The 251,855-nt window shown below is 38.5% G+C and overlaps 3 protein-coding genes and 1 long non-coding RNA gene across 4 annotated transcripts; 2 read left to right on the top strand and 2 right to left on the bottom strand.

The window, feature by feature from the left end:
* Positions 1-8,080: 8,080 nt before the first annotated feature.
* LOC139721998 (uncharacterized) lies at positions 8,081-11,729 on the top strand. Its single transcript, XM_071633324.1, has 4 exons — positions 8,081-8,215; positions 8,964-9,151; positions 10,593-10,643; positions 11,287-11,729. Exons 2-4 carry the CDS (start codon positions 8,999-9,001, stop codon positions 11,551-11,553), a joined length of 471 nt encoding a protein of 156 aa, XP_071489425.1. The 5' UTR covers positions 8,081-8,215; positions 8,964-8,998; the 3' UTR covers positions 11,554-11,729.
* A 23,221-nt stretch (positions 11,730-34,950) lies between these two features.
* LOC139721987 (uncharacterized) lies at positions 34,951-57,356 on the bottom strand. Its single transcript, XM_071633314.1, has 11 exons — positions 57,170-57,356; positions 52,492-52,641; positions 50,936-51,153; positions 49,117-49,221; positions 48,007-48,201; positions 47,248-47,367; positions 43,897-44,022; positions 42,562-42,678; positions 39,703-40,196; positions 38,981-39,024; positions 34,951-35,570 (listed from the first exon to the last, which is right to left on the bottom strand). The coding sequence occupies exons 1-11, from the start codon at positions 57,354-57,356 to the stop codon at positions 34,951-34,953; spliced, it is 2,376 nt and encodes a 791-aa protein (XP_071489415.1).
* A 6-nt stretch (positions 57,357-57,362) lies between these two features.
* On the bottom strand, positions 57,363-132,370 carry LOC139721997 (uncharacterized). Its single transcript, XR_011710256.1, has 3 exons — positions 131,925-132,370; positions 86,017-86,072; positions 57,363-57,445 (listed from the first exon to the last, which is right to left on the bottom strand). It is a non-coding gene; the product is annotated as an uncharacterized lncRNA (long non-coding RNA).
* A 23,494-nt stretch (positions 132,371-155,864) lies between these two features.
* Positions 155,865-222,790, top strand: LOC139722008 (heparan sulfate glucosamine 3-O-sulfotransferase 6-like). Its single transcript, XM_071633336.1, has 4 exons — positions 155,865-156,420; positions 159,456-159,847; positions 164,448-164,614; positions 221,377-222,790. The coding sequence occupies exons 2-4, from the start codon at positions 159,494-159,496 to the stop codon at positions 222,035-222,037; spliced, it is 1,182 nt and encodes a 393-aa protein (XP_071489437.1). The 5' UTR covers positions 155,865-156,420; positions 159,456-159,493; the 3' UTR covers positions 222,038-222,790.
* The last annotated feature ends 29,065 nt before the right edge of the window (positions 222,791-251,855 follow it).

The raw sequence follows: 251,855 nt of genomic DNA, 5'->3' as shown, positions 1-251,855 counted from the left end.
TTTTTTTCATGATTGCACTTAAAAGATTTTACTCTTTCTTTTCAATCTAATTTTTAATTGGTCTTGAATTCCCCCTTGTCAAGATATTCTGAGAATATGCAATGATTCAGAACTGACTTGTTGAAAGTTCTGTTTCACTTAAACACTTGGATCAGATCAAGATTGTGTATTTTTTTAATGTTACCTGTTTTCGTTTTCATGGAAAGACCCATGTGTTCCTTGTAGAAATATTTATGAACATGTGATTTCAGAGTAATTATCTGTAATTAAGGCTGAAAATAGATTTTTAAAATCACAGATATCTGTCGTGGACTACAGCTTGCGGTTAGATTGGGGATTTTTCTCTTTGTTTATTTGTCCTGTGTTATGTTCGCTGATGCACACACAGCTTTGAGACGGCAGAATAAGACATAAATGTGGACCAACTTGTGATGGTGCTTAATGGAATTTGAGTCATTCTTCACCTCAGTTTAGACTGCTTTGCAAAGGAAATAAACCAAAGATGTTGTGATGTCTTATTATTTGACATTTATCGCATCATAACTGTAAAGAGTTACATGTGACTTTAATACTTGCATATTGTCAAACTGGAGCATATGAAAGCCTTTTATTTTTATAAGTGTTTACTCACTGGTTGGTGCATGTGTGAGAAAAGTTATCTTTGCTTGCAATGATTTTTGCTGTGTATGGGACATGTTAGCCCCTTCAGTAATTTCACCCCAGATCGCTGTAGACATGAGGTATTCATCTATTTGCGAAAATTTTCACAAAGTTTGCACTCTCCTGCATTTTAATGTATTTCTTTATAGACTGTGTCAGTATCACAGAGTCCTCGTGGAACCAAAGCAACAACCAAATTCCAAAGTGGCCTAAATTCTTATGATGAGATCTTTTATTTTGTTTTTATTCTTGTAGTGTGCATAATTACAGTATTCAACTAGTCTTTCACAATAGTCCTCAGTTTCCATACCTTAGTTTTTACTCTGCTGAGACAGATGTCTCGTCTGAAAGATTTGGATAGGTATGACTCATTTTGATCGATAACATGGACTTAATTCAAACTACGCAATACCAGCTTACAATGTATTCTATTAAAATGGATATATATGAACACATGGAACAATGTTATATATGTTTAGATTCTATTTTTGTCTACAGAGAAAAAAAGAACAATTATATTTATGCAATCTCCTTAAAATGAGAGGTGTCCTTAACTTTATACCACAGGCTGCATACAAAACTGATGTTAATCTGATGACATGTCATGAGTAGTGTTCTTTGGAGTATTATCTGATGGATGACTGGTGTGGTTTCAAAGGAGTATGGCTCTCCGAAGAATTTAATGAAGATCAGTCGTGGAATAGTAATGATTTATCTTCAAGTTGTTTTTTCCTCAATACATAACAGTGCAATTCAACAAAAGTATCACACTAATAGACCAAAGATGGCCAAAGTCTTCCATTACATGTTAAAATGTCTGGAAACAGCCAGTTTTAGAAATCATTAAGTGTAGATAGAATAAACAACATTATTTATTTATTACTATTATTACTATTTTTTTTTTGGTGATCCCTCTGTGTATGTTCTCGTCCTTTGAAGGACACTCTTTCTGTGCGAGTATCAATGTAGGTCTATGCAACATTTACTACAGTGATTTCCTCTGGCAAAAATCGGTTACGTAATAAATGCAGTTCTAGCAAAAAAGTGTCGTGAAGTGTTTCATAGACATTTGTTTGATTTGGGCTTGCAATGGAAAGATCACCTTCTTCATGATCTTCACGATTGCACAAGTCAAGTGGTAGAGAAATGTGAAAAGTGGAGAGAATATATTCACACAGAAGAGGACGAGATAACGCAAAAATGAGTGTAAGAAAACAAAGCAGCATGAAACAAAGTGAGACATTGGCAAAATAAATGCATTAAAGTGCATTGCAATAATGTTATCACGGAGAAAGGCGATGTGTTATTGTGGAGACGATGACAATGCTCAACGAGGGTGGCCTACCATATTTTTTTTTCCTTCATGAATATGGTGATACTTTTATCAGTAACATAATATTCTAAGCTCTGATTCTTTCACATCATAGTGCCTTAATGAAGTGAACCTCTAAATCCATGTGTTGTTGAGTGTATTTTGTTGCTTCATTATGAAGAATTTGTTTTTAAATTTCCCACAATGAGGCGTACATGTGTTAATGAAGTATTTAAGATCTGATCAAGTAGTTTATGCTAATGTGTATATATTGGATCTGCCGATTGCAAAGTGCAGTCAAGAATCTATTGTAAATATTGTGATGAACAGAGCTTCGATGAAAATGAAGAAACAAGATAAATTGTATACATGTATAAAGTGGATTTTTGCCTTACAACTCCATGATATGAAGTTCTGAAATCTGCCAATGAAAAATCTATCTCACAGTTGATTTAGAAATGTTCGATTAATATAGCAACAGATGAGTTATCGTCTTGACATGTTTTAATGAGGATTCGGTGTAGACCATAATTTTAAAATGAAGCAGTTTCACTCCAGAAATTCATGGGGTCTTTTTTCTGTTCTCATTGTCAATGACAGAGTGAACTCATCCTTCTGTTGCTGTTGAGAGTCTCCCAAGAGAATAGTCGCAGGCTGTGTTTTTTTTCTGTTACAGTATATGATAGACTATGCAATTTCAGAATGTAAAATATTATGCCTGTATGTTTTGATACCAAAGTAACTGTCACAGCAGGTAACATTTACCCATTCTCTGCACCCAAAACATTTAAACCAAGAATATAGAGAGAGGCTTCGAAAAATCTGCTGTAACCAGTGATGCCGTCAGTGCACGGCCCCATGTATCAGAATCAAAGACACGTTCATCTCGAGGTCAGAATGGTCATTCAAACTTTCCAACAGCAGAAATAGTCAAATTGTATCCATGGTGTATATCATAGGCAGTATCATTGTGGGTTTTTTTTTTTTTTTTTTGGTTAGATTCCATGCATCTTATTTTGTTTTTCTGGACTCAATGTTAGGATAATTTTTAAAGTCAAATAGTTGTTTATTAGATAGGCAGGCTTTTGAAACAGTAGGCTCCTTCACCAGTGCCTTGTATTCTTGTATTGGTGAGGCAATGTAACCATATGACTTATTCCCTGGGATCTCGTCTAGGATCTCGTCTGGGATCTCGTCTGGGGTCTCGTCTGGTGAGATAGGGGACAGTATGTCGTGTGTCTGGCCCTGGCATGGTAACAATAACCTTATGCTAAGGTCCTTCTGCCGGGCACACAATGAGTGTATCTGTGTAACATAGTGATTGCAGCATTTCGCTGATTTCTGTTTTCTGTATTACTCGCACTTCCAGGACTTACAAAAGTAAGTACTGGTTCATAACATTTGGCCGTGTTTTATGATTGTTTTTCTCTTTTAGAAGGTGAAAGAAGTGAATAGTACATCTGCTTCGTGTAGATATCACACATTATCTAGTATTGATCACAAGTATTACTAGTTACAGCCATGCTTGAATAGTTTCAAGCCAGCAATAGAGAGTCTATTATATTGAAACTATACATGAACTTGAGGACTTGTATTCTTTGTTTTTTCTTTTATTTGGGGGGGGGGGGGGGGGGGTTGCTTCATCAATTTTCATGATTGTGTATATTTGGCCATGAAAGTTTACTGAAGCTTGTTTTATTTTTCCTTTGCCTGTTGCAACTCAGGAGACTTTGCAATAATGGGTATTTTTGTAGAGATTTATTATGTGTTTAGTTGTTCGTCTCTTCTTGAGCATTGTATTTTCATTTACTCTCTCTCTCTCTCTTACTTTCAATTACCATCATAAAATTCAATATGAATATGAGGTGTTCGTAATGCACATATTTAATTAGCAAAATATCTTATTTATTCTGTAGAGTTTCCCCTCCTCTTATAGGATATCTTCCTTTTTTCTCTTTATATTTTTTGTTTCATTTTTGTTGTTTTTTGCTTTTTTCTTTTTTTTTAAACATGTTGCAGGAAGATATGAGAAAGATGGTAATCATTACTGTAACCCATATGTCCACTAGAGTGGTTTGGGGCTGGACTCGAAAAATTGCCTTATATGCAGATTTGTGATGACTTATGTTTCATAATCTGGTGACCTAGCATTTTTTCTGTGTGTTACCGGTGGGGCAGGTGAAATCATTGTTTTGCAATCTGACAGAAAACCAGTTAATGTAGGATTTAAACAAATATGTATATATATATATATATATATATATATATATATATATATATATATATATATATATGTATATATGATTTTTTTTTTTTTTTTTTTTTTGGGGGGGGGGGGTGATAATGTTTGAAAGGGTGTACAATGTATTAGGTGAAAGTGGATGCTTCTTTAGTGGAAAGAAGCCAGAGAATTTTGCCTTGTCAAGAAACTGATCTGCTTCTTCTGCAGGAAAATTTGCTGCTGTAGTTTGTCTTCCATTTGTGTCTGTGTGTCTATCCATTGGGACCAGAGCAGCTTTCATAGCAGTAGCAACTTGATCTCTGATCCTTTTCTTTCTGCTGCCAAACTTTGGCACCATGTGTGGGTTGATAAACGTGCGAAGTGGGTTACATGTTTATACCGTATGTCCCCCCCCCCCCCAAAAAAAAAAAAAAAAAAAAAAAATTACAACGGGACGCTCCGCAATGATAACTTTATAAAAATAGTGAATCAATCCCAATACAATTTCAATGTATGAAACTATAACTTATTACCCATGTCTTGCAGAAAACCCCATCCAATTTGCTTCAGTGGTCAAAGAAAAATGATGATTTTTGTAGAGCATGTCAGGAATCCCTTCCCTCCAAGTTCTGTCCATTGTGTTCACACATTAACATGCAGTTCCAAAAGCATCAGAGTGCTAATCTTGGAAGAATCACATCCCCGACATGCTTCACAACGATTCACATTTCTCTGAATGGGGTTTTCTGCAAAATATAGGTAAGATGTTATATTTTTAGACCCTGAAATAGCATTCAGACAGTTTGATAATATTGGTAGTTATCGATGCAAAAATCCAGTTGTAATTTTTTTGGGGACATACTGTATGTGATCTGGGTGACTGTTTTCAACTTTCGTTAATGCTCACATTCATCTTGAATTGCAATGATATCACAGTCCTCAAAATCTCAAGTTGTTGCTTCTGATTTCTCAAAGGTTTATGTCTTTCATCTATAAAATCCTTTATTTAATCATCTCATCTGGTTGTAATGTACATGTATAATGCAGTGTACCAGGTATGATGCCTCTGTTGCACTAGGTAAGGTGTATTTCACAGATTGCTTTCTCGTCTATATGAAGTCTGTACTTGGATATTACTTCTGAATATTTCTGTATGTTTGTGAATCTTTCATTGCCTCTGCAAGAAATTTTAATGGTGACGTCTACAAAGATTTGAGGAATTGTAGAATATTACGGTATGTATATTTATATCATAGGATTATATCTAATGCGATTTGCTTGTGAAATAAAATCTTGTTTCACTAAATGGTGTGTTTCTGTGTATAAAATATCTGTCTTTGAAGGACAGATAATATATTTTTGTTTTGGTTGCGCTTATGTGTGGATTGTATGTTGGCACGTTTATCGTCAATATGACTGAAATTTTATCATTACATAACCGTGGTATGCAAAAGAAACTGGATATTTGCTGTGTGGAATCTCTTGATACAGACCAATTGATACAATTACTCAAATGATACAAAACATGATTATGGCCATGTATAGATACATTTATAATACAAACACTGACCATGCAGAAGCAAGAATTGATTTTGATAGAAATTGGTTGAAGGGGCTCTCGTTGTAAGGGTTTGACCCCTCCCCTCAAGCTCCCCTCCCCCTTCCCTCAGTAACACTTCAGAATGAGAAAACGAGATAGCGGACACGCAAGACCTTGAAATGATTACATATATTCATAAACTATACTAAGCTATACTCTATGGCTAAAGATTGAGAAAGTGTAAAGAAGTTAAGGAATGAGGCAGGTGATTTTCACAGTGACTTACAAGCTAAGGGTGGTATTCTGAAATCCTTCCTAGGAAGAAATTTCTTCCTAAGTCAGGATTTTTTCCTAAGTGGTATTCTGAAAATCTTCCTAAGTTTCTTCCTAAGTTGACTTCGGAAGAAACTTAGGAAGGGGGCGGGAATATGCAAATTTCTGACTTAGGAAGAAGTTGGTATTCTAGAATGCACTTAGGAACGAATTTTAGGAAAATATCTAGGAAAGCTCCACCCCTGTCCTAAGTACGTTGTTAAGAATAGCAAACTGCAAGCATCGTGATAGGCGCGCTTGTCAGTCATTGCGCGCACATGTACTTTGATGCGCGAAATGAGCGTGAGAAAGGGGACATGCCGCGCACTCGTGTATTTGACCCTACGTCACAGTAATATGCGATTGTCATTGGCAGACATTGGTTAGTTCCTTATGATACGGCATTTCGTATTGGCTTAGGAAAGGACGTGGGTTGGGATAAGGATGGCTTAATTTGCATTAAGAAGTGCCTAGGAAGACATTTCAGAATACCAATTTTGTCTTTCCTAGGCACTTCCTAAGTTTCTGACTTAGGAAGAAACTTAGGAAGAAACTTAGGAAGATTTTCAGAATACCGTCCTAAGTCTTTTCAAAACTTAAAGGACAAGTTCACCTTCATAGACATGTGGGTTGAGTGAATGCAGCAATGTTAGTACAACACATCATTGAGAGTTTCAGGGAAATTGGACAATCCGTTCAAAAGTTATGATTTTTTGAAGTTTCTGCTCAGTCACGGCTGGATGAGAAGACTACTATAGCTTGTGATGTCATATGAGTACAACTATATAAAGAAAGTATAAGGAAAATTTAAGATATTCTCACTTTTCTCACATAATAAAAGAACACTCAACTTCTTTCTTTCAATAGTCAGGGGGGATTAATATTACCCCTTACATAAGTCAGTAACAAGTGGAAGAAATGTGCACTTTATCAGAGACTCCAACTCTCCCGTTTTCGACGGGAGATCTCCCGCCGAAAACCCATTTTTGCAAAATCTCCCGTTCTCCCGCTTATGATTTAATTTCTCCCGCCCTGGCTCTGTGTGTCCTGTTGGAAACGATTTCTTACTTATTGCTATCGTATGTTGAAAAAATAAGCCTTAGATAGCACCAGAGAGCATCTAGAACCCTGGGAATTTCGCGCTTCGCACACATCAACTGGGAATCTCCCGTTTGCTAGGGGTTTCAGGCGGGAGAATCTCCAGATCAGAAGGTGCTTTGGGTTGGAGTCTCTGCTTTATTCAAAAAGTAAAGTTTTGTGAAATTCTCTTTTTATTTTCCTTATACAGTTGTACGCATGTGACATCATTCATTATAGTAGTCTTCTCCTCCAGCAGTGATTGCACAGATATTCTAAAAATTCATAACTTTTGAACGGATTGCCAGATTTTCCTCAAACTTTCACTGATGTGTTCTACTAATATTGTTGCCTTCACTCAATCCACATGTATATGAAGGTGAACTTGTCCTTTAATGCACATATTATACAAATCATATGAATATGGAAATGACTGAATGAGTGAATAAAAACTTGTGATTGGATGAACTCATTGTACACAGTTATCATATTGCTAAAACCAGGAACGATTCTCCTAAAACTTCACTGAGGTATCGTGTGTGAGTTAGAATACAATAGAGGAGTAGAAGTAAAGCTATTAAAAAAAGATGCAAAGTATATGCACGATTCCAGAAAATGTCTGTAATCCTATCACACTTTGACAAAAATAGAAAATGTATGTTTTCAAAATTTAACATCATGAAAGGGTTAACCAATACAAATGATATCTATTTTTTGCAAAGAACCACTGCCCAAGTTACCCGACGCAATTTAGTTTCAGTTTCATTGACGAAACTCCCGTCGAAACTAGCTCGACGAAAGTCTCGTCGGTTGCCGATCGGTTGTCTTCAGATGGTCAACTGGGGGCGTCGTCCTTAGCGATCGTACCTTGGGATTATTGTTTATAGAGACGCCGTTACTTCCGTGTTTACAAAAGCGATCAAACACATGTTCGGCACGGGAACTGTCGTGCTACGCTAACCGCACAGTTGGCGTTGTCTGCGAGATCGAGCAGCTGGCTGTACAGGTGGTCTGTGTGGTCAGTTCACAATTTATTGTGCACGCTGCATCGCACGTATTCAAAATTTAGGCAAATCATTCTGTCACTCTTTCGGTAAGTACTGTCTGCAGATCTTCATAGATTGAGGACCAAATAAGTCCACACGGTTATGAAATGTAGGGACCATTCATGAGCAAAACCGATGGGAGATAATTTGGGCTAGTCTCCTCATTAGTTTACACAGACAGGGAGGAGACGTCCCGTAGCCGTAGCGTAGGCGTAGCTGTGAACTGCCGACGGTTTAACGTTAGAAGTCTACTCGGTGGATTCTTATCACAGAAAGTTAGCATTTATCACTAGATAATGAATAACAGTCATGTCTGTGTTTGATGATGTGGATATGTTTGCAAAGGCTCTGCTCTGACTAATCCGCACAGAAAGTTTTACAGTCTTTAAACTAGGTGGTAATGGTGGTACCGCGACAAAAAGCAAACAAACGAATCGTTGGTAGGTAGACAAAAAAACTGTGTATCTTAAAGGTTAAAACGGTTCACCAAAATTATGCTCACTGTTCTAACCTCAAACAGAGTAGCGGTACTTCATATTAAATAAATTTATTAATCCATACATGTATGATGTTCCGAAGTATTGAAATGGATTATTAATGCTCTCTTTTTTTTAATCTTTTTTTTTTTTTGGCTTGTAAATCGTTTTGATTCACTAGCATTGGAACTATGAGGCTAACAACAGATTATATCAATCAAATATATTGATTATGCATTCATATATCAAGCAAGCTTTGTCATTCAAGAAAACTTTTGTATTTTGTCCGTTTTCATCGTTGACCGTCCACTCCTGACAGGCCACATTAGTCGGCACCAACATCCGGGAGACAAGATGGCAAGGTCGGGGGAGGAGTCCTGCTCTTCCAGCTCAATTGGACTGGAGTCTGTTTCCTACAGCCAATGCATACCGCATCCCCAGTCATGGACAGAAGTGCCCGAGTACAACATGTCACTGCGACAACAGAACACCCATGATCCCTTCGGGGTAAGATACAGTAGGGTTGGTCCTACTACTCATCGACTGCCTAATTTGTATTTGCCTGATAAGAATATCTAAATTCACGTAAAAACTTGACCTACGTGATTTAGAAAATCCAGCACTATCAAATACTGTTGTTCCGGCCTTTTCAATTTGAAGTTTCATTGCAAAAATATCGCCGTCGAACTTGAGTGCCCTTTTTTCAGCTCCCCGCGGTGCCGCTCCTTTTTTAGATCGACTGCTATTTTTGTATTGACAATGCACACAAACCGAGTTGTATTGAACACCGTGTTGTACGAAGCTTTTTAGAAAATGTATTGACATTACATTACGATTCGGTTAAAACATTCATTCGAAATTTTGTCCTTGATTTAAACCATTAATGAACAGCAAGTTTTCGTTTTCCCCACACATCCTCATCAACAGTCAAAGCCAATGCATTTTTATGTGCTCTAGCTGCGCGCGCGTGCAGTGCGTACTAAGCGTTCTGATCTGTGCACCAAAAACTAGGTGGCCGGTTTCAAAAAGGGTGGTCAATGAGTAGTAGAGTTACCATATATGTACAGTACATGGAAGTACAATCCTATAGTCCCTTGTTTGTTTGTTTTTTCAGGATAATTGACCATCGCATTCAGCATGGATTTTTATAGAAATGAAAGGAAATTGATTTTATAATTATTATGATTGAATTTGTTTTTATGCAGTCCTGGGGCCCGTTGCATAAAAGTTACAACTATGGTAACTTTGCCATATGGTAACTTCCATGGAATTCTTGATTTTGTTGATTTGTTGATTCTGTTGAGTATTGTTGCCATGGTAGTTACCATTGGATGGCAAAGTTACCATAATTGTAACTTTTATGCAACGGGCCCCTGGTAACATAAAAGATCCGAGGCATAATGGGACAACATTGGGCTCCATGGGAAGGCTCAATATCCCATTGATTGAGTAAAGACAGGATGGGGGAAGGGGAGATATATAGGAACATGAAGTACAATATAAGATTTATTCTGGTGTTTGCATGAGAAATTACCAAATTGATTTCAACTTCTTCTCCTATTAAGTGCAGCTTCATGCCTGAAGGTTACGCACTATGATAGAACTTAAAGATTATGCATTTAATCAATAGGCCCCCAATTACAAATGTAGCCCTTGCTATAAAAACATCATTTTAAGAAACTTTCATCACAACAGAGTCATTCTTCTATATACAGGGTTGTAGGTCAATTAAAACAAAAATCATATTGTTTTCATGCCCTGATTTAACAACATATTTATGCAACAAACCAATTTTGTGCACATGTGTGTGTGTCCCAGGGATTTTGTTACAACATATGAGTCCTTTGTATTATTCTTGAATGATTAACATGTGGTATGTTTGTGGCGCATATCCTGTACCCCTGTAATTTTTTATAATTTCTCCCTCTTTTCCTATCATCTCATTCAGAATTGGAAATACGACGTAAAGTGCCAGATTGCTCACATAGCTGAAAAGCTTGTAAGTGTCACTCATTGCGGCTTTGCACTTTATCTTATTGAACACCTTGCCATGATATCCAATTGTATTTGATTGAAATGAACATTATTCAAGAGCTCTGCCTCCGCAAGAAATTACAGAAGTTGTCACAGGCACTCTTCTAGCGTTTGACTCTTATACTCATTAATGTTGATTTAGCTGTCGATCACACAGCCCTTGCCAATGACTTTGATGATATTGACAATAATAATGATTATATTAATCATATAATAATGATCCGTGGTACAAATGTAGCATCGTTATGTGATCATGTGTGTAAAAGTTTTCATTCTGTGATACATGCCTTTATATTCAAAACATTTTTTTAGAATACCAAATCAAAATAAATGAAATTTTACGAATAAACTTTGACCTCTGTAAAGTAGATTTGATGTGCAGTACAACCAAAACACAAGAATGGATGAATAAGTGTGATGATTTTCGTGATTATATTTCATGCTTTATGTGGGAATTAGTGACATATTTTGTTAATGTCCATACGTGACTACGAACTGCATGTGAGATTGGATGTAGATTGGGTCATACTGTAACAATGTGTTGATGAGTGGTGATGTCTCAAATTTCACAGAAATTATTGAGTTGGAAACCATTTCTCGCCTCACAGAAACAATCCTTAGGTGATCATCCTGACACGCGAGTGCGTGGCTATGACATGGCCTGGCGGCCAACTCTGGACGAGTCGCGACTCAAGCAGAGCCGACGAGGGGACACAGCCCTGCCTCTCTGCCCGGAGCACAAACAACCCCTGTCGGCCGACGAAGCTCCGCCCCCATCCAAGGAAGAGACGGAGGGCTTTTATCACGCCAACAGCACAGCCGATCCATCGTACGCCCTGTCGTTTGGACTTGGGAGCAGAAACATCTCGCGCTGAGGTACATCAGCAATCCCTCCCAAGTGCCTGCTGTTGGCTTAAAGGATAGTTTTCTAACCAGCCTTAGTGCAAAATACAAAGTGAACTTTTGAGTGACGTGACATGCAGTGTAGTTACAAAATATGCGCAGCTTAGTTGTCATCGAGCATACATGTCATCAACTGCTGAAGAAGTAAAGAGGATGCGGATTTGGTTGCCACTGCTGTAGCATATGGCAAATGTAGAATGGCTAAGGTAGCATGGATTAAGTTGCATTTTTTTTTTGTGTGTGCATCAAACCAGTGCAACATGGCTTAAGTCCATGCATAGTGACATGTAGGCATGTTTGTGTTGCAACATCTCGATGTAGTTGCTTCATTTTTGTCTGGTAGTGGGTACTTTTCTCTTCTAACGGTAATGGGAAATCTTTGCACAAAGTGTGTCACTGTTTACTCCCATCGTTGATATAATCGCAAAGAGAATTCTAGCAGGTGTTGCTTCACTTCTGAAAGCAAGAAACACTGTGAAACATCTTGGCAACCTTTCGCTCAGTATGAACTTTCCAGTATCAACATTGTAGATGCAAACGAAAATCAATGTGATGAATTTACGACTACAAAATTACTTCTTTTCTTTCTTTTTGTAGAGAAAATAATTCTCAAGGCCCAAAAGCTTTTATAATCATGAGGCCTTGATGATTCTCCTGAATTATCAACTTATTTTGTTACCTCTGCCAAGGGAGGAGGTTATGTTTCCATTACCGTTGGTTTATTTGTCCGTGTGCAAAATAACTCAACAAGTTGTGAACAGATTTGAATGAAACTTATAGAAAAGGTTCAGATTGATCAAGACAAGTAACAGATGATTAAATTTTGGTAGTGATCCAGGAATTCTTATGGATTTTATGAAGGATTTTCAATATTTTGGCCCGTTTGGTCAATGAACTTGGGAGTTCAAGCTGCTTATTTTTGAGGTTTTCATAAGCGCACTAAAGTGCATGCTCTAGTTTCTGCGCTAGGGCGAGGCATGCTGCACAGCTGAAAGTTGATGATGTAACAAAAGGCTTCTATATTGGGAGAGTGGGCTATTTTCAGCATGCATGTATGAGTGGAAATCATTGATCTCTATGGAAGAACAGGATTAGTGGTGGAAAAACCTGCTCAGCTGAGGTCTGCACTCTCAGAGTTTTTTTCTAGTTTTGTAAAATTTATTTATTCATTTATTTTATGGGTGGTGTGGGGAAAGGAGAGGAAAGGTCAGTCTATAATTATTATTCCTCAATATTATTACTCATCAAAATGGAATAGGGTATTGTTGATTATTGCCACAATACCAGAACATAAACAAACAAAAACTTACAGGATAGAGCCTTCTCTTTGATTGCTCCATGTCTTTGGAACTCTTTGCCAATCCAACCTCGGAATTACAACAAGTAATACTGTCAAATCTGAACTAAAGACCTATTTTTCCCAACAACTTTGTGAGTAATATGTGATATATTGTTGGAGACGGGTGACTTTGAATTTTTTTTTTTCACAGTTAAATGATGCTATATTAATGCTGTTCCCCATCATCTTCATAATCATTCATACAGACCCATAATCGTGATGGGAGAAAATAGATGACTGCCAATTGACCTGTTTTCATTACTATTTTCTTCACACCCAAGTGAAATGGAGAAAAGAAGTGGATACTGCATTGAAACTACAGACCTTCATTGGCTGACCCATACCTATTGATAGATCTATATCTATCTTATCTATCTTTCAATCTATCTATCTATCTATCTATCTATCTATCTATCTATCTATCTATCTATCTATATCTATTTATCTATCTGTGAATATCCGTCTGTCAATCTATATCTCCATTCTTATAGGTCTAAAATCACCTAGTAGTATCTGTCTTTATCACCATCTTTCTTTGTTTCTTCCTTCTTTATTTATTTTTTTTCTCTCCTAGGGTATCAATTAAGGGCTAGTCTGTTTGGCTAAAGAGTCTAACTATATATGTGGTATTAGGTATGAAATCTAAGTGCTAGCCTCTTCTGAAAGAGGGAAATAAAAAGCAACTCATGAAAATTACATTAGAATATATAGCTCTCTGTTTAAGCAACCTGCAGGGAATAACAGTTTTTATGTGCAGCAGGTTTGCTGTGATATCTCTCTTCTGTTTAATAGCATTGATGTGTTTCTGCATCTAAAAAAAAAACCAAACAAAACAGAGAAAATGAATTGAGATTGAAGTTAGACAGGTGCATATGAAAGTGATTAGATATCATGTAAGCAAAAGAAATGATCCAAAATCAAGTGACCAACAACATTTTTCCCCTCTCTCCCTTGTTTCTTAGTTCAAGAACTTATCAAAATTAATTCTTTTGACACTATTAGATGCCCTTGAAATCTTTTAGATGAAAAGTTACAACTTCCTGTGGAATTAGCTGAAATTAAGAAATCATGTGCTAAGTTTCAGAAAGTGTTTTTTTTTTTTTTTTTGTACAGTGCACTCCCATTATAACGAACACAGTTATAACTAAATTCCGGTTACAACGAAGTAAAATTCAGACCGCAAAATTATCCGCTTTGTTCTTTATTGTTTATTTGTTCGGTTATTACGAAATTTCGATATTATGAAAGAAAATTGCTGGTCCCGAGGCTTTCTTTATAATGGGAGTCCACTGTATAAGATTGTTAGATACTGATGGCTTGGACTGTTGTCTAACAGGCTATGTATAGGGATGTATTACTGTACTGTATTATCCTAATGACCTTTCTCTCAAACTTTTGAAGAAGAAGAAGAAGAAGAAGAAGAAAAAAAAAAATGAAAGAAACAACTGTTGGGACCCTTTTTAATAATCATTCCTAGGTCAATTCATGTACATGTACCCGATAAATGATTTATTTTGAATCATGATTTTATCAACTACATGCGTAATTCTACTCGTTGATTTGAATGAAAAAAGCTGTTGTGCTGTCTTGTGACCAATTACCAAATGCTGAAGTATATACAAAAAAGAAATACTGCTCTCTTTTTCGCTTAGCAGTACAACCATCTGTTTTATTCATCAATGAATTGAAAGATTTGCTTTACATAAGCTCTTTTACTGTCTATGAATTAAACCAGAGTTTGACTTTCCTAGTGCCTTCACAAAGATATGGACATATGGAATCCTAAGTAAGAGAAACTAATTACTTATGAATCTTTAGCATTACCTTCAGGTTTTTAGGATATGTTTGGTTCCAGCAAATTTGATTATAATATACTGTTTCTTGCCAAAATCAAGTCACAATTCGGTGTGTATGGCGACACATATTATTCAGAAATCAGTTGCTCTTTATAAACACATCCCATTTGAATTGTAATCTCTTTGCATGCATGTGTATGGTTTCACAAAGAGTAGCATAATTATATCTCTTAGAATTTTCATGTGCCTATACTATGGACCAACAAGCAATGCTGCACACATATTCATCACAAGAGCAAAGTTGTCATATTCAGAATGTGTGTATTCATGATTGGACAAACTATTTGTATGAAATAGTTTTTATGCACTTGTCTGTTGTGTATATGTACCAGATTCAAGATGAGTGAATATATCTATGCAATAAATATATTTGAAAATTCAAAACTACAGTGGTTCTGATATTATTTGTCATTCTCATTGCACTTTAATTGAATTTGATGTGTACTACAACGTAGCTTTTAAAGTGTATGAACATTTGTGCAATCTTATACACTTGAACCCAACAAAATACAACTTAAAACAGACAAAAACAACAAAAACAGGCCATGACCAATGACCAGCTTTGCTGGCTATGAGTTGTGACCAATGACCAGCTTTGCCCACTTGCAGAGCTGATGTGACCAGTAACAAACTTTGTCGACTATAGCCAGACTATGACTAAAGTGACAAACTCAGCCACCTCTGCAGAGCGATGACCAATCACAACCTTTGCTGACTCTGCAGAACTTTGACCAATGAACTGCATCGACCGTGCAAAGTTGTGACTAACAACCTCTGATTAGGCACAGGTGTGACCAATGCCTACCTTTGCAGACTGTGGAGAGCTGTGACTAATTTTGGCAGAGACACCATAAGCAGTGATTATTTGGAGGAGAAACACACACATTCCATGGTTTTACTTTTAAGGGACAACTGACAATATACGAAAATGATATGAAATATGACACAATTTTATTGACCGAGAGTAGCAGTCCTCAAAATCATAAATTTTTTCTGTTCTCAATCACAGCATTGTACAAACTTACATCCACACACACAAACACACACACGCACGCACACACACACACACACTCACACATGGCCACACAGACTCATACACACTGAAATGTACATCACTTTATGGCATGAGCAGAGAGAGTTACCAGTCAGACATATACAACAGATTATGTACTTCACAGTCTTTCCCTTGAGATTTGATTTCTTTAATGATGCAAACTGGGAGAGAGCTCCACGAGAAATGCTGAATTTATATCATACATTGTACTTCTCATACAGCCAGTTATCATTTTGTCTTTCTCTGTGCAATGAACACGGTCATTAGAAGTATAAGCCCACCAGTGGCCCTTAAATTGGTTGTACTATTTGTTTGTTTGTTTCTAGACAAAGACAGGTGATAGACAGTGAAGTTGCATCTTGACCCATCATCAAATGCCAAGCTCAAACAAAACAATATTTCCCAAATGCTTCAAATTTCACACGTGAAATTGCATATGAAAAAAAAAGGCCCTAAACCATTACAAGAACTAGAAATGTCGCTATGGCGACTAGTATGCCTCCGCCATAATGCATGATTCTCCCAATAGGTGTATAGTACAATGTCTTCACAATGTGTGATGACAGTTTCACATAACTGGCAAAATATTGAAATGACAGGTTTGTCTGAAATGTCTTGAATGTTCACCCTCCTTGAACTAGGTTTGCTTTAATTGTCTAAGAGTGCAGGTAGGCCTACATGTATTTGGGGAATTGAGGATTATTACTTGACTTTTGACCGACCCTTTATAAGTTTATGCAGTGAGTAATTTTCAAGGTATGAAGAAAAAGTGTAATTACAGTATAAAATATATATATATATATATATTTTTTGCATTTTAGCCTGTCCTTTTACCCTTAACCTTTGACCTTTGACCTTCTGGCAGGAAATTTCCCAGAGAATCTCCATTAGGTAATACATGTAAATATTAAGTTTTAAAAATAATCCTGCAAGCATTGCAAATAGTATATGAGGGAAACAGTGAAATTTTGAGGAGTTGACCTTGACCCCTGACTATTGACCCATGACCCCTAAATTCCCTAGATAATCCCTGCCAGTCAGTACATGCGTATGTACCAAGTTCCATGAAGATGCATTGAACCATCTGCGAGAAAAGTGAAATTGTAACATTTTCACCTGACCTTTGACCTTTTGACGTTTGACCTTATGATATGAAATTCTCTCTGGAGAATCTTTACGCAGTAGTACATGTCTACACTAAGTTTCAAGGAAATACCTTCCGGCATAGCATAGATATGGGGGAAATAGCAACATTTTACGCATTTGACCTTGACCTTTGACCTTTTGCCAATTTCACTAACAAACTTCTCAACTAACTGCCCCATCATACGTCATCCTTGGACCAAGTTTGGTGAAAGTTGCTTCATCCAGTTTTGAGTTATCATATCAACAGATAAATTTTAGGATTTGACCTTGATCTTTGACCTTTGACCTCTGTCTGATTTCACTCAAAAACTAATCAAGTAATTGTCCCATCATACATCATCCTCGGACAAAGTTTGGTGAAATTGGCTTGATTCAGTCTTGAGTTATCGCGTAAACGGATACAATTTCATGATTTGACCTTGACCTTGACCTCTGACCTTTAGCCGATGTCACCCAAAATCTGTTCAAGTAATTGCCCCATCATACTTTATACTTGGACCAAATTTGGTAAAATTCCAGTCGATATTACTAAAAAAAAAAACGTAAACGAATGCAGACGGACGTACAGACGTACGGACAACCCGAAAACATAATGCCTCCGGCACCACTTCATGGCGGAGGCATAAAAAGAAACAACACAAACAAATTTAGCTTTGGCAGAACACCAAATATGCTATATATATGCACTTGCACCAGAACAGTGATACATGTATTTCATTTGTATTTGTCATGATGTGCAGATGACTGGAATCAGTTTCAGTGTTTTTTTTATAGTGTCAAGAGAACAATATAAAAGCATAACAAACTCTTGTAAAGATGAAAGACATGTATTGAAGGACCCAATAGGTTTTCCACAATAAAAGAGACGCTTGTGTTCGTATGCTATCATATGCCAGCATATAAATACATATATAATATGTATAGATATATTCATAGTGAATGTAAAGAGAGCAAGAGATAGTGTTATAAAAATATACTGTTTATAATGGTCTGTACAAGGAAACACTCATTATATTCAAGGACACTTGCAAAATGTAATTTGAGTACCAAAAAACGGAAGATCGTCAAACACCATATGAAAGCACAGAATGATTACATGAAAGAACGCTGATTAATTTCTTAATGATAGAATGCATTGCCTGCATTATTAATAATATGCTTGGTGGGGATAAGAAAACAAAATAATGTGCAATCATCAGACATACTGACAGCTTTTAAATGACGAATACAATACATACTGCCACATCTGTCAACAAAATTGTGGTCAAAATTGTGGTATGACTTTTGCAGACACAATGATGACAGAAAATTAAAATCTTCTCAAAAAATCCCTTTGGAACACCACTATTCAATCACCAGGCAATGTGTGAGGAAAGGAATCGTGAGTGAAGCTTTCATTGTACCATGGTACTTTAGCATTCGCTGATTTATCAATCAGTTTGGGTGGGTTTGTGTGTTTGGGCAAAGTTAGAACTTGGCACCCCATCCACTGAGTCAGGCATGCAAACATGGCACATAAATAGTTAAAGATGTTCCCACTGTGACACTGGTCTAAAATGTGCAAATTTGCACCCATAAAGGTGCTCCCACTCTGACACTCAATGTCTGGTTTAAAAGGTGCAAAGTTGCACCCATAAAGGTGCGCCTAATGTGACACTAGTAAAGGTGCAAACTTGAACCTACTTTTCTCTGAGTGTATGATTGTAAATGCAAGATGACTATCACTTCTGTCAATCATTTAGCAGGTAAAATCCCCCCTTTTTAAAGGCCATTACTGTTAACATAATCAGATTTGGTTCACAGGATGAAAATAGTTCAGTTCACACGCAGTTGCCAAACTTGAAGTTTAGGTCGAAAACTTAACTGACGATGATTAGCTCCACTCGTGAATTCATGATGCAGGTTCACACGCGCACCTAGAGCGAATCCCACTCGATGATTACACCGGAAGTGCAGAGTCTTTGCTAGATGACCTTATGCCCATACAAAATAGCGCAGCTGGAGGTTGACCCGGATGCGAATGAGAAGCGAGGTTCACGCTAACTCACAAGCTCATTGATTATTGTGTCCACACGGAGCAAAACTACGAGTAGGGACCCCCCCTCCCGTGGCTCATGGAGAGAGTGTAAACCCTAAGATGTCTTGTGGTTCTAATCATTGACTTAACTTTAAGATTGCTAACTTTCAAGTGTGTCCACACGGTGCTATACTGCAAGTCAATCATCAAGAATTAAGTTTTTGACCTAAACTTATAGTTTAGGAAAAGCGTGTGAACCTATAAATAACTAATTTCTTCCTTCTTTAATTCATTCAGACTAATTGGCCAAGAGCTATTAAAAGTACATTAAAATACCAAGACTTTTTTCTGCCTTTTCCCCTTATTTCAACAAGATGTCTGTTTCATTTGATCTTGCTATACTATTTATGACAGTCACCTTATTGTTACTCACATGTAGAAGAAAATAAAATTAAAATAAAATATTTAGCATCAGAAGTAGCAAATGTTACCAACCACAGGGCATTATAATGAAATATCAACACACGTACACACACACACACAAAATATAAATACAATAGAGTTTTTTTTTTTGGACAAAAATGCTAGAAATACCTTCTGGAGTTCCCACCTATTCCTTTTGATAAATTTCAGTGCAATCTGTAGAAAGAGAGCTATGTGTTTACATATCATACAGAGAGACATATATCCATAAAATAATCTCTTTTTTTTTGACCACTTGGATGAAGGTGGACTCTTCAGTATGAAAGTTTCTAAAACTCAGTTTATCTGTTCCCTCTCCTGTTAGCTGTATTGTAGGTATACAAATAATACACATGTGAGAATGCGTTAGTAAAGATGCAGCACACTCGAGGGTACTTACAATAGTGAAACATACATGAGGCGCAGCCAAGTACTGTATACGCTGAATATTTCGTGAGGTTTTTATTTTCACGGATTTCGCGAATCAGGTGCTATTCGATAAATTAAAGACACGCAAAAATATTGACTCTGATCCCGATGTGAATGTGACGTACGCGTGTACACTTTTCTGTTCAGTACAGGACTCCGTGATCGCGAATTTAACCACTCGCGAAATTGTCGGGAATTCCCGATTCACGAAAATTTAGACTCGCAAAATATATGGCGTATACAGTACATGTCTCTTGACATTGTGAATACCTGAGACTGAGCTGCATCTCCACTAACATTACAAAATTAAAACCTGTGCATTATTTGTTTTATAGAATGGGTTGAAAATCAATGGCATTTTTCATGTACCTTTATGGGTGAATACCACTAGAACCTGGTTCTACCTGTAGAACTTGCTCAAAAGCCAAGATGTCTGAAGATGTTCGTTCCAAACACTTGGCCGGTAAACACCTACACATTCACAAGGCACGAACTAGAAATTACCTACGGAAATCAGTGATTGAGAGTGTGCGATATGCTTGTGACAACTGAGTGAGTGCACATTGCTATTAAAAGTGTGCATTAATTAATTGTGACATCAGTGAGTGTGCAGTCACGCTTATCTTGGAAATGTCCCATAGGATAACACGCCGTGTGGTTATACTTTTTCGTTGCACACTTTTTGCATGGCTGTGCATGTTAGTAAAAAAGAGAATGCATATGTGACTTATTTCAGCACTGCTGATTAGCAACATTCTTGAATTTGGATAACCCATTTTATAATATATCATAATTCATAAACATGTATTTATCACCAAAATCAAGTTGAACTCCTAGATACAAAATAATGCTAACATCAGTGTATGAGCAAAAGATACAGGTTCATCAAATCATGCCAAGAAAATATCTTCCATCTCACCAAAGATATACACACTTTGTATATGTACAGATATATCTATTGTAATAATTCTAATTCATATGACTACACAACAATACTGAATTCTATGTATTTTTAGTGACGTAAATGTATACTTAAAGGATATCTGTAACCTTATAATATATAGATACATAATATCTACAACTTGTATAACATTTGTTTTAAATTGTCCTTGATAAAATTATGACTACTCATTCCTATAGCTGAAGCAAATACATGTAGCTGTCCAGTAATTCCCACCCTGTCCACCAGACTTCAATACAACTGGGCTTTCCCAGCTGATGTATTATATGGCAGGATATGACATTTTGTGGCAAAAGTATATTTCATTGACCTGGATTTGACCCTTCACCACTATCAGTGTGACTGGTGAATGGTTGTAAATTAATTTTTACACATCCATCAAAAAATTATATAATGAATGAACATTCCTAGCTGAAGTTACAGCAGAAAGATATGCTATATGTTATTTGCCAGAGTTCTCCTGCAACCTTTGACCTCTGACCTTGAGAACAATTTTGTTTTGACCAAAATCTAATCAATGCATTTACAACTCACATGACATAGATCTGACCAGGTAGCAAGATAATCCAGTGAATGTGTTTCCTTAAATTTTAATAATACCGAACGGATGGACGAACAGAGAAATGGACAACTAGCACTACGAATACAATGCCTTCAGCTTATTGCTGGGTAGATCACAGGCATAATGAAGAACAAAATTCTTCTTTCTAGTCCTGAGAGAAATTAGAACTGCAGAGTTTAAAGTAGGTACATGTTGCCTGATATGAGGTATAAGGGTACGCTGGTAAAAACAACTGGTTAACATCATAAAACATGTGCAAGGGTGCCAAACTTTGGCCCTACTTGGGAACACTTGACCTAATGTGAAGTAATGGTACTTAAGAGTCTGTCAGCTTTGAATATTAGTACAGTAGTCAAACATAAGAACTAAACAGGTGGATTTGGACATTCTGAAGGGTTTAATAGGTTGCCAAAGGAAGTCAGCAACTAGTACTTTTTTAATTTGAATATGCATATAAAGACATCTCATGCTTGCCCTCATTCTGTATATCATATTGGCATGAAGTACAATCTTGTACATTTAAGTCTACCATACAACTAACTTTGTTTTACATTCATGTAAAAAAATACAATCAAATTGAAAAGGAAAAATCATACCCTGAAAAACAGCTGTAAAATGAATACCACTCCAATGACGACATAAACAAAACAAACAATAAACCCATAGCATAAAAAGAGTCTCAATACCTCAAAATACACAGTGGGAATACAAGAATTCCTGCAATAAACCCCAGAGGAACTAAAGACATCCGCTAATGCCTTATTTAGTGGAAGACTCAAAAAGAATAATTAAAAAGTTCAGGGAAATAATTGATATCTATCCCTGCAGCTAGATACACAGTCCCAAGTAACACAGAATGCTGGAATTGAATGGATTCACACCATAAAGAGACTTGCCTCACACCCTGACTCTAAAATGTCTACAAAAATTGTACTGTCACTATTCGTACATTCAAAATGTTCAAATTTCCTGGTTTTATTCCAATTCACATGCAAATGAGGTAACACTTCTACTTGTACAGTCACATAATAAAGTGCCTTCCTATGCCTGTTGAATGACAGGTTTCCAAGGGCTCTGAATTTGAAGAGAATCTTTGAGTCCTGGGGTGCACATGATTTGACCTCCTCTTGCAACACTACCACCATCAATACCATCGATCATTATCATCATCACAATACTAATCCTTATCATCATCATCATCATCATCCTCACAATAATCACGTGCACTAGCAACAACCCATGTTGCCACACTCTATGCAATCATCACTATCACATTTGCAAGTTTCAAATGCTGTAAATATTTGTGAGGGATGATTTTTATGGAGTGTATCACGCAAAATGAATGTAATATATCATATCATATATTATAATCTCGTGGACTGTCAAACAGTCTGAGAATATAGATTTACGTGGACCACAATAAATTTCAAAAACTATTTGAATGTTGTGGTTGTTGTTTTTTTTGTGTGCTGGTATCACGTAATTGCACAAATTGTATGCAGACTATCACACAGTGAAGCAGTCCATACACATTATGGTAGCTGATGTATATTGAGGATTCCGTTCATACAAATACTCTTGACTGAAGAGGGTCACTCAACTGAAATTTTCATACAAACACACACTGGAGCTTCAATCCCCGTCAAGTCAACAGACTCACTGGTATAAAATTGTTCCATCCTATTTTCTCTCTTCACAGTTGAATGTAACCACCGTCATGGTGCTTCACTTCAACCAAACATTAATACATGTACTTTTTGTTGAAGTTATTGGACAAGCCTCCGTGCCAGCTACCAGATTGTAGATACTGTAAGTCATCCTCTGAAAGTATCTCCACCACTGCCGTTGCCATGGTTTCACTTCTGTTTCAGCATCCACCGCATGGGAGACCGTTGGAGCACTCTCCTCATTGAGTCAAAGTGCTTGAAACCACTAGAAAGAAAAAGAGAGAAAGAGAAATGCAAGGAAGTGTGAAGATCTAAACAAAATACTGACAATCAACAGCTGTCTACTGAGTCTATATATCTTCCTAAAGAGTCAGTGTAATTAATCTTGTTCAGGTAGTCCTCCCCCCCCCCTTTTTTTTTTTGGGGGGGGGGGGGCAAATTTCATGAGAAGGCTGTCAAATTCAAGCTCACAGCAACATCCGGGCGATAATGAGAAATGTATGAAAAGTCAACACTCTTTTTCATTTCTGTGTATAAAGTAAAGTGCCTTGAACTGGCATTCTGAAGTCTGTATGATTATTTTTTTGATTCCTCACATCAATTAATGTGTTACCACAAAGATGTTTCAATGAACGCTAACTGAATACAATAACAGAGACTCCGACCCCAAGCACATTCTGATCGGGAGATTCTCCCGCCCGAGACCCCTAGCAAATAGGAGACTCCAATTTGATGTGCGCGAAGCGCGAAGTTCTTTGTGGCGGCTGGGGTCCAACTCTAGGGTTCTAGATGCTCTCTCGTGTTATCTAAGGCTTATTTTTCAACATACAATAATATTAAGTAAGAAATCATTTCAAGCGGGAGACACAGAGCCAGGGCGGGAGAAATTAAATCTCAAGCTGGAGAATGGGAGATTTTGCAAAAACGGGCTTTCGGCGGGAGATCTCCTGTCGAAAACGGGAGAGTTGGAGTCTCTGCAATAACTGAGAATTCGACGTGGTGCCCATGATCTGTCTCTGCTAGAAAATCCTTTGTGTTTTTAAAAATAAGGGATAATTATACCTTTAATAATGATCAAGTACTGCCTGATAGTTGCATTCAAATTAGGTGGACTAAGAAACATGTTGTGATCCATTCGAGGAGTGAATATACAACAGCCAAATATACATAAAATATATAACATTAACATAAATGAAAATGCGTCAATCTGTAAACATGCATCATGATTTTGTATCTCATTCAAACCATAGCTGTGCAACAATAAGCATGCATTTACAGGAAATAATCACCAAGATATGTACAGGCTGTATTTAACATAAAGGAAATTGAGGAGTAGAGGATAAATTGTGATAACATATGACTTGCAAAGCAAGAAGTGAAAGAAAGATAGAAGGAGAGACATCATACATTCATGTCATCATCTCTCATCTCCTGCAATCACTTGTCAAATACGGAAATAAACTCAATAAAAGTGGGAGAAAGAAGGCAGAATAAAATCATAGAAAAAGTCTTTCCCACATTTACTTATACAACTTTGTACCTGTATAATAAACCAGTAACATAATGAGAATTAGCCATAGACATCATATCTGCTAGGAGTGTAAGTAACTGAAGACTTTGTGAATATGTGGGCTTGCAATAGGTGCATTATGGGTGTATTCATCTTATGTTTCCTTTGATTTAGTCAGCACTGTTGGGGTAAAATACGACATTGTGGGAGTACCGGTACCCATCTATGGGAGGAAACAACGGGGTAGGCCCACAAAGTACCTATTGTGAGTTTGTATGTGTGTGTTTGCATTGAATGTTGTTGTTGGTACTTTTGAAGCAGAAAATAAAAAAAAGGACTTTCTTTTTATCCTTTAAAGTTGTCTCATGATTTTATGTGCTTAAATGTTTTTGCCTTTGTATGAGATCACAAATTTGAATTAATTATGATTAAACTTTATGTTGCAGCTTTGTATAATGGTATATCAAAACACATAAACAAGCGGAGGATATTTTATAGTTTGAATGAAATTAATTATAACAAGGAGAGAACATGCATGTATGTGTGAGCATATGAGTGTGCACATATTCATGCCAAGCAATCATATGTTCTTAATAATAATCATCATGAAAAGCACAAGTGAGAGTCCATGCAACCACCAGTAAACATTAAAAACATATTGTTCCAGACTAATCAAAATGAATGAATGGAAATGCAGAAAGGGTGCTTACATCTGAGGATAGGTGGATAAGAAAAACAGGGACAGTGGAGGATGTAATGGATGGCATTATCACCATGCTAATCAACTTAATATTCCCTACTTAACTCATTTCATTCTGAATTTTTGAAATCCCCGTAGATTTAATACACAGGCCACCAGGTTCCCACACGAAACAGGTTAATAGATAGATCCTCAAGGCCTGAATCACTCTTATTGGACGATAAAGTTAACTCGTTCCAGACTGAATTATTCTGAAATCCACGTAGACTTAATACACAGGCTACCAGGTTCCCGTAGGAAATGGGTTAACAGACAAAGTAGCAGACAGGGAATTTCTAATGAATATATACATATAATATTTATGTATTATAAGATTATTTGTTGATAAAATTCAGTACCGAGTACCTGAACTGATTAAAACTGGAAGTGTCACAAGAGAGATCGAATTGGCTGCCTCCACTGCCATTCACGCTTTGGTGAATAATATATTCACAATACGAAAATACAAAAACAGGGGAAAAGTATATAACATTAACAAGAATCAAATTTAGAATGACAGTGATCATGCATCATACTTAAAGTAAAGTAAAGTTAGGTAGATATGAATGTTTTGCCAGCAAACATTTCATGGAGGAGTAAGCTTTACTTTCTAATAAGAATTGTTGAACCTACTGGTAGAAGTAAAGCATTAACAAGCAGATAGAGGCACACATATACTTTATATGTAACCCTGCACAACAAAACAAACAAAAAGTCGCCAGACATGAATTTTTAGTTAAGATCATATTCTGAAAGAACAGACTTTAAGCTTTAAAATGATGTATAACTCAAATCAAATGGACTCTCCTAACCCATTTAAATATTGGAAAGAAAGCACAAACTCAGGAAAAGTGTGAACTGAGAAAAGAGGCTCTGAAGTACAGTTTCTATTCAAGCGCTTAATCTTTACCAAACCGTGCTGGCTGTGTGATGAATGGGACAAAAACAGGAAGTAAACCACGGGAGTAACAACAATGAAGGGATTATCAGATTAAACTGAAATTGAGCACGCCTCATTAACACATTCTGTCAATAATCAATGGCAACTTTCAAAGCAGTAGCATTATCCTTTCAAAAGTTATTAGAGTTGAAAGTGAAGAGTGTGTACAAGGTTTTTCAATAATGAAAAGGGGACTCTAAAGACACAACTAATCACACCATTTTACCAAAAATGTTCAAGATAAACTGCTAAAAAAACACACTTTCCTGCCCGTTTCATGATCCCCAAATTTTAGTGTAATGTAAAAGAAGACTTGCTCTTTCCGAAAATATGAAAAAGTCAAGATTGGCTAGGTTGACCCATTTCACCTATTTTCAGTCCTCATGCAAAATCAGTGTGTGCGACTTTTTGTTCGTTTTGTGATGCACGGTCACATATATTAACGCCCCCCCCCCCCCCAATTTGGCACAGCCTCATTTTTTTCCATAGTCCATCTGAAGAGGGTAATCTTATTTCCCCTCCTACAGCAAAGTGATCCACAAAGATGTGAATACCTCACATGCTAAATATTTCACGATGGTGCTTTTTTTATTTTTTACTGATTACAAATTCAACCCTCAGAAATATTCAGGTCCATGAAGCATCATGATGGCAAAATATATGCCATCAATGATACATGTACACAACATTCGGATTTTATCATCACTCTTGACTAATTTTTTTGTACCATTATAATAGTTTACTGGAAAAAAAATCAATCAAAGCATGATATCAAGAAGCAAAAAGCTGTGGACTGAGCAAGCAATACAGTGAATGTCTACAGCATGATACATAATGTTATATATATGTGCGTGTGCATGGGTGCAAAAAGGCGGGTAATGAGCAGCTTATCGTAACAACATAAAAAATGCAATCTTTCACATCATCATGGTCTTCTTTATAATTCACCTTCCACTTCTACACAGTACCATCTCAATCAATGTAATCATTATCACTCTCAATCATTAGATTCACTCCATTACCATCATCAATGTTTTGTATCATATCATCATTATATTGAAACAATCTTTAACAATCTTCAATTTCAAGTTATCTCATCGTTGTTATTTCTTTATGATTAGGCCCCTACATTTTCATGAGTAACCTAACTGATCATTGCATAATGACAAAACATTTTGTCGGAAAATGTAGTCTAGATATAGCCTGGATTGCTATACAGTATACAAATGATGCATATTACAAAGTGCTTTAGTAAGAATTATTCACCTGATAGTAATTTCTGAACATTCAGAAACTAGAAATGTTGCTACGGCAACTGGTATGCCTCTGCCATATGCATGATTCTCTTAATGGGTCTATTGTTCAATGTCTTGACAATGTGTGATGACAGTTTCACATAACTGGCAAAATATTAAAATGACAGGTTTGTCACAAATGTGTTGAATGTTCACTTTACTTGAACTAGGTTTAATTGGATGAATGGCTATATTGTCTAAGAGTGAAGGTATTTGGAAATTCGAGGGCTTACTTAATTGACTTTGATCCTTTTATAAGTTTATGCAAAGAGTAATTTTCAAGGTATGGAGAAAAAATATAATTTCAGTATCAAATAATAAAATTCTAGTATTCTAACCTGGACTCCGACCCTTGACCTTTGACCCTAAAATATGTACTAAGTTTCATGATGATATCTCGAGTTACTTTCGAGATATGAAGAAGTGAAATTTAGCACTTTCACTTGACCTTTGGGCAAGAAACTTCCATGAGAATCTCTATTGGGTAATACATGTATATAGTAAGTTTCAAGAAAAAATCCGCATTGCATAAATATGAGGGAAATAGTGAAATTTTGAGTTGACCTTGACCTTTGACCCACAACCCCAAAATTCCCTAGATAATAACTGCAATTAAGTACACGCATATGTAATAATTTCCATGAAGATGCCTTGAATCATTTGCGAGATATGGAAAAAAAGGGAAATTTTAACATTTTCACTTGACATTTGACCTTTGAACTCATGACCCGAAACTCTCTCTGAGAATTTTTATTTGGTAGCTGTATACACTAAGTTTCAAGAAATTCCTTCAGCATTGCATAATGGGAAAGATAGTGAAATTTGATCATTTGATCTTGATCTTTTGACCTTTGACCTTAAGTAAGTGCACCCACAAGTTGATGAGCACAACTTCGCTCACTCACACATATACATGCCAAGTTTCATTCGATACCTCAAACGTTTTTTCGTACGCTGTCCACAAACTTGATTACAGACGGAAGGACGGACAGACGGACAACCTGAAAACATGATGCCTCTGGCGACACTTTGTGGTGGAGGCATAAAAATATGAGCAAAGCTGATTGTGTTTTGGACTGTTCAAAAGTTACAGCACATGAATAATTTTACTAATGGCCAACTGAGTAATTTGCATTATTTGTTTTATAAAATGGTGACATGATTTGAATTCCGCAACAAACATTGTTGTTAAATCCCAGGCCAGCATCAGCTCTGAGCTAACTAAACTGCATACACAAACACACACAAACAATTACATGCATTACAACGCATTCATAACACACAGTCAATGCAGCTGAGCGCAGACAAGCATTTGTTAGTACCAGTCATCGGTATACTAACGCCTTCTGACATGGAAGCTTGAGCCTTTAGGCAAAACAATAGAGCAAGGGGCCATGTAGCTCTCAGCCAATTATTTGATGAGGATCAATATCACCATTTGTTAATCATTATTGTCATCATCATTATCATCACCACCCGAGTAGTATAATTATGCTCTCACAGTCTGTAATGCACAGCATGTATGTTGTTGCTTTGTAGTTTTTGAAGCTGGGGAGTCACAAAAAAGGAGAACCTAAAGATGGAAGGATGAATGAATAGGTGGATGGATAGATGAATGGATGGATGGATGGATAGATGGATGGATGGATAGATTGAAGAATGGATAAATGGAATGTTGAATGGATGGATAAATCAATGAAAGGATGGCAGGAAGGATCAATAGGTGAATGGATAAATGGATGAATGGAGGGATGGATGAATGAAAGGATGGATGAAGGATGAAGGATGGAAGGATGAACAGGTGGAATGATGAATAGACAGATGGAAGGATAAATTAATGGATTGATAAATAGATGATTAGATGGAAGGACATATGGATAAAAGGATGGGTGAATGGATGATTGTAAGGATGGCTGGCTAGATGGCTTGATGAATGCAAGAAATTTACTTCCTGGTTAACGGGTGGAACTAATAATCAGCCAATAAATGCTTCCCATTTTATAAAAATCTGGGTGGGGCTGGGATCAGTTGGAAGCATGTGACTCTCAAGCCCGTTTTAGCAGAGCCTTGTTACCATGGCACCTCTTGGTAGCATCCAGTAACTTTTTATTTTACCCTGCCTGTTAAAACCGTCCCTGCAAAATGACGCCTGGACTTTGTCACGGTAACTCTTGCTAAATTCTAATTACTGCTACGTTACTTTGACATTACCCGGGTAAACCTTTTGTTAGAATGCAACTGTGGTAACATCGTTAGATATACTCAACATGCATGTGCAACATTGCAGACAGAGAATGATTGACATGTCATGTGCCGATCACATGCATGGATTGTAACCACTAATATCTATATAGCTGAGATCAGTGATTGTAACCACTAATATCTATATAGCTGAGATCAGTGATTGTAACCACGTCTTGTTTACAGACATGCTGCCCCTAGCTTATGAGCGGGGTAGTTGCATCAGTGGACACACCCATTCATAGAAATCTATAAGGACAAGGTTTTTGGTGTGTGTCTGTTAAAATGGTACCCCTCGCTCTCTCCTGCAGTTTTAGTGCTTGAGGCGAGGAATTTTGTTCTAACAGTTGCGGTTAGGTCTGTTAAAACGGGGCTTTAAAAATATAGAAGTATATATGCGACTGGAGAGTCTCTTGAGCAGAGCTGCCATCTCCTGTAGATCAAAGAGCACTTTGATGCACGTACAGCAAAAAGTCAAACATGTTTTGAAGGCAAAAGGCATATTTACGTGTAAAACCATAAAATGGCACACACAAATCACGATAAACTTTAAAAAGAGATATAGCTTTATAGATCCTGCCACAATTCAAAACACATACTGATTATCAGTATCATCACACCAGTTGGTAGCTCTGCTTAAGGTGTAAATATGCAATACCCAGTGACACAATGAACATGACACAGAGGACAGAGTATTTGTGAAAATAAGTGAGAAAGTGACTTGTTTGTTATTCTTCCAGTTTTTTCTTCATCATTTTCCTTCTCTTGGTACAGTATCTACTGACATGTCTAAGAATGACTCCAATGCATGAAGATCCAGGAAAACTATGCACTATTACATGAGTGGACCCTACAATGATTACGGTAAGGGATATTCTTCTGAAGTCATTGAAACACTAGTCTTCCCATTAGTGTAAAATAAACACTACCCCCTTTGCAATACTGTGCAAGGAAATGCATTGACATTGCAAGTATGCAAATGGAATAACTTTCCATTAATTGAACATCAAACTTGTCTGTAAAAGTGAAAGCAGTGAATTAGTATCGGGTGACATACAATATCATTTTCGCGGTGAACGCACACACTCATTTAGCAATAGACTCAACTTGATCGAGGTATCGTCACCATCAGATTAACCTTGTGGTCATTCATATGGCTACTGTTTGTTACTGTCTCAGAAAAATATGTCAACTATGCATCTTTCAAGCTTTTGAAAATTATGACAAAACTTGATAATGTCAACCACAATCTACACCCCTAAAATGTCAAGGACTTCAAAATAAGGTTTCTAGGGATAAACTAAAAACAAAACAAAAACTGGATGTACACTTGAAGTGATCATAAGAAAATACATGATCACTTCCAAAGTATAATAGGAAAAATAGATACACACATATGATATTTCACAAGCCACAAGGTGTAATGCACAATGACCTGAGAGAAGGAAGAAAAATGGAAAACTTGCAAGAAGGCAACATGTCCCATAGTTGACAAAAGTACCATGATTTGTTACATGCACAGATCCGAGATGAGAACAGCCAAAAAATATATTTTTTTTGGGGGGGTCATTTTTGCACGAGGGTTATTCCATACTCCTCCCCACTGTTTAGATTCCCATCTCTAACATATGCTGAAAGGCCACATATAAATCCAATCAAAAGCATCTCATCAATCACTTGATGGTTGCCAAAGAAATGCAAGTTATCTCTCCTGTCAATAAGAAATGTAACCATGGCAACTTGAATGCCTTCAGGTGCAGCATGAAATACCATGAAGAGCAAGCATGACACTGAAAGGAGAATGAAACCCAAACATACATGTGGATTGAGAGAATGCAGCAATATTAATTGAACATATCAGCAAAGTTTGAGGGTAATCAGACAATCGTTTGCAAAGTTATGAAGATTTAATGACGTTTTGATGTCAACATCGTCCACAATATTTTCAACATCATGATGCATATATGACATATGGAAAATGTAAAGGAAATTCAACAATCAACATGTATTTTCCATTTTTAAGCATAATGAAAGAGCACTTGACTTACCTCTTTCAAAAAGCAGAGGAATAATATCATCCCAAACATGTGTCATTTACAAGTCAAGGGAATTTGTACTTTTCAAGAAAATTAGATTTTGTGGAACTTTATTTACATTCTCGCATATTGTTGTGCATGCGTGACATCATGAACAGTAGTAATCTGTTCATCCAGTGATGGTGGTACCAAAACTTTAAAAATTCATAACTTTTCAACAGATTTTTTGATTTCCATCATACTTTTTTTGATGTATTCTCCTAATATCACTGCATTCATTCAACCCACAAGTCATGTATGTTTGAGTTTCATTCCAATTTGATGTTAGTGATAAGAAACTTCTAGTAGCATTTGCATGACAGCAATTTTCTCTGCCCAGCTAGGTTTAAGTGTGACACATCTGAAAGGCAGAAGGATTTTATGTTCAACTGGATATCTTGCAATTTGTTAGCAGTCAAATGTAATATTGCTTTATATAAGGCACCACTTTTTCTCTTTTTAATGTTCATAAGCAAGTTAACATCCATAGTTTTGTCAATACATATATCGATGTCAACAATTTACAGTGCAACAACTTCAGACACTTGAAAAAAAACACACACTGAAATCTGCATAACTCTGGTGTGCCACAGTGTGAATCTCCTGTGTGCCACATTATTTTGAGACCACAATGCTTGAATGCTTAAATTGAAACCTTTGTTTTTCAGAGCTATGTTAAGTTTTATAGAAGCATTTATGCTACGAACCTACTACGGCAAAGTAGTAGAAAATATTGCAATTGCTTTGCTGTGATTTTAATTTACGGCAAAGCCATAATGGCTATTATGTTTTCAATGTACTGTGGCATGCTGCGATTTATTGATGGGTTTGCGAGTGGGTATGCAATTAAGCAAAATATGCAAATTTGGCGAGCCATTGGATGAGTTAGGCCTAATAATGTGGCACACAAAGAGTTATATAAAACACAGAAAGAAAGAAAGAAAAAACAACAACAACCAAGTACTGTATACACCATACATTTAGCGAGTCTAAATTTGAGCAAATCGGGACTTACCGACGATTTCGCGTGTAGTTTAAATTCATGACTGAGGAGTACAGTATTGAACGGAGAAATGTATATGTGCACTTCACATACACATCGGAATCAGAGTAAATATTTTCATGTGTCTCTAAATTCACGAATAGCACCCGAATCGCGAAATTCACGAAAATAAAAACCTCGCGAAATATTCGGTGTATACAGTATTCCATTAAAGATAGAGACAGTTCATGTCAGTACATGTTATGTGAATGGCTGCACATGCATGATTAAAATGGATGATGATACCCCTCCACCTGAACATAGAAGTTTTAACATAAGAACGGGCATTCAAATCCAGCAAAAATATGGGATGTTCTCAAATATTAGGCATTAAATCATTACACACATACAATGACAAGTTCCCACATAATGACAGTCAAACCATGTAAACCAACAAAATCTTAAGGCTCTATCACAGAAACAATGATTATTAATGTAAAGAACAAAGAGGCATCACAAGAAAGAAAAAGAAAAAAAGAAACATATTAGCAGCCTCTAGAATGCAAACAAATGCAGACAGTCATCCTGATTGTTGAAGACATGATGCTGGATAGTTTCTACCAAGAAAGCATTAATTGTGTTTGAAGAGCTGCATACAAGCTGGACTTTGAAGAGCACCCTCTATGGGATGTACACTCCCATACAATGCAACCAAGTCTTATTTGATATCACATCATTTAACCCATCAAGCCTAGAAACCAAAACCACTTTCCTGTGGTTTGGTGCTGCATCTGTTTATGATCATTTCTTCTTTTTTTTAAAACCATACATCACGGGTGCTTCATAAGGTAGTGTAATGATTTGCTTTCATTAGCCCGTTGAAGACGAGTCCCGAGTATAGTCGGGCAGGTGTCTATGGGAAATGCGTGTTGTAGCAAAATCATCCTCAACGGGTTAAAGCCTTTCTTGCTCGTATACATTGTAGGCGCCATAATTATTTGTTTTTGTTTGTAGCATTTTCACAAGCATCTTATAACAGTACCTAAATTTATGCATAATCACATGATTCTCAAAACATCTTACAGAATTAAAAGAAATCATTTCTCTATCCCTCTCTCAAATTAGTAAATTCTGATAAGATATCTTTCTGATTCAGTAGGGATTTGACTATAAAATGAACCAGTTTCATCCAATCTTTTTTCCGAATGTTGACTAGTTTGCAGAGGTGCTGCAAAATTTCGCCAGAACTTGTTGGGTTATTGATAAGAGGTGAAAGCCAGTCCAGGCTGTACTAGCTCTGCTAAAGAATCCCATTTGCAGTAGCATACTGTTCTCTCTATTATGAAAGAAAGAACAAGAGATAGAAAAATAGAACCAACTATACAGACGGGCACCAGGAAGCTATTCAATGCTATGAGAACAACTTGACTTTACTGTGTTTCTGGTCAAGGTGCCATGTGGGTCTACAAGATATAAATGAAAAAAAAGAAGAAGAATAAATCTAAGCTATATTGATGTTGTGTTGAAGTCAGTCAGCATAGGCATCTATCGAAACCCTAAATGCAAATAAAACAAAAAATTTAAACTTTAATGTTTTAAAACATGAAATATAACTCTCAACAGCATTCTTTTTTTTGTCAGTCAACATATTTTACTTCATTCAAATAAATTGTTTTTTTGGGGGGTTTTTTGGTGAAAGATTACTGTAAGACCAGAAATATTCACGGCATGAAATTTTTACAAATTAGAGCTGAAGAACTTTTTTTTGCTGTATGAAACTTTTGCAAATTGCAACTGGCATTGAATACATAATAGTGTAGCCAGGAACTCTTTCATGCATTTTAATTTTATGAATCTTGGCTCCTCGCAAAATTGACACACACAAAAAATTCATGCCCATGAAAATTTCTGGTTTTACAGCACACACATTTGACACATACACCACAATTTATTTTCTTCCTTTTCAGCAGCTGATTTTTTTTTTTTTCATATTATGCCAGACTGGTTAGATTCTCCCAAGCCGTTTTAAAAGTGTGTTTGGTTAGAAGTTGAGGCTCTCTCAGATGTTAATGCATGGGTCTAATCTGGTACCACTCATATTTCTCCTTTCCTTTTGCCTTTCCGGTGTACACCCATTCTGTAGTAGGATCCCCGGTTAAGGGCATTGTGCTTTGACCTGTTCCGTCCATGTTTGTCACCTGGGGGATTGCCTGCACAGTTCAGTTGGTGGCTGGCACCACCTGTCAGGGCAGGGGTGCTTGGGCACACCCACCCATGCACTTTAAAACAGCCCTTGGCCCTGAGGGGGCTAATATCGCCATTGCCACCACTACCACCACCTGCATTGTGGTGCTGGGTGCCTTCTTTGCACTCCTTGGGGATCGACACCTGTGGTGGGATGCAGCCGCCACTGGCATCGCGGTTGTGCACCATCAGCCACGACTCTACCAGGTTCCGGCCCATGAAGGCCTTGAAGTTGGCCCTGCGACATGGGACGGGGTCAACGCCAGGAGCGGCTGGGACCCTGTGGGGCTTCCTCACCCTGCAAGGGGGGTGGTGCTGGGGGGGACGGTGTTGAGGAGGGGGGCATGCGTACCTCATGCAGGAAATGGGCATGGCATCAAAAGCTTCATACTCTTCCAGTCGGCTGAGGGACCGAGACCGCCGCCGGGTGCCAAAGCTGTCCCCTCTTCTGTGATTGGGTCGCCCTCTTACTGTGTATTTTTAGACAGAGAAAGCAACAAGAAACTATCAGAATTTGGCCAACGACTTATTTAGCAGATAGGCATGTATAATTACGATAGATATTAAAAGATAAGGTAGAATATGCCACAATCAAGGAGATACATTAAAAAAAAACCAAGCAATTGTGTTTCAAGTCATTCGAGGAAAAAAAACACCCACTGAACAATTGAACAGCATAAAAATCTTCAACTCCAATAATGATTGCTAGCTACATTGTACAAACAAGGCAATCGCCAAATTGTGTCTCGCCCATTCGCGTACAAGGAATTAATATTTTTTATAACTCCCAAAAGTTAATTGACCTGCTTATGACCTTTGACCTTGTAATGACCTTCAACACCCTAAGGGACATTTAACATCCAAGTTTGGTCACAAACAGACAAAGGGATCAGAAGTAATGAGCCATAATCGAAACGCGCCATAAAAACTTAACATTGGGCCCTACAAATTTGTTGACCCCTTTCTGTGACCTTTGACCTTGTGATGACCTTTAACTCCCCAAGGGACATCTACCGTCCAAGTTTGGTCACAAACGGACATAGGGATCAAAAGTTATGAGCCACAATCAAAACGCGCCCTAAAAACATAACATTGGGCCCTAAAAGTTTGTTGACCCCTGTCTGTGACCTTTGACCTTGTGACGACCTTCACCTCCCCAAGGGACATCTTCCATCCAAGTTTGGTCACAAACGGACAAAGGGATCAAAAGTTATGAGCCATAAACGAAATGCGCCCTAAAAACTTAACATTGGGCCCTAAAAGTTCATTGACCCCTGTCTGTAACCTTTGACCTTGTGGTTACCTTCAACTTCCCAAGAGACATCTACCATCACCGAAGTTTGATTGCCATTGTAGCAACATGTGCTGAGTTACGTGTGATAAGAGAGTCTTGCAAGTAAACTTTAACGTATGACCTCAAATGACCTTTGACCTTATCATGTGACCTCTTACGGCACTATAACATGAAGGTACCCCCAGTGCATCCATCAACCAAGTTTCATTGCCATTGTAGCAACATGTGTCAAGTTACATGTGATAAGAGAGTCTTGCAAGTAAACTTTAACGTATGACCTCAAATGACCTTTGACCTTATCCTGTGACCTCCAACGGCACCATAACATGAAGGTACCCCCAGTGCATCCATGACCCAAATTAGGTTGTAATCCAAGCAACTTATGTGAAGTTATTTGTCAAAAGAGAGTCTTGCAGGTAAACTTTAACATAGAAAAGAGAGTCTTGCACATACTCTTTAATATATGACCTCAAATGACCTTTGACATCATCACATGACCTCTGACAACACCATAACATGAAGATACCCCTAGTGCTTCTATCACCCAAGTGTGGCTGCCATTGCTGTAACAGTTGCCAAGTTATGCATCATAAGAGAGTCTTGCAGGTAAACTTTAACATTTGTGACGGACGACGGACGACGGACGGACGACGGACGGACGCCATTTGGATCCCTTAGTCTCGCCTTCACCTCCGGTGGGCGAGACAAAAAAGTGTAAACAAAAAGGCATATTTGCACTTTTATTATAAATAAGATATTTCTATTCCTCAGTTTACTATCCCCTTTCACTTAAATAGCAATGCGTTTACTCATTTGAGTCTTATAAGTTTACTAAATCCCTGTGCCTTTTGATAGTAATAGCATATTGTAAGTGACACTATTGCTCAATTGCAAAAAGCCGCATGAAAAACAACAGGTGTTGGTGGATTTCATCTGTCACATACATACTAAAGGGGCACCTCATATGCAATTCACTTATGAAGGTGTATAGTGATAGTGATAGTGATAGTGATTAACTTTTTAATAGTCTGCCAGAAACCCTTGGGTTACCTTTTTTTAAACAGTTGTTTACAATGTACATAACATTTACACCACACACACACACACACACACGCACACACACACACTCACACACACACACACTAAAAAAGGATATTATATGTGACCCTGCACCATAAAACAAACAAAAAGTCGCCAGACATGAATTTTTAGTTCAGACTATATTCTGAAAGAGCAGACTTTAAGCTTTAAAATGATGTATAACTCAAATCAAATGGACTCTCCTAACCTATCTAAATATTGGAAACAAAGCACAAACTCAGGAAAAGTGTGAACGGAGAAAAGAGGCTCTGAAGTACAGTGTCTATTCATGCTCTTAATCTTTACCAAACCGTGCTGGCTGTGCAATGAATGGGACGAAAAACAGGAAGTAAGCCACAGGAGTAACAACAATGAAGGGATTATCAGATTAAATTGAATTAAGCATGCCTCATTAACACATTCTGTCCATAATCAATGCCAACTTTCAAAGCAGTAGCACTATCTTTTCAAAAGTTATTAGAGTTGAAAGTGAAGAGTGCATACAAGGTTTTTCAGAAATGAAAAAGGGACTCTAAAGACACACCTAATCACACTATTCTACCAAAAATGTTCGAGATAAACTGCTACAAAACACACTTTCCCGCCCATTTTATGACCCCAAATTTTAGCATAATGTAAAAGAAGACTTGTTCTTTCAGGAAATATGAAAAAGTCAAGATCGGCTAGGTTGACCCATTTCACTTATTTTCAGTCCTCACGCAAAATCAGTGTGTGCGACTTTTTGTTCGTTTTGTGATGCACGGTCACATATGCTGTTATGCTATAAATGTCTACAGCATCCATAGTATTTCTACAGCATCCATAGTATTTCATGATTTTTACGTACATTTCATGACTGGATAGACTGGTGAACAAGATTCACCGCAAAAGAGCAAGAAGTACAGTATGTTCTTATTACCCCTTTGCAAGACGCAAAGGTTGTGATTTTCAACACTGGGGATAATGTGCACTGCATTAATATCATACAAAATGAATATTCATTTGGCATGTTGTAAGTTTTGTGAACAAATTCCAATATTGAACAAATTCCCATTTTGCAAAAAAATTGCAAAAATAGAACTAATACAAAATATACGGCATAAACAGAATTTGCTCAGAGTTCACCATTACACTCTGGCCCTCTTCTACACACAACTGGAAGAGGGTCGTGATGTGAGAAAAGAGCCCTTAGCGCTGTCGTGCGCAAACGCCATAAAACGGCTCGAAGTTTGACAAACCAGTATGCGCAAGAGAAGATTCACTAACTGGCTGTGCACACATGCATACAACTGTAGTTGCATTAAAAAGTGGCAGGATTTAGATACGTCTTTTTAAATTTCATAATTGGAGCACTTGAGAGTGGAATTTCAGAAAACCATTTGCAAATCTTAACACATCCAAATTCATTCTACAAAGTGGTGAAAACTCAATTTTGGTATTTTATGCCCTAGGGGCCCTTTTCTTGTGACACGGCCCACATGCATAATTCATAACTTCGGAACTTACACATCACCGATGGATCCTCGTAGAATTCAAAATCATGCTCCAGTCTATAACAAAAGAAGGAAAAACAATTGCATGGAACAATAGCATGGACCAATATCATGGGGCCATCGCATACACGAGTGAAAAGTGGTCTATAGTGATACAGTTCATGGTTGTTTCTGGTACACACTGAATACTGCTTTTTAAGTGCATTTTTCTCCTGAAAATTGAATTTGAAAACCGTGACGAATTGCAAAAGGTGAAAATCCTTGAACAGAATCCCTGACTCATTGCAACAGTTTTTGTGATTTCATCTTTTTCGTACTTGATGATCTGATACACTCATATTTTGTCTGTATGAACTTTCGTTTCTCACGTTCATGCTATATGTGTGTGTTCTCAAGAATTTGATAAAAATCTACAATATTAATCAATCACAAGCATATAATGATTTATATAATTTTCATACATGTATAAATCATGCATTATGCATTCTTACATCAAAATAGTCAAAGTGTGAATTGTCATAATATCGAGTACAAAACAACAGTTTGCAAATGCTCCAAAATGTTTATAGACAGGTTAATGGGCAAGCATATTATCAGTGTTCTGTGACAAAGAAAGTGTGATCATTTCAAATTAAACGGTACTGGCATGATAAAAAATGACAGTGTATGATTGCCAATTTAGCTCAATGATGACAGCATGAATTATTACAGTAAATTTGAGAGGACGGAACTCACTGTGATAGCCTAATCGCCATACTCTCTCGATTCAAGTCAAGATCTCTGACCACGCCTTCGTAGCCAGCAAGGTTGTCTGTGGAGGCACTGAAGATTTGGCCAAAGCTGTCCTCCTCGTCACCGGTCGTGGTGCTGCTCGACGGGTACTTCAGCGAGCCGTTATCACCACCCACTGCTCCACCAGCCTCTGGCTCCTCAAAGCTGTCCTCCCGGCTCTTCTTGCGCTCCATCATGGACATCTTGCTCTGCGAGTCGAGCCGTCTGGCCCGGCGCCTCGGCATTGGCAATACGGCATCCTCCCCTTCGCATGATGGGGCCGCTGGCTGTGATGATGAGGATGTCGCAGCAAAGTCACTCGCTTTGTCCAAGCTGCCATCTGATGTGTTCAGGTGATCACTGTCAATGGCCCTGATTGCATCATCATCGCCGCCAGGGATGTCATCATCGTCATCATCGTTGTCACCATCATCATCAGCGTCATCCCCCTCATCGGACTAGAATGATATTTGTTACTCTGTTAGAAACTGATCTCCTCTCATTTAGTGAGTTTTCTGAGACATGTACATTGCCATTTTCCTCCCGTACATTTACTTTATTCTTTATGATATTAAGACAAAACCAAAAATTTTTGTGTAGCACAAAACTCGCCGCAGAGGAAGTCTTGGAAAAATATAGATGTAAACGGGTTAAGACATTTAAGTACCAATAAAATTCCACAATGTCTACTTAAAGCTAAAACACGGTTCTCAGAATAGTTCCAAAATTCATTTTCCACCATTTGGAATTTGCCTGTAATATATCGAAAGGCTCTACAAAAAAAAAAAAATTGTCTGGCTGATGCAATTTGATATGATAATGAGTTGCTTTGGAGTATTTTGAGATCAAAAGTGTGAAATAGTAAAAATCGGTGTACCTGATTTTTATTCCTGACGTGCCCTCCCCGTACAGTAGTGGGTAGATGGAAAATGCTATGGAGAGTGCTACTCATACATGATGATCAAAATGTGCCCTAGGTGTAATATTGAATCGCATGCAGGTAACAAGCTGTGAACGCGGTTCCCTCTTGCACATTGGATACTTTAATGGCCCGATCATATTGTAATCATTGTTTTGATTACAAAACATCACATACATGTATGTACATGTATATACGATGTAGCAACAATGATGTGGGTTTTTTTTCATCCATTGCTTGTACTCCGTGATCACAGATTTTAACCACAGAAGTTCCGATTCACAAAAAAAAAGAAGAGAAAAGAATATATGACATATGTACCGTAGCTTTGCAACTAGAACAGGGAACCACCACAGTGAAAATTAATAACCAGGGCACACAATCTGTTTTTGAGATGAACTTGGTAATGTATTACACACAAAAATAAAAAAGAAAATCAACTGATCAGTCATGTTCTTCTTTGTTTTGAAGCAGAACAAATACAGCCAGCACATGTATGAGAGAAAGGAAAAACAATGCCATCAATTTTACACATGTATGTATCAGATAGAGACCCATCTTTAGAAACTCTGAATTTTTCAAAATTAAGCTTTTCCCCCAGTAAATGCATCAGCATTCTTTGTACAGGACACCTCAAGTCTAACTTGCAATATTTCTGAATTTTGCTTATCTCCAAAGCTCCATTCTCGCCACCTGTTACGTCTTCACACTTTATATCTAGGTGCTTCCTCAGAACATAATGCTTCAAAACCAAAATCAGGTAAATTTAAAGACATCAAAAAATACAAAAAGAAACAAAAATTGAAGAGAAAGAGAGAAATCCTTCGAAACTCACGTAAACTCCTGTTGTGGTCAAGGAATCTGAGTCATTCTGAAAATGCTGCTGGAAGAAAATAGAATGGCATGGAATGGGAAAGAATTCAGGAGAATATAAAATTTGACAGTTGTCTAACTATACTTATAGTCACCTAGATATGTAGGCCTACTCAAATGTAGTGTATCATATTCATGTCTATCTGGATTTTTGATTTTTAATTTTTCTATTTGACATCTTTTAATATCTATTCATGTAACACATACAAATTAATCTTTTTGTTTAAATTATATATATATATATATATATATATATATATATATATATACAGGTATCTATAAATCTTTTTATCTACAGCAGTTGCAAAACTGAGAAACAATTAACCGTTGCATGTACAAATCATACATTCCTTTCAAACATACTCTGCATTGATATATGTTGTTTGACATATAGTCTATGCACAACACACCTTTAATGTTATGAGCTTCTAAGACATATTTTAATCATTTATTACTGATAATACTGCATCTCACTAAGCCATGCTAAATAAATTTTCTTTCCTAAACTAACATCATCAATCCCCAATCCTTTGAAATACAACAATTCAATTAAAATAATGTAAACATTCATGAGGTGCATTTAAGAAGACTGAATGTCAATACATATCATTAGCGCTAACGAGGACCTTGACTGGTTGAGTAACCTTTGACTTCCATTCACCACAGTCACGACCGAGACATTTCAAATATATGTTTGTCAGTTCAAATTGGTAACAGTTTTGACTGTAAGGTCAGTAGGTCTATACGCAAGGGGTTCAGTAAAAGTAAGAACAAAGTTGAGAGAACAGTGGCGGATCCAGGGAGGACCGAGCACGCCCCCCTTTATTTTTTGTTGAAACAAAAGAAATAAAAAGGAAAAAATGAGGGGAGGGGTGCTTGTGCCCCCCCCCCCCCCATTAATTTTGTAAACGCGCCCCCTCTTTACGGAATTCCTGGATCCGCCCCTGAAGAATGTCATCAAAGATAATGATCATGTGTGCTCAAGGGATTGCAGAGGTGGTTTGGGTCGTTTGGGTTCACTCGACACGTACTGCCAAAGATGAGTCGGCGCACTGGATGCGCAGCTGATTCAACTTCTGCTGTAGGTCATTGCGCTCAATAACAGCCTGCGCCATCTTCTCATACAGCTGTATGAAATTGTGATTGACCTGCAAATGGGATCATTGGACACGTTATTATAGTGACAAAATCTTCATTTCTGCTACAACAATAACATCATCAACCACAAGAACAACTACTACTACTACTACTACTACTACTACTACTACTACTACTACTACTACTACTACTACTACTACTACTACTACTACTACTACTGCTTACTACTATTTTTACTGCAGTAAGTACCGGTACTAATATTACTACTGCTACTACTACAACTACTACTAATACTGCTGCTGTTGCTACTACTACAACTACTACTACTACTGAGTAGGCCTACTACTTCTCCTCCTCCTCCTCCTACTCTACTACTACTACTGCTGCTGCTGCTACTATTACTACTACTACTGCTACAGTAACTGCTGCTGCTACTACTATTACTGCTACTACTACTACTACTACTACTACTACCACTACTACTACGGTGCTTCTCCTATACATTAACTCCTGCTGCTACTGCTAAGACTACTACTACTATTGCTGCCACTATTAAATAAGAATGATCTTGCCTTAATACTTCCAGAAATTGTGACACCATTATCATGTTGACAAGGTTTTCCATCACTGGAAGTTAATCTCTGAGCCATAGCAGACACCATTTTAGGGAGTGATGGTAGCCCCATTTTTTTGCACCACCTAATATGTTAGTTTCATCCCCTCCTCCTCCTCCCCCCTTCCCCCCTTCCTGGGGTAGAGCCTACAATCCCTTTTCAGTGTATGGATGAAAAGTGGGGATTGCCATCACAACATTTTTCAAAGTGAAGTGAAGGGATGTGAAGTAGAGCGGGCCTCATATTTCACCGTTTTCAGAGTAAGGCCAACTATAGACATTAAGAAGCATTTCCTTCATAAGAGCACTGTGGCTAAAAACATAACACAAATAGCACAGCAAAGACCATTATCAGTTGAGTGTAATGTTGTCAGTCTTGTGCAAAAATTGGATAGCAGAACAGCCACAAAAATAAATATTAAATGTTGGCTTTTACGCTTTCACATTTCTTTCCTTTACCTAGTTTCTCAATATCGCTCACTGCATACCAGCAAATATTTTTTCTTTGTCTATTAATCTATCTAGCCGTATTTCTATCTGTCTATCTAGCCATCTGGTTATTCATTCATCTATTTCTTCAACATTCATCATTCATCCAAAGCTTATTTCCTTACTTACAGAATAGATGAAATCCTTGGCGTGTTTGCAATTTTACCTGAGCCTGATCATGGCTAACAATTTCTAATTCGCGCTGGGCCATTTCAAGGTGCTTCCTGTTCATCTGCATGGTGTCTTTCATCATTTTCTGTCGGTTCTTGATCTGCACAAGCTCGTTCTTTTGCTGCAGGATAGCAAATCCATCAAGAAAACAATAAGAAAGCAAACAAACAAACAAACTATTCTCAAAGTGTCATCACTAATTCAACTAGAAATGTCGCTACAGCGACTGGTTATACCCCCGCCAAACAACATTTCATAAGCTTTGGTCAAAACAACATTTCATAAGCTTTGGTCAAAAAACTGAGGAAGTAGTTAAATCCGCAAGAGCTTTCCTTGATCTTCTGCCATTAATATGCCGTTACCATGGCAACGTACTTTCGGGTACTATCGAAAAATGCGTCTTGCACATCTACAACCAAAGGCACACATCTGTACCAAGTTTCATGGAAATTGGGCAAAAACTGAGGAAGTAGCTTGCAACACAAAATTTTCCATCATTTTGGCTCATAATATGTGAGCTGTTACCATGGCAACATACTTTTTGTCACTGTCAAGAAATGTGTCATGCTGACCTATATCCTAAGACAAACATTCAATATGAATTCCATGAGAATTGGAAGAACACTGATGAAGCAGTTTTGCCATGAAGCATTTTGCCCTATATTTTACCAATAACATGCCGTTACCATGGCAACGCACTTTTTGCCACTGCGGCAATATGTGTCTTGCACATTAACATATTCAGATGAACATCTGTACCTACTTTCATAAAAATTGATCAAAAACTGTGGGAGGAGTTCGCGACGCAAGATTTGTACCCATTTTTGCCCATAATATGCCGTTACCATGGCAACATACTTTTGGGTACTGTCAAAAAATACGTCTTGCACATCTACAACCCAAGGCACACATCTGTGCCAAGTTTTATGGGAATCGGTTGAAAACTGAGGAAGTAGTTCGCGACGCAAGATTTGCAACGGACCGACCGCCCGACCGCCCGACCGCCCGACCGCCCGACCGTCCGCTGATTCCTATATACCCCCTTCAAACCTCGTTTGGCGGGGGTATAATTATACCCCCTTCAAACTTCGTTTGGCGGGGGTATAATTATACTCTTCAAATTGGCAATGTCACTACCACCTGCTACGAGTCCATTTGTGATCACATAAACACCTGTATCGCATGATTAGACCTTTTTTTAACAGTAAACGTTCCTTTTACAAGATAGCACAGGGCAATAAGTCATCACAAATTGTAGACTTAATCTATGCTGGGCTCAACATACATAAATAGAAGTATTTTTAGACAAAGTGAAAGAAATGACAGAAAAATAAATAGAGAAATCACCTCAATGTTATTAAGAGTTTAGTCACACACATAATAAGGTACAATATTTACAAATCTCATAAGCACGTAGAGATTACGAAAATGTCAACTACCTCCCTGCAGGAAGCAGTGTGTTTCACATTTCTTTGCATCGGCTTGCACAAATTGGCACATCAATTTTTCTCGATGGATATTTGTCAAATACAAATTATATTTATTTTGGAGATAAGAAGAAATGGCTGATAACATGGTTATACAAAATGTTTTCAGAAACATACAGACAGTGATCTTTGAACTGTGAGGTAGATGATGCATAAAAAGCAAATGTGCTAACAGCTGTTATGATACAGTGATTTTCCATAAACACAAGGAATGGTTGTTGACTATTTGGGTCCTGATTGATTCAACGTGTTAGATTGTCCAACTTTGACTGTTTGACTTTGATAAAAAAGAAATAAGGTAAAGAAATGGCAGTCCCAAGCATCACTTCGATCACATAAAAATGAAGAAAGGTGGATAACATCTCTGTTTTGAATGTTTCACACACACACACACACACACAAAAAAAAAACCCACAACAGAATGTTACTAGCAAGCATTATGCAAATGAGAAGAGGTGATGATGTCATGGATGCACTAGTCTCTCAGTGACTTAATACTAATTTTCACAATATTTTGTTCTTTGTTTGACATGAATAGAGAACACAAACCTGTATCCTTTACATCAGATGTTTTTGTTGTGTTGCAACAGCCTAACATATGCTGATCTTTACTGGGAAAGGGTTGTAGTGGACGAATTACTGATGACATAAAAATTGTAAGTAGATGACATAAAGCTAGTAGGTATGTGTGTGGTTGCAGCGAATGCAGCTGATAAGTAAATCACAGCCTGATCACTATTCAGTGTAGATATGTGAAATCTAAAAAGTTTACAGTTATTTCAATTCAAGTTTGATTCCAATGAGATGCTCTACCATTTTGTTTGTCTGTCGACTTCATTTCTTATATCAATGTCAACTGGAACACAATATCAAATGCACTTGCATCTTATATCTCTGAAACTCCAGTGCCACACACAGATGGAACTGAAATGGAGCCAGTCAGAGAGAAAAACTATTCCGAGGCAGACAGAGAGATGGGGCGCAGGAGGAGAGGGGTGGGGGCACAGGAGGAGAGGGGTGGGACACAGGAGGAGAGGGGTGGGGCACAGGAGAAGAGGGATGGGGCACAGGAGGAGAGGGGTGGGGGCACAGGAGGAGAGGGGTGGGGGCACACGAGAAGAGGGGTGGGGGCACAGGAGGAGAGGGTTGGGGGCACAGGAGGAGAGGGGTGGGGCACAGGAGGAGAGGGGTGGGGCACAGGAGGAGAGGGGTGGGGGCACAGGAGGAGAGGGGTGGGGCACACGAGAAGAGGGGTGGGGGCACAGGAGGAGAGGGTTGGGGGCACAGGAGGAGAGGGGTGGGGCACAGGAGGAGAGGAGTGGCACACAGGAGGAGAGGGGTGGGGCACATGAGGAGAGGGTGGGGCACAGAAGGAGAGGGGTGGGGCACAGAAGGAGAGGGGTGGGGCACAGAAGGAGAGGGGTGGGGCACAGGAGAGGGGTGGGGGCACGCGAGAAGAGGGGTGGGGGCACAGGAAGAGAGGGTTGGGGGCACAAGAGGAGAGGGTGGGGGCACAGGAGGAGAGGGGTGGGGCACAGGAAGAGAGGGGTGGGGCACAGGAGAGGGGTGGGGCACAGGAGGAGAGGGGTGGGGCACAGGAGGAAAAGGGTGGGGCACAGAAGGAGAGGGGTGGGGCACAGGAGGAGAGGGGTGGGGCACAGGAGGAGAGGGGTGGGGCACAGGAGGAGAGGGGTGGGGCACAGGAGGAGAGGGGTAGGGGCACAGGATGAGAGGGGTGGGGCACAGGAGGAGAGGGGTGGGGTACAGGAGAGGGGTGGGTGCACGGGAGGAGAGGGGTGGGGGCACAGGAGGAGAGGGGTGGGAGCACAGGAGGAAAGGGTTATATAGGAGTAACTAACCTGTTCAACTTTCTCCTGAGAACTGTGGAGCCTCATGCTCAAGCTCTCATTCATGAGGTGTGCCTCGTTGAGCTGGTTCTTGATCCTGTCAGAAAGACCCGACCCCGAGTCGCGGATGTTCTGTTGGGGGAAAAAACAACACACAAACAACTGTTTGCATGCCTAAACAATGCCTGGGGCATGACTTCGGGCACCTGAGTGTGCAGACCTAGTGTGGCAAGTTGCATTATGGGTTTATATATAATTAAACAAAAAATAAAAATCACAGGTTCTGGGGTTCAAGAAGAATCAAATTTTGCCAAAAAGGTAAGCTGATAGTACTGCAATCTGAGGACATATCTGATTGTGATTGCTATGTAACGTTTTATAATCACTTACATTATGAACCACAAGTTGGGCCACTGCAGATATCCACTGATCTTCTAGGCAAGAACAAATTATTTGCAGATTGCAGATTCTTTTACTGATGTTTACTAATATTGCGCTGCATATACTCATTCAACACATATATTTGGATGCATATTAGGAAAATAACCCCCAAGGGCAATTACCCCTGCTAAATACCAGTTGGTAAAAGGGTTAGAATAAAGATTAGGGCTAGGGTTAGGTGGGTTTCGGGTAAGTATTTTGGTTAGTGTTAGGATTAGGTTCTGGATTAGGATTAGGATTAGGGTTAGGGTCAGGGGAAGGGGCTAGGGTAATTGTCAAGGGGGTTATTGTCCTGGAACCATTTGGATGAATTTGTCCTTTAAAACTTACATCGATTTTCTCTAGCTCCGTCTGGAGCTCCTCCACCTTCTGCCGGTCCGAGAAGAAGGTGGCCTTGTGCTCCTTCATCCAAACCTCCCTCTTCTTTACCGACTGCTGAAGGTGTTTGGTCTGCCGCCGCTCCTGGGCAAACTTGCTCTGAGACTCCTTGAGCTGGCACTCCAAGTGAAAGTTCTTGAAGGTGGCCTGATGGAGGATGAGGATGAGGTTAGTTGGAAGAAGATGAGGGAAGATGAAGAAGGTGGGTGAAGATGGAAGATAAACAGAAGGAAGGAGGAAGGAGGAGCAGAAGAAGGTAGAGATGAATGATAAGAGAAAGGAGGAAGTGAATACAGATTAAGGAGAAAATCGAGAAACAAGGAGAAGGAGGAGGAGGAGGAGGAGGAGGAGGAGGAGGAGGAGGAGGAGGTATTAAGAAAGACCAGGTGGGGATGAAACAAGAACAGGAAGAATGAGGAGGAAGAAGACAGAGGTGGAGGACGAGAGAGGCAAGGAGTGAGATGATGGAGATGGAAGGATGGATGAATAGAATAAGACCAAAGAGGGGAAGAAGGAAGGAGAAGACATGGGAAATAAGACAGAAAAAAAAGGAAATATGAGTAAGTGATCTCTTATAGTTGTGCTTATATGGTTTTGGTCTGCATCTAATTCATAAAGTTTTACCCACAAGGGAAAAAAATCTGTGGAAGAGATAATACAAAGTGCTGAAGACTATATCTGATTTATCCAGCTGCAGTTGAAATGTGTTCTCTTGCATTTTAACAAATATCTCACAGGTTGGCACAACTCCTTAAAATCATTTTCTAACAACCCTAGCTCTGCTCTTTCTTCTCTCTTTTCAATTCTTCTTTTTCTTCAAGTTGAAAATTCTTGCTCCTCTCCTTTCTCCATCGATCTCATCCTCTTCCTGCTACTTCTTCTCCTTATCCATTCCCTCCCCTCCCCTTCCCCTCCCCCTCCGACTCCACCCCTCCCCATCTTCCTCATTCTTCATACACCTCCACAAACACACTGTGTCAGTGCAGGGAGTGCGTGTGTGTGTGTGTGTGTGTTGTGTGTGTGTGTGTGTGTGTGTGTGAAGATGGACAATTTGTCACTCACCAGTCTGGCGTGATGCTTGGCCACCTCCGCCTCCTTTTGATACCGAATCACCCGGTCCTGAGAATCCTGCAGCATCAATCGCAGCCGCTCCATATCGCCCTTCAGCTGTTCAAAGAAACCAACAGAGGTTTGACTTCAACACAGCAAGTGATATATTCTCAATGGACATAAGTACTCTCTTTATGTGTATATACATAATGCACTTATAAATACATATTCATGCATGTGATCGTTGTCTTATCCTATGCTTTGAAAACAGCAGCTGTTGTATCAAAACCATAACATATGTTTAGATCCTGTTTTGATTCTCGATCACTCAACACTCTAGTTTAACATCTACAAAACTTACTTAAATATAATGAACTTGTAATACACTGTACCATAAATACAACTGTACCATAAATCCTTCATATGTGACCAGCTGCAACAAAAGGATCCAAAAGTCAGGGGAGGACAATTTTCTGAAAATGACATGACATTATTCCCTTACTCTTCCCCTTTAATGTCATATAACATGACTCATAAAAGTACTCGGTTGCGGAGATATGGATGATTTTATTAGCACATTTCAAGTGGTTTAGGAAATCAGTGTTTTGAGAAAACCGCCTTCAAAGTTTTCCTTCCAACACTATCATGATCAAGGGGAAGCAAGACAGTTTTCACAGTTTGACTAAAGAAGGTACACTCCTAGCGACCTCCCCCATGCTCATTCAAGCTTAGCGCCAGCGATCTACGCACGACCAATCAGTAACCAGGATGCCACGCACTGACCAATGAGATCACTCCCTCGCTGCTAGAGGCAGAGTCTAGCTGCGCCGCTAAATCCAAATGTTCGGACAGGTTTCTGTTCCGTTGAAAGTCAGAAAATCATGGCCCAGAAAAAAGTTTTTTTTTCTTTTTTCTTGCCTTTGCGTTGATTATTTAGCTTCAAAATTTCGGCAGATGATAGAAGATACATTAGACTATACAAATTTATGTCAAAAACAGAAATGCAAACATTTTGACGGATTTTGATTATCTGACTTCAATCTCGATTTTCTCGGCTCGACTGTCAGCGACTTTAGGATACTTTTGTTGTAGCAGGTCACATATGTCCTCTGTTACTATGCTAATAGTGATTCTGCTGCATTCATCAGAATATAAACAATAAAAAGAATAGAACATACCAAAGGTGGAGTGTTTCTTGACAAAGTAAAGAATTACTGGCATCAATGCTAGTTACTCCTATTCCACCTTAGAAGCCCTCATATTGATGCCCCTTTCACACTAGTCACTTGGGTGATCACCTGTGAGATTTAATGGTGACTCAAACATGAACAAACAAGAAAAACTTAATTCCATACCAGCTAATGAGCTCCCGCTTCAATTTCTGGTGCCCCACTCTTCTGGGGTGCAAGCACACGTTACGGTGTATATTTGTGAAAACAGCCTGCAAGATGCTGCTTGTATGCGGACCTTCGCTTCTCCCCCGAGAGTTTACCCCAGATGCTTTTCATGCTACAGCGTCATCCAGGAATTCACGGGGACACCCCAAAAGTTTACCAGGGATGGTTTAAAGGTGGGATTTCTGAAAAGTCACCTGGTAATTTACCCAGGAGTTTACTTGCCGATGCCATTCTTGCTTACAAGGCTACCTGGGAACTTGTGGCACAGGGATATCTGTGAGTTCACCAGGGACAGTTTGAAGGCAAGATTTCTGAAAAGTCAAGTAACAGTTTGCTCGAGAGATAACTCATGGTGCCTTGCAGGATGAAATTTGCCAGGTAAAGCGTGAAAAAGGTATCAGAAACTCACAATCATATACGACCCTATTTCTCACCTTGTCCCGCTCCTTCCTGTCCTTGATAAGGTCCTTCTTGTCCCTTTTGAGCTGCCTCAGCTGTGATAACAGATTCCTCATGTCATGATCCTGCTTTACCAAGTACTCGTTCTTCTTCTTCAGTTCCTCCTCCAGGTCAGTGCCCCTCTGGATGGTCTCCGTCATGTAATTGAGAAGGTTGGCCGCCAGCGGGCCGGGGAGCTGGCTGGTTTTCGAGCCTGTGTGACAATACACATGATTGTCAATTTTTACCGCACAATGCATGACCAAAACGAGAAGTCACGAATTAAAAAACCCTCAAACCCTCGGTAGATCTCATAACATTTTTACGCCATGTTCAAGTTGATTCAAATATTCTACAAAGAAAATGGTGGAAGTTTCTTTTCATTTGGATTTGAAATATGAAAAGCTGAAGTATTTCAAAGTTTTACATATTTTCAGCAGAGAGTGACATCAGTCAAAACATCATGCAAAGATCATCTGAACTGATTATACTAGATCTTCAACTCACCATTCTCCTCTTGGTATTTGCACACATAAAGTACATCAGAATGTTGCCTATGTATGATGATTTAACCCTTTTCCTCTAGAAGTCTGCATTGCTACATGTGCAGGTCTCTGTTATTGCACAAACAATACTTGACGGAGAGAATAAAAGTTTTTCTTGCAGCACATCTTGTAAGGGAGATGGTATCTCACGTAACAAGTTAGAAAGCACCTCTTTGCTACATAATAATTTTGCTTTCTCTTGAAAACAAACCTTGAAACAAGACAATACTTTGAACATTGGTTTGGGAGGTAAAACTCTTTAAAGGAGATTGCGATCCATATAATATACATGTGTATATGTGGATTGCATGAATGCATAATACTGCAGAACACATCAGTGAAGTTGAAGAAGAATGAACAATCCATTCAGAAGTTATGAATTTCGAAAGTTATGGTACATCAGCCTTCACTGGATAAGAAGACTACAACAAATCGTGATGTCATACATGGACAATGATGTAAAGAATGTACATATTAAAGAATACTCAACACATTCTCACTTTTCTGGCAAAATGAATGACCACTTGGCTTTACCTCTATCAGAAGGTACGGGGAATAATATTACCATCAACATATGCTACTAACAAGTGACAGGGATGTATAAAACATAAAATTTTGAGGAATTTTCTACATATTTTCTTTACGTAGTTGTCCTGCCATGACATATAATGAAGTGTTGTAGTCTTTTTATCCAGCGACAGCAGCACAAAAAGTTTAAAATTCATAACTTTTCAAAGGTCTGTCTGATTTCCCACAAACTTCACTAGTGTGTTCTTCCAAAATTGCTGCATTCACTCAATCCACATACATCTACAAGGTATTTGGGTTTCACTTCCCTTTAACTAGCCTATGAACATGCATCCAGTTTGGATCGGATCCTTTCTCTTCTGTAAGTAACTTAAAAATGATAACTCTGTGCTGTATTCCGCCCCATGTTGACAACATTCCTTTACACTTTCTTGATAAATATGGATCAGTGATGCTCTGCACTTGCTAGGTGGACCTACGGTCAATAATGGTCTTTGCCCGCTTGATGGACATCTTAGCCTCTTGACCGGTCACCTCCTTGTACAGGTCCGGGTGCTCAGCCTCCAGGTGGTCAATCAAGAACGTCATGCCCTGGGGGTTTCCCCGGAGGACCTTGTCCAGAAAACATCCTTAAAGGGATGGTATAGTATCGGTTGAGGTAAGAATTCAGCTTTTAACATCTTCTGAGGCATTTAGAAACCACTCTATGAAATGTCAAAGAGCATACAATTCTAGGGGAGTTTAAAGTTTATTTGATGAAAATTGGTTTTGAAATGACCGAGATATCCAAAAACATGGTAAAATAAAGAGATCCCAATGATAGTTGTGGCCTGTCGCATCTTATTCACATCACTTTTTTGGATATCTTAGCCATTTCAAGACTAATTTTCATCAAATAAACTGTGAATTCCTCTAAGAATGACATGTTCTTTCATATTTCAAAAGAAGTTCCTCATTATCCCCCCCACACACACACACAAGTAGTTGGAAACCTACAGCCCCATTTAAACCCAAACTTATCATCCCTTTAAGGTAGAGATGCATAAAAATAAAAAGGGATTAGAAAGAGGAAAGAATATGGGAATTGTGTTCACACCTCTGAGGATGCAGAAGAGTAACTGTGCATGCTATATATATTCACAGTTATTTTTTTTTCTTCATTTTCATGAATTTTGCTAGTCCAGTAGAATCAGCAAATTTTTAAACACGCAAAATTTCAACTCTGATCCCGATATGAATGCAACATGCATACATACATGAATCCATCCACTGCTGTACTCATGCAATGATGGCAGATTCAACCACTTGCGAAATTGTCAGAAAGACCTGATTCAGGAAACAAATTAGACTCGCTATAATGGCACATACAGCAATCTAATTTACTGTGTTCTTGAAAGAGGGCAAACTCTAAGAACTGTGTTTACACTTTGAGGATAATATTATACAAACAGTCAAATTACTGAGTGTGGCATCTTTAGTGTATATATACAAAGAAACCTCTTTTTATGCATAGAACTTCCTGACAAAATAAAATAGACTGTGCTACCATGTAACCAAAGATAAAAAAATTGCTATATCCTGGAAACAAAAAGAAAGAAAACATGGTGGACTAGTATGGTGAAGCACAGTTGAATTCGTTTATCAGCTTTATGTCAGAAATCTAGAGACAAGAAGAGACCAAAACCTGTTGATTAAAAGATAAGTGAAAACAATTTGGCATTGGATGATATGAATATATAGGGTGCCTACTATTTGAAAATTCTAAACTTTACAGTTAATAATGTACAGTTAATAAGGACGTTGCTACTGGCCAGAACACAGCAAGGCAGTTCAATTCTGATCTATGAATTACACAAATTTCTATTGTGTAAATGAGTGTGACACGTGACGTTATGTATGCCGGCGACAGATGTACTACAATGCATGCATACTGGCGTATGTGTGTGTGTTATACCCCCATTCTCTCATTGGTCACTCATTGGAGGCAAATTAGTTTATCTCTTCCGGCCACCCACCGAAGTGTATCAGATCGCAGTCCAATGAATCCGACATGTGTTGGTCGACTATCAGGTCAGTGTCACACATGTCAGGCGGTGATCCGATAAGGCAAGATCGTCCGATGAGGATCACGCGCGACATGTCTGAAAATGACCTGATAGTCGACCAACACAAGTCGGATTCATCAGACTGCGATCCAATACGCTTTGGTGGGTGGCTAGAAGCAACAAACTTTGCTTCCGCTGAGTGACCGATGAAAAATATTCTCTGTGGAATAGGGGTATATTAAAGATAAACCCATTTTGCATTTGGTTTACATTTAGTCCATAAACTTGATTTAAACTGCGGATTTGAGTTCAATACCCTTGTGAACTCGGGCCATTGTGCCTATGAGCTTTATCTCCTGTATGGTTGGCTGCATGAAAACTTCAGACCAATTTTCTCAAAACTGTGTTTATCATGAGATTACATTTCTTCCTTTTTGGTGGAGGGTTTTGGGATATGAAGTGCAGAGAGCTATAGATGTATCATCAGAAAGCTTGCTGGCCATCTGGAGAATTTAAAAATAACCACAATGAAAAAAAAAAATTATATAACCACCTACAAGAGGAAGAAGGTGTGGTATGAAGAAGAAACTTCCTGCAATATAAGTTCTGTATTAACAGTTTCAAATAAATTTGGGTAGCTTAATTGCTATTTGGGTTGGACTTGATATGAACTGAATTTATATCCACACTGTATTCACAAAAACACAAAAACAAGCATAAATGAGATACAATGATTATCAATATGCAATAGCATTTTGTCTTTTTTTTTTTGACATACAAAAGTAATTGAAATGTATACTCTAATTATACACTTTTGCAACAATCAGCCATAGGAACCAAAGTGGGGGAGCATTATTCAAAAGCATAGCTTGTATTACTTTGCCCCCCCCCAAAAAAAAAAAAAAAAAAAAATTAATCACACCATAGTATGACATAACTGAGTACCCCAATGGCTTAATAAAAAGAAAATTGTGCAATTGGCCATGACAGTAATAAATATATATATTCATATATTACTGCCATGGCTAATTGCACCAGTTATATTATAACTTTCATGCCATCAGAGGAAAAGAAACATGGCAATGCCAATATCTCATTTCAAAGAGCAATCTTTCTGCATTTAATACTGCCAATCCTGTTTTCATAAGAAATGCAGCAATTTCGACAATCTGCATGCAGCACTTCCCCTTTCACAATGCACAATATATTGCAGGTTATACCATAAATGAAACACGTGCAGGCACTGTCGAACCAAGCGTTAGAATGTGTAGTAGAAAAAAGATCAGTATTGACACTGCATGAAGGGGTGGGTGCTTAGGGGTTTTCCCTACTCTTTGTCTCTCTCTCTCTCTCTCTCTCTTCCTTTCTTTCTCTTTCTCTCTCTCTCTACAAATGTACATGGATTTTTTTTTCTCTTTTTCTATATAATTTGTCCTCCTGCCAATAGTCCTACTCTGCGGAGTACACTCTGTATTCATTTGTCAATTAAAGCTCACCCACTCGGAAAGGGCTTGGAGTCAATATTGATCCTGTCGAGTTACCTTTTTATCTCTGTGTAGTCATGTTCACATTTGTGCTCTTTGTTTACTGCAGACTTTGACTGGTATAAGTAAGTGTGTGTGTGTGTGTGTGTGTGTGTGTGTGTGTGTGTGTGTGTACACTACTTTTTCTCTTGTGCTAATTCCTTTTTTTATTACTTCCCCTATTATATATGTTTCCTGTAAATTTCCACTATAGTCACACACCTTTCCCCTACTGTAGCCTGTTCAGTGTTGACGGAGTCACCAACTCGATCACTGTTTGCACAGCACTTGATTTTGCTCTAATTGTCTTCATAATCATCATCATCATCATCATCATCACAATCAAATTTCTCTCTCTTTGCTTTAGATTTTTTTCCCCCTGTGGCTTGTTTCGAGTTTGAATCTGGATTTACAAACCTGCAATGTATAATGATGATATCAAAACACAAATCTGAAACCTGACCATGAAGTGCCATTTGCATTCTGTTAATAGATTTAGTAGCTAAGGAAAGCTACAAGATACAACTGGAAAATGACAGTTTTGCTAATGTTTAGTCATCCTTACTTTTATCCCATTGTTATCATCATGTCAACTAACAAAGTTTTTTTTTTTTTTTTTTTTTTTTTTTTAAAATCAATTTCTACTCTTACATCGGACTACATTATCCTATTATATCCCATAGGGAGTCCTATCTCAAGTTACAGCGGGAAAGTGACAGGTTCACCAGAGTCTCATGACATTTGACCTTTGATCTTGAGGGTTTTTCCTCAACAGGTAACAAGCACATTTACATCTACAAAGCATGAATCTGAATTCACTGAAGGGTTTTCTCAAAACCTGGGACAGAGGGACAAATGGACAATCCCCACTTCATACTGTCTGTAATAATCGTCATGAAGGACAGATCTAGAAACCGTCAAAAGTTTGTTCTGCTTCCCATACAGCTTGAGCAAAGGTAGCCTGACAAATATACAAACTATATTGAATGGTACCATTCTCGGAATAGGTACATTAAACAGCTTATTGCTACGTCTTCAGAGGAAAAATATCTGTCATTCTGCACTCATCAATGAAATGGCCTGTATTACACATTGTCAAAACAGAGTCTTGTCAGCCACAAAATCAAAAAACAAGAAAAATACTTGGAGAGTTCCACCCACTATATATTGTCAGACTAAAAATGCCCAATTTTTCAGTGATTAAGAATCCTTTCTAGTGTCTCTACCATTAAAGCTTCCTGCTAAGCCTTGAGTGTGTGCTCAGTCCACCTCAAATATGTGCAGCTTGAATTCTTTTGTTTATTAGCCCTATTGGCTATCTGAGATAAAGAATCCTTCAAAAATTCATAAAAATTCCTGGATCCATACAGTGATGCAGATCACTACCAAAATGTAAGGACATCATTTGTACCTTGTGTCATTATCAACTGTTTTCTTGTAAATTTCATCAAAATCTATTCATACCTTTCGAGCTATTTTCCAAACTGACAAACAAATACTTACAAACTAATGCAGGCAAACAACATAACCTTCTTGGTGGATGTAAACAGAACAGTGAACTGCAGGGGCAGGAATTGGGAGCTTTGTACCTGCTTTCTCTGAGCTGGTGGGGTGGCGGTATTCATTCCGTATCAGTTCCTCATCCTCGTGGTTCATGAAGCGCTCCTGGCGGAATTTGGGCAGGAGCTCGACGACGTTGAGCCGCTGCACCAGGATATGGCGGCTGTCCTCCAGCAGGTCCCGCTCATCCCTGGAGTCCCGCCTGGCCCCAGTCATGTTGGACTCTTCACTGTGCATGCTCTGGGGGCTACTAACGAGGCCTGCCTGGGCCTGTGCCTGGGCCTGAGGAGGTCTCACTCGAGTGCCTGCACGAGAGAAAGAAAGAAAGGGTGGGGCACAGATGGGTTAATGGCTGGCTGGCTGGCTGCCAATGTTCAGGTAATGTGACAGCTTAGGGATTGTACCTTAGATCATTGCTAGAAGTTGCACAAAAGGGATTAACCCAACATGACTGTGCTACACTCAAACAACACTGAATTTTTATGCCCATGGCACTTTCTCTGGTGAGAATGCTCTCAATCAACAATATATTTTCTTCTGTATGTAGATGACAATATTTTCATAAAAATTGCCAACTACAGTACGCAACAAGCTGGTCTGGTTTAAAAAGTATCGGCGTAACAATTTAAGTAATTATCATGATTAATATACTATAAGCATAACATAAGCCTATACATATCGAACGAAGGAATTGGACCATATGAATAGTGTAACACATTATGTTTTGCAGTTCTATTATGATAATGATGACATCAGTGGCAATTACTTGTATACGTATGCATATGTAAATCTATGTACAACTATACACACATTGTATGAAAGTTTGTATAAATGTATTTTGTATACCATATTTTCATTGTGTATCAGTAAAAAACAAATTTTTGTTTTCACGATTGAACAGAAAAAAAATACCTACCTCATATCATATACCAAGGTATCATATTATCATACCATATAATAAATCATATCATTATCACGTCATGTCACGTCACGTCGCGTCGCGTCGCGTCGCGTCGCGTCACGTCACGTCACCTCACCTCACGTCACCTCACGTCACGTCACGTCACGTCACGTCACATCATCATAATTGTATTGAGTGTGATCAAATTCCTGTTTTGAAGCCTAGTAAGACCAGCACAGCAATGCTGTCCCCTCTAAAAAAAAAAAAAAAAAACCAAACCCCTCCCCAAAACCCCCCAAAAAAACACACAAAAAAAAAACATTCAGTCCCTCTGATACGACATGAATGGCAGATGCCTCCAAAGGGAACAATGACACATTCTTGCAAAGAGCAAAACCGAAGTATAAAGTAAAGAAAGATCTGCATACGTGCGGTGCGGCATGCATGCAGTCAGCATACTTACTTATTGTGTGCAACTGGAGTACGTTTTGGGTGAAAATTATTTTCACAATTCAAATACATTTTTGCTCCCAATGTCAGGGTGTACCTTACACACAAGTGTACCACATACACAAAGCTTTAGATAATAATAAAATATCAGGTAGTTCTTTGTTTTCACATCTTTCCTAGTGGACGGAATCAAGTGAACAAAAAACCGACCTGCAGTTCACACTCGGGCGACTGCAGAGAAGTCAGCTAACTGTACTACTGAGGCACACCTTGCTTTACATGGATGGAGACTGCAAGTCAGATGCCGTATTCATGGAAAGCTAATCCCAAATAAATTATGGAAATCTTGCCAGAGTGCTGGATACTGTGCCATGTTATGCAGTGGACTGATTCAGGGAGTGTCTATTATCAGTCTCCTCTTCTACAGCGGTTACAGTTCGTTATTCAGAAGCTTTGTAAGTCTGAAGGTTTGCTATTCCAAAGATTCGTTAATATGAAAATGAAATGAGGCTCATTATTCTGAAGGTTCGTTGATAAGAAAATGAAATAAAGTTTGCTATTCCGAAAGTTTGTTAATCCAAAATGGAAAGAGTTCGGTTATTCTGAAGGTTCATTATTTCGAAAATGAAATAAGGTTCATGATTCCAAAGCTTCATTATTACCTCCGCCAAGGGAGGAGGTTATGTTTTCGTTACCGTTGGTTTGTTCGTTCGTTCGTTCGTTTGTTCGTTTGTTTGTTCGTTTGTTTGTCTGTGCGCAAAATAACTCAAAAAGTAGACAACGGATTGGGATGAGACTTGCAGGGAAGGTTGAGAATGACACGAGTAAAACAAACAATTAACTTTTGGTAGTGATCCGAGAATTTTGGGGGAATTGAAGGATTTTTGATATTTTGGCAGGGAGGGTCAGTGAACTTGGGAGTTCAGGCTGTGCGTATTTGAGGTTTGCATGCGCGCACTAAAGTGCGTGCTCTAGTTTCTGCTGGGGTGAGGCGCGCTGTGCAGCTGAGGGTTTATGACATAACAAAGGCTTCTATATTGGGAAATCAGGAGACTTTCAGCACACTACTAGTATTATAAACACTTTCAGCATGCTATAGTATGTATGGGTGGAAATCACTGATATATATATGGAAGAACAAGATCAGTGACGGAAATGAGCTGCATGCTTGGCGGAGGGCCGCACTCTCAGAGTGCTTCTCTAGTTTCACACTGTCTTTACATTCTTTACAAATGTACGAATATACAGAATGGGACTGCAGTACATAGGTATCCACTTCATCAGTGCTTTAGAAGCTTTAACTGAGAAGTTTGAACAATCAGAGGCTCCTGAATCAGGAGTGTTCAAGTCTTGATATTTCGATCCGCAGCATCACAAAAAGAAACAAACGATGAGCACACCATGACAAAAACACATGTAAAATGTGACTGTTTTGGATAAAAATAAAGTGAAACAAACTTGCTAACTAAACGTGCATACGAATAACCAGTTAGTCCGAGTTTGGTATACCTGCCTTTTGAAACAAGTCGACTGGAAAGTCTTCCGAGGCGACTTCCGACCTTCAAACTCCAAGGGTCGTGTAAGAAATCACACTGTGAATGCATGACTGATGACCTGAACATAACAAATATCACTCACAACAACTGTTTCCCCTCTTTGTTAGTCCTTTTAAAGTTTAGAAAGCCACTTTGACTGTTTCAGGTTTGAATCTAATGCATTTGATGATGATCCATTTGTAAGATGACACCATTCTGACATGATCCATCAAAATCAGTGATGTCAGCACAAACTTCTCTCTCTCTCTGAGACCGAATATACTGTTGGACGTTGTCTAGTCCTCTTGTCAATCCGTTTTCTTTTCCTGGACAATTGTGGTATAAGTGAGGTATAGTCCTTTAAACCTCCGTAATCATAATTTCAAAAGGCCATTGAAAACGGGTACAAACAGGTTGGTAACGGTGATGACAGAGCTAAAAGCGAACACGATGATTTGTTTTCAGACTCTTCCACATTATCCATTGGCCTAGAGACAAAGCGTATGAAGAAAACACCTCCTTGCTAACAACATCACACAGAGAATTAATCCCAACCAGATGTGATTTCCTTGACCTATCCAAGAGTGAATGAGCTAACGAGGTATATATGTCCAGATATTCAGCCTTGTAATTAGAAAGGTAAAATGGCAAAGAGTCCACGACAGGTATTGAAAACAAGTGAACATGACATGTTTGTCGTTGATGACTAGCAGGTCGTAACAATGCAGGCATTCATCGCTGAGCTTGATTGGGCAACGCTTAATTCAAGCCTTCCTCGGCTGGTCGTCGGCACGGAAGGTCTCCGGCAGTGATCAAGTTAACAAGGAAAGGAAGTGGGACCAATACTTCTGCCCCTTCAGTTTGTGGAGCCCGCCTTTCCTGGATTACGGAGTACTTCCGGGGATAGCGTCAACACTTTCAGGTGGCGTCTGGTCTGCGGGAGTCTCAGAGGTCTGACACAGTTCTGTTTTTCTTGTTTTGTTTTGTTTTGTTTTGTGTTTCTTTTTTTTTTTGGGGGGGGGGTATTGTCATCATCAATAAGGGGTAAGGAAAGGAATTACTCTATGAATGTCTTTTGTTAAGATTAGATGCTAAGTACATCCTCTGATATCCTAGAAGCCTTGTAGAATGAGCTTGGATGCACACTGAATCATCCAGATCATAAATCACAAATTATGAAATATAACACATTTCTAAACATATATATGTGTACATGTGTGGTGTGTGTAAGATATATACAGGGCTCAATGCTAACTGTTTTCTTTGGTGGTCCATTTGGGCTGCTAGAAGATTTGAAGCTGAAATTCTGGTGGCCTGAAAAAGAAATAAAGTGGTCCCAAATTACAAGGACATGCACAATTTCATTTTGAATTTTAGCTGCTTGATCAGTCCATCAAAAAGAAGTTTTGGTGGCTTGGCATTATTTTTCAGTGGCCCCAGGCCACCAGTAATGTCAAGCTCTGATGTATAGTACCTACATGTATACAGATGTATACAATATCTGCAAAAACACACAAACACACACACACACATATACACCATTCAAAATATGGAAACACTAAAAATTGCAAAGAGTTATAAAATGATGAAAAAGGGTGCCTTATTACAGCTCATGTGGGATTGGTTATTTACGATATGTGCACAATATTATTACTAGTCGCTGTGAGCATTTTTGTGTTCCAAAACCATTAAGACGTTTCTGACTGCCCATCTCAAAAACCCACAAAAAGTCACAGATTAAGATTCTCCCTGATGGATCAAAATATGTTATTTTAGTTCACCAACTCAAATCTTTAAACAAGAGACCCGCGGGTCTAGCGCTCACCTGAGTATCGCAAGTTCACCTTTCACGCAGTCACTAATCTAAATTATTCACAGCTCTACCAAAATTTGACCAGGCATTCTCAAGTAGAAGATGAAAATGTACAATCAGGGCCCAAGTTTTTTAAGATTCCTTAATTTGGGGGGATTGGGGCCCCTGGGGCCCTCTGGGTGGGGCATGGTGCCCATTTTGATAAATTGAGATCCTGACCCCCTAGGGATGCTACCTGCCAAGTTTGATGAAAATCCATCATGAGGTTTTCAGGAAGAAGATAAAAATGTACAATTCAGGCCCCCATTTGGACCTTCCCAACCAACCCCCCCCCCCCCCCCCCCAGTTTGCAGGCACAAACCCTTGTTGGTCGAAAAGGAGTCTGCGCCAAGACTACTACATGCACCACTTTGGCACTGTGCCATAGGCCCTGTGTTGAAGCTTCTCCCAAGAGGGGCTGCAGTGTAGTGGTGCGTGTATTAGTCTTGGCGCATGCAGACTCCTATACGACCAACAAGGGTTTGTGCCTGCAAACTACCCCCCCCCCCCCCCCCACCCCAAGAGGGGCACCCCTGGATATGCTATGAACAAACTTGAAACCACAGTCATTAATGTACTCACTCATATTATTATCTTAGCTCTATAACTTCTGATTCTAGAGAAGATTTTTAAGGATTCCTTCATTTTGGGGGGTTTGGGCCCCCCTGGAGGCCCCCTGGGTGGGGTATGGTGCCCATTTTAACAGATTGAGATCCTAACCCCCTAGGGATGCTACCTGCCAAGTTTGGTAAAAATGGGTCAGGGGGTTCTCAAGAAGAAGATGAAAATGTACAATTTAAGCCCCATTAGAACCCCTCCCCACCCCCCTCCCCTGGGTCCCAAGGGGGGCACCCCTGATTGTGCCATGAACAAACTTGAAACTACAGTCATCAATGTATTAACTCATAGTATTAATTTAGCTCTATCACTTCTGGTTCTAGAGAAGAAGATTTTTACAGATTCCTTAATTTTGGGGGGTTTGGGCCCCCCTGGGGGCCCCCTGGGTGGGGCATAGTGCCCATTTCAACAAATTGAGTTCCTCACCCCCTAGGGATGCTACCTGCCAAGTTTGATGAAAATCGGTATTGGGGTTTTTAAGAAGAAGATGAAAATGTAAAAAGTTTACGCACGCCGGACGCCGGACGACGCACGCCGGACGACGCAGGACGGACGCCAGACGCCGGACGAAGGGCGATCGCAATAGCTCACTTGAGCCTTTGGTTCAGGTGAGCTAAAAAGCTCATCTTCCTGGGAAACTAATCCATTTACTACTCACTATGAAGATTTGACGGCTCAAAAACAAAACAAAACAAAAACCCCCAAACCGAACTGAAGATATTAGCAGTGTTTCCGGATGACATTTTTTTTTTTTCTGACAGGTGCTGCTTTCACTGGAAAGCAGAACATGTCTTCATTAATGCTATCTTTAGCAAAGCAAGCCAGAATGACCCAAATCTCTGAATCCTCTTTTCTCCCTTTTCTATGAAACTGCATTTCCTAATTCTCTCTAATTTCATTTCAATCACTTTTTGAAAGGCTACAGATGGTTCACTTTTTGAAAGGTATGCGTCATTATAAAGCTCAGAGCTTCCTCTTTTTAAACTATGCAGAGAGGCAGAAATTCATTTTGGCCTTCTTTTGTGAGTTTTGAGCTAAGTGGTCACATTTGTAAATAGTAGTACTGTTTGTTTGTTGTTGTTTTTTTGTACCTGTACCCTGATGACACAACATTAATCATATTGGATGTAGAGAATATCAACTAAATATAAAATGAACTATTGACTATGTAATTGTCTTTTGATGAATAAAATGGTTTAAGACATCTGTTCAACTCTGTTCAATTCATTTCAAAATATTTTATGCAAAGAATGTACTCAAATGGTCATGAGAGATAACCTGTTAATACAAGAAATACACGAATATATAACAGACTACAAGTACACTGTAAACAACTATTGTTCAATGAAACAATACTGCATAATGAAGTAATGTTTACAAGGATTAAAACAGTGTAAGTAGGAATGAGCCTGTCTCTGGAAGCAGCTCTCAAAGTTAAAAGAAAAGGAGGAAATGAAAATATTAGATGAAAATAGACTTATTACAAATGGAAAATTGACAAGTAAAATTCCTCACAAAGGACAACATGCACATATCAAACTATGTCACCTGTAATGACATTGAATCTTTTACTGCCAAGTGGGCAAACAAATCAGCTGATATTTAAAAGTAGTCCTGACTTTAAAAATTCTAATGTTTACTCTGCAGTCAGTGAATTTGTGTTTGAATAGTGTGTAGCTAGAGCATGACTGGTATTCTCCAGCAGGAATCCTCTTTTGCTACCATCTTTAGTGCAGAATGTAAAAATATCTCTGTTTCAAGAACATTTTAATGCTTGGATTACAAAATAAAAATGTACTTATTGACTTATTGCATGCTTCTGTTTGAAAGCAAAAAGAATGTGAAAAATAGTAAGCATAGACTGTGATCTTTCTATTTAAAGAGAAAAAGACAAATGTTTAGTGGATGTTCACTTTTCATGGTGGAATCCTTCATGTGGAAATGATCTAATATTGTATGCCTGCTCTCCTTGTGGAATTTTCCATGATGAATACTGGGTTAATATGTGCATGGATGTACACATTACAGTCATATCAATTATCAGTCACCAAAGAATTGAGATATGGGCATAGTTGCTGAACATTATCAGTCACCAAAGAATTGAGATATTATATGGGCATAGTTGCTGAACACCCCACCAGCCGACAGCAACCTGAAAGTGACCTTTGTACAGTTTTTTTTAATTCATTTTTTTTGGGGGGGGGGGGGGGTAGAGGAAGAAGCTATTTACTTTTTATGACAGGGCTTCAAATGATCGATACTTTGCAAGCTCTGAGTTTTTGTAGTAATTGAGACATAGAGTGTAAGCAAACAAACCACAACAAGGCATTGACCATCTACTGAAATGACACAGCATTTTGTGCTGTAATTAAATTTCAGATCTGAAAAAAAAAAAATCATGCATGTTGACTTTCCATCTGTATTGCATTAAAAAAAGACTCATATACCTGGTATGCTCCCAATTAGTGTCTTTGGTTTGTAAATATTAAAATGAGCAGAAATAGTTTGTATTATTAAAGACAGAAGTCATCACTTGCAAGGTAAGTGTGCAGAGACTTCCCTGACAGAATCAACCAAACAACAGCTTTGAGAAGTCCAATGTAACAGTTTCTTGATGAAGTTTTTGTTTTTCCTTTGAAACTTTTTATTGACGAAATAATTGGCATGTCCATCAAGACAACAGTAATCATGTCTATGAATCTATACAGTAGGATAAAAATGCAAGAATTAAAAAAACAAACAAACAAGCAAAAACAACACAAATGAAAAGAATTACATCAAACTGCATAAGACACACATACTTATGGGTAATGGTATTTGATTGAGGAGAAGGATAAAAATAAATTTTCTACTAGGAACCATTTATTCTAATGAATGTCTTCAGTTTTCTTTTGTTTGGCAAAAAGTAAGTTTTATGTATTTTGTGTTCTGAATAAAAGATATCAATCCAGATAAACATGATGTTGTGTTTTTGCACTTGCTAATATAGATGTACCTTTCAGACATTGATATCAAATGATTTAACAACAATTTGTTGGGTCCTTTCCAATCTTTGATGAAGCCAAACATCAGTCTTTTCCTCATTAAATCTTCTAACTTAATATTAGAATTTTCACCAATCTTGTGTGCAAATTCCTGACTGAGCTTACAAACAGCTTCAAAGTCATAAATTATTTGAATAAAGTTCTTCAAAAATAAACACACACACACACAAAAACTGCTGCAGACCATGAATATGAAAAAAAAATGTATATATAGTTTTGGTTCTTGCACAAGGTCAGCACTTGTTTTTCTGAATGTATGAATATCTTTCCAAAAATAAGTTTCTAAATTACAATCTAAACCATTTTTTAATGGGGCTTTGAGTCACCTGAATACATATCTAATTGAATTCTATTTATGTTTTTTTCTGACAAACAAACAAAAATATGGGAGAAGATGCTACATTTGTGGTAATGTCTGAACCATTACTGAAGCTTTAAGGCAAGCTGAAGCCCCTCTGTAAGTAATCATTATTAACTTTGCCCTGTACTTCAGATTTAAAGAGTGCTTCTTCTAACACATTTGGTAGTGAATGTCTGAATGCTTGTTATTTAGATGAAAATTTGATGTGAATGTATGTTTATTAAATTGGAAATAATATGTGATTCATGCGAGTTTGTGCAAGAATTTTATCTGCGTTTAGAATCCCCCTTTTCTCTGTAATAATTAGATTGAGGAAAAAAATCATGGTGAGTTCGCGGCCAGACAATACAGAGATCCAGATAAAGGGAGGCCAGATAGGAGAGGTTGGACTGTACATGATAATATGCAGATACACTTCAGGTATTGGCATCACCATTGGTTTGGTGATGCTCCCATGTTCATGTTTATTAAAACAGCTTAGGGCTGCATCATCTCTTAATCCTGTAGTTTTCAACACGCTTGGTTTATCAGCAATTACAAATGACAGAACTTGTTGGTAAAAAATGGTTAATTTGCAATGACCACACAGCATGCATCCCTTGTAATATGACCAAATGACAAGATACTTCCACTTATATTGCACCATTATCATGTTGCAATGGTGAAATATATATATATATATATATATATATATATATATATATATATATATATATATATATAATCATATATCATGTTTTAATCACATGCAAGGTCCAGTCTCACTGACCCCCTACCACTGACTATTGAAACTATGAAATCAGAGGAATATCACAACATTTCTGAAAATGTAAAGATTCTTTTTTTTTATATAATACACTGTATATGGTGAATATTCAATTCTGGGATGGCAGCTACAATCGTTCAAAAATTGTCCTATACTGTAAAAGTTCTCTCTGATCACTTGCTTTTGTTGCTACGAATTGAAAGAACAGTCTTTGCCTGGGAGGTAACTCTTTGGTTTCACTTCTGTGCAGTACGGTGGGAGGTTTGGCTGGTGCAAACCAACACGAAAAATGTGCACAAAATCTGACATGTACACAAATAGACATACACACACATATATACACACCAAAAAGAAACTCATTTTACAATACAATATCAACGTGTATAAACATGTTGTAACTTCACATTATGTTATCGCTCCACCGCTATCACGAAACTAGTGCGTGAATTGTTTATAATTTGTTTTTTATACCACTTTCTCTCATAGACACACTACAGATATATGTTATGGCCTCTTGCCAAAACCAACTTCTCATTGTTTGGAGTTGAATCTTCTACGGAAAGCAATTGTATGCTTAGCCCATAAAGTGTTTATTCAAAGTATTCATTTTTCACATCGAATTGAGATTTAATGAACCAGTACAGCATCAAAAACGAAAGTAGGACTAATTATCAAAAGAAACTGTACACAAATTGTCCTAAATGGCTGATTATACAGAAAATTATAACTTCTTCCGTGAGAGATTTTGGCATTACAAGGCCAATGATCACTTGCCCCCTCAAATTTTGAGTTATTGTCATGTTTTGAGAGTATATGATTATCTCAGCTATTGTTTGACATTAAAATTGGATGTACCTAACCAACAAATATAAGTGGTTACTAAATCAAGCCAGCAGGGACATGCAAAGTTACATGTTTATACATGTATCATTGACATTCCAATGTGAAATGAGTTTCTTTTTGGTGGTGTGTATGTGTATGTGTATGCATGTGTGTGTGTGTGTGTGTGTGTGTGTGTGTGTGTGCTTGTCTGTATGTCTAATTTTGTGCATATTATTTGTATTTTCTTTTTTTTTTTTAATAAAAGGGTATCAAAGTTGAGATTTGCGCCACACACAAAAATAATTTTAAGAACTCCATTATTGGGTTTACCAGATTAAAACCGAAATTTGGTTTATTTCAAATGCTTTGCATTCATGAATTTTTTTTCACAGAATCTGTGCTACTGCTGGCTGTTTCTAAAAGTTTTGCAGTATTTTCAAGTAGGCCTACCATCCCAACTGCCCCATTTTGTGGCAAAATGGAGAAAGCCAACTTTACATGCAAACAAAATTGGTTTACAAGATGTTAGAACCACAACATGTACCGTACTCAAGTAATGATTTCAAATGACATATATTGAAAATGAAGATGGGAAACTCTTCAAAAAGAGAGATACATGCAAAACTCAGTAGGAGCTTTGTTGACATATTCAAAGGCCTACCTGAAAGGAGAAGAAGAAAAAGAAAACAATTCACAGGCTTTGTAATACACCATCAAATACACTATACTGTTTTTATGTCTCATCACCTTTACCCAAAGTTTCCTTAAAAATGTTCACATGAAAATGTGCATGGGCTACCTATTAGACATAATATATTTGCATGAATATTGATTTAATTCACCTGTTTGCTAAAATCCTGTCCAAAAGTATTTTTTCTCAATTTCTTGCCCAATGTTTCATGTCTGTGATGGCTTACAGAGATTAAAGGTACTGTTTACCATATGGAGCAGTGATTTAAAAATGTTAGAGATATCACATTTGATGCATATGTGTAGGTCAGTTGTATTACAAAACATCGTACCATATCAAAATTTTGCAATAAAGCCTAAACTATAAGGAGATATCACTATTTTATGCAATAAACCATAAATGTAGACAGTTTAGTCCAGAGACATTTTTTATCATAACTATTGTTCACATTTTGTGTGTATTCAACAGTACTTAACATTGATTATACTGATTCAAATTTTTACATTGGTTGTTTCTATCCCTAACTCACAGTTTAGAAGTATTTTGAAGCACTAAAGCTGGGTTTTTGTTTCATCTGCAAATGGTGAACAATACCTTTAAAGTGACATAAGTCGGAATTAAAAAAAATGTTAAAGATTTGCCTTCTCCTCAAAGTGCTTGGATTGGCACGCCATAAAAAAAACAGGGAGGGCATGGATGTAAAGAAATGAAATTAACATAATTATCAAACATATTTCATATGAAAGGACACTCAACTTCTTTGTGATAAAAAATTGCAAACTCCATTTTGAGATGTATTAATTATGATATGTGCATATATTTTCTTCTGGAATGGTGCCCTCAAATGGAAAATGTGATCAATACAAGGTAACAGACATTGGGCAAGAAGATGCAGGTCAATAAGGTGACAATATTATTGTCATGCAATTACATGCTGTCATGCAAGTATGAAAAGAATGCAAGCACTTCATTTTTGTTTTCAAAAAGCTTGCGAAGAAATACTGTATACGCCGAATATTTCGTGAGGTTCTTATTTTCGCGAATTTCGCGGGTCAGGTGCTATTCGCGAAACTAAAGACATGTGAAAATAATGACTCTGATCCCCGATATGAATGTGACGCACGTGTGTACATTTCTCTGTTCAATACTGCACTCCACGATCGCGAATTTAACCACTTGCGAAATTGTCAGGTAGTCCCGATTCGCAAAAAATTAGACTCACTACAAATATGGTGTATACAGTATGTATTTCTGCTTAACACGAGACTGATCAATCAATGTCAAGAGAAAGAATTTCCTATCTCAATTTCAATTCATCCCCCCCCCCCCTGAACACTTAAGTAAAAATGTAAATGTTCAGGTTGACTCTATTACATACAATACAAGGAAAAGTAGAAATTACGCGGTGCGTAACATATGTCCCCGCCGGAAGTAGCATTTTGTAACAAAATGTGCAATATAGGTAAAAAATCAAGGTCAAAGGTCAAAGAAGTCAAAGGTCAAAATTCTGTGTAGAAGTTTTGAAGCCCTCACCTAGTGCCATCACATAAAGCAAATGGAATCGAAATTGGGTTAGAAATGGCGAAGGAGTAGCATTTTGTAGCCAATGTACAATATAGGTCAAAAATCAAGGTCAAAGGTCAAAGAAGACAAAGGTCAAAATTCTGTGTTGAAGTTTTGAAGCCCTCACCTAGTGCTATCACATAAAGCAAACGGAATCGAAATCAGGTTAGAAATGGCGAAGGAGTAGCATTCTGTAGCAAAATGCACAATATAGGTCAAAAATCAAGGTCAAAGGTCAAAGAAGTCAAAGGTCAAAATTCTGTGTAGAAGTTTTGAAGCCCTCACCTAGTGCCATCACATAAAGCAAACGGAATCGAAATCGGGTTAGAAATGGCGAAGGAGTAGCATTTTGTAGCAAAATGTACAATACAGGTCAAAAATCAAGGTCAAAGGTCAAAGAAGTCAAAGGTCAAAATTCTGTGTAGAAGTTTTGAAGCCCTCACCTAGTGCCATCACATAAAGCAAACGGAATCGAAATCGGGTTAGAAATGGCGAAGGAGTAGCATTTTGTAGCAAAATGTACAATATAGGTCAAAGGTCAAGGTCAAAGGTCACGACTGAAATTCTGTGTAGAAGTTTCAAAGCTCCCATGTAGTGCTATCATATAAAGCAAACAGAATCAAAATTGGCTCATAAATGACAGAGAAGTAGCAAATTGAAGATTTTGATCACACACGGACGCACACACGGACACACGGACGGACGGACGGACGGACGGACGGACACACGGACGGACACACGGTCACACACACGTACGGAGCCCGTTTCATAGTCCCCTGCTCGAACTCGTTCGGCGGGGACAAAAATCAAGGAGAAAGACAGTAAACATAACCTTAATTGAAATTGGTTGAGAAATAACATCATTAAAAGTTTCACGTATTCATCAAATACATGCAAATTGGAAGACATCATTATTTCATCACCCAACAGCAATTCCACTTGTTCTATCTCTCATCTTCCACAACGTTTGTTTGTAGGTCTATAATTCTCATGAAACAAGTGCATTGCTCTACATATGATTTTATTCTTTTAATTTTAGCCAACTTCAACATGGAGTGAAACTGCACTTACAGAGAAGTAATCAAATTCCTGCAAAGAATTGTGCAGTGAATAAGATGTGTATAGGAGACTGCTTCGTCAAGATTATGTAGAAACTGTGATAGACAATCTGTTGTAGGTAGTGCAAATGGCACAGATTTAGGGGGTTTAATTTTTCCCGAATCAAGACTCCACAAGAACTTTGCGAGTGGTTAAATTTGCAATCGTGGAGTACAACAATGGACTGAGAAATGCACACATGCACATCGCACTCATTTCAAGATCAGAGTTAACATTTTTCGTGAGATTGTTATAGATTCATGAATAGCACCAAACTCATGCAACCCTGTGATATATGGCATATACAGTGCACTGAATGCTTCTATTCTTCTGATCTCATTGTATGTTCTGCAATGTATTCTTCTACGGGCACAGAGCACGGTGCTCTTTCACACAGAAGAAACATACGAGATGGCTGGGCTGATGCGAATCGACTGACGGCTGCACAACAGGGGGATGGTCAAATAGCACATAAATGTGCAAACAAAGTGGAAGGTTTGTGATAAAATGCACATCTTGTTATCTTCAAAAACTTGCAGAGATGGTTCAATGTTGTCACTGGAATGACTCATCCTCTCTGTCACAATCTTTATCAATCATCTACAAGAAGTCTGCTGATTACAATGGTCATTATTTGACACCTTGTCCAAATATTCTACACTTAGTTGCAACACATAATACCATTATAATAAAAAAACACGGAAAAGAACCTCCCAAACCCAAACTTCTACTTTACAATTGTTTAGAGAGAATATACACCTACTACCTTAATGATTCTGCTAAAGATCGAATATCAAGTTTGCAGATGTTGTCTAGCAGGGACGGATCCAGGGAGGACCGCAACCGGCGCACGCCCCCCCCCCCCTTTATTTTTATTTTTTTGCTGAAACAAAAGAAATAAAAAGAAAAAAATGGGGGAGTTGTGCGTGCGCCTCCCCTTTAATTTTGTAATCGCGCCCCCTCTTTATGGAATTCCTGGATCCGCCCCTGTCTAGGACAAGGAGAGTCAAAAACCCTTGGATAAAATTCAAGAAATGTCTCATGTCTCTAATAGTAGCATGTAGAACTGAAGAGCCATGATGGAACAGTGCTGCCCTGTCTTGGAAAATGATCTATTGCTGGAATTCAAGGTAATTCTTGGATATCTAAAGGATCTGCTGAGGTGCAACACCAGCTTTGACGAGCAACCATAATCAATGCATGACAGACAAACATCAGCATTTGCCTATAAGTTGATTGTTACAATGTATGATCTCTCTGTCCATGTGATATACAACATGAAAAAGATGGAAAATAAATGCTTTACAAACTTGAACTTGAACTTGAACTCTGTCCTTGTTGCAAAGTGGTATGTTTTTTCAGCCTGCCTTCCATAGCCCATTCATACTCCTCAAAACCAAAACACAAACACAAGAGAACCTCCTTATAATAGAGGATACATTGCTTCTACCGTCCTCTTTTGCAATTATGAGGAACAGGAAGACAAATCACAAAATTCAAACAAAGTTAATAAACACTGGATGGATATCATGGTAGAATGCCTAGAATTAACACAGGAGAACCTACACACACAGGTTGGGCCTCGTCGATGTACACCAAGTTGATATACTTTTTCTGAATTAAGTAAAGGGTTTAGTAGGTTTTGAATCACACCACCACTAGATGTGCAGGTGTGTATTATATCTGATACCAACCACCTTACCCTGTGTTTCCATGAAGATTTATCATCTAGTGTTAGTGTTAGATGACTGTTCGGAAGGAACAGGTGAATAAAAATGGAATGAATCCATAAAAACAGGGTTTTAGGAATCTCGACTAAAGCTTCTAGCACCACACGTACAAAGTGCCTAGTGAGTCCTCCTTTAGATGAGGGGAAGACTATTGATGGTGGACAGTAGATATGACCCGTGGAGACAGTGACAACCCCCACTCCCAGTCATAGGCAACTTAATGGCATACCAGCTAATCAAAATCGTTATGAACTTTAAACAACACGGATAATTTTCCTGAAGAGAAACTGGGGATGCAAGAAGTAAATGTAAACCATACAGCTTGGGTATGACTTGAAGGAAAGATGTGATTGAGCAAAGAAAAAGTTCAAGAGGAAGAAGGAAGATAACAAAGCAGGGGGTAATGGGAAGAACAATATCCACGGAGATAGAATTGAAAAGAAGATTAAAAGAATGGTAAAAGTAGAGACAAGTACGTAGCCTTACCATCTGTGTCATCAACTTCAAGCAGCTCCAGCATATTGATGTTATATACTGATGATGTTGGCTCCAGACACAGAGATTCTTTAATACAAAGTTCAGTTTAATCTACCTCAAAAGGTCAAACACTCAAATGCAGGTATATAACTTCATCTAAGGACCTAATTCCCGTTTCTCTGCAGTTGTAGCCATGTTTATTCGTGGTTCTTCATTAATAATCCACAATGAAACTATGTAAATGACTCGCTCGTTGTGATGGTGCTCCAGAGTGCGTGGTCTCCACATCAGCTACCGAGCGGATAATGGCATCGTAGTGAATACATGTCTTCTCCAGGGAGCAAAAGTCAACTTCCAGAACAAAGGCAGCAAACTCTTTAAAGTTATCCTCTTGGATTGTTCCTCCTAAGAAATGATCTTGAGCTTATGGATGAACTGCGAGCATCCGCTGCAGTGCACGCAATCTCCCCCCATGCCAACGAGCAAGTGGATACAACGTACCAGGGAGGTGAGAATGTACTTGCCCCACAAACTGCTCCCATATATCTTGTCCGTAATTGTTGTGAGAGCACAAAACACTGTATGTCAGTACCCACATCAGTGCTGAAATATATAAATGGTTCATGGTTTGGATTTGGATGGGTGGTTATCAAATCTCTTGCGAGGCAGTGAAGCATTGTCCATGATGTGTACGAGCGCATTGTAACATGAGCAGGGACAATTGACATGGCTTGCACCAGAGTAGTCTAGCCTTCTGACTCTATCAATGCGGCTTTTCTCCCCTGGGATATAAGTCAGCACATCCACACCTAAGTCTGGGACAGAGACTATCTGGACAAAACCACTACTAGTATTTACTTGCATGCCTGATGCAATGAAGGATTTTAGACCTATTCATAGAGCTTTTGTATATATCAAGGATACCAAAATAGAGTGGAATCTTTAACACATACACACACATCCATACACACAAGAATGCCAGATGGACAAAAACTAGTCAGTTAATGATGACACACTAATGAGACTGAATTCTTCTAGCTCTTCTAACATAGCCAATTTCAATTGGGAACATGAGGTGCCTTCTTTCCAATCCATGTAAAGGTCCATAACTTATCAAATTCCATATATGTTTGCAACTTGCAGCTTTTGAGTAGAAACCCTCATATTTGGCTCTGTAGAGGCAAGACCATATGTCAGAATGTGGGGGATATCCCTCTGTGATACTGAAAACATACAAATTTTGTAATCCACTCAATGGATACATCTGCCACAGATCCACTAAAAGGGAAAATGACATTGCTGGCTAATGTATGATAAAGGGAAAATACTGCACTTGTTCTGTACTATTGACCGATTCTGTGACGCGCTAGGTGTATTTTTGGCATGAGCAGCGCCATTGCTGCGGTGTCTCAGCCGACCCCCCTCCCACTTCCCCACCCCTCTCCCTACATTAGCACGCGCACGGAATGAAAAACTGATACATGGTTGCTTTAGCCAATGGGCATCTCGTACTGAGTGCGTGAACCTTTGTTACAAGTGCGCGATAAACATGTTGCCCGTGGGGTGGGGAGAGAAGTGGGGGGGGGGGGATCGGCTGGGACACCGCAAAATGAGCTAATGGCTGCGCCCAGTGCCACAAATTGTCTGCTGCCCTCAACAAACCCGAATCGGTCTATAAGTGCAGATGTTTTCAGCTCTTCTGATTTAAAAAAGACCCCAAAAACAAAACAAAAACAAAAACAAAATCAAAAACAAAAACAGGGTAATGAAGTATTGGTATGAGACCAACATCCATCCCATGATAATACATTCTGTAAGTGGGTAGTAGGTCTTTGCTTAAGACTTTAAAGTATGGACATTAAATTTGATACAATAATTTATGCAAATTTGTGAGTCATCCTCGCTTTTCATGTCACATTTGAAATAAATCATTAACAAACCAAATTGTCAAGGAACATTCCTTCAGCTTGGAAGTTCTGTTTGTGTGAGTGTGTGTGTTTGAGCATCTGTCCACAAAACTCCTTCTCTGCACCTATTACCCTCGCCACTCTTCCCTTCCCCACCCTAACATACAAGGACTTGAATTCAGGTAATGACTTAATAATCATGTATGCACTAGTTGTCAATGTCAATATTGAATCACTAAATTTTAACAGTTCTCCGAAGGGCAAAAAATTCATCTTTCCCCATTTGAAATCTGCTTGCAGTGTATCCAAAGGGTCTACAAAGAAACTTGTCTGGCTGACACAGTCTACCAGGATGATGAGTTGTTTTGAAGTATTTTGACATCAAAAGTGTAAAATAATTTTGAATGCTGTACAAGACATTCATTACTAAAGCACCTTTTCCTATTAAGTAGTGGGTAGATACAGCATTACATGTTGATCGGCTGTACCTTGCAGTAATATTTCCCAACAAGCTGCCTCCAATTTACTCTTGTGCAGAAGATCAGTGGATACTAAATATGGACTGATTTGTAATGAATTATACAATATTACACAGCAACCATGATCAGATATGCTCTGAGAATGCAATATTGTCTGCATATCAGCATGGCTAATATTTCACATTGTTGTCCTTACCGACCTGAAATTATGTTATCACAGCATTAATTCACCCATTTCTTATTCGCATGTGTCAACTGTAGAGCAAAATCAACAGTTTGTGCAGGTGAATTAGAACTGTATTCTACCTTTAACAAATAGAAGCACTGACAAACAAAAATTTTTGTACGGATAATTTACATCAACAATAGACATATTCACAAACTCTGAGTACTGTATCCATGCATTAAGTTGTGAATTTCGTTTTTGTATATATTTGAAACTTTGCAAGTATCTGATCCAAGTGATTTAGGTTGAGAAGGGTGAACTTTCAAACTAAAATATCTGAGCACTCGCAAGTGAGGGAAGGTGGCATTGGGATTTAAGTTCTTTCTAAAAGGCGAACAAAACTCAAATATATGTGTGAATTGAGGAAATGCAGCAATATAAGTAGAACACATCAGTGAAGACCGAGGAATATCTGGCAATATATTCAAAAGTTATGAATTTTCAAAACTTTGGTACAGCCACTGTTAGATGAGAAGAGCACAATACTGTGCACCATCAGTATACAGAAAATATAAAGAAAAATCAATGTATTCTCACTTTTCTAGCACATCAAAAAAGAGCACTGGCCTTTAACTCATTCAGTAGGCAGGGGGAATAATATAACCCCTAACACATGTCAGCAACAAGTGGAAGAAATGAGCATAAGAATAAAATTGTGTGAAATTCTCTTTATATCTTCTTTATATTGCTGTGTACATGACATCACAAACTGTAGTAGTCTTCTCACACATCAATGGTGGAACCGAAATTTGAAAATTCATAATCTTTAAACAGATTGTCTGATTTTCCTCAAATTTCATTGATATATTCTACTAATATTGCCGCATTCACTCAATCCAAATCTATGTATGCTTAGGTTTTCCTTTGAGCTGGACATAAACTTTTACAAAGCCCTGTACAGCATGTAAAGTATTCTGGCTTGAACCAAATTCAAACTAGCAAATAGTATGTGTAGAAATTGCTTTCAGCAAGCAGTTCTGACTAAAAGCAATAAGTTTCAAAATAGTTTTGCAAGTGCTAGGAAGAATTGACAATTGATAAAAGATTGTGTACACTGGTAGAGGTTTTGATGATCAAGTTTTAGAATGGCAATTGCAGTGCTTACAGAGTTGTGCCTTCTGTTTAATGGCTACAAATAAAATAGTTGAAACCTTTTACTTGAGTAATGTGTATTGGGTTCTTTGATTGATCATACTGATACAATACATTTCCATCATGTGCTGCACTTGAAAAGGTACTTGGAAGAGTTAACTTGAAAGAAATAAAGAAGAAAATGAAACTAGATTTTCCATATGGAACATCTTAAAAATTACTTACTTGTAGAAGCGTGGGAGAGTGCTTTTCAATGTCCTAATGCAAGGTGAGGCAAATAACACTTACACTGAAACATTCTCTTAAACACTTGTACCTTAAAGGGATGGCATAGTTTTGGTTGAGATGGGGATTCAGATTTTAACTTTTTGCAAGATACAAACAATTCTAAGAGGTATTCAAAGTTTATTGGATGAAAATAAGTTTTGAAATGGTTTAAATATCCAAAAACAAAGTAAAAACAAAGTGGTCCTAATAAAAGGCGAGGCCCAACTTTTATTAGGACCACTTTGTTTTTACTTTGTTTTTGGATATCTCCAATTTTCACCAAATAAATTTAGAATTCCTCTAAGAATTGTATGCTCTTTCATATTCATTCTAAGAGGTTTGTTAGTATCTTGCAAAAAAAAAAAATAATAATGAGAACATGCAGCCCTATCTAAACCAAAACTATACCACCCTTTTAAGGGCATTATTTACCAGTGGGAGCAGTGATTTAAGAAATGTTCGAGTTACCACATTTTATACATATGTATAGGTCAGTTGTATCACAAAACATACCACATAAAAATTTTGCAATAAAGCCTAAGATATATAGAGATATCACTATTTTTCTCAATAAACTATAACTGTAGATGGATTATTCTAAAAACAATTTTGATATAACTAATGTTTGTCTTTATTAGATATAGCAATACTTAAAAATTGATTATGTACTGATCAACATTTTAACATTACTTGTTTTTATCCCTAACTCACATTCTAGAACTATTTTCAAGCACTAAAGCTAGGTTTTTGCTTCATCTGCAACTGGTAAATAATGCCTTTAACATGCCACAATTACACACACTTTGAAGTAGGAAGTAAACACAACCTGGAGTGCCTTGGCATAGGCAAAGTCTCTTTTTTAGCCCAGGATGACTCATTTTTTCCAGTATATTGATACTGTCTGATATATTGCTGCAGCAGCAGTGGATGTGCGCATCATTGAAGTTGTGATTTGGGGCGATGCAATTTATGAATTGACAATCAATTTGCTGAAAATGAATTCTATAAATGGTGGCAGGAGCAATGCAATCATCAAAATAGGAGTTTTATTGCAAAATGAGCTAAGTGCCATTTCTAAACATTTCAAAGTAAGTCCATCATCAGATAGAGCAAAATTAAACCTTTCCAGTAATACCTCACTTGTGACATAACACGGAATATTCTAGAAATTATGATGGAAAATATCCTGTATTTTCTTATTATTTTCGTTGTCTTTTAGCAGCCTTAATCACAAATATCTCAACTTGATAAGAATGGAGTTAGCTCTTCAAATATTCAATAGGATGTGACAATCACTCCTTATATGATCAAAGGTCCAGATTACCTTTGGGAGCAGTGATTTAAAAAAAAATTAAAGATATCACATTTGATGCTTACTCTCTAAAAAAAATCGAGTGAAAATATTCACTCTTAAAAGAGTGAATACAAAAAAGAGTGATTTTAGAGTGAAAATGGAGTGAATTTTGAGTGAAAATGTTCTTTTTCACTCGTTTTGGAGTGACCTCAGGAGTCACCCCAAAATCTTCGAGTGATCCTTGAGGTCACTCCAAAATGAGTGAAAATGAACATTTTCACTCATAATTCACTCCAATTTCACTCTAAATTCACTCTTTTTTGTATTCACTCTTTTAAGAGTGAATATTTTCACTCAATTTTTTTTTAGAGAGTATGTGTAGGTCTGCTGTATCACAAAACATCCTACCATTTAAAATTTTAGCAATAAAGCCTACAATATAAGGAGATATCAGTATTTTGCTTAATAAACCATAACTGTAGACGGTTTTGTCTGGAAACATATTTTATTATAACTATTGTTTACATTTTGTGTACTTAACAATACTTCATCGTTAATAAGGATTCAAATTTTTACAGTAGTTGTTTCTATCCCTAGCTCACATTTTAGAACTATTTAAAAGCATTTAAATGTTGGGTTTTTGTTTCATCTGCAAATAGTAAATTATGCCTTTAACAAAGTTGATACTGTCTCTTTTGTTGATGCAGACACAGGTCAGGTGGTAATATCATATTGACTATAGGTGAACAATGTGGTCTCAAACTGGTTGGCATATTGTATTATAGATTATGGCATTCTTTGCCAAGAAATACCTTTTTAATCGTACTTTGAAAACATATATTGTGCATGGAATTGCAGTAAGGAAGAACACTTACTGTGATGAAATGTTTGCTATTATAAGTGTGCTTTCACATTATCTTCTCTATTGACAGTTTCTAAGGTTCATTATAAAGCAGTGGTATATTACTTGATGTGTATCAATTACAGGGGCTTTGACTATTAAGCACTTTAAAATGTTATGGGTGGATCAATGAAAGCTAGAGTATCTCATACCATCATACTTCTATCATGTCTATAGCCAAAGGATGAAGATTTAATGTGCAAAAGAGAGCACCTTAAAGGGGATTTTCCTGTTGCATAATACATTAGGTATAATCTATTGGAACAAACTTCTGATCATAACAATGCAACTCAAAAATTCACAGACTGTCAGCGTCACTCTCTATAAATTGTATGTAAGAGAAAATATTTTTAATAAATGAAGAGCGTATCAGCATTTAGGTATCTACTTTATTTCATATCATTTGTACAGTCCTTTTGTTCATTATGCAAAGTAATAACAGTTATGTCACTATAATTATTCATTTCATTTAGTTTGCTCATGTGAAATGTCATAACTAGAGCCGATACATCAAAGATATATAAAATATTTATTCACCAATAAAGTATTAATTTGATAGAGTATTGTTCACTGTTGTGTTCAGGAGTGGAATGTTTATGTGACCAGGGGTCAATTCACAGGGTTATATATTCATATAAATCATAACTCTGGTGAGTGAATCAATTTTTTACAGTGGTCAAATGTGGCACTCATTTATTCACTCATTCCTGCCATAGTTATGACAATAAACAGCACTTTGTAAAAAGCTCATTTTGCTATTCTCTTGACTTCTGTACATACATGTTTTCATTTAAGTAATGCCCTTTACACAGGAAAGGGTGCCGCTGAGTTTTATCATAACTAATTTGAATATAATGATAACTAGTAGCACCCGTGGAAATCCACGGGTCTGAGGGGTTTTATTTTTTTTTCTCATAATACGATTTTGCACATTTTTATTGAAGAAATAAAAAGAAAGTCTTCTCATTCTTTTGTTAATTGTGCTGTCTTCTAAATGACCACCCTTCCCAGAAATTTTATAATACATTTTTGTAGTATATGCCAGGCGATCCGGTCCATTGGTAGGGATCATTCCCGCCACTACTTGCTTTTATTATAGAACTTGAGTTTCGAGGGGTTATTTGCACCCGTTGAAGTCCAACAGTTGTCTTGTTGCCCCTCATCCCTCCCCCCCCCCCCCTCACGCACACACACATTTCCACCTCCGCAGGGCAAAAAACAAAAACATTCAGGGAAAAATTACCAAAAACGCAAATGAGATTCCCCGAAAGTTCTGCCCACAGGTTGTTCCCGTCGAAACGGGAAGATATTAACACTATGACTTTGATTACCCCCTGCTCTTGCATCCACGCGGGCACCCGCGGGAATCCACGGCTGGTCTCAAGGCCTCGGTTTGTTTTGTGTGTTTTTTTTTTTCATGTTTCTTTTCCCCACGTTATGAGAGAAAAATAAGATATTTTCGTCTTCATAATTTTGCTCCCTCCTTTTTGTTTTTAATCACCAAAACTTGGCTTGATATATCATATCAATATAGAACTACATCTGCTTCAGATTGTACATTATCATAATTAATATTAGGCCTACAATTATTGCTCCTATTATTGTTATTATTATATCATTATTATCATTATCCTTATCATTATTATTATTATTATTATCATCATGGTTATTATTTGGGGAGGGGGAGATCATAGTCATCAGGTTTAATAGGCACCTGTGGGAGTAGGTTCTCACGACCTCGTATTTTTTTTTCTTTAATATTTTTCCCATGTTATGGAAGAAAGAAGAATATATACATCACTGCATTCGTCGTCATTTGCTCCCTCTTTTTTTTGTCACCAAAACTTGGTTTGATAGACCATAGAACCACACATTCTATTTCCACTTGCAATTTTAAAAATAGGCGGTCGGCAAAGCGAGGTTTTCCTCTACGTCCGCTCATCTTATGAATATGTATGATTACAGCAGCTCTGCAGTAAACGAATGGACACAGCTGCGCGTGTAATCTGATATGAAAGGGTAAGATCGGCAAATATATTTAGCCGCGTCCTAAACAGTCTGCGTACAATGACACCGGACTTGAGAGCAAACGGCGAGCAAACTAAATGACGTACCTGAGCTGCATATAGTATTCTGCAGTTGTGCAAAATACAATTACATAACCAACGTTCGCTGTTTTCATTTGGGGACGCCAATAATGGCGAACTGTTCGTAAATGCCCTTGTAGTCCATATCACGCACACACAGATTCGTGTAACCATCGTCAATACATTCAGTACACGTAACAGGCGGAGGCAAAGGTACATCACAGAACTATATACACACAGAGTAGAGTGTGTATAGAGTTCTGCGAGGTACATTGTGTGTGTGCGTGCGCGTCCGCCGGAAGATGTTAGAGATTTCGCTGCACCATCATCTTTAGTATCCCCCAGTGTCTCTGCACGCTAAAAGATGGAAGATCGAGAAAGCAGGAGGCCAGCGCAGGTTCCGTGAATATTGAAACGCTCGGCTCTTTCGTCACGCACAAAAATGCATTATGCATGTAGCTAATTAATTTTTCTTTTTCGTCCTCGACGTCGACACGGAGGCGGAGAGGGGACGAAACCCGCGCCATTCGATGTAGGATACTCTCCTGCGGCCGACGGCACCGGTCGCAACTGCCCGGAGCCGACGGCTCGGGAGGAGATAGAGAAACCAGCAACGCCGAAATAAAACAGGAAATACTTAAAGGTAGGGAATCCCATTTGCACGCCTTAAATGAAGAGTTGTATAAATACAGTGGTATGTTGAAGAGAATATCATTTTAGAAACTCCCACAAAGTATTGAAAGTGGAAGGTAACATTTAGTACAGTTTTTTGACGGTTAGATTTTGAATTGAATTGTTTTCGGGGCTCACCGTAAATTCCAGTACATTACTAGGCTACCTTTGCAGACCCATGTACTGCATATGTGTCCATCATGTATATTTTGTGAAGAAAGTTCATCAACACTTACAAACATTTCTATATACATTCTTACCACACACTCTATATGTTATTACATCAGCTCTTGTACTTTTAGATTTGTGTTTATAGATCACAAATACAGAAGAATGCAACAAAAAGGCTTAAGTGTGGCTGACACACAGAACTACTGAGTAGTTGAGTTTTGTGCATTATTCAAATTTTAGATAACTGTTGACTTCCAAATTTCTAAGCAGTGGCCTAAGCAAGTCCCCTGAGGTTCATATTTAATGTTTTGCTGCATTTTGGGAGGTCTGTAAAAGGTATCCCCTACCTTTAAGGCCGCGACAACAACAACAACTTCGAGTATTATAGTATAGGATAATGATAATAACTATAACAGTGATAATCAAATCTCTTTTAAGTTAATCTCTCAAAACATTTCATGTAGACATTTATGATTCATCACACTCAAACAAAGATTATCCTGTGAAATTACAATCAGATTGCTTGGGTTGTGACTTTCAACTTCGAGGGCTGAATATAGAAATTCAGAAGTAATCAGCCAAGAAGTTTAAGTCTCATCTCCTGTGCTCTATCTTCTCCATTGTTCATGATTGCTACAATCATCATGTCAAGTTGAATACATCCAAAAGAAAAAGCTTTAAGCTGTATATAAATGTCATGCAAACAGCTACCAATCAGTAAAAATTTGAGAGATACTAAGATACGGACAATCAAGTCTATCCATTTATAGATCTCCTATTAATTTGGTAATATAAGAAATCTTGGACTTTAATCTCCAATTTTCACCAAATAAATTTAGAATTCCTCTAAGAATTGTATGCTCTTTCATATTCATTCTAAGAGGTTTGTTAGTATCTTGCAAAAAAAAAATAATAATGAGAACATGCAGCCCTATCTAAACCAAAACTATACCACCCTTTTAAGGGCATTATTTACCAGTGGGAGCAGTGATTTAAGAAATGTTCGAGTTACCACATTTTATACATATGTATAGGTCAGTTGTATCACAAAACATACCACATAAAAATTTTGCAATAAAGCCTAAGATATATAGAGATATCACTATTTTTCTCAATAAACTATAACTGTAGATGGATTATTCTAAAAACAATTTTGATATAACTAATGTTTGTCTTTATTTAGATCTAGCAATACTTAAAATTGATTATGTACTGATCAACATTTTAACATTACTTGTTTTTATCCCTAACTCACATTCTAGAACTATTTTCAAGCACTAAAGCTAGGTTTTTGCTTCATCCGCAACTGGTAAATAATGCCTTTAACATGCCACAATTATACACACTTTGAAGTAGGAAGTAAACACAACCTGGAGTGCCTTGGCATAGGCAAAGTCTCTTTTTTAGCCCAGGATGACTCATTTTTTCCAGTATATTGATACTGTCTGATATATTGCTGCAGCAGCAGTGGATGTGCGCATCATTGAAGTTGTGATTTGGGGCGATGCAATTTATGAATTGACAATCAATTTGCTGAAAATGAATTCTATAAATGGTGGCAGGAGCAATGCAATCATCAAAATAGGAGCTTTATTGCAAAATGAGCTAAGTGCCATTTCTAAACATTTCAAAGTAAGTCCATCATCAGATAGAGCAAAATTAAACCTTTCTAGTATTACCTCACTTGTGACATAACACATAATATTCTAGAAGTTATGATTAAAAATATTCTGTATTTTCTTATTATTTTCATTGTCTTTTAGCAGCCTTAATCACAAATATCTCAACTTAACAAGAATGGAGTTAGCTCTTCATATATTCAATAGGATATGGCAATTACTCCTTATATGATTAAAGGTCCAGTTTATCTTTGGGGTCAGTGATTTAAAAAAAATTCAAGATATCACATTTGATGCTTATGTGTAGGCCTGTTGTATCACAAAACATCCTACCATTTACAATTTTAGCAATAAAGCCCAAAATATAAGGAGATATCAGCATTTTTCTTAATATACCATAAATGTAGACGGTTTTGTCTGGAAACATATTTTATTATAACTATTGTTTACATTTTGTGTACTTAACAATACTTAACATCGTTAATAAGGATTCAAATTTTTACAGTAGTCGTTTCTATCCCTAGCTCACATTTTAGAACTATTTTAAAGCACTTATGTTGGGTTTTTGTTTCATCTGCAAATGGTAAATTATGCCTTTAATAAAGTTGATACTGTCTCTTTTGCTGAAGCAGACACAGGGCAGGTGGCAATATCATATTGACTATAGGTGAACAATGTGGTCTCAAACTGGTTTGCACATTGTATTATAGATTATGGCATTTTTACCAAGAAATACCTTTTTAATCATACTTTGAAAACACATACTGCGCATGGAATGGCAGTAAGGAAGAACACTTAGTGTGATGAAATGTTTGCTATTATAAGTGTGCTTTCACATTATCTTCTCTATTGACAGTTTCTAAGGTTCATTATAAAGCAGTGGTATATTACTTGATGTGTATCAATTACAGGGGCTTTGACTATTAAGTACTTTAAAATGTTATGGGTGGATCGATGAAAGCTAGAGTATCTCATACCATCATACTTCTATCATGTCTATAGCCAAAGGATGAAGATTTAATGTGCAAAAGAGAGCACCTTAAAGGAGATTTTCCTGTTGCATAATATATTAGGTATAATCTATTGGAACAAACTTCTGATCATAACAATGCAACACAAAAATTCACTGACTGTAAGCATCACTTTCTATAAATTGTATGTAAGAGAAAATATTCTAAAAAATAAATGAAGAGCGTGTTAGCATTTAGATAACTACTTTATTTCATTTTATTTGTATAGTCCTTTCGTTCATTATGCAAAGTAATAACAGTTATGTCGCTATAATCATTAATTTCATTTATGCTCATGAGAAATGTCATAACTAGAACCGATTTATCAAAGATATATCAAATATTCATTCACCAATAAAGTATTAATTTGAAAAAGTATTGTTTACTTTTGTGTTCAGGAGTGGAATGTTTATGTGACCAGGGGTCAATTTACAGGGTTATATATTCATATAAATCATAACTCTCGTGAGTGAATATATCAATGTTTTTACAGTGGTCAAATGTTGCACTCATTTATTCACTCATTCCTGCCATAGTTATGACAATAAACAGCACTTAGTAAAAAGCTCATTTTGCTATTCTCTTGACCTCTGTACATACATGTTTTCATTTAAGTAATGCTCTTTACACAGGAAAGGGTGCCGCTGAGTTTTATCATAACTAATTTGAATATAATGATAATAATGATAATAACTATAACAGTGATAATCAAATCTCTTTTAAGTTAATCTCTCAAAACATTTCATGTAGACATTTATGATTCATCACACTCAAACAAAGATTATCCTGTGAAATTACAATCAGATTGCTTGGGTTGTGACTTTCAACTTCGAGGGCTGAATATAGAAATTCAGAAGAAATCAGCCAAGAAGTGTAAGTCTCATCTCTTGTGCTCTATCTTCTCCATTGTTCATGATTCCCACAATCATCATGTCAAGTTGAATACATCCAAAAGAAAAAGCTCCTGTATATAAACGTCGTGCAAACAGCTACCAATCAGTAAAAATTTGAGAGAAACTAAGATACGGACAATCAAGTCTATCCATTTATAGATCTCCTATTAATTTGGTAATATAAGAAATCTTGGACTTTAGTAAAAAAAAAAAAGAGCAGAAGAAAATCCTCAGCACATTTCTCAGCACATGCCAATAACTGAATGCTTTTAAACCATCTACAGCCAGTGGATATCACATTGTCTGAAATCGACAAGAAAGCAATCTACAACAACGTAAAATAGCCTTACCTTTAAAGGGACTCTTTCCTTTCATAATCCTTAGCATCAATGTACTTGAGTGTCCACTGTAAAAATCAACAAGAAATATGAGATGATAAGTTTAATTAGGAAATGGCAACAATTTGGTAGATGCCAAAAAAAGAATCAGGGGGGTGTTTCACAAACGTTTGTCAGCGCTGACAACAACTGTCAACGCTGTCAATTTCAGCAAAATCCTTGGCTTTGATTGGCTGAGATGCTTTGGTCACTGACTGTTACTATGGTGATTCAAGTTGTCAGCGCTGACAAACGTTGATGAAACACCCCCCCACCCCCCGATTTATACACACTGAACCATATCTAATGAAATCTAGGTGAAAGTATTTTTCTTCTAAATTACATATTTTGTGACAACAGCTAGTGTCAAAATGTTCTATTTTTGTAAAGGAAATGTCACTTCTACAGTATTTTAAAGAAGAAATTCACTCCAAAATCTTATCAATTTCATCAAAAAAGAGAGAAAAAAATCCCAGCAGAAGAGTGCAAAAATGATCAAAATTGGATAGGAAATAAGAAGTTATGACATTTTTAACTTCATAATTTTTCGGTTAACACTCCTTCACCAGTTGTTGTGCATATATATTCAAATCACCAAGTCGATGTCATGCTTTCACAATTTCTTATTTCATTTACAGAAATGACAAAAATCTATTTCAGCTGTTTAAACATAAAATTTGCCTTAAAATCACTTAAAATAAAGCATGTTTTAACTTCAAAGTAAATAAAAAAGAAATAGTATAAAAGTTAAAGCAAATGTTTACACTTAAATATTTTAGTATGGGAATATTTCATTCATTTCATTTCATTAATTTCAGTCTTTATTGTCCATATCATGGATATTTGTTTTGTTCACATGCATTTTACAAAAAAAAATATACAATACACAATTACATGAACAACATTCAAATGACATATAAAACATAAGAGAGGCACCTTTTTGCCGACATTCTAAAACAGAAAAAAATCATATATAACATTATATCAACATCAATTTTCAAATATTCAACCTATTAATATATCTTTATCTTTAACTGTGAATACAACATAAACTAATATGGGTGATTTATTACCGTATCTTTGGGGCGCAATATACAACTGCCAATTATTCATCTGTAATCACCGGATGAAATAAGATACACAAACAAATATCCTCTCCCTTCTCAACATATTACATTAATCATAAAATAAATAAGCATCATCAGCTGCACTAATCCAGAGCCTTCCGTACCTCCAGCTCAATCTATACATCCCTCAAAACTTTCCTAAACCATACAACATTATCAATCAATATGCTCTTACCTGTACCAGTACCTAAAAGCAACAAATTTTCTGAATTTCATATTATAACATCTGCAAACAATTGTGAAGGCATTTCATCACCAACTTGCTCATTTGAATATTCAAGGACTGGTCAAGAAATGTTTTCTGAAGAAATGTGAAATTTCAAAATGTCCTATCTTCCTTATTTCTTATCAGACTTTTGTCATATTTTGAACATTCTGTTTCACTCTTTTGTTGGATGGAAATGAATGATAACTGAACTGAAAAAAGAATGAGTGTTTTGTCTCACAATCCTGCCACTGACCCTGCACAGAAATCTTTACAATATGCCCATCTGAAATGAAACTACAGTACAAGGAAGAAATCATATCCTCTGTACGAAATTGCTCTCAAGTTATCTTATTTAAGCAATTTGGGGAGAAGTTCTAGTGGAAGAAAGTTTAGTTGAATTTCTGACTTAAAATGGGTTTTATGATACTTTCTTACAATTATACAAACCACTGACAAAGATCTGGGCCCCATTTCATAAAAGATGTTAGGATAGCAACTCTTGCTGGAGTGGCAACTTCCCATAGCAACAGCCAATCAGGAAGCTGGATTGTTATCGTTACCATGACAATTGCCATTTCAGCAAGAGTTGCTATCATACCAACTTTTTATGAAATGGGGCCCAGAAGTAATGACTTCATCTAATTTGCATTTGTGCTTGTGACCAATATTTCTGTTTGGGTGTGGACCCATAAAATTCCCACCACTATCTGCAAGGACACCTTCAAAGGAATCTTGAATCCATGCAAGCAATCTTTACACATGTCTGATTTTCAAAGGAATTTTGGTACATCACATCCTCACATTTTTTTTTTTATTGAAGTCTTTTTCATGATCGAAATGACTTGCATGCAAAGGTGATTAAGGTCCAAAAGAGTTCCGCATTTAAAATTTTGGTTGTGTAACAGGACATTTCGGACCCCCCCCCCCCCCCCCCCCCGTACAAAAACAACAACAAAAAACATACTAACACAAAAACCCCTTTTCGACAGCCAACACACAAAAAGAAATGTCCTTCAAGTTGTCAATTATGCACAGGGCAGACATAGATAGTACATTCATGATGCTACATAGTGTAGTCTAGATTCCAAACTCTTTTTCTATTCCAATGAAGTGGGCAAATATCCTCTATATTGGAGGCATCCCCTTTCCATAAATAAATAAATAAATAAATATATAAATATATATATATATATATATATATATATATATATATATATATATACACTTGGTGATTCTATCCTTCTATGAAGAGTGCTCGATATCCTCAAAGGAAGAGCTTTAGACAGAAGTATTGCAACAAGTTCACTCGGTTGACATCAGGTACATCCATATTTTATTGCTACTCGGAGTTTCATGCCACCTTCATTTAGGGGCAATCATCAGGCAATCTATGTACCTGATGTCAACCGAGTGAACTTGTTGCAATACTTCTGGGCAAGTCCAAGATAAGGTCCCCTCAGAAGTCAAAATTTCATCTTTGCTCAATATTGACATGTTTGGTATCATTTTGAAGCTTATGAGTTGAAGTTTTGATTTCCGTGCAGGAAAAAATGATATTATGTAAATTTATGCAAATTTCAAGGGTTTCATTTGCATAAATGTGAAACACAGCGTTACGTATGGGACATTTATAAAAATTCATATTAATTCAAAGGAAAGCAAATGATATTTGATTAATATGTGGACATAAGAAGTTCATCACATTGTTGAACTTGGTATGAAAATTTAGGGATTATGCAAATGATTATGCAAATTAGCTCGTGTCCTTTCATGAGATGTCCCATACGTAACAAAATGAGGTCATTTTTTTTAGGTTTTTTCTGAAATTGCTAAAGTTATCTTAATGCCCTTTTGGAAAGTTCTAATTTATTGTTTAGAGAAATTAAATACCAGAGAAAAAAGAAAAAAAAGTAACAGAAATATCTCTTATCAGGCATTGAAATAATGTTACGTATGGGACAAATGCGTTACGTATGGGACATCCTCATACATATTGCATGTGAATGCATGTAGCTAGCTGGGAAGGTCTCTCAGTACATAAATGGTCAATCATCCTGAAGAAAGCATCCCAACATTGTAGCCAATTTTTGAGTTATAGATACTTGAAACAATACATGAACTTGACTGAACAATTTTCAGAAAGGGGGAGGGGAAAATGGCAAAATACACAATGAAATATCAACATTAAAGGGATAGTATAGTTTTTTGTAGAAATGGGGATTCAGTTTTCAACATTTACAGAGATGAAAGGAAACCAATTATATGAATTACTTACAATGTAAGAGCATAAAATCCTAAGACTAGAGGAATTCAAAGTTTATGTGATGGAGTTCCAATTTGAAATGGTTGTGAATAAATCTGAATCTGAATCTGAATCTGAATATATGTATATAGAAAAAAAAAGTAAAATGATTTTTTTTTTATTGCAAGTGATACACAAATTGTCCTTATTCAGTTTTCAGTAGTAGCTACAACAAAATTCATGGGTATACATACTGAGGTGTGACTCGAATCAATGACCTGACTGCAAGACAGACATCATCTACTCGATCACTGGGGTTCCATGCAACAGGTATTGCTTATTTATTAAACTTAATATTTCTTGTGTCAAGTTGTTTTTTATTGAAACTGAATGGCAAACTGCCCTTCATCAATGGAAGTAAGCACTTTAAACTATTCTATTTTTCAGTAGTAACTATCCTGATAAAAATAGGGCATACATACTCAGGTTGGTCATAAAAAATATAGAATATGATTGAATGGGATTATGATGGTAAATATCTGGGAAATATTGTTCCCTTGTCAATCTGGATCAGTATTTGAGTAATTTCAACTGATTCCACCTCAATAATTATGCAAAAATTTGTTTATGGGTATTTTGCAAAATTATTTTGCAAAATACCCATAAACATGGTTTTCCACACACTAAACGAATGGGGGACAAAGGGCATGCATACCCAGGTTGGTCATAAAAATATAGAAATATGATTGAATATGATTATGATGGTGAATATTTGGGGAATATTGTTTCCTTGACAATCTGGATAAGTATTTGAGTAGTTTCAACTGATTTTACTTCAATAATTATGCAAAATACCCATAAACATGGTTCTTCACACACTAAATGAATGGGGGACAAACTGTCCCATACGTAACTGTCCCATACGTAACACGTCATGTCTGTCTTTAATAAGACCCTGTAATTAGAGCTTTTTGCCTAATGACATGAAACTTACCTGTGATAATCTTGAGTGTTGTGACTTTCATCACAGTGAGTTACAAGTTGTAGAATGATATACTTTCAGAGAGTTTTGAGGTTGAAAAAAATGTTCAAAAAAACAAAATTTTTCTGGTCCCATACGTAACGGCACATATTTTCTCTTCTAGAATATAATTGTCATGGTCATTTTTCTCAATTTTTTACATGATTATACTTCTTCTAGATATCAATCACCATGATGAAGTTCAATATGATCAAAGGCCATTAACACTATTTTTCAGGTCATAAAAGTCTCTGAATGTCCCATACGTAACGTGCGTGTTATCTTGGACTTGCCCTTCTATATATATATATATATATATATATATTCTATTATATGTAAATATTATAACATAATACACATTATGAATATATATATGAAGAGTTTGATCACAAAACCAATTAATTCCATCCTTGTTCGTGAGACATTTGCAATCAAACTGTTAGAGTCACTAAAAATAATAAAAAAATAAGGAATATTCTTAATCATTAAGAACTTAAAAAATACTCCTTATTAGTTAAATGTATGTATTATTGAAAAGGTTCTATTTTGCTATATCTGGTGATGGACTTACTTTAAAATGTTTAAAAATGGTACTTAACTCATTTTGTTATCAAACTCTTCATATTTATATTACATGTTTAACCCATCAAGTCCAAGGACTCACATTTCTATGATATGATAGTTAGTATACTATGACTAGGAGTTTCCATTAATTGTTAATAGTTCATATTTAGGGTAATGCATTAAATCTTTTTAATTTCAGCCCTTTGTTGATCATATTCTGTTGATCACTTTGTTTGAAGAGTTGTACAAAATCTCTACATCACTAAACCTATAACTATTCCATGACATGACAACACATTTTACAAGATAAACTGTAATGTGTCTGTCTCAATTTAGCAAAGTTTTCTTTTTCTGATTTTCCACAGTCTGATGACTTTTGAACTTCCATAGAATGCTTCTCCAGTGGCACGAATGGAATCATATCGAGAGGTGCCAATTTAGGGATAGCATAATGATTCCTACAGCAAAATTCCACAAGATCTTAATTGTTTACAACACCCTTACTTTTTCTTTCAGTGCTCCAGCCACAATTAAAAGTCAAGCTCAGGTTATGATGATGTTTCCAGAATTTCTCCCACGAACATAGTTTGACATCACACACACTATGTTTCCTTGCAAGACATGACTATCTATGTGAGCACTATAAAGCACAATGCTATAAAACTTGATCTTTTCCTTTGTGGACGGCACACTTTGTCATGTTTATTGGAAGCAAAATGGAAAAATGAAATGAACTGAAACAAAAACAAATGATGTCAGAGCTCCTATCAAATTGCAGTGGTATATACCATAAGGTCACTGCTCTGGGGCACGTGTGACTGATGTGCTCTTAGCCATCAAAAAAGACATTTACAGTGGAAACACTAAAAGAGTCGTAACTTTTAATGTGCACTTTGCAATCATTGATGTGACTGGTGACTGCCTTCTGGTTCTTTCCCCTGCCATCATTAATCAATGATAAAAATAAATGGGGCAAAATACTCTAGCTGCCCTTCCTCTTTGATCGACAATTGGACGCTGATAACATATTGTTACAGAACCCTGCCGACCTGTCAGATACGTTATTGATTCCATTATGGAATTCACGTGAATTCTGCTAATATCATGACCAAACCATTTGTGTGTGTGTGTGTGTGTGTGTGTGTGTGTTTTGGCAATGTGCGTTTTGTGTCGACAAACATATTAGCTATTTCATATAAAGACAAGGACACAATTAAAGGGCATTCCCATCCCCAGATTATGCTGCTCTGAGTGAAAACAGATAATTCACTGTAAATCAGGAAATATTTGAAGGGAAAAATAGAATATGTACAAAAAATATGAATTGCAAAAGTTTAGTGAATAAGACAAATTGGCAACTCTGTGTGATCTAGTTGTTTTAAAATCAATTTCTAACCATTTCCATTTGGCTTGCACACAAAAAATTACCAATTTTCATTTTCTTCCTGATAAAGATTTTCTTCACACTTGTTCTTTGCATGTAATTAGAATATCGTTTTTGCATGTCTCCTTCAGAAGGGTTAGTTCTGTCTGGGCCACAGTATAAGCTAGTTCGGAGTTAGCTCATGGGCGCATTGGTACGAATGACCTTTATCTTTTCTCAGTCGGTTAGGGGCACTTAACTCTTTTTAGAGCGACATAATGCATAAGCTTTACATAACAATTTATGGGATTCACAATCCTGTTCAAACAAAGAATAGAGTTGCGTAGACCAGATGACCAGAATAATCCGCAGTTAACACTTGGAAAAGCATCCATTTCATTATCTTGCATTGAATGTATTGACAATCTCTTTCTATTGATATTGCCAAATACCACTTTTGCTGTCAGGTGGATGTGCTGGCAAGCAGCATTTATAAGTATCTCATGAATAATCATTACATTACAGATGCTTATCCCAGTGAATTTAAAGGCCGTGTCACACCAGCCTTGCGTGCGATTTGCAAAGAACAATTTTGACTACCCGGAGGTCCCCATAGATATCCGCACATGACAGTACCTAGCATGTACTTGTATCTCAAAAGTAGTCACCCGGAGGTGCGCACGCATATTTTTTTACGCGCAACCGTGTTTAGACCCTGTCACACCTTTCAGGGCAAGCTACTTAAAATTGGGCTTGTTACCTGTAGGGATTTGTGCGAGTCAGCGCATGTGTCTTATTTGCTGGATGCGTTATACTTGCGAGTATACTGTGTGACCTTTGTACCAGTCGCGTGGGGGCTGACAACTTAGTGAAGGAATTCCTCTAATGGAATGGCTGAAATCTCACAGAATTTCATTATCTTGGCTGCATATGGGACTGCGAAGTACCTGCGTGGGAATTGCCTGGGAAGTACTGCCGCTAAGGGTCTCCTACTGGCGTTCTGCGTGGACCTCCACGGGCATTCCCGCGACTCACCCGGAAAAAGTTTTGGTCATGCTCAAAACTTGGCTGCGGTTAAATCCGACTTGCGTGAGCACCTCCGGGCAACTACGCGCTAGATACTGTCAGGTGCGGACCAACTGCGGAGAGCTACTTGGAGTAAATTTGTTTCCCTGCAAGTCAAGCCGCAGAAGTTCCCCCGTACGGTATGACAAGGCATGAATGAAAATTGCAAACATTCTTGTTCGCCCGCTGAAAATCTTCTACGTGCTGGAAACTACCTCCTCGCCACAAGCCTGCATTATGGTGTGACACGGCCTTTAAAACCATTATGCCTGTTGCTCCAAATGACCATGTTTCTGCTCATGCGCAAAGTGGAACTACGAACTGGCTTATTGAGAAAAATCAAAATTGGTCAAAGTTTATGAAGAAAACAAATATAGAGCTGCTTAACATCTAGATCAAACAGAGTTGCCAATTTATCTTACTCTCTAAACATTGACAAGTCAGAATTTTTTTTATGTGTCCAATATTTTTTTTTCCACAAATTTCACCTGATCTTCTTTGATGTTTGTTTTCATACAATGCAATGTAACATCACTTCAGGGTGAAACTTCCCTTTAGAGAAAAATGTTGACACTGTGCAAGCTGCAAGTAATTTTCCACTGAGCAATGCCAAAATAGTCATGCATTTGTGTTATCAATCTGTAAATGGTGTTCTAACACAAGTTACAATATAAAGATTATATTGATTTTTTGGCATAAGACTCATTATACTTCAATAGACTTCTTGTTTCTTTTCTTTATCAGATAACCTTAAAAAAAAACCCCACAGTAATAACAATTTACACTGCTTCAAACCTCTGCTGCCCAATTCACAACACGTTGAGGGAAATCTAAGTGTGACACCAGTTCACTAAAGTCTCTTTATTGCTTCCCGTATAAGCACAAATCACCTTCAGCATTTGTCATATTGTCCTCAAAATCACACAAAGCCTTGCACCATCGGATCTTCGAAATCCTGTTTCTGTCTGTTCTACATCCAGGACGAGAAACCTACAAATACACCGACAAGACTTCCTCCTGGACCCTCTATGAAGATCTGGGGACCGTTTCATGAAACTTTTTGTCAGTGATTTACACTGACAACTGTTAAAAGCTACTGAAATCCTTGCGTCTGATTGGCTGATAGAAAATTTGTCGGTGAAAACCTTCGATGAACTCGTTGATGAAATGCCCCCCAGATAATGTGGAAGCCATGTCTCTTCCGTCATTTTCAATTCCTGCCCAGGTATCGTTCATTTCCCAGCAGATGTTTCTCATATAGAAAACCTTCTAATTTCCATTGAATTGGGAATATTCTCCTCAGCGCATCATGATAATTAATCTGGCAAACTTAGCACAGCATGCTCCCCGCACTTGCTGTGATGATTATGCAACAGACAAAACCACCTACTACTGTTTGTACCTGGGAGCTAAGTAACTATATACACATCCCAGTCGGTGTATGAATAGCGACAGGGCTGTACCGGCATGACCCACAACACAAAGAGAGCTCAGCGATCGCTTTACTATCGCTTTGAGTTTTGATACTTGACATCATTTTTTTGTCACCTCAAACTCATTAAATGTAATCTTCATTAATGACACTACATAGCTATGTCATCGATATTGACATACACATTTCACAACTTACCGAAAATGAAGATTATATGCAGAATGAGTGAACGTTACATCTGATAATCGGGAGTTCACGCGATCGGACCGTGCGTGCTGCTACCAAAGAGCGCACGCACGCAGTAGATATAGATCGCTGCACTTCCAGCCAGTGCCGTATACTAAGTACACGGCACTGCTTCCAGCCACGCACACACACGCATAATTTGCATTTGCTGAATGGTCAGCGTGCCATTTTGAATTCTGCAACGATGATCCCCGACGGTCTGGGATTGCGCTAGAAAGTGCCATTTTTTTGTTCAATGGACTTATCGTGAGGGCTCTCTATGGACTTATGTAACTTCTGTAATATAAGCATGCACTTTACGTGAGTAACATACAAATGTCTATAAGTAATGTATAAATTGTTATAAGTTTTATAGTTGTGTTGTGGTTCCCCACTTTGATGGCGAGGCTCGGTCTGTCTGACGTTGTGCTTTGCACAGCGTCTGGTCAGGCTAGGAGCTAAGCAAACTTGCTGATAGTGATAAGCTTGGAGGTTATTTACTGTACACACAGGACAAAGAGAAGATTTGCAGTGATGTCATGGGAGCTGAAGGGACATCCCCAGAATGCTAGTCTCCTCTTCCAAACCCCTATATGGCACATTCCCACCCCCCAAAAAAAACCCAAACAAATAAATCAACTGCATACCAATGCACCAGTATGAACTGCTGTCCTCTGTCTACCTGTGTCTCTCATTCTTTCTACTTTTTCTCTGTATATTTCTTTCTCTTGCTGTCCAATTATAAGATGGAAGAAAATATTAGAAATAAAATACCGAAATTCTGAAATGCATGCAAGTTGCCCAGTGCACGGTCCTCTGGCTCTAGGTTTGCTTGTATATGTCTGTCTGCGTCTTTCTTTCTTTCTGTCTCTATCTATCTATCTGTCTATCTATCTATCTATCTATCTATCTATCTATCTATCTATCTATATATCTTTCTATCTACCTAATTAGGGAAGGGTGAAGAAATTCATACTCAAAGAGCATTTATGATCCTGCATTATCATACAATCTCAAAACAAGAAAGAAAGAAAGAAAGTAGCTCGTCCGAATATTTGGAGAGAGGTGATGCGGGGGTCCTTGCTATTTTATAGCTTATTGTTCTGTTTTATCTGAAGCCACTGCAAAGCGCAAGGTGCTAGCACAGTTTTGCACTGCCTCGTAAATGATTTTTAAACATTCACAACTACTACTTGCATAGAGCTTGAAAGTTAGGTACTAGTAAAAGTTTGATATCTACCATTAGTTTTGATGCTTTCTATAAATTTCTAAATGATTTTAGAATGTAGCCCTCAGTGATTTGATAATTTGTAAGAGAAGACAGATGTAAACAAGACTACATGTAGTGTCAACAGATTACTGTTCTCTCCTTCTTCATTGTCTGCCATATTGACTTACCTCATTGGTTCCTACTTGGAATGAGAGCATATGTTTGACAGGTGTACATGCATGTGTTTGTCACAGATGGCCATTTATACAAATTAGACAAAAAAAAAACAAACCCTGAGGCAATCAGTAACTTAATGACAGTCACAAAGTCTAAATAGAACTCTCTTTTAAATACTATTCCCCCCCCCCCCCATGTCTTTACAGGATATAAAGATTTGGAATGAAAAAAAGATTCTGCTCTTGGATTATTTTCTAGAAGAAATGAAGTAGAGTGACTTACTGGTAATAACCTTCTGTTTGACAGGAAATTTAATCTGTTCATGTAGAGCTGGACTTCAGAATGGAATATTTTCACATACATTTCTCATCAAATTATCCCCACAATTTGAAATAAGCATTGAACAGGCCCATTGAGCTTCACTCCAGTGCACACCTGCTAACATCTGGAAAAGTAATGGACAAAAATTAATAAAGGGATAGATACATACGGTGAAAAAGAAAAAAACTGGGCAGATAGAAGGGGAGACACAGATAAAGAGAAATAATGGAGAGAGAGAGAGATGAGAAGGAATTTAAAGAGAGATGAATAAAAGAAAATGAGAGAAAACGTTTCTCAGAGGGACAGCATTAATGACTGTTCTCAACTTGAGCACTTGGGAGCAAGAATAAGTGATGGTCAAGGGCAGAGTGGAACTTTTGCAAGAAATTTTTCCTATAAATAAGAGAAAAGTGCTTCAGAACAGGAAGTTGTCAAAAAATTTCCTTCCAAATCATCTCAACATTTTGCAGTGAAAATTTGACATCATGGTGGAATTTTCTTCTCTTCTGCTCCAGAGTATATCTGTGATTAAATCTTATGAGATGAATAGAGGGACAGAAAGCTTGAGATAGACAGGGTGTTCAGATGCAAAAAAAACAAAACCATCAATATTATACTAGAATTTATACTAGATGAATTTATACATCTGAACGCTGACTAACGAAACAATGTATAGCGAAACGACAGTCAGAGCATCGTTTCTAACTAGAACTCGAAAACAAATCAGCATTCCATCATGTCCATTATGCATCTGAACGTATGGCAACCATAGAACGGTATAACTAGGCGGGGCTTAATGGGAGCGTGCACGAAAGGTGACCCCACAGCTGTCACTCATGACCGTAACAGCATGCACAGTGGGAAACTACATACGTTTTTCCAGAATGGTTGAGATTAGCATCTGAATGGTCTGTCTGCTATACAATGATTCTTTATCCCTTGTTTCTTTATCGAGTTTTGGTAAACTGGCTTGTGTCTGAACAGGGGGTATGACACAGAACTGGACTAAAAGAGACAGACAGACAGACAGAAATGAGACGAAACACAAAAAAGTTGTGTCCTAATGGAGGGATCCGCTTGCTTTACAAGGAATGAGAACAGCATTGAGTAATCATGTGAAGGTAAATAGCAACAATTGCACAACACACTTCAGTGCCTTTTAAGGATCTATTCACATTAATTGCTCAGTCTCACAAAGGAGGCTTGTGTGATGAGGTAAAAATGATCAGAAAGAGTATAATATTCTTTACTGTACTAAGTTCTTCTGGGGAAATATTCACTTTCTCTATGAGTTAAGCAGACAAATATTGTAAACCACAACCTTCCCCATGAAGAGAATGAGCAATATTGAATAAAATTTCATTTTTATTGCGTATTAATCTTCTATCTCACTTTATGTTACACTAGTGCAAAGCTATAGTTTGCAAAAAAAAAAAGAAGAAAAAACAAACAAACTATTAATTAATGAATAACACACTTTAGCAAGAGACAGGATTCTAGTGAGGGAGTATAAACAGGAGATATCAATGTTTGAGAAAATCTGTCAAAAATGATTAATTACAGTTCTTTTTTTCTTAAATTTGATCTAGATAAATATCAAATGCTGCGTTTCTTTTAAGTTTTTCTATTTTAAAGCAGTCAACTAACAAAATGACAGGATTTTCATGTTCTCCCTTTTAGATCTTGAGTTGAACAGAAAAAAAAAATTATGTCAGTAATTTCGTTATGGTGAGGTATCCAATGATTGTTATACTTTTGTCTTTTAATCAGACAAAAATGGAAATTCTTGCCAACTGCAGCCAGTAGCAGAAAAAAAAAGGAAATTATCAAATTGCAATGGCATGGTACCATGTAAAAATACCATAATAGGTTACTGATGCATTTAAATTGCCAGGATTCCTTCACTTTGTCATAAAATTCCTTTTTAGTGGTATTAAGTGCACAATCCTTCAGTTATGTTTTGATGAATTTTGTTGCTCTTGACTACGGACCAAAGGTTGATCTTCGCACACCGGAAATACTCCACTATCCATTTATATCAGTTGCATCAAATGAAATTAACACTGAACATATGGTTTTGGCCAGAGAACAACATTTAAGCTTCCTTTTGTTGACTTTTGACCAACTACCCAACGCAGGCAATATACGGTTTCCACATTGCTATTCTTCTTACCCAATGACACTACCAATGGTTATTTCTGGCTGTAGTTATGATTAGAAAGTGATATTTAAACAAACATTTGGTGACCTTTGACTCATCACCACTATCATGTCTGCACAGAGAACTTGCAAGTTATTTCTGCCCTGTTCACCAACTTACATCACTATTTCCAAACTGAAATAACTGTAGAGAATTCTATTTTAAATCAAAACATAATCATCGTGTAGAATGACCATCATACTTTCACTGCTGTCACTTCATGATATATATTGAATTATATGTAATTGTCTACTTACTTTCATTCATCCTACCAAATGGACGTTTGTAGATGAACATACCACAGAATAGATATCTTTAGCTGAAGCATAGTGCCCTTCGACATTTTACCTCAAGGGATTTTGGCCAAAAACACAAGGCATCAATCTCATGTATGTTATACAGAATGTTTTCTTAGAAACTCACTATAGTGAGATCTGAAACAGATGGCTGAATAACCCTGAAACTTTATGCCTCCTGCATCTTGTACAGGACGGACACTAAAATGCCAGAACTAAGCACGTCAGATCTAGGTCAAAATGACAGAGGTCAAAGGCCAAGTTTGCATTTAACAAATAAATGATAGTGTTTTTAAACTGGCAATATCTATATACTACACTTATAAAAATGGTGCCACAAGGAAGCACACACCCAGTTTAACTGTTTAGATAGTTAACGAGTAATATCATGACAGAGCAATCCTCCCAGACATACATGTATTATATACCATTTTCATTTTATCCCATCAACAGGGCAAAAACTAAAGAAAAAAAAACCCACCATAAACAAAAATCCTCCCATTAAGTCAGTCACCTGATACTTCCTTTGTATGGCGGAAACATAAGTTTACGTCCTCCTGCAGGCTCATATTAAAAAGTAGACACCAGTGTTTTCATAACATTTCCTCATGTTACAATCATAGCAGTCGGTGATCATCACCATACATGTACATTTTGCTAATTTTCTTTTCCTTTTTTATCCTATTCCATATAAGCCCTTTTTACACTTGTGTTTCTTAACCCCGTACTTTCTCTGACCCAGGACTATCGTTAGTCCCGTACCAATTTTTTCAGCTTTTTACACTCGCCAATAAATCCCGTACTAAGCTCTTGTCCTGGACTAAGGAGAAAAGTGACCTTTTTACACTTGTATTTCTTAGCCCCATACTTTCCAAACCACATGAATATTCATGATTACGCTATGCACTGTACAAGTGCACGCACGCACCGGCAGCACTTGATTACCTCGTTTCTGATTGGTCAGTGGGGGGTCGGACTTTGTCTCCGTCGCTTAGCCCCGGATTATTTTTTCGTTCTGTTTACACTCGCTTGCTTGGCACCGCAACTGCGGGGTTAGCACCGCAATTGCGGTGCTAACCCAGGCCCTGCTATTTTGCAGGGCCAGATAGTACGGGATTATCGGTGGGGCTAGCCCACTTTCGCAAAAACAAGTGTAAACAGGAAAGTCCGGTACCAACGGTGGGGCTAAGGCCCCCCCCCTCCCCCCCCCCCCCCCCCCCCCCCTAGGCCCACCGTTGGTACGGGACTAAGCAAAAATTTGCGAGTGTAAAAAGCCCTTCAGATACTGGTCAAAAGACAGGCTGAGCTGGCTGCAAAATGCAGTTGAATGTTGTGTGTAGATACAAAGAAATCATTGCAATTTCTCTTTTTCAAATTCCTGGAAACAGGAATGAGATGTTTCATCGATTTCCTAAAGATAGCAGCTGTAGCGTGCCCTGATATAACCATGATGTCTGGTATTTGAGTAGGTTGACTTGTTTTATGCTATTTCCGTGTAAATTTTGTTTTGCTGTTCATTACATTTCTCTCTCTGCATAATGTGAGCAGGGTTCCTGGTAGATCAGTTAGCAAACTGGAACAGCTACCCTGCTAAAAGAAAATTGAAATAAATAATTAAGTAAATGAATGAATAGATAGATAAATAAATAAATAAAAGAATGAATGAATGATGAATGAAGGAATAATAAATACATACATAAACTCTCAGAAGTCATGTGTGTATGTGTGGGTTGGTGCTGTATCTTTTGATAATTTTTTTCACTCCACTTGTATTTATTGTTTTTTGTTTGACAAGGTAGAGTACAGATTCTCTGTTGAGTCCCTCTATCGTCAGTACAGTTCTTCCCTTTTTTCATTTCACCGGGTCATAGAAATTTCAAAGGACTCTTATTTGCTGAATTTATAAAATCACTAAAATCATTCTCAAAGTGGCGACACATTTTTGTTTCCTTCCCATATTGGCAAAGCAGTGTAATTTCTCAATTCTGATTTTTCTGCACGTATAACAAATTCAAATAGTTCTACACCACATTTCTCAAATGTAATGATACTGTAAAACCAGAAATGTCTGCGTGCATTTTGATTTCATGAATTTCGCGAGAGCCAAGATTCGTGAAATTAAAATGCAGGTGAAAGTTCTTTTCTATACTACTGCATTCAATGCCAGTGGCAATTCGTGAAGATTTAATGCCGTGAAAATATCTTGCTTTACAGCATGCATGCAGTGAAATTAAGGTGCCAATTTAGTGATGATAGCTAGGGTGATAATATCTATGGCAAAATTCTCCCAGAACCAGATGGGTTAAAGGAAAGATCCCCATTATGTATTGAAGTTGACTTCAGTCTGGAGAGCAAAATAAAAACAAACAGAGCAGTCATATTTGCATTAAAATTGGGTATGAGATAAGAAAGTTTTGGAATTTTAGAGCTTTGTATTTTCATATTCTTACAAAAGAGTGATATTGGTCGCAACCATATTTAACCAGATAAGATGATGCAATGACCACACAGGGCATTGCCATTCTCCAGTGGATTAGTTTCACTAGGAATCACTATTCCTCATATGTTTTATTCTTACTGTCACACTCTCAAAAAAGACATTGACAAATCACCAGGTTCGTGAACTTGTTGAACACTTCTGTTTACAGTTGATGGCAATTAATCTACAGGTTCAAAACCACTAAATATGTACAATTTAGTGAAATACTTGTCGCAATAGTTTTACCAAAGAAAAAATAAAGCAACGACCGATTGTCATAAGTTTCGGGTAATAGTTACCGTTAGTACATTGTTAACTAGAACTGCCGAGAATTTGAACATCCAGTTATGATTCTTTTGGAAGTTATGCATTCATAAAGATGGCAAACCCGCCAAAAACAGCATGTCGCAAATTAATAATTTTGCCGATATGTTACTATTATGCAAATGAAAGCATGATCTTTTTTCATTAAAACTTGTTCTAAGGCAAATTAAACCATTTGCCTACACGTTAGAATAAAAAGAAATATTATGGAAAACTATTCAGTTTAATTATTTTACAAGTCAAATTTGTCGCAAAGGTCTGTGAAACATACGTTACCATGATTTCAAGTTTTCCTTTAAAACATTCCCTGGGGTTGAAATTGTGAATTATCCGTCCTAAAAACCTAGAAAATGTCTCGTCCAATGCTGTAAACAATAGTTGTGCCACCTGGTTATCTGCTGCAGAGAAAAAGCTTCAAGCACTAACGTATTTCAGACCTTATGGTTAAGAAATGAAACATACGTTACCACCGCTATGGAAAATTAAAAATGAAAATGTTACAAGGAAGATACCAAACATAGGCATACGGTACCCCAATCTCTCCACTGAGTTTTCAATTATGAGCCATTACTACTCGCTTGAAAAAGTCACATCGAAGGTCAGATGTAACTTACGTTACCGAAACATACGTTACCCCCGAAAAAATAATCTTAATTAGATTCACTAACATTGCAACCATTCATCGATAAAAAGTGGTATCTAGAGCCATCTTACTCCATAGTTGCTTAGAAACAGTCCTTGCGACAAAATGGCGCATCACGTTGACAACTCACATGGAATGGACTGCACGAGATCTTTCTCAGTATATGAGCGAACGGCATATATATTTTCAAAGTCATGTTTAGCGTAATTACATTCAAATATTGGTACTTTTTTTACTATAAGCAAGTACTTTGGTGTTTGTTTTGTCGAGGAGAATAACAAGTTTACATCTCACTCAGATATTTATACAACATTAAGGAACCTAAACATAGGGTCGATATTGTAACGTAGGTTTCACTTAAAGTAACGTAGGTTTCAATTTTACATCTGCATGTACACTGTCGTACTTTTCACCAAAGCTTTATCCTAAAAGAGACTAATATCCATAAATAAACAGATGAAAAACATATTTCAATTTTAGGCTTGCACTAACCATTCTTTTTGGCGATAATCATTGTCAATGAGGCCCTGAATACCTTGGTAACGTAGGTTTCAATGACTCTAAATCAATCCAATATGTACGTTAATGATATATATGAATGATGAAAATAATGGTTTTCATTTTAATTATCATATCATTTACTTCAAAGTTATAGTGATTGTAGCCTACCAAATTCATTATGTGACACTTCATTCCTTGTAATTAGAGGTAACGTAGGTTACGTAATTATGTAAGAATATCTTATTACTGATTTGCAGTATGGATTTTCTTATTTCTCTGTTAAGGGAATCTTATCATTACTCCTTGGGACCCAAGAGGTCAAAATGGGAAAATCAAGAGCCAAGATTCAGGCTGATTACTGAAGAAGGAAAAAGGAAAAGATTGGAGAAGAAGCCTTCCTTACTCTCTTAAAAAAAAATGAGTGAAAATATTCACTCTTCATGGAGTGAATACGAAAAAGAGTAAATTTAGAGTAAAATTGGAATGAATTTTGAGTGAAAAAAATTCATTTCATTCATTTTTGGGTGAGCTCAGGGATCACTCGAAGATTTAGGAGAGGTCCCTGAGGTCACTCTAAAGTGTGAAAATAAACATTTTCACTCTAGATTCACTCTTTTTTTTAATTCACCCCATTAAGAGTAAATACTTTCACTCGATTCTTTTAGAGAGTAAATCCGAGAAACAACGTGTAAAAAAGTATTATGTTCCTGTAGAAAATCTTAAAAGTTGGGAAAAACAAGAGCGCAGAAAAAAAATGTAAGAGTTAAAAAACACTGAGCCTTCGGCAAGAAAATAAAAGAAGACTTAAACCGATCTCAGCAAAGGGTGAATGAAGGTGATAATGTCGACTTGATTGACAAAGATTGACAAGGAAATTGATTCACAAATTAAAAAATTTGCTAATGATGTATACTTATGTATGCTTTACAATGAAAGGTACTGGATAAAAGTGTTGGCTTGTAGATATCAAATTGAAAGGATGAAATGTATGTAAGTTTTCTTGTTTATGCACCGAAAATCATTCATAAAAAATTCTACCCAATCTAACTCTTCCGAGATATTAATGAAAATATGAAGTTTAACAAATGAAATAGAAGAAAGCGTCATACTAACGCTCTTATACCAACTTTTATATCATTTCACTATAAGACAACTCGCCACTTTTGCATTATTCTCTCCTACACTGGCTCTTACCCAGAATACCTTTTATTGAAAGTTGCCTTTTGCAGAAAAAGACCAGATTGTGAGTTTACAGTTGTCTCTTACAATGATGTAATATACATTGAAGACATCTTATATGTCACTGAACTTTTATTCTATGTAATGGAAATAGAAGAATTGCAATTTGTTCTTCTGAAATTTCTATGCCTTTTCCATTGCCTCTCCCCCCCCCCCTCCCGAAAAAAAAGGGGGGGGGGGGTATCCAAATTATGAAAGGTGCGCCTTTTTGTGTTTATCATTTTTGTCTTTATAGACTACTAGTAGGGCATACTAAATGTCAGTTATACTCTCAATCTAAAACCGTGAGAAAGCTGTCTATTTACGTGACCACTCTTAAATTGTTTATAATTCTGTATTTTTGTGACTATTACCCAATCTAGCATTATTGTTTCTTAAAACTTACAGATTTCTTGGCACATTATTGAATAATGTGCCAAGAAATCTGTACGTTTTAAGCAACAATAATGCATGGTTTGTTCATTAATGAAACTCGTGATAATCATGCACTATTAATCATAAAGCAGTGCTGGTGTTTGCATTTTAAACTTCATAGGCTCGCTGTGATTTATTTCACATTTTTCACTCTTATGCCTGATATACCTTATTGATGTAAACATTAATATGCTAAACAGTTAAGTACTGACCAGCTTGTGCACTCACACTGTGCAATGTTGTTTAGCGATGTATAGTTCCTTTTTAATTCACTTTCCAATGCATCTCCACTTTCGAGTGATTTATATTTCAATCTGGAAACATTTGAAACATACGTTACAATTGTTTATAGTACACACTGATACATTTTAGGGGTTCTTGACAATGTCTTTTGTGACTCTTATATAAATGCATTCCTTTGGTTTTAAACAGGGCACTTCAACAGGTAATTTTGCAGTGAAACTCATAATATTTAGACAAAATAAACTCTTGAAATTTAAATATTTTATTCCCATTTTTCATTTTAGGCCAAATGTATATACTATAAGGACGATAATATTAGACGACAATTAAATAAATCTGCTTCCAGAAGTACTGAAGGTTTTGCAACGCTGGTACTCTTGATATTTATTAGAACTCTTAAAATTTATCTTCTTTTTTAGTGTTTGATATATTTATGTAACATACGTGACTCATATGCGTAACAAACGTTACCAAGGTTTAAACAGTCACATTTTCATTTGTCATATGGTGACTGGGATTGTTTGAAAATATGTGTAGGACAAATCCATCTAAAATCATTTGGCAGTTTTCTACAAGTTCTATTTGTACGAATAAAAAAATATAGGAAACAATATAACTTTACATAGTTAACAACCTCCATCATATCTATCAATATCTTAATTCACGGTTACAGTAACTCATCAAATGGATGAAAAATATCGCAGGCACATTGAAATAAGAATGGTCATATCTTCGAAACTATCCACCAATAGAAGGATAGTTGCATTGTCCATCCCTAAACAGAATGAATATGGTCAAAGAATAATAAGCGCAGTAACGTAAGTTACAGTGGTGAAATTTTCATGTTCAGCTTCAAATTTCAGAACATAAAAAGTTTGCAATATTTGTTGCTCATTTTTGTTTAAGTTGAAATTCAGTGTATCCTCTAGCAATTTTTCGTTGTCGGAATGTTTTTGAGAAAACTTTATTTTTTCAAAATTTCAAAACCTGAATTGTACATTTTTAATGGTTTTGGGCCTACACAGCTGTGGTCTCATAGTGCATGTTGGTACAGATATTTGCATGCATCATTGCCCAAATTAGACTAGAGTGCATGGCAGCAAAGTCAGTGTCTAAAAAAATGCCAACAGTAAAATTCTCTTTCATGTCAAGTTCATTATTATTATTTATTATCACTATCTTTAATTGATATCATTGTTGTCGTTACTGTAAAACATGATATATTCGCGGCATGAAATTTTCGCGAATTGTAGCCGACAGCCTTTTTCGTGGCATGAAATTTTCGCGAATTGCCACTGGCGTTCAATGCATGTAGTGTAGACAAAAACTTTCGCGTGCATTTTAATTTCGCGAATATTTGCACTCGCGAAATTCGCGAAATTAAAATGCACGCGAAAATTCCTCATTTTACAGTATATATATGCTCATGTCTAGCTCACGTACAATCTAATAATGTGATCTCTTGTCTCTCTAATCCCACCTGAGACAAATTACTATCTTAAAGGAAACCAAAACCCAAAGAGAAATGTGGATTGAGTGAGAGCAGCAATATTAGTATAACACATCAGTGAAAGTTAGAGGAAAATTGGACAATCGATGCAAAAGTGAAGAATTTTTAAAGGTTTGGTGTTGAAACTGCTGGATGAGGAGACTACTAGAGTTCATGACGTCATGTATGAACAACAATATAAAGAAAATATAAAGGGAATTCCACAAAAATGTTTCATGAATATTACACGTTCCATCAACTTGATAATTATTTCCCCTGCTTTCTCAAAGCAGTTAGGCACGTGCTCTTTCATTTTGCTAGAAAAGTGAAATCATGTTTAATTTTCTTTATATTTTCTTTATAACTGTTGTCCATACATGATGTCATAAACAACTGGGCAAACCCTGCTACAGTGAGGAATGGTTGTTATTACTATGTGCCTAGGCCTTGGATTGGCATGGTGCCTCCTAATGGCCTAAGTGTTTAAATGAAACAAACAGTGAACGATCGTGCTGGGAAGCAAGATGTCATATTCTTGGAAAGATGAGAATTTGAATATATGCTATCTCTTCTTCCATCTGCATGGAATCTTGTACAATTGCACAAAGTTTGGTACACTAGGTGAAGTACCAGTCTATACAGAAACCTTGCAAACTACATGTAATTTCTGGTCACACTATGTTGCAAAGCAGATTGGCCATTTTGAACAGGTTAAATGGTCAAACTGCTTTGCAACATAGCGTGACCAGAAATTACAGTGAGGATGAGTCTGGCGTATACTAGGGTAAGCATCTATGGAAAATGCGTGTTGTAGCACACACAAAAAAACAAACAACTGTCCTCAATGGGTTAAAGAAGCAGTAGATATGCACAAATCAGGCTATCATGTTTTTGCAAGGATCTCATGTGCTCGGTGGCAGGGCTCAGCTTACTATTGGTAATCTGTTAATGTATGCAAGCATCTGCATGCAACTCCTTCTTTCCGAAGAAAATAAAGAGGAACATTAGCCCAAATACTTAACCCCCCCCCCCCACTTTTTTTTTGCACTATACACAGGAACACATATAGGGTGTCACCACTTTTTTTGTAGCCCCCCTCCCCCCTCCCCCTCCCCCCCCCCCCACCAGAAGTGGCGATAGGGAATAAAAAAATGAAACTTTGAAGAAGCGTGAGTACGCAGTAAGGCCTTTGTTTTTGTGCTGAAGACCTTTTTTTTTTTTTTTTGCTTGTTAGCTGAAGAAACCGGGAAGTAGTACCAGAAGTTGTGCTAAAGGCCTTTTTTCTTTGCTTGTCAGCTGAAGAAACCCAGAAGTGGCAGCAGAAGTTGCGGTGAAGGCCTTTTTTTTTTCGCTTGTTAGCTGATGAAACCCCGGAAGTGCCCCCCCCCCCTACTTCTACTTTTTATTTTGCCAATGAGAATGGTGAAATCAAATGAGAATGGTATTTAATGACCACAGTAATTCCAATGTGAATACACATAATCAAAATATAAGGACAATCATGAAAATGAACACCCCTTCTATACCCCTATACTTGATACTCAAACTGATATTTTAGTGTAATGCAAAAGCCATATCCTTCAGTCATATGACGACCCCCCAAAATACTAGATTGAAATTTATGATACCTTGTCGGATTACAAATAACACAGGGTTATATTACCAAGATATATGATTGTTTATATTCTCGATCTGGTTGTGCCTCAGTTGTATATGTTATCATTCAAACAAACCAGCTAACTCTGATCAAATTCTAATGACTCAATATCTATTTTCAGACACCTTGAAATTTCACTGGTAATCAGGTTTAGGAGACACAATTATTCTTGTTATCATGCACAGAGTCACAGACAGTTCACACAGTGCAATGAGTCTCAACATTGACTAAGACTAACATTGACTTTTGTACTGTAATTGTGATGGAGTCAATGGTCTGTCTTTCTCATGACAAGAAGCACTCATTTGCACTTCAAAAGTGTGCAAGAGTGCATACATTCATATGTACACCATACTTGACTTAACATTGCACATAATTTGTTGGTGGATGTGATTGCAAGATCAAGCCAAATTTTGCAGCCTCAAGCATTCCTCGTCTGTTTGTTTGTTTGTTTGTTTTTGGTCAAACTGTTCAGAGGTGACTACTCATAATGGATCAAACTTACATCAGATTTAACTACAGGATTACAAGTTATTAAACAAAGAATTAGAAAATGATTTAATAGAGAAACATAATTCCATGTGTTTGCTTTCAGTTGTACGCAAATACATTGATTGGCATCATAAATATGTCTCTATATAATTTACCTAACACCTGCATATAACGAGGTCATTTTTGTTGCTTGTACTAGTTTTTTTTTCTTTTTTTCTGCTGCGGGATCAAAGGTTTATATGCCTGACGTGATACCACTCACAGATTATAAAAATGATAATGTGTTTTGACGTAGGACCTCAGTTATCAGGCCATCGATTATCCAGATTCTCTGTTATCCGGACGTCCACTGGCTGACATTTTTTAAAATCTTTTCATATATTTTTCCATGCCAAATCTCACTCAAATCAGCACATTCCACAATCATCGTGTAAATACACAACGGGACATATTCCAATCACCACAGTGGACTATAACTTTCAAGTCAGTTCGTGAGACGATATGTCAATGACTGGTGCTGGGCTTGTCACTGGCACTGAGTGCACAGCAGTGATTACAGTACAATGCAGCAGCAGTATTCGACGAGTTGTAATATCGATCTCATTGTCGGTCAACGTCAATCACACAAACATGAAGGGACATGAAGGGATATTTTACATATATTTAATTTTCATTTTTGTATCATATGACAGGGCTCAACTCTAACTTTTTTGTTTGGTGGCCCGATGGGGCCACCAAAATCCTCAATTTCAAATTTTTGGTGGCCCGAGAGAAAAATTTGGTGGCCCCGAAAAAAACAACAATAAAAAACATTAAAAGTTTTATCCAGTCATAATAAGAATTGGAAGTTGGACATACATCTACTCATGAATAAACCTCAACAAACTCGCAACACTCACTCTCAGGCACTCATTCAATCCTTTTCATCCATCCTTTTAAACAAATATAACTGCTAATTTCCGGCGCAAAAAGTTACGAATTAATTGACGTACTTTTCAAAAAATTTTGGTGGCCCGAGGCGGGCCACCAAATTTGCCCTTTTTTGAAATTTGGTGGCCCGACTTTCAATTTTGGTGGCCCCGGGCCACCGGGCCACCGGGCCACCGTTGAAACATGACAATCCCATACAGATAATAATAATGGGAAAATAGTAAATTGGTAACATGTATACTCCTGGCATGATATGCTACAAAGTGCTGTGTTTGAGCATATCTCTCTTTAATATCCAGCCAAATCAATTTTCCAGAGGCCGCTGGTCCCGACGTGGCCAGATAATCGAGGTGCTATTGTATTTTGTAATGAAAACAGTAACACAATGCTTAGACATAAATCCATTTCAATGACTGAGCAAGCCCAAGAACAGGCTAGTGCAGTTTACATCAACAACACGTGCACTCATTATCATTGCATCCACTTTAAAAAACTACTGGTTTCATTACTCTGAGCGAGAAACAAACAAATCCATGCATATCATATGGGCATTCATTTAGAATGATCACAAGAAGCAGACAACATTATCCCAAATCTGTTATGTGACCCTGCACCACAAAACCAACAAAAAGTCACCAGACATGGATTTTTAGTGAAGGGCAGATTATGAAAGAACAGACTCTAAGCTTCAAAATGATGCATAACTTGATACAAACGGGCCTTTCTAATCTATCTAAATGACAGAGAGAATTCTGTACAAACTCTGGAAAAGTATTTACTGAGTAAAGATGCTTTGAAGTTTAGGTTCTATTGAAGACCTTAAGACTATTCCCACCCCTCCCCCCCCCCCCCCCGACACTCAGGCAGCTGTCGATGGAAAGTGCATATTGTAGCAAAATCAGCCCACCCTCAATGGGTTAATCGCCCAAGCTGTGTCCTATGTATGTGTAATGAATGGGACAAAAATCAGGATGTACAAGTTCAGAGCAACCACAATGAAGGGATTATCAGATTAAGCTGAAATTCACCACACTTTATCAGCACATTCTATTCACGACTACTTTTACATTTCAGAGTGGTGGCACCATCCTCTCAAAGGTTATTTGAGCTGAAATTGAAGAGTACCGTAAAGTTCCGTGTATAAGACGCACTATTTTTTCGTCGGAAAACGTTGAAAATCGGGGGTGCGTCGTATACACGGGTACAGTCGAATCACGAAAAAAAATCCGTCATGTACACCCAATTTTATAAGGCCAACTTGGGGCCATGTATGCCCATCGACGTTTGGAAGGTAAGCAATCACTAAAACTTACGGATAAATTAGCGATCTTTCAATCTGGACACACACAAAAGCTGCAAGTACGAGATAAACTTACATCGGCCTTGTGCAGTAACGATGTATCAATCTGGCCATAGACAACAGCTGTAACAGCACTGCTGTATGCTACCGATGTCAGTCTACCAAGCTACCAACAGCCAACCTAGTAGCTGGAATACGCGATGTACAGGTATCATTACTAAATTACCGATACCGTAAAACTTATCAATGTACTAGTATCAATATGGCCATAGGATCGACACTATGTCACCGCAAATATGAACGATGTGTGAAGCATGTATGCATATCCATGTCGTTCGTTTGCTCTTCATTTCACGAGGCCAGCTAGGATAGCATAGCTGCACTGTAGCTAGCTAGCAAGCCTTTGGCAAAGGCAGCAGCTGCAGAGAGGCTTTTGCAATGGACTCGCGTGCACACAGCGATCGGATCGAAGCGCGCTTGCCCGTTGCGCGCTGTGTGTGCAAGTCCATTGCTCTCTGTGTGCGTGTGCTGAAATTATAGCGAGCTGCCTTTTGCAAAAGGCTAGCACTGTGCATACAAGCATGGTACAAGAGACACACCTTACTGGTAGTGCATGAGTGTACTACCGTACGCACCGTATGTCTTGCCGTATGATCCCTCTGCTACACTTGTTGATGTTTTTCTTATTTTCCGTAATGAACCTTCCAGTCTGACATGCGTCAATATGCGAGACCCTCTGCTATCATGACAGCAAAGATCGTACTGTACACTCATGAGTACGATATGCATGACACATGTACCACGATTGAAAGGCAAAACAATAGCAAGTGAGTACCGAGACAAGTCTCGCATTTTGCGACTTCCATATTTTGCCGATGTCCGATGAATACCGTTAAAAGAAAATATAAAAGGAAACGAAAAATAGAGCAAATACATGCTGCATTCTAGGGAAATTTTGAGCTGAAATAATATGTATGACACACGCAATATTTGCGTGGAAATTTTCGTGGTTTTTTTTTTTTAAATTTTAGGTCCGAAAGTAGGGGTGCGTCTTATACACGGGTGCGTCTTATACACGGAACTTTACGGTATGTAAAAAGTTTTTAGGAAATGTACAAGGGCCTCTAAGACATGCGTCATCACATTATTCTACAAAAAAAAAGTGTTCTAGAAAAGCTATAAAAAATGCAAATTTCCCATTTGTTTTACGATTTCAAAATTCAGAATTACATAGTTCATAGAAGAATTGCTCTATCACAAAATATAAAAAACTCAAGATTGACTAGTTTGACCCATTTCACCTATTTTGAGTTGATCCTCACATGATATCGGGCTGTTTTACTTTTTGTTGGTTTTGTGATGCACGGTCACATACATATCTGACTCAAACTATCAGGAGACATAAAGCCATCATCTGCAATGAGAAGCCCATAATGAGAATCAAATGAAACACATTATTACTGTTATCAGTGGATATATTACAGAAAGAGGTCACACATTCTAAAACCATGCCTCATTATTTCACATGATCTGTTTTTAGCCTTGATTTCTATTTTACACAGTGGTTCAACTGCCTGGAATTTTGAGCAGAAACATGGGTGATCTTGCTTTAATATACAAATCTTTTATCCCCTAGGGTTGAACAAGCAAATTTTCAAAGGTGGTGGAAGTCACTACACTTAAGAGAGGGTGGGGGAAATATACATTCCTACATATTAAGCCTTAGAATCACATTCATACATTTTCCCACAGGTGTCAATCCTCCTTCAATATAATCAAAGAAAAACAAGTGAATATTTGATCATCACTGTTAATGCGCAATAGAAAGAGCTAGTGAAAATGTCTTGGCAGAACAACATTGTCATAACCCTAATTAGTGCACCATGAAGCACTCAAAGGCTGTAGGAAAAACTGTCATAATTCAAGCTTTAAAAAAAAAAACTTCTGTAAAACTACATTCAGAGCAAAATTCTCACTTGCTTTGATAGCCAATGATATCTTTGTTGAAATGTTGTTTCTCTTCAAGATGAAAAGCAGTAACACATTTTTGGAAATGTATGCAAGAGATTTCCTTGCGGAAATTGTTCAAGTCTGTGTAGTACCGACATGCTGCTTTGGTCTACCGAAACTGCAAGTAAATCACTCCACTAGTTTTGACCACTTGTGTTAAGAGTTTAGCTTGGGTAATGTAATATGCAATCTCACACACTTGTTAATAGCTCTATATGTGGGAAGACTATGGCAAGTATCTCCATCACCACCTCAAATTACTTGTACTACTGCTACTACAAAAATTACATCAATGACAACAATCCTATTTTGATAACTAGTGATAATTTAGTAAAAGAATAATAAGAGTCAAGAATCTTAATGACATATTGGCTAAGTTGTATTCCTTGCATCCTCAATACCACAGGCAATTTCTCAATAACCACGGAATACACACTTGTATGAAAGATTATTTGCCTTTTTGATTACTGGTCCCTTGACTGCGTCATGGTTGCATTGATGGTTGAATTGTAAGTCTTTACACTAGTGCTTGAAATTAACATGCAACACCTACTGTTATCATTATGTGTATGTGTGATATATACTGTTTATTTGTGCTGTGTTGTTTTGCATTTGTCTAGTGTACTGCAAAAGCAAATAAAACTAGAAATGTCGCTACGGCGACTGGTATGCCTCCGCCATAATGCATGGTTCTCCTAATAGGTCTACAGTACAATGTCTTGACAATGTGTGATGACAGTTTCACACAATTGGCAAAATATTAAAATGACAGGTTTGCCACAAATGTGCTGAATGTTTACTTTCCTAGAACTAGGTTCAATTGGATAAATGATCAAAACGTCAGAGTGCAGGTATTTGGGGAACTGATGATTTTTACTTGACTTTTGACCCTTTTATAAGTTTATGCATTGAGTAATTTTCAAGGTATTGAGAAAAGGTATAATTTCACTATCAAATGGTAAAATAGTATTATCTAAACCTGGCCTTTGACCTTTGACCTCACAGTTCCAAAGAGAATCACTGTTAGGTAGAACATGCATAAATATGTAAGTTTCATGATGATACCTTGAGTTACTTTCGAGATATGGAGGAAAAAGTGCAATTTAGCCTTTTCACTTGACCTTTGACCTTTTGGCAAGAAACTTCCCACACAATATATATTGGGTAATACATGCATACATCAAGTAAAAAAAAAAAATCCTTCAGGCATTGCATAAATATAAGGAAAATAGTAATATTTTGATTAGTTGACCTTGACCTTTGACCCCTGACCTTTGACCCATGACCCCCAACTTCCCTAGATAATCACTGCCCATCGGTACATGCATATACTAAGTTCCATGAAGATACCTTGAACCATTTGCGAGATATGGAGAAAAACATGAAATGTCAATTTTTTTTTCCACAAAATCACCTGTGACCTTTGACCTTTGACCCTGTGACCCTAAAATCCAAACAAAGTATTATCCCCCCCCCCCAGGATATACCCTCATACCAAGTTTGATGTAAAACCACCACAAGGTTCTTGAGATATCGACAAAAACAAAATGGGATGGACGGACGGACGGACGGACGGACGGACGGACGACGGACGGACGGACGGACGACCCGAAAACATAATGCCTCCGGCCACTTCGATGGCGGAGGCATTAAAAAAACACTAAGATCAATGAAATAATCATTTTTAGAGATTTTCCTCCTCCTCCCATCTGCCCTGTTGTAGGCTGGTCAGCCACCCCCTCCCTCCATCTGAAAATGTTCCAGTGGGCTCCGTTTTATCAAAAGATAAAATCGATTTTAAATTTCCTTACCACACAGGCAGCCACAGACTTACAGTTGAAATCAACTGTATAATCAATTTTAACTCTTCATAAAACAGGGCCGTGTGTTACCCTCAGCCCTGATACTGACTCTAATACACACTACATTAACCGTGGCACTGTGACCACTACATACCGTAAGTACATGATAAGCTAGTTGGTGCATGTTCACTATTAATAGTTGTGGAAGGCATGGAACTTGTACATTTATAATGTCTGTAGTTTTGTGACGTCATCATCTCTGCAGTTTCGTTAGTTAATTTTCACTTGGTTTGACAAACCATCAGGGAAATACACCTTCAATTCAAATAGATTCTTCTTTTTTTATTCTTTTTGTTTGTGTGTGTGTGTGTGGGGGGGGGGGGGATTACGTATGCTGATATTGGCCCCCAACTGGGTTTGCTATATTTGATCAAACAAACTTTTTTATGCCAAGTAGGCTACACCTCTTTAAAGAATCTATGTAAAAAACACATCCTGAAATCTTTCATATCCTTTAAAAAAGTCAAGCAATTCTTCCTGAATCTGCTCCATTTTTTTTTCACTGAACTTGTGAAATCTTGTGGGCTGCAAATCACATGATTTTGCAGTTTAAGCATGAATGTTGGAGACCTAGGATCAGACATTAATAAGAAAAGTTTGATGATAGGGCATCCATATATTAGGAGCATGGACAGAGACTTGTCATTATAGGCAGGTAATTATTTACATGTGATTCTGGTAAATGAAATATATACTATGGGTATTTTTACGATACTGGAGATATTTCTCCATGAATATTTCAGATTCAATAGAAATAAGTGAGCATACTGTAGTATTAATTTTATCATGTCATACCAAGCTGCAAATATGTAGTCAAGATAAATTTGTGTTTCAAATCCAGCAGTTTCCAATCAAATGTTCAGTATAAACCCATTGTTTTGCCCTTAAGGGGACTTGACATGGAAAAAAAGACCCTAAAATTTTGAGATTAGGTATTCTACAAATTTGCAAGACTATGCAACGTGCAAATATTGTGTGATGGCAAGTGCAGATCTATCCGAAACATGCCAATTGGATAAAGTTGAAAGTCTTGGGATGTGGGTTATTTTTTCTTTTAAATCATAAATCACAATATTTCATATCATGCAATATTCATGATCCATGGTGTCCACCTCAAACTTCTACATGACACATGTACAGTAACTTATATATACAAATGACTTTTTGGGGGTTTGTTTTAAATTCTAATTCTTGAAAGGACTCCATGGAACAAATCAAATTCAAGAAGAAGACGGTTGAAAAGTAATGATTAGAAGTACAGGGCAAATCTGAAATTTAAAAATTTCTTTTGGTATCCATCCATAATGAATATTACATAGCAACTTGAAAGATCTTTATGTTAGGAAAACATAACTTGAAATTTTATAATTTTTCACTAGAGGAGCTTTCCACGATGTGTATCAAAGATTCATGGAAAAATTCAAACATTATTTCACTAGATAATATACACAATTTAAGAATCTTTGGCCAGTGCATCCGGCTACAAAAAAAGAGTGATCCATGTTTACATATGACCTCATGAATTCTCATAAAAATCACAAAATGTGAAAGTTTGTTCTTAAAGTTGTTGTCTTCTTCAAAAATAATATGCAGTATTAATCAAGTGCTATATAAAAGTAATCATATAAAAATGTTAATTTACTTGAAAGATCATATAACATTCATATGGTGGGCACTAAGCATTTTGAGCTAAAAGGTCCATAAAAGTGCATGAGTCTTTCATATCTATATTACAGAATTATTACAAAATTAGCATTTAGGTAAACTCAAATTTGAAATTTGTTCTCCCTTCACAGCAGATATGCATTTTATGACAATTCAGAAGAACAAGCCAAGTTTTACATTATTCAAAAGGTGTTGTTGTTGTTGTTGTTGTTGTTGTATTTTTGTTTAAATCATTTTACAGTGAGTTTGGAAAAAATTGTGATTATTCACACAATCCATATGAATACATGTATATGTTTTATTTTGTTCTTAAGGGAACTACAAACGAAAATAGGGGATGCAGTTCCCGCATCTTTCAGTGTGTGTGTGGGGAGTCTCCAGCAGGGGGGTGGGGAGATACATGCAGTACCAGTCAGACCGCAGCACCTGAAAAATTCGCTCGTATTTATTCAACTACTGCTTAGTAGTATGCAAGCCCGCTCTAGGCTTGCATACGTAATGAGCTGTGGAAGGGGATTTTGTCCTTTGGCTTTCGGCAACAAAAATACACCTTATATTCACAAATTTGGTAGCAAATTCAAGGAAAATATGTAAACTATCGTCGCATGTTACTCAAATTATTGTAAATGAAAAGTACCATAGTGTAATTTGAGCTTGAAAAGTGACAAAAAAAGTAATTCATGCAGTACACGTTCAAGATGTCAAAAGAATACCGAATTCACTTTGCATCTCAATGAAAATGCATTATTTGGTAGTTTATCTCTTTTCTTTCTATACATGTAAATATCTTAACAATTTGTTGCTTAAACCGGTCAGGAACCAGTAAAATATCCATCCATGTCAGTGCTGATCAGCTTGAAACCTTGCAATCTCAAGAGTAAGCTCTCTCATTGGACAGCGCTTGCATTCAGCGCTTGCATTATGTCATTACGCTGCTACATAACGGTTTGATGCCACTTGCGGTTTCTTGGCACGCGTGTAGTTCAAGCCAAGTTCAAGTGCTGAATGCAAGCACTGTCCGATGAGAGAGCTCTTTCGCGCCACTGTACACTTTGTGTGGAGCATACTTCCGGCTTAGGAGTGAATTTTACAGACATTTCAAAACAGAAAAACTAGTATAAATCATGCTTGCATCTCCTTGACTCCAATATATGATGAGTATCTAAGTTTCCTCTCTACGAAAAAGCCAAAATCAGAAACAACAGTTTCTTAAACCGGTCAGGAACCAAAAACGAATTTTAGACGGCAAAATCTTCCGTGAAAAGCAGGCAAAATTTACGCAAATTCAATTGACTATATCGCCATGATAAGATCCAATGTTATACGCAAATTTAGTATCAAAATAAAGATCAGAGTCTGCAGAACAATTTACCATGACTTGTAGCCATGATGAATGTATGTTAAAGTCACTACACTGTGAAAACCATAGCTCTGTCAAACTCTCGCAAAATCTCGCACGACAAGACACCTTTCGAACGTAAAGATCGTCAATGAGAGTGCTGAATAAATCTTGCTGGATCGGCTCATTAGCATACGTGCTGCGGTCTGACTGGTACCTGTGGAATGGTTGGGGTAAAGGTTCCCTCCCTCAGCCTCCCCCTTTGCCTTTGCTTTCATGTGGGCCTTTCTTTTCCAATGACACAAGGATTTTGGAAAAGTAGTTTGATAGTTTCTGTTTTCAAATGTACATGTACATTATATTTTGTATTATATGATTTGTTGTCATTGCTGTAATCTAAAGAATTTGGGATACTGGAATTAACATTTGATTTGAAAATGAAACAAAACATTTCATAGAGAGGTAGGATGTTTTTCTGAAACATGAATGTGACTATATTATAGTGAAGAGAAGATTAAATTCAAACCTTACTGACATTGGTGCAATTTTGCCTTTGCTCATGTATGTTCATAAGCATACATCAGTGTCTTGATTTACTAGTATATAATACAAGAATGCTTTTGGTCCTATGGGAGTAAAAGCTTCTTTTTTTATCACTACAATATATGTGCAACCCCCACACCCCTTTAACTGTCTCAGGGGCTGACCAATGTTGTACAGAGGCGGATAAATTTTGGTCTGGTCTGTTAGCTTCTCTCTGTACTGGTCGGGGGTTAGCTAATCACATAGACACCAATCATCAACAAATTATCAAAAGTTAGAGATTAATATTGCTTCACAACAACAGTGAGTATAAAATGCGGGAGAAGGATAGAATTTACAGGGATAATGTCAATGCTGCTAACAGCATATTTATTCACCGACCTGCCTTCTCGTAGGTCTGAAATATAGATACTGATTACAAACAAATTCCTTTTCTTATTACACAATTGAACACATCACATCGCTTAACTCTTCTACACCTGTCCTGTGGAGACCTTTACTTCTTTAACACTTCTTAAGGGAAGGAAGGGGAGGGGTTTTGTTAGTAGGGATATAATGAGGTTAATGGGTGTGGCCACTTATCTCGACGTCGGCATGGTCGCGGGGTGAGGTTCTCGCCTGCATGTCGATCGAGCTCGTCCAAGGGCTGGGGCGTCTGTTAACCGGTCTGCTTTCACTGCTTCCTTAAACAGTTCGTCACCATTGCCGTCCACGTTAAGGCAACCTGACAGGACGCTTCAACATCTCTGATGACACGTACCAGTCGACTATTTGGAGTTCATTACACCCCACATTGGTGTAAACCAAAGTTCTGTTTTGTCGTGGTGTACAGTTTCTCAACTTGTCGTTGTCCACCGGTTGACTCATTGACTCTTGGGCAGTCTAACCGAGATCCTCGTCACATTCACAGCGTCGAAAGACTTTAGTTAATTAATATGGAGGGGAGCATGATGTACAAGGAAAGGGGATCTCCTGACTCTATCTCAGAAGTGGTCTCCAACTATTCAAAGTTCCTCAAACTTCCAAAGTATTCTGCAGCCTTTGCTTCACTATAGTGTGAAGCCGCTCCCATGATGCTCTCCATGCTTCCTCTCCTCACTCCTCCTACTTGCTCAAACTTGGTCTTTTATAACAATTTACTAGTAGTATCCGTCCCCTAAAAGTATTTCATTGGCTAAATCTTATTTTGGGGTGTGATCTTCACTGGAAATTAATTTCTTATTGGTCAGATCTCACATTAGCTCATCCCATTCGTTTCTGTGGAACTCCGTTTTCTTGGATTCATCTCAATTTCTGATTAACTCGCCCACTGTCTTTTTATTTCTTTATTTCTTTCTTCTCTGTAACTACTGGTCAAGACTTTATTGTTTCTTGGATAATAGAATCATAAAACAAATGAATGTTAGTGTCCTTATGACGTCCAATGTGATCGTCATCATTTTTCTGGGTTGTTGTCCCTGAATTTGTCTTTGGAATTCCTGTCTGACCTACTCCACTAAAGTACATCAAAATAAAGGAGAAGTTCTGGCTGGAGAACGACCTTCCAGCTCAGAGGGTCATTCATGTTTAGGGATCAGAGGGCAAAAAAAAACACGTCATTCCCATAATTTGGATTGGGGCTTTGGGGATGGAGAGTGCGGGGGAACTGACCACTAGCTGGAGAAAGTATAGCCAATGCCAAACTCATAAATTCCTAGGACCAAATACTTTTCTTGGGAGAGGAGAATTGACAAAACAAAAAAGGAAGTCTAGCTGGAAGCAAAATAAAGAGTTTCAAAAACTCCAAGAATGGGAAAAGACTGATTCATATTGACGTCACAGGTGACTTGGAAAACAATTGTCATGCTTCTGTTTTCTTTAACTTTCTATCTTCTTCTATTCTTTTCTTTATTATATGTGCTAGTAGCCATATGGGCTACATCTACCCCACCTCCGAAAAATTTCGTCCTCGAAATTGGGTAGAACGTGTATCATTATTTACAAACTATTTACAAGCAAGCATATCAAATCACTTTGTCAACCTGGCTTTGACCGATCTTAATACTAACTGGTTTTCATACTCATCAAAGTACGGATACAATCCTCCCATTGGTAAATATCAAGATATACGTGTCACTTCCATAGTTAGACATGAATAACATAATCACAATCATAACAAAGTATCTAGCTTCCAACAAATTAATGATAAGTGTGCACCTCTCAAACCTGAGACTTCGTAAACTTCGAGAACTGATGATAAACACGTAAAACATCAACGCAGATTTAAATGCAGGGCTTGCTTAATCTGCACTCCCGACATCAGGATAATCGTCCTCAACAAAATCAAAATGTAATAGTAACTCTTTCGCAAATTCTTAAACTTAATGTAATGCCATTAGCATCACACTAAACAATTCAAACATAATTATATCACAATACTCGTCCTTGGGTATAGCTCTTCCCCATAACAGAAACACATCATATACGAATTAATGATAACATCAGAGTGTCCATCATTACATGACACTACTCAAGAAATACGCAAGATGGGTGGTTATTCCTCATCTGTAAAGTATACGGCAGATTCGGAGAGACTAACAATCTCCTAAACTCTATAATCCTTATTCCTCTCATAAGCCTATATGCTGCTTTTTCTTTGGCAATAGCTCTTCACCATGGCCTTGCTGCCATGAAACATACAACACAAAATAATCAGACTGTTGAATACATCCTATCCAGACTATTCGACTCTAGTAAATCAAGCACATACACAACAATTCAAATCGAGATGGTCATGGTTAGATGACGCAAAACTGATAAAGTAACAATAACAAAATTCAACAAGTTATGGACACTCTCTTTCTAATGCCCTAATTCACAGATCGTTTGATCCGCATTCATGTACGTCAACTGTATATAGACATCTCATCAAATTTTGAGATGCGCATTTAAAAATCCTGACCTTCCTTTGTCAGTCATACACAAATCGCTATGTGACACATACTACACAACTTAGAATATAATTTTATCTAGCATACGTTCCTCAGCTAGAATTGCATAACAATACAGTTTCACAACGATACTTTATATACAAGCGTAAGTAACAAACAATATGGCAAATTCAATGGCGACTGCCTACACTATAAGAAAAAGATAGCAAGGGAGCAAATTGAAAACAACGCGCTGACCAAGTAAGTTCATGCAAAAAAAAAAAAGACATCTTCCTTAATTTGGAAGGGAGGTACAATGTCAAGTGCCTGCCTGAATTGGACCATAATTCAAACAGAAAATAATCTTCAAAATGAACAAGCGCGTTTCAATATTTAACGCAACACAATATTATACTACCATCACTTCTGGGGTTTGTAGGGTATTTCTCCCTGCAAATGCATTCCAAAGAAAGCTTCCAATTTCAAACAATGAATTGTTACACGTTGAATCAGCAGGCAAATCATTCTCCACGTTAGGGTAATTAGCACTCAGTGAATGAGAATATCCCAGCCTGTCTGGGGGCTTAGAGGTTCTACGAGATCGTCGAACTTGACTATCCTCTTCAGAAACTTCTTGGGGAGCTGGAATAGGGTCCTGAACCTCAAGTTCAACATTAACTTCTTCAGCCTCAATATTTACCTCTACATCATCCCTCTCCTGAACATTGTTTGCTTCATTTTCGGGGATGACAGGTTCATTATCCTCAACATTTCTAGTCACATCATTTTCATTGTCTTCGCGATCTACCACAACATCATTGTTCCCTAGGGGCGTGGCCTCACCTACTGCGATAGGGCGTGGCATCTCCCACAGAGATACTCCTCCATTATCGCTAACGTCTTCGTCATTAATTTCTTCTACTTCTACCTGAGGCACCTGTCTTTGGGGACGTTCAGGTTGCTGCTTGGCTTTCGGCACACTGGGGGCGGGGTCCTCAACTTTGGGGAGGAAATTACAGGGAAGGAGAAGGTTGCGATGGAGTGTTCTGACTCTCCCTACTCCATTTTCAGGGCGGACTCTGTACACGGGGATCTCGGGGTTCGGTTGTGAGACTACTACATAGGGGTATTTTCCCCACTTGTCTCCAAGTTTATGTTTCCCAATGATACCCACGTTTCTTACCAAAACTCTGTCACCTGGCTCGACTGTGTTCTCACGTAGTCTAGTGTCATACTTCGCTTTGTTCCTAGCGCCTAGCTTACTAGTCCTCTCAGATACTAGCTTGTACGCATAATCCATGCGTTTCCTTAGGTCCTCTACATATTTGCCAGCATCAGTTCTCCCTTCATCTCTGGGATCCAGCCCTAGGTAAACATCCACGGGTAAGCGGGGGTGGCGTCCGTACATGAGGTAGTACGGTGAATACCCCGTAGCATCATTCCGGGTACAGTTATACGCATGGACAAGAGGGGCTAGGTGCGACTTCCAGTCGGCTTTGTGATCATCTCCTAAGGTGCCTAGCATACCGAGAATGGTTCGATTCATACGCTCACACATGCCATTCCCTTGGGGGTGGTATGGGGTAGTGCGGGACTTCTCTATGCCTGCCAGCCTACACAAATGTCTGATCACTTCCGATTCAAAGTTTCTGCCCTGATCGGAGTGAAGGCGGGAGGGGAAACCGTAGTGCACGAGAAAATGGTCAAACAGCACCTTGGCAGTAGTGTGTGCGGTTTGATTTCGGGTCGGGACAGCTACTGTGTAGTGTGTGAAATGGTCAGTTATCACCAAAATATTGGAGTACCCTCCTTTGGATTCTTCCAAAGTGAGATAATCCATACACACTAGTTCTAGGGGCCGGGTAGTCCTAATGTTTACTAGTGGGGCAGTCACGTGGGACTCGGGGACTCCTTTTCTTCTCACACATCTCCCACACGTCTTCACATACTGAGTGACGTCATTGGCCATGTGGGGCCAATAAAACCGCTCTCTCACCAAATCAATGGTACGCTCTATCCCTAGGTGCCCTGTGTCGTCATGGAGACTCTTGAGCACTTCTCTCTTGTACTTTTCAGGGAGGACTAGTTGCCTTGTCTTCCCTCCTTCCATACACTCTTTCACTCTGTATAACACACCATCATGTATCACTAACTTCTTCCACTCTCGCAAGAGCACTCTCACTCTCTCACTCTCCGCATTTCGCTGGTCAGCAGACGGGGAAAGTCCCTTTTCTACGTAGTGGAGCACACGTTTGATTACATCATCATCCCGCTGCTCCTTTGCCCAGTCAGGGGGGTTCACCTGGGAGTTAGGATTCGGGAAGGGTGGGGACTGGAGTTCGGGGGGCACTACATTACCTGCATGAGCTACTACCTCAGCATACGGGTCCTCGTCAACATTAACATGTATGGCATAACTACAAATAGCCTCAAATGAATCAGACTGAATGTGGCCACACTCGTTCACATCATCCTCACTTTCACCATTTCGTCCATCATGCAAACGGGAGAGTAGGTCAGCATCTGTGTTGGACTTTCCTGATCGATATTTAATGGAGATGTCATAATTCGCCAGCGCAGCTAACCACCTGTGTTGGGTTGCGTCTAGCTTTGCTGTCGAATTCACGTAGGTCAGAGGGTTGTTGTCGGTCAGTACTTGTACTTTGTTGCCGTACAAGTAGTCATGAAATTTGTCAGTCACGGCCCACTTCAGCGCTAGAAATTCGAGCTTATGCGCGGGGGCATGGCTCTCACTCTTGCTGAGGGACCTACTTGCATACGCTATGACTCTTTCTTTTCCGAAGTCATCTAGTTGGTACAGTGCCGCGCCAAGGCCTGAAGTGCTGGCATCTGTGTGGAGGATGAATGGTTTCTCAAAATCGGCATAGGCCAGAACAGGGGGACTCATCAACTTTTCTTTGATTGTTTGAAATGCCGATTCACATTCGGAGTTCCATTTGAAGGGAGGGGGCTTGTGTTGGGGGGTCTTACCTTTTCTCTTACGGGGGCCACCGAGAAGGTCATTTAGGGGCTTCGAAATTTGTGAGAAATTACGGATGAACTTCCGGTAATAACTCGCAAATCCGAGGAACGATCGCACATCGCGCGTGCGCGCTGGTCTGGGCCACGTCCTGACAGTTTCGATCTTGTCTGGGTCAGTCTCGATACCGTCTTCCGATACCACATGTCCTAGGTACTTAATTCTACTCTGGAGGAGTTTACACTTGCTGGGTTTAAGTTTGAATCCATGCATGGTCAGTCGGTCAAGTACTTGTCGTAGTCTGTCCTTGTGTTCTTCAATTGTCTTGGAAAAGATAATTATGTCATCTAAGTAAACGACACATATCTTGTGATTCAGGTCGCCAAGGCAACGCTCCATCGCTCGTTGGAACGTACCGGGGGCATTGCACAATCCAAAGGGGAGACGGTTGCACTCCCATAGTCCTAGGGGAGGGGGCAAGACGAAGGCGGTTTTATGCTTGTCTTTCTCTGCGACTCCTATTTGCCAGTAGCCAGAGCGCAGATCCAGGGAGCTAAACCACTTCGCACCATTGAGAGCCTGTAAAGTCTCGTCAATGCGGGGGAGGGCATAGGAGTCACGAATTGTCTTTGAATTAAGCTTACGAAAATCTACACAAAATCTTAGAGAACCATCTTTCTTTCGCACTAAGACTATGGGGCTGGCATATGGGGAAAAGGATTCTCTGATCACTCCTGAATGCTTCATCGTGTCTAAATGGGCCCTAACTTCGTCATACAGGGAAGGTGGTATCGGGCGGTATCGTTCACGGAAGGGTCGGTCGTCAGTCAGTTCAATGTTATGTTCGACTATGGTACTATGTCCTAGGTCAAACTCATCCGTACTGAATGCAGAGGGGTATTCTCTCAAAACATGTCTCACAGCATCAATCTCATCACTTGAGGCTGGGGACTGGGAAAAATCTAGGGAACCTAACACTTCATCCGCACTGGGAGGGGATTTCCCGTTCCCATGGTTACTACCACTGGAAGTCTGGCTATTGCACATTACGGGACCTTGGACGGAGCACAAATATGCATCCCCCACAGCTGTCTTCCTAGGGATCCAAACTGGGTATGGGGCATGATTCTTCAGGGCTATTGCTACATTACGTCCCTCTCTCTTACCTACTGTCACCACGGCAGACTCGACTAGTATCTCCCTAGCAAGTTGTCGCTTAGATGTAGTTTCTACAAGCACATTGCACTCAAAATGAATGGAGGCAGACACCAATTCACACTGTACAACAATCATCTCATTTGCAGGCACACACACAGCTTTGCCACTACACAGTCTTAACGTGCCTACTTTCCCACTCCGGTCAGGCGTGACATGTACGCTATGTGATAGACTACGATATGCAGCCTGCCAGGTTGGGTTGACACTGCCACTGTTTACGCTCCTACCTCGAGTTGCTCTACCTTCTTCCATACAAACTAGGATTACATTAGTGCCAACGGTTAGGGGTACGCGTTTGTTGTAAGGAGTATCTCTTACAATCAAAATAGGGGCAGTCATTCTAGCATCACCAGGTAGAGAGCCGGGGAGTTCAATGTCAGCTTCAATGTATCCTGCGTAAGGGACTGGCTGACCATTTGCAGCCTCAATTCTCAAGTTCTCATCCAAATCCTGTAACTTGATATGTCGAAGGCGTGATCTATAGTACGACAAGGGGAGGGTGGTCACCTGGGAGCCGGTATCAATCAAACATCTACATGGTCTACCGTTTACAACTGCATTAGTCTCCATTGGATTTCCGACAAGCTTAGGCATTTTATGGGCATTTGTTCTGGGCCCTTTCGGCTTGTGACCCTGACTTTGACCTACTGTCCGCCCCGCGACAGAGGTCCTATTCCGTTTAAATACGGATCTACTGGCTGGGACATGAGTGGGGAAATGTATTGGGACTGAGACGAGGGAAAGGGAGCCGGGGCATTGACTGGGCCATGGGGGTACCTGGGGAAGGAATGGGCATGTGACTGCACGGGATTGATAGGGGGACGAGTGGGGCAATTTCGTTTATAATGTCCTACATTTCCACAACTATAGCACCTATTCTGCCAGGAAATTTGAGGGGGACTTGTGGGGACATGGGTAGGGCAGGTACGTTTCAAGTGCCCTGCTTTGCCGCATGTGTGGCACCTATTGTGCCACGGGGTTTGTGGGGGCGCTTGGGGGTTACCTGTGTTAATTGGAGTTTGGGGCGTGAACTGGGCCTGTGGTTGGGGTATCTTCTGAGCTCCCTTTTCCAAACTGGCTACCTTTTCAGTCAGCTCCCCAATTTTCGTTAACAGTTCAGACTCTTTGCTGGACACATTTGTGGCAGAGAATGAGCTAGCTACCCGGGTGTTCTGAGTGGGGCGGGATTTTGTTACAGGACTCGGGGCTGTGGCATGAAAACTAGCAAAATCTATGGCCTCTTGTTCAGCCGCACGCGCCGCTCTAATCAACTCATCGAATGCATTCACGACTTCGAATTTGTGCTGGATTGCCTGTTTCACCTTTTGGTTCGACAGTCCCCTCCAGAACACAACTTTCAGGGTTTGATCTCGTGCCTGCGCGGGAATTCCCCCTCTCTTTTCTGCCTTATCAAATGAGAGTTGCAAGCGGGCACAAAAGCTTGCAATGCTCTCATCTTCCCTTTGTTTCGAATCATACAACTTCTGCAAGAGGACCGCACCGGACTCGACTGTCCCGTAGAGCCCCTCTAGTTTTGCTATGATTTCATCCACTGAGGCATCCGGCCCCATGTGGAGGACGATCTGGCCTGCTTCCCCACGCAGTGACTTTCTAACAATCAACCCTAGGGACATATTATCATGGTCTTTCTGGAGGCACTCAACCTCATACCTCCACATCTCAAATGTGACGTCAGATCCTCCCTGTTTTGTATCTCCCGAAAAATTTGGTAGCCGTGCACTGTTTTGGAGAATTACGGGGGCAGTGCTAGGACTAGGGGACGGGGCATTTTGGGGGGTTGGTGGGGATGTTGCTCTTAAGAAAAGAGCGGAACGGGGTATCTCACATACTTCTATTTTTCTTCCTTTGAATTCTTTGCCGTTTTGGGCGAGTGCCTGGGTTGCATCCTGTGCAGTTTTAAAGCTGCAGTATGCAGACCCAGTCATCTCACCCGTCAACGAATCTTTCCCAAAGGAAATCTCAACTACGTCCATTTTAAAGAAATCATTCAGATCTTTGTCACATTTCTCTGGGAGATTTTTAACGTACACAGTACAGTCACCCTTCATGTTTGCCATATTGCCACAATGAATAACAACTAAATCAAAATATCTGGATAAAACAACAATGATTTAAGAACTTAACATACACTGTACCAATTCAGAGGTGCACTCTACGTATATTTGTTACACTTAAAACAAAGTACTAAAGAGCATCGTGCTGATAAACGGGAAAGAAGGTCGGTGAGTTCCGTGCAACCCCCACACCCCTTTAACTGTCTCAGGGGCTGACCAATGTTGTACAGAGGCGGATAAATTTTGGTCTGGTCTGTTAGCTTCTCTCTGTACTGGTCGGGGGTTAGCTAATCACATAGACACCAATCATCAACAAATTATCAAAAGTTAGAGATTAATATTGCTTCACAACAACAGTGAGTATAAAATGCGGGAGAAGGATAGAATTTACAGGGATAATGTCAATGCTGCTAACAGCATATTTATTCACCGACCTGCCTTCTCGTAGGTCTGAAATATAGATACTGATTACAAACAAATTCCTTTTCTTATTACACAATTGAACACATCACATCGCTTAACTCTTCTACACCTGTCCTGTGGAGACCTTTACTTCTTTAACACTTCTTAAGGGAAGGAAGGGGAGGGGTTTTGTTAGTAGGGATATAATGAGGTTAATGGGTGTGGCCACTTATCTCGACGTCGGCATGGTCGCGGGGTGAGGTTCTCGCCTGCATGTCGATCGAGCTCGTCCAAGGGCTGGGGCGTCTGTTAACCGGTCTGCTTTCACTGCTTCCTTAAACAGTTCGTCACCATTGCCGTCCACGTTAAGGCAACCTGACAGGACGCTTCAACATCTCTGATGACACGTACCAGTCGACTATTTGGAGTTCATTACACCCCACATTGGTGTAAACCAAAGTTCTGTTTTGTCGTGGTGTACAGTTTCTCAACTTGTCGTTGTCCACCGGTTGACTCATTGACTCTTGGGCAGTCTAACCGAGATCCTCGTCACATTCACAGCGTCGAAAGACTTTAGTTAATTAATATGGAGGGGAGCATGATGTACAAGGAAAGGGGATCTCCTGACTCTATCTCAGAAGTGGTCTCCAACTATTCAAAGTTCCTCAAACTTCCAAAGTATTCTGCAGCCTTTGCTTCACTATAGTGTGAAGCCACTCCCATGATGCTCTCCATGCTTCCTCTCCTCACTCCTCCTACTTGCTCAAACTTGGTCTTTTATAACAATTTACTAGTAGTATCCGTCCCCTAAAAGTATTTCATTGGCTAAATCTTATTTTGGGGTGTGATCTTCACTGGAAATTAATTTCTTATTGGTCAGATCTCACATTAGCTCATCCCATTCGTTTCTGTGGAACTCCGTTTTCTTGGATTCATCTCAATTTCTGATTAACTCGCCCACTGTCTTTTTATTTCTTTATTTCTTTCTTCTCTGTAACTACTGGTCAAGACTTTATTGTTTCTTGGATAATAGAATCATAAAACAAATGAATGTTAGTGTCCTTATGACGTCCAACGTGATCGTCATCATTTTTCTGGGTTGTTGTCCCTGAATTTGTCTTTGGAATTCCTGTCTGACCTACTCCACTAAAGTACATCAAAATAAAGGAGAAGTTCTGGCTGGAGAACGACCTTCCAGCTCAGAGGGTCATTCATGTTTAGGGATCAGAGGGCAAAAAAAAACATGTCATTCCCATAATTTGGATTGGGGCTTTGGGGATGGAGAGTGCGGGGGAACTGACCACTAGCTGGAGAAAGTATAGCCAATGCCAAACTCATAAATTCCTAGGACCAAATACTTTTCTTGGGAGAGGAGAATTGACAAAACAAAAAAGGAAGTCTAGCTGGAAGCAAAATAAAGAGTTTCAAAAACTCCAAGAATGGGAAAAGACTGATTCATATTGACGTCACAGGTGACTTGGAAAACAATTGTCATGCTTCTGTTTTCTTTAACTTTCTATCTTCTTCTATTCTTTTCTTTATTATATGTGCTAGTAGCCATATGGGCTACATATGTGACCGTGCATCACAAAACAAACAGAAAGTCGCACACACTGATTTTGTGTCAGGACTCAAAATATGTGAGCTGAGTCAACCTAGCCAATCTTGAGGGGTTTTTCTTATATTTTCTGACAGAACAAGACTTTGTCTACATTATGGTAAGATTTGGGATCATAAAACAAATAGGAAATTGTGTTTTTAGCCATTTTTATTTCTAGACCACTTTTATTTTTTTTTGAGAAGAGTGTGATTAGGTGTGTCATAGAGTCCCCTTTTCATTTGTTAAAGACCCTTTCCACACACTTCACTTTCACATATAATTTTTGAGAAGATGATGCTACTACTTTGAACATTGGTATTAGTCATGGGTAGAAATGTGTTAATAGAGCATGATTAATTTCAGCTTAATTTGATAATCCCTTTATTGTTTATGCTGCAGAGTTTCACATCCTGCTTTTTGTCCCATTCATTGTCCAGCTAGCATGGCTTGTTAAGATTAAGTGCTTGAATAGACTCAATACTTTTGAGCCTCTTTTCTCAGTAAATATTTTTCCAGAGTATGTGTTTTATTTTCAAGATCAAGATAGGACAGGAGAGTCAATTTGAATTGAGTTACACATCATTTTAAAGCTTAAAGTCTGCTCTTTCAGAATGTGTCTTTCACTAAAAATCCTTGCCTGGTGACTTTTTGTTGGTTTTGTGGTATATATGTCAAACAGCTGGAATGCTAATGTCAATGATGATAATTACTGTTGATCAATATAGCATTACCTTTTGATTCTCATCTTCACTGTAATGCAAGAGATAATGTTTTAACTACACTTAATGTAAACTGCCACACTGTGTTAATATAATCTTAATTGGACAATCAAAAAAAAAAATCACACACAGACCAGAATGAAATAATTTTCATAAAACCAGGGGCAAAGACCGAAAAGGTTACTAGATTTCATAGCTTTCTAATTTTACATCTGATTTCATTAACTTTCTACCAATGTTGTATTTACATACATAGGCCTATCTTCTCTATGTTAAAGTACAGTCACCTTAAACATTGAGTAGTGTTTCTATTATATCAAATATTGCAATACACACTATTTCTACAACATGATTTCTGAGTAATAGAAATGCTTAAATCTGAGAGTTCGCACTAACAACCCCTAGAATGTATTACAATAGACATAGACTGACAGTGCACGCATTTCCGCTTGTCAGCTGTATTTTTGTGGGAAAATATTTGCTGTTATGACCTCATATTATTTCTGCTCAAGTAACATCATTAATGAATTACATCATTCGTTTCATGCTGTTACAGTTATTGATTCTATTACCAACATGGATAGTCGTTATATTCCTCAGCTGTGAATGTGATCACATGACAAAACTATAAAAAAATGCAGTACCACTAGCTGCAGTTATTTTCCTGTTATCAATTTGATGTTTCCTTCTTTTATTCTCTCCTTCCTTCCCCCTCTCCCCCCCTCTCTCTCTCTTTCTCTTATTGATAAAGAAAAAATTTGCACTTTTGATCCAAGTTGAAATGAATTAATAATATATGATATGTGCATATATAAATATCACAAAAGTAAATCATTTATATCTTTGCTGGAATGGCACACAAGTTTTTAATTGTTGACTTGACATCTTTAGGTGTGACATTGTACTTCATAACAATACATTCAGTATCATGTGACACAATATTTTTGTAAAGCATGTCAGCTCAACCAACATAACCTGTTGTAAAGAAAGTGGTGGACATGCATAGTAGGCCTAGAAAAGCTTACATCTGAGACCTACCTTAAATTATTTGCTAACACAAACTAGTTAGAGAAAATGTATTCCAGCATTTCATTGTAATAAAATCACTGAGCTGGTGGTTTTTATTTCAGACAGAAGAACATTTCACCAGAGATTTTGTTCAAATGCCCTAGTGCAGTTATTATTAATACATTATTTTATAGCACTTTTTTTATTGTGATGAAGCCTTGATTGCCTTGCATCCTATAACCAAGCTTGACATTAGGTTAGCATTTAGTAAGTGGAGTAAAAGGCGAGCAGCCTCAGGCCATACAATGAGGAAGGGAGCTAGAACATTGAAACTTGACAGGGAATCTTGTACTGTGTACTGTACGTAAGAGAGAGAACGACAGGCCTACCTCAGCTCAGCTCACGATGTGCTGAAAGTACGTAGACACTGCACCGTACAGAGAGCACACGGGGGAACGGAACGGCCGCTTGGACCTTGCGGTTGCTCGCCAGCCGACGGTATGTCCTCCAAACTCCACCCAGCTCCAGTCTTGTGGCGTTGTCTGTGTTCCAGTTCAATGATGATCGTCACAATCTATGCGCATTTCAACGATATCTACTTCATACTAGTATACGATGTTATGAGAAACACCTTGTGAGTTATCAAGTTGTACATTCTTTACCTCGTCACTTGCACTTCGATGGCTTATAACATTGAAACCATGCAACGAGATGAGACGCCGATCTTTGTACCGTTCCGTTTTTTAAACGGAGACGATTATACCCGGATCAATCTCAGCAAAGCGGAGCCGCCGGTGCACTCTTGCTCGCATGTTCTGGGTCTCATTTCATAGAAAAGCAGTTTGATAGCCAGTTCTGTTAGATATCTACTTCTCGTAGCAACAACCAATCAGGAATAACCGGAGGGCCAAACCCCAAAAAGTCGCTTACTTAACGAGTGAGTTGCACTCTCTCTACAAACTAAGTAGACCATGCTTATTTTCAAGTTTTTATTGTAACAAACAGCATTCCACTGGTCTACCTCAAAAAAATTGTTGCGAAAGCCTCCAAATCCAAGATGGCGTCCAAGATGGCCGCCATATTTACTGAATTTGTTATTTGCAAGATAGAATTTGATTGAAACATCAGACTTCAACAAATTTGATGTCATATGAAAGAGAATAAAATTGCTTACAAGTTGATACCATTTTTGTGGGTTATTGTGATAACTGGATTGAGATTTTAAGGAAAAAACACTCATTTTTTGATATTTTTCTAAAAAAAGGAAAATCATGAAAATGCTTGATTCAGCATAAATCAAAGAAAGACTGAAGGATTATCTTGAAACGTTTCAAAAATTTTGCTTGACATATAATTAATATTTGGAGAAAATTAGGGGTCAGTACCATCTTTGATTTAGGAGTAATAATGTCTCAAACTTGAAAATTCACTATGTAAAAATGGCCACTTTAGTTGTGACAAGACCTTGTTGGTCGTGAAAAAAGTCTGCGCGCGCCAAGACTACTACACGCACCACTGGCACTGGCGCTTGTAGCAGTGCCAGTGGTGCGTGTAGTAGTCTTGGCAAATGCAGACTTTTTCTTTGACAAACAAGGGTTTGTGCCTGCAAACTAACTTTTCATACCAAGTGGTAGCTCAGGTGACGCTGATTGCTATTATTTCAAAGTAGATTGTTCTGAAGCAGATGAGATGAAGCAAAAAATATCTTTCAAATAGAGGTAGAATCTTGAAACACTAACCTTGCTATAGAAAGTTTAACACAAAATTTGGATCAATCACTCAAAAAATTCAAGATTGGAGTCCATCAGAGCTGACATAGTGTATTGCGCCAAAGTAAATGTATCATTTTGATTTTGATACAATTTTGTCTGTTTTGCTGTCTATTTATATGGTTTTTATATATTCTGAACATTTTAATGGTATTTCAAACCATCTTAGGTTTTTATGGAGACATTTTTCAGAATGCACCATGAATATTTCTCTAAAAAGTAAAAAAAATAAATAAAAATGTTTATGAAAAAGTGCCATGCAGAAATTAACACCTTTCCCATAATATAATCAATATTTGGAGAAAATTAGGGGTCAGTATTGTATTTGGTTCAGGAGTTATAATGTCTCAAACTTGAAATCCAATTTTACATAATATATATTTGCACGCATCTGTTCCCACAGACGTCACGGAGGGTCAAATCCAAGATCGTGCTTACTTTTCGAGTTCCACTCTCTCTACGTATAAACAAAACCATACATAATATTAAGTATATACTAAGCAATGTTATTTCTCCAATGGCAAACAATACCTTTAGTGTGTTGCGTGAAAGTTAAATCTCAACTTATACACTGTAACTTATAATTTGATATATTTTTTTAATCTTCTTATATTGCTGTCTATTACATGTTTCTATACATCCGAGCGATATTGTACTAGTGTAAACCATATTGAGGGTCTTTTTTTTTGGGGGGGGGGGGTGGAGCTCATTCCAGTGTTTGGGTAAGGCCCAATCTTTGATAAAAAAGAAATGCTTCTGTATCAAAGATATGCTTTTGTACTTGTATGTTACTCTGCTGTTGTAGAAACGTGAATGATGATGGTATAATAATATGATAATGTCTGATCCGCAGATGTCCTTGAAAGCCCTTCTGATCCGAACCCCCCCCCCCCTAAAAAAAAAATAAAAAAAAAAAATCCTACATGGCGGCAATTTCTCAACTTTGCTCTTAAATGTGTTGTGCGAAATTACTTTTCAGTATATAGTTCGAATAAAATTGTCCAAATTTATTATTCGTGCTGTATATTCACATTTACAAATAAGCATGCTGAAACTGTATTTACTGTTATCAGATTTTCTTACATTGTTTTTAGGCTGATTTCATGTGGGTTATAGTGTAACGATTGATCTGAACTAATGCCATTGGTAGATGCTTTCCCATATTAGATATAAGGATCTCTCGAGAGTGAAAATGTTCATTTTCATTCATTTTAGAGTGACCTCGGGGATCACTCGAAGAGTGACGAGTGATCCCTAAGGCAGGGCTCGACACTAACGGTGGTCCGGTGGCCCAGGGCCACCAAAAACGCACGTCGGGCCACCAAAATGTCAGAAATGAAGAATTTGGTGGCCTGATCGGGCCACCGAAAAAGGTCGGATATTTGCCTTTGGGCCACCAAAAATAAAAGTTAGTGTGGGGCCCTGCCTAAGGTCACTCTAAAATGAGTGAAAATGAACATTTTCACTCAAAAGTCACTCCAATTTCACTCTAAATTCACCGTTTTCTGTTAGTCACTCCTCACATCAAAAGTAAAAACTTCTACTCGATTTTTTTTTCTTTTTCGGAGAGTAGAATATCACTGGTTTTAAAAAACATGTCCATAAAAACCTAAGACGGTTTAAGATAGCGCAACATACAAAATTGTATCAAAATCGAAATACATGTAATACATTTGATTTGGCGCAATACACTATGTCAACTTTGATGGCTATCATCTTGATTTTTTTTTGAGCGGTTGTTCTAAATTCTGTCTTAAACTATCTACAACAAGATTGGTGCCAAGTTTCAAGCTACTACCTCTATTTGATTTTTTTTTTTTTGCTTCATCTCATCTGCTTCAGAACAATCTACTTTGAAATAATAGCGATCAGTATCACCTGAGCTACCACTTGGTATGAAAAGTTAGTTTGCAGGCACAAACCCTTGTTTGTCAAAGAAAAAGTCTGCATTTGCCAAGACTACTACACGCGTCACTGGCGCTGCTACAAGCGCCAGTGCCAGTGGTGCGTGTAGTAGTCTTGGCGCGCGCAGACTTTTTTATGACCAACAAGGTCTTGGTCACAACTAAAGTGGCCATTTTTACGTAGTGAGTTTTCAAGTTTGAGACATTATAACTCCTGAACCAAAAATGGTACTGACCCCTAATTTTCTCCAAATATTAGTTATATGTCAAGCAAAATTTTTGAAACGTTTCAAGATAATCCTTCAGTCTTTCTTTGATTTATGCTGAATCAAGCATTTTCATGATTTTCCTTTTTTCAGAAAAATATCAAAAAATGAGTGTTTTTTCCTTAAAATATCAATCCAGTTATCACAATAACCCATAAAAATGGTATCAACTTGTAGAAAATTTTATTCTCTTTCATATGACAACACATTTGTTGAAATCTAATGTTTCTATCGAATTCTATCATTTAAATAACAAAGTCAGCAAATATGGCGGCCATCTTGGACGCCATCTTGGATTTGGAGGCTTTCGCAACAAATTTTTTGAGGTAGACCAGTGGAATGTTGTTTGTTACAATAAAAACTTGAAAATAAGCATGGTCTACTTAGTTTGTAGAGAGAGTGCAACTCGACCTCTGTTTTTAGCTTTTGGCCCCCCGGTTAGGAAGGGATTCTTGTCATTGCCAAGACACTTGAGCAGCAAGAGTTGCCGTCGTAGTAACTTTTTATGAAATTGAATCCTTCTGATACCCAGATGGCAGCAAACATTTCCTGGTGCTGATACCATGTACATGTAATACAATGTAGCGCAGCTTGGACACAAAATCCGCAACCGCACGGACGTCTGTTAAGGTCTTAAAGTGTAACCCGGTCTTAAAGTGTAACTCGGTGCCTAGGCTTCTGAAAATGTGTCTCGCATATAGAGCGCCACCTGTGGTTTTGGATAAGTTTATAGGCCAGTTCTTTCTGTCGTCTGCTCACATACCATCCATGGTTTTGAGTACGTTATCAGCCAGTTCTTTCCGTCTTCCGCTCGCTTGCTATAATAATTGCACTTTGAAAGTTTTGAAAATGAATTGCAGAGTATTGTTATTGTGGTGTTTGTTCCTGTTTACATCGCTATTTGAGTGTCAGTGTCAACCACGTCCAGGCAGAAAATCATATGATGATGGCGAAGAAAGGTTCGGCGAATGGCAAGAAGATGGACAGTCATTTGCGTGTCGAGGCAGTGGTGATGCTGGCATTCCAGCTGCAGTATTTCAAATCCAACCTACTCGGCGTTAGCATTCCAGACTCATTTTTTGTACTTGCTGTAGTAGTGTGTGATGATATAAAAAGCAATGGATTGTACTTAGGACTATAATCATATCGATGATTGTTCAACTTGAGTTGTTTTCAGTTGCCAAATAACCTCTGTGACTTGGAAGTCATTCTGACTGGGACTGTAACAAGTCTCCCAATCTTGCCATTTCTGATGTATACATGCATGTATATGTTAATTACATTCCAGCTATTCCACTTCCAGTTGACCTATTCAGCATTCTGGTATTCCACGCTGTAGTATTGTATTTGTTGTAGTGTGTGACGGTATCTAAATAAACTAATAATCTGTACATATTCTACGATCGTCAAAATTTACAATGTAAGTTGCATTCAGTTGCCAAAGTATCCTCCATGAAAAGTTTTCTATTTAAACATTTGTTAAATATCTACTTTGGAGAGTCATTGTACCTGGGAGTGTAACAAGGTGTCAATCTTGCCATTTCTATAGTCATTTATTTCACGATTTCACGGGTATTTCAGCTTTTTATCAGCACGTATTTGTTTATTCATATAATTCCTTTTTTTATTTGATGCATTAGTGTGCAAAAATATTGTATGTAAATGTTCACTGTTACCATTAGACACAAGCAAATTCGGAATTTGTAATAGGCTGGGTTTTTGCTCTTTTTGTTCTCAGTGTCTTAATAAATATTCGCTAAAGATATTTTCTCAGCTTTTGAGTAATCATAATGGAATCTTACACATTAGAGCCTTTGAGGGTAGATTTAGAAACATATAATATGCATTGCATTGTCGAAAAGGGCATTATCAGTGATGGCATATGACGCAATACAGTCGATGTGTAATTCAAAAGAATAGTGTGGTAATCCTCCCCTCCCAAACAATGGCGGAAATTTTCAATGACCTTTTTCTCTTCAATTGGAAAAAATCTTTCTCAAAATATTCCTCTTTCTAGTAAATCTTTTAATAATTTTTTGGATACACCTAACTCCCAAACTATATTTTTTGACCCAACATATAAAGAAGAAATAATTAAGATTGTTGCTAATTTGAAAGAAGGAAAAAGTCCTGGCCATGACGGAATTGACAACTATTTGATAAAAAACATAATTCCTCAAATAGTGGATCCCTTAGTACAACTCATCGCTTACAAGTGGCCATGTGCCAAATAGCATGAAAATTGCGAAAGTAATTCCTATTTACAAGAAAGGGGAGAAGGATGATGTCAATAACTGTAGACCCATATCTTTATTATCTTCTATTTCTAAGATTTTTGAAAGAATAGTTTATATCAGGACAGTACGTTTTCTTAAAACCTGCGACATATTCTTAAACTTTCAATTTGGATTCAGGGAAAATCACAGCACAACACACGCACTACTTGCCCTCATCGACAAAGTCACACACGCACTCGACACGCTTTCACACACAATAGGTATCTTCTTGGACTTCTCCAAGGCTTTTGACACGATTAACCACGGAATACTTCTTGCCAAACTGTCTCATTATGGAATACGTGGAAAGGCCTTGGAGTGGTTCACGAGTTACCAATCAGAAAGATCCCAATTTGTACATGTCAACGGCTTTGACTCTCAAAGTAAAACAATTGCATGTGGTGTTCCACAAGGGAGTTTATTAGGCCCATTGTTATTCATTATTTATATTAATGGTTTTCATAGATCCTCGGAGAAACTACATTTTGTATCATTCGTATTATTCGCGGATGACTCTAACCTTTTTTTCTCACTCTGACCCAAACATGTTAATAAGAACAGTCAATGAAGAACTGAAAAAGGTTATACAATGGATATACGCAAATGATTTGTCATTAAATATTCAAAAAACAAAAGTTATGCTTTTTAGTAATTCTTTAGATAGCCTCCCAGGCAAAATAACATTTGATACTTCTCCTTTAGAAGAAGTTTCTTCTTTTAAATTGCTTGGTGTTTGCGTCGATAACAAGCTTTCATGGAGGAATCATATTGATAACATATGTAAAATTATATCACGTAACATTGGCGTAATGAATAGATTAAAATATTATCTTCCTTCATCCGCATTATTAACTCTTTATTCTAGTTTGATACTACCTTATTTAAACTTCTGGATTCTTGCTTGGGGTAATGCATATCAGATGTTACTTGATAAACTTCTTTTATTGCAAAAGAAAGCGCTAAGAATTGTTTTTAATTTACATACCCGAGAACATACAGATGCTTTGTTTTCTGACCATAAAATATTAAAAGTAAATGATTTGTATGTGTTTCAACTTGGCCAGTTCATGTTTAATTACAACAGTAACTCTTTACCTAAAATATTCCACGATTAATTTCATCGAAACAGTCATGTTCATAACTATCCCACGCGACGATCCGACGAATTTCATCTTCCATTAATGAGAACCGCACATGCCCAAAATACATTTCTTTATACCGGACCCAGACTTTGGAATAATTTAGATAATAGTTTAAAAGATTCCCCCAAATTTGTTACATTTAAATACAAACTCAGAAAACATTTACTTTCTATTTATTATCTTAGATAATTTAAATTGTTTAAATTCATGCTTGAGCTTTCACCTGTCCTGATGTCGCAGCACTTGGCGTGTTCTGTTTGCAGACTTATCTTCTTTCTTCTCTCCTCTTCCTTTCCTGTCTTTTGATCTTCGTAGACTTGTATTGTTACCGTCTTTTGTTCTTCGTAGACTTGTATTGTTAACGTCTTCTCTCCTCTCGGTACTGTCTCGCGTCTTACAGTGTATACGTGTGGGTAATCGAATGTGTGTACGAACGTGTTGTCTTTGTTATATTTTCCCGGTACACGTGGTTCAGTGAGCAGTGTCCGGGCACTAGCATTGGTATTCTATATATTTTTTCCCAACCGGTGTATCTCAAAATAATTACATGTTGTTATATAATAGTATATCAGTTACTCATTATTTGTCTAGCGATCCACGTCCGACAAGCTTTGCTTTTTAGTGGATCACTATTTTCCATAATCGAATTTATTTTCCGCTCGCCCACGAAGTATTTATACAGTGTTTTTCCTATATATTTTACATGTTATATGTTGTTCTATAATTTGTCTCGTATATACATGTATATTACATGAACCTTTTGCAAACGTTTGAATAATATTATTTCATCACATGTATACTTTGTACTAAGTTTTTTTGATTTTCGATGATTGGAAATAAACTATGATTGACTCCGTGATTGAATGCTCAGGAGGGGACTGAAATGGGCTCCATAACATACGTGTGTGCAATGTTTCCCTTGAACTATCAAAGTAGATTATTGCACACTGTAAAACGTACATACACATGTATTGTCACTCTGAGGTGACCAACCTTATTTATGTATGATGCACGTCATGTCAAGATACATTTTAATATTGTATTGCTCGGAAAGGATTTGGTATACTGTGCAGTGTGTATAAGCGACTGTCAGCAGAATCACGTTATATTTTCAAAGCTTACCAACTCATTTATATCAGAGCTTTTATATTTGCTATGGTTTTAGAATAGAAAAGTACATTTATTTTGCATGCCTATATTTCAACATGTCATAAATAAAGAAATATTATAATTTTCTTCCCTACTTACAAGATTCCATCATTATAATACAGTATGAAGTGCGCTTATTTCTTAAGAGGCGTTATAGATGAAGAGGTGGATGACAGATGAGGAGATGACGGATTAAATAGCACTGAAAGGGGGGGGGGGGTGGAATGACAGGTATGTGTGCAAACCATCATACTGGCAACCTAAATTTAAGAAGTGAAAATTGCCATCTTTTCACAATTTGGTTTGGCAGCTAATCTATGTATAACTTCATATATGTGAGTGTCTCGTGTCAGTGTGTTGTTAACGCGTGATGTGCATGCTGCGAGTGTCTTGTATGACTTTAAGCAGCAATATGATACTTGTAGATGTTAAAACCTCTACAATAGTATTTGATATACCAAGCAACTTTTCCTTATCATAATGACTTGTAAAATGTTTGTACACTTAATAATCACAATAGGGATGATCATTTCTGTATGCAGGATATTTTGTGGGGTGTTTTAGAGAACAATCATGTGCAATAAACCGCACATTACTTGGAGCAGATACCAATATGTAGGTCTACACGTCAGGTCCTATGTGAGCAGTTCTTTTCTATTATTTATTATTGTTTCTGTTTGGTATAATGTATCAACAAACACCTTCGAAAACATACTTATTTGTTCACCATTAATCGTGGCTGATTTTGCAAATGTGAAATAAGGAAATCATCAAGAAAGAAAGCAGAGATAAAATAAAAAGAAAAGTGAAAGCATGGGGAATGAAGTTTGCAGTTCCAGATATAATTGTGGATTTTACCATACAAGGATGCAGTATAGATACATCACCGATCAGCAAAAAAAGAAAGACAATAAAAATGATGAAATCACTTTCCTTCGCTGCATCAGTGGCCACCATCTGGGGTTTTAAAGTGAAAAACCACGGAGGACCTTCCTCATCTTGGGATGTAAAACAGTCAGGAATGTGCTATAGGCAAAAATTGAGCAAATAAAAGTCCACAAAGAAAGAGTTACAAGCCAGCAAAACCGTTACATTGTTTATGTAACAATACAGTGTTAGGTGTTGAATTACTCTGGGGTTGCTACCTGCCATGTAAAGTAAAAATCTTTTCAAGAAGATGTCAAGAATATGAACATTACCCTCCTCCTCCCCCCCCCCCCCATCCGACATAGCAAATAAAAATTGTATTTGTATCACGTTGGAATTTTTATGTATAAGTTGAGCATTGGCGATCTTCCTAGTTTATTTTCCTTAATGTTTGTTAAAAAGAGTGAAATTCATAGTTACCCTACAAGACAAAGTGGATCATATCACTTTTCCCCCGTTCGTACCGTCTTAGCCCTTAAGACAATTACTTCTACCGGTCCTTCTTTCTGGAATGAGTTAGATTCTGTTCGGCTGCAATCAAGTTCTCTAAGTTCCTTTAAGCAAAATCTAAAAGCCAATTTTTTAAATTCTTATGTATAGTTACTTGCTGTGACCATTTTGATGTATCTGTTCTTATTTGCAATGATGCCTCGCTCGAGTGACATCATTTTGACCACATATCTTTGACCAACGGAGCAATTAGTAGCATTGAATCCCTGAGTTTTACCTTGAACATCATAAACTATTTTGTACATTCCGTAGAATTTATTATAATCTCGACATACCGATTTTCGCTTGTGTTTCGTCATCTTTCGTAATTAGCATGTAGTACTAAACGCTTATATTATTTCTTTGGAACCTACATCACAAGCATTGCTTTTTAGTTGGTTCCTCATATTTACACATAATTTTATTACATGTCCTTATACATTTGTGAAATTATGTCTAAAATTGAATGTTGTGTTATACATATTTTACTCCGAAATCAAATGGAATATGAAACCTGAATATGGAATGTGGAATATGGAACTTGAATTAAAAAAAAAGAAAAAAGAAAAAAAAATATCATTCATACATTCACCTTCTAATATAGCATTGCATCAACTCTGTTACTTTTGGTTCTGGAGAAGATTTGGGTGTATTTTGTTCAAACAGTCTCGTATGTTGAGGTCTTTGGATTTGGTGCCCCATCAAACAAAGTGAGATTCCTTTACCCAGGGATGCTATCTCCCAAATTTAAGTTTACTTGAGATGTGTATGTCATAATTATATTTTTCAAGAAGATGCTGGAAATGTGAAAATTCTACCTCCCCCTACCATGGACACGCCTGGATACCGCCATCATCTAACATGAAGCTTCTAACTTAACTATATATTAATTTTGCCTAACTCTATCATTTGGTTCTTATTATTGAAGAAGGTATACCAAAAAAATCCATAATTTCTTATGTAATTATTTGCACATTAATTTTGGTAATGCAATACATTTTGATAATAGAATTATTGTGCACATTCATTTTTTTTCCTTTAAAAATCATGTACATAGTAATCTGATATTTTCTGAGATTTCGCTGAACGCTGAAAATGATTTTGATTCATAATTTATAGCAAAATATGTCGAAGAAAAATTAATAAATCATACAAACAAAATGAGAACTACATTATGAAAAAAAATCGTAATTGTTCTATTTATCGTTGATTTTGTTCTTTTTTCTTCATTTTGCTCTTTTTCTTTTAATGTATCAAACCTATAGTTCATGTCTGCATCCCCCTTCCTATTATATTCTGAAGTACAGGCATCTTGTCCTCATATTGTCCGTGCTCGTATGTCTCGAGATGTGGTGTGCTGCGTTGTATAGTAACTATTTTCATTCCTTAGTTCTTTGTGCAAAAAAAAAAAGGAAGAAGTTTGTTTCCTTTCTTTTCCTCTCTCCAGTTTTCGTCTAATCTATTTCTTTAGAAAGGTTATACTCTGAGGAGTACATGTCAAGCTATTGCTTTCTAGTGAACTCCTACGTTCTTCAGTACGTGTTATTAATCTGTAATACTATAGTTCTTGACATGAATTTTGTTATTTCGTTGGTGACAAGGTAAGGTCCTTTGCCTTTAAGTAGTTTGTATTCTTTAAAGATTTCATTTATATCATATTGAAGAACTAGTGAATTCAATTGAATTGAATTGAAATGAACGTGCTTGATGATGACAAATGTATTATTTATCATGATATACCGCTAGTTTGCAGGCACACACCCTTGTAGGTCGTAAATGAGTCTGCACCACAGGACCACTGGCACTGAGCCTCTCTCCCATGGGAGATTGGCACAACGAAATGTGTGCTCGACCGCTGCATACGCATCGCTCTGACACATTTTCAGAAGCCTAGGCATCGAGTTACACTTTAAGACCGGGTTACACTTTAAGACCTTAACAGACGTCGGCTAAGATACGGCGTCAGTGCGTGGGATCCCGGGATCCACCGATCGTAAATGAGTTACTGCAGTACATGCTAGGACTGCTAGTACGTGTACCACGAGATCGTACGCTGGGTATTTCCCCTGATAACGGCAGGTGGAACGTCGGTGGCGCTCGTCCAAAAATGCATATATGAGGCACGGGGCGTGATGCACCACCATGGATGGAGCTGTGGTGAGGAGAAAATTTAATCTCTTTACACCGCTCATATAGTCCAGTCAAAATATGAAATGACCCACAACTAATTGCAACAGAAACGATTCCACTTGCATTTGACCCGGAAGAGCTATCAAAATAACATATTAAAAGTTCCCTAAAATTCGAGTGGTGGATCAGTGTCTAATTTGCATAAATTCAAAATGGCCGCCATACAACATATTTATGCCTATATCTGGGGATATGTAACCCACAGAAAGTAAATTCCGGTGTCTAATCCTATGTTTTTTAGGTCAAGGAATACAATTATGTTATGTATAGCAACTTTCAAACATCCTTTTATATAGTTTTTGCATATATTTGCATATAATTACATGCAAAATGGCCGCCATATTGCCTGCGCAAGCCCGTATCTTCGTATATCATTAATGTAGTACACTCAGGAATAAGTCGCTATATATCTGGACATAAAACCGCAGAAAATAGATTCTGGTGTCTAAACCTATAGATGTTTTTTAGGTCAGGGAATACAATTATGATATAAGCAGTAACTTTCAAACTTCCCTTTATACATTTTTTTGCATATACATGTATTTGCATTCAATTAAATGCAAAATGACCGCCGTAGTGCCACTACAGGCTTATATTTCTATCTGTAAAAGGTACCTAGTGATGGTGTCTGTGGTCTTAATTTTACTACTGAGAATCACTGATGTAGAATACGTTCCACTCAGCAATAGTTACCTATATTTCACTAAAAATTTGCATATATTTATACATAAATCTATTCAAATTACTACCGTGAATATGATTTCAGATATACGAATACAAGCTGCAGAACGTTAATTGTACTGTAATGTCTCATCCAAGATATCAGGGGGAAATTGTTATAATACCATTTAAAACATTGATGATTATCCTACACCTAGTGTGTATATTCTTGCATTTATTAAAAGTATTGTATTACATTGTACTCACATTTTCTTGAGATACAGCCTCAAAACAGAAAACAACTGTAAGTAGCATCGAATAGAACATATCTTTATTAACTATAAATTCAACTTATCTTCCAAAGTGTGCTCAATAGGTACACAAATATTAAAGTCTAAAATTAGGTAGTAGGAATCGTTAAAATATTTAATGATTGCATGATATCTAATGTATTATGTTTTGTAATTTGCCCTCATGTTTACTGCTTATTACTTGTGTCTATGTTGCAATTCTTTATTTCTTCTCTCTTTTTTTGCTAAAGGGGGGGGGCATGTGATCAAGTTCATGATTATCCATAAGCTACTCTACAAAAGTTTAATGAGTTTGGACATATCTCATATAGCTTTCAAAGTGTGCTTACGGTACACAAAAATTGGTCTTAAATCATTCAGCAGGTTTTTTTTTTCAAACATCTTTTTTCTTACCTGCGATGATTTACATCCATGTTTAGTTGATACTTGTGTCCTTTGTTGCAAAACTTTTGGTAAAGGCATGTTTATCAATGAGCAACATATGACCGTGATGATTTGTATGGAAGTGGATTTTGTCATATTTTTGCACGGTTTCACCCAGTGACTCACTGAAAATGTAAAACATTGTGATTTACAGCCAGATACAAAGAAAAAAAAGGAAATGCTTTAACATTTCTATTACTAGTACTCTGGATTCATCAGTCGATCAATACAAACAGCATCCTTCTCATTGGCTTCAAGCTCATACAACACATATAAATTCTTATAAGTCTTACTTTCACCATTTTTCGTATTGTATCTGCAGCTTTATTAAAAGAAATGTTTCCTATTGCATTGAGGCTTCGCACTAATAACATTTTCACCAACACACAGTTGTTGTTTTTTAGAAATGTGAGCAGCATGAAGGCTGAATTCAATTTTGCTAGCGAAAAAGCAGTCTTAAGTCAGATAAAAAACAAAATACATAACATCATTTTCTGTTCCTAACCCTTCCAAAAGGTCCCTTCCCTCCAGCTTTTCTTCAAGTTAAACAGTGGAAGGGAAATGACATACAATCATTGGAATTGGGACGATTTGAGGAAGATGTTTAATCAAAAATATGTTCTGATCACTACAGACAAAGTGCAGCTATTAAGAACTCCTGAAGAAAGTCTGATGCAACTGCAAGACAGGACGTTAGCAACTGGCAGTGTATAGTTGCAGGGCAAGCAGATTTGACTGCACACAACCCATACCAGTGTCAGATGCGGGCCATTATATATCAGACACTTGTAATGTTGTATTTCTAAAATATGTGAGGAGTGAGATTATGCTGTTCTAATTGGTGACTAGGAATAAGAAGCATTCTCGAAAGACATTGACACAGTTTACAACAAACGTGAGACTTACCACGCTTCAGTATGAAATGGAGCCGAGATCCTGTTTGCTTTAAATTAATCAACTGCAATTTCACACCATCCTAGTCCAGAATTTGTGGTAAACACATAAAACACTGTGAGTGTAAGCTATAGTTTTGTATACTCGTGTTTCACTTTTATCATTGATCTCTATTTTGAGAGATCACATTACATACCTTAGTATCTGTATTATCACAAGCTAGAAAATGAAAATGATGTACAGGAAACGAAAGTTTTCTTGAAATCAAGTGACTTTGATCCATTAGATTTTAAACTCATCTTAGCCAAAGGTTCAAGACAGCAAAAAAGATTCAAGCTAATATTGCAAATAGCCATCATTTATATTCTACTTTCCGGTCGTCGGTCATGCATACATTTTCAAAAACCATTTCCAGGTTCTCTTTAAAAAAACCCATGTACTGACAGATTTTCAACAAACTAGGCAAATGCCATTCCAAGGATGATAGACTTTCAAGGTGTTCAAATAGACACCATATTCCGAAAGGTCCCAGAACCCCGAAATTATGGAATCTATTATAAAAAAAAAAACTCCCGTCACACACACACACCCTCACACACACACACACACACACACACACACACACACACAAGTAGAACCAAGTGTAACAGATCTAGGGATAATGTACAAAGTTGAATATCTTGGAGATTGCATATAGATTTAAGTTTACTTTCACAATTTAACTTGTTTTCGAAATATTACACATTATATATATATATATATATATATATATATATATATATATTGACAGCAAATCTTGCACATATAGACGTGGCTGGTGTTGGGCAGCACCCCTTTGATCATCGAGCTTTCGGGCGAAAAGCCTTTTTCAGGATTGTGTTGGTGCTGAGTGTGGTCTTCTAAGTGTTGTCTGTACACAGACAACACTACAAGACCACACTCAGCACCAACACTACTTCCAGATAGAGATATAAGCCTGTAGAGGAATTATGGCGGCCATTTTGCATTTATTGAATGCAAATATATGCAAAAAAAAATGTATAAAGGGAAGCTTGAAAGTTACTGCTAATATCATAATTGTATTCCCTGACCTAAAAAAACATAGGTTTAGACACCAGAATATATTTTTTGTGGTTTTATGTCCAGATATATAGCGACTTATTCCTGAGTGTACTACATTAATGGTATGAAGATACGGGCTTGCACAGGCAATATGGCGGCCATTTTGCATGTAATTATATGCAAATATATGCAAAAACTATATAAAGAGATGCTTGAAAGTTGCTACAGATAACATAATTGTATTCCTTGACCTAAAAAACATAGGTTTAGACACCGGCATTTACTTTCTATTGGTTACGTATCCCGAGATATAGGCATAAACAGGTTGTATGGCGGCCATTTTGAATTTATGCAAATTAGACACTGATCCACCACTCGAATTTTAGGGAACTTTTAATATGTTATTTTGATAGCTCTTCCGGGTCAAATGCAAGTGGAATCGTTTCTGTTGCAATTAGTTGTGGGTTAACCCACTTTTTGTCGTATTTTGACTGGACTAATATGGAAGTCGAGCTACATGAGAAGGCAACTCACTGACTTCTCCTCCTCCTGCCACCCACATTTAGAAAGCGCACGCTGTGATAGGTCTAAAGTTTGCGGAGGAGCGTACCAGAATGCAACGCGGCCATTACGTGCCTCCGTTATTGAGGTAGAGGTGACGTACTAGTAAACTCGATCGAGGGCAGTAGCAGCTGATGCTGAACTGAATTTATCAGCTCTTACTGGCTATAAAGGTCACAAAGAGTTGTAGGGCAACTTCCATCCTAAAATTATGTTATATGTTATTTGAAAGTTTGCATGCGGTGATGTAAATGAGGAAGAGTTGTTTATGGTAACATCATGTGTAGGCCTATGTAGGATTGCAACGTGTGCATTGTTTTCCCGATATTATGATTATCTGTATAAAAATTATATATTTTGTATTATGTTTCACAATCTGTACTTTTTTTTAATTGTTAGATAGCATGAATGGCAAATGCATACTTTGTATTATGTATTACTTGTTGATGGAAATAAAAGTTGAATTGAATGGAAAAATAAAGATTAATGTTTGAACATCCAGATTTTTTTCCTTTTGCTCAACATTTCATGTAAACTTCAATATAAATCCTTCTTTCCATCATGATCACCACATTTCTATACGGTCTATCTTTAATTCACATCTTTGTTATGATTACTATACTGTTTTTGAGATGATAATTTTACACACTCAGTTTTATCACTATGTGTTATCCACATATAGATGTTTTAAACATTAAATTCAAAATAAGTAAAAGTAATGTACTTTCTAATGAACTTCGGACAAGTTTAATTTAACTGTTTTATGGAAATAAATGGACTATTAAATTGAAAAAAAAGAAGAAATGTTCCTTTTATGAACTTGTTTGCCCATCATGCAGATTTGAATATTCGGGATAAGCTGACGACAGGTTGAGATGAAGTTGAATAACCATTGCCGAAATATTTATGCACATTCAGTGAATTAGAATGCGCAAATGCAAATTTGGTTTCCACATTAGGTAATTTGAACATTTAAAAAAAAATGATTTTGAGCAATGATATTTTGATGCCTAAACGTTTTTTTTTTTTGGTTTGTTTTTTACGAAAATGAATGCTTCTAATATTATGAGGAAACTGAATAACAATGAAATTGTTGGCAAGGAAAATCTATGGTAATAATAGGAATGTCTGACATAAAAACTGAACATTTTTTTAACTACTCATCTGTAAAGAAATGATAACATACTAGTAGTACAATGTATCATAATTATGTATGTGTTATGTATGTGCATGCATGTATGTATATTTTTGTTTGTTTTTTACGAAAATGAATGCTTCTAATATGAGGAAACTGAATAACAATGAAATTGTTGGCAAGGAAAATCTATAATAATAGAAATGTCTGACATCAAAACTGAACATTTTTTAAATACTCATCTGTATAGAAATGGGAGAAAATAAACGGAAAGATGTTAACTCCGCAAATGCCATGGGTCGTCAGCAGCACACCAGGGATCACCAGTGTTTCGGCCATTTAAGTGCTGTACACCTCCCCCTGGCTGGCCGGTGCTGCGTTGGGATCCCCTTGACAGCACCCCCATGGCATTTCAAAGAGAAAAACAAAAAACAAAACAAAACAAAACAAAACATCACAAAACAAGACAGAAAAGAAAAAGCTTGGCATCAATCACCTCTCCTCACTACCGAAACACTCTCTCTACACCCCCCTATTCCCACCACCCCCCCCCAAGCCTTCCCTACTATCCGTGCAGATCCTGTCTCCGCTGCCCCACAAATTCTCCTGATCCACCTTTCCCCGTCCCTACCACCTATTCCCATCCCTCTGACCCACCTCCTTACCGATCGACCAGCATATCCCCTGCACCCCACCTCCACAGTATGCACCTCCGCTCTCCACCCCCTTTTCTCACACTCCTCCCTCAACTCAGCATACCTATCCAGCTTCCTTTCCCTTGCCTCATCCATCCTTGTCTCCCATGGCACAGTCAGCTCCACCATTGTGCACAGACCTAGCCACCAGCACCATGTCCGGCCGAAGGGCAGTTACTACCACCTCCTCTGGCACTGTACGGTTTCCCTCATCCACCCGCACCTCCCAATCATCCCCCGCTGCTAAGATTCCCCCACCATCATCCCTCTGACCCTTCCTTCTCACACTGCATCTCACACCCTCCTTCACAAACCGGATTCCCCTCACCCTAGGAGGCCCATTCTTCTTCCTTGCCTCCACTGCCACCCTCGCCACCTCCGCCATCTCCTTCAACACCTGGTTATGCCTCCATGTATAGGCCTGTAATAGACCTCTACATGCTGACAGAGTGTGCTCTAGTGAGCCCTTCGCCTTGTTGCAGACCCTGCATCCACCATCCTCCACAATGCCCCATCTCTGGAGATTTACTGGAGACGGCAAAACATCAAAGGTGGAACTGATCATGAAGCGCACAGCTCCAGAGGACATTGACCAAAGGTCATTCCATGACACCTTCCTCTGCTCCACCCCTTCCCATCGGGTCCATGCTCCCTGCACTCCCTGCTGTACAGCCTTGGCAAAGCGGTACTCCTCCTCCTTCTCCTTAACCGCCTCCACCACCAACTCCCTCCTACCCTTCCTGCCTTGCTTGCTGTACCATCTGACACCCTGATGAAACCCGACCCCTTTCCGACCCACCTGAACCGCACCCTGCATCTCCTTCCACTTTGCCATTGCCACTGCCTCGTCCGCAGCCTCCTCCGCCCTCCACTTCCTCCCTGTGCGGATCGGTGGCCTAACTCCTGCTATTACCTGGTCCTTTGACTCCCTCATCATCATCACTAGCCTAACCTTGCCAGCTTTGAACTCCTCCACCACTGACGTCATAGGCAATTGCAACCTGCCTGATCTGCAAAAGAATGCCAGATCTGTAAGCATTCTTGGAACGCCTAACCACTTCCGGTAGTATGAGTTCATCTTCTGCTGCATCCTCTCAACCCTGGACACTGCCACCTCGTACACCTGCAGTTGCCACATGATCCGTGGTAGCAAGCCAAACCAAAATGACACATTAATAAAGCCAAACTGGCAGCACCACATAGTACAATGTATCATAATTATGTGCAAGTGCATGTATGTATGTATTTGTGTATGTAGTACTTACATGTTAGCATTTTACTATCCATCTCTATGAAAACGATGCCCAGATGTGAGAGGAAAGTGTTCATAAAATTTATTTGGCTATGTTTAAAATGGCAACCTGCATGGTATTCTCCTATAATTGTGGCGTATCTTCTTCTCTCAGTATCTATATATACTGATAAGAATGACAATAAATAACACATTAATAAATCAAAGATGCTGGTAAAAATTGCATCACTGTAACATACCTTCCTGTGTGTATGTTTTATCTTGCCCAAATTCAATCAATGCTCGATCGTCAGAGATTAAAGCCACCAAGGTTGGAAAAAGAATAGAAGGAGAAGGAATGAAAAAGAGCTGAAGGAAGAGAATATTCCCAACTCAAATTCAAACTATATCTTAAGGACAATGAAAACCTTATCTTTGCATGATTATTATGATGTTCTCTTATCGAGGCATAACCCAAGTGAAAAAAAGAAAACTTTGCGGATATTCAAATGTTCATCTTTAACTTTAACAATTTTGCTTACATTTTGGCTACGTTTTTCTTTTCATTGGCATTGTCTGCCCTTGTATGAAGAAATCCACATGTAATAAATGAAAAACAATGAACACTCAACACAAACTTTTGCTAAAAGTCTTACTGATGGTGGCAATTGAATGTCATTTGTTCTCATACCAAATGATAATAGTACAGTCTACTATGTCGAAATATTGGGTCCCGTGAGATTTTCGTGCCAAAATTGATTTTTTTAGCTAACTTGGTCAATTTGGGGGTGCTGAATCCAAAAAACTTTGGTTCCATTTTTTCCGACCACGTCTTCAGTCGCCATTTTGAATTTCAAAATGGCCGCCATAGCAAACTGTATTTTGACCCAATTTGCATAATGTGAGCATCATAGAAGGTTCAGATTTGATGCAAAAAGCATGTTTGTGATGTCAGACATTCTGATACACCATTTTCTAATATTGTAGATAGCTTTGATACATTTTTTAGGCAGCCATCTTGAAATTCAAAATGGCCGCCATAGCTAAACATATTTTTACCCATATCTCAGGTTGTAAGCACTATGTAGAGTATAAATTTGGGGCAAAAAGCATGCTTATGATGTCAGTCATGCTAATATGTACATTTATTTATTTAATGATGGATCATTTTCCTTAGCGGCCATCTTGAAATTCAAAATGGCTACCGTAACAAATGTAATTGGACCGGTATCTCATATCGTATGCATTGTGTAAGGTTCTAATTTGTTGCAGAGAGCATGCGTATGTTGTCAGACATTCTGAAACATCTTTTTCTGATTGAACGATGGCTCATTTTGATATTAAAGGTGGCCATCTTGAAATTCAAAATGGCCGCCATACCAGAATGTATATTTTGACCCATATCTCATGTTGTACGCAATACAGACAGTTCACATTTCGAGCATAAACCGGGCTTCATTCAGATGCACTTTTCCCCTCCCTAAAATTGCAGATAGGCCTAACTTTCAAGGCTGCCTTCTTAGAATTCAAATTGGCTGCTTTTCAGCTAATATCTCTGGTTACAAGCAACTTTTAGACATATCAATGTTTATAGTGGCTTACAGTGTACATTCTTTAAACACACACACACATAGGGCCTATACATTCTGTAACAATGGATTATTTGTATTGGTCGCCACTCTTGAAATTCAAGATGTATTTCGACCATATTTGGTGCTGTAAGATCGTTAAACTGCAAACCCAAGCATGGTGAAACATTCATGTATAAGTCAATCACTTCAAGTGTTTCCTGTCCTGTAGGTATACTGTTGTGTTGAAATGCAAAAATGCTGCCATGTGAAACATTCCTTTAAAAGCATAGCATTTGGGTAAAATTTGTGAATGGGAAATCATGTGATTTTGATATTAAAAACAAATGACTTTCAAAAAAAAAACTCTCTATAACTGTGTCTGACTGACTAAATAATGCCCCATTTAGACGATTTGGTTGTAAGAACTTACAATATTAGCCCTATATACTCTAACAATTCATGGGATAGTCACTTAGATAATTAAATGTTTTCTAGGCTCATTCCCTGCACATATGTTTAAAAACAGCACTCTAAAGCTGTACACAGGGGAGAATTAGTTCTAAATTCTTCCAGAAATAATGACTTTTGCATTTCTTGCTTTTGAGCATGATAATGAATTCTGTGGCTACCGTTGATGCAGGAAGTTCGAAGCATTTTATAATAATTGAACAGTTTATGCATACCCTTTCGAAATATCTACAATCTAATATATCATATTCATATGTATTAGAGGCACAAATTAGGTTGTGAGAGTTTACGAGGTTCGTTCTCTGGTTATATCGTCAAGTCTCTATAGAGGGTAAAGCCGGAAATTGTCCTGGTTGAAGTCATCCACGCCAAACTTCTGGAAGGCACGGACTATGTCATAGCACATTCTGCATGATTCAAGGTTTAGATACTTCTTGGTCCATCTGCTCTTGGAGACATCCTCAAATTTTCAACTTCAACCAGCACCATGAAAGGCATTAAAATGCAGACCTTTACCTGTTCCTGTTTTTTCGCAACAAACTGCAGAGCATAATCTCTCAAAATTGTCAATTGTACCTTTATCATTTCCTTTTCCAGTGATGGAGCAGACAACATGCAATGCAGTAAGTGAAGCAAACCTACAAGATCCATCAGGATAATTGAAATGTTAGAGTCTACGTAATAATCATCAATATCTCTGATTTTCTCGTTGCTCTAATACATACAATGGAATGAGGCTATCTCTTGTGAGTGACGGGTGACAGTAACTCCCATGGCATCTTTGATGAACTCTTTTTTTTTTCTTTCCATGGTCTCTGTGTCAGTATTTCAACTTTCAGGCTTATTATTCGGCTCAGTTTTGTGAGTTTCTAAGGCATTCATGGGTAGGAAAAATGAACCTTTAATAGGGAGAATGAGGAGAAGGCCATAAAACAATGAGATGAAGAGTGATTGTGGAATTGCTTAGAACTTATACCTTTCAATAATTGTATCGTTCAGCAATGACCGAATAATGACAGGTCTACATGTATCAGGCTGTAGAACCAGTAGAAATGTTATGAAGAATTTGCGATTCCTTAAGCTTAATGACTTTGGATCCAGTCTTACGTGGTGTTTTTTTTTTTTCGCACGAGTTCAATGTCTGGCCTTTCTCACAATATTCCAGAGATTAATATATTCTAATTCTCGCAGATACAAATTCTTAGTACAAAACATTAAAACTGCCCTTTTCATCTCTTTCTAGAGTATCTCCCTTGAATGTTTCTGATACCTGACTGCCAAACACCACATTTATCAGCTTCAAGGCAGTGTCAATTTCTTACATTACCCTCGTGTGATGATCTTCTAAGTTGTGGAGAAATTCTGATAGATGCAAGCGCCACAGAACTGAGCTATCATTACTCCTTTGTAGTTTTAGAATAATTGGCTGTACAGCAATAAGCATCTTGGAAGTCTTGATAATTGAAGATGACCCACTCAAGGGCAATCAGAAAAAGCCTACTTATTCCTTCTTCATTCTGTGTTATTCCAGAAATAATTATATCTATCAAACCTTAAGTGTTTCAGTTTATGGCCAACAAACAAGCTTGTAAATGGGATGCCTGGTAGGGTGACCATAGCATTTCTTGCCGTTGCGAGACTTTTCCTCGTTTGTCTTCATTCTCTTGAGGCAGCATCAAGTTTTTTAAGATCACCTTCAATTGCATCAATGCTTGCTTTTATACAAATATTCATTGATTGGGATTAAATATAATCATTAACGAGGTTCCACAACGCAAAATAACGTGTTGCCTGAGAGGCAAAAACGAACCGTTTTAGCGCGCAGTTTGCAAACCGCATACCCGCCTGGCTTTATGGGATGTAACGCTTACACGCTTGCCCACACTATCGGACAGTGGTATGCCCCCTCCCCCCTTACGCAGTTCTTGCCCCTCAGCATCTCTTGATGACGTAATTAGAACCTCATCCTTACATTTTGAATTTATGGCGGCCATTTTAAATAGAGAGATGGCTGTCATTCTGCGTGAACTTGAAATAAATTCAGTCTAACTAGGACAATTTTGGCACATTCATCTAAGGCGCTTACCACAGTATTATAATTATGTTTTCTATGGCGGCCATTTTGAATTTCAACATGGTGGTCTATCTAATGATCCACAATTAGGAAACAGCTGTGCTGGACCATTGAACACCACAAGCATGTGCATTCTTAAAAATTTGATGCTTCTACAATAATTGCAAACAGATATGGGTAAAAACGCTATGGCGGCCATTTTGAATTTCAAGATGGCGGCTTACAAACTCTACAAAGCAATCCACAATATCAGAAAATGATATATCAGAGTGCTTGACATTATAACGATGCATTTTGCACCAAGTTTGAGGTTTCTACAATGCTCACTTTATGAGATATGGGTAAAAATACAGCTTGCTATGGCAGCCATTTTGAAATTCAAAATGGCAGCCTACAAATTGTATCAAAACAATCCACAATATCAGACAGAGATTTATCAGAGTGTCTGACATCACACCCATGCATTTTGCACCAAATTTTAAGCTTCTACTATGCTCACTCTATGAAATATGAGTCAAAATACAGTCTGCAAGGGCGGCCATTTTGAAATTCAAAATGGCGGCTGAAGACGTGGTCAGAAAAAATGGAACCAAAGTTTTTTGGATTCAGCACCCCCAAATTGACAAAGTTAGCGAAAAAAATCAATTTTGGCACGAAAATCTCACGGGATTACATAGTAGCCTCTACTATAATGGCTACTGAAAAAAATTGACCCGAGGAATAGATTAAAAAACAAAAACTCGCCTACAATAATTGTGTTATTTCATCTACGAGGAAGAATTCTTTTTCCTTTCTTTTTTCTTTTAATTCACAGAGTCCTGCATATGGAAATAAAAAGTTGCCATCTGGAAGTCGGTATCATGTGCATACCTTAGGATTGAATTGAATTATGAATGGACCTTTTTGTCTTCATGACTAACACACGTGCGTCTTCTCGGGTGCGGACAAAGTTGAGTCCGAGTTAAAGAGACCGGACTTTCGATGCTCTGTAGCGCCATCATGCATCCAGGTCAGCCGTTTTTCGCTCTTCACCATTCAATTCTACACCGCACTTCCATAGCTTGTCACAGCAGGTACAACAGTACATGTACGTTCTCAAACGAAGGGCATTGAGCAGGGACCGACCCTGTGTTTGAGCTGTGTGTACGTCCCTTGCCTTGCTTGCAAGATGTACATGGTACATGTATTGTGTGTGTAATCGACGATCGCGAGTAAACAAGCGAGGCTTGGCTGCAACGTCAATATACCGGAAAATCATCTGGAAAGTACCGTTGTGGAGAGGATTAAAATACAGATAAATTGTGCATTGGATGTGGGCATATACTGGTCAATGTCATCACCCTGTCGTCGCGTGTAAAATTTAGCAGGCAATGCTAAAGGAGACTGTCATGCTCACCTAGCTGAGCTCCTACCACCGAACGGTTCAGAGGTGGTTGATCGGGCCCGTTTCGGATTCCCCCCCGGACCCGTCGGCACCCGCAGCCAGCCGGGCGATTGGAATTACAGATGCGGACCCTTCCGTATGTCAGCCATAGCCAGACGACAGCCGCAGGCCGCATACACCTCGGAATGTTGCAAGCAGGGACAGTGCATTGGGCAGTGCAGTGCTAGATAACATCAAGTGAATGATCAGGGGTCACCTTCTCATATTTTGGTGGTGTAATTTATGAAGTGGGCATGTAAGTACTGTAAGTGTCCGTAAATTATATAGAACCCTGTGGAATTTTGTCATGATGCCAAGAAGAGGGGAACGGCCTAGGCTAAGCTTAGTAATGCAAAGCCAATGGGCAGGTGATGGGGGGGGGGGGGGGGGGTACCAGTAAATTAGGGTTTGGTTTTTTCCTCTTAAAAAACAAAAATAAACAACTAAAACAATAACAACAAACAAACAGAAACCACACACCACTAAATAGAACAGTGATAAATAGAAACAAAAAGGTACTCTGCTCTGTGGATTGGTCTACCACTGACACTGTCACTGATCCAAATTGCACGCTGGCAAGTTTACAGTTTGTTTATCACAATTTTATTGGGTCCCTCTCATTTTTCATGTTCTGAGCAAGGTCTGACATGTTTTTCACATTCTGTCAAGGCTTCCTACAGCTTAACCCCGTCGCGGGGCGCTGTAACACAGTAACGCTTTACGGTACGTATTTGTCCGTATGGGGTCGCTGCTGCAGTTACCTACAGATAAACCATCAACACAGGGTAGCGTAGGAGTGTGTTTGTGTACACAATATAAAAAGAAGGCCTCCCAAGCAATTAACAATAAACAACAACAGGCAGTCAATTGTAATCAGTGTATCCTCAGACCTCTTTGAGGCAAAGAACATTTGAATGCCCAAGATGAATAAGATTTTGTGTTTGCCTGTTTGCTGGCAAGTGTAAATGCCAGATCCAACTCCAGACCAATAAATCTGCTTCTCATTCGGTAGGTCGGCCCCTCATAGCATACAGATATCTTCCATTCAACTAACTCTGCTGTGCACACAATTACTTGCCACACGACAGCAAGTTGGAAACACTAGAATTTCCCTTTTTCCGGTATAGTCATAAGCGATCACAAAAATTGGTATACATGCATAAGCTCACCAATGTTGTGTTCTTTGTATACCATTTTGCATGCTTTATCTGGTATTACGGCCTTCAAACTCTGCTTGCTGTACACAATGTACAAGTAGCCCTGTTCAAACCGCTGAACTCGCTTGTGCTCAAATAGATCATACAGTCTGCACAGCAGAGTGAAGGAAAGATGATATCTGTCTGTAGACATGTAGTGGGGGGCCAGCCATATTTATAGTACTGACCGTACAGTTAACAATAGGCCATCGAACAACAAGGAGATTTATCGGTCTACAGTTGTTTAACATGTATGTATGCATTTTTTACAAGGGAGCCTTCTTTATGTCTTGGTTTCTATGGAGGCATGCATACATCTAGTTTGGTCTCCTTTCTTCACAGTTTGATCTTCTCTCTTTGTATTGTAAATGCAGTAGTGTATTGTCTAGTGTTGAGACTTGCATGAAGTTTCCCTGCCCAGCTCGGCTTTTATATCCCTCCCCGATGGTACCGTACATACAGTGTCAGACTGTAGTAGAAATGCGATGTGCTGTAGTGTGCCAGGCCTGAAACTGTCACATACCAGGATGGTATTGTGATTGAATGTGACAAAATGGCTACCATACATCCTGGCTTGCTGCATTTACCATTATACCCCCATTCCACAGATATTTTTTCTCATCGGTCACTCATCGAAAGCAAAGATTGTTGCTTCCAGCCACCCACCGAAGTGTATTGGATCGCAGTCTGTTGAATCTGACTTGGTTGGTCGAGTATCGGGTGAGTGTCAGTCTGTCGGACATGTTGCGTGTGATCCTCATTGGACGATCTTGCCTCATTAGATCACCACCCGACATGTTTGTCACTGACCTGATAGTCGCCTATGCACACAAGTTGGATTTATCGGACTGCGGTCTGATACACTTCGATGGGTGGCCAGAAGCGCTAAACTTAGCTTCTGATGAGTGACCGATGAGAGAAAATCTCTGTGAAATGGGGGTATAACAAAATGTGGCAGAATACATGAAAATTTGAAAGGACTGTAAGATCCTTGGTAATACGTATGTGCTTCCAGCCTCACTACGGCCTGTCTCCACCTTCGGCCCCATTTGAGCACTCAAAAGTGAACCAAAGCAAACTGTATCGTACTGTGCCAGATTTGGAGCATTCGAGCGCTTTGGGGAGAATGTGTACCTCATGAGTTATTTTTAGAGATGGTCACACATTTTGTAGCAACAGGGTCATTCACCTGGGGCGCTGAAGCTACTTACAAGTTATATTATGTCTCAAACAAAGAAGAACTCTTTGCATTGTGATGTACACCTGTGCATGTTACACACTTCTTCTCATGCCAATTTTTAGTACCGTTAGGCTGCGTTCACTTAGAAGTATACTATTCGGGTATTCGGGCTCGTTTTTCGAGGGCAGGCGAATAGCTTGAATCGACGATAGGATTTCCTCACACCGTTTCACATAGGAGGGCACTATTTGAAAGTACGAATAGCTGCGAAAAGTATAGCAAAGTGGGAATTGAGCTTGTTCGATTTTCTTGCAGCGTATACCGTCTCTCGTTTATTGAATAATGACAATTTTGGTCTGGATTTGCCCTTTAGCAAAAATAAGCATGTAGACTGACATTTTGATGCAGTTTAGAAACTGTTAATAAGATTTGCTGGGATGTAGGAGGAAGAAATCCTCACTGCATGGGATGGTGAGTTTACGGTGCGGGTGATGGTGTATTCGGTGCCCGAATAGCGAATACCGAATACCGAATACCGAATACCGAATACTTCTATGTGAATGCAGCCTTATGATACACTTCTGGAGCACATCAGGAAGTGGCCCACTTTTGCCTCATCGTATTACAATGTACAGTATGGTACACTTTAGGAGCATTGATTACCCCCAGCCTTACCTGGTTCAATTGCTCAAGTCAGAGGATTGCAAAGTTATTTTGAATTGCATGGTATACAGAGCCTGTAAATTTAGCTGTTTTTTGGTGGTATCACATCCATAATTGCCATACTTCCTCATATTTTCATGAACTATGACCTGACTCTGCTGCATTTGTCATGTTAGTTTTGATGCACCTGTTTCAAATTTAAATCTGAACTGATTATCACACTGTCATATATTTTACATGATCTCATCTTCTTCCCCACAGCTGGTTCCTGTGAATGAGGTGTCTCCACAAATAAAACGATGAGGGAGGTTCGGACATTTTGCTGGCGGTTCCGTCGCCGGATCCTGGCTGCCGTTGCAATCTGCTCCATTGCATACTTTGCCATATCAGTTAATATGACCAAGCACTCGCCAGCCGACTCTGACGTTCAGGGCCTGAATGTGGACTCGTTCCCGAGAGGAGGAGGTGCCGGGGACGAAGCAGGGGCCGGTGGGATGGATGGTGAGGCGGGAGACCAGCGCAAAGATTCCTCCAGGAAGATCCACCGCATCCCCCTCCCGGAGGAGGGAATGAAAGGCCAGAAGAGCCAGAAGGTTGGGGAGCAGGGCCGCTCTAACAGTGATGCTGTCAGTGACAATCATCAACAGAGCGAGGTGAGGGTTGTTGATTGTCATAATTATCATTATTATTATTCATTCGGCATTTGCAGTACAACAAGTCAGGCTTCCTGTGATGTGCTTCCCTAAGTTGCTGGGCTGGAAAAAAAGCAATCAGAATCACTATGGCCTGTACGCCTTTCCTACCAAATTAAAGAAGGACACCAGGGATTCTAAAAGGTACCAGTATTGAAAATCTAATACACTGCATGATTTAGATTTAGTCCATGGACTAAAACAAGCATGAAATAGGCGCACCTTTCACATGCAAGCATTTATTGCAACCCACAATTACTGCATACCAGTATTTCTGGAGTCCAGTAAATGTGATTTCAATGACTCTAATGCGATATCAACTAGAAGCAAAAGATCCCTGACATGTGAAATTTTTCATGAACCTTTTTTGTCAGTATTACGGACAGACATTTTTTTTTCAAAGTGATTCAGCAACCCATGGTATCTATTGTATCCAGCAGCAGAAAAGGTATCATTGAACATCTCAAAACCATTAGAGGACGGATTTCCCTAATGATCCTAATCCAGCTTTGATACTGGTTACTTTGCACAGGGCATGCAGTAGAGAATGCCTTGTAATGAGGTTTGATTGATTTGAAATGATCTCAAGGATCAATCATGAGCCTTGCCTTGATAGATAGACAAAGGGGTTGGTAGTGCCTTTTATATGCTTCCCAATTATCCCCTTTCCCCTCTCCTCTCAGGGGTAATAATCCCTTTGCATTGCCTGGGGATTCATTACGCACTTTAATGGGCCTCCTTTGATGGCCTAATGGGACCTCCATGGCAGAGTATAAGCCTATCATTACACTGTCAAGGACATTATTGCATTCATTAGGAGAGAATGGAATTATTGATTCAGACTCTCCCTCAATCCTATGATATACAATGTATTGAAGCTGCTTGAGGTTCAAGTTTTTGGCATTGAGGTGTACAGTACTTCAGTACACTCTCAAGTATCATCCATCAACCATCTAGATGTGGTGTGTCTTGTAGGCCTACATTGTACCTGAAAAGTATGTTAATTTGATGAATAATTAAGTTTCCAAAAATCTAAAACTATCATGTTTATTGTATACAGTAAATGCATTTGTACGCTTAAATGGGCAACATTTTTTTACTATTAGAGTGTGTAAAAAAGGGATTTATACCTGGAAAACACCCAACATAATTCCCAGAATTGATTTGAAATATTGGTTGTTTTGTCTTAATTATTCATGTTGCTTGATTTTCTGAAAAGTGTAATTGTGCAAATTTACATAATAGAGAATAATGTGCCAGAAAATGTTTTCATTTTAAAACTTTCATACAAGTCCTTGCATGAATGAAAGTCTGCAAATTTAGACCAATTGTTGAAGAAATATATGACAATTCAAAATTAGTATTTGTTATAAAAGTATCATGAATTGATATTTCCCTTTCATGATCAATCTTATAGTAGCAGTGTTCATGAGGTTTTGTTTAGGAAGGTTATTGTATGCACTGCCAAAGATCACTTTTTCAGAACAGCTATGACACAGGAAAACAAACAATTGTCTGTGAGCCACTGAATATAGTGACACTACCATCTTTACATTATCATGACTAGTCTCCATCTCATATCCTATTGCTTGAAGGGATTTTATAGTTTTGGTTGAGACCTATCTTCAGGTTTCTAACATTTTTTTTTTTGATGAGATAATGAGAAACCCTTTATGATATCTGAAAGAACATGTAGGCCTAATTTCTAGAGGAATTCAACATTTATGAAAACTGGTTTTGAAATGGCTGAGTTATCCAAAACAGAGCAAACCTAATAAAAGGTGGGCCCCACCTTTTATTATGATCGCTTTGTTTTACTTTGTTTTTGGATGTCTCAGCAATTCCAAAACCGATTTTCATCAAACAACTTTGAATTCCTCTTAGAATGGTATAGCCTGTACTGTTTCATAGGTGGTTTCTTGGTATCTGGCAAAAAGTTAAAAGCCCAATTCTCATCTTAACCAATACTATACCAGCCCTTTAAGATGATATAGTGATCTATGAACCACACATAAATTGTGAAGGATTACAAATAAAAACAAAGGGCACTGCAGATTGAAGGTTTGTCCATTCTTGACCCTGGATGTGGAATTGCTGGAGTCTGTCATGTAAACACACAGTTTGTTAGACAAAGTGTGTGCCTTTGTAGCAGTATTTCATGTGAACCTGCTGACTGAAAATAGCAAAACAAAATGCAACTCAAAGATGTTTACATGCATGTGCAAAGTATCTCACAGTGCTTTACAGTGCCTTGCAGCTGTCTGAATAGGAGGGTAGCGCACGTCATTGTGAAGGGAGGCTTGGTCTTCTGTTCCTTTGTCCATAGCTGTCATTAGTAAAAGTTTCAGTCCTGCCTGAATGCCTGATGATTCATCAAACCTGTGGTCATTAGACCAAGAAACAAAACAGAAACTGAAAACAAACAAAGATAAAGTTACATTGGTTGCCAGTAAGGCAGAGAATTGTATCTAAAATTTTGTTACTTGTTTATAAAGTACTGCATGGTCAAGCACCTGGTTATCTATCAGAATTGATATCAATGAAATCACATTCATATTCTCATAATTTACGTAATTTAAGTACACAGGATAAGTTGCTTCTAAAGCAACCTCACTTAAAAACGAAAGTAACTTTGGGGGATTGTGCTTTTAGCTGTGCTGCTCCAAAACTTTGGAATAAATTACCTGAGAAAATGAGGAAGGCCTCATCACTTGCTGTCTTCAAATCTTTATTGAAGACTTACCTTTTTTCAGAAGCCTTTGATTAATTTGTTATCTATTTTTCGTGTGTCTAATCAGTAACAATGTCAGGAGCGCTGTTACATCACAGCGCAGTAGAGTATATTTACATAGTAGCTGCGCTATACAAATTTGTCTAATTATCATTATTATTATAAACAAAACAAGGAAACTAGTTTTCTTCAGAGGCAGACTGTAAGGGGATGGGGGAAGGGGGAGCATTTCATGAAGCGTTTTGTCAGTTTTTTTTTTTTCTGACAAACTGTTATAAGCTACGTAAATCCTTGCATCTGATTGGATGAGAGCAAATTTGTCTGGCAAAACTCTTCATGAAAAGCTCCCCAAGTACATTGTTATGAAGTTATATTCATGCATACCATCTCCTTGTATGCTCAAGACAGTAAACATGCCTTTTGTAAGCAAAGTCGCCCAAGATTGTTTGAAGCAGTGGCAGTACTTTGACTTATGTCTGAAACATCTATGGTTGTTTTTTCATATAATTTATATATTCTGCTATCATTTTTTTTTTTTCAGGAAGAGGGGCAAATAGGCTTCTAGTTCTGACTGATAAAAATTGACTGGGTAGACTCAAATATTTTCTAACCCAAATAAGCAAAGATACTTTATTCAGACCATGTTAATGATTTAATAGAGCAAAAACATAGTTCTCAGAAGGGCTCAAAATTTATTTTCCACCATTTGGATCTCGCTTGCAATACATTCAAAGGGTCTACCAAGAAACTTACCTGGCTGACACAATTTGCCAGGATGATGAGTTGTTTTGGAGTATTTTGAGATAAAAAATGCAGAATGATTTCAATCACAGTTACACAACTTTTATTCTAGAAGGACCCTCCCCTTCAGCATTGTTGGGAGGTAGAATGTTACGTAATGATCAATCATGCTCTTGTAGGCCTAATCGTAATCTGCATGACATTCACTCTGGCACGAAAAATAATGGATATTGCGATGGCGCGATTTGTGAGTTATTCAATTTTGGTAATAAAAAAAAATTATATAGCACCTGCAATTGGGTAAGCTCCGAGATTGTGGACTTCCTCTGAACCTTTTTGGCTGATAATTTGCATTTTCAGCATTGCACAATTGAAATAGTTATCATAGTGTTATTTCTTTCATTTCTTATGCATATATGTGTGAGCCTACAATTTGGAGCAATGATCAAGAGTTTTGCAGGCATGGAAGAATTGTGCTTTGGTTTGAAGCTAAATTTTTGAATGATATTCTGCACAAAGTTCAAAGCCTCCTTTTAGACTATTTTGTACACTACACACACAGAGTTGATAAATAATTATGCTGGATTCATACTGTGTATGCCATGAGACAATCTCATCTTTTCCCTTGCAGTTATGAATTTCACAATATCGTTTGACCTGTGTGACCTGTGTGTGTGTGGGTGGGTGGATGGGTGTGTGTGAACATAAAGGAAAGTCTGTTACTAGAGCGCTGTGATTGGTATTGCCAGCAATTGGTGATTTTCTGCTGTGATTGATGGAGAGATTGATGGTTCTGTGGAGAAATTCAAGTCTGTAGGGTTCAGAGGTCGTCCCCAGATGGACACAACTTGTATGTAGGGTTTTTTTGGATTCAAAACGACTGGAAAAAAGACGGTAAGAACCAAAATGTTTTTGCAGAATCTTTTGTCTCACAGCTAAAGGACATTTTATGACACCTCTACGATGAAAATCACCCCATGCATGTTTGTACATAACCCATGCCAACTTATTCAGAGATGAGATGTGGGAGGAAATCTTCCTTGCGTTTAAAAACTGAAATCTGTTTTTACTGTGTGTGTTCCTGGACAGACAAGCAAGCCGAGCAAGAAGTTTCCTCAAGCCATCATCATAGGTGTGAAGAAGGGGGGCACCAGAGCTCTCCTGGATTTCATCTCGCTGCATCCAAATGTGGTGGTTGCCAAGAAGGAGGTGCACTTTTTCGACCGCTATTTCGAAAATGGACTCGACTGGTACAGGTAAGGAGGGGGTCGGGGCTTTTGATGCCCTTATTTGTGGGAGTGTCTGTGAAAATAGTGTCACATAATCCTTCCTTTCTTATGATGAGGTATATGTAGCAAAAACAGCTGCTGAAAACAGCATATAGGCCTAGACCTATGATATTATGTGAAGGTAGTGAGCCAGTGGAGTATCATAGAGAGCTCAAAAATGACTTGTCTCTGACAAAGATTGTGCAAGGATCAAACGTGTAGGCCCATGCAAATGGTGACTAAACAGTGATTACATTAGCTTACATTCAAGCAGGCATAGTCTCCAATACAATTAGTTTCTGTTCTGTTAGCAGGCTCTTTCAGTTGATGAAATGTGGCAGTAAAAGTGGCATTTTAGTCATTTGATAGTTATTGATATAAATTTTACGTATCTGGTTATTTCGGTTCTTTTTGTCAGATTGAGTACTCTTTAGCAGTGCTAGAGAAACTCAATAGTGTATAATTTATCTACAGGTGTCATGGTCAGTAGTACTATGGCTTACCCTGTGACTACAATGTAGGCCTACTTCCCCATTGCTAATTAATGTGTTCTGCTAGCTGACAAGAGTGTGAGCTGGGTCTGTGTAAAGTGTAGCCCCCTTTTCCCCCAGGTGAATAATGCATTTTTTATTGATGCAGATTCGGTGGAGACTCTTTAGTCCCCCATTGCTAATGGTGCTCATAAGTCATAGTTCTGGCATTGATCAGAAGGTGCAGAATTCATGTTAAGTGCTATGCATTGTGTCTGCACTGTGCAGGCATGCTTTAGTGAGACGTGCCATGCCATTCAGTACGTCCTTGCAAAAGATACATGCCCTCACATATTTGTCCTTTTTTTTTTTTGGGGGGGGGGGAGGGGAGTGTACAACAATACAGTTGTCTTCTTTCAGATGCGTCCTCCATGCCTGTAGTAGTCCACTTGCAATTATCATTAGCACTACATTCTACATGCTAACATTTAACCAGTTGAGGACGAGTCCCAAGAATACTCAGGCAGGGACCTATGGGAATTGCGTGTTTTTGCAAAATCAGCCCGTCCTCAATGGGTTAATATCTAGAATTGTGCTGTATCGCAATGTCTGACATCCACACATTTTCAGAGAGGACTGGTATATATATACATGTGTGCCGAAGTCTTAATTTTCCAGATGTTAATCTAATTTAGATCTGTAATAATGTGCCTGAATTTTCATTTTCAAAAAGTGGCACAGAGAAAAAAAATCCATGAATAATAAGGCCTACACTACAATTTGCCACGATGTAATATTGACTTATTCTTTGCAATTATTTGTTGAGCCTTGCAGTCAGACTACATTTTTGTTAAGCATGAGTGAGTGATGAGGTGCGATTAGTAGCTTTGAAATATCACCCCAGCCCCATGCTGGTGGGAAGGTATTTCAAATCTAATGCTAATTTTTATGAATATATGGACTGGGGGATACTCAGACAAAGATGCCAGGCAGGAAAAATTTTGAGTTCTTTTTTTTTTTTTTTGGCCAATAAGGGAGATACTATAAAGATAGACTGAAATGTGCATTACTGTTTAATGTTTCAACTACAATAATACAATAGAGCATGAGTGCTTTGTTTTCCAAAATGATATCATTAGCATGATTGACACAAAACCCTACATAAAATGACTTTTTTTTTTGTTTAAAAAGCACGAGAAACCTTTTTCTGAAAATTTGCTGCAGTGAATATGTGGGTGGGGGTGGGGGGAGGAGGATTTTAATATGCCCATATGATATCACTGAAATGGTCTGATATTCAAATTAACAAACACCATTCTCACCACCACCTCCAACAACAACACACACAAACAGTGTCAAAAACTGATATCAAATATAATGCCCAGAGGCAAAGGGCGGAGACTTTCAGCTAGCCCGCTTTCACAAATGTAGGATTCTGCAAGGCACACAGGATGCACTTGTGTGATTACATATTGTACATCCGGATTAGGTTTAGATATTTATGTGAATTAGGTTTTTAGTTTGCTATCAAATGTGGTGTCTAAACAGAGCAACCTTGATACCACTATGCTTGAAACTGAGTAATGATGGCTCATACTATTATACCAAAAGGTGTCTGTTTTTTTTTTTCTCTCTCTCTCTGTCTCTTGTGAAATGCATTGGAAAATAATAATGTGTACCCCTAAATCTTGGAAATTGCCTTCATGGTGAATCAAACCGATTTAAGGGCGAGATGACTCACAGACAAACAGAACAAGGGACCCCATGAACAACCCGTCATGTAGCCATTGTACCAGAAAACTTGTCAGCCAATAAAATATGGAATCAATCTGGGAGATGAAAGCAAGTCAATCCGCACCTGGTAATGACATGTCTACGCCAAAGTGATTAGTATGGAGGGATGGGGGCATTGTGGCTGAGAATTGCCTGCTGAAATCTGATTAGCATTTTGACCGTGAACTCTACACCTTGCCTATTTACCCTCAAACGAGAAAAAAAATGATTACATGTTGTGATGCATCTTTCTTGATGGGTTTTCAGCAAAAAAAAAAAAAAAATCAAATCAAGACCAAGGCTGGATTATAAAAGTAGATTAAAGCTCTCGTCTATATTTGCTAGCAGAATCTAACAACAACAACAAGAAGAAAGAAAATTAGATTTGTTGTAGAATCTGAGTGATTCCTCAAGGCATTATTTCCAGAACTAATAAATTTGAAAGTGTTAAATGTAGAAACTGAACATTTTGAAGACTTTGTAAAAATAAGCGTGTAATTCATCCAGTGTACAGCAGTGGTTGTGTGCGTAATGAATGTTTTGGCAAATGTGTGTGTGTGTGTGTATATTGTACATAGGTGATTAAAGATATCCCCAAATCATTGTTATCTGTGAAAGATGTGGGGACTCCTGCTTGTATGACATTAGGTGTGTCTTCATCAGACCGAGCATGCTGTTAGCCTTCTCATCAAGTTGATAGGAGCTGCTGCCAAAGAATTATCAAGCAAATGATATGAAAGGCAAACAACAGGTGGCATAGTGTTAATTAGAGCCTTGAATGAGCTTTTAAAGAAGACTTTATCTGGCCACACATCTCTTCATGTTCGACACATTTTTCCATGAGACAGGCTCCTGTAAGAATGGAAACATTTGTGTGCTTCAATTGTTTGTGCTTGGCCAGTTCCAGTGAACTTCACATTTGTATAATTTCACGAAAATGAGTAGCACTGTATAAAATGTCATATAGTAGAATGTGCGTGTGACTATTATTGTGATATTTAGGTCGAGTATGAAATCCATGACAATCTACAACTATTGTACATGTATGCTGCAAAATATTCTATGTTTACAGTTTTCTTGCTTAAATTGCAGCAATAATATACTAGGAATATGAGGATGAAATGACATTATGAAAGTTCTGGAAGTGAGACTATCATGATGAGGGGGGGGGGTAGGAGGAAGACAATTACCTATTAAATCCACTACTTTCGTGTACATCATAGGAGAAAGGAGGCAATGACTAGTGAATCACAGTAATGGGTCCATTATCAGTGTGTACTACATCATGTACCTTTAGTATGGGACTCGTACACCATTTGGCGTATCAATGTTGAGTGCTGTATCAGTGACCGCTACATTTCCCTGAGAAGTGTACTGTCTCTTGTACCCCTTGCACAGTGCACAGAATGATGTTTACAGAAATAGAATAGAAAGTGCACATTGTCAGTTTGAAATTTAGTATTTGATATGAAAGCAAGAATAGCCTGGGTAATGTGACCGTGCTACCCCACATTTTGTAGCATTGGTAGCAAATGAGCATTTCCAGGTTAGTTGGCATATTTGTTTGATATTTATCAATTAAAAGTATGCCATTCACTTTTACACAATGCTTTAATCATTCTTTGAAATGAAGATCACATTTATCTAGCATGCTAGAGATAATGTACATGCAGAAACATATGAACAGAATGTGGGACTAGAACAAATTCTAAATGTTTTCAGAATATGCTTAATCAGCATTCTGATAATATAATATGTTTTTCTGATGATATTGAGTTTTATTCACCTCTGAAGATTACTGTTTATCCTTTGTTAAAAATACTGCACCTTGCAACTGATTGACAAATTGTAAATAACAAATAATATTTAGGCCTATGTTGATGTAGGGCAATTTGTAAATCAGTTGCAATGAAAACATATCGATGGAAGAATTTCATAAATACTGCACTTCTTAATTAGGGATTTTGCTTTAAGTCCAATTATTGTTTGTTTGTTTTTTTGACAAGAGCACTCACCCATTTTTCAAGAGCACTCTTTGATCAACACTATCTTGTTTGGATTCAAATATGATGAATCTTCCCCCATCCAAAGGAAATTGTGTAGTCCATGTACTTTTAAGGGTGTGGTATCCCATAATCTTAGCAAAGGATGCAGCTACATGTATTGTCTTGGCTGAACGTCTGATGGGGTGAGACTATTGTCTTTGCTAAGCGACATGTCTGAAGCTGTGAGACTGCGAACTGTGGAAGCATCTACTTTGTTTGTACCACCTATTTCCACTTGTCATGAAAAACTGCCACCGATTCGTAGTCAATAATAAATAAACAACGACTAAAGCATGTATCCACTGTTTGTAGTCAATAGTCTCGCTGCATCAGACATTTAGTGTGACAGTAAAGACCATAGCTGCATCCTCCTCCTAGATTATAGGCTAAGGATGTGGTTTGAATACCACCTTGCTTCTCGCTATTAAACCACATGCTAGATCTCCCTAATCATCTCTCTCTCTGCTCATCATCTGAATATAAAAGGTCATAATTTCAAGGTGGAAGGTGTAATGGGATTCTTTGGTCTGTAGAGTGGATTTCCAAATGTCTCGGCATGGACAAACAAATGTGTATGCTGGCTGGCTGGCTGGCTGCTCTGTACAGTTTGTTCATTCTCTCTCTCTCTCTGGGTTTGTGGATTTGTCAGAGCGTAATGCGGGGAGCTGTATTTCTTTCTTTGATTCGAGTGTGTGTGCACAAGTGCTGTACACAATACCTGATTTGTGTTGCCCCTCGGCAACTTGAGGGACTTTGGGGAGAGACAGAAATATTTATGCCCCGCTGAATTTTTTGAAACCTTGAATCTTATTGGTAGCTTATGTTCAGCATAGAGCAATTGTAAACACCCTAATCCATAGGTCAACACTTGAACAACAGACTGTATATTGCAAATTCCTTTTAGAATTGATCAGTGTGGAGGATATTGTCTCCCCCCTCCCTTTCTTTCTGTCTCCAAAGTTAACATCTTTCATTCAGAGTTTCAAGGACTTTGAGGCAGTTCATAAGTTAATGCCATACATCATTTCTGTAAAGTGTCCTCCTCTTTCATTGTGATAAGTATAGGAAATATTGGCTCAGAATATCACATGTGTGTGATACCATCAGCGGAAGGGAGCCAGCCAGCAAGCCAAACCATCAAAGTATGATCCAGGTTACCAGCATTCTGGTTCTCAAGTGATTATGGTTATGATGTATTCAGACTGGGGGCTAGTGGTAGGGCAAAGCTTTAGATTCAGTTCATGGCTAGAAACTGAAACATGGTTTGCATTGACGTGCCGAGAAGGGAGTTGTTAGGTTTTTGTCATTCTGAGTCCCGTATATCCATTTCAATTTCTCGATTGACTATTTTTAGGTGAATTGATGCAGAGTGTGATTGTTGTTTCTGTGTGAATTGGCTTCGTGTTACTGAAAAAGAAAAGAAGAAAAAAGGGTCTTCAAAAGGAACTTGGCAAATTGTTTATGTTGCTCTCCAGCACGTAATGAGTACAAACTGATCTGCATTACAACTTGACTGTCTCCTGCCTGTGTCTCCTGCATTTAAAGTCATATATTCTCCAGCCCAAATTTAGTTCTGTCATTTATACATGTGTCAAAAAACATGAATAAGGCTAAGCAGTACCCGCTGCATGCTATAAGGATTAGAACCAACACTTGCTTTCGGGCGAAAGCTCGGTGGTCTAGTGGAGATGACGCCTGTCCGATGATCAGGAGGTCGTAGATTCAAATCCTGCTCGAGTATGTACGCCCATGATTTTTAGCTCACCTGAGCCAAAGGCTCAAGTGAGCTATTGCGATCGCCCTTCGTCCGGCGTCCGTCGTGCGTCGTGCGTCGTGCGTCGTGCGTCGTGCGTCGTCCGTCGTCCGTCGTGCGTCGTCCGTCGTCCGTCGTGCGTCGTGCGTAAACTTTTTACATTTTCATCTTCTTCTTGAAAACCCCAAGACCGATTTTCATCAAACTTGGCAGGTAGCATCCCTAGGGGGTTAGGAACTCAATTTGTTAAAATGGGCACCATGCCCCACCCAGGGGGCCCCCAGGGGGGCCCAAACCCCCCAAAATTAAGGAATCTGTAAAAATCTTCTTCTCTAGAACCAGAAGTGATAGAGCTAAGTTAATACTATGAGTTAGTACATTGATGACTGTAGTTTCAAGTTTGTTCATGGCAGAATCAGGGGTGCCCCCCTTGGGACCCAGGGGAGGGGGGTGGGGAAGGGTTCTAATGGGGCCTAAATTGTACATTTTCATCTTCTTCTTGAGAACCCCATGACCCATTTTCACCAAACTTGGCAGGTAGCATCCCTAGGGGGTTAGGAACTCAATTTGTTAAAATGGGCACCATGCCCCACCCAGGGGGCCCTCAGGGGGCCCAAGCCCCCCAAAATTAAGGATTCTGCAAAAATCTTCTTCTCTAGAACCAGAAGTGATAGTGCTTAGTTAATACTATGAGTTAGTACATTGATGACTGTAGTTTCAAGTTTGTTAATGGCAGAATCAGGGGTGCCCCCCTTGGGACCCAGGGGAGGGGGTGAGGAGGGGTCCTAATGGGGCCTAAATTGTACATTTTTATCATCTTCTTGAGAACCCCATGACCCATTTTCACCAAACTTGGCAGGTAGCATCCCTAGGGGGTTAGGATCTCAATTTGTTAAAATGGGCACCATGCCCCACCCAGGGGGCCCCCAGGGTCCCAAACCCCCCAAATGAAGGAATCTTTATTAATCTTCTCTAGAATCAGAAGTTATAGAGCTGAGATAATACTATGAGTGAGTACATTAATGACTGTAGTTTCAAGTTTGTTCATAGGAGATCCAGGGGTGCCCCTCTTGGGTAGGGGGGGGGGGGGGTGGTTGGAAGGGTCCAAATGGGGGCCTGAATTGTACATTTTCATCTTCTTCCTGAAAACCTCATGATGGATTTTTGTCAAACTTGGCAGGTAGCATCCCTAGGGGGTCAGGATCTCAATTTATCAAAATGGGCACCATGCCCCACCCAGAGGGCCCCAGGGGGCCCCAATCCCCCCAAATTAAGGAATCTTAAAAAAAAATTGGGCCTTTATTGTACATTTTCATCTTCTACTTGAGAATGCCTGGTCAAATTTTGGTAGAGCTGTGAATAATTTAGGTTAGTGACTGCGTGAAAGGTGAACTTGCGATACTCAGGTGAGCGCTAGACCCGCGGGTCTCTTGTTTATCATGGCTACTACTAAAACACTGACCAATTCAGTGCTTATTTATGTCGATGTAGGGCAATTTGTCAATCAGTTGCAAAGGCTAAGATAGCACAAGAGGGCATCTACACTCGTATAACCTTAAAGCATCCACTGTTCTTTAAGTGGACCCTGGATGAGCCAGTGCAGTTTGCGCCTGTCATTTGCACCACACACACATAATATTGTGTGCATATTCTTGTGTTCAGAGTTTCTAGTTCCTGCCGAGGGGTTACAGGAGGGAGATGCTGGGGTTGGCGTCTTTGTATTTAAATATGTGCAGGAAAACACATGTAGTGACCATTAAATGATATGAGAATCATATTGCTCAGGATCAGATGACCTGTGAGATGGCTTCTTGACATTCAAAGTCATCAATTTGAAAACACCTGACCTATAGATGTACTTTGCTTGACTTTCCACTAGCCTGTTAGTTCAGCTTCACCTGCTTTCCTTCTAAACAAGTTTAACCTTCGGGATGAAGTCTCCCTCTGGAAGGAGTTGAGTGTGCTTAAATGTTAAACATGGTGATTCCCGGAAGATGGCCAAATGACCACTGTTCTGTGAAATTTCTTCCTCCTGGATGGAGCCGACAGATGACAAAGGATTCAATTTTTGCCTCTCCTTGTGTTTGCTCACCACTGTATTATCATCAAGGGGCCTTGCCATGAGATTGATTCCTTTCAATGAGTGGATCATTCACTCCACACTCATTGTCTGTGTCCTCGAGAGGTGAAACACTGGCCTGTTGAGGGTGTATTCACATCAAATGGGTTTTGGCGATTCTTGCTTGAATGGAGCCTCGGCTCATCGAATGCTTTACCATGCACGCACCATTATGCTCTTGGTGGCATTTGTCCTTACCCCCCACCCCCAAACATAAATTTAATCAACTGATCGATGCATGCGTTTGTTGCGAATCCCAAGGGGGGAGCTGGACGGAGGCTTGCCAACGCATAGTGGCATTTGCTACCATGTGATTGTGTCACATCATTAACTTTCCTTTACACCAATCCATCTGTCTCCTTTTCTTCGTGCTCATTTTTTCTTGCACTGTTATAGAGATCTATGAGTGATGCAGCATCAAAATATATGAAAAATGCTAAAGGATCACTGGAGAAAGTTGTAGTGCAAAAAGAAACACCTCTCCTTACAGGTGACACATCTTTAGCCAATCATAAAGCAAAGTTATATGCCTCTTCTGTCTTTGTGTTAACTCTGTCATTGCCTTGACAATCTGTTTGTACACTGTGTTAATGGCACTAGGAGATTATGGTCTTGAAAGGCTTAAAAAAAACCAACATTTATGTCTTACATTATCCACAACTGCCTTTAACCTTTTGAGGATGGACTGATTTTGCTACAACATGCATTTCCCATAGACACCTGCCTGAGTATACTCGGGACTCGCCCTCAACGGGTTATTAGGAGGTGGCACTGGTCATGCCCCTGCACCAACCGGTAGGGGGAGGAGAACTGAAAGGTCTCCATTGAATGATATGACTTAAGTGGATGATTTGAAAAGAGTGAAGGACATTCTATTCTTCAGTCAATGATTTTACCATGTTGTGAGCTGCATTCTCTCTTGATCTGTCCTTAACGAGACAGAAACACCTCCCAATGCAATACCCATCAGACACTACTTAGTGTTAAGTACATAAAGAGGTGGAACCTGCTGCTAAGTTCAATTGATGGAGTGCTTATTCCGGTAGGACATAAGTGGGATGAGATGATCAAATGTTTGCCAGTTAGTAGAATGCAAACAGCATATCAGGGCGGGGGATGGGGGTGGGGTAGAGCTCTCAGGAAAGAAATGGGAAGGGATTGGTGGGGAACAAGAATACGTGAGGGGGAAGAGTGACAGATAAGTGTATATCGTATGGAATTCTGTGTAGCTGGGGATTTTCTCATGACTATTTGTCAACCCATTGTGTAGGCCCACAAGTATACTGTTCTGCTTGAATTGAAGTTTTATGTGGACAAGCAAAAGGGTCTCGATTCCAAAGACTTCCCAACAGTATTAACCCCTTTTTCCTATCAGTTGTCATACTGTGTTCTTTCAAATTTGTGCATACAGTATGATCAAATCATGGAGCTAGCTCCATGATCAAATATAGGCCCTACATGTCAGTGTTTGCCAAAATATGCTGGACAGATTTTTGCTACCGAGTGATGGCACTGTTCAAATAATCACTGAAAAAAAAAATCAGGTGAATTCATATAGCATGACAGATACGACTGTAAATGTACTTTCCTATTCTTATTCACTTAAATCACCATTAAAGGCCAGGTATGCTGATTCTGCAGTGGGCAGGTATGCTAGGAGTCTACTAAAGATGCGTATTTTATAAATGTCAAAGTCCCTATAAATGCACTGTGCTAGATGTTGTAGATAGTCTTTCCAGTATCACTTTTTTTTTTCAACTGTGGGTAACACTAGCCGTCCATGTCCATGTTTGAGAAAGCTCCAGTTTCATCTCATGACATGTGATCTGTAGTTTCAACTGTAGTTTCAACATCCGCTTGATGATGCTAAAGAGTTGCTAATGTGTCTTCGCTGGATGGCATGGTGAGGCCACACACTCTCATAATTTATGCCATTGAGGAGGACCTGAATCTGACATGCTCGGTGCAGCTGCTGAGCTAATGCAACCTTTCTTTCCTCGTGTGTCTCTGTGAAATTAGTTGTACTTCATCTTTGCAGCAAACCTTTCTGGAGGAAAGTTACTCTGCATAGTATCTCATTTCTCAGAGATAACCAGAGAAAAAGGATTTGTCAGGAAAGTTGCTACCATATACAATGTAGGCCTACAACGATTTTCATGTTGAAAAATATTAGATTAAAAATCATGTTCTCTATGTAGGCCAAAATAATCATATTGAAGAAGTTTTTTTTTTTTTTTGTGCATTTGCAACAAAATCTGGCAAATTTCAAACTTCCGCTCCACACATTTAAAATACAAAGATACAGTATCCATATGTTTAGTTATAATTTATGTAGATAGGGCCTGGATATAGTCAATTTTTAGTAAAGATACAGTGTAGATGATGAAGTTTTGTTCATTTTGTTGTCGTTGTGGTGGTGGTGGTTGTGGTGCATGAGCCAGACAGCTGAAATATACAGTGCATGTACCGGTAAAAAGTTAGAACGACACCTGGGCATGTAGTGCAGTAAACAGTTGTTTGCCGATGAAGAACTTATGTTTGTGCATTTTGAAGCTAGGCTGTAATGTTGTCTTGTACTCTGGGTCTAGGAATAATCACTTGTTAGCCAGTATGGTGACACTGGGCCTCTGAAGAGGGTTTCTCTCAAACTGGCTGCAGTCACCTTTCCTGTTTATGGCTGCAGACTGGACATGTGCCTCATGCAATCATACGCAGACCAATGGCAATGCATGTTAGAGCAAGGCACCAAAGTATTAGGAGCTGAACGTAAAAAAATGGTATATGACTGTGACCCATTTGTTTAATAGCAGCTCAGTCAGTGCCACTGTCTCTGAGTAGCTGTTCTCCACTGATTGTACCTGATATTCAACTACAAGAATTTTGCAACAAATTTGCTATTTGCACAACTTTGCAAGGTGTGCGAAAGTTGGAATACCATCAGTATCCCATGCCTCTGCACCTACTTTATATTCTACAATGTAACTGTTCGCAGCTAACATTGGTCTACAAGATACCTTTTTTCCCCTTTTGTAATCACTCTCTCCTCTGTAAGAGCTGTGAGAAAATGGCACCTCCCTTTGCTTTAATATATAATCATTGAATACACAAGGAGAAACCTGGCCTGCCTGGCCTTTTCAAAACTCACATTTTGTTGTCTTATGAGCCCTGGCCGATGAGTGTTCACTGGTAATGGGTTTAATGAATGTCTCTGGAGATTTTGGTTGCACTTGGGACCGGTGGTGTGACAAAGGTGTCAAAATATTTGGGGAAGAGGCGTACCTGTGGGTTGCATTGTGGGTCCAGCTTCAGTGTGGATTCTGTTTCGCAGGGCTGTCTTTCGTTTCGGCTCACGTTCGTGACTCAGCGTGGCCCAGAAGTCCTGTCAATGACTTCCAACTAATGGGAAGTGTGATGTTCTCTCAGCCTCTCGCTCCATTGTGAGAGAGTATACTCTCTTATTCTGTAGCAAAGTTTTTGAAGTCTGCTGGACCAGATTTCTATGGCTCGTTTTTTTATAGACATGTATTTTATTATTTGTTATAACCTTTTCTTAGTCAAGACATGCCTGTTTTGTCAAATTGCTGTGATAGCTGTTGAATATTGAGAAGGTGGTTCATTGTGGGTGAACACATCATCAAAAATGTGACCTGGCAGAGTGAAAGCCTGCATGGAAGAGTGCATCATTTTCAATGTAGTATTTTGTATTAGCCATCATTAAGGGTGTCTGTATTGACCAAGATAAGAAGTGTGCAAAAAACAAACAAAAACAAACCAATGACGAACAAACCATTAAGAAAAAAAACAAGACTGTTTAAATGATTAAAAGAATGTTTGATCAATTATTGTTTTGTGAAAATACATGAAGCTGAGGGAGTTCCACAAGTTTCTTGTTGTTAGTTTGACTATAATTGAACGTTCACTGCTCCGTTTGTGTCAGTCTTATTATCTCATTTTAGCAAATTCAGACCAAGGAGCTACGCATTGTAGCTCCATGGTCTGACTGAACTTGAAGTGGAGTTTCCATCATGTTGAGGGTGAACCCCAAGATTCCTCATTGAAGGCATCCCAAGTTAGAGGTCTGTACAAACCTCATGATTGTGATGTATGGCTGACAAGTCAGTGGCAAATGGCTTGCTCTGGCACAAGGACAGGTTTGGTGTAGGCAGGGAGGTAGGACTCCCTGGTGTAGGCACGGGTTCTGAAATCACTAACAGGGCATTCAGACGCAAAAAAAAAGTATACTCGAACGGTATAGCTATACCAAAACGGTATAGCTATATGATGAATTTATACGTCTGAACGCTGACTAACGAAACGATGTATATAACGAAACGACGTATAGCGAAATGACGGTCAGAGCATCGTTTCGAACTAGAACTCGATAACGAATCAGCATTCCGTGTGCGTCTGAACGTATGGCGACCATAGAACGGTATAACTGGGCGGGGCTTAATGGGAGCGCGCACGAAAGGTGACCCCACAGCTGTCACTCATGACTATAACAGCATGCGCAGTGGGAAACTGCACATCTATACGACGTTTCCCAGAACTATCGAAATTAGTGTCTGGTCTTTCAGCTATACGATGATTCTTTATACGTCGTTTTGTTATCAAGTTTTGGTATAAAATGGCATGCGTCTGAATAGGGGGTAAGACTGCTACTCTTCATAAAGATATAATTTATGATGCACAGTGCTGTTACCTTTCTTGGTGCTTTTTTTTTTAGTAGTAGAATTTATGGGGTCAGCTCAATTTTTATTCCTCCCTGCGGTCCATTATTGTGAATGCTGTTAAAATTGGCCTTCTACTGCTTTGTTTCAAAGTGATGTTTTATAGACTGTGAGCAAAAACTCAGTGCTTGAAGTGTTAGGGTTATTTATGATATCATCTCTTATGGTAGCAAAGGCTTGTAAATTTCTAATCTGCTGCAGCATCATGCAAGGAATACAGTGCCTGGAGTGTTTCCGCACATAAAAAAAAGGATATTTGGGTCAATAAAAAAATGGGGGAAAAAGGAGGAAATGAGACTACATTCAAATATTTGAAGAATGGGTCCATGTACCCACTCCTGTAATCTGGTTCCAGTTATTGCTTGGTAGGAAACACAATTGTCTCAAACGGCTTACTTCGTTCCTTCGGGTGTTCGCGTTCGCGTCGGGTGGTCGCTTACCCGACATTTCGTAGATTAGGTGCCCTAATCTACGAAGGGTCGGGTAAGGATGGGTAAAATAATCACAATTTAATACAGATAATCCTTGACATAAGGCTGATCGTTTAACGCGACGATACGTAAAAAAGTGTCATTCAAGTGACGAAGTATCGGGTGAATCAGGGACGGCGAAACCAGTGAATAAATCAAAGCAAAAGACATCAAACAGGCCACAAAATAGCACAAAAATGGCAATAACAAATAAAAGAGAATAAAATATCCTCAGAAACATAATTTTATGGCTAAATAAAAACAATAACATTACAGGATGGAGATATATAAATACATTGTATTTAAACTTCCGAAAATATCCTCTATTAGGCCCGATGGAACAGTAAAACACGCAAAAAACCTACAGACATGGTTGTCAGTGTATACCCTCGCTTATGGCAACCAGATCGTCATGGACATGGCTAAATTATGTTAAAATGTTTGCAACAAAATCACGACGGTACACAGAATCTATGCTCATTCAATCCCAAAGTTTGCATTTTGCACAGTCTTTAGGGTCGACAAAACATAGAATTGCATGGTAAAGCAGAGAACGTGAACTGCAGAGATGCCAAGTTCAAAAAACTTTTATGAGTGAGATTTTCATGACTCGACGTTTCGGCGCTCGCGCGCATGCGCGCGCGAACGAGGAGGGTGTCGCCCCTCCCATGGTAGGGAGCTTATTATTAGCTTATTATTAGCTCTTAATGAAGCGATCTGGTGCATACTTCAGTGACTATTTCTTACTAATTTTGAAAGACAAAAAGGAAATATGCCTTCAATTGCAACTATCACTTTAATCCTTTGAGCTATGCTCCTTATTTTTGGCCCAAATTGCAGACTTCATCTGATGCGTGAGAAAAATGGGTGCCATGCGTGAGATCGTGAGACAGACCCTAAATGCTTGAGTCTCACGCAGAATGCGTGAGACTTGGTAGCTCTGGAACTGAACCAATTAATCAGAGTTCTGTGTGAGTCTACTTTGACCAACCAAACTAACTGATCAGTTTTGAAAAATATTTCAGAAAGGGATTAAAAAGGTTTCACAATCTTATCAAATTTTGAAGGGATTAGGCCTATTTCATGCACCGGTAACCAGATTCTGATCATATCTGAAAAGAATTCCATCTTTTCAGTCAAACAACTAAAGTTTTAATTCGCAGTGATGTAAAAGAATGTCTCCATATCGATACTATGTGGTTTTGTACAATAAAGGACATTTATCCTGAAATAGGTCCCCACTCCATTCACCGCCATTCAGTTACACGTACAAGTGTTCATAATTTGTATTTCGTCATAGTGCAGCCGGTGACTGCTGTCAACCTCCATAGACTTTGCACATGGTAAAGACACACGCACTTAGAGGGGACCGATATGACGACTCAGCCCAATAAAGTCCATGGAGGTGGTATGAGCTAGCTGTCACCAGCAGTGAAGAAATGAGTGGAGACAGAAACCACGATAATGCCGATAACAATGTTGTCAAGATGTTCAGATATAAAAGGAAGGACCAGATCGTTGTAATCCACGAGTCGAGACGACTAGAACTTTCGCCGCACATACTGTACAATATGAATGGTCGTCCATTGAAACCTGCATGATCACTTTATCGCACGCGAGCGTATCGCTTTGCCATAGTTATGCACGGCGAGCATTATGTGCTGCTAGCCTTGTATACAAACGCTTGTGATGATTTTTTCAGTGTAAAAACATAGGAATACAATCGCGTATTCGGAGATAAAACACGCGAACGTTCGTAAATTTGCACTGGCTTTTTCTCGAAAATTCGGGTAAGCTGTACCCGATACTTCGTAAAAAATAGGGGTCTAATTCTCAAATGCTCCACCCGACCTTTCGTATATCAGGGCATATAATCTATGAAAGGTCATGTATCGCGACCACCCGACCCGAACGCGATCACCCGATGAAACGAAGTAAGCCGTCTCAAACTGATGAAAATTGGATTGGAAGGTTCAACATGATAACAGATGATAATGCTTTCCAAATGCAAGATTTTGTCATGGTTTCATGTCTTCATTGGGTGAAGAGGGCATTTCCCGACAGGAAATGGTGAATAAATTGATGAAAAATGACTTAGTTGAGGCAAAAAAATATATTAGTTTTTATTTCAGTCACAATCCATTGGAATATCTGAAAAATTGTCATCTCAGTCGGATGCCAACGAAAGAAATGGAAGCCTTCCTACAAAGAGTGTTTCTTGTAATAAACTTGTAGTAACATGAAAAAAACAACAAAGAATTTATGAGCAGTCTGGCAAGTTTTTAAAGTTTTGACAAGTGATAAAGTTTTAATTGTTTATATAGTGAATCATCTACAATTTCGAGGGACCCAGTAAGAAACAGCAGAGCCCCCCCCCCCCAAAAAAAAGGGAAAAAAATAGAAGAAAGAAAAAGCAGTCTAAAACGTGTAGGTGAATCTTTCAAGTGTTATCTCTCTTCTTTTACTCATTTTCATGAAAAAAAAAATACTGTAACATTTATCATAGTTCACTTATTGGAATACATTTTTAGAGTTACTTTTGTGGCAAAGGAAGCATTTAGAATACTTGCATATCAATAGGAACTTTTCACTAAGCAAAGAAGAGCTTGTGATATCTGGTTAAAAATGTGTACCAGTATCACAACTGGCAGGTCCTCCTCTTCTTCTTCTTCTTCTTTACATGTACTAAAATGTCTATATCGTGGCATGAATGAAGTTTAATGTAGAGATACTTTCAGCCTGTTGTAACTCTAAAACCTTGCTGATATAGCAAAGTTAAAATGCAGTGTAAACCAGCGCAGGGTTGTAATTCAAACACCAAACAACATCTTTAGAGGAGGAAAGCCAAAGAAGTTGAAAGGATTTGTATGGTATTTATGCAAAGTGCTGATTCAGGGAAGTGCTACATCCAAAACCAGCACATTGTCATGGGATATTTTTTTTTTTTTAGCTGTAGAAATACAACCTGTTCATTTAGGCAGCATAAGCCCAAGTCTTGCGTGGGGTCTTCTTTTTGGGATTTGTCTTTCTGTAAGATCTTCAGTATGTTGGCAGCATTACAAAGAAGGGAAAAGAGATTTTCAATCCGCTTCATCAATACCATGGTATGGTTGAAGTCAGATACTACCCCTTAAAGATCTATTTTGTTCTGTGCCACCTATTATAACTTGTGAGAGTGCATTATTCTTGCCTTGTGTAAGTCTTTGAGAGAGAAAGAAAGAGTGCATTACTATCTTTTTCTTTCATTTCACAGAGTGTCCACATTCTTCCAGAAACACTATTCATTTGTCCCAGCCTTACACTCTGTTTTCCACTGGGTTGTTATTGTTGTTGTTGCATGTAGTTTTTGAAAGCTTTGCCTGCAATAGTACTGTGGTGATTGTCCTTAGAAAGCTTATCACTCATGAAAGGATTAGAGGGTTAAGAAGTTATAAGAGTATTACAGGTTTTTTCATTGTTTCTTGATGGCAAAATTGTCTTTTTTCTTCTTCTTCTTCTTCTTCTTCTTTTCATGGCAGTTAAGAGCAGTTTTTTGCTTCACCAGCGAACGATCAAATTCGGGCCCCGTTTTCATGTTTTAAAACCACAGATACTCTGAGTAAATAGTACATTAGTGAATGTAGTTTCAATGTTGTCTATGGTAAATCCAGGGGTGGCCTGCTCAGGGCTGAGAACAAATTTGGGGCCAGTTTTCGCATTTGATCTTCGTTTTGAAAATGAATGGTTGAATCTTTGCTTGTGTGGCGAATTAGTGTACAAATGGACACTATAGGGCTTTTTACACTTGTAAATTTTTGCTTAGCCCCGGACCAACGGTGGGGCTAAGGGGGGGCCTTAGCCCCACCGTTGGTACGGGACTATCCTTAGCCCACTTTCTGTTTACACTCGTTTTTGCCAAAGTGGGCTAGCCCCACCTATAGTACGGTACTATCTGGCCCTGCAAAATAGCAGGGGTTAGCACCGCAATTGCGGTGCCAAGCAAGTGAGTGTAAACAGAACGAAAAAATAATCCTGGGCTAAGCGACGGAGACAAAGTCCGACCCTCACTGACCAATAAGAAACGAGGTAATCAAGTGCTGCCGGTGCGTGCGTGTACGTGTACAGTACACAGCGTAATTATGAATATTCATGTGGTTTGGAAAGTCCGGGGCTAAGAAATACAAGTGTAAAAAGGTCAGTTTTCTCCTTAGCCCCGGACAAGAGATAGTACGGGACTAATTGGCGAGTGTAAAAAGCTGAAAAAATTGGTACGGGACTAACGATAGTCCTGGGTCAGAGAAAGTCCGGGGTTAAGAAACACAAGTGTAAAAAGCCCTTATGCCCCTTGGAGGCCCTCAAAGCTGCCTCCAAGTATTCTATGTCTTCATAGGTAATAATAGTCTATAAGAATTCATGGAAGGTGAACTTGCTTTTCAAAGGAGTGCAAGAACTCTTTGTCTTCTTGTCTTTCTTGGTGGGGGAGGGGAACTGAGCCAATGATCCTCCATCAGGACTGTGACTAGGACCCCGTTTACAGTGAGTGAAAAGGCCGGGTTTGGCCACGGCCGAGCCCGGCCTTCATTTCACTGTAGACGCGCAAAAGGCCAAATGCGAGCCCGGCCTTTTCTCACTGTAAATGCAAACTGGGCCAAATGCGGTACCAAATTTAGTCTGGCTTCCAGACCCTCTGCCCGTACTATTTCGCTATTCAGGATATTAACGCCCTCAACATCGAAAACTAGTACAGTTTAAGGTGGTTTTGTCCTGCAGAGGTGTTTGCCTTTGGCAAAGGTGGCGACTTCGTCTCTGCGGAGTCTAGTTGGCAAAGGGTCTGGAAACCAGACTATACCACATTGCGACCGGCGCCCTCCCAATAATAGTGTTTGTTTACAAGCAGAGCGCCACTACGACAAAATATTGAAAGGTTTGAATTAAAAGCTCGGGCCGAGCCCGGCACTGTAAACGGACAAAATTGCGGGGCCGAGTACCGCAATTGAGGCCGGGCTCGGCCGCGGCTCGGCCGGGCCCTGCACTGTAAACGGGGTCTAGGATGCTGATAATATCCATGATATCTTTATAATGATCATAAGAAAAAGGACTTTGCATAACGAAGCTGTTGCAGTAGAAAAACATAATGTAAGTGGGTCATTTTTCAATCGAATGAGATAGGCCTATGTGCTGCTTCTTCCCAGTGCAGGGTACAGTCTTGCCGCATGAACACCACATCGCCTCTCTGAATACTGTAAAACCTGGCATTTTTGCATGCATGGAACTTTCAAATTTTGCATGGAGCTAAGATTTGTGAAAGATAAATGCATGTGGAATTTTTTGCCTACACAATAGATTGAAAGCCAAGTGCCAATTTGTGAAAGTGTTGTGCTGCAAACATTTCTGATTTTACAGTGTGACGACAGATCTGCTGGTTCTGGCTAGTTACCATAGGCTGCAGTATTATTGAGGAGTACACGTGCCTCAAAGAAGCTCAGACCGCAATACTCTTTAAAGGCACATGGTCCTGGTGGTGTAGTCAAATGCGTACGCGGGCGCACGGCGCAAGTTTCCTTTCGAGACCTACGCTATCGACTCCTCTTTAGCACTTAAGCTGTGACCCATTTCCCCGAGTCCGAAGAAGTCCGATCCACTGTAGTCAGTGGTCCGATCACAGTTTGGCTCATGATTCGGCTGAGGGGGATGACAGCTTTAGCAAACTTCTTTTGTGATGTCATAATAAGAAGCACATATGCACGCATCCTGGCATTACTACAGACTGCGTGATGCGCAGAGAAGACAACGAAGGCAACATTACCTAGCAACACCTACGCGCTTTACTCTTGATGACAGCTCAACTTCGGCAATCTTCGTATCAATGCTAACGGTGATCGGCAGTATCATCAGCGGCGCCCTCTACACTAATGGGACTATGCGCCTTTAAGAGTACATGATATCAATGTTTATGTGCAATTTGTAAGTCATCTGTGGTTATGACCTTCACCTTGTTTGACCAAATTTAGATTTCTACATCCTTTTTTCAAGTCTTTTTTCTCTGCTTCTGTTGTCCCTTTGAAAATTTGGCGATGTATTATTGCAGTATCGACACAGCCATCACTATTCCATAGAGACCTATTGTGGAGCTGCACAAAAGTCATACTTGTGTCTTGGGGTGCTGTTACATGAGTGTGAAAGAGAATGAGGGGAAAATTAGAGTGAGAGAAAGAGAGAGGAAAATATGGAACTTGAGAAGAAAAGGAATATAATTAACAGATGACCAGCAGGCTTGCCATTGTGATTGATATGAGAGGTAATTTATTTGGACCTCTTCAAATATGAACTGCCATTGTGAGCAGTGCGGCAAACATGCACATGTTTCTAGAGCAAAGGAAAACAAACTGGTTGGAAAACTGCATTTCATAAGCGGTAGCCCCATGGCAAAAGATAGACCACATGGGGGCTTTTCTATATTTTGTTTGTTTGCCTTTTTTTTAAAACCTTTGTGAAAGTCCTTATTTCTAACAATCAATTTTTTATTCAATGATGTAGTTATTGCTCATACATATGATGGCTAATTCATACTACTAAGTCACATACTATTATGCTCAATTTGTCTGGCAAAAATTACTAAAAGTCAAATATTAGCAATTGATTACAAACCTAGATATTGGGATGGTGGACTGGTTATAAAAGTACTGTAAAACGAGAAATTTTCGCGTGCATTTTAATTTCGCGAATTTCGCGAGCGCCAAAATTCGCGAAATTAAAATGCACGCGAAAGTTTTTGCCTACACTACATGCATTGAACACCAGTGGCAATTCGCGAAAATTTCATGCCACGAAAAGGGCTGTCGGCTCCAATTCGCGAAAATTTCATGCCGCGAATACATCATGTTTTACAGTATATCGCTCTCTGTTCATGTTATCAATTTATTTTGGTTTGTTGTAATCGTTATTATTATTATTTACACAGGGAATAAGTTTCACTTATAGCTGGGTAAATCCATCTGATTGGGTCAACAAATTGCATGATGTACAACCACTAATGTAAATCTTTAAGATGGGGGAACTAGGGTGACTCTGTAAAAGTTGTAGGCCCTTACAATATACTTTCTAAACATCACGGGGATTGCAAAATTATAATTTGCTCCTGTGCAGCTTTAAAGAATAGGAATAAACAAAAGCAAATGAGCGCATCGTTCTTCTGTCTTCCTGTTTGTCACATGACTTTTTTCTGTTGAAAGTGAAATGATATTTTGTCATGTACTCCACAAAAATGGAAAGGAGAGATAGTCAAGGAGCATGGAAACAGCTAGTCATCAATCCCTGAAAGTGTTTAATCACAAACTTTCTGGAGTGTCTCCTGCTCGTACGATGCCAATTACTGCAGAGGGATTATGAAATGTCGGTGGCGTTGTAGCATGCATACAAAGAAGGCCCCTCAAAGACTGGATGTTTATTTATGACTCCACTGAATGGCAGTATGATATTGCCTGCGTTATCAATCAAATGTCGTCTCTGTGTGAAAGAAACATACAACATAGTCTTATCTGCCTCCGTATACATACATTATCTGTTGCTTTTTTTTTTTAATAGGGGGGAATCACTGAAATGTTGTTGACCTAAATTTCAACCTTTAGTTGCATGCTGCATTGACAAAAAAGTTCAGTTGCCCATGTTTATCTCCTTGTCAAAAAAAAAGTTCGTTTTGTGAGAGAATGCTTATTTTTGAGGATGCAGATACTGGCTCAGCTATGTTGATGACTTAGTTTTTGAAGAATTCTTTGGATGATGGGTACGTGAAGGAATTTCTGTTCTGACCAAAGGAAAACATTTACTCTGCTGGCATTTTGTTTTTGGCCAAGAATCGTAGGTCCCTGAAGGGAGCCGAGGAGACTTACAAGTCTTATGGGAGGAAAATGGAATTTGCTGCCTAGATTTGGGCTGTCTTCATTTTCAGAACTGCAAATTTGTCATTTCGAGTTCTGTCTGTGGCTCGGTCCAACATCTTTCCTTTCAATGTACAGAAGGGATCACGGAGAGTCAAGGTTGCATGGTAAACATTTTCTGGGCTAGGGAATGACCAGTTAGTCCATGATGAGAATTGATTTGTGGAAGATTGAGAATGCAGGGTATCAGGGTAAATAGCTTGGCATTCTAATAATTTGATCATAATGAGATGGGGACAAGTCTGACTGCTAAAGCTGACCGCTGAGATCCCGGAGCTGATTCAGGTATATTTTAATAGTGTGGTCAATGTTTTAAGTCTATAGTTTAACTTGCCCAGGAAGCATTTCCCTGGTATATTCTAGTATCAGATGCTCTAGCTATTTTGATGCAATTTGTGCAAAGTGCACCCAGAAGGGTTGACAGGATTGTGCAGTTGATAGCATTTTCTTTGTCTTCATCATACCAACGATTTCTTATGGTATACTAATACTAATAGGCTTAAATTTGACAAATTAGCCTGATATTTTCATGGTTCACCAATTTGCTAGTGAAAATGCAACTAGATCTAGGTGATCAAGAAAACATTTCAGGAGATCTTATCACATGAAACTTGGTCTAATTTGCTAGTAATTCAGCTTACTAATTTGTGGCAAAGACAAGCTTAAGAAAAAAAAATCTCTGCATGTAGACCTACTTCCCCACCACTACTTGTTTTTTATGCAGGATATCTAATGTGTTTTATTCATGTTGTTTCTCTTGCCAGGGCAATGCATGTTGCATTATGGAGATATAATATAGGGACCAAGATAATGAATGCTTGATGTACAGATACTCCACATACATAATGTACACGCCATATAGATCGTATTAACCCATATTCAAAGCCAGGGTTTTTTTTTTTTTTTCCATCTTTAAGATATTTTCTTGAGACTTGATCCAGGTATTCTGTGTGAGGTGTAGATACACTGATGAAGATTTTTTTCACAGAAATACCTCAAGTTCAAAAAGACTATGACTTCAGCTAAAAATGCTCCTTTCAGCCAGGACTTCAGCAAGGAATGTCCTAGTGGTAATATATCACAGAATAAAGAATTGAAGTAGATAGATGGATAAATTCACATGAAATGATAGTGATGCCAAGACGTAGGGCAATGTCAAATGTCATTATACATGGCTGCAAGAGGTTTTTGTTTGTTTTTGTTTTGTTTTATTCATTTCAGTGGTCGCATTACCTGGTGAAAAGAATAGAGCTGATGGACAATAGTTACTGTATACGCCAAATATTTCTTGAGGTTTATTTTTGCAAATCTAGCGAGGCAGGTGCTATTCACGGAATTAAAGACACTAAAAAATAATTACTCTGATCCTGATGCAGATCTAGATACATATCTCGATTCAGTACAGTACTCCACGATTGCAAATTTAACCACTTGCGAAATCGTCAGGAAGTCCCAATTCGCCAAAATTTAGACTTGCTAAATATATGGCGTATACAGTAGGTTGAAAGTGATAAGTTTGAAGTTGGCAGCTATGTAGGTCAAAGGTTACTGTTCTGTGGCTACATGTTATAGATATAACTTTACATGGAATGTCCAGTTGCTATATCATTTTGTAGGAAGAATTACATGTACTAGAAAAACCTGCTTAGATTTTTGATTAAGTAAACAGGAATATAGGATCTTTGTTCAAGGTCAAAGGGTAAACTTGGATTAAAACTGTCATTTTCCTGCCCTCATTTCAGCAAGGTTTGGTATGTATGATGAGTAGAAATAGAAATGGATCAATATTTCACTTATCGAGGGTTCACAGTGGTTCAGAACTTCATCTAAATGTAAATGAAGAGCCGTACTTGTGTTGGAAGCGATTGTGTGTGAAGGCTTAGGCATTTCAGCCAACTGCAAAATTGCTTCAGTGTTCTGTCATGTGTGTAAATTGAAGTCTTTCAACAATGCATAAGGCGTACACCTTAAAGACTTCTATGCATGCAAACTATGTCTTGCTGTGGTTGAACATTACACTTATACTGTAAGGCAAGATATTTTCACGGCATGAATTTTTCAGCAATTGCCACTGGCATTTTATGCATATAGACAAGAACTTTCACATGCATTTTAATTACATGAATCTTGAATCTCGCAAAATCCTTTAAATTAATGCATGTGAGCATTTCTTGTTTTGCTTTATTCATGTATTCATTTTGGATTTTGCCCCAAAGAAGAAAACAAAAATGTTAGTTTTAATTCAAAGAACTGGTTCTTGCCAAACAAAGTGAGTAAGCTACAAATTTGGAATTTGTAGACATGTCTGTCATCTCTCCTGTTTGGTTGCCTTCAAAAGGGGTCTGCTGCGAAAGAAGAACAAAATTCAATATATTTTGTATCATGAAGTTTTGCCGTATATATTCCTGCCACCTGTGCACTGTTCTGAGAATGGCAAATATTTGTTGTAAATGTGAATATTTACCAAAAGGTAATTTTTTTCTGAAGGGCAGCAAGAGATTGGTGGGTGGCAAGAAATAATATCATTCAACTTCTGGAGTATAGAACTCGGTGTTTCCTTGCTGAACTTATATAATGATATCATACATGGGTAGTTCTGAGTACAGTTGCCCCTCACCAACCCCCCACTCCCGCCTCAATCTAAAAAAGTAAGAAAAAAGCATGCAGTGTCGTGCAATGTGGGGGTAAGAATTTCATTGTCATGATCACGTGCATGTAGGTCATGTATGCGTAGCACAGTTTCCGCTTGTCCCTTGGGTCAAACTGTGATTTTGTGACCACCGCACACCCAAAAGGAAGCCAGTTTCTCCCATTTCTTCCTCGCTACCCCCCTTTTTTTTACCCCGTAAATTGGGCCACTTCATTATTTTGGATTCTGCGGGTCTGGAAGATGCCGCCAGGGAGGTGGGTTGAGCAGCGTTCGCATGTTTGGATGGCTGATGTAAATTTTGTTGGGGGATGGGGAGCCCCCATCACTTGCATTCAGGGCACTTGGAACCCATTAAAATTTTGTGTCAACTCCTAGCTTGCCAATACAAGACTTGTGTGAGCATACATGTAGTTTTGACCAGCGAGCAATAGTAGCTTCATGTCTTGACTGTGCTAGACCAGGGAAATGAGACAGCTATGATATTTTCTCATCTACCACACACCACTAATTCTATCAGAGCTCCAGTGAGATTTCAGAGATTTGTTTGTTTACTGTCGTGCGACCAACACATGGCAGCTTTGCAGTAACGACCCATATAGTCGTATTTACAGCATTTTCTCTAGAATGGAGAAATTTCAAATCATATAAAAGCTAAAATTCAAGTCGAGGAAACAGTAAGTACACGTAAGAATACAGTTGGTTGTATGTAAAGAGCATTAGTCCCGTATCACGCGCGTACGAACGGAAGTGACTTGGCTCCTGAACTATCCCGTACCCGTAATGCACCGTAAATGATGCTTAAATCAACATCCAGGTACTTTTTACGTCATTGGCGATAGCGAGAATTAGCTGGTCATCAATCTCTGTCATTAGTACACACATCATTGGTTAGGCCTATCAGTCTAAGATGGTAACTCATTATTGTAGATTAAGCAGGGAAGGGGGAGGTTAAATGTATGAAGGTAGCAGAATGATTTAGACAGGATTTAAGAGGGTTATGAAGGGGACAATCAAGGAGGAGTTTGAATTAGATGAAGGAAAATAGGAATTTCATCAGGATTTATTTTTTTCAACATTTCATCTTTCCAAACTTGAACTAGATGAGGATTTTTTTGTAAAAATGTGTTTGTGTGTATGTTCAGGACTGTATTACGATTTTCCAGTTTTACTGAAATTGAACATTGAAACTGTTATGACAGAACCACTGACTTCATATTTACTGCTGTTTATCATGTCTGTTTCAGAGAATGATGCCTACATACATGTCCAAATGATTGAGATTAAATAAAGAGATAATTGTAAGCAGGAATGGAGGATTTCCTCGTCCAATCAACCTCTTCCCCTCCTCCTCCTCCTCCTTCTCCTCCTTCTCCTTCTCTCCTCTCTCCTCCTTTTTGTCCCTCTCCTTCTTCTCCTCCCCTCTCCCCCTCCTCCTCCCCCCTCCTCCTCCTCCTCCTCCTCCTCCTGTTCTCCTCCTTGCTCTCACCCAAAGACATTTTGTGGAGTGACTCTCTTCAGCAAGCTCGACCCCGAGCTTGGCCACACCCGTTGCAGCTGTATCGCATTTAGCGCATCTCTCTCATCAGCAGCCGCAAATGAGAGCAGGCTAAAGGTCGCAGATGAAACCCATGCTACAATAATACTGCGGTGACATCATCCCTCCCCCTGTCCAGATGGGGTGAGGTACAACCTGGTAATGCATGATGTCACAAGCCCTTACATCCCGCAATCCCTTTTCAAGATTGATCACACACACACAAAACAAAACAAAACAAAACAAAACAAAACAAAAACTCTCTGAATGCAATACCATGTTGCTTGCATGTATGATTTGTCTGATAAGCTTGTGAGATGTGCTGAATAGAAGAAAAAAAAAATGTACAGCGGGCCATGCCACCAAGAAAAAAAGAAAAAAAAGAAAGAAAAATGAATATTAGAGTGTAAACTCACAGCATCTGTAAATGTTAAAGGTTGGGTATGAAGAATTGTCCTGTGCAATTTTAGATAGAGAATTCTGTGTATGGAAATTCAGGTTGTGTCGTTTGCTACCTGTGGTATATCAGAAAAGGATCAGATTGTTACACTGTATAGGCCCAATAATAATAAGGTCTTATTTACCCAGGGTAGCCTCTTCAGAGTTGCCACTGCTCTACCAGAGGGCCATGCCATTATTATTACCCCAGCATTGCCAGGTACCCATTAACCCCGTTATACACCTGGGTCACACTTCAAGAGGGACAAGACAGAGGGTAAAAACATGTTGTCCATGGACATTAAGCATTCGGGAGTCCGGAGTCTTATCCACTATGCCATAGTGCCCCCACTTCCAGTGTTTTATGTAGCATACTCTTCAGAATCAATAAATAAGAGTAAATGAAATGGCATGCCATATTTTCTAGTGCTGAGAAATATGTCTATAGGTCTGATTCATCAATTTTGATGTAAGGTGTTTTTTCCCACCTTAGCATCAACTGAATCAAGGTACCCAGCTGGCCGTGTGGCTGCACTTCCATAAAGCTTCCCTAGAAATGTGACCATTCATGGCATCATCTGCCTCGGTTTAGCCTTTCCTGGGGGAGACTGGTAGGAAGCGAAAATGCAACCAAGGGCATGCATCCCCCTAGAGTATATTATGTTGTATACTTGTACATAATGCAGCCAGCCCACCCAAGTGTTCTGTCATGCCTCTGCATACTCCAAACTTGTAGCAGTTGGTATCCGCTAACTGGTATGCAGGGCGGCACATGGCAAACACCTCACATCCCATTTACACAGGGCATCTAGAGCGCTCAGGGAGCGCTCCTGACCCCTCTGAGCTCTATACGAACACACAGTCGGGACGTGGAGTACTCCATGCCCCCCTCTCAAGCCTATAGGCTGACGAGCGCTCCTGAAGGAGGGGCGGATCCAGGAGTTCCATAAAGGGGGATACAAAAAGAAAACATTTCTGGTACCACTTCCGGGGTTTAATCAGCTGAATTTAAGTTAGTATCCTTTTGCTTCGAGAGCGATAATAGTTTTTCAATGATCTAAGAAGATGACTCCTGCAGGAAGGAGGTGTAGTTCTTGATTACTTTAATACCAAAATCATGGTTTTCATGATATTTTTCTGCACAAAACAGTGCAAGAGTTGTGATGTGATGACATAACCCTCTCTCCTAATTTGCATGTAAAGAATATATAGGGTTGCAACCGTTATCACTTCAGTGAAAACGTGTGAAACTTTGAAATGCTGTAACGTTCTAGCATTAGGTCAAGTTTTCGGAAACCTTTAACTAATACTTTGTCTCATTCTACGCAGTTCGATATTGAAAAGCCAAAATGAATTTGGTGTGGATTTGCACTTTAAACCAAATACAGTGTCAGGAAATCAGTAGGCAGAGTGGCTTATTAAATTGGACCTCCTACGTGCTGTCGTGACCATCAAAAGTGCAGACAAACTGTTGGACCCGTCTGTCATCTTCCGCACATTATCTTCTGGTTCGGGTTCTCGCTCCTTACGGGGGCAGAGAAGGGATGACAGTGATCGCGTGCAGAGAGCTAGTGTTACAGATAGCTCGGTATCGGTGACCCCGTGACCCCATGACCCTGGTGTCAATTGGACCATGATGGGGATCTGTCTCCCAGTGTTTATTGCGTAGACATCAAGCTGCTTTTTTTCCTACCTTTTTTACCTAGTACATGTGAATGTTCACCAGGATTTTGAAATGGCTTTGTCATTAACCCCCTCCTCCCCCCCCCCCCCCCCCCCCCCACTGAGAGAGGGGAGCTGTCTGCTAATTTCGTCTTCTCAGTTTTCTGTTGTCATACGAACCAGGCTGTTGGTACAAGTACAGCTTAGATGAGAGAAGAGCAAAGTGCTGAAGATGCACTTGGATTCACAAGAGTAGACATTTCACCCCTCTTGCTCCTATGTTATCTAATCTGAAGCAGCAAGCAGCAATATGTGATACACAAATTTTCCTCAAAATGAGTTTGGTGCTACGCCAACAGAATTGTGTGAATGCATTGCACCATGGAGCGACAGCTGAAAGAAGTGAACACAATGTACCACATCCATTGCATAATTGAGAATCATCGTCCCATAATCCTACAGAAAAGTAATTAAAAACAAACAAACAAATAAACAAACAAACAAACAAACAAACAAACAAACCTGATAATAAACATACTGGTAACTGCTCAAAGGTTTAGTGGAACATTTCCAATATATTTGAAGGTTGGCCCTTCTAAAAAAAAAAAAAAAAAAAAAAAAATCTACAGGAACAAGTGCCCTTGAGGAGTGGTCAAAAGGCAATTAATGTCAAGTGTTGAAGGGTATTGACTAGTAATTATGATTTTTTGCAGGCTTATTGTGATTGGGTGTTCGTCATTGTCAGGGATCTATACATGTAGTTTGCCTGTTAATAATAATGAACAAATCCCAATAAAGAGATTCTTCCATCCGAGTCACACACAAATGAAATGTTGGTCATATTTCCATACAATCCATGCAAGTAAATAATGTGTTGGTTGTTTTTTTCCCCCCACTTTGAGATCACTTATAGGGGACTTACCATGAGATCATCTTGTTTTCATCCCGGATATTAGCCCTCTTGTAAAGCTGGAGGGCAATTTGCAGTGGAGCAATTACTGTGTTTTGATGAAAATGTTGGCAACTCTGTCATAGTGGCATGCAGATTCTACAAGTATACCTCCCACGGCCATGATAGGGCTGACAATGGGCCATTCCATTTGACACATTTTGTACATAAAGAAAAAAGGAAAAATCTTCGAAAAAATTGTTACAAATGGGCATTGAACTACAGGTAAGATGCCGACAAGAGTGAGTAAACAGGAAAGAAGAATTAAGATGGTTGCATTTGGTAGATGATTTGACCCCAGATCTACATCAGGTCAGCCCCCTTTTCTTTTCTTTTTTTTTTCTTTTTTTTTGGGGGGGGGGGGGGGGCAGCATATTTACTGAATCCAGTAGTTTATTGACTCAAGTTTTTATGGAACTTATATTATAAAGACCTAACACTTGATGTGTTCAGCAACAGAAGATGTGTTCAATTTCAAATCAGCAATTGAGAAAAACTGCTGTATATATGAGGAGAAACAATTTCATTTCACATGCTAGAAGCTATGGGGAATTGACCTCTGTTGACCTCCAGCCCATTAGCAAATCACATTGAAGAGACTTCAGGAGAAAAGCTATACTGCGACTATGGCACATTGCAATCACCCAAGTCTTGAATGTACTGTAGCTCACATTTCCCACAGATGATAGCTGCTGATTGAAGTGATTTGATTTCTTCAGTATCAAAGTTTTACAAAACAGTATAAGCAGTGATCTTGATAAAGTTGGACCACACAGGTAACAGTAATAAAATCATATAGATGTCTTTGGTTGAAACATTTTATTTATGGAAAGCTGTCCAATTACATCATCTTGGCAAAATGAGCATTCAGTGCTTGAGTTGTTGCTGGTCTGTAATCTTAGCAAGTTTTTTTATTTTTTATTTTTTGTGATATGATATGTTGACATACATACCCAAATTTGTTAAGATTAAATCAAACGCATAAAAGACTCATTTTAGTATACTCTGATAGTGAAATCAATACTTTGTGCAGTATTTTCTTAGCAATGAAAGAAACTGTATAAAGTATGTATTTTTATTGGAAAATGTGCAATCACTTCATGTGCATCTATCATTGTGATATGTGTTTGCTTGTATTCATTATCATGCAGAGAGACCACAAATAATTTTTTAATATGGTGATCTTTTTGTTCTTATTTTTTGTTATCATTTCAGATCTTGTTCTGTTTGATTTTGTCAATAAGATTTAAAAAAAAAGAGACCATGATTATTTCTCTTTGATACATGCACAATATATTTCTGTCTGAGACCTCCCATAGCGATAAGCAATTTAAGTGGGGACTGTAACCTTCACCAATCACATTCAAGAATCATGACATCTTCTCTGCAGTATATACACCTGTTGTTATTTTGTTCAGTTGGTTGCAATCTCACCTTGATAAAAGTGATATATGTTGCCACCCCCTCCAGAAAAGAAAGAAGGCAAACTAACATTTTGCAACTAAAGATGCTTTTCCTCCTAAACGACATCATTAGTGCAGCTCCTGTTGAGCTCAATTTGTGTGAATAGTTGGACAGCATTCTTAAAGGGTTACGCTTTCTCGGGAAATGCACACATTCTGTGCCGAGTCCCCACATTGCATGGAGGTCAGAGCTGGGTTCGTATCATAATTTCGTTGATTCAAATTAGTTTTTGATTGATGGAGCATAATTTTATTATTTGTATGAATGCTCACTCTGAATGATATGGCATATTTCAATCAAGATGGAGAACAACAAATTAAGCTTTCCATGTGTTTAATCAGTCGCATCTTAGCTCAGCCCCTCCACCCCACTGCACTGTGGAATAAAGACATCATTGGTCTTATTGAGTAAACAGTTATTAACTGCAAACCATTATCTTTTCACTCAGTGTGTTTATATGTGTTTGTACATGTATGTTTTTGTACTTTAAATTGACTTCCGAGACCTTTCTGTATTTTTTTGGTGTCCTCATTTCAGTCTCCCTCCTCTTTCCTGAATCATCACCTAATCTTCACTAGCCTGAGGGTAGCCAGAGAGCAGTGCTGCCATTTATTGGTCCCACCAATACCTTTTCAGGCGCTGTTTTTCTTTGCCCGTAATTTGGCCCTAATGTATTTTCCCCTGCTGCTCTGGCACAAAGGAGAGTTTGTTTACCGTGATCTCCAATGATTTGTGGAGGGAGTCCAGGTTTCTTGGGGGGGGGGGGGGGGGGAGGAGGGTGGCTGGAGTGTAGATGGATTGTTATGACATCTGTCAATTTCACTTGACTGGTATGCATGAGCATGAACTAAAAAAACATCCATTTCATACAACTATGTGTTCCAATGTTCAGCTGCAGCTGCATCTATGGGATTTTGTTGTTTTCATTCTTGTCAACCTTAAAAAGAAAAAAAATACGGGTAGAAAACTCCCCCTCCCCCATGAAAACCACTCATACCTGAATTTTTCTGCATTTCTATTCTAAGGTAGTGGCCTTACAGTTTTCATTAAACTCGAATTGAACAGAGATGTCTGGATATCTGTGTATAAGCGTGCATGCTGTCAAAGTTGGGTATAGCAGCCACTCCAGGCTAGATTATAGATATGGCCTTTGTAGACAGACAGAGGGCCATGCCTGTAGATACAGGTGGTCACTATAGACAGGCTGAAACCCATCATGGTTTTATGACATCATTATCTTTAACAGACATTGCAGGCAAGAGTCATAAGCTGCTACTACCTCTCTTCTCTCAGAAGTAAATGTCTTAGTTCTTTATTTTTCCACAAATAAGTGCTAAAAGTATTTAATCTTAGTTTCTTTACTCCTGATGAAACAATTTCCACCATTCTGTGATACAGAAACTGTGATGGAAAAATGTAGGCTATTGTCTATAATTAGCACACCAACAGACAATGTGCAACTTGGAGTTTGTGGCCACTGCCAATGTCAGACAAATGGTTGCTGTACAGCAAGATAGTTAGTAGCCTTAGAGACAGGTGGCCTGTAATGACAGGTGGTCACTATAGACAGGTTTGACTGGAGATGTGAATGCCAGGAGATTCTAGTGCTAAAAGACAGGTAAAAGCTCCAGAGCATGCTGTTTTTGTTGATCAGCAGGTGGAATTCTCTGCGATAGTTGAATGGGTCTTGTAACCTGTGACTCATGTTCAGTATTGGTGCTGCTTTTGTCCCTTTTTAGGTGATCCGAGTATCCTCTCGGATCACCTTCTGTATCTGTACGGATTCTTTCTTCTTCTTCTTTCTTTATTTCTCCCCAAAAGTTGTGCAGAGGTTAGCTCAGAAAGTGCTATGCCTATCAAGTTCAAACTTATACCATGTATGTATCGTGTCCCAAAGACGGCAATCGAACTAAAATCAAAGTGATCAGTCGACCTTGACGTCACTATGACGTCATTATATGAAAACACATTCTCAATCATATCTCATTAATGGAATGAAGTTTTTCAATGAAATTCACGTCACATTTATTTCAAGTTATGCGCATTCTACTCATATTCTCAAAATTCACGTTTTCTCTTGATACGTGCGCGTATGCGCGCGTTGAAATATTTGTATGCTCAAATTGAGCTCAAACTTTTTTTGCATACGTTTCAGACCATTTGGAGCATTTTTTGAAAAATTGATAAAATCGGACGGACGCGTACGCGCGCGCACATATACGCACGCACAGCTCATATGCAATAGAAATTTTCAGTTTTTTCACACGGATCGGATGTCCGAAATGTGAAGGAATATTTCTATCAAGTTTCAAGTCGATCCGACTCAATATGACGTCATACGGGCCCGTCAAATTCAAAATTCCGCGCGTGCGTCAATGGGGATACACAGTGCAACTATGCCAAAAAACCGCCAAATTTAAATCGGATTTTACTCGTCAGGATGGACGGTGACCCCCCATTTTCTTGATATATTCTAAAAGCTGATGAGTTGTACATGTCATTTCATAGGTTGGCGATACTGAAAAAATGATTACAAGATATCAAATTTCTTAATAAAGTAAACAAAGTAAATTTTCAAAATGATGTCATCAAATTTCAAATTCACTCGAGCGTATCTCACTTAAATTTCGCCAATTTTCACCCAGATTTCAGTATGTTGTAGATTATGAAATGTTCTTTCATTAATATTAAAACAACATTTTGATTGGATAACGTCATCACCTCGTAAAAATGGATTGAAAGTATCCTTGTAAAATTTGACCAGTTTACGTGTTATCTCTATGGGAGAGCAGTTTTTCTGGCAGAGAAAATTGACATGACTATCTTTTTCGAGCACTAGCTCACTTATGCTTCGGTGAATTTTTCCCAGATTTTAGTATGTTGTAGCTGAGACTTTGGGCTATCGAAAGTGTGCCCTCCATTTTTTCATACGACGTCGGCATCACGTCGAAAAACTTGGTTGAAAAATTGCATGTGGCTTCGATGCAGAGTCATTTTGCTTAATACACAGGGCCTATGGAGCATGAAATAGGTCATTGCATAGCGCATCCGACTCGTAATCCTAAGGTCCCTAGTTCGATGCTCTCCCTGCCAGTTTTTTCTTTAAATTTTTTTGAACACTTTTTTTCTTCTTTTTCTTTAGTTAGTCTGAATCTCCTTTCCTAACTTTATCTTTTTCTGATTTTTTCATGCTTCTCCTTCAAATTTCTATAAAAATAACATAATTTTTTCTTTATTTTTCTTTCTTTCTACTACTTTCTGTGCAATAGATGAACAATAACAATGGCTATTAATCCCATATTTTGCACATGTTTTGTTCATGTCACGTATATTATTTCATAAAATAACAATTACTTGATCGGACACCATCTTGGGTATGTAAATTAGGGTCAAAGGTCATAAATGTTCCATCCTGTATCTTGGTGAATACATGTCCTATCTCTCCCATATTTTGCACACGCAAAGACCATGTTACAAGAATCATTTCACAAAATAACGACTTTTTGCTCAGATGCCATCATGTCTGTGCAAAGTGGGGTCAAAGGTCATATATTCTTCTTTCTGTATCTTCATTATGACGTGTTATCTCTATGGGAGTGCAGTTTTTCTGCAAATGAAATTTGACATGACTATCTTTTTCGAGCACTAGCTCACTTATGCTTCGGTGAATTGTTGTAGCTGAGACTTTGGGCTATCGTATTTTACCCTTCGTTTTTTCATACGATGTCGGGATCACGTTAAAAAACTTGGTTGAAATTAAAGCTTATCTTCAATGTATTGAGATATGTCTTTCTTTCTGCAACTTTCTTTGCAATAACTCAAGAAAAACAGCGTCTATCACCCTCAAAGTTTGCACATGTTTAGTTCATGTCACGTACATTATTTCATAAAATAACAACTTCTTAGTCAGACACCATCTTGGGTATGTAAATTAGGGTCAAAGGTCATAAATGTTTCATTCTGTATCTTAGTGAATACATGTCCTATCTCTTCCATATTTTGCACACGCAAAGACCATGTTACAAGAATCATTTTTACGAAATAACCACTTTTTGCTTAGATGCCATCCTGGCTGTGCAAAGTGGGGTCAATGGTCAAATATACTTCATTCTGTATCTTCGTTACAGTGTATACGGAATTTGGTACCAAAGATGACAGGTCTGACTCGCTTTTGTAAATGAAATTCCAAATATCACACGGCGAATGTCCCTAAACACACATGAAACCTGTATGGTCATGCCTAAATTATGTATTTGTTGCTGAATCTTCGTTATCTAGTGTATACAGAATTTGGTACCAAAGATGACAGATATGACTCCCTTTTTTAAATGAGAATCCAAACATCACACGGCCAATGTCTCTAAACACAGATGAAACCTGTATGGTCATGCCTATTGCGATCAGACCTCGAATCATTGATTAAAAAAAAATCGGATCACCTTAATTTGTCAGTAATGACAAATTACAATCTCTAGTTCTTATTTGAGCTGTTAAAGCAAGGTTTTTACCAAAAGTGACCATGGAAACATTCAGTGATCTTTCAAATGATTGTGTTTCTTTGTGTGTTTGCATGTATTTTTATAGTGTATGTTGGTGTGAGTGTGTGTGTTTGTGGGTGTCGAAAAAAGCTAGCAAGTTTCTTTAGAGGACTTTAGCAGTACCTTGTGGGGGGGGGGGGGGGGATGAAGAGCGATTGAGAATGATGTAGGAAGGGTAATGTATTTCTCACTGTCGTCCTTCGACACTGGGGTCTGGATGTGCTGTGCCTGTCATGTTTTCTGAAATAACAGAGCTCTGAAACCAAGATAAATGTGGAAGGCTGTGCTTTGAAAGCAAGGCTTGCCTCCATTTAAGTGCCTGTATGCACAACTTGCTTGCTTGCTTGGATATTATGTTGATTTGCATGGCTGGCTTTGTACCAGAGTGTCATTTTTCACAGCATATTGGAGAGGAAGAGGTGATTTTAACCTTACTGCAATTACACATTGTACAAGCACATTTCTTGAACTGTATTATGTTTGTGATTCTAACAATGAGCATGATGCATTGCTGATGAGGCAGGCATAATTCAGCTGTTGCCTGTTGGCATCTCTTCATTGCTTCTTCTTATAGTCCGTTTTAATGTGATTTAATGTCACTGTACTTTCCACTTCTATCAGGAGAAACCCATGATATATGTACTGCTGCACATGTCGCTAGCAAACCACTCAATTATGTTATAAGTCCATAATTAAAACGGCAACATACCAACTAAATAAGTATGAAGAAAACAATGTAAAGTTGCAATCTAAGAAATAAGTAATACAATTGTAATTCTTGCAAGATGATTGTATGTGATATGGAATGTAGCAATTATGTTATTCTGTACCTCTATGGGTTAACCTGGAATTGTAGCTATAAAGTATTAGTACTATTTACTGTACCTATTTTGATTCAATATTCAACATGTATTTAATTTAACTGTCATAGCTTGAAGTGCAAAGAAATATTTTGTTGTTAAAGGGAAGCATAAACAAAGAGAACAAATCAATCATTGATCCATACCATCAGATTGTTAGCTTACATGTGTAGGCTAATAGTATGCTTATGCTCATAGTTTATCGTAGAACAAACAAAATCAAAGCATCAATGCACACTTCTTCATCTTCAGAAGATTACAATTGGGTCTATCCAAAGTGGTATGTGTGTACTCCATGCATAACTGTAGATCTTAACATTATAAATGCACTGTCTTTGATGCACAAGTCTCACATTTTAGTCTTGATGTGTGTGCAAGAGAAGGTGAACATTGTTTCCAACAATCTGTCATATCCTTTTCATTTAAATAACACTGAAAAACTACTTATAAATAAAAGTTTGTAAATTCTGTCTGATTGTCTAAATGTGTATTAAGGAATATTTTAAAATTAGAGTTTAAGTAATGTAATCGAAGAATTGATTCAAATATATCCTTAGATGGGATATTTTATTAAGACTCTACAAGCAAATGCATTATCCACCTCAGTTATGCCAATAGGTGGTAACATATCTATGTTGGAGCATCATTTTGTCTTTTTTTTTCATATCTTTGGTGTTCATCATGTCCCCTTTCTGTCTCCTTACTTCATTTTTTATTTCTAAGTCAAGATATATTGTATGTACTGTACTGATGCATCTTATCTTGATTGAAGAAACAAGCTGAATGACAAAGCAGTAATTACTCACTCTTCTCCTCAGAAGATATTATCATCCTGGTCTTCGCAACTTGTGGTTCCCCTTCCATTTCGCGGTAGTCCCCTGTCATTCTGCATACACCCCCTTTCTCTCCTCTGCTGTCTATTAAACTGATTATATCTGACCTGTCTTCTCAATAAACCTGTCTCCCCTTCCTCTCTTTCTTACTTCCCTAGCAGTCTCCTGTTATTATTCTTAGGCCGCGTTCATGCGAATTTCGTAGCCAGAATCACAAACATGAATCATGATTCAAAACGGCGTTTCAAATCACGGTCTCAGCGGAAGAGCGTTCATGCGGGCTTTCGCAATGCTGATTCTGGCTCAGCTCATCCTTTGCCATTGCGCAGCGCACTGCGCAGTTTGATCTTGTCTCTGCAACTCGAGCCAGACCTCCTTATTTCAGCTGTACAGGCCTTTACGTTTTTATTTCGGTGAATACTTTCCGATAAGCTGTGGCATTCAGGCTCTGCCCACAGATCGAGGAACAGATCGAGGAATAATCCTAATTCTTCGTCTCTCCAATTGTTTCCCTTGGTAGACACAGCGCTGCAGCTATTACTTTTATCAACTCAATCGGAGAGTATATTACATGTATTATTATATTACACAGTAAACGTTAGATACTAGCATAAAGTCGGTGTATGGCGTTGATGTAAACAAACAAGTGCAAGTATGGTACCAAAACACACGATTCATAAGACGTACACAAGCACGCGAACAGAACTAGAAGCTGTGCATGGGATACCCCATGAGACACGCATGCGCACAGCGCACAATGACGTCATAGAATCATGATTGAAATCACGGTTGCGTTCATGCGGTTTCTGCGATCGTGATTCTGGCAGAATCATGATTCAAAACGCCCTTTTTTCCGCGTTTCAGATCGGCGTTTTGAAACGCGTTTAAATGGAAAAATCGCATGAACGCAACGCAACTAAACACGTTTAGCGACTAAACGTGTTTAGAAACGCAGTTCTAGTTTCGCATGAACGCAGCCTATACTACCATTCCTCATTCCTCTGTATGAGGCTGATTACCTCCCAACATTTCTCCTTTTAATGATCATCTCCCCCTCCCCCGTTGATCTAAAAAGGCCCATTCACACACAAGAGTCATCATTTTGTTTGTTTAAAGCAACTTTATATGTGGTGCTGTTCACACATGGAATTCAGACAAATCTTACTATACAGCACACGAAGCATTTAAAATCTCTGAAATGCATTTGTCTAAACATTGATTTGAGCATGACCCTGTGCATCCTCACCCCATACTCGCATCATGTGGCGAGTTGCATCCCGGGATTGAAAAAAAAAAAAAAAAAAGATTGCGGGAGGGGGGGGGGGTTCAGTAAAAATCCCACAAAAAAACCCCAGACTGATTATTGCAGAATGATGCAGTTGGCAATTACTTAGTGATTTTTTTTTTTTTTTGGGGGGGGGGGGGGGGAGGGGGGTGTGGAGGGGGTGTTCACATGTAGAACCTATCAGGTTCTGCTTTGTGTTACAAAAATTTGTTATTTTGTACAAATTTCTTTGGCCATATGAACAGGCCAAGAGACTCCTGTTACTCTCCAATTGCCATCCCTCTTCCCTTCTTTACCTTGCTCATTATTCCTATTTCCATGGTAACCCATCTTCCCTGCCACCATTTCTCATTTAGCTGGTAGTCCCCTACCGGGGCTACTATTTAGAGTGACCCCTTCTTTATTCTCGCCTGTTTAATCACCTGTTTGCACCTTACCATTCCTCCATCCTACAATTGACCTCCTCTTCCCTTTTCACTCTTCACAGTCCCCTGCCTCGACATCATCATAATTCTTCTCCCTTTCCTTCTCTCTAGCCCCCTGCCAGTTTGGTTGAATGCGCTTTCTAGATGGCCACTGTCCTCTTCCAAAAGCCAGCATGGCAGTGGCAACTGTACTGCCCCCCAAATCATCATTTGACAAGTTTTCTCTCTGCGGGAGCATCCACATCCCTCATCACCCATCTCTACTGTCTGTTGTAGCTCTTGTCTGCTGGCTGGATCCAATTGAATATGACATGTGTAATTACACGGACTTACTCTCTCTAAGTGGTTTAGATTACAACTGTTATCCCACTGGCATTTGCACCCTCCTCTTCACACATATCCTCCTCTTCACGCATATCCTCTAACACAGACTTTTTTTTTTTGCATAGATATAGCATTATGCCCAAATACAACGACGACAGTGATGCGTGTTCCTTGAGATGGCCTCACATCGCACTTAGTATCAAGCAGACATCAAGCTTATCAGGCAGTATCAAGCAAGGTCAACGGGATCTTTCATATAATATGGCAAACTCCACAACAAAAGGGTATTTAAATGTTTCAATGCATGGGCCATCATTTCAAGTTTTAGATTTTTTGGGGGGGTTGGATATTAGAAACTCTTAGTCCTGTTAGTTTCAAACGTAACCAGGACTTTATCTCATGCATGAAGACCTGCTGCTTAGTTTTACTTCCTTGCAGTTTTGCATAAGATCCTCAATTTGTGAGAAGTGATTGGTCAGACTAATAATCCCTTTATTAAGACATCGATATACCATGTTTGTAACATCATGGTAACCTTCTTTACTTTATCAAACAGATTGCAAGGAGTCAGTCATGTTGAAAACTCATATCGTGTTGATGATGCATGCGATAAAAACATAGACGATATCTACTGCAAAGCAAGAACTATTTGCGGCATGAAATTTTTTTGCGATAAATATTTAAAGTCGATGGCCTTTTTTGTGGCATGAAATTAGCGAGAATTACCGCTGACATCCAATGCATAGTAGTTGAGAACTTATGCATGCAGAAATTCGCGAAATTAAAATAGATGTGAACATTTCTGGTTTCACAGTATTTATAGTTCAGTGTTTTCCTATCTTCTATAGATATTCTAGCTATCCTGCACCCTGTGAATGATAGATAGATCGTGAAGCTCCCTGGTGTGCCCGTAATAGTCTGATAGTGGTGGTGCTTGTTTACAGTAATGAATCTGTGATTGGATGGCGTCTGGCTCGTAAGCCATTTACGGTGGTGACGGTGTAATTTTGTGCAGACATTGATAGATTTCATTGGATAGCTGGAATACAATTGTGGCTTATCACAGATCTCCACATGAGATCATGTGATCTCCACTCTGTGTTCAAGTTCACTTTTTAAAGGGAAGTAAATTTCAATACAACAAAGAGAAATGAAAGCAAGAGATTATTAAGCAGAGGGGTGCAGGTTGAGGTGTGAGTTTTCTTTAATTTGTCTCCCTCTACAAATGAAATTTGTAAGATGTTTGTTAAAAGTATAGATCAGCAGTTGCAGTCTTACATATTTTATTTGCAGAGGGAGACAAATTGAAGAAAACTCACACCTCAACGAAGAGAAAGGTTTTATTGAAGTTTTCCAGGGCATAATTTTTTTTTTTTTGTCAGTCCGACGCAGAGAAAATTAGTTGAGACAATGATGTAATTGCTTGCAACATTCCCACTGTTGTGCTGATAGGAAACATTCATTCTCTTTGCCAGTACTTTGTCAGTAACCCTAAAGCTTTACAATTCTAAACAACCTGATGTGAAGGCACAACGTTCTTGAAATAATGTACAAGGTAACTTATGTGAAAGTGAATTTGAGGCCGTGATATCATTGAATCATGTAAATAGAAATACCATTTTTGCCGGTACTGTAAATGTGGAAATTTTCGTGGTACATTATTCGCCGCATATTTCACACTACTTTTGGCTATTGTGAATTCTAAAACCCACCGAAATATCTTCACAATTTTATCTGCACATTTTGAATGGGTTGACAGTTGCACAGCATGAATTCAAGAATCCGGGAATATGATATTGAGCTGCTCAGTGCGTAAAATTAATCTCACGAAAATGTCAACGTTTACAGTAATAAGGCCATTGTGCCATATACTCTAGTAAGCCACATCCTGATTTTTGCGATATATAGAAAAAGAAGTGCCACGGTGAGAGTTAGTTGATTAAAATCCCCTCAAAGCAAATGGACATTTGGCAATGAAAATTTGATGCAGATGTGATGTCTGATTGTCTGAGCTATCATAGGAGAATGATGTCATAGGCCAGTGAAATATGACAAAGGGGGGGGGGGGGGAGGGAGACATGATGGCAGCCACATGTATTTGCATACCTTCCTTCTGAGGGAGATATCGATGGTGTGATATACTGCTCTCCTTTCTCCTCATGAGAGTGGTATCCATTTCTTTCCTTCCTGTGTGTTTACCCATCCCACCAAGGGAGATGATGATGATGATGATGATGATGATGATGATGATGATGATGATGATGATGATGATGATGATGATGATAATAATACCACCACTCTCCTTTCCCTGAGAGTGGTATGCATATTTCTCATACCTGCTTGTGTACCCATCCCACCAAGGGAGATGATGGTGATGTTGATGTGATACCTCTTTCCTTTCTCTTCATGAGAGTGGTATTCATTTCTTTCCTTTCTGTGTGTGTACCCATCCCACCAAGGGAGGTGATGCTGATGGGGCACTGCTCTCCTTTCTTTTCCTAAAAGAGCATTGGTATTTGTTTCTCTCATTCCTGTTTGCAACAGTCCCACCAAAGGAGATGATGCTGACGATGATGATGTGGTGATACCACTCTCTTTTCTCTTCCCGAGAGTGGTAAAAGTTGCATTAAATTTCTTTCCTTCCTGTGTTTGTACTGATTAAGGAAGGAGATGGTGATGATGATGATGATGATGATGAGAGAGACCACTCTCCTTTTTCTCTGTGAGAGTGGTACTCATTTCTCTCATTCCTGGGCATGTCCCCATCCTAATGAGGGAGATGACAAGAGAGTATGCTTCTCTCTCTGCCGGTGAGTGATATCACTTTTGCCGTTCCTTTCTTTTTACCCCCTCGTACCAAGTGGTGGTGGGTGGTGTCGATGGAGGATCGTGGTTGAACATGCAATTCCACACCTCATTTGTTGGTGGTAATGAGTAGAATACAATTGGATGAACAGAATTATGGAAGTTTAAAAAGAAAATCAAAATCAGATGTGAAATACGAAAGTTGAGGAATTTTCAATTTGACATATTTTGTGAAACTGAATAGTAATGTTGTCAGCAGCCGCATTTACATTACATTATGCAAGTTGCTAAACCACTAGTACACGATGCAAAGTTTACAGACACAGAAAAAGAACAACCAGCTGTTTTTGTCCATACTATACAATGTAGCAAAGTACATTGGAGGTAATGTAGTTTATGTTGAGTTGATAAAGTCTCAAGGTTTTGTGTCAAGATAGTCATTTGGTCTCCATGAAAAGGAATGAACTTTCTGAAAATTTAATCCAGCTTTATGAAAATTCTTATTTCGTATTCATGCACATAATATTTACTGCTGTGCTTTTGCATGATACTGTAATGGCACTGATTGCATTGTTAGAATACCACAGATTCTGTCTTTATGCTCTCAACATGGTCCATTTGATATGTATCTCATCTGTAGATCTACATGTATTTTGTTTGTATGATGAACATTCAAAGATGTTAATTGTATTACTGTAAAACACAATATTTTTGTGGCATGAAATTTTCGCGAATTGGAGCCGACGGCCTTTTTCGCGGCATGAAAATTTCGCGAGTTGCCTCTAACATGCAATGCATATAGTGTAGACAAGAACTTTCGCGTGTATTTTAATTTCACGAATCTTGGCTGTCGCGAAATTCGCGAAATTAAAGTGCACGCGAACATTCCTCATTTTACAGTATCACATTTGAGGTCTCATACCAATGCTCTGTTACAATAGATAGGTGAAATAAGATATCGTCACAACTGACGAGGCTAACCATGTGTTGAGGCTAACCATGTGTTAAAGAAGCTCACAGTCTCGCCAAGCTAGACTCTGTCATGTAGGACCCAGCTGAGCGTGAAAATACTATGGTATGCTGGATCAATCATGACCCTGCTCCATCTGCCGCATGAGAGGGACTGGGGTATGGGAGTCATGGATACCAACATGACATGTATGGCAGCGGTGTGGAATAAACAATGACATCATAACACATAGCGGGCATACACACCTGAGGATGAGGAATGTAGAGGAGATGTACAGGGGAGATAGTAGTCTTCAGAAACAGACTTTTGGATGATAGGGCAAAACAAAATACTGTAAAACATGATATATTCGCGGCATGAAATTTTCGCGAATTGGAGCCAACAGCCTTTTTCGTGGCATGAAATTTTCGCGAATTGCTACTGGCATTCAATGCATGTAGTGTAGACAAAAGCTTTTGCGTACGGTACATTTAATTTTGGCGCTTGCGAAATTCGCGAAATTAAAATGCACGCAGAAATTCCTCGTTTTACAGTAATGGAGGTGGGTGGGCAGGTCAGTGAAGTAGATTAGGTATTGTGGACAGTCATGGGTCTAGGAGCCTTGATGTAAGAAACATGTGCTGGTGAGCAGCTATAGTCTGCTGTTACTTTGGACTGGACCAGTTGATTATGATATAATCACAAGATTTTTTTTTTTTTTTTGGGGGGGGGGATTTTTATTGCAGTGCTGATCGTGCTATTTAGTGAGATTTTTATCTCCACACTGGCAAAAATCTTAAGATATTGATAGCAATGCAAATCAGGAGATTGGGGTCCCACTCATTCTTGCCAGTATTAATGCCACTAATTTCATTATTCTTTCAAAAAGAAATGTTAAAGGATTTTTTTTTCCCCTCTTTAAAAAGATACCACATGATTGTGTGGCCAGAATGGCTGAGTTAGAAGTTGTCTGGATCCGGGAGATGAGTAACTGTAAAGCCAGAAAGTTTTGCATGCATTTTAATTTTGCGAATTTCGCGAGAGCCAATATTTGCGAAATTTAAATACACACAAAAGTTCTTGACTACACTGCATGCATTGAATGCCAGGGGCAATTTGCAAAGATTTTGTGTCGCCAAAAAGGCTGCCAGCTCCAATTTGCAAAAATTTCATGCCGCAAAAGTCTCTTGATTTACCCATAGCACGGTGGTTGATCTCATCATTGCCCTCCTTGCTTTGAGGAAGACAGTAGGATTGAAATGACCTGGCTAGAAATCTCTCCCTATATCTCTGTATAGACTGAATAGCTGAAATTGCCCTGAATTTTAGGTCATAAGCTCCTCTTTCTCCCCACCCCTCCCCCTCTTTTTATTTTTTTTTTCTCTTAAAAAAAAAAAAAACTGTTTGCTGAAGTCTGTGTTAGCTCTTCATTTTAGCTTTACCAATGAGGAGGATATGAAAGAACTTTATACTGCTGCATGCTTCTGAAGTAGTTCCAAGGGTTTAGGCCAGGAGCACAAATATTTAAAAATCCCCTTGGCTGTGCATCACAGATTATCAAGAGCTGAGATTTGAGTAGCCATTCTGCGAGTCTGTTACCTTGGTGGAGCTGAAGGCAGTCAATTGGAGCTGGATTATAGGGTGTGATGAAATCTGTCTCACGATGGGAGTCGTGTCTTTGAATGAGAGCTGTGTGACCATGTTGGAGGGACATTGAGTATCAGCGATAAAAATCAGACAATTTTACTCTTACAAATAGATGATTATTAAATGGGCACTTCCACAGTAGAAGGGTGCATTTCATTGATGTCACTTTATTTTGTTTTCAACAATGATCAGTTGGATATAGCAGGATTTGAGACTGGTGCACAATTGCATTTGAATGAAAATAATGGAAATGTTGTGCTATTAAGAAAATTTTGCTCCTTCTTTTCAGACTAGCTTTCAACTGCACTGTACATGAATTCCCCTTTAACCAGTTGAAGACTAATCTCGAGTAAACTCAAGAAGGCGTCTATGGGAAATGAGTGTTGTAGCAAAATCATCCCATCCTGAACGGGTTAAGCAACCCCTCTTGGTAGCAGGAGCATATCTATACCTTTGTCAGTTTTACAGTGACCTTGTAAGTATGCCCACCTGTTGTGTGAATTGCCTCTTTAAGATTTCTGTGCTCTCCTTAGAAGCCTCTTACCTAGCTGACAAAAGGGTCTTTGTCTAATGACAGAGCCTCTTACTTAGGCTTAGAAGTAAGTTCTAAAGAGGTTTATAGAGTAGGTGATTTTCAGGAGAGGAGCCAATCTGCGAAATCCAAGGATTTTGTTTCTTTAATAGGCAGTTGTTTTCTTCTTTTTCTTCTTATTTTTTAGCTCGGGGGGGGGGGGGGGGGGGGGTTCAGTAAATTAGCAACTTCCAAAGTAATGCCTTTATTATACTTCATACCTTGTGGCAGGATGATAACAGGCTTACATTGTACCATGACCTCATGGCAAGCATTTGATATTTAGCTTGCACAGGTTGTGTGCATGTGTGTAGCCACAGTTCCTGAAAACCCAGTATTATTCATGTGGCCAATAATTGACTACTTGATGTGCTGATGAAGGGGGGGGGGGGGGGGGGGGGTCATCTTGAAACTTAGATTATGAGTAAGTAGGAATACAAAGGGAAAAAATGCACAGAGCTGAATACCAAGCTAATATTTGTAACATTGTTGCATTCAGATGTTAAGAGACCTTTAGGAAAACAAATGGTTAATATGCAAGGATGCGTTTTTGTAAAGACTAAAGGAAAATGGGATTTTTTTTTTGCAAGCATGATATCTTTGGGAAATACTGTGAAATTTTAATGAAAGTGTTCTCACTAACATTGTTTATATGATTTGATATTTGATTCTTGTGGTAATTGCATATTTGCTTAAGAAATTACCTGACTGAAAAAAAAGGAAACTCTGGATTTGTAGACAGTGGTCATTACTTTTTTTTCAGTGCATGAAGTATAGACAGAATAAATGTAATTAAGCATGATTACAACTAAACAAGGATATGATCAAGTTGGTCTTGATCACATTTTCTGATAGTCTGCAGGTCCAGAAAATGCCAACTGCTATTGCCCATTTCATGAAATATGGCTCAGATGTCTAAATTCCATTTGCGGAAGTGCTTTTTGAATTTCCTGGAAAGGTTTTGCAAGCTCAAGTTTTTTTTTTTTTTTTGCCAAAGCACAGCTATTGCAGCATATATTGGACATATGCCTCTCTCTCTCGGCTGGCTATCAGAAAGACCTTTTATCGCTGAACAGGGTTGATTTATTGAAATGTGTGGCACCCAAGGAATAATCTGAGAAACCTGTCTCTGATGTGGGAGGCACTCATCAGGGGACACGTAACGTTTCCTTTTTCACACTGTTCTCCATGTGGGCCTATAAACTTCTGCCTCTAAATGCTTGAACTTGCATAAATCACCCCAAATCTGTTTGCCTGTAGAACAAAAACAAAAGTGATCTCTTTATCACCAGAGGAAATAAACTCCAGTAGATGCATGTGAAATATTGCTGTAAAATTCCCCCTTTTTGAAAAGATGATTTTACTCTATGCTGTGAAAGGATAGGAGGTGTGTCGGTGAGTGGTGCCTTCATTCTTGTGACATACTGCATCGTACACGTTTCTCACACCCAAAGCACCTTCTGATCTGGAGATACAGCGAGACTCATATTCCAAAAAGATGTCTGGGAAAGACAGATACACTGTACATCAAGTTGTGTGTATATACATCATAAATAAAGTGTATTCTGTATGGGCTGGTGTCACAGTGGATTTTTGAGAAGCATTTCTAAGGTGTCAAAGGTCAGGTCAAATGGGGTTGCCATTTAGGTTGCCATTTAACCCATAGAAGACGAGTCTGATTTCCCCCAAACTTTCACTGATGTGTTCTACTAATATTGTTGCATTCACTCAGTCCACATGTATGTGAGTGTGGACTTGTCCTTTAAAACCATAGTAGTATGAAATTCTATAAGGCTTTTAGAATCTTGTGCAGGGAAAGAACGGATTCTGATGGAAGCTTCAGACAGTACATAGCATTTTATAGATGATGAGGGGTCTGTGCAGGCATTCCAAGAAGCTCATACCATAACTTTTTTTTTGTAGACTGCAGTAAAGTGGGAAACTCTCTGACTCACCCCTTAGGCTTATATTCTCCTCACACTGTTTTCTCCTACCTTTTTCATCCCTATTTATTTTTACCCCATCTTTCTGTCCCCCTCTCTGTCATTTTCCTCTATTTTCTTCTCATTCTGCCTCCTTCCCTTGTCCTCTTTCTTCTAGTTCTCTGAATACTCCCTCTTTCCTCTATTTCTCAGAGTCTCAAAAACATTTTACACTTTAGTACAGCATAAACGTTGGGTAGAATCCTGTGCTTGCGCAGCTGTGCCTTAGGATAACACAGTTGTTACCTGGACTGTGGGCATGGCGAATGGAGGAATAATTCAAGCTCCTTGTGTTCCTAGCTGTCCATCCACACTCCTTGGATACCCGGACTTGGCAAGGATGTGTGAGGACAGAGACAGGAAGGATGATGGCCGAAATTGGTAGAAGGAATTCGGAGACGATTTTTCATGATTTCAGCGTTTCTTTTTCTTGTGTAGAATCACTCCATGAATCCAGTGTGAGGGTTATAATACGTTTTCTTAAAATTAAACTCAAGCACAGTCACTGAAGTCAGAAAAACAGAATTTTGAATGGAGAATGTCAAATTTTCCCTTGATCCACATGATCTCTGACCTCTAGTAGATCTACATACCATATAGCATCGCCTGCCTGGCAGAAGATCCTTAGCATGAAATTTCACCTCAAAATGTTCTTTTTGTTCATGATGTAATTTGACAGCGTTTTGAAAGCTCTTTCATATAATGTGATCAGATCTTTTTTTTTTTCTTTTTTAAAAATATTTTTCTTGAGCCCGCAAGCCTTTGGTATGTTCTGCAGGGCAGGCAACAAATATCCCATAAGATATTCTATGTCATTCAGGTTAGTAACTGCACAAAGTATTAGATCTTGTCACATCTAAAATCCTGGAATAAGTGAAATTCTGTTATCTATTTTATGATTAAGTATTGTCATTATTTTTTCCTTTTACCAAATTTGATTGAATTTCTTTATTTTGACTTTTAGATTATATAGCAGAGTTAGAAAAGACAATTGTATGAGACATTGATTAACCCATGATATTTTATCATTTGATATGATAACCGCTTCCAATCTAATCTTTCCTCTTTGTCAAGTCAGTAGTTACATTCATACAGAGTAGCGAAACTTGAGGTTTAGGTCGAAAACTTAAAGGGATAGTACAGTATTGGTGGAGATGAGAATTGGGCTTTTAACTTTTTGCGAGATACCAAGAAAACACTTATGATATAGTACAGAACATACAATTTTAAGAGGAATTCAAAGTTTATTTGATGAAAATCGGGTGTGGAATGAATGAAACATCCAAAAACAAAGTAAATCAAAGCGATCGTAATAAAGTGTGGGTCCCACACTTTATTAGAATCGCTCTTTTTTGGATATCTCAGCCATTTCAAAACCAATTTTCATCAAATAAATGTTGAATTCCTCATAGAATTAGATGCTCTTTCATATTTCATAAGAGGTTTCTCATTATCTCACCAAAAAATGTTAGAAACCTGAAATTAGGTCTCAACCAAAACTGTACGATTCCTTTAAATGTCGATGATTAGCTCCACTCATGCATTCACGACACGGGATCACATGCACACCTAGACTTTAACCCGTTGAGGACGAGTCCCGAGTATACTCGGCAAGTGTCTATGGGAAATGCATTTTGTAGCAAAATCAGCCCGTCCTCAACAGGTTAAGATACAACTTACGAGCAAATACCGCTTGATGATCATACCATACCAGAGTGCAGAGTCTTCACCTATGACCTTATGCCCATACAAAATAGTGCAGCTAGGTTGACCCGGAAGTGAACGAGAAGTGAGGTGCATGCTAACTCACAAGCTCGTTGATCATTGTGTCCACATGAAGCAAAACTACTGGTTCTAATCAACTAGACTTTAACATTGCTAACTTTCAAGTGCATCCACACGGCGCTAAACTATAAGTTAATCATTGAGAGTTAAGTTTTTGACCTAAACTTAAAGTTTAGGAACAGCGTGTAACCGTAACTGTTGTAACACATCAAGTAAAGATCCAGTTGTCTCAGTGAGAAAAAAAAAAGCACCATATTAAAGGACAAGTTCACCTTCATAAACATAAGGATTGAGAGAATGTAGCAATATTAGTAGAACACATCATTGAAAGTTTGAGGAAAATCAGACAATCCATTCAAAAGTTATGAATTTTTGAAGTTTTTGTGCAGTACCCGCTGGATGAGAAGACTACTGCAGTGTATGAATAACTTAGATGTCACATGCGTACAACAATATAAGGAAAATATAAAGAGAATTTCACAAAATTCCATCTTTTGAAAAAAGTACACATTCCCCTGACTCGTTACCGACAAATGTTATGGGTAATATTATTCCCCCTGCCTTTAGAAAGAGGCAAGTCAAGTGCTCTTTTATTATGCGAAAAAAGTGAAAATATGTTGAATTTTCTTTTACATTTTCTTTATACTGTTGTACGCATATGACTCACAAGCTGTAGTAGTCTCCTCATCCAGCTGTTCTGACACAAAAATTTAAAAAATTCATAACTTTTGCATCGATTGTCCAATTTTCCTCAAACTTTCACTGATGTGTTCTACTAATATTGTTGCATTTTCTCAATCCTTATGTTTATGAAGGTGAACTTGTCCTTTAATAATAATCATGCCTGGACCAATGTATGGAGAGACAGATGAATGGATATAATCCTGAAATTCACATTTCCTTGGGCGTGACATCGTGGCGGAGGCTTCAGGATTTTATGAGAATCAGAAAGGAATAAAGGTTAAACTTCTAGGAATTAAATGACTGCGTATCAAATTGCACAAATACCTGCATTTCAAGCCATGCCCTTGACACCTGGATGAAATTGCACAGGCCTCTGCTGTTCTCTTCAGCCTGTTCTCTCTAAGGGCAGGAGAAACTGCCCTCCCCCATCCCACCAACAACATCAACGAAAAGAGAAAGAAAAAAAAGGACTTAAGAAAGCATTTTGATAGTGTCATGTTCTATAGAAAGCCATAATTTGGCCCCTCCTCCCCCAGAACCAAGTTCAGTTTTTCCCTCTGTACATATTAACCAGAAAGAAAATGACTCCGGTAACCAGGGGGGTTGAGGGTGTGCTTTTCTTGCTTGCAGAGAAGAGAGGAGGGGTCACGGGCGGACAATTGGTTGGGACTGACCTCTCGTGGTTCTGGCCCCATTTCACTGGAAGAGGAGGGAAGAAGGGGGTGGGGAATGAGTGCGGAAGTGCCTCAAAATGAATGAGAGGAGTCCTCAAATTGAATTCTGCTCTTTTCTCAACTATGTTATGACTCTTTCTACCCCCTTCACCTGGTATTCTTTTTTCATGTACATATCCCTTTCCCTTTCCTTGCGATTTTTCCATATTTTTTTTTCTTCTGCAGACCTGATCTTTCTGAATAACCTGTCAATGTGTGGGATGCTATTTTATTTTCAAAGCATTCAAGCTATTCAGGCAAATGCTGATCAATTACATGTCTTGCAATGCACACTGTGTGAAAGGAACCTCCTTTTATTTTGTAAAATAAGCTAAACTTTCTCTGTCTTAGACCCCGTTTACAGTGCGGGGCCGGGCTCGGCCGCGGCCGAGCCAGGCCTCAATTGCGCGGCCGAACCCCGCAATTTTGTCCGTTTACACTGCTGGGCTCGGCTGCGCTTTTGATTCAAACCTTTCATTATTTTGTCGTAGTGGCGCTCTGCTTGTAAACAAATGCAATTTGGTATTGTCTGGTTTTCAGACCCTTTGCCAAATGAATTCCGTGGCGACAAAGTCGCCGTTCGGGCAAAGGCCTTTGCCGAAGGAAAGAATCCTTTGCAGGACAAAACCGCCTTAAACTATACTAGTTTTCGAAGTTGAGGGGGTTGATGTCCTGAATAGTAAAAGATACAGGCAGAGGGTTTTGAAGAAAGACTAAAATTGGCCGCACGATTGGCTGCGCATTTGGCCCAGTTTGCGTTTACACCAAGAAAAGGCTGGGCTACCGCAGCCGAGACCACCTCCAGAGCGAGGCCAAATGCGAGGCCAATTTTGGCCTCGCATTTGGCCTTTTGCGCGTTTACACTGAAGCGGGGCTGGGCACGGCCGCAGCCGAGCCGCGGCCGAGCCTCGCACTGTAAACGGGGCCATTGTCCCTCTCTCTTGACAATTTTAGAGTTTGTGAAGTATGACTGTGAGTTTTTCAGGTGAGAGTATAAAGAAATTAATTTATACGATTTGCTAGTATGTGATTGTACTTATCACAGTACATTTGTTTCATTGTCTAGGTCTGCGTGAAAAGGTATGCATGTGTGAATGCATAGGCCCTATATGTTCGTCCACAAATCTGTATAATGTTAGTGATGTAACTTCAGGTAACTTTAGCTTCTTTGATAATAGCTACATGATGCTTTAAACCTGTTACGTATTGCTTGACATGAAATCGTCAATCTATAAAGATTGTAGCAGAAGGACTAGAGGCTAGGATTGGGGTTAAGGCTCTCTAAGATCTGTGATGAGGACTAAATGTTCAAAGTGATGTCAGGGGTAAGACCTTCAAATCAAAGAGAGGCTAGGAATTAGACTTTGCTGCAAGTCCATTTATGTTGGTTCAAATAAACATTTCACACTCGGGTCCAGTATCCACAATGAGCTGCCAATGATTGCACATTCGTTTTGTTGTTGTTGTCTTTTTACACAACGTCAGTCATTTTGTAATGATAGATGTCTATATTATTTTCAGTGACATAGCATTATGAGACAAGTCCCATGTGTATCAGTTGAAGCTGGGAATTGAAACCAAGTTGGGGTGGGGACTAAATGGCTCTCAACTGTTTTCAAGTGGTGGAGCCCTCGTTCGTGCGTACCGGCACGTTCGCCACGAAAATTGTTCCTCTTCGGTCGGTCCATCACACTGCACTTTCTTGTCACTGTCTGCAGGCATTACTTCCATTCCCCTTAGTTGGTAAGACAGCAAGAGACTCCACAGAACTTGAGCACTATTTTGATGCCATCAATCATCACAAGAACATGGGGAAAATTGTTGTAGGATCAAGAGTAAGGCAGGGTGATCAGTGGAAAAACTGTTTGTTTTTTCCCTCCTCTCTGAACCCCAACTCTAGTCCCTCCCCACCTCCCCCCCCCCCCCCCCCCGCACTTCAGTAACAATTGGACTCTCACATCAAATTCACACATTATTTGCTCAAAGACTCTTGTCTACATTGTATGTGTTATCTAATGTACTTCTGTTCACTGTGCAAACATATTATGAGCTCTTTTGTAGTGTCCTGAACAAATATCCAGCATTTTGTAGAGGCAGAAGGGTATGAAATCATTAGACTTTGTACAGCTTTAGGGCCTTTTGCTTGTCAACGAACAATGTTCAAGGGCAAATACGAGGCTGTCATTATCATATTGAGATGCCTGTCGTCAATGCTGTATTGATATCTGATTCTTTTTCAGAACTGCAAAACTGCCAATATAAGCTATGTTCGTGTGGCAACCTTTAAGTAATACCATGGATGAAAACTGCCATCAAATGATACATAAAATTGCTCCTTATAATATCACTATACAACCGTAATGCACAGCTCACAGCATGTGGGCCTGTTATCTACTATGGTACTCGGTATAAGGTGCTCTTATCATCAAGATATTCCCAACTTTAGCTAACAAAATCTTCTTAGGTGGTTATTGATGACAACTTGGAAGTTTAATGAGGGCATTCTTGTGATTACTAACTTCAAGTTTAACTCTTTTGAGGTGGCAAGTGCTAGTCTGTTGCAGAATTTTCAAATTGAGGTTGAAATTGGCAGCGTATAAGTTCCTGATTTTGTCTCGAGCAGGCAAAGTTTTGTATCTGTCTAATTTTGTGGAGATTTAAGAAATTTATCCATTTCCATCTGATTTTTCTCCAATATGAGATATGCAGCAAAATTCCTCCTGGACTCGATGGGCTAAGGAAGAGCTCTTTCACGTGGTACTCATCATCGATGATAAGTCTCATAGTCAGATTTTACCAACAAGTATCACTTGGTATTCAAAGGTAGCACTCTGCATACAGTAACCTCTGTTTCAAGTTTATGGAGTATTTGTACAAAATTTTGAAATGAGAAGCAGGAAGGGAGAGAGGCTACCACCATACAGTGGTGACAACTGCATCCATGATGGACCGAGAACACAGCATTATACATGAGAATTTTGAGTGTAGGTCAGGGAGGTGCAGCCTAGAACCTCCTTGGGTGAGGTAGGGAGAGTGTCAACAATATGAGGTGTTAATTTACCAGAAATAATTCAATGGCTTGCAGGAGTCAAGCTTATTCTAAGCCACGCGCACACTGATGACTATACAGAGTAACCAAGTCTCCTTAATTCCCCAGGAGGCTTCCTAAAAACTTCATTATCTCATCACATCCTAAAATGAGAATATAAATGTCATCTTGATGAGGGTATCATTTTTGTCGGTTTGTTTTTTGTTTTTTGTTTTTTTTTAAACCCATTGAGATGCATCTCATACACAATAATCTCCCTGATTTTTTATACTATCTTGAACCTTCCCAATTATAATATGCTTAAATTGGCAGCCCCATGACTACATTGACAGGGGCCCAATTTCAACAATGCTTTGCATGGGTGGTCTTGTGATTGAGCTATGCACAAGGAATCTTGTGGTCATTTTTTTTTTTTTGATCATGAGAGTCAGTGGTAACTCAAATTTTAGCTTAGGTGCAAGGGCATTCACACAATTCCTGACAGCAAGTAAACTTGAAGTTCGACCAGCTCAGGGTAGACCTACAATGTAGAAAGACTGCTGTGTGTGTGAGGCAAAAGAGTCCATCTGTCCATACCCAGTTCAGGGAAATACTTCCCATAAGAGGTTGAGCCCCCAAAATGTCTTCCTAATTTCCCAGAGGTGGCGATGCGACAAGAGACGAATAGTGTAGTTCTAGAAACAGCCACCACTGTAGGATACCACTGACCACACAAACACAGATACATAATGTTATATGATATCATCCTCTCCTGCTGTGTTTTTACTTTTGACTCTGATCTGCTACGTGGACCACAGTGATCCCAAAATCAAGACTTCATTTCAAGTTGAGAAACCGTAATTTGATTATTTTTCTGTGTTTTTATACAAAATCATTTTCGGAAATAGACAAAGTCTAGACCTACTACTAGATCTACCGACATCTCAGATCGGCCTAACAGTCAGGCCTAACTCGATCTAACGTAAGCGTAATAAATGAGGTATACTAGTAGACCCTGCGGAGTTTGTGATTCCTGTGTCGTGGTCGAATCATGACGAGTGTTTGAAAGCAGTACACAGGGTGGTTTACAATTCTCTGCCGGATGTTACATTTATTTTTGGGCCTTCCTGAGTAAGCGGTCACTAATTTAGTACTGTGATTGTGGACAAGGTGTTGTATAAAACGAATAATTTATGATTTTGTTCGTGCATTGGGGCACGTAATACCGCACTCGGTGCGAGATTCGCCACTGGTCTATTCAACGCGGCGATGTTATTAACTTTTGGTAGTAAAATATGGATATATGCTCAAGGCAAAATTACTGCATAATAATGTCCTAGCAAAATATTGTACTTGCTTTGTTATCATTTTTTATCTTAAGAGAGAGCATATTACTGCAAAAGCTTATATTTCTAGATTTCTTTGTCTTCTTTAGAATGTTACAACAGTTTCTGTTTGAATGTCCCCAAAGCATACATGTACTGGTATATGAGGTGGGTTTGAGCCTCTTTTTTGTCACTTATCATAGTAATATCATTGCATTTTGACATCACAATTAGAAAGGCATTACATTCGCTCAGATATAATGTCTATGCCTTTACTATTTTAAAAGCACTGCCAGTCTTTATGATATTAAATGAAAATTTTCTCTTTGACAAAGAAACAGTGTAGGGCCTGTAGGAAAACCTAATGAAAGATGAGGATGTTATTTCTAGAGAGATAGATTGTACCAGGTACCATGGTATGAGACTAGGGCAGACTTGGACCCTAACTGCCAGTTGGTACGTGACTCCGCCCTCTTTGCCCGAACTAGGAAAGCAAACGCTTTGTGAGCAAAGTGACAACATGGGAGTCCCTAGACAGTCGAGTGCTTGATTGATGCGGGGAGTGTTTGTCGTCCCCAAAAGTGTTCCGCTGTTGATTCAGCGTGCTCAGCATGATTGGCTGTTTGCATCGAACTTTGTTATATTTTTCCCTTTTTTCTGCGTGGTGTTACAATCATACATGTGGGGGGGGGGGGGGGGGGTGAGGTGAGTGGGGAAGAGAATTGTACACAGGAAATGGCAATTTGATGATGGAAAGTATATTTCATGCTCCAGAAGGCCTGTTTTGGGAATTGGCGTGCAAACATTGAAAGTTGTTGCTATGGTTGCAGTTGCCATGGCAGCGACCAATCAGCTGAGAATATTTGTGTTATTACCATGGCGACTGGAGTTACCGAAAAAATGGAAACAATTTGCAAATGTCAGTATGGAATGGGCCCCTGGGCTGGTGAATGAAGGATAGCACTGCTTTGGCACAACATGTCTATCTAGCCTGAAAACTTGTAGGGGATAAGAGAATACGTAATGTAGAAATAAAGTATGCAACAAAGAGAAATATGACCACGTCTGAATGCTTTGTTGGTTATTCCATACATCCCCTACAGCTGAAAATGATTGACATCGATGAGTGGTGCCCATTTGTTTTTTTCCATGAAGCACACCATTTGAAATCATCATGTATTAACCAGGGGATTGGCTGTGAATGCAGTTATGCTGAGTGAGTTTATACGTTCATAGCTCCATAAACCAGGAGTTCAATTACATGAGTTGATGACAGTTTTTTTCTCCCGTCAGAAGTCAAGTATACAGCAAGATATGGGAGAAATGACAGCAATCCTGTTAGTTGAAACTACAGTATGCCGCTGGGCCTCACCTCTTCAAATCCTAGAGGAATTTTCTATCTTAAATTTCACTAAATATGTCATTAAGGAGAAAAAAAAAATAACCGAATTGATAAAATGCATTCAATTTGCATTTATCAGGGGCACATTTACTACAATTGCCAATTTGAGGAAGAAACAGGAACTCTAATCTTCTGAAATGTGTTGTCAATTTGAACATCAGATATAAATTTATCAAGAAAGAGGCATATGAAAATTCTGCTACTGAAACAAACATTTGTATTTGAACAGCAAATTGCTTTCAAGTGCTAAAAGATATGTACATTTTTGGTAATCAACTTAAATAAAACATTTGCAGTGAATAATGAAGAATAAGTAAATACAAATATGATATTAAAGTGCCAAACTACAAAGGTGTTTTTTGAACCTGGTGTTTAATGTTTATAGGAGATTTGCCAAACTGCTGTCCCAGTTCTGCCACAGTTTCTTGAGGGAAAGCTTTGGCCTTCAGTAACCCTATATCAACTGAACTCCAAAAAAGTATTTTTCCCTTTTTACATATCTTCTTTCTTCATGATGGAATGAGGAATGTGTTTGAATGTGTGTTGAGAGTTGGGAGAAAATACAATTTTTGTTGACTTCTTCTGATTTTTCAGCTTATAGAGATATGGAAAGCTGCCAAGTCCATTTTCGCTGTTGGCAAAGACCATATATGATGCTAGAGATTCATTTGGGTCGTCTTATCCCCAGTGGAGGAGAGGGAGGGGTTGGGGCTGTAGTGGGAGAGGTTGGGGCAAGACACCCACCTGAGCCTTAATTTGCTACAGCGGATTTGTGTTTATTTCTGTCTGGATCTGATGTGTAAAAAGTTGCTTACACCCTGTTGAGAAAGAGAGAGCGAGGAGTTTACTGACCTCCTCTCCTCATGTATTGCATCAGCTGGTATCATGCTGTGGTAACTTTCCTCACTTCTCTCTCTCTCTCTCTCTCTTTTTTTTTTTTTTTTGGGGGGGGGGGGAGGGATAATGAAATATTACCCCTCTGCTTGAAAACACAATGTGCTGGTTGATTTGAACTTGACTTACGTGTGGAGAGAAATCTCGTAAATCAGGGAGAAGGAGGCGAGGGAGCTGGTAGTTTCTGTCACTTGGTTGATCATCAAAGCATGGCATGCAAATAAAACAGTGACACAACGATGCTGCTGATGTAGATAATGTTTACAGCAAGTGAGCAGATTGGACATGTTTTGCCCATCCCAGTCTCGTCTCAAGACTTTACCTCTTCCCATTTTATTTGAGTTCATATCTCTGGTTGCTCTCGTTGCTCATCTTCTCAGCTTAACCATCCATCCTCTGCCATCACTTCTGCTTCCTCGGTCCTTCACTTTATTATCCATTACTTTGCCCCAAAGATTGGTTCAAAAGCAGGACAAACCCAGTACTGAAACTGCAATATCAGATCATCAGTTTTCAATATACTCATTCTTTCCTCTGTCAACTGAAAACACAAAATTATGAGAATGATTCATGAAATAGTGAAATGAAATGCGTCACTTTGACATAGTTTGCTTCTGCTTTCTGCAACTGTTGTGTTTGAAGTCATACACACTTATGTTCGACTGTTTTTTATAACTTAACCGATTAATAATTTTCTTTATTTATATCATTTTTTTTTCTGCTACAGGGAACAAATGCCCCTGAGTGCGCCGGGACAAATTACCATTGAAAAGACTCCAAGCTACTTCATTACACGGATTGCTCCGGAGGCCATCTCCCAAATTGACAAGAAGATGAAACTCATTGTAGTGGTACGTGACCCAGTGGACCGGGCACTCTCGGACTTTGCTCAGTCTATCGCCACGGGACGGCGGACAGAGGGTCAGTTTGACGGCCTGGCAGTGCCGGACCCCAAAACAGGTGTGGTCAATGGTTCGTGGTACCCGCTGGACATTGGGATGTACGACGTCCACCTCGACCGCTGGCTCCAGCACTTCCCCATGCCACAGTTCCACTTCATCAACGGCAACGACCTCATCAAGCACCCCGCCCGGCAACTCGTCAAGTTGCAGCAGTTTCTCAACATTGACGTCATCATCAACGAGGACTACTTTGTCTTCAACAAGACCAAGGGCTTCTACTGCATGAAGCAGATGGGCACTGGAGCAGACGAGGTGAAGTGCCTCGGTCACAACAAGGGGCGGGAGCATCCGAGGGTCTCACCTTCCGTGCTGCAGAGCCTGAGGAAATTCTTCAAGCCGCACAACAAGCGCCTCTACTCCATGATTGGAGAGAACTTTCACTGGGATGATAGTGAGGACCAGACGAAGAGCAGGAGGAGGAGATAGTACATGCCTCTACCTACAGGCACCTCTTGCACCAAAGTACAGGAGGTCAGAGGACTACTGGCTTTACCCTCTGGCAATAGCTGAGGAATCAATGTCCACCAAGAACAAACACAAAGATGGGGAAGTACCAGTCCTTGTAGCTCTCTTCGGGGATGTACTATGCGGACCTGCTGACATCAAAGGGATGAGTGTTTGGGTGATGGTCCTGCCAGCTGGGTCCACAAGAGTAATGAAAGGAGCATGTTTTGCTTCCACTGGTGAGGGTAGAACCGTTGCATCATCTCAAAGCTGACGCCGTAGATACGAGCACTAACTCTTTGACTCCGCTTTGATGGCAGCAGATGCTCCACTTGGTGAGATATCACTGACACTTGGCTTGAAACTTGATTGCAGCTCAGTGCTTATGTCTGCACGAGGTCCAATGATTTGTGACCAGAATTTATCACCAAAGTAACAAACGATAATAACTAACATATGATGCTTTCGTACAGGATTTGAGAAAGCATGAGGGGCCCTTGGAAAGAAAGACACACCCTCTTAGTGGCAATATGACTGTTTGTGATATATATTTTCAGGAAGTTGGTTCCTGAATAGTGCTCACTTATCTTTTCCTTCACCTTGTATGTATATTTCCCTTTCCTTGTGAGCTTCTCCAGCTGACCTTTTCTTGTCCACATATCTCTGCAATTGGGCACATTATTATTATTATTGTTATCATTATTATTGTTATTATTATTATTATTATTATTATTATTATTATCATTATTATTGTTATCATCATCATTGTAGTTGATATTCTTCTTCTTGTTATTATTTTTGATACCACTATTATTGTAATCATAACATTACTAATGATACTATACAAATGTTGATTATCATAGGTAAATGTGGCATTAAAAGTGCACAATTCACTGTGGTATTGTCCGGTAACTAAATTAATAACTCACTTGCTGTGAGATGACTTTATTCATCTTTAATTGAATAGCCCTTGAAATTACTAGTTAACTTGGGCATCTGGGTGAAATATTGAGGCTGCACTCAATCACCCTAATTTTCAGGCAGTGATTATATTGAGAGTTTTAGGTCAAAGAATATTTTCGAGATTATGAGTCTTAAAAGAAAAGGAAGCACACACTTTGATATCATATCAGTGGACATAGTTGATTGGTTGCGAGACTGTAGAGCCAAGTTCAGATGTTAGTGTGTGTTGTTGACAGTACATGAAACATCAGTGATGTCTGTAGCTGTGCATATTTTCCTCCTAAGAATGATAGTTACTGGGCAAATGTGTGAATATGCTTAGGGAGGGGGATTCACATTCCGTACAGACTGTACACATGTTATGTAATATCCATTTCAAGTGATAACCTGAGGTGTGTAGATAAGATTTTTTTTTTCTTTTCATTTTGTTTTCCAAGCCATATAGAGTTGAATGCAAAGTGTGAGAATATTTGCTATCCATGATTATCAGAGCCATTTCAAACTGTGGTCTCATGTAGACCTTTAGATGATGTCCAGGAAAAACAGGAACTATGTCGATCTTGTATTACTTTTGGTGCCAAAGGTTTCTTACTTTTTGACATCTGTGTATGTACTGAAAGTTGCACAGTATATAAATCTGTACACGGAAGAAATGTAGCCTTGTGTAGATTGGTTTCATATGACTTCTTCGGAAGAAAATGTTGGCATACTCTGTAAAAGTTGCAAGTTAGAAAATGCATGGACATTGATAACTCTTACTTTACCTTGATTGACTGGAGAAATGCTGTAGGCAAAATATTTTGATATCCTCACGGTTTATCATGTGCATTTGTGTGACAGCATCGGAATTTCACTGAATGTGAACATTGTATTTCTCTCATTAAATAGTGACAATGTGTAATTAAACATGATGTAGCAAAAACACTTTTTTTTTCTCTGTTGTGAATTATCAATACAAAGGTATCACATTTTGTCCCAACATCCGTTGCTACAACCTTAGTAATATGCATTGATACCATCATATTTCATTTTTTTTTAATACAGGGTAGTCCTTCTGTGTTAGAAATTGTCTTCCTTAACTCATTGTGTTCCATGGTTTGAAATTGTTCCACCATATTTATTTAGAAAAACAAAATAAAACAACAGACAGTGCATAATCTTGCCATGCACTGAACAAGTTGCTATGAAAGGTAATCGCATGGTTTAGTTCAGTTTTCTGTCCCAGAACTTGCTGACTCTGGTGTAACAGAATAAAATGTGGGCTGATTATATAAATGCACATTAGGCGCGGTCAGACTAGCAGAAGATTGACAAGATTAAGTTCGCAATCTTTAAGATCTCGAAGTTTTGCCAGTGTGACTGCAAACTTCTCGCGAAACTTCTGGCAGAACTTCTCGTGAAACTTCCCACTCCAACTAGGGATATTTCCCTCACCCCTGCCAAGCTTCTCGATCTGCGGGCGGTTTCTCCGAATCGCGAGGCCATTGTCATGTACAGATGTGCATTGTACAGATGTGCAGATGTACAGATGTGCATTGCATCACAATCACTAGCCATCGCACAGCGCGCTCTTTCTTTCTTGAGCGTGTGTACCAATGACCCAAACTTCTTGATCCAAGTTTGGCTGCCAGTAGATCGCATGACAAAAGATCGCATGACAAAAGATCGTGAAGACTTCGCAATCTTAAACTTCTCGATTTTTTGCCAGTCTGACCGTGGCTATTGAGAATGCATTTAGTCTATTATATTGCAAGAATGAGTAAATATGTACCATTTTTAAATACTGTAGTGTATGACATTGCTACCAAATGTCTGTGCACAAATTCATGGTGGTACTATAGTGCATGTCAAAAACAATCAGTGTCGTATGTTGCAAAGTCAACCAATCACAGGTCATGTATATTGTTACAGATCCATAGCTGCTAAGTCTCTGATCCCGGTTCAGAAGGGGGCTTCCTGAAAACTTCAAGATCTCCTCATGTCTGGCAATGAGAAAATACGAAAATCTTCCTGATTCAGGGATAGATTTTGCACATTGAGATAAATGCATTACAGAAGTATATCTCCCTGATTTCTCTCCAGAATCTCCCTGACTTTAAATTGGGGAATGCTGGCAGCCCTGCAAATGAAGTCTATAGTGTAATGTTGGAGTACATGTACACTGTATAACGTCGCTGGGTTGACAAGGCCTTGTATCTCAAATTTTCATGAAAATCACCTGTTTGGATTCAAGCTGTCTTACCCTGTCTTAAAAATGAAGCCACAGGGCATGTCAGAGGAAAAGCTTTTGATATAGATATTGATATTTGATATAGTGCTTTGGCTGTCATGATTTTTGCTCTCCTCAACATCTGACATTTTGTAGATACGAGGTCTTGTCACCCCAGCGGCATTATGCTGCTGATAGAAAACAGTTTCTAAGACTCATGTCGTGTATCTCAACCATCAGTGTGCCAATCTTGCGCCTAGTGGTCTATCATACACTGTACCTACAGTCAAACTTGCCTAACTCGAATCTAATTGGACTGTTCATAGAAATAGCTTCGACCTAAAGAAAATTTGACTTATAAGGGATTAAAATCGATAGAATTAAAAGAGAAGAGGACATGAAAAGACCTTCGACTTAGGCGAGGTTGACCTAAGCAAGGTTGACTGTATAATCTGTTATTGTGCAAACTCTATATTTATCTGGATTAGCCAAATGTTTGTCTAAATCTCAACTCAAGTCAGTACATCATTGTTATTGTCTCATGTATACATGATTGGGTACTTTAAAAGTTGTGAGTAGATAATGTGAACTTTACATGTAAACCATGGAGGCAAAGTATGCGAGCAGTGTACAAAGAGGTTTTAGAAAACAATCTTTTATCTTGCACTCATACTGTAGCATTTAAGATATTATTTTCGCGAGGGTTTGATTTTTCACGAATTCCTTGAATCACTGTTGGGCCATGAATTTAACATCAGGCAAAAATATCGCCCCGTACAGTAAAGTGGTTTGCACATGATAGCCTCATGTCAACTTGCAAAATTGTTTTGTGACTTCCTCCTTCACAAAAAATATCTGTATGCAAAAATAACAGCTTTTACAATACTCCATTCTGCATTTATGTGGTATGTTGGCTTTATAAACTAGTGCATTGTCAAGTCCAATTTATCAAACAGATAAACTCTTACAACTTAAAAGCTCTTCATTAATGAATGCAGATTATGTAATGTATTCTTTTTAATGTTCTGGTTATAGTGTCCTAATCCCAGGTTGCTATCACTAACAGTTGTTTTCAGTATGTGGGACTGACAGATAAAAAGGAAAGGCTACATTTAGCTATCATAATAATGAACCAGCTGACAATTGCTAGTAACCTACTGATTGTAGGTGGCGTGAGTTGGTCATGTTTGTCAGTATTGTCATGTTTAGAAATAATTAGATTATCATGATTTGTTTGTTCAAGATGAATTCATCAAAACAGTACTTTTATGTTAAAATGGTACATTGTATTATTCTATTTATCTATTTATCATAGACTTCCCTCTGAATACTTACAAGTTCTAAAAGTAATGAAATTAACACCTTATGGCTTCATTTCTGTGAAATGAATGCAGCATTATGCCCATATCACGATGATTTCCGAACTGTGCTCCTGCTTCCGTTCATATGTATGATGTCAAGTGTAATGCCTTCTTAATATTGTAAGCAACAGGGCTAGATTCTGAGATATTTATTCTAAGATTCACATGTTATTGTCCTCTGCATGTGGCTCTGTGGTACTACTCTCACAGGTTGCAACAAGATTTTCGTAATGGGTTTTTGATAGATTGAGGTTAGTTGGTCAATGATTAAGAAAAAAAAAATACAGTTATTAAAGTACCAGGTCACAGACTGAAATTGGCAACAGTTTTCTGACTGTGATTCTAGCTTGCCGCTGACTCATATTCAGAATAAATCCTGAAGTGTTTTGTCAGTAACATTATCTGGGTAGAAATATTGGGTGCTGTTCATTATTCAGAAGGTTCGCTATTCCGAAGGTTCGTTGTTCCGAAGGGTCATTAATCCGAAACACGCAAATTCCCTATACCTAGAGGTTCGTTAATACGAAAATGAAAAAGGGTTCGTTAATCCGAAAATTTGTGGCGTTATTCCGAAGGTTCGTTATTCCGAAGATCGGTTAATCCGAAAATGAAATTCGGAACAGTGAACCTTCGGAATAACGAACCTTCGGAATAACGAGCTGTAACCGAAATATTAACCATCAAGTGAGCAGTATCTGTATTTGTACACACAAGTTTGAAAAAAAAAGTATGTGTAAAACTTGGAAAAACTTAGGATACAAGGAAAAACTTGGAGAAATCAAGATTTCTCACTGGACATGATTGCCACTGATCACCCTGGACAGAAAACTCTAAAGGATACCAAGAAAACTAGAGGGCTTGTAAATAATACATGAGTTTTCCATCAGCTGGAAGGAATGGACTCGCTATCAGCAGTGTTCACTTGTATCATTATTACAACATGCTTCATTCTCCTTTTTCCGAACTTCGAGAGTCTACTGATAGTCGCAAAATTAACAACACGCCTATATATTTTGCCTCCTGTGACACAAATGCAATTCACATCTTCTGGACAGTGGGAATTTGCTGACCTTGCTTCTTGACAAGTATCAATAATTATTTCCCATGACTCTCTACTGTGGCTCTTGATTGCCAACATAGCCAACATCTATAGACCATATGCTTGCAAAATATATAACATAAGGTATTATGCAGGAACATGCTAGCTGTGGAAATTCCTATTCAGCAACAGTTTCCTTCATACTGTTATTGTCACCCCAGGTCTGAATGTACTCACAATTTTTTTTTTTTTTTTTTTTTTTTTTTTTTTTTTGGTGCTGCAGCAGGACTTGTTTTATAATCATTTGTATTGATATTGAGTTCTGATTATAGCAGATACTTATTCTACATAGCACTACAAAGCTGACTTCTTCTTCATCTTCTTCATTGGACTATGATGTGTATTGGACTGTGATGGTACATGTATATCATGGCTGCTTGTGGTCCAAAAGGAATTTAACCTGTTGAGGTGGGTTTGATTTTGCTACAACACGCATTTCCCATATACACTTGCGCGAGTTTACTTGGGACTCGCCCTTAATGGGTTAAAGGGGGAAAATCAAACCACAGACAGTTGGTAAATGTTTATGATGTATTCAGCTCCTTGTTTAAGATTGTTTTGTGAGGCAGTTTTTACACATCCAGTCCATTATTTCATGTTCTTCTGATAATATGCCAGTTAATAGCACTTTTTTATCTTTATATTTTTTTTTCCAGTTTTTGGATGGACTGAGAACCATTTGTCTCTGTTTATTGAAAGTTGCAAGATGTTTTTGGAAAAGGTGCTGAACATAATACTACTGTACTACAATTTATACTGCCATTAATTTCTTACTATTTAAATGTGTGTAGCAGCTCTACCACTGCATGGGAACACAGGCGTTGTACAGTAAGCTTTCCTCATTTAAAAAAAAAAAAAAAAAAAAAAAAATGCATTCCTGCAAAGTGCCAGTAGATGGCGCTCTTTTGACTTGCTTCAAGTGGATGCCCGGGAATGATGATGGCTTTATTTGAGATATGAAATCAAGTCTGTTAAAGTTGCACCCAAGTTCCACCTGCCTGGCTTTGTGTTCCAGTCCTTGTACTTAAAAGCACATCATGCAATATAGATTTATATATGTATATTGGTAATACATTTGTATTTTGTATGTAAGCGACAGTTTGTTCTACTGAATCACATATATGTCATTATTAACTCTGGTGCAATCTGTTTAACAGTTTGTTAGTAGGGTTGTTTGAGGCTGTAGATGTATTATGTCAGAGCACTATTCAAACTATTGACTGTTGTCTTTTGTTGATATTTGTGATGTAACTTTGAGGCTGAAACTGATGGAAAGAAATGCTTCTGCAGCTCAATGGTTAGTTTTGTGTAGTGTATAGGGAGGATTATACACGACGAGGGGTCATGTCATAGATTCAGGGTTGTACCAGGTTTGTGGAAAAACAGTCACTTATTGACCCTCCACAAAAAAGAGGCTTTTGTTCACAAGCTCTGCATGCTGTTCAAATCTATTTGCAATCATATATCGTGCATGGCTTGAAATAAAGAAAAAATACAAAGCACACACACTGACACACACTAACACAAATGAAGCTTCACCTCTTCCTAAATGTTCTGTATGGACCACTGAAGTTCTGCTCTGTTTTAGTGTGCCAGGAATATATTTTGAGGCCATGCAAGTGATTGGAGACTCTAAAACAAGCTGCAAGCGCTATAGACCGATTCTGTGACGCGCTGTGTGTATTTTTGGCATGGGCGCAGTCATAGTGGGTGTCTCAGCCGACCCCCCTTCCCATTCCCCGCCCCTCTCCCTACATTAGCACACGCGCAGAATGAAAAACTGCTTTAGCCAATGGGCGTCTCGTACTGAATGCACGAATGCTTGCTTAGTGCGTGAACCTTTGTTACAAGTGCGCGATAAACATGTTGCCCAGGGTGGGGGAGAGCAGGGGGGGTCGGCTGAGACACCCACTATGGCTGCGCACAGTGCCATGAAATGTCTGCTGCCCTCAACGAACCCGAATCGGTCAATAGCAGTAGTGGGAGAACATGATATAGAAGTAGATTGAAATATGTCCTCTCACATAATGTGTCAATATATACATGTATTGTATGTTGTCATACACAAGATCTCTACCTTATACGGGACTGTGCCAGGTATTTTGTTTGCTTGCTTATAAGATGTCTGGATGGTGTTTTCAAAAGTTCATGCAGCTTCTCTGGTTAAGTTTGTGTGCCCTGAATTGAGGAATAGCTGTGTAAAACTGTGTACTGTAAACTGTGTGATTGGTGCACTTTTCATGTGGATGTTTCACTGTTTTCTTGATGTGGTTCATTACAAATGTGAATGGATTGATATCTGACATTCTAATGATGCCAAAAAGTAAATAAAACAAATTTAACCATGAATATGATTTTTGACTTGCATTTTTTGTGTCATCTTTGAAAGCAGAGTCCTGTGGTCCTCCTTAGTTGTCAAAAAAGAAATAAGATAAAAATGATTGATTGGTTGTTTTGAATTCCTGACCTTCAGAGAGAGTTTTTCTGATTTTAAGTTACAGTATTGAAGCTTGGGAACATGCAGTGAGAAGTTGACTTGTTAAGGCAACTTCAAATGACTTACCTAATAGGAGTCCACTGTATCCTTATCGAAGCCTCATCAGTCACAAAGTAATGCTGGAGGCATGGCATTTGTGGGTTGCGTTTTTGTGGCAGCTAACCTGTGGGCGTAGAATAGTGTGATATTGTCGATATGACCATGCAGAGATGAACTTTACATATTTGGAGTCAAGGGATCAAAGGTCATGGATTAAGGTCAAAAGCCAAAGTTTAAAGGTCAATATTATGTAAAGTCTGATTATGAACGTCCGATAAGATTAGTCAAGCATATCGCACAGATGCATCATTGTATGAAAGACAATGCAGTCATTTGCGAAAATGTGTGAGTTTATAGGTTAAAAGGTCAATTCTGACATTTTATTCATTCAGTCAGTTGTGGAAACAGGACAAGCTATGAAAAAAATCTCAGAGATTTGTAATTGTGGGAAAAGTCTGAAGAAGGTCCAAAAATTCTAACATGGCTTTCTGCAATGCTACTCTACTTGAGATGAATGGAACAGAAATGGATAGATAATCATTTTAACTGAATTTGGTGCAGGTGTCAATGAACAACATGGCGAAGAATACAGACAACTTCAATGGAAGCGTATGCCAAGCGAGGCTGTTAAGCAATCACTGATGTTTTTGTGAGAAAACAAAGACATGAGCATCAATATCTTAGTATCATGTGTATGCTGACTCGAAAAGTTATCAGTACCCCTGAATAGAAAAAGCTGGATATATAATTTCATATTAATATGTAGAATGACACAAACATGTCGAGATTTCACGTATTTGCTCCACGAAGAAATGAAGAAATAAACTGGTCATGCATTTTTGAAGAAGGCGTATAGGACGTCGAAAATTTGAGTCGAATAAACTCGTGCTTTATTAGCCAAAAATATATTACGAGTTTGTTTCTTCATTATGTAGAAAGATAGATATAGATATAAAACCATGGATCAAGCTTTAGGGAGACAATAATATGGTCATAATTACTACATTACGGAGACACTCGAGGAGGTAATATTTGTGTCTCTTTGACGTTTTCCGCTATAGTTTATCTCAATCAATTGCATGCTTTATTGCTGACATTACTTAGTACACAAGTTATTGACGGGAAATGGAAATTGAGAAAGTGATGAAAATACTTTATAGAAGACTACTAGCCTATTGTGAGTTTATTACAGCTCATTACACAGATGTTGTGAAACAGGAGTTGTTTACAAAGAGCTTTCGTCGAACGTGCTTGGTAATCACAGTCAGGAATTCGGAATGTTTTAGGTATTTAAGATGACCATGTCACCGATGTATCAGAAATTAGTGTCTGGAATTAATGTACTCCCTATTTGTGAAGCGTAATTTGGTATATGTAGTTGGAAAATGGAAGGTTAGATTAGTGTGTTTAGAAATAGGAGTAAGAAGGATAATTTTCATAATTTTGTGAAATTTTGCTGTAAACAGAAATAGAGAGTAGGCGGATGAATATTAGTCATTTTCCAGGGGTTGAGTTGCACATGAATGCGCCCTTTGTGCTGGTCGTATGTACCGCGGGAAATTTGAACACTTGCACTGCACACTGCACGACACACACCTCACTTCGCACTCTCGCACCGTAGGACAAGCAACCTGCCGCAATGGGTTGAGTCTGGCTGTTTTCTGCCTGTTATGATGTCTTTTGGTTTTTGGCAGTTTCTTTTGGACAAGACAAACTGTAAGTCTTTTACATTGTGATAGATAGCAAGAGAAAGATATTTGTGACAGTATAAAAATCCGTTATTAGTTAATTGTATACATGTGTATACATTGTTATAAAACTGACAGATGTCGGGTGTAATTTGTTTGAGTTAAACTAATGACAGTATAAATCGGGTTGTTGGAAAGTAAATGGGAGAAATTTGAGTTGACGTGATTTTTGTTCTATTCACAGAAATAATATGAACTGAGAAATCATTTGTGGTATATATTGTATGTCAAAGTGTGAATTTAGGTGGAGGGTGTTTTAATTTGAGTCAATTCAAAATGGCGGGGCCCGTGATTTAGATTGTTCAAAATGGCGGCACCCATGGTTTTGATTATTCAAGATGGCGGCGCCCGTGACTTAATGATGTTACATGGCGCCAGTTTATAAATTAATCAATGGTTGTTATAGTAATTTCATGCTTTAATGTATAGAATGATCACAATGTCGATGAGTATTGTATTCAAAGCATGGTCAAGTAAATCTATAATTGATTTATTTTTTTGAGTTGAATGATTGTAATGTTGATCGAGAAATTTATGTAAAGTTTGATAGAAGAGAATTGAATCTTTGTGTTCCTAAATGAACATTATGACAGTACAGTGGTATACTGAAGAATCAATTTATTCATTTTTAGTGTTCATGGGTGAGATGTTCAGCCCTCCGGTACTGGTGTTCTCATGTCTGAGGATGAGGGTTCATACTTCCAAAGAGCGAGTTGCTACCTGACTTAGGGTAGGTATGAATGATTTATGAGCAATTGTTCATCATTATTGTGTAATGTGCAACTGTTTGTGATACAACTATGAATGTTTTTGGTGATTTATCTATTGCTAAAAAGGGGGAAAGCTTTCGGTATGCAGAAACTGAAACAGATTTACATGAAAGTAATTATTGGTATGTACATGATTTATGATAGTCGCTATGGGGTAATGATTAAATTGTTTCTTCGAGTGCATGTTTAGATGGTGGTTGATTAGAGTTTCATTGATACAATACTAGTTCATGTATCGGGCGATGAATGAGTCATTGAGTTTTGTGGATATCCTGGGAAGTTTGGATATTCGAGATAATTGTGTGGATAGTGAGTCCACGAGTTTGAAGACAATTCATTGTGTATTGCATCATAGCTTCTATCTTGATCTGCATTGAACGTAATTACATTTGTAGATTTAGCGACATTTATATACGTATAGTTTTCACATTTTGGGAAGTGCTCTTGCATTGAAAAAAGAAAGGGATCAATTTATTAAGAAATGAAAGGTTGAATACAAACTTATGATTGTTTTCCTGTTTCTTGCAGGGTTTTCTTTTTTGTGTGTCGATTTACTGACACCAATAAAGTCAAGTGAACTACAATCCTGCGTCCACTCATTCATTTGAGTCCTGGGGTCTATCACCACATCATCACAGCCCCCTAACGTACCACCTATCCACGACATTATTTCCATTGCACTGTCTCCCTGAAGCTGGATCCAGAGCTATATAATATAGCTTTAGGGAGAAGTGCCTTGGAAATGACTCATTTATTTATTTATTTTATTTTATTTTATTTTTTTTTTTTTTGGGGGGGGGTATAATTCTTCATTCGAATTTCGTTCAATTTCATATCACAGAAACAGAAACAGTCACAGAAACAAAAACAAAACATCATATAAAGACAAACTGCATTATACACAAACATTGTACAAAATAACGTCAATCTTACACTACATAAGGACAAAATGCAGTAACACCAACATTGTGCAAACTAATGTCAAACTTACATTGTAACTCTAACCAAGGAAACGAAATCCGCTTTTTATTTAAACACATATTCTCGCAAAAGCCCGCAAAACGGGAACATAATAGATAATTTGCTTAAAAAACAAAACGGGGCATGTTTAATTGCTTCTCGAAAAAAAAAAAACCGAGGCCATTTGCGAGAAAATATACACACATGCACACACACACACACACACACACACACCCACACAACGCTAACACGCACCCCCACCCTCCCCGTGCCTTCAGCCCTCAGGTTTCAGGTTTTATTCACACTTGAATAACTGCCGTGTAAATTGCCATTTTGTTTCTCCCACAATAAAATACAGTGTACATCCTAATCATAGTGTGGAAATCATGTGGAAATGGTAAAAGCAATAGAGAGGGGAAAAAACACCTACAACGATATGATAATAACTCGCAGATACGGCAAAATCAAGACAGAAAAAGAAAATCACACGTCATCCTCGGTATACATCATATATTCCCACTTTCATGACTTTAACAAAATCCGATTGTTCCTCTTTTACTCGCTATCTTATTTTCTTCTTCTTTAGACATCTTAAAATACTTCATAACATTATTAAACTTTGGTACCCCCCCTTCTTATCTCGCTAGATATAAAATATATTTAATCATCAATATAATTGTATTCCATCCTTTGACTTTTAACGAGTTTCCGGATATTACCTGTATAAACAACTTTCCAATTCGTATTTCCTAGTTCTTCTAAATTCAATTTCTGAATAATATTTTGCCACAATTCCTGCACTTTGAAATAATACGCTCTCAAAATAAATGTGAATATGTCTCGGTGCTCTTTTTGCAGAAAGACCGAGATAATCCGAAACAAACCCAAATCTCAACAGGTTAACATTTGTATAAAGTGCACCATGAAGAAGTTTAAGCTGAAATTCCATAAGCTTTGGGATAAGAGTTGTGACTCTGGGTCGGAAAAAAAAAATATCTTGGGTTACTTTTGGGGAGAAGGCGAAATTACTCTGTTGATTTCGTACTTCCAATGTATATAACTGCTGTAAATCAGTTAAAAAATGCGTGCAAATCTTTTTCGAAGGTATGTCACCATTCCTAATTTCTTTTCCATGTAATTTTAGCCAAATATCATCTACTTGAAAAGGTTTAGTACTGACCCACGACAAACTAAACCGTCCACTTTTCAAACTTACGTCACAAATCCTCCAAACATATTTAATTTCCTAACTGCATAACCCTGCTTTTTGAAATAAATAATCGGCCGTATACCTTTTCCATCAAGATAATGACATAATCTATAAATATTTTTCCTAAAAAGATTTTCATTATGTATCATTTCACCTTTAAATAAAAACCTATTATTAAATACTATTTGATTCATATACCCCTCTTCTAAATTTCTCAAACTTCCCAAATCTTGCCATGCTTGTAAAATCTCTTTATTAAATTTTGGAACTTTCAAAGAAATTTTATTTGTTTCAAAATTACACTGAAAAATTAAAATGCCACCAACTGACCTAAAAACATATTGAAAATACTTTTTGCAGGTCGTATTCTTTTTTTCCACAAAAAAAGTCTTTTCACCCACATTACTCTTTGAGCTTTAACAAACAACTCAAAATTCATCATTCTAAGTCCCCTTTCTCCATAATCTTGATACAAGATAACCCTTTTTGATACAAGATAACCCTTTTGTTATAATGTATCTATTCATACATACACACACAAAAAACACAACACACACACATATTATATATTGCAACATGAGCTAATAAGTTCCATTCTTATTCATTTCAAAGTAAGTCCATCATCAGATCAAAATTAGACCTTTCCAGTAATACCTCACTTGTGACATAACACGGAATGTTCTTGAAATTATGAGTAAAGATATTTTGTATTTTCTTATTATTTTTCTCTGTTTTTAGCAGCTTTTATCACAAATTATTATTTCAACTTAACAAGAATGGAGTTAGATTGTTTCGCGATAAAACTCTTCACTATAAATAACTATATCAATTACATATTATATTATATATTTATAGATAGACACATTACAGGGGGAAAATAAGAGGGAGGGGGAACAGAAATAATAAGGGACAAATTATTGTCCCCGCCGAACGAGTTCGAGCAGGGGACTATGAAACGGGCTCCGTACGTGTGTGTGTCCGTGTGTCCGTCCGTGTGTCCGTCCGTCCGTCCGTCCGTCCGTGTGTCCGTGTGTGCGTCCGTGTGTGATCAAAATCTTCAATTTGCTACTTCTCTGTCATTTATGAGCCAATTTTGATTCTGTTTGCTTTATATGATAGCACTACATGGGAGCTTTGAAACTTCTACACAGAATTTCAGTCGTGACCTTTGACCTTGACCTTTGACCTATATTGTACATTTTGCTACAAAATGCTACTCCTTCGCCATTTCTAACCCGATTTCGATTCCGTTTGCTTTATGTGATGGCACTAGGTGAGGGCTTCAAAACTTCTACACAGAATTTTGACCTTTGACTTCTTTGACCTTTGACCTTGATTTTTTTGACTTATATTGTACATTTTGCTACAAAATGCTACTCCTTCGCCATTTCTAACCCGATTTCGATTCCGTTTGCTTTATGTGATGGCACTATGTGAGGGCTTCAAAACTTCTACACAGAATTTTGACCTTTGACTTCTTTGACCTTTGACCTTGATTTTTGACCCATATTGTACATTTTGCTACGAAATGCTACTCCTTCGCCATTTTTAACCCGATTTCGATTCCGTTTGATTTATATGATGGCACTAGTTGAGGGCTTTAAAACTTCTACACAGAATTTTGACCTTTGACCTCTTTGACCTTTGACCTTGATTTTCGACCTATATTGTGCATTTTGCTACAGAATGCTACTCCTTCGCCATTTCTAACCCGATTTCGATTCCGTTTGCTTTATGTGATAGCACTAGGTGAGGGCTTCAAAACTTCTGCACAGAATTTTGACCTTTGTCTTCTTTGACCTTTGACCTTGATTTTTGACCTATATTGTACATTGGCTACAAAATGCTACTCCTTCGCCATTTCTAACCCAATTTCGATTCCATTTGCTTTATGTGATGGCACTAGGTGAGGGCTTCAAAACTTCTACACAGAATTTTGACCTTTGACTTCTTTGACCTTTGACCTTGATTTTTTACCTATATTGCACATTTTGTTACAAAATGCTACTTCCGGCGGGGACATATGTTACGCACCGCTTAATTTCTACTTTTCCTTGTTAATTTGATTGTGCTGTAGACATACTGTCTGCTTCTCTTTCTGGTGCTTGCAATGATGATGATGATTACAATGATAAATACGACATTACCAACAGCGCCAGCTTTTGACAAGTTCCGTTCATTGCGCAGTGGGTTATCAACGTTGATGGCGCTAGAATGTTACTGTCAGAGCTGGTCACTGTCTCCCTGACCTGTCAGCTCTGAGCTGTCTTGAAACTTTCCGGACCTGCTTGTTTATCCTTCCGTAATCAAATTTAGCGTATTTGAATTATTTGTTTTGCCTTTGCCAAGTCCTAATGGTATTTTTTTTTTTGAATGAGATAAATGATATGTTTTATAGTTTTATACGGGAAAGGAAGCCGGATAAAATAAACAGAATTCAAATGTCTCAGACATATGCACAAGGAGGAGTGAAAATTATAAATATTTACGCACAGGTTTACAGCATTAAAAATATCATGGATTAGGCGATTGTTATTTACTACGGATAAATGGTCAGAAAAATAATTGGTTATATTTTTACCCCAGACCCATCAATTAGATATGAGTCTCGGAAATGATTTTTTATTTGAACAAGCCTCACATACGTGTAATCCCTTTTGGAAAGAATTATTCACAGCTTACGGTGATTTAACTTATGTTTGCACTGATCTATGATAACTCTAAACAAACAAACAAACCATAAAGAAGTCCTTTGTGATTATTCTTGTCCCTTAATTTTTCAGCAATCCTTTACTTTCATCCGTACAATTTCAATTACATATTCCGCTGTTTTACTTGTATATCCTCCTACTACGAGTATACATTATGAACGTTCGCTTTGATATCGTTTCCATTATGTTTTTCTTTTGCTTCCGTTTGTTGGTGTTTGTGTTACAATAACGTGTAACTATGTTTTTGGACAAGGAGTAGGGAGGCGAAGAAGGAGGAGAGGAGGAGGAGGAGGAGGAGGAGGAGGAGCCTACTGCTTGTATACATCTATCACTGAGAATTTTGCCACTACCAATTCTGTTGCAGCGAATTTGCATGTAACCTGTGATTGGCTATCAAGCGGAACCTCCCCAACGAAATATCATTTTCAATCATGCTCGCCCATAGGACTTACTAGTATATAGGGCGCCATGCTATTTTAACACATGTGATGCACAATCTTGTCTTGTCCCATTTTAGCGACCATTCGTTGGCTGTCTTTGCTTGTTTGCAGACCGTGCAAGATAGCAGGAGTCCATAAATTTGTACCAGGAATGTGCTCTCATTTCGACTTCTACCGCTGCTGTCGGTCATCAAACTTATGAAGCTTCAAAACTGTGCAGATGAAGTCACGTCCACGAAGCTACACGGGGCGGATCCTGGAATTCCGTAAAGGAGGGATGCCTTTAAAGAAATGAAAGGGGGGGGGGGGCGCACGCGCCCTCCCATTTTTTCTCTTTATTTCTTTTGTTTTAATAAAAAAATCACAGGAGCGAGGGCGCGCCTAGTGTGCCCTGCCTAGATCCGCCACTGCTGATGCTGCAGATTACAGCACAATAACATTTTTCTGACACCAATTAAGGAATGAATAATCCTCGTGCAACAACTTAATAGTAATAAAAGTAAGGCCTGCAGCCAAATGTGTTTTATGAGTTTGTTTGGCGCTGTCTTCAAAGTGTTTTCAATTTGATTCCCCCTGTATAATATGATTATGATGAAAAAAAAAATACACTGCTCTTGCAGCACTATTAAAAATCAGGACTGCATGTATACAAGGTACATGATCGTAATAAATTCTGTACATAAATGTGAGATAAAGCACAATCATCAGGGCGTTGGTTTGTGATGGGAAGAACTGGCTCCGCGAGACATCCTGTTTAGCTTAAACATCTGTGAATGGTGTGAACATGGCTGTTTCTGTTTCAAACAAATCACATTCAGGACGCAGCGATCCTAGGATTTCTCAGAGAGGGGAGGGGAGATGGAGAGAAGAGAGAGGATGAGAGAGAGAGAGAGAGAGAGAGAGAGAGAAAGGGAGGAAGAGAGAGAGAGAAGGAGGTATCGGGAAAGATAAGACAAGATACTTCAGTTCAGTTCAGTTCAGTTTATTTCGGCGTTGTGTTTTTATTACAATAATTATGTAACAAAATTTGACGATAATTATGTCATAAATCACTTATGAATTGTTCCAACGCATTGATACAGATTGTGGGGTATGATTGTAAAAAGAAAACATATGGGGGAAAATATACAACAATGGCAAATTGAATGTAATATTGTACGATAAAGGAAGGTTCAAATTGGGTGTAAAGAATACAATATGATATGAAATTGGAAACGCAGGACGCCATCTTCATAAGCGGAGCCTTACTAGGAAGATGCCCCCACATAAATTTGCAATAAACGAAACTACAGGTTTCTTAAAATACGTTATTCTATATCGCCATTCACGATATAGTTAATAGTAGTGCAGAAGGTGTATAGTGCTGTGATGTGTGCATTGTGCTGTGATGTTCATCTGTATTATGTACACTACGTAATACTGTATAATGATAATAATGGGTAAAACTGTCCCCACCTTAAACTCGTGATTTAGAATTTCACATTTCTTCACACTTGATCCCCTATTTGTCTAATTTACCCAACACTGCGTTGCATTTTCTGTTATTTTCGTGTTTTCCAACTCCTTATAGTCAGGTGATCCCATCACTGCAAGCCCTTGAGGCTTTTACGGGACACCTTTTTCTTTCACTTTACTTCACTTCTCCCCTCTTGTTCTTGTTCTTCTTTTTTTTAAGTCTGACTTTTTCAAAAGTCTGACTTGGTACTATAGTTTATTGTATGATGACCTATGTTATCCTTTTTTGAATTGTATTGTGAACTATGTTATATTTCGTCTTTTTCAACTGTATATACTGTAAATGTGGAAAGAAATAAAGGAGAGTCCTATGCTCTCGGTCAATCAATCAATCAGAATTTATAAAAAAGAAACTTATGATTTTAATTTGTTTCGATTTGGGGAGAATATTGCGATAAAGATACAGATGACATGCTGAAGACATACTGAAAAACCTTCTGTTGTCTGGTGTAACCCTATACGCTTCAGCGAGGAAGCTGCAACACGTAAAACGGGTGTTTAACTGTAAGCCATTAGTGGCAAAATTGGGATGCTCGGATTATAAAAGTGTACACTTCAGGGATTATGCATGTGTATGATTATATCATTATAGGATTTGTAGCAGTCACGCGCTTTTGATCATAAAATACCTTATAAGTCGATTTGTCTGTGAAGAGCAGTCTAAATTTGGCCAATTTGAGCATATTGCCGCCTTGCCACATGAGATATCTCGGGAAAAGAAGGTCGCACGAACTTGGGGTGACCAGTTTCAGAAAGCAGAGATTCTGCTGATTTTCATTGGTTGAGAAGTCCTGACGCATTTTTCTTTTTTGCAATAAATTAAGGCTACCCAATCACAATCGCTGGCACGGGGAACTAGAGCGATCACATGACTGGACTACCCACGAAAATTTAAGTTGTTGACTTTCACGGTTTGCCGTTACCAGCAGTGTGAATTTCCAAAATTTCTAGCTTTTGTTTCTCACCAAATTTCATGTTACTAGTATTCAAGTTGATATCCAGATACTTTTGTACGTGAGACATTATTTGGATATGCAAACAGCAGAAATGTTATGTTTGAGAGCAGAAACAGCCAGATACTTCTATCTTCTGTCTCTACTTTCCACGATATCTCCAGCCGGACTGGTGCATTTCCTCGATAGCTGATAATAATGTATTTCGCGAGATTGTTATTTTCGCGAATTCCGCGAGTCGGGTGCTATTTGCGAATTCAAAAAACATTAAATAGACTAACTCCTTTCCCGACATGAATGTGGCGTGCACGCATACATTCTCCTTTCAGTACTGTACTCCACTATCGCGAATTTAACCACTAGCGAAATTGTTACAACGTTCCGATTCGCCAAAAATTAGACGCGCTAAATATAATTATGTCGTTTATGATATTATAGAGTAAACGATTGCGAAGGTTGCTTGTCATCCGCTGTCTGCAGTCGCGCGCTTGTAACACACATTGTAAAGAGGTAAAATCGACTGACTGATAGGGATATAATGTCGTAAAGTAATACTAGTATCCGAATTGTATTTTATGTCCCTCCACACACCGCGCTTCCACCCCCATTGCAGCATGTCGACTAGGCAAGCGTCAGACAGGAATTCACCTTCGCGAGCGTCCTTTCGGTGCGTATACCTCGGATTTTCTGGGTGAATAAGGGCAAAAGTTTTCAATTATGTGTGTCTTGCCCATTATTATTTCCCATGATAACTCACATTTCTACGTTCCTTCACATCAATTCACATTCATGTTTCTGTTACGATATTATGAATCTACGAGCCAGAAACCTCTTTTGCATAAGATATGGAGTTTGTTCACCAAGAAATTGCAACGAATCACCCCCCTCACCCCCACCCAAAAATAAACAATGCAAAGCCCCAACACAGCAAACCCTTGATATGGCTGTCATTTGATTCTCAAAGGCATGTGTAGAGTTTGGAGCCTCACTGTCTTTAACATCAATCAAAGGCTTTTTCTATCTTTGGATAAACCACAATTCACCTCTTCATAGATGAAATTCACTTTATTCCAATTGCACGGACGAACGAAAGAGGATACAAAAGAATGAGGCTGCGTAACGTCTCTGATGTTCGTGCATATTTAATGACCGAACGGGAGTAGATATAAACCGACGAAAATGCGCCACACAAATATGTTGCAGAAAATGACATGTAAATGTTGCCCATAAATGAAGGAAAGATATCATTCAAAGGGGTGAAGGCTGAGGTTTGAGTTTCTTCAGGTTTGATTTTGCTACAACACGCATTTTCCATAGACGCTTGCCCGAGTAAACTCGGGACTCGTCCTCAACGGGTTAACAAACATGTCGAAAAAAAGGAACCAGTGGGACTCGAACCTGTCATCTACTGCTTACCGGGCAGCGACACTACCACCAGGCTGTCCCTGGTTGCCGGCAGTGACACGATGAACATGGAACAAATACCCAAGCTCCGAGATTCCGACATTGTTATGTTAAGTAGTCCAAGGCGGACAAGGCATAGGATAAATGAAAGAAAAAAGCAGTAGATGACAGGTTCAAGTCCCACTGGTTCCTTTTTTCCGACATGTTCGTTAATTTTCAGATCAGCAGTTGCGATCTTACTAAATTTTCATTTGTAGAGGGAGACAAACTGAAGAAACTCAAACCTGAATGTTGTCCATGTTCCGATTTTTTCCAACGTCCACTGCACACATTCAATAATTATCGTGTCTTCTCTATCAATACCGGCTGGAATGCATGAAGCCTTGAACTTATTTGGTACCGTTATTGGATGACTGCCGAGAAATACTCGCACACTTTCATTTCGGAGTTTTACGTCAATTGCCACCTGGACGCAAATTGACAAGATTCACCGGCGATTTTCGTTTTTCATTGAAGGGAAAAGCCCTTTTTGTGATCAAGTTGGAAGAAAAATGTAAGGTGCCAGAAAAAATAAGATGCATCGGGATCAGACCAGAGAGACAAAGAGAGAGAGAGAGAGAGAGAGAGAGAGAGAGAGAGAGAAAGTTGAACGTCAGCTTGTTGTCGATGAATCGAGAAGTTTGAGACAGATTACGCGTTACATGGAATTCCATGCTTGTAATTCGATTTCTGGGGGGCGTTTCATCAACGAGTTCGTCGGAGTTTTCACCGACAAATTTGCTATCAGCCAATCAGACCAAGGATTTCATTAGCTTTTAACAGTTGTCAGTGTAAATCCTTGCGTCTGATTGGCTGATAGCAAATTTGTCGGTGAAAACTCCGACGAACTCGTTGATGAAACGCCCCCCTGGCCTCATTCCGTGCAAAGATGTTAGTCGAACGTCACATACGTCAAGGCAATTCGCAAACCTTCTCTGAAAATCACTCAGGGAACATTTGAGAAGGTTTAAGCAAACTACGAATGTCTAGACTTTGACATAGACAGGGGTTTCAAGTTCGAGATGAAGCTCACAGGGCAAATTTGGCCCGTTAACCCAGTCATTGTGCCAATATAGCGTGAAGAGCGTGAGACTCATATACAATGTATAAACTAGGCCTAACATTCATGCCATTACGGACAATGGTTGCATTGGATGTTGTAACTTTGTGTAATGGTAAGTTGATTAAATCATAGTGTAAGGTGCTGCAAGCTAGCTTTAGTCAAAATGGTATTGCCTTTTATTTTCTTCTTCTCTCTCTCACACACACTCTGTCTTTGCCCCGAATAAGCGTGTTACCCTCTACTGTGCTTTTTTTGTACCGTCACCAATGCCGTTGAAGTTCAGTCCGCTCCTTTCTCGGTACATTCGAGCTTTCCTTCTGGATATAGGCCAGGAAAGTCATGGTCTACCTTAATTCGCATTTCTGTCAAGATTGTGACAATACATTTTCGTGGGAACATTCCGCTAAACTAGTCGACGAAAAGTTCAGACATAAATTGTCTAAAGACTAGTGGTATATTCTCCTACCTGTATTATCATTTCGTAATACGGAAATAGGCATATGCCACATACGTATAGAATTAGGGATCATTTATTTTGTCGAAGTTGACTTTCGATGCTATTTCGCCTAATTGCTATACTTCCCTCATTTATCCAATTATCTCGGGTCTTTTTTTTACATTCAGTGATATCCTTTTGAGTAGATACTGCGTTTCTTTTTTTTTTTCATTTTTAATACAATGCGCGAAACATGAAATCATTGACTCATTATCCGACATAAAGTATTGTAATACTTTGACATTACCAACTCTCAACAATCGAATACTAGTACAGTAATACATTTCTTGGTTAACTCGTGTGTGGAACGCGATTCTTCCTAACGTGTAACAGCACAAACAACTTATTACTAAGAAAACGTCGTAGAGAGGAGTGTCCTCAAAAAGAAAGTATGATGTGAAGGTGCATGTGGGCATTCTAAAACGTGGAACAACAAAATGCTTGCTTTATTCTCTATATTCATACCAAGTATATATTTCTGGTTATTAAGCGCGTTTGCTGGCCTTCCGTGTGCGAATTTTCATGGTATCCAATCACCCTCCATTATCATAATGTGCTTTTGAGGCTTGAACTGCGTGTTTGTTTGTTTGTTTGTTTGTTTTTGTATCAAAGCGTTCTATCTTTTATGCATAATTTCCCATGTGTAAAAAGGTTGGAATTAAGAATTGGGTTTTGTCACTTAAATCATGCTCCTATTCTAATTCGAAACCAATTAAAATCGGCTTAGAGTATCTTCGCGACTTCTTGGCTTTTCACAAATCTTGGCTCATGACTCCCTGTTACGTCTGTATGTCTGTATTTCTGAAAGTGACTCTTCAAGATTCTTAAAGGGATCGTACAGTTTTGGTTGAGACCTAATTTCAGGTTTCTAACATTTTTTGGTGAAATAATGACAAACCTCCAATGAAATATTAAATTATATGGGGAATTCAACGTTTATTGATGAAAATTGGTTTTGAAATGGCTGAGATATCCAAAAAAGAGCGATTCTAATAAAGTGTGGGACCCACACTTTATTACGATCGCTTTGCTTTACTTTGTTTTTGGATGTTTCAGCCATTCCAAACCCGATTTTCATCAAATAAACTTTGAATTCCTCTTAAAATGGAATGCTCTGTACTATATCATAAGTGTTTTTTTGGTATCTCGCAAAAAGTTAACATGACTTCTCTGTCACCCCAGGTCTGTTCGTGACTCTTCAAAACTATTAACATGACTCTCTGTCACTCCTCTCTTTTGTACGTGACTCTTCAAGACTCTTCATGTCTCTCTGTCACCCCACTGGTCTATTCGTGACTCGTCAAGACTACTAACATGACTCTCTGTTACACTACTGGTAAGTACGTGACACTTCAGGACTATTAACATGACTCTCTGTCACCTCACTCGTCTGTACGTGACTCTTCAAGACTCTTAACATGACTCTCTGTCACTCCACTCGTGTGCACCTAACTCTTCAAGACTATTAACACGACTCTCTGTCACCCCTCTCGTCTGTACGTGACTCTTCAAGACTCTTATCATGACTCTCTGTCACTCCACTCGTGTGCACGTAACTCTTCAAGACTCTTAACATGACTCTCTGTCACTCCACTCGTGTGCACGTAGCTCTTCAAGACTTCTAACATGACTCTCTGTCACTCCTCTCTTTTTTACGTGACTCTTCAAGACTCTTCATGTCTCTCTGTCACCCCACTGGTCTATTCGTGACTCGTCAAGACTACTAACATGACTCTCTGTTACACTACTCGTAAGTACGTGACACTTCAGGACTATTAACATGACTCTCTGTCACCTCACTCGTCTGTACGTGACTCTTCAAGACTCTTAACATGATTCTCTGTCACTCCACTCGTATGCACGTAACTCTTCAAGACTATTAACATGACTCTCTGTCACCTCACTCGTCTGTCATACGTGACTCTTCAAGACTCTTAACATGACTCTCTGTCACTCCACTCGTGTGCACCTAACTCTTCAAGACTATTAACACGACTCTCTGTCGCCCCTCTCGTCTGTACGTCACTCTTCAAGACTCTTAACATGACTCTCTGTCACTCCACTCGTGTGCACGTAACTCTTCAAGACTCTTACTGCTTAACATGACTCTCTGTCACTCCACTCGTGTGCACGTAGCTCTTCAAGACTTCTACCATGACTCTCTGTCACCCCTCTCGTCTGTGCGTGACTCTGAACAGAACGTTTCGACAAAACGCCCAAACAACGAACTTGGAACATTTCAAGAACGATCAGAAAACGTCCAAATGTTTGCTGGGCCTCCTCTGTCTGTACGTGACTCTGAGTCTTTAAGACTCTTTACATGACATCTGTCACCCCACTCGTCTGTACGTGACTCTTCAAGGCTATTAACATATATCTCTGTTATTTATCTCGTCAATACGTGACTCTTCAAGACTCTTAACACGACTCTCTGTCACTCCACTCGTCTGCACGAAACTCTTCAAGACGCACTCTCTGTCACCCCATTCGTCGGTACTTCACTCTTCAAGACTCCTTGTCACCTCACTTGTCTGTTCATGACTATTCCAGACTATTAACATGACTCTCTGCCACTCCTCTCGTCTGTACGTCAGTCTTTAAGGCTCTTATCACGACTCGTTGTCTGCACGTAACTCTTCAAAACTCCTTGTCACCTCACTGGTCTGTTCGTGACTCTTCAAGACTATTAACATGACCCTCTGTCACTCCTCTCTTTTGTACGTGACTCTTCAAGACGCTTCATGACTCTCTATCAACTCATTCGTCTGTTCGTGACTCTTCAGGAATATTAACATGACTCTCCACCACTCCTCTCGTCTGTATGTGACTCTTTAAGAGTCTTAACATGGCTGTCTGTCACCTCGCTGGCCTGTAGGTGACTCTTCAAGACTATTAACATGACTCTCTGTCAATCTTCTCTTTTGTACGTGACTCTTCAAGACTCTTCATGACTCTCTATCAACTCATTCGTCTGTTCGTGACTCTTCAAGACTATTAACATGACTCTCTGTCACTCCACTCGTCTGTACGTGACTCTTTAAGACTCTTAACATGACTCTCTGTTACCCCACTCGGCTGTACATGACACAAGTTTCAAGACGCTAAACATGACCCTCTGTCAATCCTCCCGTCTGTACATGACTCATATAGAATTAATTAGCACCACTCTCTGTAGCAATCTCAGCTGTACGTGTCTCATGAAAATCTATCAAACTATTCAAAGCTGTACCATAGGTTTTCTCGGTTATCCATGTATCCGGACTCTTTACGGCTTTCCTGGCTTTTTTCCAGCTCTATTCCGCTCATCTGACGTATCTCTATTATTATAAATATGATTATTACAACAAAAGCTTCAAAACCAAGAACAATGGTTGTTACGAATGTGACATAATCCTAAACCCAATCACAGTTTCTTAGTTTCCATGGGGAGCATATCGTTATATAGAAAAGTCTAGAAATAAATTTCCGAACTCTGAAAATTGTCAACTGTTAACAGATTGACACCTTTTCTCGACAACGCATTAAACCCGTCATAAACACGTAATAGTTATGCTTGTAATGTACACCCGGGATGTACATCACGAGTACTGCTAACCAGTAGGATCTACAATCTGTCTATCAACTTTCAATAACACAAATGTCTATTTTGGTATGAACCCTTTGTTAATACAATGTGTTATACGAATATGTCCTCTTGCCATATGCTTGATAATCACGGCTATTAAGAGACGTAAATCAAATAATTCAAGTGACTTCCACCATCTGGCTCTATCAGTAACAACTTTTTTTTTTTCCATGGATGAACCCTTATAATGGGCCATTGATCTTACTTCAAAGTTTTATTGAAACAGGGAGTTGCTTTAATTTTCCCTCATGTGTAATGGACACATAACCATTCCTCAGTGTCATAAAAATGACACCTTTTCAGGGGCGGATCCAGGAATTCCGTAAAAAGGGGACGCCTTTACAATATTAAGGGGGGGGGGGCGTACGCGCCCCAATTTTTTTCTTTTTATTTCTTTTGTTTTAACAAGAATTAAAGGGGGCGCCTTGTGTGCTCCCCCTGGATCCACCGCTGCTTCTAACTTACTGAAATGATAGAACCATGTTGTGAGCTTGCCTTTGGTACATATCGCACATCACGGTTATCTGAAATTCAATGGTCAAATAAGACTTATCAAGAATCGCATTAAAATTTATCAATTAACCAGTATATAACGTCCAGTTAATCACAAAATCGCCAAGGTTAGGAATAATCACGGTGCGCTGGCGAACTATACAAAGAGGAATTATAAAGGAGTTAAAGGCCGAGGACGCGCCATCTTGAAGGACATTGTTTAATGATGTCATAATCTGGCTCTTTTTTTCTCATGCAAGAGATTGATACATTACGTGCTTGCAGGTTGTTGGTACAGTACGAAGTTTCCAAGTTTGCCGGGGAAGTTTATTAAATAGCATCATTCTCGTCTGTAATTGATTTTTCTCTCCTGAGTGGAACATTATCATCAATTCCCGTGGTAAATGCAATGAAAATCCCAGCTCCAAAATAAACATGACTCAACAACAGTGTAAACTGAGAGGATCATCTTAATCCATTTGATGGAAGTTGCTGTCACAACCGGTATAGAACGAGCGACATCTTTAATACAAAGTCAAGCGGTATTGCTTTTGTAGTAAAGGGGTACAAACGCCACTGACACGGCAATCCTGCTGTAACAGGTATACTTCGCAGTGTCAAGTGTACATCTTGAGTTTTACACAATTAAGCGTTTTAATTGGGTGATGACCGCTATACATGACACTTTAACGATATATAAACATAGCAGGGCCACCCTTTAAATATGTGCGCCTATAGATTGGCATATATTTAATTTCGTGTTTCAAATATAACTCAATTCCCTTTAAGAACGGACCTACCGATCCCTTTTTTCCCCTCATATTTTCCCCAAGTTTTTCGCATGCAATGCAATACGATGAATCCAAGCAATTCGATATTTTTGCCTGTTTTGATACCATTTCCAGTGCAGTCTTAAATGCATATCTGCTTTGTTAGACAGAAAAAATCCCGTGTATTTCAAACCTAATTCTAGATAGAAATCACTTAAAGATATGTATGTGCGTACACGTATTGCAAATAAGCTTTACATACAGATACATAGTATTATCATAAAGGAGTACTAGTATTAGGTTTCAGATTGAAATGAGCAGAAACACAATAAGGAAAGGAAAATACAGAAACAGAAGTAGGAAAACAACCCCAAAAAGGTTTGAGTTCCGCTGAAAAAAAAGAAGAAGGAAATTATATTTCACGACTTTTATTCATAGTGCACTGAGTAGTACACGTGGTGCCAGCATAATAAATGAAAAAAACCTTAAAAAAAGAAAATAGAAAGGGGAAAAAATGAAATGAACTGTTCGTGACTCTCTGTATTCCCATGGTACGTGGTGGCTGTGTGAATGTGATGAAATTCATGATTTGATCATTCTAACATAACTTCCCTAGGTTTAGGAGGAGGTCATGTGCACCGTTTCCACATGTAAATCAAAACATCATGAAAGCCACTGCTACTTCTTTAAAGTCCGAATCAGTAGCGCAACCGGGTAACGGTTAATCTTGCCCCTTGGTTCTTTATGTACAGTTATGATATACATTCCGTATAAAGGAATAAAGACCTTAAGACATTAATCTCATAACGAAGGTTCATCTTAATCTGAATACGTTTACGAAATAAGGATTGTAATTCTCAAGGTTCGTTAGTACGCACCCTTTTTTATCTTATTTTCTGATTAAATTTTAGATTAATAAACGTTAAGTTTTTTCTTTTTCGAATCAACAAAATTTCGGAAAACGACCTTATTCGATTTTCGGACTAACGAACCTTCGCAATAGCGAACTTCACCCGTGAATGCCCCATATAAAGCTGTGCTTTTCGAATCAACGCACCTTTCAACTTAATTGTCACTACACAATATTGTAATGATTTGGTATTGCAAAGACATAGATATTACTTTAAGATCGACATCGGCGAGTAAGTTCCGTGATGCCAGGGAAATATCATAAACATGGTTGTCACTTCCAATATATAATCCTGTGGACAAACACGTATTATGGCACAGTGTGACTAACCTGTCTAACTCCCATGATAGCTTAAACAGCTGCTATAAACACACTGTGCAACACAAAATAAGCTTACAAAATCCTCAAAGTGTGGTATTGATTACGGAGTTATAGCTTTTTCTTTTCCTAAGAAAAGAAAAGGAATAACGATATCGATTGTTTATTCCATTTCTTTCTTGAAGTCCAGGTCCGGGGAGTGACAAAAGTTGTAAATAGAGTGTGAATAATGCAGGGATTGCGATTTTTCTTCTCTGTTGATTCATAATATGACTGTAATAATTATACTTTGGCCAAGTGCCATTTTCTCACCTAAACCTAATTGCCACCATACCCTCAATTCTTTTTACTTCTTGTGGCGCATAATTATAGAATCTTGACAGCATTTCTCTTGTTGATTTTCTGATATTGTTGCAATTGCTTTAAACAACTTAGGACAGTTTGTAGCGTCGATGATTGAGTACATACCTTTGCCATAAAAACTGAACGTTGCTGACTTATCGAGCCCAATGTATTGAGGAAGAATACTGAGGAAAGAGGAATGAGTAATGGAAAATTGGTTGAGACAGGGCTTTCTATACGATATTATAATTGTCTTTCAAATGACTGTTCAAAGTCAGGTTCCAGAGTTATCTGTACATGTAATGTTTCATACACAATAATACTTATTATAAAATGGGTTCAAGAATGTAGCCAATAGGAAGCGCTGAAATGAGTCACGTGTGCTTTGGTTACTCAGTCCCATTGCACTGCGTGTTAAATCCTATTGCCGATCGTCTGTGCGCGCGGCGGCTCCTTTGAATTGCATGCATACGCGCTGTCAATCCTGTAAACAACTTCTAGTTCGGGCTGCCGGCCGCCGGCCTTTCTTCCCTTGTGCATAACATGTGTGGCCGGCGTACGTATACTCTTATACGTACAGTACAGTAGACCAAGCGTTGTGGGACCGGACGCGTACATGGAGTCACTTTGAAGGGCAAATCCAACGATTTAGCAAGTTAATTTTACGCCGTTTTCAAAGTATGTTGTCTAGTAGTCCTATATGAGGAGTCTATCCAAGTCTTTAAGGTAAAGGGTGCATATTCTATGTAAAATAAGTAAGTTTTCATGCGGGGACTTAAGTGTCCGGAACCCCCCCCCCCCCCATCATACTTATATGATATGTGCGGGATTTCCGTAAATGTTTGGGACGAACATCTTCGGACGTCTTGACCCACAAAGGTACGTGAAAAACGCTGAAAAATGCCGTTAGTTTTCGAAATTTCGACCACTTTTTATAAAACAAATGATGCACAGGATTATTTCGTGGCGTTAGTGGAAGCGTATAGCTCACTCTCGGGTATTTACAATGTAGTGCAACATGCACTCGGCTTCGCCTCGTGCCTTGTTTCACAATTGTAAATACCCTCGAGTGCACTATACGCCTTCACTAACGCACTCTATCCTGTGCATTATTTGTATACGAGTAAATAACATTAGATTTCAGTCACACCCTTTATACATCTCCTCTTTAACAACAACAATAACAAAACTAAGTTCAACCCAACAAACAATTCTATTTATGTGAAAACTATATTACAAACGGTTTATATGGACATGCAGCTAAGGCCCGCCTTTATCTAGATGTTTATATGGACATGCAGCTACGGCCCGCCTTTATCTAGATGTATTTAATGTTGTGTGTTGTGTGTCGTGTGTCTCGTAATCTAATAACATCAATATTAGTTCTAAGCTCCTCCAGTTTTAAAGTTGTATGTGCGACAAGCCCACGGAGATATAATGATATCACAATATACACATTAATGATTATGTCACTGAGACCCGTTTACGCAATTCATGATATTATCAGATAGGTTTATATGACTTTGTTCATATTCTATTTGACTCAATTTAATTTTGAGTCTGAACTCATTTATGTGTAATTAGCCTTTAGTTGAAAATCACATTTCAAAATAGAATTGTATTTGTAGCTTAGGTTCATTGTACGTGTTATCTTTGTGATTTCTGCATGCGTAGAAATATTGTATTGCTTTGTATTACAGTCCTACTGTATAATCCAGCCTTTGGGCTATGTATCATGTTTGTTTGACCAGTATGAACCAATATCTAACTTTCAATCTATCTATTCATCTATCTATCTATCTATCTATCTTTCTATCTATATATCTATCTATATATATATATATATCTAATGATTACATTAAAAAG

The sequence above is a fragment of the Diadema antillarum genome, unplaced genomic scaffold (assembly GCF_040938485.1).
Source record: "Diadema antillarum isolate AM-2024a unplaced genomic scaffold, OU_Dant_1.0 scf00000154, whole genome shotgun sequence".
In the NCBI taxonomy this organism is placed as follows: Eukaryota; Metazoa; Echinodermata; class Echinoidea; order Diadematoida; family Diadematidae; genus Diadema; species Diadema antillarum.
The sequence above is the reverse complement of the archived record's forward strand: the minus strand, read 5'-3'. Positions and strand labels throughout refer to the sequence as shown.

Excerpts from the sequence above, each read along its gene's own strand:
- LOC139721998 (XM_071633324.1), top strand. The coding sequence starts at position 8,999 with ATGGCAAGGTCGGGGGAGGAGTCCTGCTCTTCCAGCTCAATTGGACTG. Across the intron at positions 9,152-10,592 it reads ACACCCATGATCCCTTCGGG|AATTGGAAATACGACGTAAA; the intron begins GTAAGATACAGT and ends CATCTCATTCAG. Across the intron at positions 10,644-11,286 it reads CTCACATAGCTGAAAAGCTT|AAACAATCCTTAGGTGATCA; the intron begins GTAAGTGTCACT and ends CTCGCCTCACAG.
- LOC139721987 (XM_071633314.1), bottom strand. The coding sequence starts at position 57,356 with ATGACTGGGGCCAGGCGGGACTCCAGGGATGAGCGGGACCTGCTGGAG. Across the intron at positions 51,154-52,491 it reads GGCAAAGACCATTATTGACC|GCTCGAAAACCAGCCAGCTC; the intron begins GTAGGTCCACCT and ends ATTGTCACACAG. Across the intron at positions 49,222-50,935 it reads ACAGGAAGGAGCGGGACAAG|CTGAAGGGCGATATGGAGCG; the intron begins GTGAGAAATAGG and ends TTCTTTGAACAG.
- LOC139722008 (XM_071633336.1), top strand. The coding sequence starts at position 159,494 with ATGAGGGAGGTTCGGACATTTTGCTGGCGGTTCCGTCGCCGGATCCTG. Across the intron at positions 159,848-164,447 it reads ACAATCATCAACAGAGCGAG|ACAAGCAAGCCGAGCAAGAA; the intron begins GTGAGGGTTGTT and ends GTTCCTGGACAG. Across the intron at positions 164,615-221,376 it reads AATGGACTCGACTGGTACAG|GGAACAAATGCCCCTGAGTG; the intron begins GTAAGGAGGGGG and ends TTTCTGCTACAG.